This window comes from Equus caballus, chromosome 21 (assembly GCF_041296265.1).
Source record: "Equus caballus isolate H_3958 breed thoroughbred chromosome 21, TB-T2T, whole genome shotgun sequence".
NCBI classification, from domain to species: Eukaryota; Metazoa; Chordata; class Mammalia; order Perissodactyla; family Equidae; genus Equus; species Equus caballus.
The window spans coordinates 4,393,053-4,665,806 of record NC_091704.1 but is presented as its reverse complement, the minus strand read 5'-3'; positions in this window follow the sequence as shown (position 1 = coordinate 4,665,806).

Genomic DNA, 272,754 nt, shown 5'->3' with positions numbered 1-272,754 from the left:
TGGATCAGGCGTGCTCGCCAGGGGGTTCAGGCGGGTCTGGCAGGTGGTTTCGGTCTGTTCGGGGAGTGGTTCCGGCATCTCAGGCACATGGTTCTGGCACGTCTGAGAGGTGGTTCCGGCCGGCCGGAGAGGTGTTTCCGGAGTGTCCGCCAAGTGGTTCTGGCGTAGCTGAAAGGTGATGTTGGCGTGACCGGCAGGTGGTTCCAGCCAGCCCGGCAGGTCATTCCGGAGTGTCTGCCGTGTGGTTCTGGCGTAGCTGGCAGGTGATTTTGGCGTGTCCAGCAGGTGGTTCCGGCGAGCTCGGCAGGTGGTACCAGCGTGTCCGGAACATGGTTCTGGCACGTCTGAGAGATGGTTCCGTCATGCCAGGCAGGTGATTCCGGAGTGTCCGGCATGTGGTTCTGGCACCTCTGAGAGGTGGTTCCGGCATGCCCGGCAGGTGATTCCGGAGTGTCCGGCATGTGGTTCTGGCACCTCTGAGAGGTGGTTCCGGCATGCCCGGCAGGTGGTTCCGGAGAGTCAGCCGAGTGGTTCTGGCGTAGTCCGCAGGTGATTCTGGTGTGTCCAGCTGGTGGTTGTGGGGAGTGGATCAGGTGGTTCTGGCATACTCGGCAGGTGGTACCGGCGTGTCCGGAACATGGTGCTGGAAAGTCTGAGAGGCGGTTCCGGCATGCCCGACAGGTGATTCCGGAGTGTTCGCCAAGTGGTTCTGGCGTAGCCGGCAGGTCATTTTGCATGTCCGATGGTGGTTCCGGCGAGTCGAGCCGGTGTTTCCGGCGTGTCCAGCAGGTGCTTCTGGTCTGTCTGGCATGTGGTTCTGGCGTGACCGGCACGAGGTTCTGGCATGTCTGAGAGTTGGTTCCGGCATGCCCGACAGGTGATTCCGGAGTGTCCGCCACGTGGCTCTGGCGTAGGCGGCAGGAGATTCTGGCGTGTCCAGCAGGTGGTCCTGGGGAGTGGATCAGGTGGTCCCAGCATACTCGGCAGGTGGTCCCGGCGTGTCCAGAACATGGTTCTGGCAAGTCTGAGAGGTGGTTCCGGCACGCCCGACAGGGGATTCCGGAGCGTCCGCCAAGTGTTTCTGGCGTACCCGGCAGGTGATTTTGGCATGTCCGACAGGTGTTTCTTGCGAGTCGAGCAGGTGGCTCAGGCATGCTCAGCTGGTGCTTCCGGCGTCTCTGGCACGTGGTTCTGGTGTGTCTGAGAGCTGGTTCTGGCATGTCCGGCAGATGATTCCGGAGTGTCCACCAAGTGGTTGTGGCATACCCGGCAGGTGATTTTTGCGTGTCAGGTAGGTGGTTGCGGCGAGTCGAGTAGGTGGTTCCGGCGTGCTCGGCAGGTGGTTCAGGCGGGTCTGGCAGGTGGTTTCGGTCTGTTCGGGGTGTGGTTCCGGCATCTCAGGCACATGGTTCTGGCACGTCTGAGAGGTGGTTCCGGCCGGCCCGACAGGTGTTTCCATGGTGTCCGCCAAGTGGTTCTGGCATAGCTGGCAGGTGATGTTGGCGTGACCGGCAGGTGGTTCCAGCCAGCCCGGCAGGTGATTCCGAAGAGTTCACCAAATGGTTGTGGCGTAGCCGGCAGGTGATTTTGGCGTGTCCATCAGGTGGTTTTGGCGAGTCGAGCAGGTTGTTCTGGCGTGCTCGGCAGGTGCTTCCGGTGTCATTGGCATGTGGTTCCGGCATGTCTGAGAGGTGGTTCCGCCATGCCCGGCAGGTGATTCCGGAGTGTTCGCCAAGTGGTTCTGGCGTAGCCGGCAGGTGATTTTGCATGTCCGGCAATGGTTCCGGCGAGTCGAGCCGGTGGTTCCGGCATGTCCGGCAGGTGGTTCCGGCATGCCCGGCAGGTGATTCCGGAGTGTCCGGCATGTGGTTCTGGCACCTCTGAGAGGTGGTTCCGGCATGCCCGGCAGGTGGTTCTGGAGTGTCTGCCGAGTGGTTCTGGAGTAGCCGGCAGGTGATTCTGGCGTGTCCAGCAGGTCTTACTGGGGAGTGGATCAGGTGGTTCCAGCATACTCGGCAGGTGGTACCGTCGTGTCCGGAACATGGTTCTGGCAAGTCTGAGAGGTGGTTCCGGCATGCCCGACAGGTGATTCCGGAGTGTTCGCCAAGTGGTTCTGGCATAGCCGGCAGGTCATTTTGCATGTCCGATGGTGGTTCCGGCGAGTCGAGCAGGTGTTTCCGGTCTGTCCGGCAGGTGGTTCTGGCGTGACCGGCACGAGGTTCCGGCATGTCCGGCAGGTGGTTCCGGCATGCCCGGCAGGTGATTCCGGAGTGTCCGGCATGTGGTTCTGGCACCTCTGAGAGGTGGTTCCGGCATGCCCGGCAGGTGATACCGGAGTGTCCGGCATTTGGTTCTGGCACCTCTGAGAGGTGGTTCTGGAATGCCTGGCATGTGATTCCGGAGTGTCTGCCGAGTGGTTCTGGCGTAGCCAGCAGGTGATTTTGGCGTGTCCAGAAGGTGGTTTTGGCGAGTCGAGCAGGTGGTTCTGGCGTGCTCGGCAGGTGCTTCCGGTGTCACTGTCATGTGGTTCCGGCATGTCTGAGAGGTCGTTCCGCCATGCCCGGCAGGTGATTCCGGAGTGTTCGCCAAGTGGTTCTGGCGTAGCCGGCAGGTGATTTTGCATGTCCGGCAATGGTTCCGGCGAGTCGAGCCGGTGGTTCTCGCATGTTCAGCAGGTGGTTCCGGCATGCCCGGCAGGTGATTCCGGCATGTCCAGCACGTGGTTCCAGCATGCCCTGCAGGTGATTCCGGAGTGTCCGGCATGTGGATCTGGCACCTCTGAGAGGTGGTTCCGGCATGCCCGGCAGGTGATACCGGGGTGTCCGGCATTTGGTACTAGCACCTCTGAGAGGTGGTTCCGGAATGCCTGGCCTGTGATTCCGGAGTGTCTGCCGAGTGGTTCTGGCGTAGCCGGCAGTTGATTTTGGTGTGTCCACTAGGTGGTTTTGGGGAGTGGATCAGCTGGTTCCGGCATACTCGGCAGGTGGTACCGGCGTCTGCAGAACATGGTTCTGGCAAGTCTGAGAGGTGGTTCTGGCACGCCCGACAGGGGATTCCGGAGCGTCCGCCAAGTGTTTCTGGCGTACCCGGCAAGTGATTTTGGCATGTCCGACAGGTGTATCTTGCGAGTCGAGCAGGTGGCTCAGGCATGCTCAGCTGGTGCTTCCGGTGTCTCTGGCAAGTGGTTCTGGTGTGTCTGAGAGCTGGTTCTGGCATGTCCGGCAGATGATTCCGGAGTTTCCACCAAGTGGTTCTGGTATACCTGGCAGGTGATTTTGGCGTGTCAGGAAGTTGGTTACAGCTAGTTGAGCAGGTGGATCAGGCGTGCTCGCCAGGGGCTTCAGGCGGGTCTGGCAGGAGGTTTCGGTCTGTTCGGGGAGTGGTTCCGGCATCTCAGGCTCATGGTTCTGGCACGTGTGAGAGGTGGTTCCGGCCGGCCCGACAGGTGTTTCCATGGTGTCCGCCAAGTGTTTCTGGCATAGCTGGCAGGAGATGTTGGCGTGACCGGCAGGTGGTTCCAGCCAGCCCGGCAGGTGATTCCGAAGAGTTCACCATATGGTTGCGGCGTAGCCGGCAGGTGATTTTGGCGTGTCCAGCAGGTGGTTTTGGCGAGTCGAGCAGGTGGTTCTGGCGTGCTCGGCAGGTGCTTCCGGTGTCCTTGGCATGTGGTTCCGGCATGTCTGAGAGGTGGTTCTGGCATGCCCGGCAGGTGGTTCCGGAGTGTCTGCCGAGTGGTTCTGGAGCCAGCCCGGCAGGTGATTCCGAAGAGTGCACCAAATGGTTGTGGCGTAGCCGGCTGGTGATTTTGGCGTGTCAGGAAGTTGGTTCCGGCTAGTTGAGCAGGTGGATCAGGCGTGCTCGCCAGGGGGTTCAGGCGGGTCTGGCAGGTGGTTTCGGTCTGTTCGGGGAGTGGTTCCGGCATCTCAGGCACATGGTTCTGGCACGTCTGAGAGGTGGTTCCGGCCGGCCGGAGAGGTGTTTCCGGAGTGTCCGCCAAGTGGTTCTGGCGTAGCTGAAAGGTGATGTTGGCGTGACCGGCAGGTGGTTCCAGCCAGCCCGGCAGGTGATTCCGGAGTGTCTGCCGAGTGGTTCTGGCGTAGCCGGCAGGTGATTTTGGCGTGTCCAGCAGGTGGTTCCGGCGAGCTCGGCAGGTGGTACCGGCGTGTCCGGAACATGGTTCTGGCACGTCTGAGAGATGGTTCCGGCATGCCCGGCAGGTGCTTCCGGCGTGTCCGGCACGTGGTTCTGGTGTGTCAGAGGGCTGGTTCTGGCATTTCCGGCAGATGATTCCGGAGTGTCCAGCATGTGGTTCTGGCACCTCTGAGAGGTGGTTCCGGCATGCCCGGCAGGTGATACCGGAGTGTCCGGCATGTGGTTCTGGCACCTCTGAGAGGTGGTTCCGGCATGCCCGACAGGTGATTCCGGAGTGTTCGCCAAGTGGTTCTGGCGTACCTGAAAGGTGATGATGGCGCGACCGGCAGGTCATTTTGCATGTCCGATGGTGGTTCCGGCGAGTCGAGCCGGTGGTTCCGGCGTGTCCAGCAGGTGTTTCCGGTCTGTCCGTCAGGTGGGTCTGGCGTGACCGGCACGAGGTTCTGGCACGTCTGAGAGTTGGTTCCGGCATGCCCGGCATGTGGTTCCGGAGTGTCTGCCGAGTGGTTCTGGAGCCAGCCCAGCAGGTGATTCCGAAGAGTTCACCAAATGGTTGTGGCGTAGCCGGCAGGTGATTTTGGCGTGTCAGGTAGGTGGTTGCAGCTAGTTGAGCAGGTGGATCAGGCGTGCTCGCCAGGTGGTTCAGGAGGGTCTGGCAGGTGGTTTCGGTCTGTTCGGGGTGTGGTTCCGGCATCTCAGGCACATGGTTCTGGCATGTCTGAGAGGTGTTTCCGGCCGGCCGGAGAGGCGTTTCCGGAGTGTCCGCCATGTGGTTCTGGCGTAGCTGAAAGGTGATGTTGGCGTGACCGGCAGGTGGTTCCAGCCAGCCCGGCAGGTGATTCCGGAGTGTCTGCCTTGAGGTTCTGGCGTTGCTAGCAGGTGATTTTGGCGTGTCCAGCAAGTGGTTCTGGCGATCTCGGCAGGTGGTACCAGCGTGTCCGGAACATGGTTCTGGCACGTCTGAGAGATGGTTCCGGCATGCCCGGCAGGTGATTCCGGAGTGTCCGGCATGTGGTTCTGGCACCTCTGAGAGGTGGTTCCGGCATGCCCGGCAGGTGGTTCCGGAGTGTCTGCCGAGTGGTTCTGGCGTAGTCGGCATGTGATTCTGGCGTGTCCAGCAGGTGGTTCTGGGGAGTGGATCAGGTGGTTCCGGCATACTCGGCAGGTGGTACCGGCGTGTCCGGAACATGGTTCTGGCAAGTCTGAGATGCGGTTCCGCCATGCCCGACAGGTGATTCCGGAGTGTTCGCCAAGTGGTTCTGGCGTAGCCGGCAGGTCATTTTGCATGTCCGGCGGTGGTTCCGGCGAGTCGAGCCGGTGGTTCCGGCGTGTCCGGCAGGTGGTTCTGGCAAGTCTGAGAGGTGGTTCCGGCACGCCCGACAGGGGATACCGGAGCGTCCGCCAAGTGGTTCTGGCGTACCCGGCAGGTGATTTTGGCATGTCCGACAGTTGTTTCTTGCGAGTCGAGCAGGTGGCTCAGACATGCTCAGCTGGTGCTTCCGGCGTCTCTGGCACGTGGTTCTTATGTGTCTGAGAGCTGGTTCTGGCATGTCCGGCAGATGATTCCGGAGTGTCCACCAAGTGGTTGTGGCATACCCGGCAGGTGATTTTTGCGTGTCAGGTAGGTGGTTGCGGCGAGTCGAGTAGGTGGTTCCGGCGTGCTCGGCAGGTGGTTCAGGCGGGTCTGGCAGGTGGTTTCGGTCTGTTCGGGGTGTGGTTCCGGCATCTCAGGCACATGGTTCTGGCACGTCTGAGAGGTGGTTCCGGCCGGCCCGACAGATGTTTCCATGGTGTCCGCCAAGTGGTTCTGGAATAGCTGGCAGGTGATGTTGGCGTGACCGGCAGGTGGTTCCAGCCAGCTCGGCAGGTGATTCCGAAGAGTTCACCAAATGGTTGTGGCGTAGCCGGCAGGTGATTTTGGCGTGTCCAGCAGGTGGTTTTGGCGAGTCGAGCAGGTGGTTCTGGCGTGCTCGGCAGGTGCTTCCGGTGTCATTGGCATGTGGTTCCGGCATGTCTGAGATGTGGTTCCGCCATGCCCGGCAGGTGATTCCGGAGTGTTCGCCAAGTGGTTCTGGCATAGCCGGCAGGTCATTTTGCATGTCCGATGGTGGTTACGGCGAGTCGAGCCGGTGGTTCCGGCGTGTCCAGCATGTATTTCCGGTCTGTCCGGCAGGTGGTTCTGGCGTGACCGGCACGAGGTTCCGGCATGTCCGGCAGGTGGTTCCGGCATGCCCGGCAGTTGATTCCGGAGTGTCCGGCATGTGGTTCTGGCACCTCTGAGAGGTGGTTCCGGCATGCCCGGCAGGTGATACCGGAGTGTCCGGCATTTGGTTCTGGCACCTCTGAGAGGTGGTTCTGGAATGCCTGGCATGTGATTCCGGAGTGTCTGCCGAGTGGTTCTGGCGTAGCCAGCAGGTGATTTTGGCGTGTCCAGAAGGTGGTTTTGGCGAGTCGAGCAGGTGGTTCTGGCGTGCTCGGCAGGTGCTTCCGGTGTCACTGTCATGTGGTTCCGGCATGTCTGAGAGGTCGTTCCGGCATGCCCGGCAGGTGATTCCGGAGTGTTCGCCAAGTGGTTCTGGCGTAGCCGGCAGGTGATTTTGCATGTCCGGCAATGGTTCCGGGGAGTCGAGCCGGTGGTTCCGGCATGTCCGGCAGGTGGTTCCGGCATGTCCAGCACGTGGTTCCAGCATGCCCTGCAGGTGATTCCGGAGTGTCCGGCATGTGGTTCTGGCACCTCTGAGAGGTGGTTCCGGCATGCCCGGCAGGTGATACCGGAGTGTCCGGCATTTGGTTCTTGCACCTCTGAGAGGTGGTTCCGGAATGCCTGGCCTGTGATTCCGGAGTGTCTGCCGAGTGGTTCTGGCGTAGCCGGCAGCTGATTTTGGTGTGTCCACTAGGTGGTTTTGGGGAGTGGATCAGCTGGTTCCGGCATACTCGGCAGGTGGTACCGGCGTGTCCAGAACATGGTTCTGGCAAGTCTGAGAGGTGGTTCCGGCACGCCCGACAGGGGATTCCGGAGCGTCCGCCAAGTGTTTCTGGCGTACCCGGCAAGTGATTTTGGCATGTCCGACAGGTGTATCTTGCGAGTCGAGCAGGTGGCTCTGGCATGCTCAGCTGGTGCTTCCGGCGTCTCTGGCACGTGGTTCTGGTGTGTCTGAGAGCTGGTTCTGGCATGTCCGGCAGATGATTCCGGAGTGTCCACCAAGTGGTTCTGGTATACCTGGCAGGTGATTTTGGCGTGTCAGGAAGTTGGTTCCAGCTAGTTGAGCAGGTGGATCAGGCGTGCTTGCCAGGGGCTTCAGGCGGGTCTGGCAGGTGGTTTCGGTCTGTTCGGGGAGTGGTTCCGGCATCTCAGGCTCATGGTTCTGGCACGTGTGAGAGGTGGTTCCAGCCGGCCCGACAGGTGTCTCCATGGTGTCCGCCAAGTGGTTCTGGCATAGCTGGCAGGTGATGTTGGCGTGACCGGCAGGTGGTTCCAGCCAGCCCGGCAGGTGATTCCGAAGAGTTCACCAAATGGTTGTGGAGTAGCCGGCAGGTGATTTTGGCGTGTCCAGCAGGTGGTTTTGGCGAGTCGAGCAGGTGGTTCTGGCGTGCTCGGCAGGTGCTTCCGGTGTCATTGGCATGTGGTTCCGGCATGTCTGAGAGGTGGTTCCGCCATGCCCGGCAGGTGATTCCGGAGTCTTCGCCAAGTGGTTCTGGCGTAGCCGGCAGGTGATTTTGCATGTCCGGCAATGGTTCCAGTGAGTCGAGCCGGTGGTTCCGGTATGTCCGGCAGGTGGTTCCGGCATGCCCGGCAGGTGATTCCGGAGTGTCCGGCATGTGGTTCTGGCACCTCTGAGAGGTGGTTCCGGCATGCCCGGCAGGTGATACCGGAGTGTTCGCCAAGTGGTTCTGGCGTAGCCGGCATGTGATTTTGCATCCCCGCAATGGTTCCGGCGAGTCGAGCCGGTGGTTCCGGAATGTCCGGCAGGTGGTTCCGGCATGTACGGCAGGTGGTTCCGGCATGTCCAGCACGTGGTTCCAGCATGCCCTGCAGGTGATTCCAGAGTGTCCGGCATGTGGTTCTGGCACCTCTGAGAGGTGGTTCCGGCATGCCCTGCACGTGATACCGGAGTGTCCGGCATTTGGTTCTAGCACCTCTGAGAGGTGGTTCCGGAATGCCTGGCCTGTGATTCCGGAGTGTCCACCAAGTGGTTCTGGTATACCTGGCAGGTGATTTTGGCGTGTCAGGAAGTTGGTTCCAGCTAGTTGAGCAGGTGGATCAGGCGTGCTCGCCAGGGGCTTCAGGCGGGTCTGGCAGGTGGTTTCGGTCTGTTCGGGGAGTGGTTCCGGCATCTCAGGCTCATGGTTCTGGCACGTGTGAGAGGTGGTTCCGGCCGGCCCGACAGGTGTTTCCATGGTGTCCGCCAAGTGGTTCTGGCATAGCTGGCAGGTGATGTTGGCGTGACCGGCAGGTGGTTCCAGCCAGCCCGGCAGGTGATTCCGAAGAGTTCACCATATGGTTGTGGCGTAGCCGGCAGGTGATTTTGGCGTGTCCAGCAGGTGGTTTTGTCGAGTCGAGCAAGTGGTTCTGGCGTGCTCGGCAGGTGCTTCCGGTGTCATTGGCATGTGGTTCCGGCATGTCTGAGAGGTGGTTCCGACATGCCCGGCAGGTGGTTCCGGAGTGTCTGCCGAGTGGGTCTGGAGCCAGCCCGGCAGGTGATTCCGAAGAGTTCACCAAATTGTTGTGGCGTAGCCGGCAGGTGCTTTTGGCGTGTCAGGAAGTTGGTTCCGGCTAGTTGAGCAGGTGGATCAGGCGTGCTCGCCAGGGGGTTTAGGCGGGTCTGGCAGGTGGTTTCGGTCTGTTCGGGGAGTGGTTCCGGCATCTCATGCACATGGTTCTGGCACGTCTGAGAGGTGGTTCCGGCCGGCCGGAGAGGTGTTTCCGGAGTGTCTGCCACGTGGTTCTGGCGTAGCTGAAAGGTGATGTTGGCGTGACCGGCAGGTGGTTCCAGCCAGCCCGGCAGGTCATTCCGGAGTGTCTGCCGTGTGGTTCTGGCATAGCTGGCAGGTGATTTTGGCGTGTCCAGCAGGTGGTTCCGGCGAGCTCGGCAGGTGGTACCAGCGTGTCCGGAACATGGTTCTGGCACGTCTGAGAGATGGTTCCGTCATGCCAGGCAGGTGATTCCGGAGTGTCCGGCATGTGGTTCTGGCACCTCTGAGAGGTGGTTCCGGCATGCCCGGCAGGTGATTCCGGAGTGTCCGGCATGTGGTTCTGGCACCTCTGAGAGGTGGTTCCGGCATGCCCGGCAGGTGGTTCCGGAGTGTCTGCCGAGTGGTTCTGGCGTAGTCCGCAGGTGATTCTGGCGTGTCCAGCTGGTGGTTGTGGGGAGTGGATCAGGTGGTTCCGGCATACTCGGCAGGTGGTACCGGCGTGTCCGGAACATGGTGCTGGAAAGTCTGAGAGGCGGTTCCGGCATGCCCGACAGGTGATTCCGGAGTGTTCGCCAAGTGCTTCTGGCGTAGCCGGCAGGTCATTTTGCATGTCCGATGGTGGTTCCGGCGAGTCGAGCCGGTGGTTCCGGCGTGTCCAGCAGGTGTTTCCGGTCTGTCCGGCAGGTGGTTCTGGCGTGACCGGCACGAGGTTCCGGCATGTCCGGCAGGTGGTTCCGGCATGCCCGGCAGGTGATTCCGAAGAGTTCTCCAAATGGTTGTGGCGTAGCCGGCAGGTGATTTTGGCGTGTCCAGCAGGTGGTTTTGGCGAGTCGAGCAGGTGGTTCTGGAGTGCTCGGCAGGAGCTTCCGGTGTCATTGGAATGTGGTTCCGGCATGTCTGAGAGGTGGTTCCGCCATGCCCGGCAGCTGATTCCGGAGTGTTCGCCAAGTGGTTCTGGTGTAGCCGGCAGGTGATTTTGCATGTCCGGCAATGGTTCCGGTGAGTCGAGCCGGTGGTTCCGGCATGTCCGGCAGGTGATTCCGGCATGTCCAGCAGGTGGTTCCGGCATGCCCGGCAGGTGATTCTGGAGTGTCCGGCATGTGCTTCTGGCACCTCTGAGAGGCGGTTCTGGAATGATCGACAGGTGATTCCGGAGTGTTCGCCAAGTGGTTCTGGCGTAGCCGGCAGGTCATTTTGCATGTCCAGCGGTGGATCCGGCGAGTCAAGCCGGTGGTTCCGGCGTGTCCGGCAGGTGTTTCCTGTCTGTCCGGCAGGTGGTTCTGGCGTGACCGTCAGGAGGTTCTGGCACGTCTGAGAGTTGGTTCCGGCATGCCCGACAGGTGATTCCGGAGTGTCCAGCTTGTGGTTCTGGCACCTCTGAGAGGTGGTTCCGGCATGCCCGACAGGTGATTCCGGAGTGTTCGCCAAGTGGTTCTGGCGTAGCCGGCAGGTCATTTTGCATGTCCGGCGGTGGTTCCGGCGAGTCGAGCCGGGCGTTCCTGCGTAGCCGGCAGTGGATTTTCGCGTGTCCACTAGGTGGTTCTGGGGAGTGGATCAGCTGGTTCCGGCATACTCGGCAGGTGGTCCCGGCGAGTCCAGAACATGGTTCTGGCAAGTCTGAGAGGTGGTTCCGGCACGCCCGACAGGTGATTCCGGCGCGTCCGCCAAGTGTTTCTGGCGTACCCGGCAGGTGATTTTGGCATGTCCGACAGGTGTTTCTTGCGAGTCGAGCAGGTGGCTCAGGCATGCTCAGCTGGTGCTTCCGGCGTCTCTGGCACGTGGTTCTGGTGTGTCTGAGAGCTGGTGCTGGCATGTCCGGCAGATGATTCCGGAGTGTCCACCAAGTGGTTCTGGTATACCTGGCAGGTGATTTTGGCGTGTCAGGAAGTTGGTTCCGGCTAGTTGAGCAGGTGGATCAGGCGTGCTCGCCAGGGGGTTTAGGCGGGTCTGGCAGGTGGTTTCGGTCTGTTCGGGGAGTGGTTCCGGCATCTCAGGCACATGGTTCTGGCACGTCTGAGAGGTGGTTGCCGCCGGCCCGACAGGTGTTTCCGGAGTGTCCGCCAAGTCTTTCTGGCATTGCTGAAAGGTGATATTGGCGTGACCGGCAGGTGGTTCCAGCCAGCCCAGCAGGTGATTCCGGAGTGTCTGCCGAGTGGTTCTGGCGTAGCCGGCAGGTGATTTTGGCGTGTCCAGCAGGTGGTTTTGGTGAGTCGAGCAGGTGGTTCTGGCGTGCTCGGCAGGTGCTTCTGGTGTCATTGGCATGTGGTTCCGGCATGTCTGAGAGGTGGTTCCGCCATGCCCGGCAGGTGATTCCGGAGTGTTCGCCAAGTGGTTCTGGCGTAGCCGGCAGGTGATTTTGCATGTCCGGCAATGGTTCCGGCGAGTCGAGCCCGTGGTTCCGGCATGTCCGGCAGGTGGTTCCGGCATGCTCGGCAGGTGTTTCCGGAGTGTCAGGCATGTGGTTCTGGCACCTCTGAGAGGTGGTTCCGGCATGCCCGGCATGTGATTCCGGAGTGTCTGCCGAGTGGTTCTTGCGTAGCCGGCAGGTGATTTTGGCGTGTCCAGCTGGTGGTTGCCGCGAGCTCAGCAGGTGGTTCCGGCATGTCCGGAACATGGTTCTGGCACGTCTGAGAGATGGTTCCGGCATGCCCGGCAGGTGATTCCGGAGTGTCGGCCGAGTGCTTCTGGCGTAGCCGGCAGGTGATTCTGGCGTATCCAGCAGGTGGTTCTGGGGAGTGGATCAGGTGGTTCCGGCATACTCGGCAGGTGGTACCGGCGTGTCCGGAACATGGTTCTGGCAAGTCTGATAGGTGGTTCTGGCATGCCCGACAGGTGATTCCGGAGTGTTCGCCAAGTGGTTTTGGCGTAGCCGGCAGGTCATTTTGCATGTCCGGCGGTGGTTCCGGTGAGTCGAGCCGGTGTTTCCGGCGTGTCCAGCAGGTGTTTCCGGTCTGTCCGGCAGGTTGTTCTGGCGTGTCCGGCACGAGGTTCTGGCACGTCTGAGAGTTGGTTCCGGCATGCCCGACAGGTGATTCCGGAGTGTCCGGCATGTGGTTCTGGCACCTCTGAGAGGTGGTTCCGGAATGCCTGGCATGTGATTCCGGAATGTCTGCCAAGTGGTTCTGGCGTAGCCGGCAGTTGATTTTGGCGTGTCCACTAGGTGGTTCTGGGGAGTGGATCAGCTGGTTCCGGCATACTCGGCGGGTGGTACCGGCGTGTCCAGAACATGGTTCTGGCAAGTCTGAGAGGTGGTTCTGGCACGCCCGACAGGTGATTCCGGAGCGTCCGCCAAGTGTTTCTGGCGTACCCGGCAAGTGATTTTGGCATGTCCGACAGGTGTATCTTGCGAGTCGAGCAGGTGGCTCAGGCATGCTCAGCTGGTGCTTCCGGCGTCTCTGGCACGTGGTTCTGGTGTGTCTGAGAGCTGGTTCTGGCATGTCCGGCAGATGATTCCGGAGTGTCCACCAAGTGGTTCTGGTATACCTGGCAGGTGATTTTGGCGTGTCAGGAAGTTGGTTCCGGCTAGTTGAGCAGGTGGATCAGGCGTGCTCGCCAGGGGGTTCAGGCACGTCTGGCAGGTGGTTTCGGTCTGTTCGGGGAGTGGTTCCGGCATCTCAGGCACATGGTTCTGGCACGTCTGAGAGGTGGTTCCGGCCGGCTGGAGAGGTGTTTCCGGAGTGTCCGCCAAGTGGTTCTGGCGTAGCTGAAAGGTGATGTTGGCGTGACCGGCAGGTGGTTCCAGCCAGCCCGGCAGGTGATTCCGGAGTGTCTGCCGAGTGGTTCTGGCATAGCTGGCAGGTGATTTTGGCGTGTCCAGCATGTGGTTCCGGCGAACTCGGCAGGTGGTACCAGCATGTCCGGAACATGGTTATGGCACGTCTGAGAGATGGTTCCGTCATGCCCGGCAGGTGATTCCGGAGTGTCCGGCATGTGGTTCTGGCACCTCTGAGAGGTGGTTCCGGCATGCCCGGCAGGTTGTTCCGGAGTCTCTGCCGAGTGGTTCTGGCGTAGCCGGCAGGTGATTTTGGCGTGTCCAGCAGGTGGTTTTGGCGAGTCGAGCAGGTGGCTCTGGCGTGCTCGGCAGGTGCTTCCGGTGTCATTGGCATGTGGTTCCGGCATGTCTGAGAGGTGGTTCCGCCATGCCCGGCACGTGATTCCGGAGTGTCCGGCATGTGGTTCTGGCACCTCTGAGAGGTGGTTCCGGCATGCCCGGCAGGTGATTCCGAAGTGTTCACCAAATGGTTGTGGCGTAGCCGGCTGGTGATTTTGGCGTGTCCAGCAGGTGGTATTGGCGAGTGGAGCAGGTGGTTCTGGCGTGCTAGGCAGGTGCTTCCGGTTTCATTGGCATGTGGTTCCGGCATGTCTGAGAGGTGGTTCCGGCATGCCCGGCAGGTGGTTCCGGAGTGTCTTCCGAGTGTTTCTGGAGCCAGCCCGGACGGTGATTCCGAAGAGTTCACCAAATGGTTGTGGCGTAGCCGGAGGGTGATTTTGGCGTGTCAGGAAGGTGGTTCCGGCTAGTTGAGCAGGTGGATCAGGCGTGCTCGCCAGTGGGTTCAGGCGGGTCTGGCAGGTGGTTTCGGTCTGTTCAGGGAGTGGTTCCAGCATCTCAGGCACATGCTTCTTGCACGTCGAGAGGTGGTTCCGGACGGCCGGAGAGGTGTTTCCGAGGTGTCCGCCAAGTGGTTCTGGCGTAGCTGAAAGGTGATGTTGGCGTGACCGGCAGGTGGTTCCAGCCAGCCCGGCAGGTGATTCCGGAGTGTCTGCAGTGTGGTTCTGGCGTAGCTGGCAGGTGATTTTGGCGTGTCCAGCAGTTGGTTTTGGGGAGTCGAGCAGGTGGTTCTGGCGTGCTCGGCAGGTGGGAACCAGCGTGTCCGGAACATGGTTCTGGCACGTCTGAGATATGGTTCCGGCATGCCAGGCAGGTGATTCCGGAGTGTCCAGCATGTGGTTCTGGCACCTCTGAGAGATGGTTCCGGCATGCCCGGCAGGTGATTCCGGAGTGTCCGGCATTTGGTTCTGGCACCTCTGAGAGGTGGTTCCGGAATGCCTGGCATGTGATTCCGGAGTGTCAGCTGAGTGGTTCTGGCGTACCCGGCAGGTGATTTTGGCTTGTCTGGCAGGTGTTTCTTGCAAGTCGAGCATTTGGCTCAGGCATGCTCAGCAGGTGCCTCCGGCGTGTCTGGCATGTGGTTCTGGTGTGTCTGAGAGGTGGTTCTGTCATGTCTGGCAGATGATTCCGGAGTGTCCACCAAGTGGTTGTCGCATACCCGGCAGGTGATTTTAGCGTGTCTGGTAGGTGGTTCCCGAGAGTCGAGTAGGTGGTTCCGGCGTGCTCGGCAGGTGGTTCAGGCGGGTCTGGCAGGTGGTTTCGGTCTGTTCGGGGTGTGGTTCCCGCATCTCAGGAACATGGTTCTGGCCCGTCTGATAGGTGGTTCCGGCTGGCCCGACAGGTGTTTCCATGGTGTCCGCCAAGTGGTTCTGGCATAGCTGGCAGGTGATGTTGTCGTGACCGGCAGGTGGTTCCAGCCAGCCTGGCAGGTGATTCCGAAGAGTTCACCAAATGGTTGTGGCGTAGCCGGCAGCTGATTCTGGTGTGACCTGCAGGTGGTTCTGGGGAGTGGATCAGGTGGTTCCGGCATACTCGGCAGGTGGTACCGGCGTGTCCTGAACATGGTTCTGGCAAGTCTGAGAGGTGGTTCCGGCATGCACGACAGGTGATTCAGGAGTGTTCGCCATGTGGTTCTGGCGTAGTCGGCGGGTTATTTTGCATGTCCGGCGGTGGTTCCGGCGAGTCGAGCCGGTGGTTCCTGCGTGTCCAGCAGGTGTTTCCTGTCTGTCCGGCAGGTGGTTCTGGCGTGACCGGCACGAGATTCTGGCACGTCTGAGAGTTGGTTCCGGCATGCCCGACAGGTGATTCCGGAGTGTCTGCCACGTGGTTCTGGCGTACACGGCAGGTGATTTTGGCGTGTACACTAGGTGGTTCTGGGGAGTGGATCAGCTGGTTCCGGCATACTCGGCAGGTGGTACCGGCGTGTCCAGAACATGTTTCTGGCAAGTCTGAGAGGTGGTTCCGGCACTCCCGACAGGTGATTCCGGAGCGTCCGCCAAGTTTTTCTGGCGTACACGGCAGGTGATTTTGGCATGTCCGATAGGTGTTTCTTGCGAGTCGAGCAGGTATCTCAGGCATGCTCAGCTGGTGCTTCCGGCGTCTCTGGCACGTGGTTCTGGTGTGTCTTAGAGCTGGTTCTGGCATGTCCAGCAGATGATTCCGGAGTGTCCACCAAGTGGTTCTGGTATACCTGGCAGGTGATTTTGGCGTGTCAGGAAGGTGGTTCCGGCTAGTTGAGCAGGTGGATCAGGCGTGCTCGCCAGGAGGCTCAGGCGGGTCTGGCAGGTGGTTTCGGTCTGTTCGGGGAGTGGTTCTGGCATCTCAGGCACATGGTTCTGGCACGTCTGAGAGGTGGTTGCGGCCGGCCCGACAGGTGTTTCCGGAGTGTCCGCCAAGTGGTTCTGGCGTAGGTGAAAGGTGATGTTGGAGTGACCTGAAGGTGGTTCCAGCCAGCCCCTCAGGTGATTCCGGAGTGTCTGCAGAGTGGTTCTGGCGTAGCCGGCAGGTGATTTTGGCGTGTCCAGCAGGTGGTTTTGGCGAGTCGAGCAGGTGGTTCTGGCATGTTCGGCAGTTGCTTCCGGTGTCATTGGCATGTGGTTCCGGCATGTCTGAGAGGTGGTTCCGCCATGCCCGGCAGGTGATTCCGGAGTGTTCGCCAAGTGGTTCTGGCGTAGCCGGCAGGTGATTTTGCATGTCCGGCAATGGTTCCGGCGAGTCGAGCCGGTGGTTCCGGCATGTCCGGCAGGTGGTTCCGGCATGCCCGGCAGGTGATTCCGGAGTGTCCGGCATGTGGTTCTGGCACCTCTGAAAGGTGCTTCCGGCATGCCCGGCAGGTGATACCGGAGTGTTCACCAAGTGGTTCTGGCGTAGCCGGCAGGTGATTTTGCATGTCCGGCAATGGTTCCGGCGAGTCGAGCCGGTGGTTCCGGAATGTCCGGCAGGTGGTTCCGGCATGTCCGGCAGGTGGTTCCGGCATGTCCAGCACGTGGTTCCTGCATGCCCGGCAGGTGATTCCGGAGTGTCCGGCATGTGGTTCTGGCACCTCTGAGAGGTGGTTCCGGAATGCCTGGCCTGTGATTCCGGAGTGTCTGATGAGTGGTTCTGGCGTAGCTGGCAGTTGATTTTGGCGTGTCCACTAGGTGGTTCTGGGGAGTGGATCAGCTGGTTCCGGCATACTCGGCAGGTGGTACCGGCGTGTCCAGAACATGGTTCTGGCAATTCTGAGAGGTGGTTCCGGCACGCCCGACAGGTGATTCCGGAGCGTCCGCCCCGTGTTTCTGGCGTACCCGGCAGGTGATTTACGCCTGTCCGAAAGGTGTATCTTGCGAGTCGAGCAGGTGGCTGAGGCATGCTCAGCTGGTGCTTCCGGCGTCTCTGGCACGTGGTTCTGGTGTGTCTGAGAGCTGGTTCTGGCATCTCCGGCCGATGATTCCGGAGTGTCCACCAAGTGGTTCTTGTATACCTGGCAGGTGATTTTGGCGTGTCAGGAAGTTGGTTCCGGCTAGTTGAGCAGGTGGATCAGGTGTGCTCGCCAGGGGGTTCAGGCGGGTCTGGCAGGTGGTTTCGGTCTGTTCGGGGAGTGGTTCCGGCATCTCAGGCTCATGGTTCTGGCACGCATGAGAGGTGGTTCCGGCCGGCCCGACAGGTGTTTCCATGGTGTCCGCCAAGTGGTTCTGGCGTACCCGGCAGGTCACTTTGAATGTCCGGCCGTGGTTCCGGCGAGTCGAGCCGGGGGTCCCGCTGTGTCCGGCAGGTGGTCCTGGCGTGACCGGCACGAGGTTCTGGCACGTCTGAGAGTTGGGTCCGGCATGCCCGACAGGTGATTCCGGAGTGTCCGCCACGTGGTTCTGGTGTACCCGGCAGGTGATTTTGGCGTGTCTGGCAGGTGCTTCTTGCAAGTCGAGCATTTGGCTCAGGAATGCTCAGCAGGTGCTTCCGGCGTGTCTGGCACGTGGTTCTGGTGTGTCTGAGAGCTGGTTCTGGCATGTCCGGCAGATGATTCCGGAGTGTCCACCAAGTGGTTGTGGCATACCCGGCAGGCGATTTTAGCGTGTCAGGTAGGTGGTTCCAGCGAGTCGAGTAGGTGGTTCCGGCGTGCTCGGCAGGTGGTTCATGCGGGTCTGGCAGGTGTTTTCGCTCTGTTCGGGGTGTGGTTCCGGCATCTCAGGCACACGGTTCTGGCACGTCTGCGAGATGGTTCCGGCATGCCCGGCAGGTGATTCGGGAGTGTCCGGCATGTGGTTGTGGGGAGTGGATAAGGTGGTTCCTGCACACTCGGCAGGTGGTACCGGCATGTCCGGAACATGGTTCTGGCAAGTCTGAGAGGTGGTTCCGGCATGCCCGACAGGTGATTCCGGAGTGTTCGCCAAGTGGTTCTGGTGTAGCCGGCAGGTGATTTTGCATGTCCGTCAATGGTTCCGGCGAGTCGAGCCGGTGGTTCCGGCATGTCCGGCAGGTGGTACCTGCATGCCCGGCAGGTGATTCCGGAGTGTCCGGCATGTGGTTCTGGCACCTCTGAGAGGTGGTTCCGGCATGCCCGGCAGGTGATACCGGAATCTCCGGCATTTGGTTCTGGCACCTCTGAGAGGTGGTTCCGGAATGCCTGGCATGTGATTCCGGATTGTCTGCCGAGTGGTTCTGGCCTAGCCGGCAGTTGATTTTGGCGTGTCCACTAGGTGGTTCTGGGGAGTGGATCAGCTGGTTCCCGCATACTCAGCAGGTGGTACCGGCGTGTCCAGAACATGGTTCTGGCAAGTCTGAGAGGTGTTTCCGGCACGCCCCACAGCTGATTCCGGAGCGTCCGCCAAGTTTTTCTGGCGTACCCGGCAGGTGATTTTGGCATGTCCGACAGGTGTGTCTGGCGAGTCGAGCAGTTGGCTCAGGCATGCTCAGCTGGTGCTTCCGGCGTGTCTGACACGTGGTTCTGGTGTCTCTGACAGCTGGTTCTGGCATGTCCGACAGATGATTCCGGAGTGTCCACCAAGTGGTTCTGGTATACCTGGCAGGTGATTTTGGCGTGTCAGGAAGGTGGTTCCGGCTAGTTGAGCAGGTGCATCAGGCGTGCTCGCCAGGGGGCTCAGGCGGGTCTGGCAGGTGGTTTCGGTCTGTTCGGGGAGTGGTTCCGGCATCTCAGGCACATGGTTCTGGCTCGACTGAGAGGTGGTTGCAGCCGGCCCGACAGGTGTTTCCGGAGTGTCCGCCAAGTGGTTCTGGTGTAGGTGAAAGTTGATGTTGGCGTGACCGGCAGGTGGTTCCTGCCAGCCCGGCAGGTGATTCCGGAGTGTCTGCCGAGTGGTTCTGGCGTAGCCGGCAGGTGATTTTTGCGTGTCCAGCAGCTGGTTTTGGCGAGTGGAGCAGGTGGTTCTGGCGTGCTCGGCAGGTGCTTCCGGTGTCATTGGCATGTGGTTCCGGCATGTCTGAGAGGTGGTTCCGCCATGCCCGGCAGGTGATTCCGGAGTGTTTGCCAAGTGGTTCTGGCGTAGCCAGCAGGTGATTTTGCATGTCCGGCAATGGTTCTGGCGAGTCGAGCCGGTGGTTCCGGCATGGCCGGCAGGTGGTTCCGGCATGCCCGGCAGGTGATTCCGGAGTGAACGGCATGTGGTTCTGGCACCTCTGAGACGTGGTTCCGGCATGCCCGGCAGGTGATACCGGAGTGTCCGGCATTTGGTTCTGGCACCTCTGAGAGGTGGTTCCGGAATGCCTGGCATGTGATTCCGGAGTGTCTGCCGAGTGGTTCTGGCGTAGCCGGCAGGTGATTTTGGCGTGTCCAGCAGGTGATTCCGGCAAGCTCGGCAGGTGGTTCCGGCATGCCCGGAACATGGTTCTGGCAAGTCTGAGAGATGGTTCCGGCATGCGAGGCAGGTGATTCTGGAGTGTCAGGCATGTGGTTCTGGCACCTCTGAGAGGTGGTTCCGGCATGCCCGGCAGTTGGTTACGGAGTGTCTGCCGAGTGGTTCTGGAGTAGCTGGCAGGTGATTCAGGCGTATCCAGCAGGTTGTTCTGGGGAGTGGATCAGGTGGTTCTGGCATACTCGGCAGGTCATACCGGCCTGTCCGGAACATGGTTCTGGCAAGTCTGAGAGGTGGTTCCGGCATGCCCGACAGGTGATTCTGGAGTGTTCGCCAAGTGGTTCTGGCGTAGCCGGCAGGTCATTTTCCATGTCCGGCGGTGGTTCCGGCGAGTCAAGCCGGTGGTTGCGGCGTATCCAGCAGGTGTTTCCGGTCTTTCCGGCAGGTGGTTCTGGCGTGACTGGCACGAGGTTGTGGCACCTCTGAGAGGTGGTTCCGGAATGCCTGGCATGTGATTCCGGAGTGTCTGCCGAGTGTTTCTGGAGCAGCCGGCAGGTGATTTTGGCGTGTCTGGCAGGTGTTTCTTGCAAGTCGAGCATTTGGCTCAGGCATGCTCAGCAGGTGCTTCCGGCGTGTCTGGCACGTGGTTCTGGTGTGTCTGACAGCTGGTTCTGGCATGTCCGGCAGATTATTCCGGAGTGTCCACCAAGTGTTTGTGGCATACCCGGCAGTTGATTTTAGCGTGTCAGTTAGGTGGTTCCGGCGAGTCAAGTAGGTGGTTCCGGTGTGCTCGGCGGGTGGTTCAGGCGGGTCTTGCAGGTGGTTTCGGACTGTTCGGGGTGTGGTTCCGGCATCTCAGGCACATGGTTGTGGCACGTCTGATAGGTGGTTCCGGCCGGCCCGACAGGTGTTTCCATGGTGTCCGTCAAGTGGTTCCGGCATAGCTGGCAGGTGACGTTGGCGTGACCGGCAGGTGGTTCCAGCCAGCCCGGCAAGTGATTCCGAAGCGTTCACCAAATGGTTGTGGCGTAGCCGGCAGGTGATTTTTCGTATGAACCAGGTGTTTCCGGTCTGTCCGGCAGGTGGTTCTGGCGTGACCGGCATGAGGTTCTGGCACTTCTGAGAGTTGGTTCCGGGATGCCCGACAGGTGATTCCGGAGTGTCCGCTGCGTGGTTCTGGCGTACCCGGCAGGTGATTTTGGCGTGTCTGGCAGGTGCTTCTTGCAAGTCGAGCATGCGGCTCAGGCATGCTCAGCAGGTGATTCCGGCGTGTCTGCCACGTGGTTCTGGTGTGTCTGAGAGCTGGTTCTGGCATGTCCGGCAGATGATTCCGGAGTGTCCACCAAGTGGTTGTGGCATACCCGGCAGGTGATTTTAGCATGTCAGGTAGGTGGTTCCAGGGAGTCGAGTAGGTGGTTCCGGCGTGCTCGGCATTTGGTTCAGGCGGGTCTGGCAGGTGGTTTTGGTCTGTTCGGGGTGTGGTTCTGCCATCTCAGGCACATGGTTCTGGCACGTCTGATAGGTGGTTCCGGCAGGCCCGACAGGTGTTTCCATGGTGTCCGCCAAGAGGTTCTGGCATAGCTGGCAGGTGATGTTTGCGTGACCGGCAGGTGGTTCAAGCCAGCCCGGCAGGTGAATCCGAAGAGTTCACCAAATGGTTGTGGCGTAGCTGGCAGCTGATTTTGGCGTGTCCAGCATGTTGTTTTGGCGAGTCGAGCAGGTGGTTCTGGCGTGCTCGGCAGGTGCTTCCGGTGTCATTGGCATGTGGTTCCGGCATGTCCGGGAGGTGGTTCCGGCATGCCAGGCAGGTGATTCCGGAGTCTTCGGCATGTGGTTCTGGCACCTCAGAGAGGTGGTTCCGGCATGCCCGGCAGGTGATACCGGAGTGTCCGGCATTTGGTTCTGGCACCTCTGAGAGGTGGTTGCGGAATGCCTGGCATGAGATTCCGGAGTGTCTGCCGAGTGGTTCTTGCGTAGCCGGCAGTTGATTTTGGGGTGTCCACTAGGTGGTTCTGGGGAGTGGATCAGCTGGTTCCGGCATGCTCGGCAGGTGGTACCGGTGTGTCCAGAACATGGTTCTGGCAAGTCTGAGAAGTGGTTGCAGCACGCCCGACAGGTGATTCCGGAGCGTCCGCCAAGTGGTTCTGGCATAGCTGGCAGGTGATGTTGGCGTGACCGGCAGGTGGTTTCAGCCAGTCAGGCAGGTGATTCCGAATTCTTCACCAAATGGTTGTTGCGTATCCGGAAGGTAATTTTGGCGTTTCCAGCAGGTGGTTTTGGAGAGTCGAGCAGGTGGTTCTGGCGTGCTCGGCAGGTGCTTGCGGTGTCATTGGCATGCGGTTCCGGCATGTCTGAGAGGCGGTTCCGGCACGCCCGACAGGTGATTCCGGAGCGTCCGCCAAGTGTTTCTGGCGTACCCGGCAGGTGATTTTGGCATGTCCGACAGGTGTTTCTTGCGAGTCGAGCAGGTGGCTGAGGCATGCTCAGCTGGTGCTTCCGGCGTCTCTGGCACGTGGTTCTGGTGTGTCTGAGAGCTGGTTCTGGCATGTCCGGCAGATGATTCCGGAGTGTCCACCAAGTGGTTCTGGTATACCCGGCAGGTGATTTTGGCGTGTCAGGAAGGTGGTTCCGGCTAGTTGAGCAGGTGGATCAGGCGTGCTAGCCAGGGGGTTCAGGCGGGTCTGGCAGGTGGTTTCGGTCTGTTCGGTGAGTGGTTCCGGCATCTCAGGCACATGGTTCTGGCACGTCTGAGAGGTGGTTCCAGCCGGCCCGACAGGTGTTTCCATGGTGTCCGCCAAGTGGTTCTGGCATAGCTGGCAGGTGATGTTGGCGTGACCGGCAGGTGTTTCCAGCCAGCCCGGCAGGTGATTCCGAAGAGTTCACCAAATGGTTGTGGCGTAGCCGGCAGGTGATTTTGGCGTGTCCATCAGGTGGTTTTGGCGAGTCAAGCAGGTGGTTCTGGCGTGCTCGGCAGGTGCTTCCGGTGTCATTGGCATGTGGTTCCGGCATGTCTGAGAGGTGGCTCCGCCATGCCAGGAAGGTGATTCCGGAGTGTTCGCCAAGTGGTTCTGGCGTAGCCGGCAGGTGATTTTGCATGTCCGGCAATGGTTCCGGCGAGTCGAGACAGTGGTTCCGGCATGTCCGGCAGGTGGTTCCGGCATGCCCCGCAGGTGATTCCGGAGTGTCCAGCATGTGGTTCTGGCAACTCTGAGAGGTGGTTCCGGGATGCCTGGCATGTGATTCCGGAGTGTCTGCCGAGTGGTTCTGGCGTGTCCAGCAGGTGTTTCCGGTCTTTCCGGCAGGTGGTTCTGTCGTGTCCGGCACGAGGTTCTTGCACGTCTGAGAGATGGTTCCGGCATGCCCGGCAGGTGATTCGGGAGTGTCCGGCATATGGTTCTGGCACCTCTGAGAGGTGGTTCCGGCATGCCCGGCAGGTGATTCCGGAGTGTCCGGCATGTGGTTCTGGCACCTCTGAGAGGTGGTTCCGGCATGCCCGGCAGGTGATACCGGAGTCTCCGGCATTTGGTTCTGGCACCTCTGAGAGGTGGTTCCGGAATGCCTGGCCTGTGATTCCGGAGTGTCTGCCGAGTGGTTCTGGCGTAGCCGGCAGTTGATTTTGGCGTGTCCACTAGGTGGTTCTGGGGAGTGGATCAGGTGGTTCCGGCATACTCGGCAGGTGGTACCAGCGTGTCCAGAACATGGTTCTGGCACGTCTGAGAGATGGTTCCGGCATGCCCGACAGGTGATTCCGGAGTGTTCGCCAAGTGGTTCTGGCGTAGCCGGCAGGTCATTTTGCATGTCCGGCGGTGGTTCCGGCGAGTCGAGCCGGTGGTTCCGGCGTGTCCAGCAGGTGGTTCTGGCAAGTCTGAGAGGTGGTTCCGGCACGCCCGACAGGGGATTCCGGAGCGTCCGCCAAGTGTTTCTGGCGTACCCGGCAGGTGATTTTGGCATGTCCGACAGTTGTTTCTTGCGAGTCGAGCAGGTGGCTCAGACATGCTCAGCTGGTGCTTCCGGCGTCTCTGGCACGTGGTTCTGGTGTGTCTGAGAGCTGGTTCTGGCATGTCCGGCAGATGGTTCCGGAGTGTCCACCAAGTGGTTGTGGCATACCCGGCAGGTGATTTTTGCGTGTCAGGTAGGTGGTTGCGGCGAGTCGAGTAGGTGGTTCCGGCGTGCTCGGCAGGTGGTTCAGGCGGGTCTGGCAGGTGGTTTCGGTCTGTTCGGGGTGTGGTTCCGGCATCTCAGGCTCATGGTTCTGGCACGTCTGAGAGGTGGTTCCGGCCGGCCCGACAGATGTTTCCATGGTGTCCGCCAAGTGGTTCTGGAATAGCTGGCAGGTGATGTTGGCGTGACCGGCAGGTGGTTCCAGCCAGCTCGGCAGGTGATTCCGAAGAGTTCACCAAATGGTTGTGGCGTAGCCGGCAGGTGATTTTGGCGTGTCAAGCAGGTGGTTTTGGCGAGTCGAGCAGGTGGTTCTGGCGTGCTCGGCAGGTGCTTCCGGTGTCATTGGCATGTGGTTCCGGCATGTCTGAGAGGTGGTTCCGCCATGCCCGGCAGGTGATTCCGGAGTGTTCGCCAAGTGGTTCTGGCATAGCCGGCAGGTCATTTTGCATGTCCGATGGTGGTTCCGGCGAGTCGAGCCGGTGGTTCCGGCGTGTCCAGCATGTATTTCCGGTCTGTCCGGCAGGTGGTTCTGGCGTGACCGGCACGAGGTTCCGGCATGTCCGGCAGGTGGTTCCGGCATGCCCGGCAGTTGATTCCGGAGTGTCCGGTATGTGGTTCTGGCATCTCTGAGAGGTGGTTCCGGCATGCCCGGCAGGTGATACCGGAGTGTCCGGCATTTGGTTCTGGCACCTCTGAGAGGTGGTTCTGGAATGCCTGGCATGTGATTCCGGAGTGTCTGCCGAGTGGTTCTGGCGTAGCCAGCAGGTGATTTTGGCGTGTCCAGAAGTTGGTTTTGGCGAGTCGAGCAGGTGGTTCTGGCGTGCTCGGCAGGTGCTTCCGGTGTCACTGTCATGTGGTTCCGGCATGTCTGAGAGGTCGTTCCGGCATGCCCGGCAGGTGATTCCGGAGTGTTCGCCAAGTGGTTCTGGCGTAGCCGGCAGGTGATTTTGCATGTCCGGCAATGGTTCCGGCGAGTCGAGCCGGTGGTTCTGGCATGTTCAGCAGGTGGTTCCTTCATGCCCGGCAGGTGATTCCTGCATGTCCAGCACGTGGTTCCAGCATGCCCTGCAGGTGATTCCGGAGTGTCCGGCATGTGGTTCTGGCACCTCTGAGAGGTGGTTCCGGCATGCCAGGCAGGTGATACCGGGGTGTCCGGCATTTGGTACTAGCACCTCTGAGAGGTGGTTCCGGAATGCCTGGCCTGTGATTCCGGAGTGTCTGCCGAGTGGTTCTGGCGTAGCCGGCAGTTGATTTTGGTGTGTCCACTAGGTGGTTTTGGGGAGTGGATCAGCTGGTTCCGGCATACTCGGCAGGTGGTACCGTCGTCTCCAGAACATGGTTCTGGCAAGTCTGAGAGGTGGTTCCGGCACGCCCGACAGGGGATTCCGGAGCTTCCGCCAAGTGTTTCTGGCGTACCCGGCAAGTGAATTTGGCATGTCCGACAGGTGTATCTTGCGAGTCGAGCAGGTGGCTCAGGCATGCTCAGCTGGTGCTTCCGGCGTCTCTGGCAAGTGGTTCTGGTGTGTCTGAGAGCTGGTTCTGGCATGTCCGGCAGATGATTCCGGAGTGTCCACCAAGTGGTTCTGGTATACCTGGCAGGTGATTTTGGCGTGTCAGGAAGTTGGTTACAGCTAGTTGAGCAGGTGGATCAGGCGTGCTTGCCAGGGGCTTCAGGCGGGTCTGGCAGGAGGTTTCGGTCAGTTCGGGGAGTGGTTCGGGCATCTCAGGCTCATGGTTCTGGCACGTGTGAGAGGTGGTTCCGGCCGGCCCGACAGGTGTTTCCATGGTGTCCGCCAAGTGTTTCTGGCATAGCTGGCAGGTGATGTTGCCGTGACCGGCAGGTGGTTCCAGCCAGCCCGGCAGGTGATTCCGAAGATTTCACCATATGGTTGTGGCGTAGCCGGCAGGTGATTTTGGCGTGTCCAGCAGGTGGTTTTGGCGAGTCGAGCAGGTGGTTCTGGCGTGCTCGGCAGGTGCTTCCGGTGTCCTTGGCATGTGGTTCCGGCATGTCTGAGAGGTGGTTCCGGCATGCCCGGCAGGTGGTTCCGGAGTGTCTGCCGAGTGGTTCTGGAGCCAGCCCGGCAGGTGATTCCGAAGAGTGCACCAAATGTTTGTGGCGTAGCCGGCAGGTGATTTTGGCGTGTCAGGAAGTTGGTTCCGGCTAGTTGAGCAGGTGGATCAGGCGTGCTCGCCAGGGGGTTCAGGCGGGTCTGGCAGGTGGTTTCGGTCTGTTCGGGGAGTGGTTCCGGCATCTCAGGCACATGGTTCTGGCACGTCTGAGAGGTGGTTCCGGCCGGCCGGAGAGGTGTTTCCGGAGTGTCCGCCAAGTGGTTCTGGCGTAGCTGAAAGGTGATGTTGGCGTGACCGGCAGGTGGTTCCAGCCAGCCCGGCAGGTGATTCCGGAGTGTCTGCCGAGTGGTTCTGGCGTAGCCGGCTGGTGATTTTGGCGTGTCCAGCAGGTGGTTCCGGCGAGCTCGGCAGGTGGTACCGGCGTGTCCGGAACATGGTTCTGGCACGTCTGAGAGATGGTTCCGGCATGCCCGGCAGGTGCTTCCGGCGTGTCCGGCTCGTGGTTCTGGTGTGTCAGAGGGCTGGTTCTGGCATTTCCGGCAGATGATTCCGGAGTGTCCAGCATGTGGTTCTGGCACCTCTGAGAGGTGGTTCCGGCATGCCCGACAGGTGATTCCGGAGTGTTCGCCAAGTGGTTCTGGCGTACCTGAAAGGTGATGTTGGCGCGACCGGCAGGTCATTTTGCATGTCCGATGGTGGTTCCGGCGAGTCGAGCCGGTGGTTCCGGCGTGTCCAGCAGGTGTTTCCGGTCTGTCCGTCAGGTGGGTCTGGCGTGACCGGCACGAGGTTCTGGCACGTCTGAGAGTTGGTTCCGGCATGCCCGGCAGGTGGTTCCGGAGTGTCTGCCGAGTGGTTCTGGAGCCAGCCCAGCAGGTGATTCCGAAGAGTTCACCAAATGGTTGTGGCGTAGCCGCCAGGTGATTTTGGCGTGTCAGGAAGGTGGTTGCAGCTAGTTGAGCAGGTGGATCATGCGTGCTCCCCAGTGGGTGCAGGCGGGTCTGGCAGGTGGTTTCGGTCTGTTCGGGGAGTGGTTCCGGCATCTCAGGCACATGGTTCTGGCATGTCTGAGAGGTGTTTCCGGCCGGCCGGAGAGGTGTTTCCGGAGTGTCCGCCATGCGGTTCTGGCGTAGCTGAAAGGTGATGTTGGCGTGACCGGCAGGTGGTTCCAGCCAGCCCGGCAGGTGATTCCGGAGTGTCTGCATTGAGGTTCTGGCGTTGCTAGCAGGTGATTTTGGCGTGTCCAGCAGGTGGTTCCGGTGAGCTCGGCACGTGGTACCAGCGTGTCCGGAACATGGTTCTGGCACGTCTGAGAGATGGTTCCGTCATGCCAGGCAGGTGATTCCGGAGTGTCCGGCATGTGGTTCTGGCACCTCTGAGAGGTGGTTCTGGCATGCCGGGCAGGTGATTCCGGAGTGTCCGGCATGCGGTTCTGGCACCTCTGAGAGGTGGTACCGGCACGCCCGACACGTGATTCCGGAGCGTCCGCCAAGTGTTTCTGGCGTACCCGGCAGGTGATTTTGGCATGTCCGACAGGTGTTTATTGCGAGTCGAGCAGGTGGCTCAGGCATGCTCAGCTGGTGCTTCCGGCGTCTCTGGCACGTGGTTCTGGTGTGTCTGAGAGCTGGTTCTGGCATGTCCGGCAGATGATTCCGGAGTGTCCACCAAGTGGTTGTGGCATACCCGGCAGGTGATTTTAGCGTGTCAGGTAGGTTGTTGCGGCGAGTCGAGTAGGTGGTTCCGGCGTGCTAGGCAGGTGGTTCAGGCGGGTCAGGAAGGTGGTTTCGGACTTTTTGGGGTGTGGTTCCGGCATCTCAGGCACATGGTTCTGTCACGTCTGAGAGGTGGTACCGGCTGGCCCGACAGGTGTTTCCATGGTGTCCGCCAAGTGGTTCTGGCAAAGCTGGCAGGTGATGTTGCCGTGACCGGCAGGTGGTTCCAGCCAGCCCGGCAGGTGATTCCGAAGAGTTCACCATATGGTTGTGGCGTAGCCGGCAGGTGATTTTGGCGTGTCCAGCAGGTGGTTTTGGCGAGTCGAGCAGGTGGTTCTGGCGTGCTCGGCAGGTGCTTCCGGTGTCCTTGGCATGTGGTTCCGGCATGTCTGAGAGGTGGTTCCGGCATGCCCGGCAGGTGGTTCCGGAGTGTCTGCCGAGTGGTTCTGGAGCCAGCCCGGCAGGTGATTCAGAAGAGTTCACCAAATGGTTGTGGCGTAGCCGGCAGGTGATTTTGGCGTGTCAGGAAGTTGGTTCCGGCTAGTTGAGCAGGTGGATCAGGCGTGCTCGCCAGGGGTTTCACGCGGGTCTGGCAGGTGGTTTCGGTCTGTTCGGGGAGTGGTTCCGGCATCTCAGGCACATGGTTCTGGCACGTCTGAGAGGTGGTTCCGGCCGGCTGGAGAGGTGTTTCCGGAGTGTCCGCAAAGTGGTTCTGGCGTAGCTGAAAGGTGATGTTGGCGTGACCGGCAGGTGGTTCCAGCCAGCCCGGCAGGTGATTCCGGAGTGTCTGCCGTGTGGCTCTGGCGTAGCTGGCAGGTGATTTTGGCGTGTCCAGCAGGTGGTTCCGGCGAGCTCGGCAGGTGGTACCAGCGTGTCCGGAACATGGTTTTGGCACGTCTGAGAGATGGTTCCGTCATGCCAGGCAGGTGATTCCGGAGTGTCCGGCATGTGGTTCTGGCACCTCTGAGAGGTGGTTCCGGCATGCCGGGCAGGTGATTCCGGAGTGTCCGGCATGTGGTTCTGGCACCTCTGAGAGGTGGTACCGGCACGCCCGACACGTGATTCCGGAGCGTCCGCCAAGTGTTTCTGGCGTACCCGGCAGGTGATTTTGGCATGTCCGACAGGTGTTTATTGCGAGTCGAGCAGGTGGCTCAGGCATGCTCAGCTGGTGCTTCCGGCGTCTCTGGCACGTGGTTCTGGTGTGTCTGAGAGCTGGTTCTGGCATGTCCGGCAGATGATTCCGGAGTGTCCAACAAGTGGTTGTGGCATACCCGGCAGGTGATTTTAGCGTGTCAGGTAGGTGGTTCCGGCGAGTCGAGTAGGTGGTTCCGGCGTGCTCGGCAGGTGGTTCAGGCGGGTCTGGCAGGTGGTTTCGGTCTGTTCGGGGTGTGGTTCCGGCATCTCAGGCACATGGTTCTGGCACGTCAGATAGGTGGTTCCGGCCGGCCCGACAGGTGTTTCCATGGTGTCCGCCAAGTGGTTCTGGCATCGCTGGCAGGTGATGTTGGCGTGACTGGCAGGTGGTTCCAGCCAGCCCGGCAGGTGATTCCGAAGAGTTCACCAAATGGTTGTGGCGTAGCCGGCATGTGATTTTGGCGTGTCCAGCAGGTGGTTTTGGCGAGTCGAGCAGGTGGTTCTGGCGTGCTCGGCAGGTGCTTCCGGTGTCATTGGCATGTGGTTCCGGCATGTCTGAGAGGTGGTTCCGCCATGCCCGGCAGCTGATTCCGGAGTGTTCGCCAAGTGGTTCTGGTGTAGCCGGCAGGTGATTTTGCATGTCCGGCAATGGTTCTGGCGAGTCGAGCCGGTGGTTCCGGCATGTCCGGCAGGTGATTCCGGCATGTCCAGCAGGTGATTCCGGCATGCCCGGCTGGTGATTCCGGAGTGTCCGGCATGTGGATCTGGCACCTCTGAGAGGTGGTTCCGGCATGCCCAGCTGGTGGTTCCGGAGTGTCTGCCGAGTGGTTCTGGAGTAGCCGGCAGGTGATTCTGGCGTGTCCAGCAGGTGGTCCTGGGGAGTGGATCAGGTGGTTCCAGCATACTCGGCAGGTGGTACCGTCGTGTCCGGAACATGGTTCTGGCAAGTCTGAGAGGTGGTTCCCGCATGCCCGATAGGTGATTCCGGAGTGTTCGCCAAGTGGTTCTGGCATAGCCGGCATGTCATTTTGCATGTCCGGCGGTGGTTCCGGCGAGTCGAGCCGGTGGTTGCGGCGTATCCAGCAGGTGTTTCCGGTCTGTCCGGCAGGTGGTTCTGGCGTGACCGGCACGAGGTTCTGGCACGTCTGAGAGTTGGTTCCGGCATGCCCGACAGGTGATTCCGGACTGTCCGCCATGTGGTTCTGGCGTACCCGGCAGGTGATTTTGGCGTGTCTGGCAGGTGCTTCTTGCAAGTCGAGCCTTTGGCTCAGGCATGCTCAGCAGGTGCTTCCGGCGTGTCTGGCACGTGGTTCTGGTGTGTCTGAGAGCTGGTTCTGGCATGTCCGGCAGATGATTCCGGAGTGTCCACCAAGTGGTTGTGGCATACCCGGCAGGTGATTTTAGCGTGTCAAGTAGGTGGTTCCAGCGAGTCGAGTAGGTGGTTCCGGCGTGCTCGGCAGGTGGTTCAGGCGGGTCTGGCAGGTGGTTTCGGTCTGTTCGGGGTGTGGTTCCGGCATCTCAGGCACATGGTTCTGGCACATCTTATAGTTGGTTCCGGCCGGCCCGACAGGTGTTTCCATGGTGTCCGCCAAGTGGTTCCGGCATAGCTGGCAGGTGATGTTGGCGTGACCGGCAGGTGGTTCCAGCCAGCCCGGCAGGTGATTCCGAAGAGTTCACCAAATGGTTGTGGAGTAGCCGGCAGGTGATTTTGGCGTGTCCAGCAGGTGGTTTTGGCGAGTCGAGCAGGTGGTTCTGGCGTGCTCGGCAGGTGCTTCCGGTGTCATTGGCATGTGGTTCCGGCATGTCTGAGAGGTGGTTCCGCCATGCCCGGCAGGTGATTCCGGAGTGTTCGCCAAGTGGTTCTGGCGTAGCCGGCAGGTGATTTTGCATGTCCGGCAATGGTTCCAGTGAGTCGAGCCGGTGGTTCCGGCATGTCCGGCAGGTGGTTCCGGCATGCCCGGCAGGTGATTCCGGAGTGTCCGGCATGTGGTTCTGGCACCTCTGAGAGGTGGTTCCGGCATGCCCGGCAGGTGATACCGGAGTGTTCGCCAAGTGGTTCTGGCGTAGCCGGCATGTGATTTTGCATCCCGGCATTGGTTCCGGCGAGTCGAGCCGGTGGTTCCGGAATGTCCGGCAGGTGGTTCCGGCATGTACGACAGGTGGTTCCGGCATGTCCAGCACGTGGTTCCAGCATGCCCTGCAGGTGATTCCAGAGTGTCCGACATGTGGTTCTGGCACCTCTGAGAGGTGGTTCCGGCATGCCCTGCACGTGATACCGGAGTGTCCGGCATTTGGTTCTAGCACCTCTGAGAGGTGGTTCCGGAATGCCTGGCCTGTGATTCCGGAGTGTCCACCAAGTGGTTCTGGTATACCTGGCAGGTGATTTTGGCGTGTCAGGAAGTTGGTTCCAGCTAGTTGAGCAGGTGGATCAGGCGTGCTCGCCAGGGGCTTCAGGCGGGTCTGGCAGGTGGTTTCGGTCTGTTCGGGGAGTGGTTCCGGCATCTCAGGCTCATGGTTCTGGCACGTGTGAGAGGTGGTTCCGGCCGGCCCGACAGGTGTTTCCATGGTGTCCGCCAAGTGGTTCTGGCATAGCTGGCAGGTGATGTTGGCGTGACCGGCAGGTGGTTCCAGCCAGCCCGGCAGGTGATTCCGAAGAGTTCACCATATGGTTGTGGCGTAGCCGGCAGGTGATTTTGGCGTGTCCAGCAGGTGGTTTTGTCGAGTCGAGCAAGTGGTTCTGGCGTGCTCGGCAGGTGCTTCCGGTGTCATTGGCATGTGGTTCCGGCATGTCTGAGAGGTGGTTCCGACATGCCCAGCTGGTGGTTCCGGAGTGTCTGCCGAGTGGTTCTGGAGTAGCCGGCAGGTGATTCTGGCGTGTCCAGCAGGTGGTCCTGGGGAGTGGATCAGGTGGTTCCAGCATACTCGGCAGGTGGTACCGTCGTGTCCGGAACATGGTTCTGGCAAGTCTGAGAGGTGGTTCCCGCATGCCCGATAGGTGATTCCGGAGTGTTCGCCAAGTGGTTCTGGCATAGCCGGCAGGTCATTTTGCATGTCCGGCGGTGGTTCCGGCGAGTCGAGCCGGTGGTTGCGGCGTATCCAGCAGGTGTTTCCGGTCTGTCCGGCAGGTGGTTCTGGCGTGACCGGCACGAGGTTCTGGCACGTCTGAGAGTTGGTTCCGGCATGCCCGACAGGTGATTCCGGAGTGTCCGCCAAGTGGTTCTGGCGTACCCGGCAGGTGATTTTGGCGTGTCTGGCAGGTGTTTCTTGCAAGTCGAGCCTTTGGCGCAGGCATGCTCAGCAGGTGCTTCCGGCGTGTCTGGCACGTGGTTCTGGTGTGTCTGAGAGCTGGTTCTGGCATGTCCGGCAGATGATTCCGGAGTGTCCACCAAGTGGTTGTGGCATACCCGGCAGGTGATTTTAGCGTGTCAGGTAGGTGGTTCCAGCGAGTCGAGTAGGTGGTTCCGGCGTGCTCGGCAGGTGGTTCAGGCGGGTCTGGCAGGTGGTTTCGGTCTGTTCGGGGTGTGGTTCCGGCATCTCAGGCACATGGTTCTGGCACATCTGATAGTTGGTTCCGGCCGGCCCGACAGGTGTTTCCATGGTGTCCGCCAAGTGGTTCCGGCATAGCTGGCAGGTGATGTTGGCGTGACCGGCAGGTGGTTCCAGCCAGCCCGGCAGGTGATTCCGAAGAGTTCACCAAATGGTTGTGGAGTAGCCGGCAGGTGATTTTGGCGTGTCCAGCAGGTGGTTTTGGCGAGTCGAGCAGGTGGTTCTGGCGTGCTCGGCAGGTGCTTCCGGTGTCATTGGCATGTGGTTCCGGCATGTCTGAGAGGTGGTTCCGCCATGCCCGGCAGGTGATTCCGGAGTGTTCGCCAAGTGGTTCTGGCGTAGCCGGCAGGTGATTTTGCATGTCCGGCAATGGTTCCGGTGAGTCGAGCCGGTGGTTCCGGCATGTCCGGCAGGTGGTTCCGGCATGCCCGGCAGGTGATTCCGGAGTGTCCGGCATGTGGTTCTGGCACCTCTGAGAGGTGGTTCCGGCATGCCCGGCAGGTGATACCGGAGTGTTCGCCAAGTGGTTCTGGCGTAGCCGGCATGTGATTTTGCATCCCGGCATTGGTTCCGGCGAGTCGAGCCGGTGGTTCCGGAATGTCCGGCAGGTGGTTCCGGCATGTACGACAGGTGGTTCCGGCATGTCCAGCACGTGGTTCCAGCATGCCCTGCAGGTGATTCCAGAGTGTCCGACATGTGGTTCTGGCACCTCTGAGAGGTGGTTCCGGCATGCCCTGCACGTGATACCGGAGTGTCCGGCATTTGGTTCTAGCACCTCTGAGAGGTGGTTCCGGAATGCCTGGCCTGTGATTCCGGAGTGTCCACCAAGTGGTTCTGGTATACCTGGCAGGTGATTTTGGCGTGTCAGGAAGTTGGTTCCAGCTAGTTGAGCAGGTGGATCAGGCGTGCTCGCCAGGGGCTTCAGGCGGGTCTGGCAGGTGGTTTCGGTCTGTTCGGGGAGTGGTTCCGGCATCTCAGGCTCATGGTTCTGGCACGTGTGAGAGGTGGTTCCGGCCGGCCCGACAGGTGTTTCCATGGTGTCCGCCAAGTGGTTCTGGCATAGCTGGCAGGTGATGTTGGCGTGACCGGCAGGTGGTTCCAGCCAGCCCGGCAGGTGATTCCGAAGAGTTCACCATATGGTTGTGGCGTAGCCGGCAGGTGATTTTGGCGTGTCCAGCAGGTGGTTTTGTCGAGTCGAGCAAGTGGTTCTGGCGTGCTCGGCAGGTGCTTCCGGTGTCATTGGCATGTGGTTCCGGCATGTCTGAGAGGTGGTTCCGACATGCCCGGCAGGTGGTTCCGGAGTGTCTGCCGAGTGGGTCTGGAGCCAGCCCGGCAGGTGATTCCGAAGAGTTCACCAAATTGTTGTGGCGTAGCCGGCAGGTGCTTTTGGCGTGTCAGGAAGTTGGTTCCGGCTAGTTGAGCAGGTGGATCAGGCGTGCTCGCCAGGGGGTTTAGGCGGGTCTGGCAGGTGGTTTCGGTCTGTTCGGGGAGTGGTTCCGGCATCTCATGCACATGGTTCTGGCACGTCTGAGAGGTGGTTCCGGCCGGCCGGAGAGGTGTTTCCGGAGTGTCTGCCACGTGGTTCTGGCGTAGCTGAAAGGTGATGTTGGCGTGACCGGCAGGTGGTTCCAGCCAGCCCGGCAGGTCATTCCGGAGTGTCGGCCGAGTGGTTCTGGCGTAGCTGGCAGGTGATTTTGGCGTGTCCAGCAGGTGGTTCCGGCGAGCTCGGCAGGTGGTACCAGCGTGTCCGGAACATGGTTCTGGCACGTCTGAGAGATGGTTCCGTCATGCCAGGCAGGTGATTCCGGAGTGTCCGGCATGTGGTTCTGGCACCTCTGAGAGGTGGTTCCGGCATGCCCGGCAGGTGATTCCGGAGTGTCCGGCATGTGGTTCTGGCACCTCTGAGAGGTGGTTCCGGCATGCCCGGCAGGTGGTTCCGGAGTGTCTGCCGAGTGGTTCTGGCGTAGTCCGCAGGTGATTCTGGCGTGTCCAGCTGGTGGTTGTGGGGAGTGGATCAGGTGGTTCCGGCATACTCGGCAGGTGGTACCGGCGTGTCCGGAACATGGTTCTGGCAAGTCTGAGAGGCGGTTCCGGCATGCCCGACAGGTGATTCCGGAGTGTTCGCCAAGTGGTTCTGGCGTAGCCGGCAGGTCATTTTGCATGTCCGATGGTGGTTCCGGCGAGTCGAGCCGGTGGTTCCGGCGTGTCCAGCAGGTGTTTCCGGTCTGTCCGGCAGGTGGTTCTGGCGTGACCGGCACGAGGTTCCGGCATGTCCGGCAGGTGGTTCCGGCATTCCCGGCAGGTGATTCCGAAGAGTTCTCCAAATGGTTGTGGCGTAGCCGGCAGGTGATTTTGGCGTGTCCAGCAGGTGGTTTTGGCGAGTCGAGCAGGTGGTTCTGGAGTGCTCGGCAGGAGCTTCCGGTGTCATTGGAATGTGGTTCCGGCATGTCTGAGAGGTGGTTCCGCCATGCCCGGCAGCTGATTCCGGAGTGTTCGCCTAGTGGTTCTGGTGTAGCCGGCAGGTGATTTTGCATGTCCGGCAATGGTTCCGGTGAGTCGAGCCGGTGGTTCCGGCATGTCCGGCAGGTGATTCCGGCATGTCCAGCAGGTGGTTCCGGCATGCCCGGCAGGTGATTCTGGAGTGTCCGGCATGTGCTTCTGGCACCTCTGAGAGGCGGTTCTGGAATGATCGACAGGTGATTCCGGAGTGTTCGCCAAGTGGTTCTGGCGTAGCCGGCAGGTCATTTTGCATGTCCAGCGGTGGATCCGGCGAGTCAAGCCGGTGGTTCCGGCGTGTCCGGCAGGTGTTTCCTGTCTGTCCGGCAGGTGGTTCTGGCGTGACCGTCAGGAGGTTCTGGCACGTCTGAGAGTTGGTTCCGGCATGCCCGACAGGTGATTCCGGAGTGTCCAGCTTGTGGTTCTGGCACCTCTGAGAGGTGGTTCCGGCATGCCCGACAGGTGATTCCGGAGTGTTCGCCAAGTGGTTCTGGCGTAGCCGGCAGGTCATTTTGCATGTCCGGCGGTGGTTCCGGCGAGTCGAGCCGGGCGTTCCTGCGTAGCCGGCAGTGGATTTTCGCGTGTCCACTAGGTGGTTCTGGGGAGTGGATCAGCTGGTTCCGGCATACTCGGCAGGTGGTCCCGGCGAGTCCAGAACATGGTTCTGGCAAGTCTGAGAGGTGGTTCCGGCACGCCCGACAGGTGATTCCGGCGCGTCCGCCAAGTGTTTCTGGCGTACCCGGCAGGTGATTTTGGCATGTCCGACAGGTGTTTCTTGCGAGTCGAGCAGGTGGCTCAGGCATGCTCAGCTGGTGCTTCCGGCGTCTCTGGCACGTGGTTCTGGTGTGTCTGAGAGCTGGTGCTGGCATGTCCGGCAGATGATTCCGGAGTGTCCACCAAGTGGTTCTGGTATACCTGGCAGGTGATTTTGGCGTGTCAGGAAGTTGGTTCCGGCTAGTTGAGCAGGTGGATCAGGCGTGCTCGCCAGGGGGTTTAGGCGGGTCTGGCAGGTGGTTTCGGTCTGTTCGGGGAGTGGTTCCGGCATCTCAGGCACATGGTTCTGGCACGTCTGAGAGGTTGTTCCGGCCGGCTTGAGAGGTGTTTCCGGAGTGTCCGCCAAGTGGTTCTGGCGTAGCTGAAAGGTGATATTGGCGTGACCGGCAGGTGGTTCCAGCCAGCCCGGCAGGTGATTCCGGAGTGTCTGCCGAGTGGTTCTGGCATAGCTGGCAGGTGATTTTGGCGTGTCCAGCATGTGGTTCCGGCGAGCTCGGCAGGTGGTACCAGCATGTCCGGAACATGGTTCTGGCACGTCTGAGAGATGGTTCCGTCATGCCCGGCAGGTGATTCCGGAGTGTCCGGCATGTGGTTCTGGCACCTCTGAGAGGTGGTTCCGGCATGCCCGGCAGGTTGTTCCGGAGTGTCTGCCGAGTGGTTCTGGCGTAGCCGGCAGGTGATTTTGGCGTGTCCAGCAGGTGGTTTTGGCGAGTCGAGCAGGTGGTTCTGGCGTGCTCGGCAGGTGCTTCCGGTGTCATTGGCATGTGGTTCCGGCATGTCTGAGAGGTGGTTCCGCCATGCCCGGCAGGTGATTCCGGAGTGTCCGGCATGTGGTTCTGGCACCTCTGAGAGGTGGTTCCGGCATGCCCGGCAGGTGATTCCGAAGTGCTCACCAAATGGTTGTGGCGTAGCCGGCAGGTGATTTTGGCGTGTCCAGCAGGTGGTATTGGCGAGTGGAGCAGGTGGTTCTGGCGTGCTAGGCAGGTGCTTCCGGTTTCATTGGCATGTGGTTCCGGCATGTCTGAGAGGTGGTTCCGGCATGCCCGGCAGGTGGTTCCGGAGTGTCTGCCGAGTGTTTCTGGAGCCAGCCCGGACGGTGATTCCGAAGAGTTCACCAAATGGTTGTGGCGTAGCCGGAGGGTGATTTTGGCGTGTCAGGAAGGTGGTTCCGGCTAGTTGAGCAGGTGGATCAGGCGTGCTCGCCAGTGGGTTCAGGCGGGTCTGGCAGGTGGTTCCGGTCTGTTCAGGAAGTGGTTCCAGCATCTCAGGCACATGCTTCTTGCACGTCGAGAGGTGGTTCCGGACGGCCGGATAGGTGTTTCCGAGGTGTCCGCCAAGTGGTTCTGGCGTAGCTGAAAGGTGATGTTGGCGTGACCGGCAGGTGGTTCCAGCCAGCCCGGCAGGTGATTCCGGAGTGTCTGCAGTGTGGTTCTGGCTTAGCTGGCAGGTGATTTTGGCGTGTCCAGCAGTTGGTTTTGGGGAGTCGAGCAGGTGGTTCTGGCGTGCTCGGCAGGTGGGAACCAGCGTGTCCGGAACATGGTTCTGGCACGTCTGAGATATGGTTCCGGCATGCCAGGCAGGTGATTCCGGAGTGTCCAGCATGTGGTTCTGGCACCTCTGAGAGATGGTTCCGGCATGCCCGGCAGGTGATTCCGGAGTGTCCGGCATTTGGTTCTGGCACCTCTGAGAGGTGGTTCCGGAATGCCTGGCATGTGATTCCGGAGTGTCAGCTGAGTGGTTCTGACGTACCCGGCAGGTGATTTTGGCTTGTCTGGCAGGTGTTTCTTGCAAGTCGAGCATTTGGCTCAGGCATGCTCAGCAGGTGCCTCCGGCGTGTCTGGCATGTGGTTCTGGTGTGTCTGAGATGTGCTTCTGTCATGTCTGGCAGATGATTCCGGAGTGTCCACCAAGTGGTTGTCGCATACCCGGCAGGTGATTTTAGCGTGTCTGGTAGGTGGTTCCCGAGAGTCGAGTAGGTGGTTCCGGCGTGCTCGGCAGGTGGTTCAGGCGGGTCTGGCAGGTGGTTTCGGTCTGTTCGGGGTGTGGTTCCCGCATCTCAGGAACATGGTTCTGGCCCGTCTGATAGGTGGTTCCAGCTGGCCCGACAGGTGTTTCCATGGTGTCCGCCAAGTGGTTCTGGCATAGCTGGCAGGTGATGTTGTCGTGACCGGCAGGTGGTTCTAGCCAGCCTGGCAGGTGATTCCGAAGAGTTCACCAAATGGTTGTGGCGTAGCCGGCAGCTGATTCTGGTGTGTCCTGCAGGTGGTTCTGGGGAGTGGATCAGGTGGTTCCGGCATACTCGGCAGGTGGTACCGGCGTGTCCTGAACATGGTTCTGGCAAGTCTGAGAGGTGGTTCCGGCATGCACGACAGGTGATTCAGGAGTGTTCGCCATGTGGTTCTGGCGTAGTCGGCGGGTTATTTTGCATGTCCGGCGGTGGTTCCGGCGAGTCGAGCCGGTGGTTCCTGCGTGTCCAGCAGGTGTTTCCTGTCTGTCCGGCAGGTGGTTCTGGCGTGACCGGCACGAGATTCTGGCACGTCTGAGAGTTGGTTCCGGCATGCCCGACAGGTGATTCCGGAGTGTCTGCCACGTGGTTCTGGCGTACACGGCAGGTGATTTTGGCGTGTCTGGCAGGTGTTTCTTGCTAGTCGAGCATTTGGCTCAGGCATGCTCAGCAGGTGCTTCCGGCGTCTCTGGCACGTGGTTCTGGTGTGTCTGAGAGCTGGTTCTGGCATGTCCGGCAGATGATTCTGGAGTGTCCACCAAGTGATTGTGGCATACCCGGCAGGTGATTTTAGCGTGTCAGGTAGGTGGTTCCAGCGAGTCGAGTAGGTGGTTCTGGCGTGCTCGGCACGTGGTTCAGGCGGGTCTGGCAGGTGGTTTCGGTCTGTTCGGGGTGTCGTTCCGGCATCTCAGGCACATGGTTCTTGCACGTCTGAGAGGTGGTTCCGGCCGGCCCGACAGATGTTTCCATGGTGTCCGCCAAGTGGTTCTGGCATAGCTGGCAGGTGATGTTGGCGTGACCGGCAGGTGGTTCCAGCCAGCTCGGCAGGTGATTCCGAAGAGTTCACCAAATGGTTGTGGCGTAGCCGGCAGGTGATTTTGGCCTGTCCAACAGGTGGTTTTGGCGAGTCAAGCAGGTGGTTCTGGCGTGCTCGGCAGGTGCTTCCGGTGTCATTGGCATGTGGTTCCGGCATGTCTGAGAGGTGGTTCCGCCATGCCCGGCAGGTGATTCCGGAGTGTTCGCCAAGTGGTTCTGGCACCTCTGAGAGGTGGTTCCGGCATGCCCGGCCGGTGATTCCGGAGTGTCCGGCATGTGGTTCTGGCACCTCTGAGAGGTGGTTCCGGCATGCCCGGCAGGTGATACCGGAGTGTCCGGCATTTGGTTCTGGCACCTCTGAGAGGTGGTTCCGGAATGCCTGGCATGTGATTCCGGAGTGTCTGCCGAGTGGTTCTGGCGTAGCCGGCAGTTGATTTTGGCGTGTCCACTAGGTGGTTCTGGGGAGTGGATCAGCTGGTTCCGGCATACTCGGCAGGTGGTACCGGCGTGTCCAGAACATGGTTCTGGCAAGTCTGAGAGGTGGTTCCGGCACTCCCGACAGGTGATTCCGGAGCGTCCGCCAAGTTTTTCTGGCGTACACGGCAGGTGATTTTGGCATGTCCGATAGGTGTTTCTTGCGAGTCGAGCAGGTATCTCAGGCATGCTCAGCTGGTGCTTCCGGCGTCTCTGGCACGTGGTTCTGGTGTGTCTTAGAGCTGGTTCTGGCATGTCCAGCAGATGATTCCGGAGTGTCCACCAAGTGGTTCTGGTATACCTGGCAGGTGATTTTGGCGTGTCAGGAAGGTGGTTCCGGCTAGTTGAGCAGGTGGATCAGGCGTGCTCGCCAGGAGGCTCAGGCGGGTCTGGCAGGTGGTTTCGGTCTGTTCGGGGAGTGGTTCTGGCATCTCAGGCACATGGTTCTGGCACGTCTGAGAGGTGGTTGCGGCCGGCCCGACAGGTGTTTCCAGAGTGTCCGCCAAGTGGTTCTGGCGTAGGTGAAAGGTGATGTTGGAGTGACCTGAAGGTGGTTCCAGCCAGCCCCTCAGGTGATTCCGGAGTGTCTGCAGAGTGGTTCTGGCGTAGCCGGCAGGTGATTTTGGCGTGTCCAGCAGGTGGTTTTGGCGAGTCGAGCAGGTGGTTCTGGCATGTTCGGCAGTTGCTTCCGGTGTCATTGGCATGTGGTTCCGGCATGTCTGAGAGGTGGTTCCTCCATGCCCGGCAGGTGATTCCGGAGTGTTCGCCAAGTGGTTCTGGCGTAGCCGGCAGGTGATTTTGCATGTCCGGCAATGGTTCCGGCGAGTCGAGCCGGTGGTTCCGGCATGTCCGGCAGGTGGTTCCGGCATGCCCGGCAGGTGATTCCGCAGTGTCCGGCATGTGGTTCTGGCACCTCTGAAAGGTGCTTCTGGCAAGCCCGGCAGGTGATACCGGAGTGTTCACCAAGTGGTTCTGGCGTAGCCGGCAGGTGATTTTGCATGTCCGGCAATGGTTCCGGCGAGTCGAGCCGGTGGTTCCGGAATGTCCGGCAGGTGGTTCCGGCATGTCCGGCAGGTGGTTCCGGCATGTCCAGCACGTGGTTCCTGCATGCCCGTCAGGTGATTCCGGAGTGTCCGGCATGTGGTTCTGGCACCTCTGAGAGGTGGTTCCGGAATGCCTGGCCTGTGATTCCGGAGTGTCTGATGAGTGGTTCTGGCGTAGCTGGCAGTTGATTTTGGCGTGTCCACTAGGTGGTTCTGGGGAGTGGATCAGCTGGTTCCGGCATACTCGGCAGGTGGTACCGGCGTGTCCAGAACATGGTTCTGGCAAGTCTGAGAGGTGGTTCCGGCACGCCCGACAGGTGATTCCGGAGCGTCCGCCCCGTGTTTCTGGCGTACCCGGCAGGTGATTTACGCCTGTCCGAAAGGTGTATCTTGCGAGTCGAGCAGGTGGCTGAGGCATGCTCAGCTGGTGCGTCCGGCGTCTCTGGCACGTGGTTCTGGTGTGTCTGAGAGCTGGTTCTGGCATCTCCGGCCGATGATTCCGGAGTGTCCACCAAGTGGTTCTTGTATACCTGGCAGGTGATTTTGGCGTGTCAGGAAGTTGGTTCCGGCTAGTTGAGCAGGTGGATCAGGTGTGCTCGCCAGGGGGTTCAGGCGGGTCTGGCAGGTGGTTTTGGTCTGTTCGGGGAGTGGTTCCGGCATCTCAGGCTCATGGTTCTGGCACGCATGAGAGGTGGTTCCGGCCGGCCCGACAGGTGTTTCCATGGTGTCCGCCAAGTGGTTCTGGCGTACCCGGCAGGTCATTTTGCATGTCCGGCCGTGGTTCCGGCGAGTCGAGCCGGGGGTTCCGCTGTGTCCGGCAGGTGGTCCTGGCGTGACCGGCACGAGGTTCTGGCACGTCTGAGAGTTGGGTCCGGCATGCCCGACAGGTGATTCCGGAGTGTCCGCCACGTGGTTCTGGTGTACCCGGCAGTTGATTTTGGCGTGTCTGGCAGGTGCTTCTTGCAAGTCGAGCATTTGGCTCAGGCATGCTCAGCAGGTGCTTCCGTCGTGTCTGGCACGTGATTCTGGTGTGTCTGAGAGCTGGTTCTGGCATGTCCGGCAGATGATTCCGGAGTGTCCACCAAGTGGTTGTGGCATACCCGGGAGGCGATTTTAGCGTGTCAGGTAGGTGGTTCCAGCGAGTCGAGTAGGTGGTTCCGGCGTGCTCGGCAGGTGGTTCATGCGGGTCTGGCAGGTGTTTTCGGTCTGTTCGGGGTGTGGTTCCGGCATCTCAGGCACACGGTTCTGGCACGTCTTAGAGATGGTTCCGGCATGCCCGGCAGGTGATTCGGGAGTGTCCGGCATGTGGTTGTGGGGAGTGGATAAGGTGGTTCCGGCACACTCGTCAGGTGGTACCGGCATGTCCGGAACATGGTTCTGGCAAGTCTGAGAGGTGGTTCCGGCATGCCCGACAGGTGATTCCGGAGTGTTCGCCAAGTGGTTCTGGTGTAGCCGGCAAGTGATTTTGCATGTCCATCAATGGTTCCGGCGAGTCGAGCCGGTGGTTCCGGCATGTCCGGCAGGTGGTACCTGCATGCCCGGCAGGTGATTCCGGAGTGTCCGGCATGTGGTTCTGGCACCTCTGAGAGGTGGTTCCGGCATGCCCGGCAGGTGATACCGGAGTCTCCGGCATTTGGTTCTGGCACCTCTGAGAGGTGGTTCCGGAATGCCTGGCATGTGATTCCGGATTGTCTGCCGAGTGGTTCTGGCCTAGCCGGCAGTTGATTTTGGCGTGTCCACTAGGTGGTTCTGGGGAGTGGATCAGCTGGTTCCCGCATACTCAGCAGGTGGTACCGGCGTGTCCAGAACATGGTTCTGGCAAGTCTGAGAGGTGGTTCCGGCACGCCCCACAGCTGATTCCGGAGCGTCCGCCAAGTTTTTCTGGCGTACCCGGCAGGTGATTTTGGCATGTCTGACAGGTGTGTCTGGCGAGTCGAGCAGTTGGCTCAGGCATGCTCAGCTGGTGCTTCCGGCGTCTCTGGCACGTGGTTCTGGTGTGTCTGAGAGCTGGTTCTGGCATCTCCAGCAGATGATTCCAGAGTGTCCACCAAGTGGTTCTTGTATACCTGGCAGGTGATTTTGGCGTGTCAGGAAGGTGGTTCCGGCTAGTTGAGCAGGTGCATCAGGCGTGCTCGCCAGGGGGCTCAGGCGGGTCTGGCAGGTGGTTTCGGTCTGTTCGGAGAGTGGTTCCGGCATCTCAGGCACATGGTTCTGGCTCGACTGAGAGGTGGTTGCAGCCGGCCCGACAGGTGTTTCCGGAGTGTCCGCCAAGTGGTTCTGGTGTAGGTGAAAGTTGATGTTGGCGTGACCGGCAGGTGGTTCCTGCCAGCCCGGCAGGTGATTCCGGAGTGTCTGCCGAGTGGTTCTGGCGTAGCCGGCAGGTGATTTTTGCGTGTCCAGCAGCTGGTTTTGGCGAGTGGAGCAGGTGGTTCTGGCGTGCTCGGCAGGTGCTTCCGGTGTCATTGGCATGTGGTTCCGGCATGTCTGAGAGGTGGTTCCGCCATGCCCGGCAGGTGATTCCGGAGTGTTCGCCAAGTGGTTCTGGCGTAGCCAGCAGGTGATTTTGCATGTCCGGCAATGGTTCTGGCGAGTCGAGCCGGTGGTTCCGGCATGTCCGGCAGGTGGTTCCGGCATGCCCGGCAGGTGATTCCGGAGTGAACGTCATGTGGTTCTGGCACCTCTGAGACGTGGTTCCGGCATGCCCGGCAGGTGATACCGGAGTGTCCGGCATTTGGTTCTGGCACCTCTGAGAGGTGGTTCCGGAATGCCTGGCATGTGATTCCGGAGTGTCTGCCGAGTGGTTCTGGCGTAGCCGGCAGGTGATTTTGGCGTGTCCAGCAGGTGATTCCGGCAAGCTCGGCAGGTGGTTCCGGCATGCCCGGAACATGGTTCTGGCAAGTCTGAGAGATGGTTCCGGCATGCCAGGCAGGTGATTCCGGAGTGTCAGGCATGTGGTTCTGGCACCTCTGAGAGGTGGTTCCGGCATGCCCGGCAGTTGGTTACGGAGTGTCTGCCGAGTGGTTCTGGAGTAGCCGGCAGGTGATTCAGGCGTATCCAGCAGGTGGTTCTGGGGAGTGGATCAGGTGGTTCTGGCATACTCGGCAGGTCGTACCGGCCTGTCCGGAACATGGTTCTGGCAAGTCTGAGAGGTGGTTCCGGCATGCCCGACAGGTGATTCTGGAGTGTTCGCCAAGTGGTTCTGGCGTAGCCGGCAGGTCATTTTCCATGTCCGGCGGTGGTTCCGGCGAGTCAAGCCGGTGGTTGCGGCGTATCCAGCAGGTGTTTCCGGTCTTTCCGGCAGGTGGTTCTGGCGTGACTGGCACGAGGTTGTGGCACCTCTGACAGGTGGTTCCGGAATGCCTGGCATGTGATTCCGGAGTGTCTGCCGAGTGTTTCTGGAGCAGCCGGCAGGTGATTTTGGCGTGTCTGGCAGGTGTTTCTTGCAAGTCGAGCATTTGGCTCAGGCATGCTCAGCAGGTGCTTCCGGCGTGTCTGGCACGTGGTTCTGGTGTGTCTGACAGCTGGTTCTGGCATGTCCGGCAGATGATTCCGGAGTGTCCACCAAGTGGTTGTGGCATACCCGGCAGTTGATTTTAGCGTGTCAGTTAGGTGGTTCCGGCGAGTCAAGTAGGTGGTTCCGGTGTGCTCGGCGGGTGGTTCAGGCGGGTCTGGCAGGTGGTTTCGGACTGTTCGGGGTGTGGTTCCGGCATCTCAGGCACATGGTTGTGGCACGTCTGATAGGTGGTTCCGGCCGGCCCGACAGGTGTTTCCATGGTGTCCGTCAAGTGGTTCCGGCATAGCTGGCAGGTGACGTTGGCGTGACCGGCAGGTGGTTCCAGCCAGCCCGGCAAGTGATTCCGAAGCGTTCACCAAATGGTTGTGGCGTAGCCGGCAGGTGATTTTTCGTATGAACCAGGTGTTTCCGGTCTGTCCGGCAGGTGGTTCTGGCGTGACCGGCATGAGGTTCTGGCACGTCTGAGAGTTGGTTCCGGGATGCCCGACAGGTGATTCCGGAGTGTCCGCTGCGTGGTTCTGGCGTACCCGGCAGGTGATTTTGGCGTGTCTGGCAGGTGCTTCTTGCAAGTCGAGCATGCGGCTCAGGCATGCTCAGCAGGTGATTCCGGCGTGTCTGCCACGTGGTTCTGGTGTGTCTGAGAGCTGGTTCTGGCATGTCCGGCAGATGATTCCGGAGTGTCCACCAAGTGGTTGTGGCATAACCGGCAGGTGATTTTAGCATGTCAGGTAGGTGGTTCCAGGGAGTCGAGTAGGTGGTTCCGGCGTGCTCGGCATTTGGTTCAGGCGGGTCTGGCAGGTGGTTTCGGTCTGTTCGGGGTGTGGTTCTGCCATCTCAGGCACATGGTTCTGGCACGTCTGATAGGTGGTTCCGGCAGGCCCGACAGGTGTTTCCATGGTGTCCGCCAAGAGGTTCTGGCATAGCTGGCAGGTGATGTTTGCGTGACCGGCAGGTGGTTCAAGCCAGCCCGGCAGGTGAATCCGAAGAGTTCACCAAATGGTTGTGGCGTAGCTGGCAGCTGATTTTGGCGTGTCCAGCAGGTTGTTTTGGCGAGTCGAGCAGGTGGTTCTGGCGTGCTCGGCAGGTGCTTCCGGTGTCATTGGCATGTGGTTCCGGCATGTCCGGGAGGTGGTTCCGGCATGCCCGGCAGTTGATTCCGGAGTCTTCGGCATGTGGTTCTGGCACCTCAGAGAGGTGGTTCCGGCATGCCCGGCAGGTGATACCGGAGTGTCCGGCATTTGGTTCTGGCACCTCTGAGAGGTGGTTGCGGAATGCCTGGCATGAGATTCCGGAGTGTCTGCCGAGTGGTTCTTGCGTAGCCGGCAGTTGATTTTGGGGTGTCCACTAGGTGGTTCTGGGGAGTGGATCAGCTGGTTCCGGCATGCTCGGCAGGTGGTACCGGTGTGTCCAGAACATGGTTCTGGCAAGTCTGAGAAGTGGTTGCAGCACGCCCGACAGGTGATTCCGGAGCGTCCGCCAAGTGGTTCTGGCATAGCTGGCAGGTGATGTTGGCGTGACCGGCAGGTGGTTTCAGCCAGTCAGGCAGGTGATTCCGAATTGTTCACCAAATGGTTGTTGCGTATCCGGAAGGTAATTTTGGCGTTTCCAGCAGGTGGTTTTGGAGAGTCGAGCAGGTGGTTCTGGCGTGCTCGGCAGGTGCTTCCGGTGTCATTGGCATGCGGTTCCGGCATGTCTGAGAGGCGGTTCCGGCACGCCCGACAGGTGATTCCGGAGCGTCCGCCAAGTGTTTCTGGCGTACCCGGCAGGTGATTTTGGCATGTCCGACAGGTGTTTCTTGCGAGTCGAGCAGGTGGCTGAGGCATGCTCAGCTGGTGCTTCCGGCGTCTCTGGCACGTGGTTCTGGTGTGTCTGAGAGCTGGTTCTGGCATGTCCGGCAGATGATTCAGGAGTGTCCACCAAGTGGTTCTGGTATACCCGGCAGGTGATTTTGGCGTGTCAGGAAGGTGGTTCCGGCTAGTTGAGCAGGTGGATCAGGCGTGCTAGCCAGGGGGTTCAGGCGGGTCTGGCAGGTGGTTTCGGTCTGTTCGGTGAGTGGTTCCGGCATCTCAGGCACATGGTTCTGGCACGTCTGAGAGGTGGTTCCAGCCGGCCCGACAGGTGTTTCCATGGTGTCCGCCAAGTGGTTCTGGCATAGCTGGCAGGTGATGTTGGCGTGACCGGCAGGTGTTTCCAGCCAGCCCGGCAGGTGATTCCGAAGAGTTCACCAAATGGTTGTGGCGTAGCCGGCAGGTGATTTTGGCGTGTCCATCAGGTGGTTTTGGCGAGTCAAGCAGGTGGTTCTGGCGTGCTCGGCAGGTGCTTCCGGTGTCATTGGCATGTGGTTCCGGCATGTCTGAGAGGTGGCTCCGCCATGCCAGGAAGGTGATTCCGGAGTGTTCGCCAAGTGGTTCTGGCGTAGCCGGCAGGTGATTTTGCATGTCCGGCAATGGTTCCGGCGAGTCGAGACAGTGGTTCCGGCATGTCCGGCAGGTGGTTCCGGCATGCCCCACAGGTGATTCCGGAGTGTCCAGCATGTGGTTCTGGCAACTCTGAGAGGTGGTTCCGGGATGCCTGGCATGTGATTCCGGAGTGTCTCATAAGTGGTTCTGGCGTGTCCAGCAGGTGTTTCCGGTCTTTCCGGCAGGTGGTTCTGTCGTGTCCGGCACGAGGTTCTTGCACGTCTGAGAGATGGTTCCGGCATGCCCGGCAGGTGATTCGGGAGTGTCCGGCAGATGGTTCTGGCACCTCTTAGAGGTGGTTCCGGCATGCCCGGCAGGTGATTCCGGAGTGTCCGGCATGTGGTTCTGGCACCTCTGAGAGGTGGTTCCGGCATGCCCAGCAGGTGATACCGGACTCTCCGGCATTTGGTTCTGGCACCTCTGAGAGGTGGTTCCGGAATGCCTGGCCTGTGATTCCGGAGTGTCTGCCGAGTGGTTCTGGCGTAGCCGGCAGTTGATTTTGGCGTGTCCACTAGGTGGTTCTGGGGAGTGGATCTGCTGGTTCCGGCATACTCGGCAGGTGGTACCGGCGTGTCCAGAACATGGTTCTGGCAAGTCTGAGAGCTGGTTCCGGCCCGCCCGACAGGTGATTCCGGAGCGTCCGCCAAGTTTTTCTGGCGTACCCGGCAGGTGATTTTGGCATGTCCGACAGGTGTTTCTTGCGAGTCGAGCAGGTGGCTGAGGCATGCTCAGCTGGTGCTTCCGGCGTCTCTGGCACGTGGTTCTGGTGTGTCTGAGAGCTGGTTCTGGCATGTCCGGCAGATGATTCCGGAGTGTCCACCAAGTGGTTCTGGTATACCGGGCAGGTGATTTTGGAGTGTCAGGAAGGTGGTTCCGGCTAGTTGAGCAGGTGGAACAGGCATGCTCGCCAGGGGGTTCAGGCGGGTCTGGAAGGTGGTTTCGGTCTGTTCGGTGAGTGGTTCCGGCATCTCAGGCACATGGTTCTGGCACGTCTGAGAGGTGGTTCCGGCCGGCCCGACAGGTATTTCCGGAGTGCCCGCCAAGTGGTTCTGGCGTAGGTGAAAGGTGATGTTGGCGTGACCGGAAGGTGGTTCCAGCCAGCCCGGCAGGTGATTCCGGAGTGTCTCCCGAGTGGTTCTGGCATAGCCGGCAGGTGATTTTGGCGTGTCCAGGAGGTGGTTTTGGCGAGTCGAGCAGGTGGTTCTGGCGTGCTCGGCAGGTGCTTCTGGTGCCATTGGCATGTGGTTCCGGCATGTCTGAGAGGTGGCTCCGCCATGCCCGGCAGGTGATTCCGGAGTGTTCGCCAAGTGGTTCTGGCGTAGACGGCAGGTGATTTTGCATGTCCGGCAATGGTTCCGGCGAGTCGAGCCTGTGGTTCCGGCATGTCCAGCAGGTGGTTCCGGCATGCCCGGCAGGTGATTCCGGAGTTCCGGCATGTGGTTGTGGCACCTCTGAGAGGTGGTTCCTGCATGCCCGGCAGGTGATACCGGAGTGTCCGGCGTTTGGTTCTGGCACCTCTGAGAGGTGGTTCCGGAATGCATGGCATGTGATTCCCGAGTGTCTGCCGAGTGGTTCTGGCGTAGCCGGCAGGTGATTCAGGCGTATCCAGCAGGTGGTTCTGGGGAGTGGATCAGGTGGTTCTGGCATACTCGGCAGGTCGTACCGGCGTGTCCGGAACATGGTTCTGGCAAGTCTGAGAGGTGTTTCCGGCATGCCCGTAAGGTGATTCCGGAGTGTTCGCCAAGTGGTTCTGGCGTAGCCGGCAGGTCATTTTGCATGTCCGGCGGTGGTTCCGGCGAGTCGAGCCGGTGGTTGCGGCGTATCCAGCAGGTGTTTCCGGTCTGTCCGGCAGGTGGTTCTGGCGTGACCGGCACGAGGTTCTGGAACGTCTGATAGTTGGTTCCGGCATGCCCGACAGGTGATTCCGGAGTGTCCGCCAAGTGGTTCTGGCATAGCTGGCAGGTGATTTTGGCGTGACAGGCAGGTGGTTCCAGCCAGCCCGGCAGGTGATTCCGAAGCGTTCACAAAATGGTTGTGGCGTATCCGGCAGGTGATTTTGGAGTCTCCAGCAGGTGGATTTGGCGAGTCGAGCAGGTGGTTCTGGCGTGCTCTGCAGGTGCTTCCGGTGTCATTGGCATGTGTTTCCGGCATGTCTGAGAGGTGGTTCCGCCATGCCCGGCAAGTGATTCCGGAGTGTTCGCCAAGTGGTTCTGGCGTAGCGAGCAGGTGATTTTGCATGTCCGGCAATGGTTCCGCCGAGTCGAGCCGGTGGTTCCGGCATTTCCGGCAGGTGATTCCGGAGTGTCCGGCATGTGGTTCTGGCACCTCTGAGAGGTGGTTCCGGCATGCCCGGCAGGTGATACCGGAGTGTTCGCCAAGTGGTTCTGGCGTAGCCGGCAGGTGATTTTGCATGTCCGGCAATGATTCCGGCGAGTCGAGCCGGTGGTTCCGGAATGTCCGGCAGGTGGTTCCTGCATGTCCGGCAGCTGGTTCCGGCATGTCCAGCACGTGGTTCCAGCATGCCCTGCACGTGATTCCAGAGTGTCCGACATGTGGTTCTGGCACCTCTGAGAGGTGGTTCCGGCATGCCCGGCAGGTGATACCGGAGTCTCCGGCATTTGGTTCTGGCACCTCTGAGAGGTGGTTCCGGAATGCCTGGCCTGTGATTCCGGAGTGTCTGCTGAGTGGTTCTGGCGTAGCCGGCAGTTGATTTTGGCGTGTCCATCAGGTGGTTTTGGCGAGTCAAGCAGGTGGTTCTGGCGTGCTCGGCAGGTGCTTCCGGTGTCATTGGCATGTGGTTCCGGCATGTCTGAGAGGTGGCTCCGCCATGCCAGGAAGGTGATTCCGGAGTGTTCGCCAAGTGGTTCTGGCGTAGCCGGCAGGTGATTTTGCATGTCCGGCCATGGTTCCGGCGAGTCGAGCCGGTGGTTCCGGCATGTCCAGCAGGTGGTTCCGGCATGCCCGGGAGGTGATTCCGGTGTTCCGGTATGTGGTTCTGGCACCTCAGAGAGGTGGTTCCGGAATACGTGGCATGTGATTCCCGAGTGTCTGCCGAGTGGTTCTGGCGTAGCCGGCAGGTGATTTTGGCGTGTCCAGCAGGTGGTTCCGACAAGCTCGGCAGGTGGTTCCGGCATGTCCGGAACATGGTTCTGGCAAGTCTGAGAGATGGTTCCGGCTTGCCCGGCAGGTGATTCCGGAGTGTCCGGCATGTGGTTCTGGCACCTCTGAGAGGTGGTTCCGGCATGCCCGGCAGTTGGTACGGAGTGTCTGCCGAGTGGTTCTGGAGTAGCCGGCAGGTGATTCAGGCGTATCCAGCAGGTGGTTCTGGGGAGTGGATCAGGTGGTTCTGGCATACTCGGCAGGTCGTACCGGCGTGTCCGGGACATGGTTCTGGCAAGTCAGAGAGGTGGTTCCGGCATGCCCGACAGGTGATTCCGGAGTGTTCGCCAAGTGGTTCTGGCGTAGACGGCAGGTCATTTTGCATGTCCGGTGGTGGTTCCGGCGAGTCGAGCCGGTGGTTGCGGCGTATCCAGCAGGTGTTTCCGGTCTGTCCAGCAGGTGGTTCTGGCGTGACCGGCACGAGGTTCTGGAACGTCTGATAGTTGGTTCCGGCATGCCCGACAGGTGATTCCGGAGTGTCCGCCACGTGGTTCTGGCGTACCCCGCAGGTGATTTTGGCGTGTCTGGCAGATGTTTCTTGCAAGTCGAGCATTTGGCTCAGGCATGCTCAGCAGGTGCTTCCGGTGTGTCTGGCACGCGGTTCTGGTGTGTCTGAAAGCTGGTTCTGGCATGTCCGGCAGATGATTCCGGAGTGTCCAACACGTGGTTGTGGCATACCCGGCAGGTGATTTTAGCGTGTCAGGTAGGTGGTTCCGGCGAGTCGTGTAGGTTGTTCCGGCGTGCTCGGCAGGTGGTTCAGGCGGGTCTGGCAGGTGGTTTCAATCTGTTCGGGGTGTGGTTCCGGCATCTCAGGCACATGGTTCTGGCACGTCTGATAGGTGGTTCCGCAATGCCTGGCATGTCATTCCGGAGTGTCTGCCGAGTGGTTCTGGTGTAGCCGGGAGTTGATTTTGGCGTGTCCACTAGGTGGTTCTGGGTAGTGGATCAGCTGGTTCCGGCATACTCGGCAGGTGGTACCTGCGTGTCCAGAACATGGTTCTGGCAAGTCTGAGAGGTGGTTCCGGCACGCCCGACAGGTGATTCCGGAGCGTCAGCCAAGTGTTTCTGGCGTACCCGGCAGGTGATTTTGGCATGTCCGACAGGTGTATCTTGCGAGTCGAGCAGGTGGCTCAGGCATGCTCAGCTGGTGCTTCCGGCGTCTCTGGCACGTGGTTCTGGTGTGTCTGAGAGCTGGTTCTGGCATCTCCAGCAGATGATTCCAGAGTGTCCACCAAGTGGTTCTTGTATACCTGGCAGGTGATTTTGGCGTGTCAGGAAGTGGGTTCCGGCTAGTTGAGCAGGTGGATCAGGCGTGCTCGCCAGGGGCTTCAGGCGGGTCTGGCAGGTGGTTTCGGTCTGTTCGGGGAGTGGTTCCGGCATCTCAGGCACATGGTTCTGGCACGTCTGAGAGGTGGTTCCTGCCGGCCCGACAGGTGTTTCCATGGTGGCCGCCAAGTGGTTCTGGCATAGCTGGCAGGTGATGTTGGCGTGACCGGCAGGTGGTTCCAGCCAGCCCGCCAGGTGATTCCGAAGAGTTCACCAAATGGTTGTGGCGTAGCCGGCAGGTGATTTTGGCGTGTCCAGCAGGTTGTTTTGGTGAGTCGAGCAGGTGGTTCTGGCGTGCTCGGCAGGTGCTTCCGGTGTCATTGGCATGTGGTACCGGCATGTCTGAGAGGTGGTTCCAGCATGCCCGGCAGGTGGTTCCGGAGTGTCTGCCGAGTGGTTCTGGAGCCAGCCCGGCATGTTATTCCGAAGAGTTCACCAAATGGTTGTGGCGTAGCCGGCAGGTGATTTTGTCGTGTCAGGAAGTTGGTTCCGGCTAGTTGAGCAGGTGGATCAGGCGTGCTCGCCAGTGGGTTCAGGTGGGTCTGGCAGGTGGTTTCGGTCTGTTCGGGGCGTGGTTGCGGCATCTCAGGCACATGGTTCTGGCACGTCTGAGAGGTGGTTCCGGCCGGCCGGAGAGGTGTTTCCGGAGTGTCCGCCAAGTGGTTCTGGCGTAGCTGAAAGGTGATGTTGGCGTCACCAGCAGGTGGTTCCAGCCAGCCCGACAGGTGATTCCGGAGTGTCTGCCGTGTGGTTCTGTCGTAGCTGGCAGGTGATTTTGGCGTGTCCAGCAGGTGGTTCCGGCGAGCTCGGCAGGTGGTACCAGCGTGTCCGGAACATGGTTCTGGCACGTCTGAGAGATGGTTCCGGCATGCCCGGCAGGTGATTCCGGAGTGTCCGGCATGTGGTTATGGCACCTCTGAGAGGTGTTTCCGGCATGCCCGGCAGGTGATTCTGGAGTGTCCGGCATGTGGTTCTGGCACCTCTGAGAGGTGATTCCGGAATGCCCGGCAGGTGGTTCCAGAGTGTCTGCCGAGTGGTTCTGGCATAGTCGGCAGGTGATTCTGGCGTGTCCAGCAATTGGTTCTGGGGAGTGGATCAGGTGGTTCCGGCATACTCGGCAGGTGGTACCGGCATGTCCGGAACATGGTTCTGGCAAGTCTGAGAGGCGGTTCCGGCATGCCCGACTGGTGATTCCGGAGTGTTCGCCAAGTGGTTCTGGCGTAGCCGGCAGGTCATTTTGCATGTCCGGCGGTGGTTCCAGCGAGTCGAGCCGGTGGTTCCGGCGTGTCCGGCAGGTGTTTCTGGTGTGACCGGCACGAGGTTCTGGCACGTCTGAGAGTTGGTTCCGGCATGCCCGACAGGTGATTCCGGAGTGTCCTCCACGTGGTTCTGGCGTACCCGGCAGGTGATTTTGGCGTGTCTGGCAGGTGTTTCTTGCATGTCGAGCATTTGGCTCAGGCATGCTCAGCAGGTGCTTCCGGCGTGTCTGGCACGTGGTTCTGGTGTGTCTGAGAGCTGGTTCTGGCATGTCCGGCAGATGATTCCAGAGTGTCCACCAAGTGGTTGTGGCATACCCAGTAGGTGATTATAGCGTGTCAGGTAGGTGGTTCCAGCGAGTCGAGTAGGTGGTTCCGGCGTGCTCGGCAGGTGGTTCAGGCGGGTCTGGCAGGTGGTTTCGGTCTGTTCGGGGTGTGGTTCAGGCATCTCTGGCACATGGTTCTGGCACGTCTGATAGGTGGTTCCGGCAGGCCCGACAGGTGTTTCCATGGTGTCCGCCAATTGGTTCTGGCATAGCTGGTAGGTGATGTTGGCGTGACCGGCAGGTGGTTCCCGCCAGCCCGGCACATGATTCCGAAGAGTTCACCAAAGGGTTCTGGCGTAGCCGGCAGGTGATTTTGAGTGTCCAGCAGGTGGTTTTGGCGAGTCGAGCAGGTGGTTCCGGCGTGCTCGGCAGGTGCTTCCGGTGTCATTGGCATGTGGTTCCGGCATGTCTGAGAGTTGGTTCCGCCATGCCCGGCAGGTGATTCCGGAGTGTTCGCCAAGTGGTTCTGGTGTAGCCGGCAGGTGATTTTGCATGTCGGGCAATGGTTCCGGCGAGTCGAGCCGGTGGTTCCGGCATGTCCGGCAGGTGGTTCCGGCATGCCCGGCAGGTGATTCCGGAGTGTCCGGCATGTGGTTCTGGCACCTCTGAGAGGTGGTTCCGGCATGCCCGGCAGGTGATTCCGGAGTGTTCGCCAAGTGGTTCTGGCGTAGCCGGCAGGTGATTTTGCATGTCCGGCAATGGTCCTGGCGAGTCGAGCCAGTGGTTCCGGCGTGTCCAGCAGGTGTTTCCGGTGTGTCCGGCAGGTGGTTCCGGCGTGACCGGCACGAGGTTCTGGTACGTCTGATAGTTGGTTCCGCCATGCCCGGCAGGTGATTCCGGAGTGTTCGCCAAGTGGTTCTGGCGTGTCCGGCAGGTGATTTTGCAAGTCCGGCAATGGTTCCGGCGAGTCGAGCTGGTGGTTCCGGAATGTCCGGCAGGTGGTTCCGGCATGTCCGGCAGGTGGTTCCGGCATTTCCAGCACGTGGTTCCAGCATGCCCGGCAGGTGATTCCGGAGTTTCCGGCATGTGGTTCTGGCACCTCTGGGAGGTGGTTCCGGCATGCCCGGCAGGTGATTCCGGAGTTTCCGGCATGTGGTTCTGGCACCTCTGAGAGGTGGTTCCGGAATGCCTGGCATGTGATTCCCTATTGTCTGCCGAGTGGTTCTGGCGTAGCCTGCAGTTGATTTTCTCGTGTCCACTAGGTGGTTCTGGGGAGTGGATCAGCTGGTTCCGGCATACTCGGCAGGTGGTACCGGCGTGTCCAGAACATGGTTCTGGCAAGTCTGAGAGGTGGTTCCGGCACGCCCGATAGGTGATTCCGGAGCGTCCGCCAAGTGTTTCTGGCGTACCCGGCAGGTGATTTTCGCCTGTCCGACAGGTGTATCTTGCGAGTCGAGCAGGTGGCTGAGGCATGCTCAGCTGGTGCTTCCGGCGTCTCTGGCACGTGGTTCTGGTGTGTCTGAGAGCTGGTTCTGGCATCTCCAGCAGATGATTCCAGAGTGTCCACCAAGTGGTTCTTGTATACCTGGCAGGTGATTTTGGCGTGTCAGGAAGGTGGTTCCGGCTAGTTGAGCAGGTGGATCAGGCGTGCTCGCCTGGGGGCTCAGGCGGGTCTGGCAGGTGGTTTCGGTCTGTTCGGGGAGTGGTTCCGGCATCTCAGGCACATGGTTCTGGCACGTCTGAGAGGTGGTTCCGGCCGGCCCGACAGGTGTTCCGGAGTGTCCGCCAAGTGGTTCTGGCGTAGCTGAAAGGTGATGTTGGCGTGACCGGCAGGTGGTTCCAGCCAGCCCGGCAGGTGATTCCGGAGTGTCTGCCGTGTGGTTCTGGCGTAGCTGGCAGGTGATTTTGGCGTGTCCAGCAGGTGATTCCGGCGAGCTCAGCAGGTGGTAGCAGCGTGTCCGGAACATGGTTCTGGCTCGTCTGCGAGATGGTTCCGTCAAGCCAGGCAGGTGATTCCGGAGTGTCCGGCATGTGGTTATGGCACCTCTGAGAGGTGGTTCCGGCATGCCCGGCAGGTGATTCCGGAGTGTCCGGCATGTGGTTCTGGCACCTCTGAGAGGTGGTTCCGGAATGCCCGGCAGGTGGTTCCAGAGTGTCTGCCGAGTGGTTCTGGCATATTCGGCAGGTGATTCTGGCGTGTCCAGCAATTGGTTCTGGGGAGTGGATCAGGTGGTTCCGGCATACTCGGCAGTTGGTACCGGCGTGTCCGGAACATGGTTCTGGCAAGTCTGAGAGGCGGTTCCGGCATGCCCGACAGGTGATTCCGGAGTGTTCGCCAAGTGGTTCTGGCGTAGCCGGCAGGTCATTTTGCATGTCCGCCGGTGGTTCCGGCGAGTCGAGCCTGTGGTTCCGGCGTGTCCGGCAGGTGGTTCTGGCGTGACCGGCACGAGGTTCTGGCACGTCTGAGAGTTGGTTCCGGCATGCCCGACAGGTGATTCCGGAGTGTACTACACGTGGTTTTGGCGTACCCGGCAGGTGATTTTGGCGTGTCTGGCAGGTGTTTCTTGCATGTCGAGCATTTGGCTCAGGCATGCTCAGCAGGTGCTTCCGGCGTGTCTGGCACGTGGTTCTGGTGTGTCTGAGAGCTGGTTCTGGCATTTCCGGCAGATGATTCCGGAGTGTCCACCAAGTGGTTGTGGCATACCCAGTAGGTGATTATAGCGTGTCAGATAGGTGGTTCCAGCGAGTCGAGAAGGTGGTTCCGGCGTGCTCGGCAGGTGGTTCAGGTGGGTCTGGCAGGTGGTTTCGGTCTGTTCGGGGTGTGGTTCCGGCATCTCAGGCACATGATTCTGGCACGTCTGATAGGTGGTTCGGGCCGGCCCGACAGGTGTTTCCATGGTGTCCGCCAAGTGGTTCTGGCATAGCTGGCAGGTGATGTTGGCGTGACCGGCAGGTGGTTCCTGCCAGCCCGGCAGGTGATTCCGGAGTGTTCGTCAAGTGGTTCTGGCGTAGCCGGCAGGTGATTTTGCATGTCCGGCAATGTTCCGGCGAGTCGAGCCGGTGGTTCCGGAATGTCCAGCAGTTGGTTCCGGCATGTCCGGCAGGTGGTTCCGGCATGTCCAGCACGTGGTTCCAGCATGCCCGTCAGGTGATTCCTGAGTTTCCGGCATGTGGTTCTGGCACCTCTGGGAGGTGGTTCCAGCATGCCCGGCAGGTGATACCGGAGTCTCCGGCATTTGGTTCTGGCACCTCTGAGAGGTGGTTCCGGAATGCCTGGCATGTGATTCCGGAGTGTCTGCCGAGTGGTTCTGGCGTAGCCTGCAGTTGATTTTGGCGTGTCCACTAGGTGGTTCTGGGGAGTGGATCAGCTGGTTCCGGCATACTCGGCAGGTGGTACCGGGGTGTCCAGAACATGGTTCTGGCAAGTCTGAGAGGTGGTTCCGGCACGCCCGACAGGTGATTCCGGAGCGTCCGCCAAGTGTTTCTGGCGTACCCGGCAGGTGATTTTCGCCTGTCCGACAGGTGTATCTTGCGAGTCGAGCAGGTGGCTGAGGCATGCTCAGCTGGTGCTTCCGGCGTCTCTGGCACGTGGTTCTGGTGTGTCTGAGAGCTGGTTCTGGCATCTCCAGCAGATGATTCCAGAGTGTCCACCAAGTGGTTCTTGTATACCTGGCAGGTGATTTTGGCGTGTCAGGAAGTGGGTTCCGGCTAGTTGAGCAGGTGGATCAGGCGTGCTCGCCAGGGGGTTCAGGCGGGTCTGGCAGGTGGTTTTGGTCTGTTCGGGGAGTGGTTCCGGCATCTCAGGCACATGGTTCTGGCACGTCTGAGATGTGGTTCCGGCCGGCCCGACAGGTGTTTCCATGGTGTCCGCCAAGTGGTTCTGGCATAGCTGGCAGGTGATGTTGGCGTGACCGGCAGGTGGTTCCAGCAAGCCAGGCTGGTGATTCTGAAGAGTTCACCAAATGGTTGTGGCGTAGCCGGCAGGTGATTGTGGCGTGTCCAGCAGGTGGTTTTGGCAAGTTGAGCAGGTGGTTCTGGCGTGCTCGGCAGGTGCTTCCGGTGTCATTGGCATGTGGTTCCGGCATGTCTGAGAGGTGGTTCCGGCATGCCAGGCAGGTGGTTCCGGAGTGTCTGCTGAGTGGTTCTGGAGCCAGCCCGGCAGGTGATTCCGAAGAGTTCACCAAATGGTTGAGGCGTAGCCGACAGGTGATTTTGGCGTGTCAGGAAGGTGGTTCCGGCTAGTTGAGCAGGTGGATCAGGCGTGCTCGCCTGGGGGTTCACGCGGGTCTGGCAGGTGGTTTCGGTCTGTTCGGGGAGTGGTTCCGGCATCTCAGGCACATGGTTCTGGCACGTGAGAGAGGTGGTTCCGGCCGGCACGACAGGTGTTCCGGAGTGTCCGCCAAGTGGTTCTGGCGTAGCTGAAAGGTGATGTTGGCGTGACCGGCAGGTGGTTCCAGCCAGCCCGGCAGGTGATTCCGGAGTGTCTGCCGTGTGGTTCTGGCGTAGCTGGCAGGTGATTTTGGCGTGTCCAGCAGGTGGTTCCGGCGAGCTCAGCAGGTGGTAGCAGCGTGTCTGGAACATGGTTCTGGCTCGTCTGAGAGATGGTTCCGTCATGCCAGGCAGGTGATTCCGGAGTGTCCGGCATGTGGTTCTGGCACCTCTGAGAGGTGGTTCCGGCATGCCCGGCAGGTGATTCCGGAGTGTCCGGCATGTGGTTCTGGCACCTCTGAGAGGTGGTTCCGGAATGCCCGGCAGGTGGTTCCAGAGTGTCTGCCGAGTGGTTCTGGCATAGTCGGCATGTGATTCTGGCGTGTCCAGCAATTGGTTCTGGGGAGTGGATCAGGTGGTTCCGGCATACTCGGCAGGTGGTACCGGCGTGTCCGGAACATGGTTCTGGCAAGTCTGAGAGGCGGTTCCGGCATGCCCGACATGTGATTCCGGAGTGTCCGCCAAGTGGTTCTGGCGTAGCCGGCATGTCATTTTGCATGTCCGGCGGTGGTTCCGGCTAGTCGAGCCGGTGGTTCCGGCGTGTGTGGCAGGTGGTTCTGGCGTGACCGGCACGAGGTTCTGGCACGTCTGAGAGTGGGTTGCGGCATGCCCAACAGGTGATTCCGGAGTGTACTACACGTGGTTTTGGCGTACCCGGAAGGTGATTTTGGCGTGTCTGGCAGGTGTTTCTTGCATGTCGAGCATTTGGCTCAGGCATGCTCAGCAGGTGCTTCCGGCGTGTCTGGCACGTGGTTCTGGTGTGTCTGAGAGCTGGTTCTGGCATGTCCGGCAGATGATTCCGGAGTGTCCACCAAGTCGTTGTGGCATACCCAGTAGATGATTATAGCGTGTCAGGTAGGTGGTTCCAGCGAGTCGAGAAGGTGGTTCCGGCGTGCTCGGCAGGTGGTTCAGGCGGCTCTGGCAGGTGGTTTCGGTCTGTTCGGGGTGTGGTTCCGGCATCTCAGGCACATGGTTCTGGCACGTCTGATAGGTGGTTCCGGCAGGCCCGACAGGTGTTTCCATGGTGTCCGCCAAGTGGTTCTGGCATAGCTGGCAGGTGATGTTGGCGTGACCGGCAGGTGGTTCCAGCCAGCCCGGCAGGTGATTCCGAAGAGTTCACCAAAGGGTTCTGGCGTAGCCGGCAGGTGATTTTGGCGTGTCCAGCAGGTGGTTTTGGCGAGTCGAGCAGGTGGTTCTGGCGTGCTCGGCAGGTGCTTCCGGTGTCATTGGCATGTGGTTCCGGCATGTCTGAGAGGTGGTTCCGGCATGCCCGGCAGGTGGTTCCGGAGTGTCTGCCGAGTGGTTCTGGTGCCAGCCCGGCAGGTCATTCCGAAGAGTTCACCAAATGGTTGTGGCGTAGCCGCCAGGTGATTTTGGCGTGTCAGGAAGGTGGTTCCGGCTAGTTGAGCAGGTGGATCTGGCGTGCTCGCCAGGGGGTTAAGGCGGGTCTGGCAGGTGGTTTCGGTCTGTTCGGGGAGTGGTTCCGACATCTCAGGCACATGGTTCTGGCACGTCTGATAGGTGGTTCCTGCAGGCCGGAGAGGTGTTTCCGGAGTGTCCGCCAAGTGGTTCTGGCGTAGCTGAAAGGTGATGTTGGCGTGTCCAGCAGGTGGTTCCTGTGCGCTCGGCAGGTGGTACCAGCGTGTCCGGAACATGCTTCTGGCACGTCTCAGAGATGGTTCCGGCATGCCCGAAAGGTGATTCCGGAGTGTCCGGTATGCGGTTCTGGCACCTCTGAGAGGTGGTTCCGGCATGCCCGGCAGGTGATACCGGAGTGTCCGGCATGTGGTTCTGGCACCTCTGAGACGTGGTTCCGGCATGCCCGGCAGGTGGTTCCGGAGTGTCTGCCGAGTGTTTCTGGCGTAGTCGGCAGGTGATTCTGGCGTGTCCAGCAGGTGGTTCTGGGGAGTGGATCAGGTGGTTCCGCCATACTCGGCAGGTGGTACCGGCGTGTCAGGAACATGGTTCTGGCATGTCTGAGAGGCGGTTCCGGCATGCCCGACCGGTGATTCCGGAGTGTTCGCGAAGTGGTTCTGGCGTAGCCGGCAGGTCATTTAGCATGTCCGGTGGTGGTTCCGGCGAGTCGAGCCGGTGGTTCCGGCGTGTCCGGCAGCTCGTTCTGGCGTGACCGGCACGAGGTTCTGGCTCGTCTGAGAGTTGGTTCCGGCATGCCCGACAGGTGATTCCGGAGTGTCCGCCACGTTTTTCTGGTGTACCCGGCAGGTGATTTTGGCGTGTCTGGCAGGTGTTTCTTGCAAGTCGAGCATTTGGCCCAGGCATGCTCAGGAGGTGCTTCCGGCTTGTCTGGCACGTGGTTCTGGTGTGTCTGAGAGCTGGTTCTGGCATGTCCGGCAGATGATTCCAGAGTGTCCACCAAGTGGTTGTGGCATACCCGGCAGGTGATTTTAGCGTGTCAGGTAGGTGGTTTCAGCAAGTCGAGTAGGTGGTTCCGGCGTGCTCGGCAGGTGGTTCAGGCGGGTCTGGCAGGTGGTTTCGGTCTGTTCGGGGTGTGGTTCCGACATCTCAGGCACATGATTCTGGCACGTCTGATAGGTGGTTCCGGCCGGCCCGACAGGTGTTTCCATGGTGTCCGTCAAGTGGTTCTGGCATAGCTGGCAGGTGATGTTGGCGTGACCGGCAGGTGGTTCCAGCCAGCCCGGCAGGTGATTCCTAAGTGTTCACCAAAAGATTGTGGCGTAGCCGGAGGGTGATTTAGGCGTGTCCATCAGGTGGTTTTGGCGAGTCGAGCAGGTGGTTCTGGCGTGCTCGGCATGTGCTTCCGGTGTCATTGGCATGTGGTTCCGGCATGTCTGAGAGGTGGTTCCGCCATTCCCGGCAGGTGATTCCGGAGTGTTCCCCAAGTAGTTCTGGCATAGCCGGCTGTTGATTTTGCATGTCCGGCAATGGTTCCGGCGAGTCGAGCCGGTGGTTCCGGCATGTCCGGCAGGTGGTTCCGGCATGCCCGGCAGGTGATTCTGGAGTGTCCGGCATGTGGTTCTGGCACCTCTGAGAGGTGGTTCCGGCATGCCCGGCAGGTGATACCGGAGTGTCTGCGAGTGGTTCTGGCGTAGCCGGCAGGTGATTCTGGCGTGTCCAGCAGGTGGTTCTGGGGAGTGGATCAGCTGGTTCCGGCATACTCGGCAGGTGGTACCGGCGTGTCCAGAACATGTTTCTGGTAAGTCTGAGAGGTGGTTCCGGCACGCCCGACAGGGGATTCTGGAGCGTCCGCCAAGTGTTTCTGGCGTACCCGGCAGGTGATTTTCGCCTGTCCGACAGGTGTATCTTGCGAGTCGAGCAGGTGGCTGAGGCATGCTCAGCTGGTGCTTCCGGCGTCTCTGGCACGTGGTTCTGGTGTGTCTGAGAGCTGGTTCTGGAATCACCGTCAGATGATTCCGGAGTGGCCACCAAGTGTTACTGGTAGACCTGGCAGGTGATTTTGGCGTGTCTGGAAGGTGGTTCCGGCTAGTTGAGCAGGTGGATCAGGCGTGCTCGCCAGGGGGTTCAGGCGGGTCTGGCAGGTGGTTTCGGTCTGTTCGGGGAGTGGTTCCGGCATCTCAGGCTCATGGTTCTGGCACCTCTGAGAGGTGGTTCCGGCCGGCCCGACAGGTGTTTCCATGGTTTCCACCAAGTGGTTCTGGCATAGCTGGCAGGTGATGTTGTCGTGACCTGCAGGTGGTTCCAGCAAGCCCGGCAGGTGATTCCAAAGAGTTCACCAAATGGTTGTGGCGTAGCCGGCAGGTGATTTTGGCGTGTCCAGAAGGTGGTTTTGGCGAGTCGAGCAGGTGGTTCTGGCGTGCTCGGCAGGTGCTTCCGGTGTCATTGGCATGTGGTTCTGGCATGTCTGAGAGGTGGTTCCGGCATGCCCGGCAGGTGGTTCCGGAGTGTCTGCCGAGTGGCTCTGGAGCCAGCCCGGCAGGTGATTCCGAAGAGTTCACCAAATGGTTGTGGCGTAGCCGGCAGTTGATTTTGGCGTTTCAGGAAGGTGGTTCCGGCTAGTTGATCTGGTGGATCAGGCGTGCTCGCCAGGGGGTTCAGATGGATCTGGCAGGTGGTTTCGGTCTGTTCGGGGAGTGGTTCCGGCATCTCAGGCACATGGTTCTGGCACGTCTGAGAGGTGGTTCCGGCCGGCCGGAGAGGTGTTTCCGGAGTGTCCGCCAGGTGGTTCTGGCGTAGCTCAAAGGTGATGTTGGCGTGACTGGCAGGTGGTTCCAGCCTGCCCGGCAGGTGATTCCGGAGTGTCTGCCGAGTGGTTCTTGCGTAGCCAGCAGGTGATTTTCGCGTGTCCAGCAGGTGGTTCCGGCGAGCTCGGCAGGTGGAACCCGCGTGTCCGGATCAAGGTTCTTGCACGTCTGAGAGATGGTTCCGGCATGCCCGGCAGGTTATTCCGGAGTGTCCGGCATGTGGTTCTGGCACCTCTGAGAGGTGGTTCCGGCATGCCCGGCAGGTGATTCCGGAGTTCCGGCATGTGGTTCTGGCACCTCTGAGAGGTGGTTCCGGCATGCCCGGCAGGTGATACCGGAGTGTCCGGCATTTTGTTCTGGCACCTCTGAGAGGTGGTTCCGGAATGCGTGGCATGTGATTCTCGAGTGTCTGCCGAGTGGTTCTGGCGTAGCCGGCAGGTGATTTTGGCGTGTTCAGCAGGTGGTTCCGGCAAGCTCGGCAGGTGGTTCCGGCATGTCCGGAACATGGTTCTGGCAAGTCTGAGAGATGGTTCCGGCTTGCCCGGCAGGTGATTCCGGAGTGCCCGGCATGTGGTTCTGGCACCTCTGAGAGGTGGTTCCGGCATGCCCGGCAGTTGGTTACGGAGTGTCTGCCGAGTGGTTCTGGAGTAGCCGGCAGGTGATTCAGGCGTATCCAGCAGGTGGTTCTGGGGAGTGGATCAGGTGGTTCTGGCATACTCGGCAGGTCGTACCGGCGTGTCCGGAACATGGTTCTGGCAAGTCTGAGAGGTGGTTCCTGCATGCCCGACAGGTGATTCCGGAGTGTTCGCCAAGTGGTTCTGGCGTAGCCGGCAGGTCATTTTGCATGTCCGGCGGTGGTTCCGGCGAGTCGAGCCGGTGATTGCGGCGTATCCAGCAGGTGTTTCCGGTCTGTCCGGCAGGTGGTTCTGGCGTGACCGGCACGAGGTTCTGGTACGTCTGATAGTTGGTTCCGGCATGCCCGACAGGTGATTCCGGAGTGTCCGCCACGTGGTTCTGGCGTACCCGGCAGGTGATTTTGTGGTGTCTGGCAGGTGTTTCTTGCAAGTCGATCATTTGGCTCAGGCATGCTCAGCAGGTGCTTCCGGTGTGTCTGGCACGCGGTTCTGGTGTGTCTGAGAGCTGGTTCTGGCATGTCCGGCAGATGATTCCGGAGTGTCCAACAAGTGGTTGTGGCATACCCGGCAGGTGATTTTAGCGCGTCAGGTAGGTGGTTCCGGCGAGTCGAGTAGGTGGTTCCGGCGTGCTCTGCAGGTGGTTCAGGCGGGTCTGGCAGGTGGTTTCGGTCTGTTCGGGGTGTGGTTCCGGCATCTCAGGCACATGGTTCTGGCACGTCTGATAGGTGGTTCCGGCCGGCCCGAAAGGTGTTTCCATGGTGTCAGCCAAGTGGTTCTGGCATAGCTGGCAGGTGATGTTGGCGTGACCAGCAGGTGGTTCCAGCCAGCCCGGCAGGTGATTCCGAAGCGTTCACCAAATGGTTGTGGCGTAGCCGGCAGGTGATTTTGGCGTGTCCAGCAGGTGGATTTGCCGAGTCGAGCAGGTGGTTCTGGCGTGCTCGGCAGGTGCTTCCGGTGTCATTGACATGTGGTTCCGGCACCTCTGAGAGGTGGTTCCGGCATGCCCGGCAGGTGATACCGGAGTGTTCACCAAGTGGTTCTGGCGTAGCCGGCAGGTGATTTTGCATGTCCGGCAATGGTTCCGGCGAGTCGAGCCGGTGGTTCCGGAATGTCCGGCAGGTGGTTCCGGCATGTCTGAGAGATGTTTCCGGCATGCCCGGCAGGTGGTTCCGGAGTGTCTGCCGAGTGGTTCTGGAGCCAGCCCGGCAGGTGATTCCGAAGAGTTCACCAAATGGTTGTGGCGTAGCCAGCAGGTTCTTTTGGCGTGTCAGGAAGTTGGTTCCGGCTAGTTGAGCAGGTGGATCAGGCGTGCTCGCCAGGGGGTTCAGGCGGGTCTGGCAGGTGGTTTCGGTCTGTTCGGGGCGTGGTTCCGGCATCTCAGGCACATGTTTCTGGCACGTCTGAGAGGTGGTTACCGCCGGCCGTAGAGGTGTTTCCAGAGTTTCCGCCAAGTGGTTCTGGCGTGGCTGAAAGGTGATGTTGGCGTGACCAGCAGGTGGTTCCAGAGAGCCCGGCAGGTGATTCCGGCGTGTCTGCCGTGTGGTTCTGGCGTAGCTGGCAGGTGATTTTGGTGTGTCCAGCAGGTGGTTCCGGCGAGCTCGGCAGGTGGTACCAGCGTGTCCGGAACATGGTTCTGGCACGTCTGAGAGATGGTTCCCGCATGCCCGGCAGGTGATTCGGGAGTGTCCGGCATGTGGTTCTGGCACCTCTGAGAGGTGGTTCCGGCATGCCCGGCAGGTGATACCGGAGTGTCCGCCAAGTGGTTCTGGCGTAGGGGGCAGGTGATTTTGCATGTCCGGCAATGGTTCCGGCGAGTCGAGCCGGTGGTTCCGGAATGTCCGGCAGGTTGTTCCGGCATGTCCGGCAGCTGGTTCTGGCATGTCCTGCACGTGGTTGCACAATGCCCTGCAGGTGATTCCGGAGTGTCCGGCAATTGGTTCTGGCACCTCTGAGAGGTGGTTCCGGCATGCCCGGCAGGTGATACCGGAGTCTCCGGCATTTGGTTCTGGCACCTCTGAGAGGTGGTTGCAGAATGCCTGGCATGTGATTCCGGAGTGTCTGCCGAGTGGTTCTGGCGTAGCCGGCAGTTGATTTTGGGGTGTCCACTAGGTGGTTCTGGGGAGTGGATCACCTGGTTCCGGCATACTCAGCAGGTGGTACCGGCGTGTCCAGAACATGGTTCTGGCAAGTCTGAGAGGTGGTTCCAACACGACCGACAGGTGATTCCGGAGCGTCCGCCAAGTGGTTCTGGCATAGCTGGCAGGTGATGTTGGCGTGACCGGCAGGTGGTTTCAGCCAGTCAGGCAGGTGATTCCGAAGTGTTCACCAAATGGGTGTTGCGTATCCGGAAGGTAATTTTGGCGTTTCCAGCAGGTGTTTTTGGCGAGTCGAGCATGTGGTTCTGGCGTGCTCGGCAGGTGCTTCCGGTGTCATTGGCATGTGGTTCCGGCATGTCTGAGAAGCGGTTCCGGCACGCCCGACAGGTGATTCCGGAGCGTCCGCCAAGTGTTTCTGGCGTACCCAGCAGGTGATTTTGGCATGTCCGACAGGTGTTTCTTGCGAGTTGAGCAGGTGGCTCAGGCATGCTCAGCTGGTGCTTCCGGCATCTCTGGCACGTGGTTCTGGTGTGTCTGAGAGCTGGTTCTGGCATGTCCGGCAGATGATTCCGGAGTGTCCACCAAGTGGTTCTGGTGTACCCGGCAGGTGATTTTGGCGTGTCAGGATGGTGGTTCCGGCTAGTTGAGCAGGTGGAACAGGCATGCTCGCCAGGGGGTTCAGGCGGGTCTGGAAGGTGGTTTCGGTCTGTTCGGTGAGTGGTTCCGGCATCTCAGGCACATGGTTCTGGCACGTCTGAGAGGTGGTTCCGGCCGGCCCGACAGGTATTTCCGGAGTGCCCGCCAAGTGGTTCTGGCGTAGGTGAAAGGTGATGTTGGCGTGACCGGAAGGTGGTTCCAGCCAGCCCGGCAGGTGATTCCGGAGTGTCTCCCGAGTGGTTCTGGCATAGCCGGCAGGTGATTTTGGCGTGTCCAGCAGGTGGTTTTGGCGAGTCGAGCAGGTGGTTCTGGCGTGCTCGGCAGGTGCTTCTGGTGCCATTGGCATGTGGTTCCGGCATGTCTGAGAGGTGGCTCCGCCATGCCCGGCAGGTGATTCCGGAGTGTTCGCCAAGTGGTTCTGGCGTAGACGGCAGGTGATTTTGCATGTCCGGCAATGGTTCCGGCGAGTCGAGCCTGTGGTTCCGGCATGTCCAGCAGGTGGTTCCGGCATGCCCGGCAGGTGATTCCGGAGTTCCGGCATGTGGTTGTGGCACCTCTGAGAGGTGGTTCCTGCATGCCCGGCAGGTGATACCGGAGTGTCCGGCGTTTGGTTCTGGCACCTCTGAGAGGTGGTTCCGGAATGCATGGCATGTGATTCCCGAGTGTCTGCCGAGTGGTTCTGGCGTAGCCGGCAGGTGATTCAGGCGTATCCAGCAGGTGGTTCTGGGGAGTGGATCAGGTGGTTCTGGCATACTCGGCAGGTCGTACCGGCGTGTCCGGAACATGGTTCTGGCAAGTCTGAGAGGTGTTTCCGGCATGCCCGTAAGGTGATTCCGGAGTGTTCGCCAAGTGGTTCTGGCGTAGCCGGCAGGTCATTTTGCATGTCCGGCGGTGGTTCCGGCGAGTCGAGCCGGTGGTTGCGGCGTATCCAGCAGGTGTTTCCGGTCTGTCCGGCAGGTGGTTCTGGCGTGACCGGCACGAGGTTCTGGAACGTCTGATAGTTGGTTCCGGCATGCCCGACAGGTGATTCCGGAGTGTCCGCCAAGTGGTTCTGGCATAGCTGGCAGGTGATTTTGGCGTGACAGGCAGGTGGTTCCAGCCAGCCCGGCAGGTGATTCCGAAGCGTTCACAAAATGGTTGTGGCGTATCCGGCAGGTGATTTTGGAGTCTCCAGCAGGTGGATTTGGCGAGTCGAGCAGGTGGTTCTGGCGTGCTCTGCAGGTGCTTCCGGTGTCATTGGCATGTGTTTCCGGCATGTCTGAGAGGTGGTTCCGCCATGCCCGGCAAGTGATTCCGGAGTGTTCGCCAAGTGGTTCTGGCGTAGCGAGCAGGTGATTTTGCATGTCCGGCAATGGTTCCGCCGAGTCGAGCCGGTGGTTCCGGCATTTCCGGCAGGTGATTCCGGAGTGTCCGGCATGTGGTTCTGGCACCTCTGAGAGGTGGTTCCGGCATGCCCGGCAGGTGATACCGGAGTGTTCGCCAAGTGGTTCTGGCGTAGCCGGCAGGTGATTTTGCATGTCCGGCAATGGTCCTGGCGAGTCGAGCCAGTGGTTCCGGCGTGTCCAGCAGGTGTTTCCGGTGTGTCCGGCAGGTGGTTCCGGCGTGACCGGCACGAGGTTCTGGTACGTCTGATAGTTGGTTCCCCCATGCCCGGCAGGTGATTCCGGAGTGTTCGCCAAGTGGTTCTGGCGTGTCCGGCAGGTGATTTTGCAAGTCCGGCAATGGTTCCGGCGAGTCGAGCTGGTGGTTCCGGAATGTCCGGCAGGTGGTTCCGGCATGTCCGGCAGGTGGTTCCGGCATTTCCAGCACGTGGTTCCAGCATGCCCGGCAGGTGATTCCGGAGTTTCCGGCATGTGGTTCTGGCACCTCTGGGAGGTGGTTCCGGCATGCCCGGCAGGTGATTCCGGAGTTTCCGGCATGTGGTTCTGGCACCTCTGAGAGGTGGTTCCGGAATGCCTGGCATGTGATTCCCTAGTGTCTGCCGAGTGGTTCTGGCGTAGCCTGCAGTTGATTTTCTCGTGTCCACTAGGTGGTTCTGGGGAGTGGATCAGCTGGTTCCGGCATACTCGGCAGGTGGTACCGGCGTGTCCAGAACATGGTTCTGGCAAGTCTGAGAGGTGGTTCCGGCACGCCCGATAGGTGATTCCGGAGCGTCCGCCAAGTGTTTCTGGCGTACCCGGCAGGTGATTTTCACCTGTCCGACAGGTGTATCTTGCGAGTCGAGCAGGTGGCTGAGGCATGCTCAGCTGGTGCTTCCGGCGTCTCTGGCACGTGGTTCTGGTGTGTCTGAGAGCTGGTTCTGGCATCTCCAGCAGATGATTCCAGAGTGTCCACCAAGTGGTTCTTGTATACCTGGCAGGTGATTTTGGCGTGTCAGGAAGGTGGTTCCGGCTAGTTGAGCAGGTGGATCAGGCGTGCTCGCCTGGGGGCTCAGGCGGGTCTGGCAGGTGGTTTCGGTCTGTTCGGGGAGTGGTTCCGGCATCTCAGGCACATGGTTCTGGCACGTCTGAGAGGTGGTTCCGGCCGGCCCGACAGGTGTTCCGGAGTGTCCGCCAAGTGGTTCTGGCGTAGCTGAAAGGTGATGTTGGCGTGACCGGCAGGTGGTTCCAGCCAGCCCGGCAGGTGATTCCGGAGTGTCTGCCGTGTGGTTCTGGCGTAGCTGGCAGGTGATTTTGGCGTGTCCAGCAGGTGATTCCGGCGAGCTCAGCAGGTGGTAGCAGCGTGTCCGGAACATGGTTCTGGCTCGTCTGCGAGATGGTTCCGTCAAGCCAGGCAGGTGATTCCGGAGTGTCCGGCATGTGGTTATGGCACCTCTGAGAGGTGGTTCCGGCATGCCCGGCAGGTGATTCCGGAGTGTCCGGCATGTGGTTCTGGCACCTCTGAGAGGTGGTTCCGGAATGCCCGGCAGGTGGTTCCAGAGTGTCTGCCGAGTGGTTCTGGCATATTCGGCAGGTGATTCTGGCGTGTCCAGCAGGTGGTTCTGGGGAGTGGATCAGGTGGTTCCGGCATACTCGGCAGGTGGTACCGGCGTGTCCGGAACATGGTTCTGGCAAGTCTGAGAGGCGGTTCCGGCATGCCCGACATGTGATTCCGGAGTGTCCGCCAAGTGGTTCTGGCGTAGCCGGCAGGTCATTTTGCATGTCCGGCGGTGGTTCCGGCTAGTCGAGCCGGTGGTTCCGGCGTGTGTGGCAGGTGTTTCTGGCGTGACCGGCACGAGGTTCTGGCACGTCTGAGAGTGGGTTGCGGCATGCCCAACAGGTGATTCCGGAGTGTACTACACGTGGTTTTGGCGTACCCGGCAGGTGATTTTGGCGTGTCTGGCAGGTGTTTCTTGCATGTCGAGCATTTGGCTCAGGCATGCTCAGCAGGTGCTTCCGGCGTGTCTGGCACGTGGTTCTGGTGTGTCTGAGAGCTGGTTCTGGCATGTCCGGCAGATGATTCCGGAGTGTCCACCAAGTCGTTGTGGCATACCCAGTAGATGATTATAGCGTGTCAGGTAGGTGGTTCCAGCGAGTCGATAAGGTGGTTCCGGCGTGCTCGGCAGGTGGTTCAGGCGGCTCTGGCAGGTGGTTTCGGTCTGTTCGGGGTGTGGTTCCGGCATCTCAGGCACATGGTTCTGGCACGTCTGATAGGTGGTTCCGGCAGGCCCGACAGGTGTTTCCATGGTGTCCGCCAAGTGGTTCTGGCATAGCTGGCAGGTGATGTTGGCGTGACCGGCAGGTGGTTCCAGCCAGCCCGGCAGGTGATTCCGAAGAGTTCACCAAAGGGTTCTGGCGTAGCCGGCAGGTGATTTTGGCGTGTCCAGCAGGTGGTTTTGGCGAGTCGAGCAGGTGGTTCTGGCGTGCTCGGCAGGTGCTTCCGGTGTCATTGGCATGTGGTTCCGGCATGTCTGAGAGGTGGTTCCGGCATGCCCGGCAGGTGGTTCCGGAGTGTCTGCCGAGTGGTTCTGGTGCCAGCCCGGCAGGTCATTCCGAAGAGTTCACCAAATGGTTGTGGCGTAGCCGCCAGGTGATTTTGGCGTGTCAGGAAGGTGGTTCCGGCTAGTTGAGCAGGTGGATCTGGCGTGCTCGCCAGGGGGTTAAGGCGGGTCTGGCAGGTGGTTTCGGTCTGTTCGGGGAGTGGTTCCGACATCTCAGGCACATGGTTCTGGCACGTCTGATAGGTGGTTCCTGCAGGCCGGAGAGGTGTTTCCGGAGTGTCCGCCAAGTGGTTCTGGCGTAGCTGAAAGGTGATGTTGGCGTGTCCAGCAGGTGGTTCCTGTGCGCTCGGCAGGTGGTACCAGCGTGTCCGGAACATGCTTCTGGCACGTCTCAGAGATGGTTCCGGCATGCCCGAAAGGTGATTCCGGAGTGTCCGGTATGCGGTTCTGGCACCTCTGAGAGGTGGTTCCGGCATGCCCGGCAGGTGATACCGGAGTGTCCGGCATGTGGTTCTGGCACCTCTGAGACGTGGTTCCGGCATGCCCGGCAGGTGGTTCCGGAGTGTCTGCCGAGTGTTTCTGGCGTAGTCGGCAGGTGATTCTGGCGTGTCCAGCAGGTGGTTCTGGGGAGTGGATCAGGTGGTTCCGCCATACTCGGCAGGTGGTACCGGCGTGTCAGGAACATGGTTCTGGCATGTCTGAGAGGCGGTTCCGGCATGCCCGACCGGTGATTCCGGAGTGTTCGCGAAGTGGTTCTGGCGTAGCCGGCAGGTCATTTAGCATGTCCGGTGGTGGTTCCGGCGAGTCGAGCCGGTGGTTCCGGCGTGTCCGGCAGCTCGTTCTGGCGTGACCGGCACGAGGTTCTGGCTCGTCTGAGAGTTGGTTCCGGCATGCCCGACAGGTGATTCCGGAGTGTCCGCCACGTTTTTCTGGTGTACCCGGCAGGTGATTTTGGCGTGTCTGGCAGGTGTTTCTTGCAAGTCGAGCATTTGGCCCAGGCATGCTCAGGAGGTGCTTCCGGCTTGTCTGGCACGTGGTTCTGGTGTGTCTGAGAGCTGGTTCTGGCATGTCCGGCAGATGATTCCAGAGTGTCCACCAAGTGGTTGTGGCATACCCGGCAGGTGATTTTAGCGTGTCAGGTAGGTGGTTTCAGCGAGTCGAGTAGGTGGTTCCGGCGTGCTCGGCAGGTGGTTCAGGCGGGTCTGGCAGGTGGTTTCGGTCTGTTCGGGGTGTGGTTCCGACATCTCAGGCACATGATTCTGGCACGTCTGATAGGTGGTTCCGGCCGGCCCGACAGGTGTTTCCATGGTGTCCGTCAAGTGGTTCTGGCATAGCTGGCAGGTGATGTTGGCGTGACCGGCAGGTGGTTCCAGCCAGCCCGGCAGGTGATTCCTAAGTGTTCACCAAAAGATTGTGGCGTAGCCGGAGGGTGATTTAGGCGTGTCCATCAGGTGGTTTTGGCGAGTCGAGCAGGTGGTTCTGGCGTGCTCGGCATGTGCTTCCGGTGTCATTGGCATGTGGTTCCGGCATGTCTGAGAGGTGGTTCCGCCATTCCCGGCAGGTGATTCCGGAGTGTTCCCCAAGTAGTTCTGGCATAGCCGGCTGTTGATTTTGCATGTCCGGCAATGGTTCCGGCGAGTCGAGCCGGTGGTTCCGGCATGTCCGGCAGGTGGTTCCGGCATGCCCGGCAGGTGATTCCGGAGTGTCCGGCATGTGGTTCTGGCACCTCTGAGAGGTGGTTCCGGCATGCCCGGCAGGTGATACCGGAGTGTCTGCGAGTGGTTCTGGCGTAGCCGGCAGGTGATTCTGGCGTGTCCAGCAGGTGGTTCTGGGGAGTGGATCAGCTGGTTCCGGCATACTCGGCAGGTGGTACCGGCGTGTCCAGAACATGTTTCTGGTAAGTCTGAGAGGTGGTTCCGGCACGCCCGACAGGGGATTCTGGAGCGTCCGCCAAGTGTTTCTGGCGTACCCGGCAGGTGATTTTCGCCTGTCCGACAGGTGTATCTTGCGAGTCGAGCAGGTGGCTGAGGCATGCTCAGCTGGTGCTTCCGGCGTCTCTGGCACGTGGTTCTGGTGTGTCTGAGAGCTGGTTCTGGAATCACCGTCAGATGATTCCGGAGTGGCCACCAAGTGTTACTGGTAGACCTGGCAGGTGATTTTGGCGTGTCTGGAAGGTGGTTCCGGCTAGTTGAGCAGGTGGATCAGGCGTGCTCGCCAGGGGGTTCAGGCGGGTCTGGCAGGTGGTTTCGGTCTGTTCGGGGAGTGGTTCCGGCATCTCAGGCTCATGGTTCTGGCACCTCTGAGAGGTGGTTCCGGCCGGCCCGACAGGTGTTTCCATGGTTTCCACCAAGTGGTTCTGGCATAGCTGGCAGGTGATGTTGTCGTGACCTGCAGGTGGTTCCAGCAAGCCCGGCAGGTGATTCCAAAGAGTTCACCAAATGGTTGTGGCGTAGCCGGCAGGTGATTTTGGCGTGTCCAGAAGGTGGTTTTGGCGAGTCGAGCAGGTGGTTCTGGCGTGCTCGGCAGGTGCTTCCGGTGTCATTGGCATGTGGTTCTGGCATGTCTGAGAGGTGGTTCCGGCATGCCCGGCAGCTGGTTCCGGAGTGTCTGCCGAGTGGCTCTGGAGCCAGCCCGGCAGGTGATTCCGAAGAGTTCACCAAATGGTTGTGGCGTAGCCGGCAGTTGATTTTGGCGTTTCAGGAAGGTGGTTCCGGCTAGTTGATCTGGTGGATCAGGCGTGCTCGCCAGGGGGTTCAGATGGATCTGGCAGGTGGTTTCGGTCTGTTCGGGGAGTGGTTCCGGCATCTCAGGCACATGGTTCTGGCACGTCTGAGAGGTGGTTCCGGCCGGCCGGAGAGGTGTTTCCGGAGTGTCCGCCAGGTGGTTCTGGCGTAGCTCAAAGGTGATGTTGGCGTGACTGGCAGGTGGTTCCAGCCTGCCCGGCAGGTGATTCCGGAGTGTCTGCCGAGTGGTTCTTGCGTAGCCAGCAGGTGATTTTCGCGTGTCCAGCAGGTGGTTCCGGCGAGCTCGGCAGGTGGAACCCGCGTGTCCGGAACATGTTTCTGGCACGTCTGAGAGATGGTTCCGGCATGCCCGGCAGGTTATTCCGGAGTGTCCGGCATGTGGTTCTGGCACCTCTGAGAGGTGGTTCCGGCATGCCCGGCAGGTGATTCCGGAGTTCCGGCATGTGGTTCTGGCACCTCTGAGAGGTGGTTCCGGCATGCCCGGCAGGTGATACCGGAGTGTCCGGCATTTTGTTCTGGCACCTCTGAGAGGTGGTTCCGGAATGCGTGGCATGTGATTCTCGAGTGTCTGCCGAGTGGTTCTGGCGTAGCCGGCAGGTGATTTTGGCGTGTCCAGCAGGTGGTTCCGGCAAGCTCGGCAGGTGGTTCCGGCATGTCCGGAACATGGTTCTGGCAAGTCTGAGAGATGGTTCCGGCTTGCCCGGCAGGTGATTCCGGAGTGCCCGGCATGTGGTTCTGGCACCTCTGAGAGGTGGTTCCGGCATGCCCGGCAGTTGGTTACGGAGTGTCTGCCGAGTGGTTCTGGAGTAGCCGGCAGGTGATTCAGGCGTATCCAGCAGGTGGTTCTGGGGAGTGGATCAGGTGGTTCTGGCATACTCGGCAGGTCGTACCGGCGTGTCCGGAACATGGTTCTGGCAAGTCTGAGAGGTGGTTCCTGCATGCCCGACAGGTGATTCCGGAGTGTTCGCCAAGTGGTTCTGGCGTAGCCGGCAGGTCATTTTGCATGTCCGGCGGTGGTTCCGGCGAGTCGAGCCGGTGATTGCGGCGTATCCAGCAGGTGTTTCCGGTCTGTCCGGCAGGTGGTTCTGGCGTGACCGGCACGAGGTTCTGGTACGTCTGATAGTTGGTTCCGGCATGCCCGACAGGTGATTCCGGAGAGTCCGCCACGTGGTTCTGGCGTACCCGGCAGGTGATTTTGTGGTGTCTGGCAGGTGTTTCTTGCAAGTCGATCATTTGGCTCAGGCATGCTCAGCAGGTGCTTCCGGTGTGTCTGGCACGCGGTTCTGGTGTGTCTGAGAGCTGGTTCTGGCATGTCCGGCAGATGATTCCGGAGTGTCCAACAAGTGGTTGTGGCATACCCGGCAGGTGATTTTAGCGCGTCAGGTAGGTGGTTCCGGCGAGTCGAGTAGGTGGTTCCGGCGTGCTCTGCAGGTGGTTCAGGCGGGTCTGGCAGGTGGTTTCGGTCTGTTCGGGGTGTGGTTCCGGCATCTCAGGCACATGGTTCTGGCACGTCTGATAGGTGGTTCCGGCCGGCCCGAAAGGTGTTTCCATGGTGTCAGCCAAGTGGTTCTGGCATAGCTGGCAGGTGATGTTGGCGTGACCAGCAGGTGGTTCCAGCCAGCCCGGCAGGTGATTCCGAAGCGTTCACCAAATGGTTGTGGCGTAGCCGGCAGGTGATTTTGGCGTGTCCAGCAGGTGGATTTGCCGAGTCGAGCAGGTGGTTCTGGCGTGCTCGGCAGGTGCTTCCGGTGTCATTGACATGTGGTTCCGGCACCTCTGAGAGGTGGTTCCGGCATGCCCGGCAGGTGATACCGGAGTGTTCACCAAGTGGTTCTGGCGTAGCCGGCAGGTGATTTTGCATGTCCGGCAATGGTTCCGGCGAGTCGAGCCGGTGGTTCCGGAATGTCCGGCAGGTGGTTCCGGCATGTCTGAGAGATGTTTCCGGCATGCCCGGCAGGTGGTTCCGGAGTGTCTGCCGAGTGGTTCTGGAGCCAGCCCGGCAGGTGATTCCGAAGAGTTCACCAAATGGTTGTGGCGTAGCCAGCAGGTTCTTTTGGCGTGTCAGGAAGTTGGTTCCGGCTAGTTGAGCAGGTGGATCAGGCGTGCTCGCCAGGGGGTTCAGGCGGGTCTGGCAGGTGGTTTCGGTCTGTTCGGGGCGTGGTTCCGGCATCTCAGGCACATGTTTCTGGCACGTCTGAGAGGTGGTTACCGCCGGCCGTAGAGGTGTTTCCAGAGTTTCCGCCAAGTGGTTCTGGCGTGGCTGAAAGGTGATGTTGGCGTGACCAGCAGGTGGTTCCAGAGAGCCCGGCAGGTGATTCCGGCGTGTCTGCCGTGTGGTTCTGGCGTAGCTGGCAGGTGATTTTGGTGTGTCCAGCAGGTGGTTCCGGCGAGCTCGGCAGGTGGTACCAGCGTGTCCGGAACATGGTTCTGGCACGTCTGAGAGATGGTTCCCGCATGCCCGGCAGGTGATTCGGGAGTGTCCGGCATGTGGTTCTGGCACCTCTGAGAGGTGGTTCCGGCATGCCCGGCAGGTGATACCGGAGTGTCCGCCAAGTGGTTCTGGCGTAGGGGGCAGGTGATTTTGCATGTCCGGCAATGGTTCCGGCGAGTCGAGCCGGTGGTTCCGGAATGTCCGGCAGGTTGTTCCGGCATGTCCGGCAGCTGGTTCTGGCATGTCCTGCACGTGGTTGCACAATGCCCTGCAGGTGATTCCGGAGTGTCCGGCAATTGGTTCTGGCACCTCTGAGAGGTGGTTCCGGCATGCCCGGCAGGTGATACCGGAGTCTCCGGCATTTGGTTCTGGCACCTCTGAGAGGTGGTTGCAGAATGCCTGGCATGTGATTCCGGAGTGTCTGCCGAGTGGTTCTGGCGTAGCCGGCAGTTGATTTTGGGGTGTCCACTAGGTGGTTCTGGGGAGTGGATCACCTGGTTCCGGCATACTCAGCAGGTGGTACCGGCGTGTCCAGAACATGGTTCTGACAAGTCTGAGAGGTGGTTCCAACACGACCGACAGGTGATTCCGGAGCGTCCGCCAAGTGGTTCTGGCATAGCTGGCAGGTGATGTTGGCGTGACCGGCAGGTGGTTTCAGCCAGTCAGGCAGGTGATTCCGAAGTGTTCACCAAATGGGTGTTGCGTATCCGGAAGGTAATTTTGGCGTTTCCAGCAGGTGTTTTTGGCGAGTCGAGCATGTGGTTCTGGCGTGCTCGGCAGGTGCTTCCGGTGTCATTGGCATGTGGTTCCGGCATGTCTGAGAAGCGGTTCCGGCACGCCCGACAGGTGATTCCGGAGCGTCCGCCAAGTGTTTCTGGCGTACCCGGCAGGTGATTTTGGCATGTCCGACAGGTGTTTCTTGCGAGTTGAGCAGGTGGCTCAGGCATGCTCAGCTGGTGCTTCCGGCATCTCTGGCACGTGGTTCTGGTGTGTCTGAGAGCTGGTTCTGGCATGTCCGGCAGATGATTCCGGAGTGTCCACCAAGTGGTTCTGGTGTACCCGGCAGGTGATTTTGGCGTGTCAGGATGGTGGTTCCGGCTAGTTGAGCAGGTGGATCAGGCGTGCTCGCCAGGGGGTTCAGGCGGGTCTGGCAGGTGGTTTCGGTCTGTTCGGTGAGTGGTTCCGGCATCTCAGGCACATGGTTCTGGCACGTTTGAGAGGTGGTTCCGGACGGCCCGACAGGTGTTTCCATGGTGTCCGCCAAGTGGTTCTGGCATAGCTGGCAGGTGATGTTGGCGTGACCGGCAGGTGTTTCCAGCCAGCCCCCCAGGTGATTCCGAAAGTTCACCACATTGTTTGGCGTAGCCGGCAGGTGATTTTGGCGTGTCCATCAGGTGGTTTTGGCGAATCAAGCAGGTGGTTCTGGCGTGCTCGGCAGGTGCTTCCGGTGTCATTGGCATGTGGTTCCGGCATGTCTGAGAGGTGGCTCCGCCATGCCAGGAAGGTGATTCCGGAGTGTCTGCCGAGTGGTTCTGGAGCCAGCCCGGCAGGTGATTCCGAAGAGTTCACCAAATGGTTGTGGCGTAGCCGGCAGTTGATTTTGGCTTGTCAGGAAGGTGGTTGCGGCTAGTTGAGCAGGTGGATCAGGCGTGCTCGCCAGGGGGTTCAGGCGGGTCTGGCAGGTGGTTTCGGTCTGTTCGGGGAGTGGTTCCGGCATCTCAGGCACATGGTTCTGGCACGTCTGAGAGGTGGTTCCGCCCGGGCGGAGAGGTGTTTCCGGAGTGTCCGGCAAGTGGTTCTGGAATAGCTGAAAGGTGATGTTGGCGTGACCGGCAGGTGGTTCCAGCCAGCCCGGCAGGTGATTCCGTAGTGTCTGCCGTGTGGTTCTGGCGTAGCTGGCAGGTGATTTGGCGTCTCCAGCAGGTGGTTCCAGCGATCTTGGCAGGTTGTACCAGCTTGTCCGGAACATGGTTCTGGCACGTCTGAGAGATGGTTCCGGCATGCCCGGCAGGTGATTCCGGAGTGTCCGGCATTTGGTTCTGGCACCTCTGAGAGGTGGTTCCGGCATGCCCGGCAGGTGGCTCCGGAGTGTCTGCCGAGTGTTTCCGGCGTAGCCGGCAGGTGATTTTGGCGTGTGCATCAGGTGGTTTTGGCGACTCGAGCAGGTGTTTCCGCCATGCCCGGCAGGTGATTCCGGAGTGTTCGCCAAGTGGTTCTGGCGTAGCCGGCAGGTGATTTTGCATGTCCGGCAATGGTTCCGGCGAGTCGAGCCGGTGGTTCCGGCATGTCCGGCAGGTGGTTCCGGCATGCCCGGCAGGTGATTCCGGAGTGTCTGGCATGTGGTTCTGGCACCTCTGAGAGGTGGTTCCGGCATGCCCGGCAGGTGATTCCGGAGTGTTCGCCAAGTGGTTCTGGCGTAGCCGGCAGGTCATTTTGCATGTCCGGCGGTGGTTCCGGCGAGTCGAACCGGTGGTTCCGGCATGTCCGGCAGGTGATTCCGGCATGTCCAGCAGGTGGTTCCGGCATGCCCGGCAGGTGATTCCGGAGTGTCCACCAAGTGGTTGTGGCATACCCGGCAGGTGATTTTAGCGTGTCAGGTAGGTGGTTCCAGAGAGTCGAGTAGGTGGTTCCGGCGTGCTCGGCAGGTGGTTCAGGCGGGTCTGGCAGGTGGTTTCGGTCTGTTCGGGGTGTGGTTCCGGCATCTCAGGCACATGGTTCTGGCACGTCTGATAGGTGGTTCCGGCCGGCCCGACAGGTGTTTCCATGGTGTCCGCCAAGTGGTTCTGGCATAGCTGGCAGGTGATGTTGGCGTGACCGGCAGGTGGTTCCAGCCAGCCCGGCAGGTGATTCCAAAGTGTTCACCAAATGGTTGTGGCGTAGCCGGAAGGTGATTTTGGCGTGTCCAGCAGGTGGTTTTGGCGAGTCGAGCAGCTGGTTCTGGCGTGCTCGGCAGGTGCTTCCGGTGTCATGGGCATGTGCTTCCGGCATGTCTGAGAGGTGGTTCCGGCATGCCCGGCAGGTGATTCCGGAGTGTCCGGCATGTGGTTCTGGCACATCTGAGAGGTGGTTCCGGCATGCCCGGCAGGTGATACCGGAGTCTCCGGCATTTGGTTCTGGCATCTCTGAGAGGTGGTTCCGGAATGCCTGGCCTGTGATTCCAGAGTGTTCGCCAAGTGGTTCTGGCGTAGCCGGCAGGTCATTTTGCATGTCCGGCGGTGGTCCGGCGAGTCGAACCGGTGGTTCCGGCATGTCCGGCAGGTGATTCCGGCATGTCCAGCCGGTGGTTCCGGCATACCCGGCAGGTGATTCCGGAGTGTCCACCAAGTGGTTGTGGCATACCCGGCAGGTGATTTTGGCGTGTCTGGCAGGTGTTTCTTGCAAGTCGAGCATTTGGCTCAGGCATGCTCAGCAGGTGCTTCCGGCGTGTCTGGCACGCGGTTCTGGTGTGTCTGAGAGCTGGTTCTGGCATGTCCGGCAGATGATTCCGGAGTGTCCAAGTGGTTGTGGCATACCAGGCAGGTGATTTTAGCGTGTCAGGCAGGTGGTACCGGCGTGTCCGGAACATGGTTCTGGCAAGTCTGAGAGGCGGTTCCGGCATGCCCGACAGGTGATTCCGGAGTGTTCGCCAAGTGGTTCTGGCTTAGCCGGCAGGTCATTTTGCATGTCCGGCGGTGGTTGCGGCGAGTCGAGCCGGTGGTTCCGGCATGTCCGGCAGGTGGTTCCGGCATGCCCGGCAGGTGATTCCGGAGTGTCCGGCATGTGGTTCTGGCACCTCTGAGAGGTGGTTCCGGCATGCCCGGCAGGTGATTCCGGAGTGTTCGCCAAGTGGTTCTGGCATAGCCGGCAGGTGATTTTGCATGTCCGGCAATGGTTCCAGCGAGTCGAGCCAGTGGTTCCGGCGTGTCCAGCAGGTGTTTCCGGTGTGTCTGGCAGGTGGTTCCGGCGTGACCGGCACGAGGTTCTGGCACCTCTGACAGTTGGTTCCGGCATGCCCGACAGGTGATTCCGGAGTGTCCGCCACGTGGTTCTGGCGTACCCGGCAGGTGATTTTGGCGTGTCTGGCAGGTGTTTCTTGCAAGTCGAGCATGTGGCTCAGGCATGATCAGCAGGTGCTTCCGGCCTGTCCGGCACGTGGTTCTGGTGTGTCTGAGAGCTGGTTCTGGCATGTCCGGCAGATGATTCCGGAGTGTCCAACAAGTGGTTGTGGCATACCCGGCAGGTGATTTTAGCGTGTCAGGTAGGTGGTTCCAGCGAGTCGAGTAGGTGGTTCCGGCGTGCTCGGCAGGTGGTTCAGGCGGGTCTGGCAGGTGGTTTCGGTCTGTTCGGGGTGTGGTTCCGGCATCTCAGGCACATGGTTCTGGCACGTCTGATAGGTGGTTCCGGCCGGCCCGACAGGTGTTTCCATGGTGTCCGCCAAGTGGTTCTGGCATAGCTGAAAGGTGATGTTGGCGTAACCGGCATGTGGTTCCAGCCAGCCCGGCTGGTCATTCCGAAGTTTTCACCAAATGGTTCTGGCATGTCCGGCAGATGATTCCGGCGTGTCCACCAAGTGGTTCTGGTATACCGGGCAGGTGATTTTCGCGTGTCAGGAAGGTGGTTCCGGCTAGTTGAGCAGGCGGATCAGGCGTGCTCGCCAGGGGCTTCAGGCGGGTCTGGCAGGTGGTTTCGGTGTGTTCGGGGAGTGGTTCCGGCATCTGAGGCACATGGTTCTGGCACGTCTGATAGGTGCTTGCGGCTGGCGCGACAGGTGTTTACGGAGTGTCCACCAAGTGGTTCTGGCGTAGCTGAAAGGTGATGTTGGTGTGACCGACAGGTGGTTCCAGCCAGCCCGGCAGGTGATTCCGGAGTGTTCGGCAAGTGCTTCTGGCGTAGCTGGCAGGTGATTTTGCATGTCAGGCAATGGTTCCGCTGAGTCGAGCCGGTGGTTCCCGCATGTCCAGCAGGTGGTTCCGGCATGCCCGGCAGGTGATTCCGGAGTGTCCGGCATGTGGTTCTGGCACCTCTGTGATGTGGTTCCGCCATGCCCGGCAGGTGATACCGGAGTGTTCGCCAAGTGGTTCTGGCATAGCCGGCAGGTGATTTGGCATGTCCGGCAATGGTTCCGGCGAGTCGAGCCGGTGGTTCCGGAATGTCCGGCAGGTGGTTCCGGCATGCGCGGCAGGTGATTCCGGAGTTTCCGGCATGTGGTTCTGGCACCTCTGAGAGGTGGTTCAGGCATGCCCGGCAGGTGATACCGGAGTCTCCGGCATTTGGTTCTGGCACCTCTGAGAGGTGGTTCCGGAATGCCTGGCATGTGATTCCGGAGTGTCTGCCGAGTGGTTCTGGCGTAGCCGGCAGTTGATTTTGGCGTGTCAGCTAGGTGGTTCTGGGGAGTGGATCAGCTGGTTCCGGCATACTCGGCAGGTGGTACCGGCGTGTCCAGAACATGGTTCTGGCAAGTCTGAGAGGTGGTTCCAGCACGCCCGACAGGTGATTCCGGAGCGTCAGCCAAGTGTTTCTGGCGTACCCGGCAGGTGATTTTGGCATGTCCGACAGGTGTTTCTTGCGAGTCGAGCAGGTGGCTCAGGCATGCTCAGCTGGTGCTTCCGGCGTCTCTGGCACGTGGTTCTGGTGTGTCTGAGAGCTGGTTCTGGCATGTCCGGCAGATGATTCGGGAGTGTCCACCACGTGGTTCTGGTATACCTGGCAGGGGATTTTGGCGTGTCAGGAAGGTGGTTCCGGCTAGTTGAGCAGGTGGATCAGGCGTGCTCGCCAGGGGGTTCAGGCGGGTCTGGCAGGTGGTTTCGGTCTGTTCGGGGAGTGGTTCCGGCATCTCAGGCACATGGTTCTGGCACGTCTGAGAGGTGGTTCCGGCCGTCCCGACAGGTGTTTCCGGAGTGTCCGCCAAGTGGTTCTGGCGTAGCTGAAAGGTGATGTTGGCGTGACCGGCAGGTGGTTCCAGCCAGCCCGGCAGGTGATTCTGGAGTGTCTGCCGAGTGGTTCTGGCGTAGCCGGCAGGTGATTTTGGCGTGTCCAGCAGGTGGTTTTGGCGAGTCGAGCAGGTGGTTCTGGCATGCTCGGCAGGTGCTTTCGGTGTCATTGGCATGTGGTTCCGGCATGTCTGAGAGGTGGTTCCGCCATGCCCGGCAGGTGATTCTGAGTGTTGGCCAAGTGGTTCTGGCGTAGCCGGCAGGTGATTTTGCATGTCCGGCAATGGTTCCGGCGAGTCGAGCCGGTGGTTCCGGCTTGTCCAGCAGGTGGTTCCGGCATGCCCGGCAGGTGATTCTGGAGTTTCCGGCATGTGGTTCTGGCACCTCTGAGAGGTGGTTCCGGCATGCCCGGCAGTTGGTTACGGAGTGTCTGCCGAGTGGTTCTGGAGTAGCCGGCAGGTGATTCTGGCGTATCCAGCACGTGGTTCTGGGGAGTGGATCAGGTGGTTCCGGCCTACTCGGCAGGTGGTACCGGCGTGTCCGGAACATGGTTCTGGCAAGTCTGAGAGGTGTTTCCGGCATGCCCGACAGGTGATTCCGGAGTGTTCGCCAAGTGGTTCTGGCGTAGCCGGCAGGTCATTTTGCATGTCCAGCAGTTGTTCCGGCGAGTCGAGCCGGTGGTTCCGGCGTGTCCGGAAGGTGGTTCTGGCGTGACCGGCACGAGGTTCTGGCACGGCTGAGAGTTGGTTCCGGCATGCCCGACAAGTGATTCCGGAGTGTCCGCCACATGGTCCTGGCGTACCCGGCAAGTCATTTTGGCGTATCTGGCAGGTGTTTCCTGCAAGTCGAGCATTTGGCTCAGGCATGCTCAGCAGGTGCTTCCGGCGTGTCTGACACGTGGTTCTGGTGTGTCTGAGAGCTGGTTCTGGCATGTCCGGCAGATGATTCTGGAGTGTCCACCAAGTGGTTGTGGCATACCCAGCAGGTGATTTTAGCGTGTGAGGTAGGTGGTTCGAGAGAGTCGAGTAGGTGGTTCCGGCGTGCTCGGCAGGTGGTTCAGGCGGGTCTGGCAGATGGTTTCGGCCTGTTCGGGGTGTGGTTCCGGCATCTCAGGCACATGGTTCTGGCACGTCTGATAGGTGGTTCCGGCCGGCCCGACAGGTGTTTCCATGTTGTCCGCCAAGTGGTTCTGGCATAGCTGGCAGGTGATGTGGGCGTGACCGGCAGGTGGTTCCAGCCAGCCCTGCAGGTGATTCCGAAGTGCTCACCAAATCGTTGTGGCGTAGCTGGCAGGTGATTTTGGCGTGTCCAGCAGGTCGTTTTGGTGAGTCGAGCAGGTGGTTCTGGCGTGCTCGGCAGGTGCTTCCGGTGTCAGTGGCATGTGGTTCCGGCATGTCTGAGAGGTGGTTTTGGCATGCCCGGCAGGTGGTTCCGGAGTGTCTGCCGAGTGGTTCTGGAGCCAGCCTGGCAGGTGATTCCGAAGAGTTCACCAAATGGTTGTGGCGTAGCCAGCAATAGATTTTGGTGTGTCAGGAAGGTGGTTCCGGCTAGTTGAGCAGGTGGATCAGGCGTGCTCGCCAGGGGTTTCAGGCGGGTCTGGCAGGTGGTTTCGGTCTGTTCGGGGAATGGTTCCGGCATCCCAGGCACATGGTTCTGGCACGTCTGAGAGGTGGTTCCGGCAGGCCGGAGAGGTGTCTCCGGAGTGTCCGCCAAGTGGTTCTGGCGTAGCTGAAAGGTGATGTTGGCGTGACCAGCAGGTGTTTCCAGCCAGCCCGGCAGGTGATTCCGGAGTGTCTGCCGTGTGGTTCTGGCGTAGATGGCAGGTGATTTTGGCGTGTCCAGCAGGTGGTTCCGGCGAGCTCGGCAGGTGGTACTAGCGTGTCCGGAACATGGTTCTGGCACGTCTGAGAGATGGTTCCGTCATGCCCGGCAGGTGATTCCGGAGTGTCCGGCATGTGGTTCTGGCACCTCTGAGAGGTGCTTCCGGATGCCCGGCAGGTTATTCCGGAGTGTCTGGCATGTGGTTCTGGCACCTCTGAGAGGTGGTTCCGGCATGCCCGGCTGGTGGTTCCGGAGTGTCTGCCGAGTGGTTCTGGCGTAGTCGGCAGGTGATTCTGGCGTGTCCAGCTGGTGGTTGTGGTGAGTGGATCAGGTGGTTCCGGCATACTCTGCAGGTGGTACCGGCGTGTCCGGAACATGCTTCTGGCAAGTCTGAGAGGCGGTTCCGTCATGCCCGGCAGGTGATTCCGGAGTGTCCGGCATGTGGTTCTGGCACCTCTGTGAGGTGGTTCCGGCATTCCCGGCAGGTGATACCGGAGTGTTCGGCAAGTGGTTCTGGCGTAGCCGGCAGGTGATTTTGCAAGTCCAGCAATGGTTCCGGCGAGTCGAGGCGGTGGTTCCGGAATGTCCGGCAGGTGGTTCCGGCATTTCCGGCAGGTGGTTCCGTCATGTCCAGCACGTGGTTCCAGCATGCCCGTCAGGTGATTCCGGAGTGTCCGGCATGTTGTTCTGGCACCTCTGAGATGTGGTTGCGGCATGCCCGGCAGGTGATACGGGAGTCTCCGGCATTTGGTTCTGGCACCTCTGAGAGGTGGTTCCGGAATGCCTGGCATGTGATTCCGGAGTGTCTGCCGAGTGGTTCTGGCGTAGCCGGGAGTTGATTTTGGCGTGTCCACTATGTGGTTCTGGGTAGAGGATCAGCTGGTTCCGGCATACTCGGCAGGTGGTACCGGCGTGTCCAGAACATGGTTCTGGCAAGTCTGAGAGGTGGTTCCGGCACGCCCGACAGGTGATTCCGGAGCGTCCGCCAAGTGTTTCTGGCGTACCCGGCAGGTGATTTTCGCCTGTCCGACAGGTGTATCTTGCGAGTCGAGCAGGTGGCTGAGGCATGCTCAGCTGGTGCTTCCGGCGTCTCTGGCACGTGGTTCTGGTGTGTCTGAGAGCTGGTTCTGGCATCTCCAGCAGATGATTCCAGAGTGTCCACCAAGTGGTTCTCGTATACCTGGCAGGTGATTTTGGCGTGTCAGGAAGTGGGTTCCGGATGGTTGAGCAGGTGGATCAGGCGTGCTCGCCAGGGGAGTCAGGCGGGTCTGGCAGGTGGTTTCGGTCTGTTCGGGGAGTGGTTCCGGCATCTCAGGCACATGGTTCTGGCACGTCTGAGAGGTGGTTCCGGCCGGCACGACAGGTGTTTCCATGGTGTGCGCCAAGTGGTTCTGGCATAGCTGGCAGGTGATGTGGGCGTGACCGGCAGGTGGTTCCAGCCAGCCCGGCAGGTGATTCCGGAGTGTCTGCCGTGTGGTTGTGGCGTAGCTGGCAGGTGATTTTGGCGTGTCCAGCAGGTGGTTCCGGCGTGCTCAGCAGGTGGTAGCAGCGTGTCCGGAACACGGTTCTGGCACGTCTGAGAGATGGTTCCAGCATGCCCGGCAGGTGATTTCGGAGTGTCCGGCATGTGGTTATGGCACCTCTGAGAGGTGGTTCCAGCATGCCCGGCATGTGATTCCGGAGTGTCCGGCATGTGGTTCTGGCACCTCTGAGAGGTGTTTCCGGAATGCCCGGCAGGTGGTTCCAGAGTGTCTGCCGAGTGGTTCTGGCATAGTCGGCAGGTGATTCTGGCGTGTCCAGCAATTGGTTCTGGGGAGTGGATCAGGTGGTTCTGGCATACTCGGCAGGTGGTACCGGCGTGTCCGGAACATGGTTCTGGCAAGTCTGAGAGGCGGTTCCGGCATGCCCGACAGGTGATTCCGGAGTGTTCGCCAAGTGGTTCTGGCTTAGCCGGCAGGTCATTTTGCATGTCCGGCGGTGGATGCGGCGAGTCGAGCCGGTGGTTCCGGCATGTCCGGCAGGTGGTTCCGGCATGCCCGGCAGGTGATTCCGGAGTGTCCGCCATGTGGTTCTGGCACCTCTGAGAGGTGGTTCCGGAATGCCTGGCATGTGATTCCGGAGTGTCTGCCGAGTGGTTCTGGCCTAGCCGGCAGTTGATTTTGGCGTGTCAGCTAGGTGGTTCTGGGGAGTGGATCAGCTGGTTCCGGCATACTCGGCAGGTGGTACCGGCGTGTCCAGAACATGGTTCTGGCAAGTCTGAGAGGTGGTTCCAGCACGCCCGACAGGTGATTCCGGAGCGTCAGCCAAGTGTTTCTGGCGTACCCGGCAGGTGATTTTGGCATGTCCGACAGGTGTTTCTTGCGAGTCGAGCAGGTGGCTCAGGCATGCTCAGCTGGTGCTTCCGGCGTCTCTGGCACGTGGTTCTGGTGTGTCTGAGAGCTGGTTCTGGCATGTCCGGCAGATGATTCGGGAGTGTCCACCACGTGGTTCTGGTATACCTGGCAGGGGATTTTGGCGTGTCAGGAAGGTGGTTCCGGCTAGTTGAGCAGGTGGATCAGGCGTGCTCGCCAGGGGGTTCAGGCGGGTCTGGCAGGTGGTTTCGGTCTGTTCGGGGAGTGGTTCCGGCATCTCAGGCACATGGTTCTGGCACGTCTGTGAGGTGGTTCCGGCCGTCCCGACAGGTGTTTCCGGAGTGTCCGCCAAGTGGTTCTGGCGTAGCTGAAAGGTGATGTTGGCGTGACCGGCAGGTGGTTCCAGCCAGCCCGGCAGGTGATTCTGGAGTGTCTGCCGAGTGGTTCTGGCGTAGCCGGCAGGTGATTTTGGCGTGTCCAGCAGGTGGTTTTGGCGAGTCGAGCAGGTGGTTCTGGCATGCTCGGCAGGTGCTTTCGGTGTCATTGGCATGTGGTTCCGGCATGTCTGAGAGGTGGTTCCGCCATGCCCGGCAGGTGATTCTGAGTGTTGGCCAAGTGGTTCTGGCGTAGCCGGCAGGTGATTTTGCATGTCCGGCAATGGTTCCGGCGAGTCGAGCCGGTGGTTCCGGCTTGTCCAGCAGGTGGTTCCGGCATGCCCGGCAGGTGATTCTGGAGTTTCCGGCATGTGGTTCTGGCACCTCTGAGAGGTGGTTCCGGCATGCCCGGCAGTTGGTTACGGAGTGTCTGCCGAGTGGTTCTGGAGTAGCCGGCAGGTGATTCTGGCGTATCCAGCACGTGGTTCTGGGGAGTGGATCAGGTGGTTCCGGCCTACTCGGCAGGTGGTACCGGCGTGTCCGGAACATGGTTCTGGCAAGTCTGAGAGGTGTTTCCGGCATGCCCGACAGGTGATTCCGGAGTGTTCGCCAAGTGGTTCTGGCGTAGCCGGCAGGTCATTTTGCATGTCCAGCAGTTGTTCCGGCGAGTCGAGCCGGTGGTTCCGGCGTGTCCGGAAGGTGGTTCTGGCGTGACCGGCACGAGGTTCTGGCACGTCTGAGAGTTGGTTCCGGCATGCCCGACAAGTGATTCCGGAGTGTCCGCCACATGGTCCTGGCGTACCCGGCAAGTCATTTTGGCGTATCTGGCAGGTGTTTCCTGCAAGTCGAGCATTTGGCTCAGGCATGCTCAGCAGGTGCTTCCGGCGTGTCTGACACGTGGTTCTGGTGTGTCTGAGAGCTGGTTCTGGCATGTCCGGCAGATGATTCTGGAGTGTCCACCAAGTGGTTGTGGCATACCCAGCAGGTGATTTTAGCGTGTCAGGTAGGTGGTTCGAGAGAGTCGAGTAGGTGGTTCCGGCGTGCTCGGCAGGTGGTTCAGGCGGGTCTGGCAGATGGTTTCGGCCTGTTCGGGGTGTGGTTCCGGCATCTCAGGCACATGGTTCTGGCACGTCTGATAGGTGGTTCCGGCCGGCCCGACAGGTGTTTCCATGTTGTCCGCCAAGTGGTTCTGGCATAGCTGGCAGGTGATGTGGGCATGACCGGCAGGTGGTTCCAGCCAGCCCTGCAGGTGATTCCGAAGTGCTCACCAAATGGTTGTGGCGTAGCTGGCAGGTGATTTTGGCGTGTCCAGCAGGTGGTTTTGGTGAGTCGAGCAGGTGGTTCTGGCGTGCTCGGCAGGTGCTTCCAGTGTCAGTGGCATGTGGTTCCGGCATGTCTGAGAGGTGGTTTTGGCATGCCCGGCAGGTGGTTCCGGAGTGTCTGCCGAGTGGTTCTGGAGCCAGCCTGGCAGGTGATTCCGAAGAGTTCACCAAATGGTTGTGGCGTAGCCAGCAATAGATTTTGGTGTGTCAGGAAGGTGGTTCCGGCTAGTTGAGCAGGTGGATCAGGCGTGCTCGCCAGGGGTTTCAGGCGGGTCTGGCAGGTGGTTTCGGTCTGTTCGGGGAATGGTTCCGGCATCCCAGGCACATGGTTCTGGCACGTCTGAGAGGTGGTTCCGGCAGGCCGGAGAGGTGTCTCCGGAGTGTCCGCCAAGTGGTTCTGGCGTAGCTGAAAGGTGATGTTGGCGTGACCAGCAGGTGTTTCCAGCCAGCCCGGCAGGTGATTCCGGAGTGTCTGCCGTGTGGTTCTGGCGTAGATGGCAGGTGATTTTGGCGTGTCCAGCAGATGGTTCCGGCGAGCTCGGCAGGTGGTACTAGCGTGTCCGGAACATGGTTCCGGCACGTCTGAGAGATGGTTCCGTCATGCCCGGCAGGTGATTCCGGAGTGTCCGGCATGTGGTTCTGGCACCTCTGAGAGGTGCTTCCGGATGCCCGGCAGGTTATTCCGGAGTGTCTGGCATGTGGTTCTGGCACCTCTGAGAGGTGGTTCCGGCATGCCCGGCCGGTGGTTCCGGAGTGTCTGCCGAGTGGTTCTGGCGTAGTCGGCAGGTGATTCTGGCGTGTCCAGCTGGTGGTTGTGGTGAGTGGATCAGGTGGTTCCGGCATACTCTGCATGTGGTACCGGCGTGTCCGGAACATGCTTCTGGCAAGTCTGAGAGGCGGTTCCGTCATGCCCGGCAGGTGATTCCGGAGTGTCCGGCATGTGGTTCTGGCACCTCTGTGAGGTGGTTCCGGCATTCCCGGCAGGTGATACCGGAGTGTTCGGCAAGTGGTTCTGGCGTAGCCGGCAGGTGATTTTGCAAGTCCAGCAATGGTTCCGGCGAGTCGAGGCGGTGGTTCCGGAATGTCCGGCAGGTGGTTCCGGCATTTCCGGCAGGTGGTTCTGTCATGTCCAGCACGTGGTTCCAGCATGCCCGTCAGGTGATTCCGGAGTGTCCGGCATGTTGTTCTGGCACCTCTGAGATGTGGTTGCGGCATGCCCGGCAGGTGATACGGGAGTCTCCGGCATTTGGTTCTGGCACCTCTGAGAGGTGGTTCCGGAATGCCTGGCATGTGATTCCGGAGTGTCTGCCGAGTGGTTCTGGCGTAGCCGGGAGTTGATTTTGGCGTGTCCACTATGTGGTTCTGGGTAGAGGATCAGCTGGTTCCGGCATACTCGGCAGGTGGTACCGGCGTGTCCAGAACATGGTTCTGGCAAGTCTGAGAGGTGGTTCCGGCACGCCCGACAGGTGATTCCGGAGCGTCCGCCAAGTGTTTCTGGCGTACCCGGCAGGTGATTTTCGCCTGTCCGACAGGTGTATCTTGCGAGTCGAGCAGGTGGCTGAGGCATGCTCAGCTGGTGCTTCCGGCGTCTCTGGCACGTGGTTCTGGTGTGTCTGAGAGCTGGTTCTGGCATCTCCAGCAGATGATTCCACAGTGTCCACCAAGTGGTTCTCGTATACCTGGCAGGTGATTTTGGCGTGTCAGGAAGTGGGTTCCGGATGGTTGAGCAGGTGGATCAGGCGTGCTCGCCAGGGGAGTCAGGCGGGTCTGGCAGGTGGTTTCGGTCTGTTCGGGGAGTGGTTCCGGCATCTCAGGCACATGGTTCTGGCACGTCTGAGAGGTGGTTCCGGCCGGCACGACAGGTGTTTCCATGGTGTGCGCCAAGTGGTTCTGGCATAGCTGGCAGGTGATGTGGGCGTGACCGGCAGGTGGTTCCAGCCAGCCCGGCAGGTGATTCCGGAGTGTCTGCCGTGTGGTTCTGGCGTAGCTGGCAGGTGATTTTGGCGTGTCCAGCAGGTGGTTCCGGCGTCCTCAGCAGGTGGTAGCAGCGTGTCCGGAACACGGTTCTGGCACGTCTGAGAGATGGTTCCAGCATGCCCGGCAGGTGATTCCGGAGTGTCCGGCATGTGGTTATGGCACCTCTGAGAGGTGGTTCCAGCATGCCCGGCATGTGATTCCGGAGTGTCCGGCATGTGGTTCTGGCACCTCTGAGAGGTGGTTCCGGAATGCCCGGCAGGTGGTTCCAGAGTGTCTGCCGAGTGGTTCTGGCATAGTCGGCAGGTGATTCTGGCGTGTCCAGCAATTGGTTCTGGGGAGTGGATCAGGTGGTTCTGGCATACTCGGCAGGTGGTACCGGCGTGTCCGGAACATGGTTCTGGCAAGTCTGAGAGGCGGTTCCGGCATGCCCGACAGGTGATTCCGGAGTGTTCGCCAAGTGGTTCTGGCTTAGCCGGCAGGTCATTTTGCATGTCCGGCGGTGGATGCGGCGAGTCGAGCCGGTGGTTCCGGCATGTCCGGCAGGTGGTTCCGGCATGCCCGGCAGGTGATTCCGGAGTGTCCGCCATGTGGTTCTGGCACCTCTGAGAGGTGGTTCCGGAATGCCTGGCATGTGATTCCGGAGTGTCTGCCGAATGGTTCTGGCGTAGCCGGCAGTTGATTTTGGCGTGTCAGCTAGGTGGTTCTGGGGAGTGGATCAGCTGGTTCCGGCATACTCGGCAGGTGGTACCGGCGTGTCCAGAACATGGTTCTGGCAAGTCTGAGAGGTGGTTCCAGCACGCCCGACAGGTGATTCCGGAGCGTCAGCCAAGTGTTTCTGGCGTACCCGGCAGGTGATTTTGGCATGTCCGACAGGTGTTTCTTGCGAGTCGAGCAGGTGGCTCAGGCATGCTCAGCTGGTGCTTCCGGCGTCTCTGGCACGTGGTTCTGGTGTGTCTGAGAGCTGGTTCTGGCATGTCCGGCAGATGATTCGGGAGTGTCCACCACGTGGTTCTGGTATACCTGGCAGGGGATTTTGGCGTGTCAGGAAGGTGGTTCCGGCTAGTTGAGCAGGTGGATCAGGCGTGCTCGCCAGGGGGTTCAGGCGGGTCTGGCAGGTGGTTTCGGTCTGTTCGGGGAGTGGTTCCGGCATCTCAGGCACATGGTTCTGGCACGTCTGAGAGGTGGTTCCGGCCGTCCCGACAGGTGTTTCCGGAGTGTCCGCCAAGTGGTTCTGGCGTAGCTGAAAGGTGATGTTGGCGTGACCGGCAGGTGGTTCCAGCCAGCCCGGCAGGTGATTCTGGAGTGTCTGCCGAGTGGTTCTGGCGTAGCCGGCAGGTGATTTTGGCGTGTCCAGCAGGTGGTTTTGGCGAGTCGAGCAGGTGGTTCTGGCATGCTCGGCAGGTGCTTTCGGTGTCATTGGCATGTGGTTCCGGCATGTCTGAGAGGTGGTTCCGCCATGCCCGGCAGGTGATTCTGAGTGTTGGCCAAGTGGTTCTGGCGTAGCCGGCAGGTGATTTTGCATGTCCGGCAATGGTTCCGGCGAGTCGAGCCGGTGGTTCCGGCTTGTCCAGCAGGTGGTTCCGGCATGCCCGGCAGGTGATTCTGGAGTTTCCGGCATGTGGTTCTGGCACCTCTGAGAGGTGGTTCCGGCATGCCCGGCAGTTGGTTACGGAGTGTCTGCCGAGTGGTTCTGGAGTAGCCGGCAGGTGATTCTGGCGTATCCAGCACGTGGTTCTGGGGAGTGGATCAGGTGGTTCCGGCCTACTCGGCAGGTGGTACCGGCGTGTCCGGAACATGGTTCTGGCAAGTCTGAGAGGTGTTTCCGGCATGCCCGACAGGTGATTCCGGAGTGTTCGCCAAGTGGTTCTGGCGTAGCCGGCAGGTCATTTTGCATGTCCAGCAGTTGTTCCGGCGAGTCGAGCCGGTGGTTCCGGCGTGTCCGGAAGGTGGTTCTGGCGTGACCGGCACGAGGTTCTGGCACGTCTGAGAGTTGGTTCCGGCATGCCCGACAAGTGATTCCGGAGTGTCCGCCACATGGTCCTGGCGTACCCGGCAAGTCATTTTGGCGTATCTGGCAGGTGTTTCCTGCAAGTCGAGCATTTGGCTCAGGCATGCTCAGCAGGTGCTTCCGGCGTGTCTGACACGTGGTTCTGGTGTGTCTGAGAGCTGGTTCTGGCATGTCCGGCAGATGATTCTGGAGTGTCCACCAAGTGGTTGTGGCATACCCGGCAGGTGATTTTAGCGTGTCAGGTAGGTGGTTCGAGAGAGTCGAGTAGGTGGTTCCGGCGTGCTCGGCAGGTGGTTCAGGCGGGTCTGGCAGATGGTTTCGGCCTGTTCGGGGTGTGGTTCCGGCATCTCAGGCACATGGTTCTGGCACGTCTGATAGGTGGTTCCGGCCGGCCCGACAGGTGTTTCCATGTTGTCCGCCAAGTGGTTCTGGCATAGCTGGCAGGTGATGTGGGCGTGACCGGCAGGTGGTTCCAGCCAGCCCTGCAGGTGATTCCGAAGTGCTCACCAAATGGTTGTGGCGTAGCTGGCAGGTGATTTTGGCGTGTCCAGCAGGTCGTTTTGGTGAGTCGAGCAGGTGGTTCTGGCGTGCTCGGCAGGTGCTTCCAGTGTCAGTGGCATGTGGTTCCGGCATGTCTGAGAGGTGGTTTTGGCATGCCCGGCAGGTGGTTCCGGAGTGTCTGCCGAGTGGTTCTGGAGCCAGCCTGGCAGGTGATTCCGAAGAGTTCACCAAATGGTTGTGGCGTAGCCAGCAATAGATTTTGGTGTGTCAGGAAGGTGGTTCCGGCTAGTTGAGCAGGTGGATCAGGCGTGCTCGCCAGGGGTTTCAGGCGGGTCTGGCAGGTGGTTTCGGTCTGTTCGGGGAATGGTTCCGGCATCCCAGGCACATGGTTCTGGCACGTCTGAGAGGTGGTTCCGGCAGGCCGGAGAGGTGTCTCCGGAGTGTCCGCCAAGTGGTTCTGGCGTAGCTGAAAGGTGATGTTGGCGTGACCAGCAGGTGTTTCCAGCCAGCCCGGCAGGTGATTCCGGAGTGTCTGCCGTGTGGTTCTGGCGTAGATGGCAGGTGATTTTGGCGTGTCCAGCAGGTGGTTCCGGCGAGCTCGGCAGGTGGTACTAGCGTGTCCGGAACATGGTTCCGGCACGTCTGAGAGATGGTTCCGTCATGCCCGGCAGGTGATTCCGGAGTGTCCGGCATGTGGTTCTGGCACCTCTGAGAGGTGCTTCCGGATGCCCGGCAGGTTATTCCGGAGTGTCTGGCATGTGGTTCTGGCACCTCTGAGAGGTGGTTCCGGCATGCCCGGCCGGTGGTTCCGGAGTGTCTGCCGAGTGGTTCTGGCGTAGTCGGCAGGTGATTCTGGCGTGTCCAGCTGGTGGTTGTGGTGAGTGGATCAGGTGGTTCCGGCATACTCTGCATGTGGTACCGGCGTGTCCGGAACATGCTTCTGGCAAGTCTGAGAGGCGGTTCCGTCATGCCCGGCAGGTGATTCCGGAGTGTCCGGCATGTGGTTCTGGCACCTCTGTGAGGTGGTTCCGGCATTCCCGGCAGGTGATACCGGAGTGTTCGGCAAGTGGTTCTGGCGTAGCCGGCAGGTGATTTTGCAAGTCCAGCAATGGTTCCGGCGAGTCGAGGCGGTGGTTCCGGAATGTCCGGCAGGTGGTTCCGGCATTTCCGGCAGGTGGTTCCGTCATGTCCAGCACGTGGTTCCAGCATGCCCGTCAGGTGATTCCGGAGTGTCCGGCATGTTGTTCTGGCACCTCTGAGATGTGGTTGCGGCATGCCCGGCAGGTGATACGGGAGTCTCCGGCATTTGGTTCTGGCACCTCTGAGAGGTGGTTCCGGAATGCCTGGCATGTGATTCCGGAGTGTCTGCCGAGTGGTTCTGGCGTAGCCGGGAGTTGATTTTGGCGTGTCCACTATGTGGTTCTGGGTAGAGGATCAGCTGGTTCCGGCATACTCGGCAGGTGGTACCGGCGTGTCCAGAACATGGTTCTGGCAAGTCTGAGAGGTGGTTCCGGCACGCCCGACAGGTGATTCCGGAGCGTCCGCCAAGTGTTTCTGGCGTACCCGGCAGGTGATTTTCGCCTGTCCGACAGGTGTATCTTGCGAGTCGAGCAGGTGGCTGAGGCATGCTCAGCTGGTGCTTCCGGCTTGTCTGGCACGTGGTTCTGGTGTGTCTGAGAGCTGGTTCTGGCATGTCCGGCAGATGATTCCAGAGTGTCCACCAAGTGGTTGTGGCATACCCGGCAGGTGATTTTAGCGTGTCAGGTAGGTGGTTTCAGCGAGTCGAGTAGGTGGTTCCGGCGTGCTCGGCAGGTGGTTCAGGCGGGTCTGGCAGGTGGTTTCGGTCTGTTCGGGGTGTGGTTCCGACATCTCAGGCACATGATTCTGGCACGTCTGATAGGTGGTTCCGGCCGGCCCGACAGGTGTTTCCATGGTGTCCGTCAAGTGGTTCTGGCATAGCTGGCAGGTGATGTTGGCGTGACCGGCAGGTGGTTCCAGCCAGCCCGGCAGGTGATTCCTAAGTGTTCACCAAAAGATTGTGGCGTAGCCGGAGGGTGATTTAGGCGTGTCCATCAGGTGGTTTTGGCGAGTCGAGCAGGTGGTTCTGGCGTGCTCGGCATGTGCTTCCGGTGTCATTGGCATGTGGTTCCGGCATGTCTGAGAGGTGGTTCCGCCATTCCCGGCAGGTGATTCCGGAGTGTTCCCCAAGTAGTTCTGGCATAGCCGGCTGTTGATTTTGCATGTCCGGCAATGGTTCCGGCGAGTCGAGCCGGTGGTTCCGGCATGTCCGGCAGGTGGTTCCGGCATGCCCGGCAGGTGATTCTGGAGTGTCCGGCATGTGGTTCTGGCACCTCTGAGAGGTGGTTCCGGCATGCCCGGCAGGTGATACCGGAGTGTCTGCGAGTGGTTCTGGCGTAGCCGGCAGGTGATTCTGGCGTGTCCAGCAGGTGGTTCTGGGGAGTGGATCAGCTGGTTCCGGCATACTCGGCAGGTGGTACCGGCGTGTCCAGAACATGTTTCTGGTAAGTCTGAGAGGTGGTTCCGGCACGCCCGACAGGGGATTCTGGAGCGTCCGCCAAGTGTTTCTGGCGTACCCGGCAGGTGATTTTCGCCTGTCCGACAGGTGTATCTTGCGAGTCGAGCAGGTGGCTGAGGCATGCTCAGCTGGTGCTTCCGGCGTCTCTGGCACGTGGTTCTGGTGTGTCTGAGAGCTGGTTCTGGAATCACCGTCAGATGATTCTGGAGTGGCCACCAAGTGTTACTGGTAGACCTGGCAGGTGATTTTGGCGTGTCTGGAAGGTGGTTCCGGCTAGTTGAGCAGGTGGATCAGGCGTGCTCGCCAGGGGGTTCAGGCGGGTCTGGCAGGTGGTTTCGGTCTGTTCGGGGAGTGGTTCCGGCATCTCAGGCTCATGGTTCTGGCACCTCTGAGAGGTGGTTCCGGCCGGCCCGACAGGTGTTTCCATGGTTTCCACCAAGTGGTTCTGGCATAGCTGGCAGGTGATGTTGTCGTGACCTGCAGGTGGTTCCAGCAAGCCCGGCAGGTGATTCCAAAGAGTTCACCAAATGGTTGTGGCGTAGCCGGCAGGTGATTTTGGCGTGTCCAGAAGGTGGTTTTGGCGAGTCGAGCAGGTGGTTCTGGCGTGCTCGGCAGGTGCTTCCGGTGTCATTGGCATGTGGTTCTGGCATGTCTGAGAGGTGGTTCCGGCATGCCCGGCAGCTGGTTCCGGAGTGTCTGCCGAGTGGCTCTGGAGCCAGCCCGGCAGGTGATTCCGAAGAGTTCACCAAATGGTTGTGGCGTAGCCGGCAGTTGATTTTGGCGTTTCAGGAAGGTGGTTCCGGCTAGTTGATCTGGTGGATCAGGCGTGCTCGCCAGGGGGTTCAGATGGATCTGGCAGGTGGTTTCGGTCTGTTCGGGGAGTGGTTCCGGCATCTCAGGCACATGGTTCTGGCACGTCTGAGAGGTGGTTCCGGCCGGCCGGAGAGGTGTTTCCGGAGTGTCCGCCAGGTGGTTCTGGCGTAGCTCAAAGGTGATGTTGGCGTGACTGGCAGGTGGTTCCAGCCTGCCCGGCAGGTGATTCCGGAGTGTCTGCCGAGTGGTTCTTGCGTAGCCAGCAGGTGATTTTCGCGTGTCCAGCAGGTGGTTCCGGCGAGCTCGGCAGGTGGAACCCGCGTGTCCGGAACATGTTTCTGGCACGTCTGAGAGATGGTTCCGGCATGCCCGGCAGGTTATTCCGGAGTGTCCGGCATGTGGTTCTGGCACCTCTGAGAGGTGGTTCCGGCATGCCCGGCAGGTGATTCCGGAGTTCCGGCATGTGGTTCTGGCACCTCTGAGAGGTGGTTCCGGCATGCCCGGCAGGTGATACCGGAGTGTCCGGCATTTTGTTCTGGCACCTCTGAGAGGTGGTTCCGGAATGCGTGGCATGTGATTCTCGAGTGTCTGCCGAGTGGTTCTGGCGTAGCCGGCAGGTGATTTTGGCGTGTCCAGCAGGTGGTTCCGGCAAGCTCGGCAGGTGGTTCCGGCATGTCCGGAACATGGTTCTGGCAAGTCTGAGAGATGGTTCCGGCTTGCCCGGCAGGTGATTCCGGAGTGCCCGGCATGTGGTTCTGGCACCTCTGAGAGGTGGTTCCGGCATGCCCGGCAGTTGGTTACGGAGTGTCTGCCGAGTGGTTCTGGAGTAGCCGGCAGGTGATTCAGGCGTATCCAGCAGGTGGTTCTGGGGAGTGGATCAGGTGGTTCTGGCATACTCGGCAGGTCGTACCGGCGTGTCCGGAACATGGTTCTGGCAAGTCTGAGAGGTGGTTCCTGCATGCCCGACAGGTGATTCCGGAGTGTTCGCCAAGTGGTTCTGGCGTAGCCGGCAGGTCATTTTGCATGTCCGGCGGTGGTTCCGGCGAGTCGAGCCGGTGATTGCGGCGTATCCAGCAGGTGTTTCCGGTCTGTCCGGCAGGTGGTTCTGGCGTGACCGGCACGAGGTTCTGGTACGTCTGATAGTTGGTTCCGGCATGCCCGACAGGTGATTCCGGAGAGTCCGCCACGTGGTTCTGGCGTACCCGGCAGGTGATTTTGTGGTGTCTGGCAGGTGTTTCTTGCAAGTCGATCATTTGGCTCAGGCATGCTCAGCAGGTGCTTCCGGTGTGTCTGGCACGCGGTTCTGGTGTGTCTGAGAGCTGGTTCTGGCATGTCCGGCAGATGATTCCGGAGTGTCCAACAAGTGGTTGTGGCATACCCGGCAGGTGATTTTAGCGCGTCAGGTAGGTGGTTCCGGCGAGTCGAGTAGGTGGTTCCGGCGTGCTCTGCAGGTGGTTCAGGCGGGTCTGGCAGGTGGTTTCGGTCTGTTCGGGGTGTGGTTCCGGCATCTCAGGCACATGGTTCTGGCACGTCTGATAGGTGGTTCCGGCCGGCCCGAAAGGTGTTTCCATGGTGTCAGCCAAGTGGTTCTGGCATAGCTGGCAGGTGATGTTGGCGTGACCAGCAGGTGGTTCCAGCCAGCCCGGCAGGTGATTCCGAAGCGTTCACCAAATGGTTGTGGCGTAGCCGGCAGGTGATTTTGGCGTGTCCAGCAGGTGGATTTGCCGAGTCGAGCAGGTGGTTCTGGCGTGCTCGGCAGGTGCTTCCGGTGTCATTGACATGTGGTTCCGGCACCTCTGAGAGGTGGTTCCGGCATGCCCGGCAGGTGATACCGGAGTGTTCACCAAGTGGTTCTGGCGTAGCCGGCAGGTGATTTTGCATGTCCGGCAATGGTTCCGGCGAGTCGAGCCGGTGGTTCCGGAATGTCCGGCAGGTGGTTCCGGCATGTCTGAGAGATGTTTCCGGCATGCCCGGCAGGTGGTTCCGGAGTGTCTGCCGAGTGGTTCTGGAGCCAGCCCGGCAGGTGATTCCGAAGAGTTCACCAAATGGTTGTGGCGTAGCCGGCAGGTGATTTTGGCGTGTCAGGAAGTTGGTTCCGGCTAGTTGAGCAGGTGGATCAGGCGTGCTCGCCAGGGGGTTCAGGCGGGTCTGGCAGGTGGTTTCGGTCTGTTCGGGGCGTGGTTCCGGCATCTCAGGCACATGTTTCTGGCACGTCTGAGAGGTGGTTACCGCCGGCCGTAGAGGTGTTTCCAGAGTTTCCGCCAAGTGGTTCTGGCGTGGCTGAAAGGTGATGTTGGCGTGACCAGCAGGTGGTTCCAGAGAGCCCGGCAGGTGATTCCGGCGTGTCTGCCGTGTGGTTCTGGCGTAGCTGGCAGGTGATTTTGGTGTGTCCAGCAGGTGGTTCCGGCGAGCTCGGCAGGTGGTACCAGCGTGTCCGGAACATGGTTCTGGCACGTCTGAGAGATGGTTCCCGCATGCCCGGCAGGTGATTCGGGAGTGTCCGGCATGTGGTTCTGGCACCTCTGAGAGGTGGTTCCGGCATGCCCGGCAGGTGATACCGGAGTGTCCGCCAAGTGGTTCTGGCGTAGGGGGCAGGTGATTTTGCATGTCCGGCAATGGTTCCGGCGAGTCGAGCCGGTGGTTCCGGAATGTCCGGCAGGTTGTTCCGGCATGTCCGGCAGCTGGTTCTGGCATGTCCTGCACGTGGTTGCACAATGCCCTGCAGGTGATTCCGGAGTGTCCGGCAATTGGTTCTGGCACCTCTGAGAGGTGGTTCCGGCATGCCCGGCAGGTGATACCGGAGTCTCCGGCATTTGGTTCTGGCACCTCTGAGAGGTGGTTGCAGAATGCCTGGCATGTGATTCCGGAGTGTCTGCCGAGTGGTTCTGGCGTAGCCGGCAGTTGATTTTGGGGTGTCCACTAGGTGGTTCTGGGGAGTGGATCACCTGGTTCCGGCATACTCAGCAGGTGGTACCGGCGTGTCCAGAACATGGTTCTGGCAAGTCTGAGAGGTGGTTCCAACACGACCGACAGGTGATTCCGGAGCGTCCGCCAAGTGGTTCTGGCATAGCTGGCAGGTGATGTTGGCGTGACCGGCAGGTGGTTTCAGCCAGTCAGGCAGGTGATTCCGAAGTGTTCACCAAATGGGTGTTGCGTATCCGGAAGGTAATTTTGGCGTTTCCAGCAGGTGTTTTTGGCGAGTCGAGCATGTGGTTCTGGCGTGCTCGGCAGGTGCTTCCGGTGTCATTGGCATGTGGTTCCGGCATGTCTGAGAAGCGGTTCCGGCACGCCCGACAGGTGATTCCGGAGCGTCCGCCAAGTGTTTCTGGCGTACCCAGCAGGTGATTTTGGCATGTCCGACAGGTGTTTCTTGCGAGTTGAGCAGGTGGCTCAGGCATGCTCAGCTGGTGCTTCCGGCATCTCTGGCACGTGGTTCTGGTGTGTCTGAGAGCTGGTTCTGGCATGTCCGGCAGATGATTCCGGAGTGTCCACCAAGTGGTTCTGGTGTACCCGGCAGGTGATTTTGGCGTGTCAGGATGGTGGTTCCGGCTAGTTGAGCAGGTGGATCAGGCGTGCTCGCCAGGGGGTTCAGGCGGGTCTGGCAGGTGGTTTCGGTCTGTTCGGTGAGTGGTTCCGGCATCTCAGGCACATGGTTCTGGCACGTTTGAGAGGTGGTTCCGGACGGCCCGACAGGTGTTTCCATGGTGTCCGCCAAGTGGTTCTGGCATAGCTGGCAGGTGATGTTGGCGTGACCGGCAGGTGTTTCCAGCCAGCCCCCCAGGTGATTCCGAAAGTTCACCACATTGTTTGGCGTAGCCGGCAGGTGATTTTGGCGTGTCCATCAGGTGGTTTTGGCGAATCAAGCAGGTGGTTCTGGCGTGCTCGGCAGGTGCTTCCGGTGTCATTGGCATGTGGTTCCGGCATGTCTGAGAGGTGGCTCCGCCATGCCAGGAAGGTGATTCCGGAGTGTCTGCCGAGTGGTTCTGGAGCCAGCCCGGCAGGTGATTCCGAAGAGTTCACCAAATGGTTGTGGCGTAGCCGGCAGTTGATTTTGGCTTGTCAGGAAGGTGGTTGCGGCTAGTTGAGCAGGTGGATCAGGCGTGCTCGCCAGGGGGTTCAGGCGGGTCTGGCAGGTGGTTTCGGTCTGTTCGGGGAGTGGTTCCGGCATCTCAGGCACATGGTTCTGGCACGTCTGAGAGGTGGTTCCGCCCGGGCGGAGAGGTGTTTCCGGAGTGTCCGGCAAGTGGTTCTGGAATAGCTGAAAGGTGATGTTGGCGTGACCGGCAGGTGGTTCCAGCCAGCCCGGCAGGTGATTCCGTAGTGTCTGCCGTGTGGTTCTGGCGTAGCTGGCAGGTGATTTGGCGTCTCCAGCAGGTGGTTCCAGCGATCTTGGCAGGTTGTACCAGCTTGTCCGGAACATGGTTCTGGCACGTCTGAGAGATGGTTCCGGCATGCCCGGCAGGTGATTCCGGAGTGTCCGGCATTTGGTTCTGGCACCTCTGAGAGGTGGTTCCGGCATGCCCGGCAGGTGGCTCCGGAGTGTCTGCCGAGTGTTTCCGGCGTAGCCGGCAGGTGATTTTGGCGTGTGCATCAGGTGGTTTTGGCGACTCGAGCAGGTGTTTCCGCCATGCCCGGCAGGTGATTCCGGAGTGTTCGCCAAGTGGTTCTGGCGTAGCCGGCAGGTGATTTTGCATGTCCGGCAATGGTTCCGGCGAGTCGAGCCGGTGGTTCCGGCATGTCCGGCAGGTGGTTCCGGCATGCCCGGCAGGTGATTCCGGAGTGTCTGGCATGTGGTTCTGGCACCTCTGAGAGGTGGTTCCGGCATGCCCGGCAGGTGATTCCAGAGTGTTCGCCAAGTGGTTCTGGCGTAGCCGGCAGGTCATTTTGCATGTCCGGCGGTGGTTCCGGCGAGTCGAACCGGTGGTTCCGGCATGTCCGGCAGGTGATTCCGGCATGTCCAGCAGGTGGTTCCGGCATGCCCGGCAGGTGATTCCGGAGTGTCCACCAAGTGGTTGTGGCATACCCGGCAGGTGATTTTAGCGTGTCAGGTAGGTGGTTCCAGAGAGTCGAGTAGGTGGTTCCGGCGTGCTCGGCAGGTGGTTCAGGCGGGTCTGGCAGGTGGTTTCGGTCTGTTCGGGGTGTGGTTCCGGCATCTCAGGCACATGGTTCTGGCACGTCTGATAGGTGGTTCCGGCCGGCCCGACAGGTGTTTCCATGGTGTCCGCCAAGTTGTTCTGGCATAGCTGGCAGGTGATGTTGGCGTGACCGGCAGGTGGTTCCAGCCAGCCCGGCAGGTGATTCCAAAGTGTTCACCAAATGGTTGTGGCGTAGCCGGAGGGTGATTTTGGCGTGTCCAGCAGGTGGTTTTGGCGAGTCGAGCAGCTGGTTCTGGCGTGCTCGGCAGGTGCTTCCGGTGTCATGGGCATGTGCTTCCGGCATGTCTGAGAGGTGGTTCCGGCATGCCCGGCAGGTGATTCCGGAGTGTCCGGCATGTGGTTCTGGCACATCTGAGAGGTGGTTCCGGCATGCCCGGCAGGTGATACCGGAGTCTCCGGCATTTGGTTCTGGCATCTCTGAGAGGTGGTTCCGGAATGCCTGGCCTGTGATTCCAGAGTGTTCGCCAAGTGGTTCTGGCGTAGCCGGCAGGTCATTTTGCATGTCCGGCGGTGGTCCGGCGAGTCGAACCGGTGGTTCCGGCATGTCCGGCAGGTGATTCCGGCATGTCCAGCCGGTGGTTCCGGCATACCCGGCAGGTGATTCCGGAGTGTCCACCAAGTGGTTGTGGCATACCCGGCAGGTGATTTTGGCGTGTCTGGCAGGTGTTTCTTGCAAGTCGAGCATTTGGCTCAGGCATGCTCAGCAGGTGCTTCCGGCGTGTCTGGCACGCGGTTCTGGTGTGTCTGAGAGCTGGTTCTGGCATGTCCGGCAGATGATTCCGGAGTGTCCAAGTGGTTGTGGCATACCAGGCAGGTGATTTTAGCGTGTCAGGCAGGTGGTACCGGCGTGTCCGGAACATGGTTCTGGCAAGTCTGAGAGGCGGTTCCGGCATGCCCGACAGGTGATTCCGGAGTGTTCGCCAAGTGGTTCTGGCTTAGCCGGCAGGTCATTTTGCATGTCCGGCGGTGGTTGCGGCGAGTCGAGCCGGTGGTTCCGGCATGTCCGGCAGGTGGTTCCGGCATGCCCGGCAGGTGATTCCGGAGTGTCCGGCATGTGGTTCTGGCACCTCTGAGAGGTGGTTCCGGCATGCCCGGCAGGTGATTCCGGAGTGTTCGCCAAGTGGTTCTGGCGTAGCCGGCAGGTGATTTTGCATGTCCGGCAATGGTTCCAGCGAGTCGAGCCAGTGGTTCCGGCGTGTCCAGCAGGTGTTTCCGGTGTGTCTGGCAGGTGGTTCCGGCGTGACCGGCACGAGGTTCTGGCACCTCTGACAGTTGGTTCCGGCATGCCCGACAGGTGATTCCGGAGTGTCCGCCACGTGGTTCTGGCGTACCCGGCAGGTGATTTTGGCGTGTCTGGCAGGTGTTTCTTGCAAGTCGAGCATGTGGCTCAGGCATGATCAGCAGGTGCTTCCGGCCTGTCCGGCACGTGGTTCTGGTGTGTCTGAGAGCTGGTTCTGGCATGTCCGGCAGATGATTCCGGAGTGTCCAACAAGTGGTTGTGGCATACCCGGCAGGTGATTTTAGCGTGTCAGGTAGGTGGTTCCAGCGAGTCGAGTAGGTGGTTCCGGCGTGCTCGGCAGGTGGTTCAGGCGGGTCTGGCAGGTGGTTTCGGTCTGTTCGGGGTGTGGTTCCGGCATCTCAGGCACATGGTTCTGGCACGTCTGATAGGTGGTTCCGGCCGGCCCGACAGGTGTTTCCATGGTGTCCGCCAAGTGGTTCTGGCATAGCTGAAAGGTGATGTTGGCGTAACCGGCATGTGGTTCCAGCCAGCCCGGCTGGTCATTCCGAAGTTTTCACCAAATGGTTCTGGCATGTCCGGCAGATGATTCCGGCGTGTCCACCAAGTGGTTCTGGTATACCGGGCAGGTGATTTTCGCGTGTCAGGAAGGTGGTTCCGGCTAGTTGAGCAGGCGGATCAGGCGTGCTCGCCAGGGGCTTCAGGCGGGTCTGGCAGGTGGTTTCGGTGTGTTCGGGGAGTGGTTCCGGCATCTGAGGCACATGGTTCTGGCACGTCTGATAGGTGCTTGCGGCTGGCGCGACAGGTGTTTACGGAGTGTCCACCAAGTGGTTCTGGCGTAGCTGAAAGGTGATGTTGGTGTGACCGACAGGTGGTTCCAGCCAGCCCGGCAGGTGATTCCGGAGTGTTCGGCAAGTGCTTCTGGCGTAGCTCGCAGGTGATTTTGCATGTCAGGCAATGGTTCCGCTGAGTCGAGCCGGTGGTTCCCGCATGTCCAGCAGGTGGTTCCGGCATGCCCGGCAGGTGATTCCGGAGTGTCCGGCATGTGGTTCTGGCACCTCTGTGATGTGGTTCCGCCATGCCCGGCAGGTGATACCGGAGTGTTCGCCAAGTGGTTCTGGCATAGCCGGCAGGTGATTTGGCATGTCCGGCAATGGTTCCGGCGAGTCGAGCCGGTGGTTCCGGAATGTCCGGCAGGTGGTTCCGGCATGCGCGGCAGGTGATTCCGGAGTTTCCGGCATGTGGTTCTGGCACCTCTGAGAGGTGGTTCAGGCATGCCCGGCAGGTGATACCGGAGTCTCCGGCATTTGGTTCTGGCACCTCTGAGAGGTGGTTCCGGAATGCCTGGCATGTGATTCCGGAGTGTCTGCCGAGTGGTTCTGGCGTAGCCGGCAGTTGATTTTGGCGTGTCAGCTAGGTGGTTCTGGGGAGTGGATCAGCTGGTTCCGGCATACTCGGCAGGTGGTACCGGCGTGTCCAGAACATGGTTCTGGCAAGTCTGAGAGGTGGTTCCAGCACGCCCGACAGGTGATTCCGGAGCGTCAGCCAAGTGTTTCTGGCGTACCCGGCAGGTGATTTTGGCATGTCCGACAGGTGTTTCTTGCGAGTCGAGCAGGTGGCTCAGGCATGCTCAGCTGGTGCTTCCGGCGTCTCTGGCACGTGGTTCTGGTGTGTCTGAGAGCTGGTTCTGGCATGTCCGGCAGATGATTCGGGAGTGTCCACCACGTGGTTCTGGTATACCTGGCAGGGGATTTTGGCGTGTCAGGAAGTTGGTTCCGGCTAGTTGAGCAGGTGGATCAGGCGTGCTCGCCAGGGGGTTCAGGCGGGTCTGGCAGGTGGTTTCGGTCTGTTCGGGGAGTGGTTCCGGCATCTCAGGCACATGGTTCTGGCACGTCTGAGAGGTGGTTCCGGCCGTCCCGACAGGTGTTTCCGGAGTGTCCGCCAAGTGGTTCTGGCGTAGCTGAAAGGTGATGTTGGCGTGACCGGCAGGTGGTTCCAGCCAGCCCGGCAGGTGATTCTGGAGTGTCTGCCGAGTGGTTCTGGCGTAGCCGGCAGGTGATTTTGGCGTGTCCAGCAGGTGGTTTTGGCGAGTCGAGCAGGTGGTTCTGGCATGCTCGGCAGGTGCTTTCAGTGTCATTGGCATGTGGTTCCGGCATGTCTGAGAGGTGGTTCCGCCATGCCCGGCAGGTGATTCTGAGTGTTGGCCAAGTGGTTCTGGCGTAGCCGGCAGGTGATTTTGCATGTCCGGCAATGGTTCCGGCGAGTCGAGCCGGTGGTTCCGGCTTGTCCAGCAGGTGGTTCCGGCATGCCCGGCAGGTGATTCTGGAGTTTCCGGCATGTGGTTCTGGCACCTCTGAGAGGTGGTTCCGGCATGCCCGGCAGTTGGTTACGGAGTGTCTGCCGAGTGGTTCTGGAGTAGCCGGCAGGTGATTCTGGCGTATCCAGCACGTGGTTCTGGGGAGTGGATCAGGTGGTTCCGGCCTACTCGGCAGGTGGTACCGGCGTGTCCGGAACATGGTTCTGGCAAGTCTGAGAGGTGTTTCCGGCATGCCCGACAGGTGATTCCGGAGTGTTCGCCAAGTGGTTCTGGCGTAGCCGGCAGGTCATTTTGCATGTCCAGCAGTTGTTCCGGCGAGTCGAGCCGGTGGTTCCGGCGTGTCCGGAAGGTGGTTCTGGCGTGACCGGCACGAGGTTCTGGCACGGCTGAGAGTTGGTTCCGGCATGCCCGACAAGTGATTCCGGAGTGTCCGCCACATGGTCCTGGCGTACCCGGCAAGTCATTTTGGCGTATCTGGCAGGTGTTTCCTGCAAGTCGAGCATTTGGCTCAGGCATGCTCAGCAGGTGCTTCCGGCGTGTCTGACACGTGGTTCTGGTGTGTCTGAGAGCTGGTTCTGGCATGTCCGGCAGATGATTCTGGAGTGTCCACCAAGTGGTTGTGGCATACCCAGCAGGTGATTTTAGCGTGTGAGGTAGGTGGTTCGAGAGAGTCGAGTAGGTGGTTCCGGCGTGCTCGGCAGGTGGTTCAGGCGGGTCTGGCAGATGGTTTCGGCCTGTTCGGGGTGTGGTTCCGGCATCTCAGGCACATGGTTCTGGCACGTCTGATAGGTGGTTCCGGCCGGCCCGACAGGTGTTTCCATGTTGTCCGCCAAGTGGTTCTGGCATAGCTGGCAGGTGATGTGGGCGTGACCGGCAGGTGGTTCCAGCCAGCCCTGCAGGTGATTCCGAAGTGCTCACCAAATCGTTGTGGCGTAGCTGGCAGGTGATTTTGGCGTGTCCAGCAGGTCGTTTTGGTGAGTCGAGCAGGTGGTTCTGGCGTGCTCGGCAGGTGCTTCCGGTGTCAGTGGCATGTGGTTCCGGCATGTCTGAGAGGTGGTTTTGGCATGCCCGGCAGGTGGTTCCGGAGTGTCTGCCGAGTGGTTCTGGAGCCAGCCTGGCAGGTGATTCCGAAGAGTTCACCAAATGGTTGTGGCGTAGCCAGCAATAGATTTTGGTGTGTCAGGAAGGTGGTTCCGGCTAGTTGAGCAGGTGGATCAGGCGTGCTCGCCAGGGGTTTCAGGCGGGTCTGGCAGGTGGTTTCGGTCTGTTCGGGGAATGGTTCCGGCATCCCAGGCACATGGTTCTGGCACGTCTGAGAGGTGGTTCCGGCAGGCCGGAGAGGTGTCTCCGGAGTGTCCGCCAAGTGGTTCTGGCGTAGCTGAAAGGTGATGTTGGCGTGACCAGCAGGTGTTTCCAGCCAGCCCGGCAGGTGATTCCGGAGTGTCTGCCGTGTGGTTCTGGCGTAGATGGCAGGTGATTTTGGCGTGTCCAGCAGGTGGTTCCGGCGAGCTCGGCAGGTGGTACTAGCGTGTCCGGAACATGGTTCTGGCACGTCTGAGAGATGGTTCCGTCATGCCCGGCAGGTGATTCCGGAGTGTCCGGCATGTGGTTCTGGCACCTCTGAGAGGTGCTTCCGGATGCCCGGCAGGTTATTCCGGAGTGTCTGGCATGTGGTTCTGGCACCTCTGAGAGGTGGTTCCGGCATGCCCGGCTGGTGGTTCCGGAGTGTCTGCCGAGTGGTTCTGGCGTAGTCGGCAGGTGATTCTGGCGTGTCCAGCTGGTGGTTGTGGTGAGTGGATCAGGTGGTTCCGGCATACTCTGCAGGTGGTACCGGCGTGTCCGGAACATGCTTCTGGCAAGTCTGAGAGGCGGTTCCGTCATGCCCGGCAGGTGATTCCGGAGTGTCCGGCATGTGGTTCTGGCACCTCTGTGAGGTGGTTCCGGCATTCCCGGCAGGTGATACCGGAGTGTTCGGCAAGTGGTTCTGGCGTAGCCGGCAGGTGATTTTGCAAGTCCAGCAATGGTTCCGGCGAGTCGAGGCGGTGGTTCCGGAATGTCCGGCAGGTGGTTCCGGCATTTCCGGCAGGTGGTTCCGTCATGTCCAGCACGTGGTTCCAGCATGCCCGTCAGGTGATTCCGGAGTGTCCGGCATGTTGTTCTGGCACCTCTGAGATGTGGTTGCGGCATGCCCGGCAGGTGATACGGGAGTCTCCGGCATTTGGTTCTGGCACCTCTGAGAGGTGGTTCCGGAATGCCTGGCATGTGATTCCGGAGTGTCTGCCGAGTGGTTCTGGCGTAGCCGGGAGTTGATTTTGGCGTGTCCACTATGTGGTTCTGGGTAGAGGATCAGCTGGTTCCGGCATACTCGGCAGGTGGTACCGGCGTGTCCAGAACATGGTTCTGGCAAGTCTGAGAGGTGGTTCCGGCACGCCCGACAGGTGATTCCGGAGCGTCCGCCAAGTGTTTCTGGCGTACCCGGCAGGTGATTTTCGCCTGTCCGACAGGTGTATCTTGCGAGTCGAGCAGGTGGCTGAGGCATGCTCAGCTGGTGCTTCCGGCGTCTCTGGCACGTGGTTCTGGTGTGTCTGAGAGCTGGTTCTGGCATCTCCAGCAGATGATTCCAGAGTGTCCACCAAGTGGTTCTCGTATACCTGGCAGGTGATTTTGGCGTGTCAGGAAGTGGGTTCCGGATGGTTGAGCAGGTGGATCAGGCGTGCTCGCCAGGGGAGTCAGGCGGGTCTGGCAGGTGGTTTCGGTCTGTTCGGGGAGTGGTTCCGGCATCTCAGGCACATGGTTCTGGCACGTCTGAGAGGTGGTTCCGGCCGGCACGACAGGTGTTTCCATGGTGTGCGCCAAGTGGTTCTGGCATAGCTGGCAGGTGATGTGGGCGTGACCGGCAGGTGGTTCCAGCCAGCCCGGCAGGTGATTCCGGAGTGTCTGCCGTGTGGTTGTGGCGTAGCTGGCAGGTGATTTTGGCGTGTCCAGCAGGTGGTTCCGGCGTGCTCAGCAGGTGGTAGCAGCGTGTCCGGAACACGGTTCTGGCACGTCTGAGAGATGGTTCCAGCATGCCCGGCAGGTGATTTCGGAGTGTCCGGCATGTGGTTATGGCACCTCTGAGAGGTGGTTCCAGCATGCCCGGCATGTGATTCCGGAGTGTCCGGCATGTGGTTCTGGCACCTCTGAGAGGTGTTTCCGGAATGCCCGGCAGGTGGTTCCAGAGTGTCTGCCGAGTGGTTCTGGCATAGTCGGCAGGTGATTCTGGCGTGTCCAGCAATTGGTTCTGGGGAGTGGATCAGGTGGTTCTGGCATACTCGGCAGGTGGTACCGGCGTGTCCGGAACATGGTTCTGGCAAGTCTGAGAGGCGGTTCCGGCATGCCCGACAGGTGATTCCGGAGTGTTCGCCAAGTGGTTCTGGCTTAGCCGGCAGGTCATTTTGCATGTCCGGCGGTGGATGCGGCGAGTCGAGCCGGTGGTTCCGGCATGTCCGGCAGGTGGTTCCGGCATGCCCGGCAGGTGATTCCGGAGTGTCCGCCATGTGGTTCTGGCACCTCTGAGAGGTGGTTCCGGAATGCCTGGCATGTGATTCCGGAGTGTCTGCCGAGTGGTTCTGGCGTAGCCGGCAGTTGATTTTGGCGTGTCAGCTAGGTGGTTCTGGGGAGTGGATCAGCTGGTTCCGGCATACTCGGCAGGTGGTACCGGCGTGTCCAGAACATGGTTCTGGCAAGTCTGAGAGGTGGTTCCAGCACGCCCGACAGGTGATTCCGGAGCGTCAGCCAAGTGTTTCTGGCGTACCCGGCAGGTGATTTTGGCATGTCCGACAGGTGTTTCTTGCGAGTCGAGCAGGTGGCTCAGGCATGCTCAGCTGGTGCTTCCGGCGTCTCTGGCACGTGGTTCTGGTGTGTCTGAGAGCTGGTTCTGGCATGTCCGGCAGATGATTCGGGAGTGTCCACCACGTGGTTCTGGTATACCTGGCAGGGGATTTTGGCGTGTCAGGAAGGTGGTTCCGGCTAGTTGAGCAGGTGGATCAGGCGTGCTCGCCAGGGGGTTCAGGCGGGTCTGGCAGGTGGTTTCGGTCTGTTCGGGGAGTGGTTCCGGCATCTCAGGCACATGGTTCTGGCACGTCTGAGAGGTGGTTCCGGCCGTCCCGACAGGTGTTTCCGGAGTGTCCGCCAAGTGGTTCTGGCGTAGCTGAAAGGTGATGTTGGCGTGACCGGCAGGTGGTTCCAGCCAGCCCGGCAGGTGATTCTGGAGTGTCTGCCGAGTGGTTCTGGCGTAGCCGGCAGGTGATTTTGGCGTGTCCAGCAGGTGGTTTTGGCGAGTCGAGCAGGTGGTTCTGGCATGCTCGGCAGGTGCTTTCGGTGTCATTGGCATGTGGTTCCGGCATGTCTGAGAGGTGGTTCCGCCATGCCCGGCAGGTGATTCTGAGTGTTGGCCAAGTGGTTCTGGCGTAGCCGGCAGGTGATTTTGCATGTCCGGCAATGGTTCCGGCGAGTCGAGCCGGTGGTTCCGGCTTGTCCAGCAGGTGGTTCCGGCATGCCCGGCAGGTGATTCTGGAGTTTCCGGCATGTGGTTCTGGCACCTCTGAGAGGTGGTTCCGGCATGCCCGGCAGTTGGTTACGGAGTGTCTGCCGAGTGGTTCTGGAGTAGCCGGCAGGTGATTCTGGCGTATCCAGCACGTGGTTCTGGGGAGTGGATCAGGTGGTTCCGGCCTACTCGGCAGGTGGTACCGGCGTGTCCGGAACATGGTTCTGGCAAGTCTGAGAGGTGTTTCCGGCATGCCCGACAGGTGATTCCGGAGTGTTCGCCAAGTGGTTCTGGCGTAGCCGGCAGGTCATTTTGCATGTCCAGCAGTTGTTCCGGCGAGTCGAGCCGGTGGTTCCGGCGTGTCCGGAAGGTGGTTCTGGCGTGACCGGCACGAGGTTCTGGCACGTCTGAGAGTTGGTTCCGGCATGCCCGACAAGTGATTCCGGAGTGTCCGCCACATGGTCCTGGCGTACCCGGCAAGTCATTTTGGCGTATCTGGCAGGTGTTTCCTGCAAGTCGAGCATTTGGCTCAGGCATGCTCAGCAGGTGCTTCCGGCGTGTCTGACACGTGGTTCTGGTGTGTCTGAGAGCTGGTTCTGGCATGTCCGGCAGATGATTCTGGAGTGTCCACCAAGTGGTTGTGGCATACCCAGCAGGTGATTTTAGCGTGTCAGGTAGGTGGTTCGAGAGAGTCGAGTAGGTGGTTCCGGCGTGCTCGGCAGGTGGTTCAGGCGGGTCTGGCAGATGGTTTCGGCCTGTTCGGGGTGTGGTTCCGGCATCTCAGGCACATGGTTCTGGCACGTCTGATAGGTGGTTCCGGCCGGCCCGACAGGTGTTTCCATGTTGTCCGCCAAGTGGTTCTGGCATAGCTGGCAGGTGATGTGGGCATGACCGGCAGGTGGTTCCAGCCAGCCCTGCAGGTGATTCCGAAGTGCTCACCAAATGGTTGTGGCGTAGCTGGCAGGTGATTTTGGCGTGTCCAGCAGGTGGTTTTGGTGAGTCGAGCAGGTGGTTCTGGCGTGCTCGGCAGGTGCTTCCAGTGTCAGTGGCATGTGGTTCCGGCATGTCTGAGAGGTGGTTTTGGCATGCCCGGCAGGTGGTTCCGGAGTGTCTGCCGAGTGGTTCTGGAGCCAGCCTGGCAGGTGATTCCGAAGAGTTCACCAAATGGTTGTGGCGTAGCCAGCAATAGATTTTGGTGTGTCAGGAAGGTGGTTCCGGCTAGTTGAGCAGGTGGATCAGGCGTGCTCGCCAGGGGTTTCAGGCGGGTCTGGCAGGTGGTTTCGGTCTGTTCGGGGAATGGTTCCGGCATCCCAGGCACATGGTTCTGGCACGTCTGAGAGGTGGTTCCGGCAGGCCGGAGAGGTGTCTCCGGAGTGTCCGCCAAGTGGTTCTGGCGTAGCTGAAAGGTGATGTTGGCGTGACCAGCAGGTGTTTCCAGCCAGCCCGGCAGGTGATTCCGGAGTGTCTGCCGTGTGGTTCTGGCGTAGATGGCAGGTGATTTTGGCGTGTCCAGCAGATGGTTCCGGCGAGCTCGGCAGGTGGTACTAGCGTGTCCGGAACATGGTTCCGGCACGTCTGAGAGATGGTTCCGTCATGCCCGGCAGGTGATTCCGGAGTGTCCGGCATGTGGTTCTGGCACCTCTGAGAGGTGCTTCCGGATGCCCGGCAGGTTATTCCGGAGTGTCTGGCATGTGGTTCTGGCACCTCTGAGAGGTGGTTCCGGCATGCCCGGCCGGTGGTTCCGGAGTGTCTGCCGAGTGGTTCTGGCGTAGTCGGCAGGTGATTCTGGCGTGTCCAGCTGGTGGTTGTGGTGAGTGGATCAGGTGGTTCCGGCATACTCTGCATGTGGTACCGGCGTGTCCGGAACATGCTTCTGGCAAGTCTGAGAGGCGGTTCCGTCATGCCCGGCAGGTGATTCCGGAGTGTCCGGCATGTGGTTCTGGCACCTCTGTGAGGTGGTTCCGGCATTCCCGGCAGGTGATACCGGAGTGTTCGGCAAGTGGTTCTGGCGTAGCCGGCAGGTGATTTTGCAAGTCCAGCAATGGTTCCGGCGAGTCGAGGCGGTGGTTCCGGAATGTCCGGCAGGTGGTTCCGGCATTTCCGGCAGGTGGTTCCGTCATGTCCAGCACGTGGTTCCAGCATGCCCGTCAGGTGATTCCGGAGTGTCCGGCATGTTGTTCTGGCACCTCTGAGATGTGGTTGCGGCATGCCCGGCAGGTGATACGGGAGTCTCCGGCATTTGGTTCTGGCACCTCTGAGAGGTGGTTCCGGAATGCCTGGCATGTGATTCCGGAGTGTCTGCCGAGTGGTTCTGGCGTAGCCGGGAGTTGATTTTGGCGTGTCCACTATGTGGTTCTGGGTAGAGGATCAGCTGGTTCCGGCATACTCGGCAGGTGGTACCGGCGTGTCCAGAACATGGTTCTGGCAAGTCTGAGAGGTGGTTCCGGCACGCCCGACAGGTGATTCCGGAGCGTCCGCCAAGTGTTTCTGGCGTACCCGGCAGGTGATTTTCGCCTGTCCGACAGGTGTATCTTGCGAGTCGAGCAGGTGGCTGAGGCATGCTCAGCTGGTGCTTCCGGCGTCTCTGGCACGTGGTTCTGGTGTGTCTGAGAGCTGGTTCTGGCATCTCCAGCAGATGATTCCACAGTGTCCACCAAGTGGTTCTCGTATACCTGGCAGGTGATTTTGGCGTGTCAGGAAGTGGGTTCCGGATGGTTGAGCAGGTGGATCAGGCGTGCTCGCCAGGGGAGTCAGGCGGGTCTGGCAGGTGGTTTCGGTCTGTTCGGGGAGTGGTTCCGGCATCTCAGGCACATGGTTCTGGCACGTCTGAGAGGTGGTTCCGGCCGGCACGACAGGTGTTTCCATGGTGTGCGCCAAGTGGTTCTGGCATAGCTGGCAGGTGATGTGGGCGTGACCGGCAGGTGGTTCCAGCCAGCCCGGCAGGTGATTCCGGAGTGTCTGCCGTGTGGTTCTGGCGTAGCTGGCAGGTGATTTTGGCGTGTCCAGCAGGTGGTTCCGGCGTCCTCAGCAGGTGGTAGCAGCGTGTCCGGAACACGGTTCTGGCACGTCTGAGAGATGGTTCCAGCATGCCCGGCAGGTGATTCCGGAGTGTCCGGCATGTGGTTATGGCACCTCTGAGAGGTGGTTCCAGCATGCCCGGCATGTGATTCCGGAGTGTCCGGCATGTGGTTCTGGCACCTCTGAGAGGTGGTTCCGGAATGCCCGGCAGGTGGTTCCAGAGTGTCTGCCGAGTGGTTCTGGCATAGTCGGCAGGTGATTCTGGCGTGTCCAGCAATTGGTTCTGGGGAGTGGATCAGGTGGTTGTGGCATACTCGGCAGGTGGTACCGGCGTGTCCGGAACATGGTTCTGGCAAGTCTGAGAGGCGGTTCCGGCATGCCCGACAGGTGATTCCGGAGTGTTCGCCAAGTGGTTCTGGCTTAGCCGGCAGGTCATTTTGCATGTCCGGCGGTGGATGCGGCGAGTCGAGCCGGTGGTTCCGGCATGTCCGGCAGGTGGTTCCGGCATGCCCGGCAGGTGATTCCGGAGTGTCCGCCATGTGGTTCTGGCACCTCTGAGAGGTGGTTCCGGAATGCCTGGCATGTGATTCCGGAGTGTCTGCCGAATGGTTCTGGCGTAGCCGGCAGTTGATTTTGGCGTGTCAGCTAGGTGGTTCTGGGGAGTGGATCAGCTGGTTCCAGCATACTCGGCAGGTGGTACCGGCGTGTCCAGAACATGGTTCTGGCAAGTCTGAGAGGTGGTTCCAGCACGCCCGACAGGTGATTCCGGAGCGTCAGCCAAGTGTTTCTGGCGTACCCGGCAGGTGATTTTGGCATGTCCGACAGGTGTTTCTTGCGAGTCGAGCAGGTGGCTCAGGCATGCTCAGCTGGTGCTTCCGGCGTCTCTGGCATGTGGTTCTGGTGTGTCTGAGAGCTGGTTCTGGCATGTCCGGCAGATGATTCGGGAGTGTCCACCACGTGGTTCTGGTATACCTGGCAGGGGATTTTGGCGTGTCAGGAAGGTGGTTCCGGCTAGTTGAGCAGGTGGATCAGGCGTGCTCGCCAGGGGGTTCAGGCGGGTCTGGCAGGTGGTTTCGGTCTGTTCGGGGAGTGGTTCCGGCATCTCAGGCACATGGTTCTGGCACGTCTGAGAGGTGGTTCCGGCCGTCCCGACAGGTGTTTCCGGAGTGTCCGCCAAGTGGTTCTGGCGTAGCTGAAAGGTGATGTTGGCGTGACCGGCAGGTGGTTCCAGCCAGCCCGGCAGGTGATTCTGGAGTGTCTGCCGAGTGGTTCTGGCGTAGCCGGCAGGTGATTTTGGCGTGTCCAGCAGGTGGTTTTGGCGAGTCGAGCAGGTGGTTCTGGCATGCTCGGCAGGTGCTTTCGGTGTCATTGGCATGTGGTTCCGGCATGTCTGAGAGGTGGTTCCGCCATGCCCGGCAGGTGATTCTGAGTGTTGGCCAAGTGGTTCTGGCGTAGCCGGCAGGTGATTTTGCATGTCCGGCAATGGTTCCGGCGAGTCGAGCCGGTGGTTCCGGCTTGTCCAGCAGGTGGTTCCGGCATGCCCGGCAGGTGATTCTGGAGTTTCCGGCATGTGGTTCTGGCACCTCTGAGAGGTGGTTCCGGCATGCCCGGCAGTTGGTTACGGAGTGTCTGCCGAGTGGTTCTGGAGTAGCCGGCAGGTGATTCTGGCGTATCCAGCACGTGGTTCTGGGGAGTGGATCAGGTGGTTCCGGCCTACTCGGCAGGTGGTACCAGCGTGTCCGGAACATGGTTCTGGCAAGTCTGAGAGGTGTTTCCGGCATGCCCGACAGGTGATTCCGGAGTGTTCGCCAAGTGGTTCTGGCGTAGCCGGCAGGTCATTTTGCATGTCCAGCAGTTGTTCCGGCGAGTCGAGCCGGTGGTTCCGGCGTGTCCGGAAGGTGGTTCTGGCGTGACCGGCACGAGGTTCTGGCACGTCTGAGAGTTGGTTCCGGCATGCCCGACAAGTGATTCCGGAGTGTCCGCCACATGGTCCTGGCGTACCCGGCAAGTCATTTTGGCGTATCTGGCAGGTTTTTCCTGCAAGTCGAGCATTTGGCTCAGGCATGCTCAGCAGGTGCTTCCGGCGTGTCTGACACGTGGTTCTGGTGTGTCTGAGAGCTGGTTCTGGCATGTCCGGCAGATGATTCTGGAGTGTCCACCAAGTGGTTGTGGCATACCCGGCAGGTGATTTTAGCGTGTCAGGTAGGTGGTTCGAGAGAGTCGAGTAGGTGGTTCCGGCGTGCTCGGCAGGTGGTTCAGGCGGGTCTGGCAGATGGTTTCGGCCTGTTCGGGGTGTGGTTCCGGCATCTCAGGCACATGGTTCTGGCACGTCTGATAGGTGGTTCCGGCCGGCCCGACAGGTGTTTCCATGTTGTCCGCCAAGTGGTTCTGGCATAGCTGGCAGGTGATGTGGGCGTGACCGGCAGGTGGTTCCAGCCAGCCCTGCAGGTGATTCCGAAGTGCTCACCAAATGGTTGTGGCGTAGCTGGAAGGTGATTTTGGCGTGTCCAGCAGGTGGTTTTGGTGAGTCGAGCAGGTGGTTCTGGCGTGCTCGGCAGGTGCTTCCAGTGTCAGTGGCATGTGGTTCCGGCATGTCTGAGAGGTGGTTTTGGCATGCCCGGCAGGTGGTTCCGGAGTGTCTGCCGAGTGGTTCTGGAGCCAGCCTGGCAGGTGATTCCGAAGAGTTCACCAAATGGTTGTGGCGTAGCCAGCAATAGATTTTGGTGTGTCAGGAAGGTGGTTCCGGCTAGTTGAGCAGGTGGATCAGGCGTGCTCGCCAGGGGTTTCAGGCGGGTCTGGCAGGTGGTTTCGGTCTGTTCGGGGAATGGTTCCGGCATCCCAGGCACATGGTTCTGGCACGTCTGAGAGGTGGTTCCGGCAGGCCGGAGAGGTGTCTCCGGAGTGTCCGCCAAGTGGTTCTGGCGTAGCTGAAAGGTGATGTTGGCGTGACCAGCAGGTGTTTCCAGCCAGCCCGGCAGGTGATTCCGGAGTGTCTGCCGTGTGGTTCTGGCGTAGATGGCAGGTGATTTTGGCGTGTCCAGCAGGTGGTTCCGGCGAGCTCGGCAGGTGGTACTAGCGTGTCCGGAACATGGTTCTGGCACGTCTGAGAGATGGTTCCGTCATGCCCGGCAGGTGATTCCGGAGTGTCCGGCATGTGGTTCTGGCACCTCTGAGAGGTGCTTCCGGATGCCCGGCAGGTTATTCCGGAGTGTCTGGCATGTGGTTCTGGCACCTCTGAGAGGTGGTTCCGGCATGCCCGGCTGGTGGTTCCGGAGTGTCTGCCGAGTGGTTCTGGCGTAGTCGGCAGGTGATTCTGGCGTGTCCAGCTGGTGGTTGTGGTGAGTGGATCAGGTGGTTCCGGCATACTCTGCAGGTGGTACCGGCGTGTCCGGAACATGCTTCTGGCAAGTCTGAGAGGCGGTTCCGTCATGCCCGGCAGGTGATTCCGGAGTGTCCGGCATGTGGTTCTGGCACCTCTGTGAGGTGGTTCCGGCATTCCCGGCAGGTGATACCGGAGTGTTCGGCAAGTGGTTCTGGCGTAGCCGGCAGGTGATTTTGCAAGTCCAGCAATGGTTCCGGCGAGTCGAGGCGGTGGTTCCGGAATGTCCGGCAGGTGGTTCCGGCATTTCCGGCAGGTGGTTCCGTCATGTCCAGCACGTGGTTCCAGCATGCCCGTCAGGTGATTCCGGAGTGTCCGGCATGTTGTTCTGGCACCTCTGAGATGTGGTTGCGGCATGCCCGGCAGGTGATACGGGAGTCTCCGGCATTTGGTTCTGGCACCTCTGAGAGGTGGTTCCGGAATGCCTGGCATGTGATTCCGGAGTGTCTGCCGAGTGGTTCTGGCGTAGCCGGGAGTTGATTTTGGCGTGTCCACTATGTGGTTCTGGGTAGAGGATCAGCTGGTTCCGGCATACTCGGCAGGTGGTACCGGCGTGTCCAGAACATGGTTCTGGCAAGTCTGAGAGGTGGTTCCGGCACGCCCGACAGGTGATTCCGGAGCGTCCGCCAAGTGTTTCTGGCGTACCCGGCAGGTGATTTTCGCCTGTCCGACAGGTGTATCTTGCGAGTCGAGCAGGTGGCTGAGGCATGCTCAGCTGGTGCTTCCGGCGTCTCTGGCACGTGGTTCTGGTGTGTCTGAGAGCTGGTTCTGGCATCTCCAGCAGATGATTCCACAGTGTCCACCAAGTGGTTCTCGTATACCTGGCAGGTGATTTTGGCGTGTCAGGAAGTGGGTTCCGGATGGTTGAGCAGGTGGATCAGGCGTGCTCGCCAGGGGAGTCAGGCGGGTCTGGCAGGTGGTTTCGGTCTGTTCGGGGAGTGGTTCCGGCATCTCAGGCACATGGTTCTGGCACGTCTGAGAGGTGGTTCCGGCCGGCACGACAGGTGTTTCCATGGTGTGCGCCAAGTGGTTCTGGCATAGCTGGCAGGTGATGTGGGCGTGACCGGCAGGTGGTTCCAGCCAGCCCGGCAGGTGATTCCGGAGTGTCTGCCGTGTGGTTCTGGCGTAGCTGGCAGGTGATTTTGGCGTGTCCAGCAGGTGGTTCCGGCGTGCTCAGCAGGTGGTAGCAGCGTGTCCGGAACACGGTTCTGGCACGTCTGAGAGATGGTTCCAGCATGCCCGGCAGGTGGTTCCAGAGTGTCTGCCGAGTGGTTCTGGCATAGTCGGCAGGTGATTCTGGCGTGTCCAGCAATTGGTTCTGGGGAGTGGATCAGGTGGTTCTGGCATACTCGGCAGGTGGTACCGGCGTGTCCGGAACATGGTTCTGGCAAGTCTGAGAGGCGGTTCCGGCATGCCCGACAGGTGATTCCGGAGTGTTCGCCAAGTGGTTCTGGCGTAGCCGGCAGGTCATTTTGCATGTCCGGCGTTGGATGCGGCGAGTCGAGCCGGTGGTTCCGGCATGTCCGGCAGGTGGTTCCGGCATGCCCGGCAGGTGATTCCGGAGTGTCCGCCATGTGGTTCTGGCACCTCTGAGAGGTGGTTCCGGCATGCCCGACAGGTGATTCCGGAGTGTTCGCCAAGTGGTTCTGGCGTAGCCGGCAGGTGATTTTGCATGTCCGGCAATGGTTCCAGCGAGTCGAGCCAGTGGTTCCGGCGTGTCCAGCAGGTGTTTCCGGCGTGTCCGGCAGGTGGTTCTGGCGTGACCGGCACGAGGTTCTGGCACGTCTGAGAGTTGGTTCCGGCATGCCCGACAGGTGATTCCGGAGTGTCCTCCACGTGGTTCTGGCGTACCCGGCAGGTGATTTTGGCGTGTCTGGCAGGTGTGTCTTGGAAGTCGAGCATTTGGCTCAGGCATGCTCAGCAGGTGCTTCCGGCGTGTCTGGCACGTTGTTCTGGTGTGTCTGAGAGCTGGTTCTGGCATGTCTGGCAGATGATTCCGGAGTGTCCACCAAGTGGTTGTGGCATACCCAGTAGGTGATCATAGCGTGTCAGGTAGGTGGTTCCAGCGAGTCGAGTAGGTGGTTCCGGCGTGCTCGGCAGGTGGTTCAGGCTGGTCTGGCAGGTGGTTTCGGTCTGTTCGGGGTGTGGTTCCGGCATCTCAGGCACATGGTTCTGGCACGTCAGATAGGTGGTTCAGGCCCGCCCGACAGGTGTTTCCATCGTGTCCGCCAAGTGGTTCTGGCATAGCTGGCGGGTGATGTTGGCGTGACCAGCAGGTGGTTCCAGCAAGCCCGGCAGGTGATTCCGAAGAGTTCACCAAATGGTTGTGGTGTAGCCGGCAGGTGATTTTGGCGTGTCCAGCAGGTGGTTTTGGCGAGTCGAGCAGGTGGTTCTGGCGTGCTTGGCAGGTGCTTCTGGTGTCATTGAAATGTGGTTCCGGCATGTCTGAGAGGTGGTTCCGGCATGCCCGGCAGGTGGTTCCGGAGAGTCTGCCGAGTTGTTCTGGAGCCAGCCCAGCAGGTGATTCCGAAGAGTTCACCAAATGATTTTGGCGTAGCTGGCAGGTGATTTTGGCGTGTCAGGAAGGTGGTTCCAGCGAGTCGAGTAGGTGGTTCCGGCGTGCTCGGCAGGTGGTTCAGGCGGGTCTTGCAGGTGGTTTCGGACTGTTCGGGGTGTGGTTCCGGCATCTCAGGCACATGGTTCTGGCACGTCTGAGAGGTGGTTCCGGCCGGCCGGAGAGGTGTTTCCGGAGTGTCCACCAAGTGGTTCTGGCGTAGCTGAAAGGTGATGTTGGCGTGACCGGCAGGTGGTTCCAGCCAGCCCGGCAGGTGATTCCGGAGTGTCTGCCGTGTGGTTCTGGCTTAGCTGGCAGGTGATTTTGGCGTGTCCAGCAGGTGGTTCCGGCGAGCTCGGCAGGTGGTACCAGCGTGTCCGGAACATGGTTCTGGCACGTCTGAGAGATGGTTCCGGCATGCCCGGCAGGTGATTCGGGAGTGTCCGGCATGTGGTTCTGGCACCTCTGAGAGGTGGTTCCCGCATGCCCGGCAGGTGATTCCGGAGTGTTCGGCATGTGGTTCTGGCACCTCTGAGAGGTGGTTCCGGCATGCCCGGCAGGTGGTTCCAGAGTGTCTGCCGAGTGGTTCTGGCGTAGTCGGCAGGTGATTCTGGCGTGTCCAGCAGGTGGTTCTGGGGAGTGGATCAGGTGGTTCCGGCATATTCGGCAGGTGCTACCGGCGTGTCCGGAACATGGTTCTGGCAAGTCTGAGAGGGCGTTCCGGCATGCCCGACAGGTGATTCTGGAGTGTTCGCCAAGTGGTTCTGGCGTAGCCGGCAGGTGATTTTGCATGTCCGGCGGTGGTTCCGGCGAGTCGAGCCGGTGTTTCCGGCGTGTCTGGCAGGTGGTTCTGGCATGACCGGCATGAGGTTCTGGCACGTCTGAGAGTCGGTTCCGGCATGCCCGACAGGTTATTCCGGAGTGTCCGCCACGTGGTTCTGGCGTACCCGGCAGGTGATTTTGGCGTGTCTGGCAGGTGTTTCTTGCAAGTGGAGCATTTGGCTCAGGCATGCTCAGCAGGTGCTTACGGCGTGTCTGGCACGTGGTTCTGGTGTGTCTGAGAGCTGGTTCTGGCGTGTCTGGCAGATGATTCCGGAGTGTCCACCAAGTGGTTGTGGCATACCCGGCAGGTGATTTTAGCGTGTCAGGTAGGTGGTTCCAGCGAGTCGAGTAGGTGGTTCCGGCGTGCTCGGCAGGTGGTTCAGGCGGGTCTTGCAGGTGGTTTCGGACTGTTCGGGGTGTGGTTCCGGCATCTCAGGCACATGGTTCTGGCACGTCTGATAGGTGGTTCCGGCCGGCCCGACAGGTGTTTCCATGGTGTCCGCCAAGTGGTTCTGGCATAGCTGGCAGGAGATGTTGGCGTGACCGGCAGGTGGTTCCAGCCAGCCCGGCAGGTGATTCTGAAGTGTTCACCAAATGGTTGTGGCGTAGCCGGAAGGTGATTTTGGCGTGTCCAGCAGGTGGTTTTGGCGATTCGAGCATGTGGTTCTGGCGTGCTCGGCAGGTGCTTCCGGTGTCATTGGCATGTGGTTCCGGCGTGTCTGAGAGGTGGTTCCGCCATGCCCGCCAGGTGATTCCGGAGTGTTCACCAAGTGGTTCTGGCGTACCCGGCAGGTGATTTTGGCGTGTCTGGCAGGTGCTTCTTGCAAGTCGAGCATTTGGCTCAGGCATGCTCAGCAGGTGCTTCCGGCGTGTCTGGCATGTGGTTCTGGTGTGTCTGAGAGCTGGTTCTGGCATGTCCGGCAGATGATTCCGGAGTGTCCACCAAGTGGTTGTGGCATACCCGGCAGGTGATTTTAGCGTGTCAGGTAGGTGGTTCCAGCGAGTCGAGTAGGTGGTTCCGGCGTGCTCGGCAGGTGGTTCAGGCGGGTCTGGCAGGTGGTTTCGTCTGTTCGGGGTGTGGTTCCGGCATCTCAGGCACACGGTTCTGGCACGTCTGAGAGATGGTTCCGGCATGCCAGGCAGGTGATTCGGGAGTGTCCGGCATGTGCTTCTGGCCTCTCTGAGAGGTGGTTCCGGCATGCCCGGCAGTTGATTCTGGAGTGTCCGGCATGCGGTTCTGGCACCTCTGAGAGGTGGTTCCGGCATGCCCGGCAGTTGGTTACGGAGTGTCTGCCAAGTGGTTCTGGACTCGCCGGCAGGTGATTCTGGCGTATCCAGCAGGTGGTTCTGGGGAGTGGATCAGGTGGTTCCGGCATACTCGGCAGGTGGTACCGGCGTGTCCAGAACATGGTTCTGGCACCTCTGAGAGGTGGTTCCCGCATGCTCGGCAGGTGATTCCGGAGTGTTCGGCATGTGGTTCTGGCACCTCTGAGAGGTGGTTCCGGCATGCCCGGCAGGTGGTTCCAGAGTGTCTGCCGAGTGGTTCTGGCGTAGTCGGCAGGTGATTCTGGCGTGTCCAGCAGGTGGTTCTGGGGAGTGGATCAGGTGGTTCCGGCATATTCGGCAGGTGCTACCGGCGTGTCCGGAACATGGTTCTGGCAAGTCTGAGAGGGCGTTCCGGCATGCCCGACAGGTGATTCTGGAGTGTTCGCCAAGTGGTTCTGGCGTAGCCGGCAGGTGATTTTGCATGTCCGGCGGTGGTTCCGGCGAGTCGAGCCGGTGGTTCCGGCGTGTCTGGCAGGTGGTTCTGGCATGACCGGCATGAGATTCTGGCACGTCTGAGAGTCGGTTCCGGCATGCCCGACAGGTTATTCCGGAGTGTCCGCCACGTGGTTCTGGCGTACCCGGCAGGTGATTTTGGCGTGTCTGGCAGGTGTTTCTTGCAAGTGGAGCATTTGGCTCAGGCATGCTCAGCAGGTGCTTACGGCGTGTCTGGCACGTGGTTCTGGTGTGTCTGAGAGCTGGTTCTGGCGTGTCTGGCAGATGATTCCGGAGTGTCCACCAAGTGGTTGTGGCATACCCGGCAGGTGATTTTAGCGTGTCAGGTAGGTGGTTCCAGCGAGTCGAGTAGGTGGTTCCGGCGTGCTCGGCAGGTGGTTCAGGCGGGTCTTGCAGGTGGTTTCGGACTGTTCGGGGTGTGGTTCCGGCATCTCAGGCACATGGTTCTGGCACGTCTGAGAGGTGGTTCCGGCCGGCCGGAGAGGTGTTTCCGGAGTGTCCGCCAAGTGGTTCTGGCGTAGCTGAAAGGTGATGTTGGCGTGACCGGCAGGTGGTTCCAGCCAGCCCGGCAGGTGATTCCGGAGTGTCTGCCGTGTGGTTCTGGCTTAGCTGGCAGGTGATTTTGGCGTGTCCAGCAGGTGGTTCCGGCGAGCTCGGCAGGTGGTACCAGCGTGTCCGGAACATGGTTCTGGCACGTCTGAGAGATGGTTCCGGCATGCCCGGCAGGTGATTCGGGAGTGTCCGGCATGTGGTTCTGGCACCTCTGAGAGGTGGTTCCCGCATGCCCGGCAGGTGATTCCGGAGTGTTCGGCATGTGGTTCTGGCACCTCTGAGAGGTGGTTCCGGCATGCCCGGCAGGTGGTTCCAGAGTGTCTGCCGAGTGGTTCTGGCGTAGTCGGCAGGTGATTCTGGCGTGTCCAGCAGGTGGTTCTGGGGAGTGGATCAGGTGGTTCCGGCATATTCGGCAGGTGGTACCGGCGTGTCCGGAACATGGTTCTGGCAAGTCTGAGAGGGCGTTCCGGCATGCCCGACAGGTGATTCTGGAGTGTTCGCCAAGTGGTTCTGGCGTAGCCGGCAGGTGATTTTGCATGTCCGGCGGTGGTTCCGGCGAGTCGAGCCGGTGGTTCCGGCGTGTCTGGCAGGTGGTTCTGGCATGACCGGCATGAGGTTCTGGCACGTCTGAGAGTTGGTTCCGGCATGCCCGACAGGTTATTCCGGAGTGTCCGCCACGTGGTTCTGGCGTACCCGGCAGGTGATTTTGGCGTGTCTGGCAGGTGTTTCTTGCAAGTCGAGCATTTGGCTCAGGCATGCTCAGCAGGTGCTTCCGGCGTGTCTGGCACGTGGTTCTGGTGTGTCTGAGAGCTGGTTCTGGCGTGTCTGGCAGATGATTCCGGAGTGTCCACCAAGTGGTTGTGGCATACCCGGCAGGTGATTTTAGCGTGTCAGGTAGGTGGTTCCAGCGAGTCGAGTAGGTGGTTCCGGCGTGCTCGGCAGGTGGTTCAGGCGGGTCTGGCAGGTGGTTTCGGACTGTTCGGGGTGTGGTTCCGGCATCTCAGGCACATGGTTCTGGCACGTCTGATAGGTGGTTCCGGCCGGCCCGACAGGTGTTTCCATGGTGTCCGCCAAGTGGTTCTGGCATAGCTGGCAGGAGATGTTGGCGTGACCGGCAGGTGGTTCCAGCCAGCCCGGCAGGTGATTCCGAAGTGTTCACCAAATGGTTGTGGCGTAGCCGGAAGGTGATTTTGGCGTGTCCAGCAGGTGGTTTTGGCGATTCGAGCATGTGGTTCTGGCGTGCTCGGCAGGTGCTTCCGGTGTCATTGGCATGTGGTTCCGGCGTGTCTGAGAGGTGGTTCCGCCATGCCCGCCAGGTGATTCCGGAGTGTTCACCAAGTGGTTCTGGCGTACCCGGCAGGTGATTTTGGCGTGTCTGGCAGGTGCTTCTTGCAAGTCGAGCATTTGGCTCAGGCATGCTCAGCAGGTGCTTCCGGCGTGTCTGGCATGTGGTTCTGGTGTGTCTGAGAGCTGGTTCTGGCATGTCCGGCAGATGATTCCGGAGTGTCCACCAAGTGGTTGTGGCATACCCGGCAGGTGATTTTAGCGTGTCAGGTAGGTGGTTCCAGCGAGTCGAGTAGGTGGTTCCGGCGTGCTCGGCAGGTGGTTCAGGCGGGTCTGGCAGGTGGTTTCGTCTGTTCGGGGTGTGGTTCCGGCATCTCAGGCACACGGTTCTGGCACGTCTGAGAGATGGTTCCGGCATGCCAGGCAGGTGATTCGGGAGTGTCCGGCATGTGCTTCTGGCCTCTCTGAGAGGTGGTTCCGGCATGCCCGGCAGTTGATTCTGGAGTGTCCGGCATGCGGTTCTGGCACCTCTGAGAGGTGGTTCCGGCATGCCCGGCAGTTGGTTACGGAGTGTCTGCCAAGTGGTTCTGGACTCGCCGGCAGGTGATTCTGGCGTATCCAGCAGGTGGTTCTGGGGAGTGGATCAGGTGGTTCCGGCATACTCGGCAGGTGGTACCGGCGTGTCCAGAACATGGTTCTGGCACCTCTGAGAGGTGGTTCCCGCATGCTCGGCAGGTGATTCCGGAGTGTTCGGCATGTGGTTCTGGCACCTCTGAGAGGTGGTTCCGGCATGCCCGGCAGGTGGTTCCAGAGTGTCTGCCGAGTGGTTCTGGCGTAGTCGGCAGGTGATTCTGGCGTGTCCAGCAGGTGGTTCTGGGGAGTGGATCAGGTGGTTCCGGCATATTCGGCAGGTGCTACCGGCGTGTCCGGAACATGGTTCTGGCAAGTCTGAGAGGGCGTTCCGGCATGCCCGACAGGTGATTCTGGAGTGTTCGCCAAGTGGTTCTGGCGTAGCCGGCAGGTGATTTTGCATGTCCGGCGGTGGTTCCGGCGAGTCGAGCCGGTGGTTCCGGCGTGTCTGGCAGGTGGTTCTGGCATGACCGGCATGAGATTCTGGCACGTCTGAGAGTCGGTTCCGGCATGCCCGACAGGTGATTCCGGAGTGTCCGCCACGTGGTTCTGGCGTACCCGGCAGGTGATTTTGGCGTGTCTGGCAGGTGTTTCTTGCAAGTCGAGCATTTGGCTCAGGCATGCTCAGCAGGTGCTTCCGGCGTGTCTGGCACGTGGTTCTGGTGTGTCTGAGAGCTGGTTCTGGCGTGTCTGGCAGATGATTCCGGAGTGTCCACCAAGTGGTTGTGGCATACCCGGCAGGTGATTTTAGCGTGTCAGGTAGGTGGTTCCAGCGAGTCGAGTAGGTGGTTCCGGCGTGCTCGGCAGGTGGTTCAGGCGGGTCTTGCAGGTGGTTTCGGACTGTTCGGGGTGTGGTTCCGGCATCTCAGGCACATGGTTCTGGCACGTCTGATAGGTGGTTCCGGCCGGCCCGACAGGTGTTTCCATGGTGTCCGCCAAGTGGTTCTGGCATAGCTGGCAGGAGATGTTGGCGTGACCGGCAGGTGGTTCCAGCCAGCCCGGCAGGTGATTCTGAAGTGTTCACCAAATGGTTGTGGCGTAGCCGGAAGGTGATTTTGGCGTGTCCAGCAGGTGGTTTTGGCGATTCGAGCATGTGGTTCTGGCGTGCTCGGCAGGTGCTTCCGGTGTCATTGGCATGTGGTTCCGGCGTGTCTGAGAGGTGGTTCCGCCATGCCCGCCAGGTGATTCCGGAGTGTTCACCAAGTGGTTCTGGCGTACCCGGCAGGTGATTTTGGCGTGTCTGGCAGGTGCTTCTTGCAAGTCGAGCATTTGGCTCAGGCATGCTCAGCAGGTGCTTCCGGCGTGTCTGGCATGTGGTTCTGGTGTGTCTGAGAGCTGGTTCTGGCATGTCCGGCAGATGATTCCGGAGTGTCCACCAAGTGGTTGTGGCATACCCGGCAGGTGATTTTAGCGTGTCAGGTAGGTGGTTCCAGCGAGTCGAGTAGGTGGTTCCGGCGTGCTCGGCAGGTGGTTCAGGCGGGTCTGGCAGGTGGTTTCGTCTGTTCGGGGTGTGGTTCCGGCATCTCAGGCACACGGTTCTGGCACGTCTGAGAGATGGTTCCGGCATGCCAGGCAGGTGATTCGGGAGTGTCCGGCATGTGCTTCTGGCCTCTCTGAGAGGTGGTTCCGGCATGCCCGGCAGTTGATTCTGGAGTGTCCGGCATGCGGTTCTGGCACCTCTGAGAGGTGGTTCCGGCATGCCCGGCAGTTGGTTACGGAGTGTCTGCCAAGTGGTTCTGGACTCGCCGGCAGGTGATTCTGGCGTATCCAGCAGGTGGTTCTGGGGAGTGGATCAGGTGGTTCCGGCATACTCGGCAGGTGGTACCGGCGTGTCCAGAACATGGTTCTGGCAAGTCTGAGAGGTGGTTCCTGCAGGCCCGACAGGTGATTCCGGAGTGTTCGCCATGTGGTTGTGGCGTAGCCGGCAGGTCATTTTGCATGTCCGGCGGTGGTTCCGGCGAGTCGAGCCGGTGGTTGCGGCGTATCCAGCAGGTGTTTCCGGTCTGTCCGGCAGGTGGTTCTGGCGTGACCGGCACGAGGTTCTGGCACGTCTGAGAGTTGGTTCCGGCATGCCCGACAGGTGATTCCGGAGTGTCCGCCACGTGGTTCTGGCGTACCCGGCAGGTGATTTTGGCGTGCCAGGCACGTGTTTCTTGCAAGTCGAGCATTTGGCTCAGGCATGCTCAGCTGGTGCTTCCGGCGTCTCTGGCACGTGGTTCTGGTGTGTCTGAGAGCTGGTTCTGGCATGTCCGGCAGACGATTCCGGAGTGTCCACCAAGTGGTTGTGGCATACCCGGCAGGTGATTTTAGCGTGTCAGGTAGGTGGTTCCGGCGAGTCGAGTAGGCGGTTCCGGCGTGCTCGGCAGGTGGTTCAGGCGGGTCTGGCAGGTGGTTTCGGTCTGTTCGGGGTGTGGTTCCGGCATCTCAGGCACATGGTTCTGGCACGTCTGAGAGGTGGTTCCGGCCGGCCCGACAGGTGTTTCCATGGTGTCCGCCAAGTGGTTCTGGCATAGCTGGCAGGTGATGTTGGCGTGACCGGCAGGTGGTTCCAGCCAGCCCGGCAGGTGATTCCGAAGGGTTCACCAAATGGTTGTGGCGTAGCCGGCAGACGATTTTGGCATGTCCAGCAGGTGGTTTTGGCGAGTCGAGCAGGTGGTTCTGGCGTGCTCGTCAGGTGCTTCCGGTGTCATTGGCATGTGGTTCTGGCATGTCTGAGAGGTGGTTCCGCCATGCCCGGCAGGCGATTCCGGAGGGTTCGCCAAGTGGTTCTGGCGTAGCCGGCAGGTGATTTTGCATGTCAGGCAATGGTTCCGGGGAGTCGAGCCGGTGGTTCCGGCATGTCCGGCAGGTGGTTCCGGCATGCCCGGCAGGTGATTCCGGAGTGTCCGGCATGTGGTTCTGGCACCTCTGAGAGGTGGTTCCGGGATGCCCGGCAGGTGATACCGGAGTGCCCGGCATTTGGTTCTGGCACCTCTGAGAGGTGGTTCCGGAATGCATGGCATGTGATTACAGAGTGTCTGCCGAGTGGTTCTGGCGTAGCCGGCAGGTGATTTTGGCGTGTCCAGCAGGTGGTTCCGGAGAGCTCGGCAGGTGGTTCCGGCATGTCCGGAACATTGTTCTGGCACGTCTGAGAGTTGGTTCCCGCATGCCCGACAGGTGATTCCGGAGTGTCCGCCACGTGGTTGTGGCGTACCCGGCAGGTGATTTTGGCGTGTCTGGCAGGTGTTTCTTGCAAGTCGAGCATTTGGCTCAGGCATGCTCAGCAGGTGCTTCCGGCGTGTCTGGCACGTGGTTGTGGTGTGTCTGAGAGCTGGTTCTGGCATGTCCGGCAGATGATTCCGGAGTGTCCAACAAGTGGTTGTGGCATACCCGGCAGGTGATTGTAGCGTGTCAGGTAGGTGGTCCCAGCGAGTCGAGTAGGTGGTTCCGGCGTGCTCGGCATTTGGTTCAGGCGGGTCTGGCAGGTGGTTTCGGTCTGTTCGGGGTGTGGTTCCGGCATCTCAGGCACATGGTTCTGGCACGTCAGATAGGTGGTTCCAGCACGCCCGACAGGTGATTCCGGAGCGTCCACCAAGTGGTTCTGGCATAGCTGGCAGGTGATGTTGGCGTGACCGGCAGGTGGTTTCAGCCAGTCAGGCAGGTGATTCCGAAGTGTTCAACAAATGGTTGTTGCGTATCCGGAAGTTAATTTTGGCGTTTCCAGCAGGTGTTTTTGGAGAGTCGAGCAGGTGGTTCTGGCGTGCTCGGCAGGTGCTTCCGGTGTCATTGGCATGTGGTTCCGGCATGTCTGAGAGGTGGTTCCGGCATGCCCCGCAGGTGGTTCCGGAGTGTCTGCCGAGTGGTTCTGGAGCCAGCCCGGCAGGTGATTCCGAAGAGTTCACCAAATGGTTGTGGCGTAGCCAGCAGGTTCTTTTGGCGTGTCAGGAAGGTGGTTCCGGCTAGTTGAGCAGGTGGATCAGGCGTGCTAGCCAGGGGTTCAGGCGGGTCTGGCAGGTGGTTTAGGTCTGTTCGGTGAGTGGTTCCGGCATCTCAGGCACATGGTTCTGGCACGTCTGAGAGGTGGTTCCGGCCGACCCGACAGGTGTTTCCATGGTGTCCGCCAAGTGGTTCTGGCATAGCTGGCAGGTGATGTTGGCGTGACCGGCAGGTGTTTCCAGCCATCCCGGCAGGTGATTCCGAAGAGTTCACCAAATGGTTGTGGCGTAGCCGGCAGGTGATTTTGGCGTGTCCATCAGGTGGTTTTGGCGAGTCGAGCAGGTGGTTCTGGCGTGCTCGGCAGGTGCTTCTGGTGTCATTGGCATGTGGTTCCGGCATGTCTGAGAGGTGGCTCCGCCATGCCCGGCAGGTGATTCCGGAGTGTTCGCCAAGTGGTTCTGGCGTAGCCGGGAGGTGATTTTGCATGTCCGGCAATGGTTCCGGCGAGTCGAGCCGGTGGTTCCGGCATGTCCAGCAGGTGGTTCCGGCAGGCCAGGCAGGTGATTCCGGAGTGTCCGGCATGTGGTTCTGGCACCTCTGAGAGGTGGTTCCGTCATGCCCGGCAGTTGGTTACGGAGTGTCTGCCGAGTGGTTCTGGAGTAGCCGGCAGGTGATTCAGGCGTATCCAGCAGGTGGTTCTGGGGAGTGGATCAGGTGGTTCCGGCGTACTCGGCAGGTCGTACCGGCGTGTCCGGAACATGGTTCTGGCAAGTCTGAGAGGTGTTTCCGGCATGCCCGACAGGTGATTCCGGAGTGTTCGCCAAGTGGTTCTGGCGTAGCCGGCAGGTCATTTTGCATGTCCGGCGGTGGTTGCGGCGAGTCGAGCCGGTGGTTGCGGCGTATCCAGCAGGTGTTTCCGGTCTGTCCGGCAGGTGGTTCTGGCGTGACCGGCACGAGGTTCTGGAACGTCTGATAGTTGGTTCCGGCATGCCCGACAGGTGATTCCGGAGTGTCCGCCAAGTGGTTCTGGCATAGCTGGCAGGTGATGTTGGCGTGACCGGCAGGTGGTTCCAGCCAGCCCGGCAGGTGATTCCGAAGCGTTCACCAAATGGTTGTGGCGTATCCGGCAGGTGATTTTGGCGTGTCCAGCAGGTGGATTTGGCGAGTCGAGCAGGTGGTTCTGGCGTGCTCTGCAGGTGCTTCCGGTGTCATTGGCATGTGGTTCCGGCATGTCTGAGAGGTGGTTCCGCCATGCCCAGCAGGTGATTCCGGAGTGTTCGCCAAGTGGTTCTGGCGTAGCCGGCAGTTGATTTTGCATGTCCGGCAATGGTTGCGGCGAGTCGAGCCGGTGGTTCCGGCATTTCCGGCAGGTGGTTCCGGCATGCCCGGCAGGTGATACCGGAGTGTTCGCCAAGTGGTTCTGGCGTAGCCGGCCGGTGATTTTGCATGTCCGGCAATGATTCCGGCGAGTCGAGCCGGTGGTTCCGGAATGTCCGGCAGGTGGTTCCGGCATGTCCGGCAGCTGGTTCCGGCATGTCCAGCACGTGGTTCCAGCATGCCCTGCACGTGATTCCAGAGTGTCCGACATGTGGTTCTGGCACCTCTGAGAGGTGGTTCCGGCATGCCCGGCAGGTGATACCGGAGTCTCCGGCATTTGGTTCTGGCACCTCTGAGAGGTGGTTCCGGAATGCCTGGCCTGTGATTCCGGAGTGTCTGCTGAGTGGTTCTGGCGTAGCCGGCAGTTGATTTTGGCGTGTACTTGGTGGTTCTGGGGAGTGGATCAGCTGGTTCCGGCATACTCGGCAGGTGGTACCGGCGTGTCCAGAACATGGTTCTGGCAAGTCTGAGAGGTGGTTCCGGCACGCCCGACAGGTGATTCCGGAGCGTCCGCCCGGTGTTTCTGGCGTACCCGGCAGGTGATTTTGGCATGTCCGACAGGTGTATCTTGCGAGTCGAGCAGGTGGATGAGGAATGCTCAGCTGGTGCTTCCGGCGTCTCTGGCACGTGGTTCTGGTGTGTCTGAGAGCTGGTTCTGGCATGTCCGGCAGATGATTCCAGAGTGTCTACCAAGTGGTTCTTGTATACCTGGCAGGTGATTTTGGAGTGTCAGGAAGTTGGTTCCAGCTACTTGAGCAGGTGGATCAGGCGTGCTTGCCAGGGGCTTCAGGCAGGTCTGGCAGGTGGTTTCGGTCTCTTCGGGGAGTGTTTCCGGCATCTCAGGCTCATGGTTCTGGCACGTTTGAGAGGTGGTTCCGGCCGGCCCGACAGGTGTTTCCATGGTGTCCGCCAAGTGGTTCTGGCATAGCTGGCAGGTGATATTGGTGTGACCGGCAGGTGGTTCCAGCCAGCCCGGCAGGTGATTCCGGAGTGTCTGCCGAGTGGTTCTGGCGTAGCCGGCAGGTGATTTTGGCGTGTCCAGCGGGTGGTTTTGGCGAGTCGAGCGGGTGGTTCTGGCGTTCTCTGCAGGTGCTTCCGGTGTCATTGGCATGTGGTTCTGGCATGTCTGAGAGGTGGTTCCGCCATGCCCGGCAGGTGATTCCGGAGTGTTCGCCAAGTGGTTCTGGCGTAGCCGGCAGGTGATTTTGCATGTCCGGCAATGGTTCCGGCGAGTCGAGCCGGTGGTTCCGGCATTTCCGGCAGGTGGTTCCGGCATGCCCGGCACGTGATTCCGGAGTGTCCGGCATGTGGTTCTGGCACCTCTGAGAGGTGGTTGCGGAATGCCTGGCATGTGATTCCGGAGTGTCTGGCGAGTGGTTCTGGAGTAGCCGGCAGGTGATTTTGGCGTGTCTGGCAGGTGTTTCTTGCAAGTCGAGCCTTTGGCTCAGGCATGCTCAGCAGGTGCTTCCGGCGTGTCTGGCACGTGGTTCTGGTGTGTCTGAGAGCTGGTTCTGGCGTGTCCGGCAGATGATTCCGGAGTGTCCACCAAGTGGTTGTGGCATACCCGGCAGGTGATTTTAGCGTGTCAGGTAGGTGGTTCCGGCGAGTCAAGTAGGTGGTTCCGGTGTGCTCGGCATGTGGTTCAGGCGGGTCTGGCAGGTGGTTTCGGACTGTTCGGGGTGTGGTTCCGGCATCTCAGGCACATGGTTCTGTCACGTCTGATAGGTGGTTCCGTCCGGCCCGGCAGGTGTTTCCATGGTGTGCGTCAAGTGGTTCCGGCATAGCTGGCAGGTGATGTTGGCGTGACCGGCAGGTGGTTCCAGCCAGCCCGGCAGGTGATTCCGAAGCGTTCACCAAATGGTTGTGGCATAGCCGGCAGGTGATTTTTCGTGTGCACCAGGTGTTTCCGGTCTGTCCGGCAGGTTGTTCTGGCGTGACCGGCATGAGGTTCTGGCACGTCTGAGAGTTGGTTCCGGGATGCCCGACAGGTGATTCCGGAGTGTCCGCTGCGTGGTTCTGGCGTACCCGGCAGGTGATTTTGGCGTGTCTGGCAGGTGCTTCTTGCAAGTCGAGCATGAGGCTCAGGCATGCTCAGCAGGTGATTCCGGCGTGTCTGGCACGTGGTTCTGGTGTGTCTGAGAGCTGGTTCTGGCATGTCCGGCAGATGATTCCAGAGTGTCCAACAAGTGGTTCTGGTATACCCGGCAGGTGATTTTGGCGTGTCAGGAAGGTGGTTCCGGCTAGTTGAGCAGGTGGATCATGCGTGCTAGCCAGGGGGTTCAGGCGGGTCTGGCAGGTGGTTTCGGTCTGTTCGGTGAGTGGTTCCGGCATGTCAGGCACATGGTTCTGGCACGTCTGAGAGGTGGTTCCGGCCGGCCCGACAGGTGTTTCCATGGCGTCCGCCAAGTGGTTCTGGCATAGCTGGCAGGTGATGTTGGCGTGACCGGCAGGTGTTTCCAGGCAGCCCGGCAGGTGATTCCGAAGAGTTCACCAAATTGTTTGGCGTAGCCGGCAGGTGATCTTGGCGTGTCCAGCAGGTGGTTTTGGCGAGTCAAGCAGGTGGTTCTGGCGTGCTCGGCAGGTGCTTCCGGTGTCATTGGCATGTGGTTCCGGCATGTCTGAGAGGTGGCTCCGCCATGCCAGGAAGGTGATTCCGGAGTGTTCGCCAAGTGGTTCTGGCGTAGCCGGCAGGTGATTTTACATGTCCGGCAATGGTCCCGGCGAGTCGAGCCGGTGGTTCCGGGATGTCCAGCAGGTGGTTCCGGCATGCCCGGCAGGTGATTCCGGAGTTCCGGCATGTGGTTCTGGCACCTCTGAGAGGTGGTTCCGGCATGCCCAGCAGGTGATACCGTAGTGTCTGGCATTTGGTTCTGGCACCTCTGAGAGGTGGTTCCGGAATGCGTGGCATGTGATTCCCGAGTGTCTGCCGAGTGGTTCTGGCGTAGCCGGCAGGTGATTTTGGCGTGTCCAGCAGGTGGTTCCGGCAAGCTCGGCAGGTGGTTCCGGCATGTCCGGAACATGGTTCTGGCAAGTCTGAGAGATGGTTCCTGCTTGCCCGGCAGGTGATTCCGGAGTGTCCGGCATGTGGTTCTGGCACCTCTGAGAGGTGGTTCCGGCATGCCCGGCAGTTGGTTACGGAGTGTCTGCCGAGTGGTTCTGGAGTAGCCGGCAGGTGATTCAGGCGTATCCAGCAGGTGGTTCTGGGGAGTGGATCAGGTGGTTCTGGCATACTCGGCAGGTCGTACCGGCGTGTCCGGAACATGGTTCTGCCAAGTCTGAGAGGTGTTTCCGGCATGCCCGACAGGTGATTCCGGAGTGTTCGCCAAGTGGTTCTGGCGTAGCCGGCAGACGATTTTGGCATGTCCAATAGGTGGTTTGGCGAGTCGAGCAGGTGGTTCTGGCGTGCTCGGCAGGTGCTTCCGTTGTCATTGGCATGTGGTTCCGGCATGTCTGAGAGGTGGTTCCGCCATGCCAGGCAGGTGATTCCGGAGTGTTCGCCAAGTGGTTCTGGCGTAGCCGGCAGGTGATTTTGCATGTCCGGCAATGGTTCCGGGGAGTCGAGCCGGTGGTTCCGGCATGTCCGGCAGGTGGTTCCGGCATGCCCTGAACGTGATTCCGGAGTGTCCGGCATGTGGTTCTGGCACCTCTGAGAGGTGGTTCCGGGATGCCCGGCAGGTGATACCGGAGTGTCCGGCATTTGGTTCTGGCACCTCTGAGAGGTGGTTCCGGAATGCCTGGCATGTGATTCCGGAGTGTCTGCCGAGTGGTTCTGGCGTAGCCGGCAGGTGATTTTGGCGTGTCCAGCAGGTGGTTCCGGTGAGCTAGGCAGGTGGTTCCGGCATGTCCGGAACATTGTTCTGGCACGTCTGAGAGATGGTTCCATCATGCCCGGCATTGGTTACGGAGTGTCTGCCGAGTGGTTCTGGAGTAGCCGGCAGGTGATTCTGGCGTATCCAGCTGGTGGTTCTGGGGAGTGGATCAGGTGGGTCGGGCATACTCGGCAGGTGGTACTGGCGTGTCCGGAACATGGTTCTGGCAAGTCTGAGAGGTGGTTCCGGCATGCCCGACAGGTGATTCCGGAGTGTTCGCCAAGTGGTTCTGGCGTAGCCGGCAGGTCATTTTGCATGTCCGGCGGTGGTTCCGGCGAGTCGAGCCGGTGGTTCCGGCGTGTCCAGCAGGTGTTTCCAGTCTGTCCGGCAGGTGGTTCTGGCGTGACCGTCACGAAGTTCTGGCACGTCTGAGAGTTGGTTCCGGCATGCCCGACAGGTGATTCCGGAGTGTCCGACACGTGGTTGTGGCGTTCCCGCCAGGTGATTTTGGCGTGTCTGGCAGGTGTTTCTTGCAAGTCGAGCATTTGGCTCAGGCATGCTCAGCAGGTGCTTCCGGCGTGTCTGGCACGTGGTTGTGGTGTGTCTGAGAGCTGGTTGTGGCATGTCAGGCAGATGATTCCGGAGTGTCCACCAAGTGGTTGTGGCATACCCGGCAGGTGATTTTAGCGTGTCAGGTAGGTGGTTCCAGCGAGTCGAGTAGGTGGTTCCGGCGTGCTCGGCATTTGGTTCAGGCGGGTCTGGCAGGTGGTTTCGGTCTGTTCGGGGTGTGGTTCCGGCATCTCAGGCACATGGTTCTGGCACGTCTGATAGGTGGTTCCGGCCGGCCCGACAGGTGTTTCCATGGTGTCCGCCAAGAGGTTCTGGCATAGCTGGCAGGTGATGTTTGCGTGACCGGCAGGTGGTTCAAGCCAGCCCGGCAGGTGAATCCGAAGAGTTCACCAAATGGTTGTGGCGTAGCTGGCAGCTGATTTTGGCGTGTCCTGCAGGTGGTTTTGGCGAGTCGAGCAGGTGGTTCTGGCGTGCTCGGCAGGTGCTTCCGGTGTCATTGGCATGTGGTTCCGGCATGTCTGAGAGGTGGGTCCGCCATGCCCGGCAGGTGAATCCGGAGTGTTCGCCTAGTGGTTCTGGCGTAGCCGGGAGGTGATTTTGCATGTCCGGCAATGGTTCCGGCGAGTCGAGCCGGTGGTTCCGGCATGTCCGGGAGGTGGTTCCGGCATGCCCGGCAGGTGATTCCGGAGTGTTCGGCATGTGGTTCTGGCACCTCAGAGAGGTGGTTCCGGCATGCCCGGCAGGTGATACCGGAGTGTCCGGCATTTGGTTCTGGCACCTCTGAGAGGTGGTTGCGGAATGCCTGGCATGTGATTCCGGAGTGTCTGCCAAGTGGTTCTTGCGTAGCCGGCAGTTGATTTTGGGGTGTCCACTAGGTGGTTCTGGGGAGTGGATCAGCTGGTTCCGGCATACTCGGCAGGTGGTACCGGCGTGTCCAGAACATGGTTCTGGCAAGTCTGAGAGGTGGTTCCAGCACGCCCGACAGGTGATTCCGGAGCGTCCGCCAAGTGGTTCTGGCACAGCTGGCAGGTGATGTTGGCGTGACCGGCAGGTGGTTTCAGCCAGTCAGGCAGGTGATTCCGAAGTGTTCACCAAATGGTTGTTGCGTATCCGGAAGGTAATTTTGGCGTTTCCAGGAGGTGGTTTTGGCGAGTCGAGCAGGTGGTTCTGGCGTGCTCGGCAGGTGCTTCCGGTGTCATTGGCATGTGGTTCCGGCATGTCTGGGAGGCGGTTCCGGCACGCCCGACAGGTGATTCCGGAGCGTCCGCCAAGTGTTTCTGGTGTACCCGGCAGGTGATTTTGGCATGTCCGACAGGTGTTTCTTGCGAGTCGAGCAGGTGGCTCAGGCATGCTCAGCTGGTGCTTCCGGCATCTCTGGCACGTGGTTCTGGTGTGTCTGAGAGCTGGTTCTGGCATGTCCGGCAGATGATTCCGGAGTGTCCACCAAGTGGTTCTGGTATACCCGGCAGGTGATTTTGGCGTGTCAGGAAGGTGGTTCCGGATAGTTGAGCATGTGGATCAGGCGTGCTAGCCAGGGGGTTCAGGCGGGTCTGGCAGGTGGTTTCGGTCTGTTCGGTGAGTGGTTCCGGCATCTCAGGCACATGGTTCTTGCACGTCTGAGAGGTGGTTCCGGCCGGCCCGACAGGTGTTTCCATGGTGTCCGCCAAGTGGTTCTGGCATAGCTGGCAGGTGATGTTGGCGTGACCGGCAGGTGTTTCCAGGCAGCCCAGCAGGTAATTCCGAAGAGTTCACCAAATTGTTTGGCGTAGCTGGCAGGTGATTTTGGCGTGTCCATCAGGTGGTTTTGGCGAGTCAAGCAGGTGGTTCTGGCGTGCTCGGCAGGTGCTTCCGGTGTCATTGGCATGTGGTTCCGGCATGTCTGAGAGGTGGCTCCGCCATGCCAGGAAGGTGATTCCGGAGTGTTCGCCAAGTGGTTCTGGCGTAGCCGGCAGGTGATTTTGCATGTCCGGCAATGGTTCCGGCGAGTCGAGCCGGTGGTTCCGGAATGTCCAGCAGGTGGTTCCGGCATGCCCGGCAGGTGATTCCGGAGTTCCGGCATGTGGATCTGGCACCTCTGAGAGGTGGTTCCGGGATGCCCGGCAGGTGATACCGGAGTGTCCGGCATTTGGTTCTGGCACCTCTGAGAGGTGGTTCCGGAATGCCTGGCATGTGATTCCGGAGTGTCTGCCGAGTGGTTCTGGCGTAGCCGGCAGGTGATTTTGGCGTGTCCAGCAGGTGGTTCCGGTGAGCTCGGCAGGTGGTTCCGGAATGTCCGGAACATTGTTCTGACACGTCTGAGAGATGGTTCCGTCATGCCCGGCATTGGTTACGGAGTGTCTGCCGAGTGGTTCTGGAGTAGCCGGCAGGTGATTCTGGCGTATCCAGCTGGTGGTTCTGGGGAGTGGATCAGGTGGGTCGGGCATACTCGGCAGGTGGTACTGGCGTGTCCGGAACATGGTTCTGGCAAGTCTGAGAGGTGGTTCCGGCATGCCCGACAGGTGATTCCGGAGTGTTCGCCAAGTGGTTCTGGCGTAGCCGGCAGGTGATTTTGCATGTCCGGCGGTGGTTCTGGCGAGTCGAGCCGGTGGTTCCGGCGTGTCCAGCAGGTGTTTCCGGTCTGTCCGGCAGGTGGTTCTGGCGTGACCGTCACGATGTTCTGGCACATCTGAGAGTTGGTTCCGGCATGCCCGACAGGTGATTCCGGAGTGTCCGACACGTGGTTGTGGCGTACCCGGCAGGTGATTTTGGCGTGTCTGGCAGGTGTTACTTGCAAGTCGAGCATTTGGCTCAGGCATGCTCAGCAGGTGCTTCCGGCGTGTCAGGCACGTGGTTGTGGTGTGTCTGAGAGCTGGTTGTGGCATGTCCGGCAGATGATTCCGGAGTGTCCACCAAGTGGTTGTGGCATACCCGGCAGGTGATTTTAGCGTGTCAGGTAGGTGGTTCCAGCGAGTCGAGTAGGTGGTTCCGGCGTGCTCGGCATTTGGTTCAGGCGGGTATGGCAGGTGGTTTCGGTCTGTTCGGGGTGTGGTTCCGGCATCTCAGGCACATGGTTCTGGCACGTCTGATAGGTGGTTCCGGCCGGCCCGACAGGTGTGTCCATGGTGTCCGCCAAGAGGTTCTGGCATAGCTGGCAGGTGATGTTTGCGTGAGCGGCAGGTGGTTCAAGCCAGCCCGGCAGGTGATTCCGAAGAGTTCACCAAATGGTTGTGGCGTAGCCGGCAGGTGATTTTGGCGTGTCCTGCAGGTGGTTTTGGCGAGTCGAGCAGGTGGTTCTGGCGTGCTCGGCAGGTGCTTCCGGTGTCATTGGCATGTGGTTCCGGCATGTCTGAGAGGTGGGTCCGCCTTGCCCGGCAGGTGAATCCGGAGTGTTCGCCTAGTGGTTCTGGCGTAGCCGGGAGGTGATTTTGCATGTCCGGCAATGGTTCCGGCGAGTCGAGCCGGTGGTTCCGGCATGTCCGGGAGGTGGTTCCGGCATGCCCGGCAGGTGATTCCAGAGTGTTCGGCATGTGGTTCTGGCACCTCAGAGAGGTGGTTCCGGCATGCCCGGCAGGTGATACCGGAGTGTCCGGCATTTGGTTCTGGCACCTCTGAGAGGTGGTTGCGGAATGCCTGGCATGTGATTCCGGAGTGTCTGCCGAGTGGTTCTGGCGTAGCCGGCAGTTGATTTTGGGGAGTCCACTAGGTGGTTCTGGGGAGTGGATCAGCTGGTTCCGGCATACTCGGCAGGTGGTACGGGCGTGTCCAGAACATGGTTCTGGCAAGTCTGAGAGGTGGTTCCAGCACGCCCGACAGGTGATTCCGGAGCGTCCGCCAAGTGGTTCTGGCATAGCTGGCAGGTGATGTTGGCGTGACCGGCAGGTGGTTTCAGCCAGTCAGGCAGGTGATTCCGAAGTGTTCACCAAATGGTTGTTGCGTATCCGGAAGGTAATTTTGGCGTTTCCAGCAGGTGTTTTTGGCGAGTCGAGCAGGTGGCTCTGGCGTGCTCGGCAGGTGCTTCCGGTGTCATTGGCATGTGGTTCCAGCATGTCTGAGAGGCGGTTCCGGCACGCCTGACAGGTGATTCCGGAGCGTCCGCCAAGTGTTTCTGGCGTACCCGGCAGGTGATTTTGGCATGTCCGACAGGTGTTTCTTGCGAGTCGAGCAGGTGGCTCAGGCATGCTCAGCTGGTGCTTCCGGCATCTCTGGCACGTGGTTATGGTGTGTCTGAGAGCTGGTTCTGGCATGTCCGGCAGATGATTCCGGAGTGTCCACCAAGTGGTTCTGGTATACCCGGCAGGTGATTTTGGCGTGTCATGAAGGTGGTTCCGGCTAGTTGAGCATGTGGATCAGGCGTGCTCGGCATTTGGTTAAGGCGGGTCTGGCAGGTGGTTTCGGTCTGTTCGGTGAGTGGTTCCGGCATCTCAGGCACATGGTTCTGGCACGTGTGAGAGGTGGTTCCGGCATGCCCGGCAGGTGATACCGGAGTGTCCGGCATGTGGTTCTGGCACCTCTGAGAGGTGGTTCCGGCATGCCCGGCAGGTGATACCGGAGTGTCCGGCATTTGGTTCTGGTACCTCTGAGAGGTGGTTCCGGAATGCCTGGCATGTGATTCCGGAGTGTCTGCCGAGTGGTTCTGGCGTAGCCGGCAGGTGATTTTGGCGTGTCCAGCAGGTGGTTTTGGCGAGTCGAGCAGGTTGTTCGTGCGTGCTCGGCAGGTGCTTCCGATGTCATTGTCATGTGGTTCCGGCATGTCTGAGAGGTGGTTCCGCCATGCCCGGCATGTGATTCCGGAGTGTCAGCCGAGTGGTTCTGGCGTAGCCGGCAGGTGATTTTGCATGTCCGGCAATGGTTCCGGCGAGTCGAGCCGGTGGTTCCGGCATGTCCGGCAGGTGGTTCCGGCATGCACGGCAGGTGATTCCGGAGTGTCCGGCATGTGGTTTTGGCACCTCTGAGAGGTGCTTCCGGCATGCCCGGCAGGTGGTTCCGGACTGTCTGCCGAGTGGTTCTGGCGTAGCCGGCAGGTGATTCTGGCGTGTCCAGCAGGTGGTTCTGGGGAGTGGATCAGGTGGTTCCGGCATACTCGGCAGGTGGTACCGGCGTGTCCGGAACATGGTTCTGGCAAGTCTGAGAGGCGGTTCCGGCATGCCCGGCAGGTGATTCCGGAGTGTTGGCCAAGTGGTTCTGGCGTAGCCGGCAGGTCATTTTGCATGTCCGGCGGTGGTTCCGGTGAGTCGAGCCGGTGGTTCCGGCGTGTCTGAGAGGTGGTTCCGGCATGCCCGGCAGGTGGTTCCGGAGAGTGTGCCGAGTTGTTCTGGATCCAGCCCAGCAGGTGATTCCGAAGAGTTCACCAAATGATTGTGGCGTAGCTGGCAGGTGATTTTGGCGTGTCAGGAAGGTGGTTCCAGCTAGTTGAGCAGGTGGATCAGGCGTGCTCGCCAGGGGGTTCAGGCGGGTCTGGCAGGTGGTTTTGGTCTGTTCGGGGAGTGGTTCCGGCATCTCAGGCACATGGTTCTGGCACGTCTGAGAGGTGGTTCCGGCCGGACGGAGAGGTGTTTCCGGAGTGTCCGCCAACTGGTTCTGGCGTAGCTGAAAGGTGATGTTGGCGTGACCGGCAGGTGGTTCCAGCCAGCCCGGCAGGTGATTCCGGAGTGTCTGCCGTGTGGTTCTGGCTTAGCTGGCAGGTGATTTTGGCGTGTCCAGCAGGTGGTTCCGGCGAACTCGGCAGGTGGTACCAGCGTGTCCGGAACATGGATCTGGCACGTCTTAGCGATGGTTCCGGCATGCCCGGCAGGTGATACCGGAGTGTCCGGCATGTGGTTCTGGCACCTCTGAGAGGTGCTTCCGGCATGCCCGGCAGGTGGTTCCGGAGTGTCTGCCGAGTGGTTCTGGCGTAGCCGGCAGGTGATTCTGGCGTGTCCAGCAGGTGGTTCTGGGGAGTGGATCAGGTGGTTCCCGCATACTCGGCAGGTGGTACCGGCGTGTCCGGAAAATGGTTCTGGAAAGTCTGAGAGGCGGTTCCGGCATGCCCGGCCGGTGATTCCGGAGTGTTCGCCAAGTGGTTCTGGCGTAGCCGGCAGGTCATTTTGCATGTCCGGCGGTGGTTCCGGAGAGTCGAGCCGGTGGTTCCGGCATGTCCGGCAGGTGGTTCCGGCATGCCCAGCAGGTGATTCCGGAGTGTCCGGCATGTGGTTCTGGCACCTCTGAGAGGTGGTTCCGGCATGCCCGGCAGGTGATATCGGAGTGTTCGCCAAGTGGTTCTGGGGTAGCCGGCAGGTGATTTTGCATGTCTGGCAATGGTTCCGGCGAGTCGAGCCGGTGGTTCCGGAATGTCCGGCAGGTGGTTCCGGCATGTCCGGCAGGTGGTTCCGGCATGTCCAGCACGTGTTTCCAGCATGGCCGGCAGGTGATTCCGGAGTGTCCGGCATGTGGTTCTGGCACCTCTGAGAGGTGGTTCCGGCATGCCCGGCAGGTGATACCGGAGTGTCTGGCATTTGGTTCTGGTACCTCTGAGAGGTGGTTCCGGAATGCCTGGCATGTGATTCCGGAGTGTCTGCCGAGTGGTTCTGGCTTAGCCGGAAGTTGATTTTGGCATTTCCACGAGGTGGTTCTGGGTAGTGGATCAGCTGGTTCCGGCATACTCGGCAGGTGGTACCGGCGTGTCCAGAACATGGTTCTGGCAAGTCTGAGAGGTGGTTCCAGCACGCCCCACAGGTGATTCCGGAGCGTCTGGCAAGTGTTTCTGGCGTACCCAGCAGGGGATTTTGGCATGTCCGACAGGTGTTTCTTGCGAGTCGAGCAGGTGGCTCAGGCATGCTCAGCTGGTGCTTCCGGCGTCTCTGGCTCGTGGTTCTGGTGTGTCTGAGAGCTGCTTCTGGCATGTCCGGCAGATGATTCCGGAGTGTCCACCAAGTGGTTCTGGTATACCTTGCAGGTGATTTTGGCGTGTCAGGAAGGTGGTTCCGGCTAGTTGAGCAGGTGGATCAGGCGTGCTCGCCAGGGTGTTCAGGCGGGTCTGGCAAGTGGTTTCGGTCTGTCCGGGGAGTGGTTCCGGCATCTAAGGCACATGGTTCTTGCACGTCTGAGAGGTGGTTCCGGCCTGCCTGACAGGTTTTTCCGGAGTGTCCGCCAAGTGGTTCTGGCGTAGCTGAAAGGTGATGTTGGCGTGACCGGCAGGTGTTTCCAGCCAGCCCGGCAGGTGATTCCGAAGAGTTCACCAAATGGCTGTGGCGTAGCCGGCAGGTGATTTTGGCGTGTCCATCAGGTGGTTTTGGCGAGTCGAGCAGGTGGTTCTGGCGTGCTCGGCAGGTGCTTCTGGTGTCATTGGCATGTGGTTCCGGCATGTCTGAGAGGTGGCTCCGCCATGCCCGGCAGGTGATTCCGGAGTGTTCGCCAAGTGGTTCTGGCGTAGCCGGCAGGTGATTTTGCATGTCCGGCAATGGTTCCGGCGAGTCGAGCCGGTGGTTCCGGCATGTCCAGCAGGTGGTTCCGGCATGCCCGGCAGGTGATTCCGGAGTGTTCGGCATGTGGTTCTGGCACCTCTGAGAGGTGGTTCCGGCATGCCCGGCAGGTGGTTCCGGAGTGTCTGCCGAGTGGTTCTGGCGTAGTCGGCAGGTGATTCTGGCGTGTCCATCTGGTGGTTCTGGGGAGTGGATCAGGTGGTTCCGGCATACCTGGCAGGTGGTACCGGCATGTCCGGAACATGGTTCTGGCAAGTCTGAGAGGCGGTTCAGGCATGCCCGACAGGTGATTCCGGAGTGTCCGCCAAGTGGTTCTGGCGTAGCCGGCAGGTCATTTTGCATGTCCGGCGGTGGTTCCGGCGAGTTGAGCCGGTGGTTCCGGTGTGTCCGGCAGGTGGTTCTGGCGTGACCGGCACGAGGTTCTGGCACGTCGGAGAGTTGGTTCCGGCATGCCCGACAGGTGATTCCGGAGTGTCCGCCACATGGTTCTGGCGTACCCGGCAGGTGATTTTGGCGTGTCTGGCAGGTGCTTCTTGCAAGTCGAGCATTTGGCTCAGGCATGCTCAGCAGGTGCTTCCGGCGTGTCTGGCATGTGGTTCTGGTGTGTCTGAGAGCTGGTTCTGGCATGTCCGGCAGATGATTCCGGAGTGTCCACCAAGTGGTTGTGGCATAACCGGCAGGAGATTTTAGCGTGTCAGGTAGGTGGTTCCAGCGAGTCGAGTAGGTGTTTCCGGCGTGCTCGGCAGGTGGTTCAGGCGGGTCTGGCAGGTGGTTTCGTCTGTTCGGGGTGTGGTTCCGGCATCTCAGGCACACGGTTCTGGCACGTCTGAGAGATGGTTCCGGCATGCCCGGCAGGTGATTCAGGAGTGTCCGGCATGTGGTTCTGGCCTCTCTGAGAGGTGGTTCCGGCATGCCCGGCAGTTGATTCCGGAGTGTCCGGCATGCGGTTCTGGCACCTCTGAGAGGTGGTTCCGGCATGCCCGGCAGTTGGTTACGGAGTGTCTTCCAAGTTGTTCTGGACTAGCCGGCAGGTGATTCAGGCGTATCCAGCAGGTGGTTCTGGGGAGTGGATCAGGTGGTTCCGGCATACTCGGCAGGTGGTACCGGCGTGTCCGGAACATGGTTCTGGCAAGTCTGAGAGGTGGTTCCGGCAGGCCCGACAGGTGATTCCGGAGTGTTCGCCATGTTCTTGTGGCGTAGCCGGCAGGTCATTTTGCATGTCCGGCGGTGGTTCCGGCGAGTCGAGCCGGTGGTTGCGGCGTATCCAGCAGGTGTTTCCGGTCTGTCCGGCAGGTGGTTCTGGCGTGACCGGCACGAGGTTCTGGCACGTCTGAGAGTTGGTTCCGGCATGCCCGACAGGTGATTCCGGAGTGTCCGCCACGTGGTTCTGGCGTACCCGGCAGGTGATTTTGGCGTGCCAGACACGTGTTTCTTGCAAGTCGAGCATTTGGCTCAGGCATGCTCAGCTGGTGCTTCCGGCGTCTCTGGCACGTGGTTCTGTTGTGTCTGAGAGCTGGTTCTGGCATGTCCGGCAGATGATTCCGGAGTGTCCACCAAGTGGTTGTGGCATACCCGGCAGGTGATTTTAGCGTGTCAGGTAGGTGGTTCCGGCGAGTCGAGTAGGCGGTTCCGGCGTGCTCGGCAGGTGGTTCAGGCGGGTCTGGCAGGTGGTTTCGGTCTGTTCGGGGTGTGGTTCCGGCATCTCAGGCACATGGTTCTGGCACGTCTGATAGGTGGTTCCGGCCGGCCCGACAGGTGTTTCCATGGTGTCCGCCAAGTGGTTCTGGCATAGCTGAAAGGTGATGTTGGCGTGACCGGCAGGTGGTTCCAGCCAGCCCGGCAGGTGATTCCGAAGCGTTCACCAAATGGTTGTGGCGTAGCCGGCAGGTGATTTTGGCGTGTCCACCAGGTGGATTTGGCGAGTCGAGCAGGTGGTTCTGGCGTGCTCGGCAGGTGCTTCCGGTGTCATTGGCATGTGGTTCCGTCATGTCTGAGAGGTGGTTCCTCCATGCCAGGCAGGTGATTCCGGAGTGTTCACCAAGTGGTTCTGGCGTAGCCGGCAGGTGATTTTGCATGTCCGGCCATGGTTCCGGCGAGTCGAGCCGGTGGTTCCGGCATGTCCGGCAGGTGGTTCCGGCATGCCCGGCAGGTGATTCCGGAGTGTCCGGCATGTGGTTCTGGCACCTCTGAGAGGTGGTTCCGGCATGCCCGGCAGGTGATACCGGAGTGTTCGCCAAGTGGTTCTGGCGTAGCCGGCAGGTGATTTTGCATGTCCGGCAATGGTTCCGGCGAGTCGAGCCGGTGGTTCCGGAATGTCCGGCAGGTGGTTCCGGCATGTCCGGCAGGTGGTTCCGGCATGTCCAGCACGTGGTTCCAGCATGCCCGGCAGGTGATTCCGGAGTGTCCGGCATGTGGTTCTGGCACCTCTGAGAGGTGGTTCCGGCATGCCCGACAGGTGATTCCGGAGCGTCCGCCCAGTGTTTCTGGCGTACCCGGCAGGTGATTTACGCCTGTCCGACAGGTGTATCTTGCGAGTCGAGCATTTGGCGCAGGCATGCTCAGCAGGTGCTTCCGACGTGTCTGGCACGTGGTTCTGGTGTGTCTGAGAGCTGGTTCTGGCGTGTCTGGCAGATGATTCCGGAGTGTCCACCAAGTGGTTGAGGCATACCCGGCAGGTGATTTTGGCGTGTCAGGAAGGTGGTTCCGGCTAGTTGAGCAGGTGGATCAGGCGTGCTCGCCAGGGGGTTCAGGCGGGTCTGGCAAGTGGTTTCGGTCTGTTCGGGGAGTGGTTCCGGCATCTCAGGCACATGGTTCAGGCACGTCTGAGAGGTGTTTTCGGCCGGCCTGACAGGTTTTTCCGGAGTGTCCGCCAAGTGGTTCTGGGGTAGCTGAAAGGTGATGTTGGCATGACCGGCAGGTGGTTCCAGCCAGCCCGGCAGGTGATTCCGGAGTGTCTGCCACGTGGTTCTGGCGTAGCCTGCAGGAGATTTTGGCATGTCCAGCAGGTGGTTTTGGCGAGTCGAGCAGGTGGTTCTGGCGTGCTCGGCAGGTGCTTCCGGTGTCATTGGCATGTGGTTCCGGCATGTCTGAGAGGTGGTTCCGCCATGCCCGGCTGGTGATTCCGGAGTGTTCGCCAAGTGGTTCTGGCGTAGCCGGCAGGTGATTTTGCATGTCTGGCAATGGTCCCGGCGAGTCGAGCTCTGGTTCCGGCATGTCCAGAAGGTGGTTCCGGCATGCCCAGCAGGTGATTCCGGAGTGTCCGGCATGTGGTTCTGGCACCTCTGAGAGGTGGTTCCGGCATGTCCGGCAGGTGATACCGGAGTGTCCGGCATGTGGTTCTGGCACCTCTGAGAGGTGGTTCCGGCTTGCCCGGCAGGTGATACCGGAGTGTCCAGCGTTTGGTTCTGGCACCTCTGAGAGGTGGTTCCGGAATGCCTGGCATGTGCTTCCCAAGTGTCTGCCGAGTGGTTCTGGCGTAGCCGGCAGGTGATTTTGGCGTGTCCAGCAGGTAGTTCCGGCGAGCTCGGCAGGTGGTTCCGGCATGTCCGGAACATGGTTCTGGCAAGTCTGAGAGATGGTTCCGGCATGCCCGGCAGGTGATTCCGGAGTGTTTCGCATGTGCTTCTGGCACCTCTGAGAGGTGGTTCGGCATGCCCGGCAGTTGGTTACGGAGTGTCTGCCGAGTGGTTCTGGAGTAGCCGGCAGGTGATTCTGGCGTATCCAGCAGGTGGTTCTGGGGAGTGGATCAGGTGGTTCCGGCCTACTCGGCAGGTGGTACCGGCGTGTCCGGAACATGGTTCTGGCAAGTCTGAGAGGTGGTTCCGGCATGCCCGACAGGTGATTCCGGAGTGTTCGCCAAGTGGTTCTTGCGTAGCCGACAGGTCATATTTCATGTCCGGCAGTGGTTCCGGCGAGTCGAGCTGGTGGTTCTGGCGTATCCAGCAGGTGTTTCCGGTCTCTGCGGCAGGTGGTTCTGGCGTGACCGGCACGAGGTTCTGGCACGTCTGAGAGTTGGTTCCGGCATGCCCGACAGGTGATTCCGGAGTGTCCGCCACGTGGTTCTGGCGTACCTGGCAGGTGATTTTGGCGTGTCTGGCAGGTGTTTCTTGCAAGTCGAGCATTTGGCTCAGGCATGCTCAGCAGGTGCTTCCGGCGTGTCTGGCACGTGGTTGTGCTGTGTCTGAGAGCTGGTTCTGGCATGTCCGGCAGATGATTCCGGAGTGTCCAACAAGTGGTTGTGGCATACCCGGCAGGTGATTTTAGCGTGTCAGGTAGGTGGTTCCGGCGAGTCGAGTAGGTGGTTCCGGCGTGCTCGGCATGTGGTTCAGGCTGGTCTGGCAGGTGGTTTCGGTCTGTTTGGGGTGTGGTTCCGGCATCTCAGGCACATGGTTCCGGCACGTCAGATAGGTGGTTCCGGCCGGCCTGACAGGTGTTTCCATGGTGTCCGCCAAGTGGTTCTGGCATAGCTGGCAGGTGATGTTGGCGTGACCGGCAGGTGGTTCCAGCAAGCCCGGCAGGTGATTCCGAAGAGTTCACCAAATGGTTGTGGTGTAGCCGGCAGGTGATTTTGGCATGTCCAGCAGGTGGTTTTGGCGAGTCGAGCAGGTGGTTCTGGCGTGCTTGGCATGTGCTTCTGGTGTCATTGAAATGTGGTTCCGGCATGTCTGAGAGGTGGTTCCGGCATGCCCGGCAGGTGGTTCCGGAGAGTGTGCCGAGTTGTTCTGGATCCAGCCCAGCAGGTGATTCCGAAGAGTTCACCAAATGATTGTGGCGTAGCTGGCAGGTGATTTTGGCGTGTCAGGAAGGTGGTTCCAGCTAGTTGAGCAGGTGGATCAGGCGTGCTCGCCAGGGGGTTCAGGCGGGTCTGGCAGGTGGTTTTGGTCTGTTCGGGGAGTGGTTCCGGCATCTCAGGCACATGGTTCTGGCACGTCTGAGAGGTGGTTCCGGCCGGACGGAGAGGTGTTTCCGGAGTGTCCGCCAACTGGTTCTGGCGTAGCTGAAAGGTGATGTTGGCGTGACCGGCAGGTGGTTCCAGCCAGCCCGGCAGGTGATTCCGGAGTGTCTGCCGTGTGGTTCTGGCTTAGCTGGCAGGTGATTTTGGCGTGTCCAGCAGGTGGTTCCGGCGAACTCGGCAGGTGGTACCAGCGTGTCCGGAACATGGATCTGGCACGTCTTAGCGATGGTTCCGGCATGCCCGGCAGGTGATACCGGAGTGTCCGGCATGTGGTTCTGGCACCTCTGAGAGGTGCTTCCGGCATGCCCGGCAGGTGGTTCCGGAGTGTCTGCCGAGTGGTTCTGGCGTAGCCGGCAGGTGATTCTGGCGTGTCCAGCAGGTGGTTCTGGGGAGTGGATCAGGTGGTTCCCGCATACTCGGCAGGTGGTACCGGCGTGTCCGGAAAATGGTTCTGGAAAGTCTGAGAGGCGGTTCCGGCATGCCCGGCCGGTGATTCCGGAGTGTTCGCCAAGTGGTTCTGGCGTAGCCGGCAGGTCATTTTGCATGTCCGGCGGTGGTTCCGGAGAGTCGAGCCGGTGGTTCCGGCATGTCCGGCAGGTGGTTCCGGCATGACCAGCAGGTGATTCCGGAGTGTCCGGCATGTGGTTCTGGCACCTCTGAGAGGTGGTTCCGGCATGCCCGGCAGGTGATATCGGAGTGTTCGCCAAGTGGTTCTGGGGTAGCCGGCAGGTGATTTTGCATGTCTGGCAATGGTTCCGGCGAGTCGAGCCGGTGGTTCCGGAATGTCCGGCAGGTGGTTCCGGCATGTCCGGCAGGTGGTTCCGGCATGTCCAGCACGTGTTTCCAGCATGGCCGGCAGGTGATTCCGGAGTGTCCGGCATGTGGTTCTGGCACCTCTGAGAGGTGGTTCCGGCATGCCCGGCAGGTGATACCGGAGTGTCTGGCATTTGGTTCTGGTACCTCTGAGAGGTGGTTCCGGAATGCCTGGCATGTGATTCCGGAGTGTCTGCCGAGTGGTTCTGGCTTAGCCGGAAGTTGATTTTGGCATTTCCACGAGGTGGTTCTGGGTAGTGGATCAGCTGGTTCCGGCATACTCGGCAGGTGGTACCGGCGTGTCCAGAACATGGTTCTGGCAAGTCTGAGAGGTGGTTCCAGCACGCCCCACAGGTGATTCCGGAGCGTCTGGCAAGTGTTTCTGGCGTACCCAGCAGGGGATTTTGGCATGACCGACAGGTGTTTCTTGCGAGTCGAGCAGGTGGCTCAGGCATGCTCAGCTGGTGCTTCCGGCGTCTCTGGCTCGTGGTTCTGGTGTGTCTGAGAGCTGGTTCTGGCATGTCCGGCAGATGATTCCGGAGTGTCCACCAAATGGTTCTGGTATACCTTGCAGGTGATTTTGGCGTGTCAGGAAGGTGGTTCCGGCTAGTTGAGCAGGTGGATCAGGCGTGCTCGCCAGGGTGTTCAGGCGGGTCTGGCAAGTGGTTTCGGTCTGTCCGGGGAGTGGTTCCGGCATCTAAGGCACATGGTTCTTGCACGTCTGAGAGGTGGTTCCGGCCGGCCTGACAGGTTTTTCCGGAGTGTCCGCCAAGTGGTTCTGGCGTAGCTGAAAGGTGATGTTGGCGTGACCGGCAGGTGTTTCCAGCCAGCCCGGCAGGTGATTCCGAAGAGTTCACCAAATGGCTGTGGCGTAGCCGGCAGGTGATTTTGGCGTGTCCATCAGGTGGTTTTGGCGAGTCGAGCAGGTGGTTCTGGCGTGCTCGGCAGGTGCTTCTGATGTCATTGGCATGTGGTTCCGGCATGTCTGAGAGGTGGCTCCGCCATGCCCGGCAGGTGATTCCGGAGTGTTCGCCAAGTGGTTCTGGCGTAGCCGGCAGGTGATTTTGCATGTCCGGCAATGGTTCCGGCGAGTCGAGCCGGTGGTTCCGGCATGTCCAGCAGGTGGTTCCGGCATGCCCGGCAGGTGATTCCGGAGTGTTCGGCATGTGGTTCTGGCACCTCTGAGAGGTGGTTCCGGCATGCCCGGCAGGTGGTTCCGGAGTGTCTGCCGAGTGGTTCTGGCGTAGTCGGCAGGTGATTCTGGCGTGTCCATCTGGTGGTTCTGGGGAGTGGATCAGGTGGTTCCGGCATACCTGGCAGGTGGTACCGGCGTGTCCGGAACATGGTTCTGGCAAGTCTGAGAGGCGGTTCAGGCATGCCCGACAGGTGATTCCGGAGTGTCCGCCAAGTGGTTCTGGCGTAGCCGGCAGGTCATTTTGCATGTCCGGCGGTGGTTCCGGCGAGTTGAGCCGGTGGTTCCGGCGTGTCCGGCAGGTGGTTCTGGCGTGACCGGCACGAGGTTCTGGCACGTCGGAGAGTTGGTTCCGGCATGCCCGACAGGTGATTCCGGAGTGTCCGCCACATGGTTCTGGCGTACCCGGCAGGTGATTTTGGCGTGTCTGGCAGGTGCTTCTTGCAAGTCGAGCATTTGGCTCAGGCATGCTCAGCAGGTGCTTCCGGCGTGTCTGGCATGTGGTTCTGGTGTGTCTGAGAGCTGGTTCTGGCATGTCCGGCAGATGATTCCGGAGTGTCCACCAAGTGGTTGTGGCATACCCGGCAGGAGATTTTAGCGTGTCAGGTAGGTGGTTCCAGCGAGTCGAGTAGGTGGTTCCGGCGTGCTCGGCAGGTGGTTCAGGCGGGTCTGGCAGGTGGTTTCGTCTGTTCGGGGTGTGGTTCCGGCATCTCAGGCACACGGTTCTGGCACGTCTGAGAGATGGTTCCGGCATGCCCGGCAGGTGATTCAGGAGTGTCCGGCATGTGGTTCTGGCCTCTCTGAGAGGTGGTTCCGGCATGCCCGGCAGTTGATTCCGGAGTGTCCGGCATGCGGTTCTGGCACCTCTGAGAGGTGGTTCCGGCATGCCCGGCAGTTGGTTACGGAGTGTCTTCCAAGTTGTTCTGGACTAGCCGGCAGGTGATTCAGGCGTATCCAGCAGGTGGTTCTGGGGAGTGGATCAGGTGGTTCCGGCATACTCGGCAGGTGGTACCGGCGTGTCCGGAACATGGTTCTGGCAAGTCTGAGAGGTGGTTCCGGCAGGCCCGACAGGTGATTCCGGAGTGTTCGCCATGTTCTTGTGGCGTAGCCGGCAGGTCATTTTGCATGTCCGGCGGTGGTTCCGGCGAGTCGAGCCGGTGGTTGCGGCGTGTCCAGCAGGTGTTTCCGGTCTGTCCGGCAGGTGGTTCTGGCGTGACCGGCACGAGGTTCTGGCACGTCTGAGAGTTGGTTCCGGCATGCCCGACAGGTGATTCCGGAGTGTCCGCCACGTGGTTCTGGCGTACCCGGCAGGTGATTTTGGCGTGCCAGACACGTGTTTCTTGCAAGTCGAGCATTTGGCTCAGGCATGCTCAGCTGGTGCTTCCGGCGTCTCTGGCACATGGTTCTGTTGTGTCTGAGAGCTGGTTCTGGCATGTCCGGCAGATGATTCCGGAGTGTCCACCAAGTGGTTGTGGCATACCCGGCAGGTGATTTTAGCGTGTCAGGTAGGTGGTTCCGGCGAGTCGAGTAGGCGGTTCCGGCGTGCTCGGCAGGTGGTTCAGGCGGGTCTGGCAGGTGGTTTCGGTCTGTTCGGGGTGTGGTTCCGGCATCTCAGGCACATGGTTCTGGCACGTCTGATAGGTGGTTCCGGCCGGCCCGACAGGTGTTTCCATGGTGTCCGCCAAGTGGTTCTGGCATAGCTGAAAGGTGATGTTGGCGTGACCGGCAGGTGGTTCCAGCCAGCCCGGCAGGTGATTCCGAAGCGTTCACCAAATGGTTGTGGCGTAGCCGGCAGGTGATTTTGGCGTGTCCACCAGGTGGATTTGGCGAGTCGAGCAGGTGGTTCTGGCGTGCTCGGCAGGTGCTTCCGGTGTCATTGGCATGTGGTTCCGTCATGTCTGAGAGGTGGTTCCTCCATGCCAGGCAGGTGATTCCGGAGTGTTCACCAAGTGGTTCTGGCGTAGCCGGCAGGTGATTTTGCATGTCCGGCCATGGTTCCGGCGAGTCGAGCCGGTGGTTCCGGCATGTCCGGCAGGTGGTTCCGGCATGCCCGGCAGGTGATTCCGGAGTGTCCGGCATGTGGTTCTGGCACCTCTGAGAGGTGGTTCCGGCATGCCCGGCAGGTGATACCGGAGTGTTCGCCAAGTGGTTCTGGCGTAGCCGGCAGGTGATTTTGCATGTCCGGCAATGGTTCCGGCGAGTCGAGCCGGTGGTTCCGGAATGTCCGGCAGGTGGTTCCGGCATGTCCGGCAGGTGGTTCCGGCATGTCCAGCACGTGGTTCCAGCATGCCCGGCAGGTGATTCCGGAGTGTCCGGCATGTGGTTCTGGCACCTCTGAGAGGTGGTTCCGGCATGCCCGGCAGGTGATACCGGAGTGTTCGCCAAGTGGTTCTGGCGTAGCCGGCAGGTGATTTTGCATGTCCCGCAACGGTTCCGGCGAGTCGAACCGGTTCTTCCGGCATGTCCAGCAGGTTGTTCCGGCATGTCCAGCACGTGGTTCCAGCATGCCAGGCAGGTGATTCCGGAGTGTGCAGCATGTGGTTCTGGCACCTCTGAGGGGTGGTTCAGGAATGCCTGGCATGTGATTCCGGAGTGTCTGCCGAGTGGTTCTGGCGTAGCCGGCAGTTGATTTTGGCGTGTCCACGAGGTGGTTCTGGGGAGTGGATCAGCTGGTTCCGGCGAACTCGGCAGTTGGTACCGGCGTGTCCGGAACATGGTTCTGGCACGTCTGAGAGATGGTTCCGGCATGCCCGGCAGTTGGTTACGGAGTGTCTGCCGAGTGGTTCTGGAGTAGCCGGCAGGTGATTCTGGCGTATCCAGCAGGTGGTTCTGGGGAGTGGAATAGGTGGTTCCGGCATACTCGGCAGGTGGTACCGGTGTGTCCGGAACATGGTTCTGGCAAGTCTGAGAGGTGGTTCCGGCATGCCCGACAGGTGATTCCGGAGTGTTCGCCAAGTGGTTCTGGCTTAGCCGGCAGGTCATTTTGCATGTCCGGCTGTGGTTCCGGCGTGTCCAGCAGGTGTTTCCGGTCTGTCCGGCAGGTGGTTCTGGGGTGACCGGCACGAGGTTCTGGCACGTCTGAGAGTTGGTTCCGGCATGCCCGACAGGTGATTCCGGAGTGTCCGCCACGTGGTTCTGGCGTACCCGGCAGGTGATTTTGGCGTGTCTGGCAGGTGTTTCTTGCAAGTCGAGCCTTTGTCTCAGGCATGCTCAGCAGGTGCTTCCGGCGTGTCTGGCACGTGGTTCTGGTGTGTCTTAGAGCTGGTTCTGGCATGTCCGGCAGATGATTCCGGAGTGTCCACCAAGTGGTTGTGGCATACCCGGCAGGTGATTTTAGCGTGTCAGGTAGGTGGTTCCAGCGAGTCGAGTAGGTGGTTCCGGCGTGCTCGGCAGGTGGTTCAGGCGGGTCTGGCAGGTGGTTTCGGTCTGTTCGGGGTGTGGTTCCGGCATCTCAGGCACATGGTTCTGGCACGTCTGATAGGTGGTTCCGGCCGGCCCGACAGGTGTTTCCATGGTGTCCGCCAAGTGGTTCTGGCATAGCTGGCAGGTGATGTTGGCGTGACCGGCAGGTGGTTCCAGCCAGCCCGGCAGGTGATTCCGAAGAGTTCACCAAATGGTTGTGGAGTAGCCGGCAGGTGATTTTGGCGTGTCCAGCAGGTGGTTTTGGCGAGTCGAGCAGGTGGTTCTGGCGTGCGCGGCAGGTGCTTCCGGTGTCATTGGCATGTGGTTCCGGCATGTCTGAGAGGTGGTTCCGCCATGCCCGTCAGGTGATTCTGGAGTGTTCGCCAAGTGGTTCTGGCGTAGCCGGCAGGTGATTTTGCATGTCCGGCAACGGTTCCGGCGAGTCGAGCCGGTGGTTCCGGCATGTCCGGCAGGTGGTTCCGGCATGTCCAGCACGTGATTCCAGCATGCCCTGCAGGTGATTCCGGAGTGTCCGGCATGTGGTTCTGGCACCTCTGAGAGGTGGTTCCGGCATGCCCGGCAGGTGATTCCGAAGAGTTCACCATATGGTTGTGGCGTAGCCGGCAGGTGATTTTGGCGTGTCCAGCAGGTGGTTTTGGCGAGTCGAGCAGGTGGTTCTGGCGTGCTTGGCAGGTGCTTCCTGTGTCATTGGGATGTGGTTCCGGCATGTCTGAGAGGTGGTTCCGGCATGCCAGGCAGGTGGTTCCGGAGTGTCTGCCGAGTGGTTCTGGAGCCAGCCCGGCAGGTGATTCCGAAGAGTTCACCAAAAGGTTGTGACGTAGCCGGCAGGTGATTTTGGCGTGTCAGGAAGTTGGCTCAGGCTAGTTCAGCAGGTGGATCAGGCGTGCTCGCCAGGGGGTTCAGGCGGGTCTGGCAGGTGGTTTCGGTCTGTTCGGGGAGTGGTTCCGGCATCTCAGGCACATGGTTCTGGCACGTCTGAGAGGTGGTTCCGGCCGGCCGGAGAGGTGTTTCCGGAGTGTCCGCCAAGTGGTTCTGGCGTAGCTGAAAGGTGATGTTGGCATGACCGGCAGGTGGTTCCAGCCAGCCCGGCAGGTCATTCTGGAGTGTCTGCCGTGTGGTTCTGGCGTAGCTGGCAGGTGATTTTGGCGTGTCCAGCAGGTGGTTCCGGCGAGCTCGGCAGGTGGTACCAGCGTGTCCGGAACATGGTTCTGGCACGTCTGAGAGATGGTTCCGTCATGCCAGGCAGGTGATTCCGGAGTGTCCGGCATGTGGTTCTGGCACCTCTGAGAGGTGGTTCCGGCATGCCCGGCAGGTGATTCCGGAGTGTCCGGCATGTGGTTCTGGCACCTCTTAGAGGTGGTTCCGGCATGCCCGGCAGGTGGTTCCGGAGTGTCTGCCGAGTGGTTCTGGCGTAGGCGGCAGGTGATTCTGGCGTGTCCAGCAGGTGGTCCTGAGGAGTGGATCAGGTGGTCCCAGCATACTCGGCAGGTGGTCCCGGCGTGTCCAGAACATGGTTCTGGCAAGTCTGAGAGGTGGTTCCGGCACGCCCGACAGGGGATTCCGGAGCGTCCGCCAAGTGTTTCTGGCGTACCCGGCAGGTGATTTTGGCATGTCCGACAGGTGTTTCTTGCGAGTCGAGCAGGTGGCTCAGGCATGCTCAGCTGGTGCTTCCGGCGTCTCTGGCACGTGGTTCTGGTGTGTCTGAGAGCTGGTTCTGGCATGTCCGGCAGATGGTTCCGGAGTGTCCACCAAGTGGTTGTGGCATACCCGGCAGGTGATTTTTGCGTGTCAGGTAGGTGGTTGCGGCGAGTCGAGTAGGTGGTTCTGGCGTGCTCGGCAGGTGCTTCCGGTGTCCTTGGCATGTGGTTCCGGCATGTCTGAGAGGTGGTTCCGCCATGCCCGGCAGGTGATTCCGGAGTGTTCGCCAAGTGGTTCTGGCGTAGCCGGCAGGTGATTTTGCATGTCCGGCAATGGTTCCGGCGAGTCGAGCCGGTGGTTCCGGCATGTCCGGCAGGTGGTTCCGGCATGCCCGGCAGGTGATTCCGGAGTGTCCGGCATGTGGTTCTGGCACCTCTGAGAGGTGGTTCCGGCATGCCCAGCAGGTGGTTCCGGAGTGTCTGCCGAGTGGTTCTGGAGTAGCCGGCAGGTGATTCTGGCGTGTCCAGCAGGTGTTCCTGGGGAGTGGATCAGGTGGTTCCAGCATACTCGGCAGGTGGTACCGTCGTGTCCGGAACATGGTTCTGGCAAGTCTGAGAGGTGGTTCCGGCATGCCCGACAGGTGATTCCGGAGTGTTCGCCAAGTGGTTCTGGCATAGCCGGCAGGTCATTTTGCATGTCCGATGGTGGTTCCGGCGAGTCGAGCCGGTGGTTCCGGCGTGTCCAGCAGGTGTTTCCGGTCTGTCCGGCAGGTGGTTCTGGCGTGACCGGCACGAGGTTCCGGCATGTCCGGCAGGTGGTTCCGGCATGCCCGGCAGGTGATTCCGGAGTGTCCGGCATGTGGTTCTGGCACCTCTAAGAGGTGGTTCTGGAATGCCTGGCATGTGATTCCGGAGTGTCTGCCGAGTGGTTCTGGCGTAGCCAGCAGGTGATTTTGGCGTGTCCATAAGCTGGTTTTGGCGAGTCGAGCAGGTGGTTCTCGCGTGCTCGGCAGGTGCTACCGGTGTCACTGTCATGTGCTTCCGGCATGTCTGAGAGGTCGTTCCGCCATGCCCGGCAGGTGATTCCGGAGTGTTCGCCAAGTGGTTCTGGCGTAGCCGGCAGGTGATTTTGCATGTCCGGCAATGGTTCCGGCGAGTCGAGCCGGTGGTTCTGGCATGTTCAGCAGGTGGTTCCAGCATGCCCGGCAGGTGATTCCGGCATGTCCAGCACGTGTTTCCAGCATGCCCTGCAGGTGATTCCGGAGTGTCCGGCATGTGGTTCTGGCACCTCTGAGAGGTGGTTCCGGCATGCCCGGCAGGTGATACCGGAGTTTCCGGCATTTGGTACTAGCACCTCTGAGAGGTGGTTCCGGAATGCCTGGCCTGTGATTCCGGAGTGTCTGCCGAGTGGTTCTGGCGTAGCCGGCAGTTGATTTTGGTGTGTCCACTAGGTGGTTTTGGGGAGTGGATCAGCTGGTTCCGGCATACTCGGCAGGTGGTACCGGCGTCTCCAGAACATGGTTCTGGCAAGTCTGAGAGGTGGTTACTGCACGCCTGACAGGGGATTCCGGAGCGTCTGCGAAGTGTTTCTGGCGTACCCGGCAAGTGATTTTGGCATGTCCGACAGGTGTATCTTGCGAGTCGAGCAGGTGGCTCAGGCATGCTCAGCTGGTGCTTCCGGCGTCTCTGGCACGTGGTTGTGGTGTGTCTGAGAGCTGGTTCTGGCATGTCCGGCAGATGATTCAGGAGTGTCCACCAAGTGGTTCTGGTATACCTGGCAGGTGATTTTGGCGTGTCAGGAATTTGGTTCCAGCTAGTTGAGCAGGTGGATCAGGCGTGGTTGCCAGGGGCTTCAGGCGGGTCTGGCAGGTGTTTTCGGTCTGTTCGGGGAGTGGTTCCGGCATCTCAGGCTCATGGTTCTGGCACGTGTGAGAGGTGGTTCCGGCCGGCCCGACAGGTGTCTCCATGGTGTCCGCCAAGTGGTTCTGGCATAGCTGGCAGGTGATGTTGGAGTGACCGGCAGGTGGTTCCAGCCAGCCCGGCAGGTGATTCCGAAGAGTTCACCATATGGTTGTGGCGTAGCCGGCAGGTGATTTTGGCGTGTCCAGCAGGTGGTTTTGGCGAGTCGAGCAGGTGGTTCTGGCGTGCTCGGCAGGTGCTTCCTGTGTCATTGGGATGGGGTTCCGGCATGTCTGAGAGGTGGTTCCGGCATGCCCGGCAGGTGGTTCCGGAGTGTCTGCCGAGTGGTTCTGGAGCCAGCCCGGCAGGTGATTCCGAAGAGTTCACCAAAAGGTTGTGGCGTAGCCGGCAGGTGATTTTGGCGTGTCAGGAAGTTGGTTCTGGCTAGTTGAGCAGGTGGATCAGGCGTGCTCGCCAGGGGGTTCAGGCGGGTCTGGCAGGTGGTTTCGGTCTGTTCGGGGAGTGGTTCCGGCATCTCAGGCACATGGTTCTGGCACGTCTGAGAGGTGGTTCCGGCCGGCCGGAGAGGTGTTTCCGGAGTGTCCGCCAAGTGGTTCTGGCGTAGCTGAAAGGTGATGTTGGCGTGACCGGCAGGTGGTTCCAGCCAGCCCGGCAGGTCATTCCGGAGTGTCTGCCGTGTGGTTCTGGCGTAGCTGGCAGGTGATTTTGGCGTGTCCAGCAGGTGGTTCCGGCGAGCTCGGCAGGTGGTACCAGCGTGTCCGGAACATGGTTCTGGCACGTCTGAGAGATGGTTCCGTCATGCCAGGCAGGTGATTCCGGAGTGTCCGGCATGTGGTTCTGGCACCTCTGAGAGGTGGTTCCGGCATGCCCGGCAGGTGATTCCGGAGTGTCCGGCATGTGGTTCTGGCACCTCTGAGAGGTGGTTCCGGCATGCCCGGCAGGTGGTTCCGGAGTGTCTGCCGAGTGGTTCTGGAGTAGCCGGCAGGTGATTCTGGCGTGTCCAGCAGGTCTTACTGGGGAGTGGATCAGGTGGTTCCAGCATACTCGGCAGGTGGTACCGTCGTGTCCGGAACATGGTTCTGGCAAGTCTGAGAGGTGGTTCCGGCATGCCCGACAGGTGATTCCGGAGTGTTCGCCAAGTGGTTCTGGCATAGCCGGCAGGTCATTTTGCATGTCCGATGGTGGTTCCGGCGAGTCGAGCAGGTGTTTCCGGTCTGTCCGGCAGGTGGTTCTGGCGTGACCGGCACGAGGTTCCGGCATGTCCGGCAGGTGGTTCCGGCATGCCCGGCAGGTGATTCCGGAGTGTCCGGCATGTGGTTCTGGCACCTCTGAGAGGTGGTTCCGGCATGCCCGGCAGGTGATACCGGAGTGTCCGGCATTTGGTTCTGGCACCTCTGAGAGGTGGTTCTGGAATGCCTGGCATGTGATTCCGGAGTGTCTGCCGAGTGGTTCTGGCGTAGCTGGCAGGTGATTTTGGCGTGTCCAGAAGGTGGTTTTGGCGAGTCGAGCAGGTGGTTCTGGCGTGCTCGGCAGGTGCTTCCGGTGTCACTGTCATGTGGTTCCGGCATGTCTGAGAGGTCGTTCCGCCATGCCCGGCAGGTGATTCCGGAGTGTTCGCCAAGTGGTTCTGGCGTAGCTGGCAGGTGATTTTGCATGTCCGGCAATGGTTCCGGCGAGTCGAGCCGGTGGTTCTGGCATGTTCAGCAGGTGGTTCCGGCATGCCCGGCAGGTGATTCCGGCATGTCCAGCACGTGGTTCCAGCATGCCCTGCAGGTGATTCCGGAGTGTCCGGCATGTGGATCTGGCACCTCTGAGAGGTGGTTCCGGCATGCCCGGCAGGTGATACCGGGGTGTCCGGCATTTGGTACTAGCACCTCTGAGAGGTGGTTCCGGAATGCCTGGCCTGTGATTCCGGAGTGTCTGCCGAGTGGTTCTGGCGTAGCCGGCAGTTGATTTTGGTGTGTCCACTAGGTGGTTTTGGGGAGTGGATCAGCTGGTTCCGGCATACTCGGCAGGTGGTACCGGCGTCTGCAGAACATGGTTCTGGCAAGTCTGAGAGGTGGTTCTGGCACGCCCGACAGGGGATTCCGGAGCGTCCGCCAAGTGTTTCTGGCGTACCCGGCAAGTGATTTTGGCATGTCCGACAGGTGTATCTTGCGAGTCGAGCAGGTGGCTCAGGCATGCTCAGCTGGTGCTTCCGGCGTCTCTGGCAAGTGGTTCTGGTGTGTCTGAGAGCTGGTTCTGGCATGTCCGGCAGATGATTCCGGAGTTTCCACCAAGTGGTTCTGGTATACCTGGCAGGTGATTTTGGCGTGTCAGGAAGTTGGTTACAGCTAGTTGAGCAGGTGGATCAGGCGTGCTCGCCAGGGGCTTCAGGCGGGTCTGGCAGGAGGTTTCGGTCTGTTCGGGGAGTGGTTCCGGCATCTCAGGCTCATGGTTCTGGCACGTGTGAGAGGTGGTTCCGGCCGGCCCGACAGGTGTTTCCGGAGTGTCCGCCAAGTGGTTCTGGCGTAGCTGAAAGGTGATGTTGGCGTGACCGGCAGGTGGTTCCAGCCAGCCCGGCAGGTCATTCCGGAGTGTCTGCCGTGTGGTTCTGGCGTAGCTGGCAGGTGATTTTGGCGTGTCCAGCAGGTGGTTCCGGCGAGCTCGGCAGGTGGTACCAGCATGTCCGGAACATGGTTCTGGCACGTCTGAGAGATGGTTCCGTCATGCCAGGCAGGTGATTCCGGAGTGTCCGGCATGTGGTTCTGGCACCTCTGAGAGGTGGTTCCGGCATGCCCGGCAGGTGATTCCGGAGTGTCCGGCATGTGGTTCTGGCACCTCTGAGAGGTGGTTCCGGCATGCCCGGCAGGTGGTTCTGGAGAGTCAGCCGAGTGGTTCTGGCGTAGTCCGCAGGTGATTCTGGTGTGTCCAGCTGGTGGTTGTGGGGAGTGGATCAGGTGGTTCTGGCATACTCGGCAGGTGGTACCGGCGTGTCCGGAACATGGTGCTGGAAAGTCTGAGAGGCGGTTCCGGCATGCCCGACAGGTGATTCCGGAGTGTTCGCCAAGTGGTTCTGGCGTAGCCGGCAGGTCATTTTGCATGTCCGATGGTGGTTCCGGCGAGTCGAGCCGGTGTTTCCGGCGTGTCCAGCAGGTGCTTCTGGTCTGTCTGGCATGTGGTTCTGGCGTGACCGGCACGAGGTTCTGGCATGTCTGAGAGTTGGTTCCGGCATGCCCGACAGGTGATTCCGGAGTGTCCGCCACGTGGCTCTGGCGTAGGCGGCAGGAGATTCTGGCGTGTCCAGCAGGTGGTCCTGGGGAGTGGATCAGGTGGTCCCAGCATACTCGGCAGGTGGTCCCGGCGTGTCCAGAACATGGTTCTGGCAAGTCTGAGAGGTGGTTCCGGCACGCCCGACAGGGGATTCCGGAGCGTCCGCCAAGTGTTTCTGGCGTACCCGGCAGGTGATTTTGGCATGTCCGACAGGTGTTTCTTGCGAGTCGAGCAGGTGGCTCAGGCATGCTCAGCTGGTGCTTCCGGCGTCTCTGGCACGTGGTTCTGGTGTGTCTGAGAGCTGGTTCTGGCATGTCCGGCAGATGATTCCGGAGTGTCCACCAAGTGGTTGTGGCATACCCAGCAGGTGATTTTTGCGTGTCAGGTAGGTGGTTGCGGCGAGTCGAGAAGGTGGTTCCGGCGTGCTCGGCAGGTGGTTCAGGCGGGTCTGGCAGGTGGTTTCGGTCTGTTCGGGGTGTGGTTCCGGCATCTAAGGCACATGGTTCTGGCACGTCTGAGAGGTGGTTCCGGCCGGCCCGACAGGTGTTTCCATGGTGTCCGCCAAGTGGTTCTGGCATAGCTGGCAGGTGATGTTGGCGTGACCGGCAGGTGGTTCCAGCCAGCCCGGCAGGTGATTCCGAAGAGTTCACCAAATGGTTGTGGAGTAGCCGGCAGGTGATTTTGGCGTGTCCATCAGGTGGTTTTGGCGAGTCGAGCAGGTTGTTCTGGCGTGCTCGGCAGGTGCTTCCGGTGTCATTGGCATGTGGTTCCGGCATGTCTGAGAGGTGGTTCCGCCATGCCCGGCAGGTGATTCCGGAGTGTTCGCCAAGTGGTTCTGGCGTAGCCGGCAGGTGATTTTGCATGTCCGGCAATGGTTCCGGCGAGTCGAGCCGGTGGTTCCGGCATGTCCGGCAGGTGGTTCCGGCATGCCCGGCAGGTGATTCCGGAGTGTCCGGCATGTGGTTCTGGCACCTCTGAGAGGTGGTTCCGGCATGCCCGGCAGGTGATACCGGAGTGTCCGGCATTTGGTTCTGGCACCTCTGAGAGGTGGTTCTGGAATGCCTGGCATGTGATTCCGGAGTGTCTGCCGAGTGGTTCTGGCGTAGCCAGCAGGTGATTTTGGCGTGTCCAGAAGGTGGTTTTGGCGAGTCGAGCAGGTGGTTCTGGCGTGCTCGGCAGGTGCTTCCGGTGTCACTGTCATGTGGTTCCGGCATGTCTGAGAGGTCGTTCTGCCATGCCCGGCAGGTGATTCCGGAGTGTTCGCCAAGTGGTTCTGGCGTAGCCGGCAGGTGATTTTGCATGTCCGGCAATGGTTCCGGCGAGTCGAGCCGGTGGTTCTGGCATGTTCAGCAGGTGGTTCCGGCATGCCCGGCAGGTGATTCCGGCATGTCCAGCACGTGGTTCCAGCATGCCCTGCAGGTGATTCCGGAGTGTCCGGCATGTGGATCTGGCACCTCTGAGAGGTGGTTCCGGCATGCCCGGCAGGTGATACCGGGGTGTCCGGCATTTGGTACTAGCACCTCTGAGAGGTGGTTCCGGAATGCCTGGCCTGTGATTCCGGAGTGTCTGCCGAGTGGTTCTGGCGTAGCCGGCAGTTGATTTTGGTGTGTCCACTAGGTGGTTTTGGGGAGTGGATCAGCTGGTTCCGGCATACTCGGCAGGTGGTACCGGCGTCTGCAGAACATGGTTCTGGCAAGTCTGAGAGGTGGTTCTGGCACGCCCGACAGGGGATTCCGGAGCGTCCGCCAAGTGTTTCTGGCGTACCCGGCAAGTGATTTTGGCATGTCCGACAGGTGTATCTTGCGAGTCGAGCAGGTGGCTCAGGCATGCTCAGCTGGTGCTTCCGGCGTCTCTGGCAAGTGGTTCTGGTGTGTCTGAGAGCTGGTTCTGGCATGTCCGGCAGATGATTCCGGAGTTTCCACCAAGTGGTTCTGGTATACCTGGCAGGTGATTTTGGCGTGTCAGGAAGTTGGTTACAGCTAGTTGAGCAGGTGGATCAGGCGTGCTCGCCAGGGGCTTCAGGCGGGTCTGGCAGGAGGTTTCGGTCTGTTCGGGGAGTGGTTCCGGCATCTCAGGCTCATGGTTCTGGCACGTGTGAGAGGTGGTTCCGGCCGGCCCGACAGGTGTTTCCATGGTGTCCGCCAAGTGTTTCTGGCATAGCTGGCAGGAGATGTTGGCGTGACCGGCAGGTGGTTCCAGCCAGCCCGGCAGGTGATTCCGAAGAGTTCACCATATGGTTGTGGCGTAGCCGGCAGGTGATTTTGGCGTGTCCAGCAGGTGGTTTTGGCGAGTCGAGCAGGTGGTTCTGGCGTGCTCGGCAGGTGCTTCCGGTGTCCTTGGCATGTGGTTCCGGCATGTCTGAGAGGTGGTTCTGGCATGCCCGGCAGGTGGTTCCGGAGTGTCTGCCGAGTGGTTCTGGAGCCAGCCCGGCAGGTGATTCCGAAGAGTGCACCAAATGGTTGTGGCGTAGCCGGCTGGTGATTTTGGCGTGTCAGGAAGTTGGTTCCGGCTAGTTGAGCAGGTGGATCAGGCGTGCTCGCCAGGGGGTTCAGGCGGGTCTGGCAGGTGGTTTCGGTCTGTTCGGGGAGTGGTTCCGGCATCTCAGGCACATGGTTCTGGCACGTCTGAGAGGTGGTTCCGGCCGGCCGGAGAGGTGTTTCCGGAGTGTCCGCCAAGTGGTTCTGGCGTAGCTGAAAGGTGATGTTGGCGTGACCGGCAGGTGGTTCCAGCCAGCCCGGCAGGTGATTCCGGAGTGTCTGCCGAGTGGTTCTTGCGTAGCCGGCAGGTGATTTTGGCGTGTCCAGCAGGTGGTTCCGGCGAGCTCGGCAGGTGGTACCGGCGTGTCCGGAACATGGTTCTGGCACGTCTGAGAGATGGTTCCGGCATGCCCGGCAGGTGCTTCCGGCGTGTCCGGCACGTGGTTCTGGTGTGTCAGAGGGCTGGTTCTGGCATTTCCGGCAGATGATTCCGGAGTGTCCAGCATGTGGTTCTGGCACCTCTGAGAGGTGGTTCCGGCATGCCCGGCAGGTGATACCGGAGTGTTGGCATGTGGTTCTGGCACCTCTGAGAGGTGGTTCCGGCATGCCCGACAGGTGATTCCGGTGTGTTCGCCAAGTGGTTCTGGCGTACCTGAAAGGTGATGATGGCGCAACCGGCAGGTCATTTTGCATGTCCGATGGTGGTTCCGGCGAGTCGAGCCGGTGGTTCCGGCGTGTCCAGCAGGTGTTTCCGGTCTGTCCGTCAGGTGGGTCTGGCGTGACCGGCACGAGGTTCTGGCACGTCTGAGAGTTGGTTCCGGCATGCCCGGCATGTGGTTCCGGAGTGTCTGCCGAGTGGTTCTGGAGCCAGCCCAGCAGGTGATTCCGAAGAGTTCACCAAATGGTTGTGGCGTAGCCGGCAGGTGATTTTGGCGTGTCAGGTAGGTGGTTGCAGCTAGTTGAGCAGGTGGATCAGGCGTGCTCGCCAGTGGGTTTAGGCGGGTCTGGCAGGTGGTTTCGGTCTGTTCGGGGAGTGGTTCCGGCATCTCAGGCTCATGGTTCTGGCATGTCTGAGAGGTGTTTCCGGCCGGCCGGAGAGGCGTTTCCGGAGTGTCCGCCATGTGGTTCTGGCGTAGCTGAAAGGTGATGTTGGCGTGACCGGCAGGTGGTTCCAGCCAGCCCGGCAGGTGATTCCGGAGTGTCTGCCTTGAGGTTCTGGCGTTGCTAGCAGGTGATTTTGGCGTGTCCAGCAAGTGGTTCTGGCGATCTCGGCAGGTGGTACCAGCGTGTCCGGAACATGGTTCTGGCGCGTCTGAGAGATGGTTCCGGCATGCCCGGCAGGTGATTCCGGAGTGTCCGGCATGTGGTTCTGGCACCTCTGAGAGGTGGTTCCGGCATGCCCGGCAGGTGGTTCCGGAGTGTCTGCCGAGTGGTTCTGGCGTAGTCGGCATGTGATTCTGGCGTGTCCAGCAGGTGGTTCTGGGGAGTGGATCAGGTGGTTCCGGCATACTCGGCAGGTGGTACCGGCGTGTCCGGAACATGGTTCTGGCAAGTCTGAGATGCGGTTCCGCCATGCCCGACAGGTGATTCCGGAGTGTTCGCCAAGTGGTTCTGGCGTAGCCGGCAGGTCATTTTGCATGTCCGGCGGTGGTTCCGGCGAGTCGAGCCGGTGGTTCCGGCGTGTCCGGCAGGTGGTTCTGGCAAGTCTGAGAGGTGGTTCCGGCACGCCCGACAGGGGATACCGGAGCGTCCGCCAAGTGGTTCTGGCGTACCCGGCAGGTGATTTTGGCATGTCCGACAGTTGTTTCTTGCGAGTCGAGCAGGTGGCTCAGACATGCTCAGCTGGTGCTTCCGGCGTCTCTGGCACGTGGTTCTGGTGTGTCTGAGAGCTGGTTCTGGCATGTCCGGCAGATGGTTCCGGAGTGTCCACCAAGTGGTTGTGGCATACCCGGCAGGTGATTTTTGCGTGTCAGGTAGGTGGTTGCGGCGAGTCGAGTAGGTGGTTCCGGCGTGCTCGGCAGGTGGTTCAGGCGGGTCTGGCAGGTGGTTTCGGTCTGTTCGGGGTGTGGTTCCGGCATCTCAGGCACATTGTTCTGGCACGTCTGAGAGGTGGTTCCGGCCGGCCCGACAGATGTTTCCATGGTGTCCGCCAAGTGGTTCTGGAATAGCTGGCAGGTGATGTTGGCGTGACCGGCAGGTGGTTCCAGCCAGCTCGGCAGGTGATTCCGAAGAGTTCACCAAATGGTTGTGGCGTAGCCGGCAGGTGATTTTGGCGTGTCCAGCAGGTGGTTTTGGCGAGTCGAGCAGGTGGTTCTGGCGTGCTCGGCAGGTGCTTCCGGTGTCATTGGCATGTGGTTCCGGCATGTCTGAGAGGTGGTTCCGCCATGCCCGGCAGGTGATTCCGGAGTGTTCGCCAAGTGGTTCTGGCATAGCCGGCAGGTCATTTTGCATGTCCGATGGTGGTTACGGCGAGTCGAGCCGGTGGTTCCGGCGTGTCCAGCATGTATTTCCGGTCTGTCCGGCAGGTGGTTCTGGCGTGACCGGCACGAGGTTCCGGCATGTCCAGCAGGTGGTTCCGGCATGCCCGGCAGTTGATTCCGGAGTGTCCGGCATGTGGTTCTGGCACCTCTGAGAGGTGGTTCCGGCATGCCCGGCAGGTGATACCGGAGTGTCCGGCATTTGGTTCTGGCACCTCTGAGAGGTGGTTCTGGAATGCCTGGCATGTGATTCCGGAGTGTCTGCCGAGTGGTTCTGGCGTAGCCAGCAGGTGATTTTGGCGTGTCCAGAAGGTGGTTTTGGCGAGTCGAGCAGGTGGTTCTGGCGTGCTCGGCAGGTGCTTCCGGTGTCACTGTCATGTGGTTCCGGCATGTCTGAGAGGTCGTTCCGGCATGCCCGGCAGGTGATTCCGGAGTGTTCGCCAAGTGGTTCTGGCGTAGCCGGCAGGTGATTTTGCATGTCCGGCAATGGTTCCGGGGAGTCGAGCCGGTGGTTCCGGCATGTCCGGCAGGTGGTTCCAGCATGTCCAGCACGTGGTTCCAGCATGCCCTGCAGGTGATTCCGGAGTGTCCGGCATGTGGTTCTGGCACCTCTGAGAGGTGGTTCCGGCATGCCCGGCAGGTGATACCGGAGTGTCCGGCATTTGGTTCTTGCACCTCTGAGAGGTGGTTCCGGAATGCCTGGCCTGTGATTCCGGAGTGTCTGCCGAGTGGTTCTGGCGTAGCCGGCAGCTGATTTTGGTGTGTCCACTAGGTGGTTTTGGGGAGTGGATCAGCTGGTTCCGGCATACTCGGCAGGTGGTACCGGCGTGTCCAGAACATGGTTCTGGCAAGTCTGAGAGGTGGTTCCGGCACGCCCGACAGGGGATTCCGGAGCGTCCGCCAAGTGTTTCTGGCGTACCTGGCAAGTGATTTTGGCATGTCCGACAGGTGTATCTTGCGAGTCGAGCAGGTGGCTCAGGCATGCTCAGCTGGTGCTTCCGGCGTCTCTGGCACGTGGTTCTGGTGTGTCTGAGAGCTGGTTCTGGCATGTCCGGCAGATGATTCCGGAGTGTCCACCAAGTGGTTCTGGTATACCTGGCAGGTGATTTTGGCGTGTCAGGAAGTTGGTTCCAGCTAGTTGAGCAGGTGGATCAGGCGTGCTTGCCAGGGGCTTCAGGCGGGTCTGGCAGGTGGTTTCGGTCTGTTCGGGGAGTGGTTCCGGCATCTCAGGCTCATGGTTCTGGCACGTGTGAGAGGTGGTTCCAGCCGGCCCGACAGGTGTCTCCATGGTGTCCGCCAAGTGGTTCTGGCATAGCTGGCAGGTGATGTTGGCGTGACCGGCAGGTGGTTCCAGCCAGCCCGGCAGGTGATTCCGAAGAGTTCACCAAATGGTTGTGGAGTAGCCGGCAGGTGATTTTGGCGTGTCCAGCAGGTGGTTTTGGCGAGTCGAGCAGGTGGTTCTGGCGTGCTCGGCAGGTGCTTCCGGTGTCATTGGCATGTGGTTCCGGCATGTCTGAGAGGTGGTTCCGCCATGCCCGGCAGGTGATTCCGGAGTCTTCGCCAAGTGGTTCTGGCGTAGCCGGCAGGTGATTTTGCATGTCCGGCAATGGTTCCAGTGAGTCGAGCCGGTGGTTCCGGTATGTCCGGCAGGTGGTTCCGGCATGCCCGGCAGGTGATTCCGGAGTGTCCGGCATGTGGTTCTGGCACCTCTGAGAGGTGGTTCCGGCATGCCCGGCAGGTGATACCGGAGTGTTCGCCAAGTGGTTCTGGCGTAGCCGGCATGTGATTTTGCATCCCGGCAATGGTTCCGGCGAGTCGAGCCGGTGGTTCCGGAATGTCCGGCAGGTGGTTCCGGCATGTACGGCAGGTGGTTCCGGCATGTCCAGCACGTGGTTCCAGCATGCCCTGCAGGTGATTCCAGAGTGTCCGGCATGTGGTTCTGGCACCTCTGAGAGGTGGTTCCGGCATGCCCTGCACGTGATACCGGAGTGTCCGGCATTTGGTTCTAGCACCTCTGAGAGGTGGTTCCGGAATGCCTGGCCTGTGATTCCGGAGTGTCCACCAAGTGGTTCTGGTATACCTGGCAGGTGATTTTGGCGTGTCAGGAAGTTGGTTCCAGCTAGTTGAGCAGGTGGATCAGGCGTGCTCGCCAGGGGCTTCAGGCGGGTCTGGCAGGTGGTTTCGGTCTGTTCGGGGAGTGGTTCCGGCATCTCAGGCTCATGGTTCTGGCACGTGTGAGAGGTGGTTCCGGCCGGCCCGACAGGTGTTTCCATGGTGTCCGCCAAGTGGTTCTGGCATAGCTGGCAGGTGATGTTGGCGTGACCGGCAGGTGGTTCCAGCCAGCCCGGCAGGTGATTCCGAAGAGTTCACCATATGGTTGTGGCGTAGCCGGCAGGTGATTTTGGCGTGTCCAGCAGGTGGTTTTGTCGAGTCGAGCAAGTGGTTCTGGCGTGCTCGGCAGGTGCTTCCGGTGTCATTGGCATGTGGTTCCGGCATGTCTGAGAGGTGGTTCCGACATGCCCGGCAGGTGGTTCCGGAGTGTCTGCCGAGTGGGTCTGGAGCCAGCCCGGCAGGTGATTCCGAAGAGTTCACCAAATTGTTGTGGCGTAGCCGGCAGGTGCTTTTGGCGTGTCAGGAAGTTGGTTCCGGCTAGTTGAGCAGGTGGATCAGGCGTGCTCGCCAGGGGGTTTAGGCGGGTCTGGCAGGTGGTTTCGGTCTGTTCGGGGAGTGGTTCCGGCATCTCATGCACATGGTTCTGGCACGTCTGAGAGGTGGTTCCGGCCGGCCGGAGAGGTGTTTCCGGAGTGTCTGCCACGTGGTTCTGGCGTAGCTGAAAGGTGATGTTGGCGTGACCGGCAGGTGGTTCCAGCCAGCCCGGCAGGTCATTCCGGAGTGTCTGCCGTGTGGTTCTGGCGTAGCTGGCAGGTGATTTTGGCGTGTCCAGCAGGTGGTTCCGGCGAGCTCGGCAGGTGGTACCAGCGTGTCCGGAACATGGTTCTGGCACGTCTGAGAGATGGTTCCGTCATGCCAGGCAGGTGATTCCGGAGTGTCCGGCATGTGGTTCTGGCACCTCTGAGAGGTGGTTCCGGCATGCCCGGCAGGTGATTCCGGAGTGTCCGGCATGTGGTTCTGGCACCTCTGAGAGGTGGTTCCGGCATGCCCGGCAGGTGGTTCCGGAGTGTCTGCCGAGTGGTTCTGGCGTAGTCCGCAGGTGATTCTGGCGTGTCCAGCTGGTGGTTGTGGGGAGTGGATCAGGTGGTTCCGGCATACTCGGCAGGTGGTACCGGCGTGTCCGGAACATGGTGCTGGAAAGTCTGAGAGGCGGTTCCGGCATGCCCGACAGGTGATTCCGGAGTGTTCGCCAAGTGCTTCTGGCGTAGCCGGCAGGTCATTTTGCATGTCCGATGGTGGTTCCGGCGAGTCGAGCCGGTGGTTCCGGCGTGTCCAGCAGGTGTTTCCGGTCTGTCCGGCAGGTGGTTCTGGCGTGACCGGCACGAGGTTCCGGCATGTCCGGCAGGTGGTTCCGGCATGCCCGGCAGGTGATTCCGAAGAGTTCTCCAAATGGTTGTGGCGTAGCCGGCAGGTGATTTTGGCGTGTCCAGCAGGTGGTTTTGGCGAGTCGAGCAGGTGGTTCTGGAGTGCTCGGCAGGAGCTTCCGGTGTCATTGGAATGTGGTTCCGGCATGTCTGAGAGGTGGTTCCGCCCTGCCCGGCAGCTGATTCCGGAGTGTTCGCCAAGTGGTTCTGGTGTAGCCGGCAGGTGATTTTGCATGTCCGGCAATGGTTCCGGTGAGTCGAGCCGGTGGTTCCGGCATGTCCGGCAGGTGATTCCGGCATGTCCAGCAGGTGGTTCCGGCATGCCCGGCAGGTGATTCTGGAGTGTCCGGCATGTGCTTCTGGCACCTCTGAGAGGCGGTTCTGGAATGATCGACAGGTGATTCCGGAGTGTTCGCCAAGTGGTTCTGGCGTAGCCGGCAGGTCATTTTGCATGTCCAGCGGTGGATCCGGCGAGTCAAGCCGGTGGTTCCGGCGTGTCCGGCAGGTGTTTCCTGTCTGTCCGGCAGGTGGTTCTGGCGTGACCGTCAGGAGGTTCTGGCACGTCTGAGAGTTGGTTCCGGCATGCCCGACAGGTGATTCCGGAGTGTCCAGCTTGTGGTTCTGGCACCTCTGAGAGGTGGTTCCGGCATGCCCGACAGGTGATTCCGGAGTGTTCGCCAAGTGGTTCTGGCGTAGCCGGCAGGTCATTTTGCATGTCCGGCGGTGGTTCCGGCGAGTCGAGCCGGGCGTTCCTGCGTAGCCGGCAGTGGATTTTCGCGTGTCCACTAGGTGGTTCTGGGGAGTGGATCAGCTGGTTCCGGCATACTCGGCAGGTGGTCCCGGCGAGTCCAGAACATGGTTCTGGCAAGTCTGAGAGGTGGTTCCGGCACGCCCGACAGGTGATTCCGGCGCGTCCGCCAAGTGTTTCTGGCGTACCAGGCAGGTGATTTTGGCATGTCCGACAGGTGTTTCTTGCGAGTCGAGCAGGTGGCTCAGGCATGCTCAGCTGGTGCTTCCGGCGTCTCTGGCACGTGGTTCTGGTGTGTCTGAGAGCTGGTGCTGGCATGTCCGGCAGATGATTCCGGAGTGTCCACCAAGTGGTTCTGGTATACCTGGCAGGTGATTTTGGCGTGTCAGGAAGTTGGTTCCGGCTAGTTGAGCAGGTGGATCAGGCGTGCTCGCCAGGGGGTTCAGGCGGGTCTGGCAGGTGGTTTCGGTCTGTTCGGGGAGTGGTTCCGGCATCTCAGGCACATGGTTCTGGCACGTCTGAGAGGTGGTTGCCGCCGGCCCGACAGGTGTTTCCGGAGTGTCCGCCAAGTCTTTCTGGCATTGCTGAAAGGTGATATTGGCGTGACCGGCAGGTGGTTCCAGCCAGCCCAGCAGGTGATTCCGGAGTGTCTGCCGAGTGGTTCTGGCGTAGCCGGCAGGTGATTTTGGCGTGTCCAGCAGGTGGTTTTGGTGAGTCGAGCAGGTGGTTCTGGCGTGCTCGGCAGGTGCTTCCGGTGTCATTGGCATGTGGTTCCGGCATGTCTGAGAGGTGGTTCCGCCATGCCCGGCAGGTGATTCCGGAGTGTTCGCCAAGTGGTTCTGGCGTAGCCGGCAGGTGATTTTGCATGTCCGGCAATGGTTCCGGCGAGTCGAGCCCGTGGTTCCGGCATGTCCGGCAGGTGGTTCCGGCATGCTCGGCAGGTGTTTCCGGAGTGTCAGGCATGTGGTTCTGGCACCTCTGAGAGGTGGTTCCGGCATGCCCGGCAGGTGATACCGGAGAGTCCGGCATTTGGTTCTGGCACCTGTGAGAGGTGGTTCCGGAATGCCCGGCATGTGATTCCGGAGTGTCTGCCGAGTGGTTCTTGCGTAGCCGGCAGGTGATTTTGGCGTGTCCAGCTGGTGGTTGCCGCGAGCTCAGCAGGTGGTTCCGGCATGTCCGGAACATGGTTCTGGCACGTCTGAGAGATGGTTCCGGCATACTCGGCAGGTGGTACCGGCGTCTGCAGAACATGGTTCTGGCAAGTCTGAGAGGTGGTTCTGGCACGCCCGACAGGGGATTCCGGAGCGTCCGCCAAGTGTTTCTGGCGTACCCGGCAAGTGATTTTGGCATGTCCGACAGGTGTATCTTGCGAGTCGAGCAGGTGGCTCAGGCATGCTCAGCTGGTGCTTCCGGCGTCTCTGGCAAGTGGTTCTGGTGTGTCTGAGAGCTGGTTCTGGCATGTCCGGCAGATGATTCCGGAGTTTCCACCAAGTGGTTCTGGTATACCTGGCAGGTGATTTTGGCGTGTCAGGAAGTTGGTTACAGCTAGTTGAGCAGGTGGATCAGGCGTGCTCGCCAGGGGCTTCAGGCGGGTCTGGCAGGAGGTTTCGGTCTGTTCGGGGAGTGGTTCCGGCATCTCAGGCTCATGGTTCTGGCACGTGTGAGAGGTGGTTCCGGCCGGCCCGACAGGTGTTTCCGGAGTGTCCGCCAAGTGGTTCTGGCGTAGCTGAAAGGTGATGTTGGCGTGACCGGCAGGTGGTTCCAGCCAGCCCGGCAGGTCATTCCGGAGTGTCTGCCGTGTGGTTCTGGCGTAGCTGGCAGGTGATTTTGGCGTGTCCAGCAGGTGGTTCCGGCGAGCTCGGCAGGTGGTACCAGCATGTCCGGAACATGGTTCTGGCACGTCTGAGAGATGGTTCCGTCATGCCAGGCAGGTGATTCCGGAGTGTCCGGCATGTGGTTCTGGCACCTCTGAGAGGTGGTTCCGGCATGCCCGGCAGGTGATTCCGGAGTGTCCGGCATGTGGTTCTGGCACCTCTGAGAGGTGGTTCCGGCATGCCCGGCAGGTGGTTCTGGAGAGTCAGCCGAGTGGTTCTGGCGTAGTCCGCAGGTGATTCTGGTGTGTCCAGCTGGTGGTTGTGGGGAGTGGATCAGGTGGTTCTGGCATACTCGGCAGGTGGTACCGGCGTGTCCGGAACATGGTGCTGGAAAGTCTGAGAGGCGGTTCCGGCATGCCCGACAGGTGATTCCGGAGTGTTCGCCAAGTGGTTCTGGCGTAGCCGGCAGGTCATTTTGCATGTCCGATGGTGGTTCCGGCGAGTCGAGCCGGTGTTTCCGGCGTGTCCAGCAGGTGCTTCTGGTCTGTCTGGCATGTGGTTCTGGCGTGACCGGCACGAGGTTCTGGCATGTCTGAGAGTTGGTTCCGGCATGCCCGACAGGTGATTCCGGAGTGTCCGCCACGTGGCTCTGGCGTAGGCGGCAGGAGATTCTGGCGTGTCCAGCAGGTGGTCCTGGGGAGTGGATCAGGTGGTCCCAGCATACTCGGCAGGTGGTCCCGGCGTGTCCAGAACATGGTTCTGGCAAGTCTGAGAGGTGGTTCCGGCACGCCCGACAGGGGATTCCGGAGCGTCCGCCAAGTGTTTCTGGCGTACCCGGCAGGTGATTTTGGCATGTCCGACAGGTGTTTCTTGCGAGTCGAGCAGGTGGCTCAGGCATGCTCAGCTGGTGCTTCCGGCGTCTCTGGCACGTGGTTCTGGTGTGTCTGAGAGCTGGTTCTGGCATGTCCGGCAGATGATTCCGGAGTGTCCACCAAGTGGTTGTGGCATACCCAGCAGGTGATTTTTGCGTGTCAGGTAGGTGGTTGCGGCGAGTCGAGTAGGTGGTTCCGGCGTGCTCGGCAGGTGGTTCAGGCGGGTCTGGCAGGTGGTTTCGGTCTGTTCGGGGTGTGGTTCCGGCATCTAAGGCACATGGTTCTGGCACGTCTGAGAGGTGGTTCCGGCCGGCCCGACAGGTGTTTCCATGGTGTCCGCCAAGTGGTTCTGGCATAGCTGGCAGGTGATGTTGGCGTGACCGGCAGGTGGTTCCAGCCAGCCCGGCAGGTGATTCCGAAGAGTTCACCAAATGGTTGTGGAGTAGCCGGCAGGTGATTTTGGCGTGTCCATCAGGTGGTTTTGGCGAGTCGAGCAGGTTGTTCTGGCGTGCTCGGCAGGTGCTTCCGGTGTCATTGGCATGTGGTTCCGGCATGTCTGAGAGGTGGTTCCGCCATGCCCGGCAGGTGATTCCGGAGTGTTCGCCAAGTGGTTCTGGCGTAGCCGGCAGGTGATTTTGCATGTCCGGCAATGGTTCCGGCGAGTCGAGCCGGTGGTTCCGGCATGTCCGGCAGGTGGTTCCGGCATGCCCGGCAGGTGATTCCGGAGTGTCCGGCATGTGGTTCTGGCACCTCTGAGAGGTGGTTCCGGCATGCCCGGCAGGTGATACCGGAGTGTCCGGCATTTGGTTCTGGCACCTCTGAGAGGTGGTTCTGGAATGCCTGGCATGTGATTCCGGAGTGTCTGCCGAGTGGTTCTGGCGTAGCCAGCAGGTGATTTTGGCGTGTCCAGAAGGTGGTTTTGGCGAGTCGATCAGGTGGTTCTGGCGTGCTCGGCAGGTGCTTCCGGTGTCACTGTCATGTGGTTCCGGCATGTCTGAGAGGTCGTTCTGCCATGCCCGGCAGGTGATTCCGGAGTGTTCGCCAAGTGGTTCTGGCGTAGCCGGCAGGTGATTTTGCATGTCCGGCAATGGTTCCGGCGAGTCGAGCCGGTGGTTCTGGCATGTTCAGCAGGTGGTTCCGGCATGCCCGGCAGGTGATTCCGGCATGTCCAGCACGTGGTTCCAGCATGCCCTGCAGGTGATTCCGGAGTGTCCGGCATGTGGATCTGGCACCTCTGAGAGGTGGTTCCGGCATGCCCGGCAGGTGATACCGGGGTGTCCGGCATTTGGTACTAGCACCTCTGAGAGGTGGTTCCGGAATGCCTGGCCTGTGATTCCGGAGTGTCTGCCGAGTGGTTCTGGCGTAGCCGGCAGTTGATTTTGGTGTGTCCACTAGGTGGTTTTGGGGAGTGGATCAGCTGGTTCCGGCATACTCGGCAGGTGGTACCGGCGTCTGCAGAACATGGTTCTGGCAAGTCTGAGAGGTGGTTCTGGCACGCCCGACAGGGGATTCCGGAGCGTCCGCCAAGTGTTTCTGGCGTACCCGGCAAGTGATTTTGGCATGTCCGACAGGTGTATCTTGCGAGTCGAGCAGGTGGCTCAGGCATGCTCAGCTGGTGCTTCCGGCGTCTCTGGCAAGTGGTTCTGGTGTGTCTGAGAGCTGGTTCTGGCATGTCCGGCAGATGATTCCGGAGTTTCCACCAAGTGGTTCTGGTATACCTGGCAGGTGATTTTGGCGTGTCAGGAAGTTGGTTACAGCTAGTTGAGCAGGTGGATCAGGCGTGCTCGCCAGGGGCTTCAGGCGGGTCTGGCAGGAGGTTTCGGTCTGTTCGGGGAGTGGTTCCGGCATCTCAGGCTCATGGTTCTGGCACGTGTGAGAGGTGGTTCCGGCCGGCCCGACAGGTGTTTCCATGGTGTCCGCCAAGTGGTTCTGGCATAGCTGGCAGGTGATGTTGGCGTGACCGGCAGGTGGTTCCAGCCAGCCCGGCAGGTGATTCCGAAGAGTTCACCATATGGTTGTGGCGTAGCCGGCAGGTGATTTTGGCGTGTCCAGCAGGTGGTTTTGGCGAGTCGAGCAGGTGGTTCTGGCGTGCTCGGCAGGTGCTTCCGGTGTCCTTGGCATGTGGTTCCGGCATGTCTGAGAGGTGGTTCTGGCATGCCCGGCAGGTGGTTCCGGAGTGTCTGCCGAGTGGTTCTGGAGCCAGCCCGGCAGGTGATTCCGAAGAGTGCACCAAATGGTTGTGGCGTAGCCGGCAGGTGATTTTGGCGTGTCAGGAAGTTGGTTCCGGCTAGTTGAGCAGGTGGATCAGGCGTGCTCGCCAGGGGGTTCAGGCGGGTCTGGCAGGTGGTTTCGGTCTGTTCGGGGAGTGGTTCCGGCATCTCAGGCACATGGTTCTGGCACGTCTGAGAGGTGGTTCCGGCCGGCCGGAGAGGTGTTTCCGGAGTGTCCGCCAAGTGGTTCTGGCGTAGCTGAAAGGTGATGTTGGCGTGACCGGCAGGTGGTTCCAGCCAGCCCGGCAGGTGATTCCGGAGTGTCTGCCGAGTGGTTCTGGCGTAGCCGGCAGGTGATTTTGGCGTGTCCAGCAGGTGGTTCCGGCGAGCTCGGCAGGTGGTACCGGCGTGTCCGGAACATGGTTCTGGCACGTCTGAGAGATGGTTCCGGCATGCCCGGCAGGTGCTTCCGGCGTGTCCGGCACGTGGTTCTGGTGTGTCAGAGGGCTGGTTCTGGCATTTCCGGCAGATGATTCCGGAGTGTCCAGCATGTGGTTCTGGCACCTCTGAGAGGTGGTTCCGGCATGCCCGGCAGGTGATACCGGAGTGTTGGCATGTGGTTCTGGCACCTCTGAGAGGTGGTTCCGGCATGCCCGACAGGTGATTCCGGTGTGTTCGCCAAGTGGTTCTGGCGTACCTGAAAGGTGATGATGGCGCGACCGGCAGGTCATTTTGCATGTCCGATGGTGGTTCCGGCGAGTCGAGCCGGTGGTTCCGGCGTGTCCAGCAGGTGTTTCCGGTCTGTCCGTCAGGTGGGTCTGGCGTGACCGGCACGAGGTTCTGGCACGTCTGAGAGTTGGTTCCGGCATGCCCGGCATGTGGTTCCGGAGTGTCTGCCGAGTGGTTCTGGAGCCAGCCCAGCAGGTGATTCCGAAGAGTTCACCAAATGGTTGTGGCGTAGCCGGCAGGTGATTTTGGCGTGTCAGGTAGGTGGTTGCAGCTAGTTGAGCAGGTGGATCAGGCGTGCTCGCCAGTGGGTTTAGGCGGGTCTGGCAGGTGGTTTCGGTCTGTTCGGGGAGTGGTTCCGGCATCTCAGGCTCATGGTTCTGGCATGTCTGAGAGGTGTTTCCGGCCGGCCGGAGAGGCGTTTCCGGAGTGTCCGCCATGTGGTTCTGGCGTAGCTGAAAGGTGATGTTGGCGTGACCGGCAGGTGGTTCCAGCCAGCCCGGCAGGTGATTCCGGAGTGTCTGCCTTGAGGTTCTGGCGTTGCTAGCAGGTGATTTTGGCGTGTCCAGCAAGTGGTTCTGGCGATCTCGGCAGGTGGTACCAGCGTGTCCGGAACATGGTTCTGGCGCGTCTGAGAGATGGTTCCGGCATGCCCGGCAGGTGATTCCGGAGTGTCCGGCATGTGGTTCTGGCACCTCTGAGAGGTGGTTCCGGCATGCCCGGCAGGTGGTTCCGGAGTGTCTGCCGAGTGGTTCTGGCGTAGTCGGCATGTGATTCTGGCGTGTCCAGCAATTGGTTCTGGGGAGTGGATCAGGTGGTTCCGGCATACTCGGCAGGTGGTACCGGCGTGTCCGGAACATGGTTCTGGCAAGTCTGAGATGCGGTTCCGCCATGCCCGACAGGTGATTCCGGAGTGTTCGCCAAGTGGTTCTGGCGTAGCCGGCAGGTCATTTTGCATGTCCGGCGGTGGTTCCGGCGAGTCGAGCCGGTGGTTCCGGCGTGTCCGGCAGGTGGTTCTGGCAAGTCTGAGAGGTGGTTCCGGCACGCCCGACAGGGGATACCGGAGCGTCCGCCAAGTGGTTCTGGCGTACCCGGCAGGTGATTTTGGCATGTCCGACAGTTGTTTCTTGCGAGTCGAGCAGGTGGCTCAGACATGCTCAGCTGGTGCTTCCGGCGTCTCTGGCACGTGGTTCTGGTGTGTCTGAGAGCTGGTTCTGGCATGTCCGGCAGATGGTTCCGGAGTGTCCACCAAGTGGTTGTGGCATACCCGGCAGGTGATTTTTGCGTGTCAGGTAGGTGGTTGCGGCGAGTCGAGTAGGTGGTTCCGGCGTGCTCGGCAGGTGGTTCAGGCGGGTCTGGCAGGTGGTTTCGGTCTGTTCGGGGTGTGGTTCCGGCATCTCAGGCACATGGTTCTGGCACGTCTGAGAGGTGGTTCCGGCCGGCCCGACAGATGTTTCCATGGTGTCCGCCAAGTGGTTCTGGAATAGCTGGCAGGTGATGTTGGCGTGACCGGCAGGTGGTTCCAGCCAGCTCGGCAGGTGATTCCGAAGAGTTCACCAAATGGTTGTGGCGTAGCCGGCAGGTGATTTTGGCGTGTCCAGCAGGTGGTTTTGGCGAGTCGAGCAGGTGGTTCTGGCGTGCTCGGCAGGTGCTTCCGGTGTCATTGGCATGTGGTTCCGGCATGTCTGAGAGGTGGTTCCGCCATGCCCGGCAGGTGATTCCGGAGTGTTCGCCAAGTGGTTCTGGCATAGCCGGCAGGTCATTTTGCATGTCCGATGGTGGTTACGGCGAGTCGAGCCGGTGGTTCCGGCGTGTCCAGCATGTATTTCCGGTCTGTCCGGCAGGTGGTTCTGGCGTGACCGGCACGAGGTTCCGGCATGTCCAGCAGGTGGTTCCGGCATGCCCGGCAGTTGATTCCGGAGTGTCCGGCATGTGGTTCTGGCACCTCTGAGAGGTGGTTCCGGCATGCCCGGCAGGTGATACCGGAGTGTCCGGCATTTGGTTCTGGCACCTCTGAGAGGTGGTTCTGGAATGCCTGGCATGTGATTCCGGAGTGTCTGCCGAGTGGTTCTGGCGTAGCCAGCAGGTGATTTTGGCGTGTCCAGAAGGTGGTTTTGGCGAGTCGAGCAGGTGGTTCTGGCGTGCTCGGCAGGTGCTTCCGGTGTCACTGTCATGTGGTTCCGGCATGTCTGAGAGGTCGTTCCGTCATGCCCGGCAGGTGATTCCGGAGTGTTCGCCAAGTGGTTCTGGCGTAGCCGGCAGGTGATTTTGCATGTCCGGCAATGGTTCCGGGGAGTCGAGCCGGTGGTTCCGGCATGTCCGGCAGGTGGTTCCAGCATGTCCAGCACGTGGTTCCAGCATGCCCTGCAGGTGATTCCAGAGTGTCCGGCATGTGGTTCTGGCACCTCTGAGAGGTGGTTCCGGCATGCCCGGCAGGTGATACCGGAGTGTCCGGCATTTGGTTCTTGCACCTCTGAGAGGTGGTTCCGGAATGCCTGGCCTGTGATTCCGGAGTGTCTGCCGAGTGGTTCTGGCGTAGCCGGCAGCTGATTTTGGTGTGTCCACTAGGTGGTTTTGGGGAGTGGATCAGCTGGTTCCGGCATACTCGGCAGGTGGTACCGGCGTGTCCAGAACATGGTTCTGGCAAGTCTGAGAGGTGGTTCCGGCACGCCCGACAGGGGATTCCGGAGCGTCCGCCAAGTGTTTCTGGCGTACCCGGCAAGTGATTTTGGCATGTCCGACAGGTGTATCTTGCGAGTCGAGCAGGTGGCTCTGGCATGCTCAGCTGGTGCTTCCGGCGTCTCTGGCACGTGGTTCTGGTGTGTCTGAGAGCTGGTTCTGGCATGTCCGGCAGATGATTCCGGAGTGTCCACCAAGTGGTTCTGGTATACCTGGCAGGTGATTTTGGCGTGTCAGGAAGTTGGTTCCAGCTAGTTGAGCAGGTGGATCAGGCGTGCTTGCCAGGGGCTTCAGGCGGGTCTGGCAGGTGGTTTCGGTCTGTTCGGGGAGTGGTTCCGGCATCTCAGGCTCATGGTTCTGGCACGTGTGAGAGGTGGTTCCGGCCGGCCCGACAGGTGTCTCCATGGTGTCCGCCAAGTGGTTCTGGCATAGCTGGCAGGTGATGTTGGAGTGACCGGCAGGTGGTTCCAGCCAGCCCGGCAGGTGATTCCGAAGAGTTCACCAAATGGTTGTGGAGTAGCCGGCAGGTGATTTTGGCGTGTCCAGCAGGTGGTTTTGGCGAGTCGAGCAGGTGGTTCTGGCGTGCTCGGCAGGTGCTTCCGGTGTCATTGGCATGTGGTTCCGGCATGTCTGAGAGGTGGTTCCGCCATGCCCGGCAGGTGATTCCGGAGTCTTCGCCAAGTGGTTCTGGCGTAGCCGGCAGGTGATTTTGCATGTCCGGCAATGGTTCCAGTGAGTCGAGCCGGTGGTTCCGGTATGTCCGGCAGGTGGTTCCGGCATGCCCGGCAGGTGATTCCGGAGTGTCCGGCATGTGGTTCTGGCACCTCTGAGAGGTGGTTCCGGCATGCCCGGCAGGTGATACCGGAGTGTTCGCCAAGTGGTTCTGGCGTAGCCGGCATGTGATTTTGCATCCCGGCAATGGTTCCGGCGAGTCGAGCCGGTGGTTCCGGAATGTCCGGCAGGTGGTTCCGGCATGTACGGCAGGTGGTTCCGGCATGTCCAGCACGTGGTTCCAGCATGCCCTGCAGGTGATTCCAGAGTGTCCGGCATGTGGTTCTGGCACCTCTGAGAGGTGGTTCCGGCATGCCCTGCACGTGATACCGGAGTGTCCGGCATTTGGTTCTAGCACCTCTGAGAGGTGGTTCCGGAATGCCTGGCCTGTGATTCCGGAGTGTCCACCAAGTGGTTCTGGTATACCTGGCAGGTGATTTTGGCGTGTCAGGAAGTTGGTTCCAGCTAGTTGAGCAGGTGGATCAGGCGTGCTCGCCAGGGGCTTCAGGCGGGTCTGGCAGGTGGTTTCGGTCTGTTCGGGGAGTGGTTCCGGCATCTCAGGCTCATGGTTCTGGCACGTGTGAGAGGTGGTTCCGGCCGGCCCGACAGGTGTTTCCATGGTGTCCGCCAAGTGGTTCTGGCATAGCTGGCAGGTGATGTTGGCGTGACCGGCAGGTGGTTCCAGCCAGCCCGGCAGGTGATTCCGAAGAGTTCACCATATGGTTGTTTCGTAGCCGGCAGGTGATTTTGGCGTGTCCAGCAGGTGGTTTTGTCGAGTCGAGCAAGTGGTTCTGGCGTGCTCGGCAGGTGCTTCCGGTGTCATTGGCATGTGGTTCCGGCATGTCTGAGAGGTGGTTCCGACATGCCCGGCAGGTGGTTCCGGAGTGTCTGCCGAGTGGGTCTGGAGCCAGCCCGGCAGGTGATTCCGAAGAGTTCACCAAATTGTTGTGGCGTAGCCGGCAGGTGCTTTTGGCGTGTCAGGAAGTTGGTTCCGGCTAGTTGAGCAGGTGGATCAGGCGTGCTCGCCAGGGGGTTTAGGCGGGTCTGGCAGGTGGTTTCGGTCTGTTCGGGGAGTGGTTCCGGCATCTCATGCACATGGTTCTGGCACGTCTGAGAGGTGGTTCCGGCCGGCCGGAGAGGTGTTTCCGGAGTGTCTGCCACGTGGTTCTGGCGTAGCTGAAAGGTGATGTTGGCGTGACCGGCAGGTGGTTCCAGCCAGCCCGGCAGGTCATTCCGGAGTGTCTGCCGTGTGGTTCTGGCGTAGCTGGCAGGTGATTTTGGCGTGTCCAGCAGGTGGTTCCGGCGAGCTCGGCAGGTGGTACCAGCGTGTCCGGAACATGGTTCTGGCACGTCTGAGAGATGGTTCCGTCATGCCAGGCAGGTGATTCCGGAGTGTCCGGCATGTGGTTCTGGCACCTCTGAGAGGTGGTTCCGGCATGCCCGGCAGGTGATTCCGGAGTGTCCGGCATGTGGTTCTGGCACCTCTGAGAGGTGGTTCCGGCATGCCCGGCAGGTGGTTCCGGAGTGTCTGCCGAGTGGTTCTGGCGTAGTCCGCAGGTGATTCTGGCGTGTCCAGCTGGTGGTTGTGGGGAGTGGATCAGGTGGTTCCGGCATACTCGGCAGGTGGTACCGGCGTGTCCGGAACATGGTGCTGGAAAGTCTGAGAGGCGGTTCCGGCATGCCCGACAGGTGATTCCGGAGTGTTCGCCAAGTGCTTCTGGCGTAGCCGGCAGGTCATTTTGCATGTCCGATGGTGGTTCCGGCGAGTCGAGCCGGTGGTTCCGGCGTGTCCAGCAGGTGTTTCCGGTCTGTCCGGCAGGTGGTTCTGGCGTGACCGGCACGAGGTTCCGGCATGTCCGGCAGGTGGTTCCGGCATGCCCGGCAGGTGCTTCCGAAGAGTTCTCCAAATGGTTGTGGCGTAGCCGGCAGGTGATTTTGGCGTGTCCAGCAGGTGGTTTTGGCGAGTCGAGCAGGTGGTTCTGGAGTGCTCGGCAGGAGCTTCCGGTGTCATTGGAATGTGGTTCCGGCATGTCTGAGAGGTGGTTCCGCCCTGCCCGGCAGCTGATTCCGGAGTGTTCGCCAAGTGGTTCTGGTGTAGCCGGCAGGTGATTTTGCATGTCCGGCAATGGTTCCGGTGAGTCGAGCCGGTGGTTCCGGCATGTCCGGCAGGTGATTCCGGCATGTCCAGCAGGTGGTTCCGGCATGCCCGGCAGGTGATTCTGGAGTGTCCGGCATGTGCTTCTGGCACCTCTGAGAGGCGGTTCTGGAATGATCGACAGGTGATTCCGGAGTGTTCGCCAAGTGGTTCTGGCGTAGCCGGCAGGTCATTTTGCATGTCCAGCGGTGGATCCGGCGAGTCAAGCCGGTGGTTCCGGCGTGTCCGGCAGGTGTTTCCTGTCTGTCCGGCAGGTGGTTCTGGCGTGACCGTCAGGAGGTTCTGGCACGTCTGAGAGTTGGTTCCGGCATGCCCGACAGGTGATTCCGGAGTGTCCAGCTTGTGGTTCTGGCACCTCTGAGAGGTGGTTCCGGCATGCCCGACAGGTGATTCCGGAGTGTTCGCCAAGTGGTTCTGGCGTAGCCGGCAGGTCATTTTGCATGTCCGGCGGTGGTTCCGGCGAGTCGAGCCGGGCGTTCCTGCGTAGCCGGCAGTGGATTTTCGCGTGTCCACTAGGTGGTTCTGGGGAGTGGATCAGCTGGTTCCGGCATACTCGGCAGGTGGTCCCGGCGAGTCCAGAACATGGTTCTGGCAAGTCTGAGAGGTGGTTCCGGCACGCCCGACAGGTGATTCCGGCGCGTCCGCCAAGTGTTTCTGGCGTACCAGGCAGGTGATTTTGGCATGTCCGACAGGTGTTTCTTGCGAGTCGAGCAGGTGGCTCAGGCATGCTCAGCTGGTGCTTCCGGCGTCTCTGGCACGTGGTTCTGGTGTGTCTGAGAGCTGGTGCTGGCATGTCCGGCAGATGATTCCGGAGTGTCCACCAAGTGGTTCTGGTATACCTGGCAGGTGATTTTGGCGTGTCAGGAAGTTGGTTCCGGCTAGTTGAGCAGGTGGATCAGGCGTGCTCGCCAGGGGGTTTAGGCGGGTCTGGCAGGTGGTTTCGGTCTGTTCGGGGAGTGGTTCCGGCATCTCAGGCACATGGTTCTGGCACGTCTGAGAGGTGGTTGCCGCCGGCCCGACAGGTGTTTCCGGAGTGTCCGCCAAGTCTTTCTGGCATTGCTGAAAGGTGATATTGGCGTGACCGGCAGGTGGTTCCAGCCAGCCCAGCAGGTGATTCCGGAGTGTCTGCCGAGTGGTTCTGGCGTAGCCGGCAGGTGATTTTGGCGTGTCCAGCAGGTGGTTTTGGTGAGTCGAGCAGGTGGTTCTGGCGTGCTCGGCAGGTGCTTCCGGTGTCATTGGCATGTGGTTCCGGCATGTCTGAGAGGTGGTTCCGCCATGCCCGGCAGGTGATTCCGGAGTGTTCGCCAAGTGGTTCTGGCGTAGCCGGCAGGTGATTTTGCATGTCCGGCAATGGTTCCGGCGAGTCGAGCCCGTGGTTCCGGCATGTCCGGCAGGTGGTTCCGGCATGCTCGGCAGGTGTTTCCGGAGTGTCAGGCATGTGGTTCTGGCACCTCTGAGAGGTGGTTCCGGCATGCCCGGCAGGTGATACCGGAGAGTCCGGCATTTGGTTCTGGCACCTGTGAGAGGTGGTTCCGGAATGCCCGGCATGTGATTCCGGAGTGTCTGCCGAGTGGTTCTTGCGTAGCCGGCAGGTGATTTTGGCGTGTCCAGCTGGTGGTTGCCGCGAGCTCAGCAGGTGGTTCCGGCATGTCCGGAACATGGTTCTGGCACGTCTGAGAGATGGTTCCGGCATGCCCGGCAGGTGATTCCGGAGTGTCGGCCGAGTGCTTCTGGCGTAGCCGGCAGGTGATTCTGGCGTATCCAGCAGGTGGTTCTGGGGAGTGGATCAGGTGGTTCCGGCATACTCGGCAGGTGGTACCGGCGTGTCCGGAACATGGTTCTGGCAAGTCTGATAGGTGGTTCTGGCATGCCCGACAGGTGATTCCGGAGTGTTCGCCAAGTGGTTTTGGCGTAGCCGGCAGGTCATTTTGCATGTCCGGCGGTGGTTCCGGTGAGTCGAGCCGGTGTTTCCGGCGTGTCCAGCAGGTGTTTCCGGTCTGTCCGGCAGGTTGTTCTGGCGTGTCCGGCACGAGGTTCTGGCACGTCTGAGAGTTGGTTCCGGCATGCCCGACAGGTGATTCCGGAGTGTCCGGCATGTGGTTCTGGCACCTCTGAGAGGTGGTTCCGGAATGCCTTGCATGTGATTCCGGAATGTCTGCCAAGTGGTTCTGGCGTAGCCGGCAGTTGATTTTGGCGTGTCCACTAGGTGGTTCTGGGGAGTGCATCAGCTGGTTCCGGCATACTCGGCGGGTGGTACCGTCGTGTCCAGAACATGGTTCTGGCAAGTCTGAGAGGTGGTTCTGGCACGCCCGACAGGTGATTCCGGAGCGTCCGCCAAGTGTTTCTGGCGTACCCGGCAGGTGATTTTGGCGTGTCCAACAGGTGTATCTTGCGAGTCGAGCAGGTGGCTCAGGCATGCTCAGCTGGTGCTTCCGGCGTCTCTGGCACGTGGTTCTGGTGTGTCTGAGAGCTGGTTCTGGCATGTCCGGCAGATGATTCCGGAGTGTCCACCAAGTGGTTCTGGTATACCTGGCAGGTGATTTTGGCGTGTCAGGAAGTTGGTTCCGGCTAGTTGAGCAGGTGGATCAGGCGTGCTCGCCAGGGGGTTCAGGCACGTCTGGCAGGTGGTTTCGGTCTGTTCGGGGAGTGGTTCCGGCATCTCAGGCACATGGTTCTGGCACGTCTGAGAGGTGGTTCCGGCCGTCCCGACAGGTGTTTCCGGAGTGTCCGCCAAGTGGTTCTGGCGTAGCTGAAAGGTGATGTTGGCGTGACCGGCAGGTGGTTCCAGCCAGCCCGGCAGGTGATTCCGGAGTGTCTGCCGAGTGGTTCTGGCATAGCTGGCAGGTGATTTTGGCGTGTCCAGCATGTGGTTCCGGCGAGCTCGGCAGGTGGTACCAGCATGTCCGGAACATGGTTATGGCACGTCTGAGAGATGGTTCCGTCATGCCCGGCAGGTGATTCCGGAGTGTCCGGCATGTGGTTCTGGCACCTCTGAGAGGTGGTTCCGGCATGCCCGGCAGGTTGTTCCGGAGTCTCTGCCGAGTGGTTCTGGCGTAGCCGGCAGGTGATTTTGGCGTGTCCAGCAGGTGGTTTTGGCGAGTCGAGCAGGTGGCTCTGGCGTGCTCGGCAGGTGCTTCCGGTGTCATTGGCATGTGGTTCCGGCATGTCTGAGAGGTGGTTCCGCCATGCCCGGCACGTGATTCCGGAGTGTCCGGCATGTGGTTCTGGCACCTCTGAGAGGTGGTTCCGGCATGCCCGGCAGGTGATTCCGAAGTGCTCACCAAATGGTTGTGGCGTAGCCGGCAGGTGATTTTGGCGTGTCCAGCAGGTGGTATTGGCGAGTGGAGCAGGTGGTTCTGGCGTGCTCGGCAGGTGCTTCCGGTTTCATTGGCATGTGGTTCCGGCATGTCTGAGAGGTGGTTCCGGCATGCCCGGCAGGTGGTTCCGGAGTGTCTGCCGAGTGGTTCTGGAGCCAGCCCGGAAGGTGATTCCGAAGAGTTCACCAAATGGTTGTGGCGTAGCCGGAGGGTGATTTTGGCGTGTCAGGAAGGTGGTTCCGGCTAGTTGAGCAGGTGGATCAGGCGTGCTCGCCAGTGGGTTCAGGCGGGTCTGGCAGGTGGTTTCGGTCTGTTCGGGGAGTGGTTCCGGCATCTCAGGCACATGTTTCTTGCACGTCTGAGAGGTGGTTCCGGCCGGCCGGAGAGGTGTTTCCGAGGTGTCCGCCAAGTGGTTCTGGCGTAGCTGAAAGGTGATGTTGGCGTGACCGGCAGGTGGTTCCAGCCAGCCCGGCAGGTGATTCCGGAGTGTCTGCAGTGTGGTTCTGGCGTAGCTGGCAGGTGATTTTGGCGTGTCCAGCAGGTGGTTTTGGGGAGTCGAGCAGGTGGTTCTGGCGTGCTCGGCAGGTGGGAACCAGCGTGTCCGGAACATGGTTCTGGCACGTCTGAGATATGGTTCCGGCATGCCAGGCAGGTGATTCCGGAGTGTCCGGCATGTGGTTCTGGCACCTCTGAGAGGTGGTTCCGGCATGCCCGGCAGGTGATTCCGGAGTGTCCGGCATTTGGTTCTGGCACCTCTGAGAGGTGGTTCCGGAATGCCTGGCATGTGATTCCGGAGTGTCAGCTGAGTGGTTCTGGCGTACCCGGCAGGTGATTTTGGCTTGTCTGGCAGGTGTTTCTTGCAAGTCGAGCATTTGGCTCAGGCATGCTCAGCAGGTGCCTCCGGCGTGTCTGGCATGTGGTTCTGGTGTGTCTGAGAGCTTGTTCTGGCATGTCTGGTAGATGATTCCGGAGTGTCCACCAAGTGGTTGTCGCATACCCGGCAGGTGATTTTAGCGTGTCTGGTAGGTGGTTCCCGAGAGTCGAGTAGGTGGTTCCGGCGTGCTCGGCAGGTGGTTCAGGCGGGTCTGGCAGGTGGTTTCGGTCTGTTCGGGGTGTGGTTCCCGCATCTCAGGAACATGGTTCTGGCCCGTCTGATAGGTGGTTCCGGCTGGCCCGACAGGTGTTTCCATGGTGTCCGCCAAGTGGTTCTGGCATAGCTGGCAGGTGATGTTGTCGTGACCGGCAGGTGGTTCCAGCCAGCCTGGCAGGTGATTCCGAAGAGTTCACCAAATGGTTGTGGCGTAGCCGGCAGCTGATTCTGGTGTGACCTGCAGGTGGTTCTGGGGAGTGGATCAGGTGGTTCCGGCATACTCGGCAGGTGGTACCGGCGTGTCCTGAACATGGTTCTGGCAAGTCTGAGAGGTGGTTCCGGCATGCACGACAGGTGATTCAGGAGTGTTCGCCATGTGGTTCTGGCGTAGTCGGCGGGTTATTTTGCATGTCCGGCGGTGGTTCCGGCGAGTCGAGCCGGTGGTTCCTGCGTGTCCAGCAGGTGTTTCCTGTCTGTCCGGCAGGTGGTTCTGGCGTGACCGGCACGAGATTCTGGCACGTCTGAGAGTTGGTTCCGGCATGCCCGACAGGTGATTCCGGAGTGTCTGCCACGTGGTTCTGGCGTACACGGCAGGTGATTTTGGCGTGTCTGGCAGGTGTTTCTTGCTAGTCGAGCATTTGGCTCAGGCATGCTCAGCAGGTGCTTCCGGCGTCTCTGGCACGTGGTTCTGGTGTGTCTGAGAGCTGGTTCTGGCATGTCCGGCAGATGATTCTGGAGTGTCCACCAAGTGATTGTGGCATACCCGGCAGGTGATTTTAGCGTGTCAGGTAGGTGGTTCCAGCGAGTCGAGTAGGTGGTTCTGGCGTGCTCGGCAGGTGGTTCAGGCGGGTCTGGCAGGTGGTTTCGGTCTGTTCGGGGTGTCGTTCCGGCATCTCAGGCACATGGTTCTTGCACGTCTGAGAGGTGGTTCCGGCCGGCCCGACAGATGTTTCCATGGTGTCCGCCAAGTGGTTCTGGCATAGCTGGCAGGTGATGTTGGCGTGACCGGCAGGTGGTTCCAGCCAGCTCGGCAGTTGATTCCGAAGAGTTCACCAAATGGTTGTGGCGTAGCCGGCAGGTGATTTTGGCCTGTCCAACAGGTGGTTTTGGCGAGTCAAGCAGGTGGTTCTGGCGTGCTCGGCAGGTGCTTCCGGTGTCATTGGCATGTGGTTCCGGCATGTCTGAGAGGTGGTTCCGCCATGCCTGGCAGGTGATTCCGGAGTGTTCGCCAAGTGGTTCTGGCACCTCTGAGAGGTGGTTCCGGCATGCCCGGCCGGTGATTCCGGAGTGTCCGGCATGTGGTTCTGGCACCTCTGAGAGGTGGTTCCGGCATGCCCGGCAGGTGATACCGGAGTGTCCGGCATTTGGTTCTGGCACCTCTGAGAGGTGGTTCCGGAATGCTTGGCATGTGATTCCGGAGTGTCTGCCGAGTGGTTCTGGCGTAGCCGGCAGTTCATTTTGGCGTGTACACTAGGTGGTTCTCGGGAGTGGATCAGCTGGTTCCGGCATACTCGGCAGGTGGTACCGGCGTGTCCAGAACATGGTTCTGGCAAGTCTGAGAGGTGGTTCCGGCACTCCCGACAGGTGATTCCGGAGCGTCCGCCAAGTTTTTCTGGCGTACACGGCAGGTGATTTTGGCATGTCCGATAGGTGTTTCTTGCGAGTCGAGCAGGTATCTCAGGCATGCTCAGCTGGTGCTTCCGGCGTCTCTGGCACGTGGTTCTGGTGTGTCTTAGAGCTGGTTCTGGCATGTCCAGCAGATGATTCCGGAGTGTCCACCAAGTGGTTCTGGTATACCTGGCAGGTGATTTTGGCGTGTCAGGAAGGTGGTTCCGGCTAGTTGAGCAGGTGGATCAGGCGTGCTCGCCAGGAGGCTCAGGCGGGTCTGGCAGGTGGTTTCGGTCTGTTCGGGGAGTGGTTCTGGCATCTCAGGCACATGGTTCTGGCACGTCTGAGAGGTGGTTGCGGCCGGCCCGACAGGTGTTTCCGGAGTGTCCGCCAAGTGGTTCTGGCGTAGGTGAAAGGTGATGTTGGAGTGACCTGAAGGTGGTTCCAGCCAGCCCCTCAGGTGATTCCGGAGTGTCTGCAGAGTGGTTCTGGCGTAGCCGGCAGGTGATTTTGGCGTGTCCAGCAGGTGGTTTTGGCGAGTCGAGCAGGTGGTTCTGGCATGTTCGGCAGTTGCTTCCGGTGTCATTGGCATGTGGTTCCGGCATGTCTGAGAGGTGGTTCCGCCATGCCCGGCAGGTGATTCCGGAGTGTTCGCCAAGTGGTTCTGGCGTAGCCGGCAGGTGATTTTGCATGTCCGGCAATGGTTCCGGCGAGTCGAGCCGGTGGTTCCGGCATGTCCGGCAGGTGGTTCCGGCATGCCCGGCAGGTGATTCCGGAGTGTCCGGCATGTGGTTCTGGCACCTCTGAAAGGTGCTTCCGGCATGCCCGGCAGGTGATACCGGAGTGTTCACCATGTGGTTCTGGCGTAGCCGGCAGGTGATTTTGCATGTCCGGCAATGGTTCCGGCGAGTCGAGCCGGTGGTTCCGGAATGTCCGGCAGGTGGTTCCGGCATGTCCGGCAGGTGGTTCCGGCATGTCCAGCACGTGGTTCCTGCATGCCCGGCAGGTGATTCCGGAGTGTCCGGCATGTGGTTCTGGCACCTCTGAGAGGTGGTTCCGGAATGCCTGGCCTGTGATTCCGGAGTGTCTGATGAGTGGTTCTGGCGTAGCTGGCAGTTGATTTTGGCGTGTCCACTAGGTGGTTCTGGGGAGTGGATCAGCTGGTTCCGGCATACTCGGCAGGTGGTACCGGCGTGTCCAGAACATGGTTCTGGCAATTCTGAGAGGTGGTTCCGGCACGCCCGACAGGTGATTCCGGAGCGTCCGCCCCGTGTTTCTGGCGTACCCGGCAGGTGATTTACGCCTGTCCGAAAGGTGTATCTTGCGAGTCGAGCAGGTGGCTGAGGCATGCTCAGCTGGTGCTTCCGGCGTCTCTGGCACGTGGTTCTGGTGTGTCTGAGAGCTGGTTCTGGCATCTCCGGCCGATGATTCCGGAGTGTCCACCAAGTGGTTCTTGTATACCTAGCAGGTGATTTTGGCGTGTCAGGAAGTTGGTTCCGGCTAGTTGAGCAGGTGGATCAGGTGTCCTCGCCAGGGGGTTCAGGCGGGTCTGGCAGGTGGTTTCGGTCTGTTCGGGGAGTGGTTCCGGCATCTCAGGCTCATGGTTCTGGCACGCATGAGAGGTGGTTCCGGCCTGCCCGACAGGTGTTTCCATGGTGTCCGCCAAGTGGTTCTGGCGTACCCGGCAGGTCATTTTGAATGTCCGGCCGTGGTTCCGGCGAGTCGAGCCGGGGGTCCCGCTGTGTCCGGCAGGTGGTCCTGGCGTGACCGGCACGAGGTTCTGGCACGTCTGAGAGTTGGGTCCGGCATGCCCGACAGGTGATTCCGGAGTGTCCGCCACGTGGTTCTGGTGTACCCGGCAGGTGATTTTGGCGTGTCTGGCAGGTGCTTCTTGCAAGTCGAGCATTTGGCTCAGGCATGCTCAGCAGGTGCTTCCGGCGTCTCTGGCACGTGGTTCTGGTGTGTCTGAGAGCTGGTTCTGGCATGTCCGGCAGATGATTCCGGAGTGTCCACCAAGTGGTTGTGGCATACCCGGCAGGCGATTTTAGCGTGTCAGGTAGGTGGTTCCAGCGAGTCGAGTAGGTGGTTCCGGCGTGCTCGGCAGGTGGTTCATGCGGGTCTGGCAGGTGTTTTCGGTCTGTTCGGGGTGTGGTTCCGGCATCTCAGGCACACGGTTCTGGCACGTCTGCGAGATGGTTCCGGCATGCCCGGCAGGTGATTCGGGAGTGTCCGGCATGTGGTTGTGGGGAGTGGATAAGGTGGTTCCGGCACACTCGTCAGGTGGTACCGGCATGTCCGGAACATGGTTCTGGCAAGTCTGAGAGGTGGTTCCGGCATGCCCGACAGGTGATTCCGCAGTGTTCGCCAAGTGGTTCTGGTGTAGCCGGCAGGTGATTTTGCATGTCCGTCAATGGTTCCGGCGAGTCGAGCCGGTGGTTCCGGCATGTCCGGCAGGTGGTACCTGCATGCCCGGCAGGTGATTCCGGAGTGTCCGGCATGTGGTTCTGGCACCATTGAGAGGTGGTTCCGGCATGCCCAGCAGGTGATACCGGAATCTCCGGCATTTGGTTCTGGCACCTCTGAGAGGTGGTTCCGGAATGCCTGGCATGTGATTCCGGATTGTCTGCCGAGTGGTTCTGGCCTAGCCGGCAGTTGATTTTGGCGTGTCCACTAGGTGGTTCTGGGGAGTGGATCAGCTGGTTCCCGCATACTCAGCAGGTGGTACCGGCGTGTCCAGAACATGGTTCTGGCAAGTCTGAGAGGTGGTTCCGGCACGCCCCACAGCTGATTCCGGAGCGTCCGCCAAGTTTTTCTGGCGTACCCGGCAGGTGATTTTGGCATGTCCGACAGGTGTGTCTGGCGAGTCGAGCAGTTGGCTCAGGCATGCTCAGCTGGTGCTTCCGGCGTGTCTGACACGTGGTTCTGGTGTCTCTGACAGCTGGTTCTGGCATGTCCGACAGATGATTCCGGAGTGTCCACCAAGTGGTTCTGGTATACCTGGCAGGTGATTTTGGCGTGTCAGGAAGGTGGTTCCGGCTAGTTGAGCAGGTGCATCAGGCGTGCTCGCCAGGGGGCTCAGGCGGGTCTGGCAGGTGGTTTCGGTCTGTTCGGGGAGTGGTTCCGGCATCTCAGGCACATGGTTCTGGCTCGACTGAGAGGTGGTTGCAGCCGGCCCGACAGGTGTTTCCGGAGTGTCCGCCAAGTGGTTCTGGTGTAGGTGAAAGTTGATGTTGGCGTGACCGGCAGGTGGTTCCAGCCAGCCCGGCAGGTGATTCCGGAGTGTCTGCCGAGTGGTTCTGGCGTAGCCGGCAGGTGATTTTTGCGTGTCCAGCAGGTGGCTTTGGCGAGTGGAGCAGGTGGTTCTGGCGTGCTCGGCAGGTGCTTCCGGTGTCATTGGCATGTGGTTCCGGCATGTCTGAGAGGTGGTTCCGCCATGCCCGGCAGGTGATTCCGGAGTGTTCGCCAAGTGGTTCTGGCGTAGCCAGCAGGTGATTTTGCATGTCCGGCAATGGTTCTGGCGAGTCGAGCCGGTGGTTCCGGCATGTCCGGCAGGTGGTTCCGGCATGCCCGGCAGGTGATTCCGGAGTGAACGGCATGTGGTTCTGGCACCTCTGAGAGGTGGTTCCGGCATGCCCGGCAGGTGATACCGGAGTGTCCGGCATTTGGTTCTGGCACCTCTGAGAGGTGGTTCCGGAATGCCTGGCATGTGATTCCGGAGTGTCTGCCGAGTGGTTCTGGCGTAGCCGGCAGGTGATTTTGGCGTGTCCAGCAGGTGATTCCGGCAAGCTCGGCAGGTGGTTCCGGCATGCCCGGAACATGGTTCTGGCAAGTCTGAGAGATGGTTCCGGCATGCGAGGCAGGTGATTCCGGAGTGTCAGGCATGTGGTTCTGGCACCTCTGAGAGGTGGTTCCGGCATGCCCGGCAGTTCGTTACGGAGTGTCTGCCGAGTGGTTCTGGAGTAGCTGGCAGGTGATTCAGGCGTATCCAGCAGGTTGTTCTGGGGAGTGGATCAGGTGGTTCTGGCATACTCGGCAGGTCGTACCGGCCTGTCCGGAACATGGTTCTGGCAAGTCTGAGAGGTGGTTCCGGCATGCCCGACAGGTGATTCTGGAGTGTTCGCCAAGTGGTTCTGGCGTAGCCGGCAGGTCATTTTCCATGTCCGGCGGTGGTTCCGGCGAGTCAAGCCGGTGGTTGCGGCGTATCCAGCAGGTGTTTCCGGTCTTTCCGGCAGGTGGTTCTGGCGTGACTGGCACGAGGTTGTGGCACCTCTGAGAGGTGGTTCCGGAATGCCTGGCATGTGATTCCGGAGTGTCTGCCGAGTGGTTCTGGAGTAGCCGGCAGGTGATTTTGGCGTGTCTGGCAGGTGTTTCTTGCAAGTCGAGCATTTGGCTCAGGCATGCTCAGCAGGTGCTTCCGGCGTGTCTGGCACGTGGTTCTGGTGTGTCTGACAGCTGGTTCTGGCATGTCCGGCAGATGATTCCGGAGTGTCCACCAAGTGGTTGTGGCATACCCGGCAGTTGATTTTAGCGTGTCAGTTAGGTGGTTCCGGCGAGTCAAGTAGGTGGTTCCGGTGTGCTCGGCGGGTGGTTCAGGCGGGTCTGGCAGGTGGTTTCGGACTGTTCGGGGTGTGGTTCCGGCATCTCAGGCACATGGTTGTGGCACGTCTGATAGGTGGTTCCGGCCGGCCCGACAGGTGTTTCCATGGTGTCCGTCAAGTGGTTCCGGCATAGCTGGCAGGTGATGTTGGCGTGACCGGCAGGTGGTTCCAGCCAGCCCGGCAGGTGATTCCGAAGCGTTCACCAAATGGTTGTGGCGTAGCCGGCAGGTGATTTTTCGTGTGCACCAGGTGTTTCCGGTCTGTCCGGCAGGTGGTTCTGGCGTGACCGGCATGAGGTTCTGGCACTTCTGAGAGTTGGTTCCGGGATGCCCGACAGGTGATTCCGGAGTGTCCGCTGCGTGGTTCTGGCGTACCCGGCAGGTGATTTTGGCGTGTCTGGCAGGTGCTTCTTGCAAGTCGAGCATGCGGCTCAGGCATGCTCAGCAGGTGATTCCGGCGTGTCTGCCACGTGGTTCTGGTGTGTCTGAGAGCTGGTTCTGGCATGTCCGGCAGATGATTCCGGAGTGTCCACCAAGTGGTTGTGGCATACCCGGCAGGTGATTTTAGCATGTCAGGTAGGTGGTTCCAGGGAGTCGAGTAGGTGGTTCCGGCGTGCTCGGCATTTGGTTCAGGCGGGTCTGGCAGGTGGTTTTGGTCTGTTCGGGGTGTGGTTCTGCCATCTCAGGCACATGGTTCTGGCACGTCTGATAGGTGCTTCCGGCAGGCCCGACAGGTGTTTCCATGGTGTCCGCCAAGAGGTTCTGGCATAGCTGGCAGGTGATGTTTGCGTGACCGGCAGGTGGTTCAAGCCAGCCCGGCAGGTGAATCCGAAGAGTTCACCAAATGGTTGTGGCGTAGCTGGCAGCTGATTTTGGCGTGTCCAGCAGGTTGTTTTGGCGAGTCGAGCAGGTGGTTCTGGCGTGCTCGGCAGGTGCTTCCGGTGTCATTGGCATGTGGTTCCGGCATGTCCGGGAGGTGGTTCCGGCATGCCAGGCAGGTGATTCCGGAGTCTTCGGCATGTGGTTCTGGCACCTCAGAGAGGTGGTTCCGGCATGCCCGGCAGGTGATACCGGAGTGTCCGGCATTTGGTTCTGGCACCTCTGAGAGGTGGTTGCGGAATGCCTGGCATGAGATTCCGGAGTGTCTGCCGAGTGGTTCTTGCGTAGCCGGCAGTTGATTTTGGGGTGTCCACTAGGTGGTTCTGGGGAGTGGATCAGCTGGTTCCGGCATGCTCGGCAGGTGGTACCGGTGTGTCCAGAACATGGTTCTGGCAAGTCTGAGAAGTGGTTGCAGCACGCCCGACAGGTGATTCCGGAGCGTCCGCCAAGTGGTTCTGGCATAGCTGGCAGGTGATGTTGGCGTGACCGGCAGGTGGTTTCAGCCAGTCAGGCAGGTGATTCCGAATTGTTCACCAAATGGTTGTTGCGTATCCGGAAGGTAATTTTGGCGTTTCCAGCAGGTGGTTTTGGAGAGTCGAGCAGGTGGTTCTGGCGTGCTCGGCAGGTGCTTGCGGTGTCATTGGCATGCGGTTCCGGCATGTCTGAGAGGCGGTTCCGGCACGCCCGACAGGTGATTCCGGAGCGTCCGCCAAGTGTTTCTGGCGTACCCGGCAGGTGATTTTGGCATGTCCGACAGGTGTTTCTTGCGAGTCGAGCAGGTGGCTGAGGCATGCTCAGCTGGTGCTTCCGGCGTCTCTGGCACGTGGTTCTGGTGTGTCTGAGAGCTGGTTCTGGCATGTCCGGCAGATGATTCCGGAGTGTCCACCAAGTGGTTCTGGTATACCCGGCAGGTGATTTTGGCGTGTCAGGAAGGTGGTTCCGGCTAGTTGAGCAGGTGGATCAGGCGTGCTAGCCAGGGGGTTCAGGCGGGTCTGGCAGGTGGTTTCGGTCTGTTCGGTGAGTGGTTCCGGCATCTCAGGCACATGGTTCTGGCACGTCTGAGAGGTGGTTCCAGCCGGCCCGACAGGTGTTTCCATGGTGTCCGCCAAGTGGTTCTGGCATAGCTGGCAGGTGATGTTGGCGTGACCGGCAGGTGTTTACAGCCAGCCCGGCAGGTGATTCCGAAGAGTTCACCAAATGGTTGTGGCGTAGCCGGCAGGTGATTTTGGCGTGTCCATCAGGTGGTTTTGGCGAGTCAAGCAGGTGGTTCTGGCGTTCTCGGCAGGTGCTTCCGGTGTCATTGGCATGTGGTTCCGGCATGTCTGAGAGGTGGCTCCGCCATGCCAGGAAGGTGATTCCGGAGTGTTCGCCAAGTGGTTCTGGCGTAGCCGGCAGGTGATTTTGCATGTCCGGCAATGGTTCCGGCGAGTCGAGACAGTGGTTCCGGCATGTCCGGCAGGTGGTTCCGGCATGCCCCACAGGTGATTCCGGAGTGTCCAGCATGTGGTTCTGGCAACTCTGAGAGGTGGTTCCGGGATGCCTGGCATGTGATTCCGGAGTGTCTGCCGAGTGGTTCTGGCGTGTCCAGCAGGTGTTTCCGGTCTTTCCGGCAGGTGGTTCTGTCGTGTCCGGCACGAGGTTCTTGCACGTCTGAGAGATGGTTCCGGCATTCCCGGCAGGTGATTCGGGAGTGTCCGGCAGATGGTTCTGGCACCTCTGAGAGGTGGTTCCGGCATGCCCGGCAGGTGATTCCGGAGTGTCCGGCATGTGGTTCTGGCACCTCTGAGAGGTGGTTCCGGCATGCCCGGCAGGTGATACCGGAGTCTCCGGCATTTGGTTCTGGCACCTCTGAGAGGTGGTTCCGGAATGCCTGGCCTGTGATTCCGGAGTGTCTGCCGAGTGGTTCTGGCGTAGCCGGCAGTTGATTTTGGCGTGTCCACTAGGTGGTTCTGGGGAGTGGATCAGGTGGTTCCGGCATACTCGGCAGGTGGTACCAGCGTGTCCAGAACATGGTTCTGGCACGTCTGAGAGATGGTTCCGGCATGCCCGACAGGTGATTCCGGAGTGTTCGCCAAGTGGTTCTGGCGTAGCCGGCAGGTCATTTTGCATGTCCGGCGGTGGTTCCGGCGAGTCGAGCCGGTGGTTCCGGCGTGTCCAGCAGGTGGTTCTGGCAAGTCTGAGAGGTGGTTCCGGCACGCCCGACAGGGGATTCCGGAGCGTCCGCCAAGTGTTTCTGGCGTACCCGGCAGGTGATTTTGGCATGTCCGACAGTTGTTTCTTGCGAGTCGAGCAGGTGGCTCAGACATGCTCAGCTGGTGCTTCCGGCGTCTCTGGCACGTGGTTCTGGTGTGTCTGAGAGCTGGTTCTGGCATGTCCGGCAGATGGTTCCGGAGTGTCCACCAAGTGGTTGTGGCATACCCGGCAGGTGATTTTTGCGTGTCAGGTAGGTGGTTGCGGCGAGTCGAGTAGGTGGTTCCGGCGTGCTCGGCAGGTGGTTCAGGCGGGTCTGGCAGGTGGTTTCGGTCTGTTCGGGGTGTGGTTCCGTCATCTCAGGCTCATGGTTCTGGCACGTCTGAGAGGTGGTTCCGGCAGGCCCGACAGATGTTTCCATGGTGTCCGCCAAGTGGTTCTGGAATAGCTGGCAGGTGATGTTGGCGTGACCGGCAGGTGGTTCCAGCCAGCTCGGCAGGTGATTCCGAAGAGTTCACCAAATGGTTGTGGCGTAGCCGGCAGGTGATTTTGGCGTGTCAAGCAGGTGGTTTTGGCGAGTCGAGCAGGTGGTTCTGGCGTGCTCGGCAGGTGCTTCCGGTGTCATTGGCATGTGGTTCCGGCATGTCTGAGAAGTGGTTCCGCCATGCCCGGCAGGTGATTCCGGAGTGTTCGCCAAGTGGTTCTGGCATAGCGGGCAGGTCATTTTGCATGTCCGATGGTGGTTCCGGCGAGTCGAGCCGGTGGTTCCGGCGTGTCCAGCATGTATTTCCGGTCTGTCCGGCAGGTGGTTCTGGCGTGACCGGCACGAGGTTCCGGCATGTCCGGCAGGTGGTTCCGGCATGCCCGGCAGTTGATTCCGGAGTGTCCGGTATGTGGTTCTGGCATCTCTGAGAGGTGGTTCCGGCATGCCCGGCAGGTGATACCGGAGTGTCCGGCATTTGGTTCTGGCACCTCTGAGAGGTGGTTCTGGAATGCCTGGCATGTGATTCCGGAGTGTCTGCCGAGTGGTTCTGGCGTAGCCAGCAGGTGATTTTGGCGTGTCCAGAAGGTGGTTTTGGCGAGTCGAGCAGGTGGTTCTGGCGTGCTCGGCAGGTGCTTCCGGTGTCACTGTCATGTGGTTCCGGCATGTCTGAGAGGTCGTTCCGGCATGCCCGGCAGGTGATTCCGGAGTGTTCGCCAAGTGGTTCTGGCGTAGCCGGCAGGTGATTTTGCATGTCCGGCAATGGTTCCGGCGAGTCGAGCCGGTGGTTCTGGCATGTTCAGCAGGTGGTTCCTTCATGCCCGGCAGGTGATTCCTGCATGTCCAGCACGTGGTTCCAGCATGCCCTGCAGGTGATTCCGGAGTGTCCGGCATGTGGTTCTGGCACCTCTGAGAGGTGGTTCCGGCATGCCAGGCAGGTGATACCGGGGTGTCCGGCATTTGGTACTAGCACCTCTGAGAGGTGGTTCCGGAATGCCTGGCCTGTGATTCCGGAGTGTCTGCCGAGTGGTTCTGGCGTAGCCGGCAGTTGATTTTGGTGTGTCCACTAGGTGGTTTTGGGGAGTGGATCAGCTGGTTCCGGCATACTCGGCAGGTGGTACCGTCGTCTCCAGAACATGGTTCTGGCAAGTCTGAGAGGTGGTTCCGGCACGCCCGACAGGGGATTCCGGAGCTTCCGCCAAGTGTTTCTGGCGTACCCGGCAAGTGAATTTGGCATGTCCGACAGGTGTATCTTGCGAGTCGAGCAGGTGGCTCAGGCATGCTCAGCTGGTGCTTCCGGCGTCTCTGGCAAGTGGTTCTGGTGTGTCTGAGAGCTGGTTCTGGCATGTCCGGCAGATGATTCCGGAGTGTCCACCAAGTGGTTCTGGTATACCTGGCAGGTGATTTTGGCGTGTCAGGAAGTTGGTTACAGCTAGTTGAGCAGGTGGATCAGGCGTGCTTGCCAGGGGCTTCAGGCGGGTCTGGCAGGAGGTTTCGGTCAGTTCGGGGAGTGGTTCGGGCATCTCAGGCTCATGGTTCTGGCACGTGTGAGAGGTGGTTCCGGCCGGCCCGACAGGTGTTTCCATGGTGTCCGCCAAGTGTTTCTGGCATAGCTGGCAGGTGATGTTGCCGTGACCGGCAGGTGGTTCCAACCAGCCCGGCAGGTGATTCCGAAGATTTCACCATATGGTTGTGGCGTAGCCGGCAGGTGATTTTGGCGTGTCCAGCAGGTGGTTTTGGCGAGTCGAGCAGGTGGTTCTGGCGTGCTCGGCAGGTGCTTCCGGTGTCCTTGGCATGTGGTTCCGGCATGTCTGAGAGGTGGTTCCGGCATGCCCGGCAGGTGGTTCCGGAGTGTCTGCCGAGTGGTTCTGGAGCCAGCCCGGCAGGTGATTCCGAAGAGTGCACCAAATGTTTGTGGCGTAGCCGGCAGGTGATTTTGGCGTGTCAGGAAGTTGGTTCCGGCTAGTTGAGCAGGTGGATCAGGCGTGCTCGCCAGGGGGTTCAGGCGGGTCTGGCAGGTGGTTTCGGTCTGTTCGGGGAGTGGTTCCGGCATCTCAGGCACATGGTTCTGGCACGTCTGAGAGGTGGTTCCGGCCGGCCGGAGAGGTGTTTCCGGAGTGTCCGCCAAGTGGTTCTGGCGTAGCTGAAAGGTGATGTTGGCGTGACCGGCAGGTGGTTCCAGCCAGCCCGGCAGGTGATTCCGGAGTGTCTGCCGAGTGGTTCTGGCGTAGCCGGCTGGTGATTTTGGCGTGTCCAGCAGGTGGTTCCGGCGAGCTCGGCAGGTGGTACCGGCGTGTCCGGAACATGGTTCTGGCACGTCTGAGAGATGGTTCCGGCATGCCCGGCAGGTGCTTCCGGCGTGTCCGGCTCGTGGTTCTGGTGTGTCAGAGGGCTGGTTCTGGCATTTCCGGCAGATGATTCCGGAGTGTCCAGCATGTGGTTCTGGCACCTCTGAGAGGTGGTTCCGGCATGCCCGACAGGTGATTCCGGAGTGTTCGCCAAGTGGTTCTGGCGTACCTGAAAGGTGATGTTGGCGCGACCGGCAGGTCATTTTGCATGTCCGATGGTGGTTCCGGCGAGTCGAGCCGGTGGTTCCGGCGTGTCCAGCAGGTGTTTCCGGTCTGTCCGTCAGGTGGGTCTGGCGTGACCGGCACGAGGTTCTGGCACGTCTGAGAGTTGGTTCCGGCATGCCCGGCAGGTGGTTCCGGAGTGTCTGCCGAGTGGTTCTGGAGCCAGCCCAGCAGGTGATTCCGAAGAGTTCACCAAATGGTTGTGGCGTAGCCGCCAGGTGATTTTGGCGTGTCAGGAAGGTGGTTGCAGCTAGTTGAGCAGGTGGATCAGGCGTGCTCGCCAGTGGGTGCAGGCGGGTCTGGCAGGTGGTTTCGGTCTGTTCGGGGAGTGGTTCCGGCATCTCAGGCACATGGTTCTGGCATGTCTGAGAGGTGTTTCCGGCCGGCCGGAGAGGTGTTTCCGGAGTGTCCGCCATGCGGTTCTGGCGTAGCTGAAAGGTGATGTTGGCGTGACCGGCAGGTGGTTCCAGCCAGCCCGGCAGGTGATTCCGGAGTGTCTGCATTGAGGTTCTGGCGTTGCTAGCAGGTGATTTTGGCGTGTCCAGCAGGTGGTTCCGGTGAGCTCGGCACGTGGTACCAGCGTGTCCGGAACATGGTTCTGGCACGTCTGAGAGATGGTTCCGTCATGCCAGGCAGGTGATTCCGGAGTGTCCGGCATGTGGTTCTGGCACCTCTGAGAGGTGGTTCTGGCATGCCGGGCAGGTGATTCCGGAGTGTCCGGCATGCGGTTCTGGCACCTCTGAGAGGTGGTACCGGCACGCCCGACACGTGATTCCGGAGCGTCCGCCAAGTGTTTCTGGCGTACCCGGCAGGTGATTTTGGCATGTCCGACAGGTGTTTATTGCGAGTCGAGCAGGTGGCTCAGGCATGCTCAGCTGGTGCTTCCGGCGTCTCTGGCACGTGGTTCTGGTGTGTCTGAGAGCTGGTTCTGGCATGTCCGGCAGATGATTCCGGAGTGTCCACCAAGTGGTTGTGGCATACCCGGCAGGTGATTTTAGCGTGTCAGGTAGGTTGTTGCGGCGAGTCGAGTAGGTGGTTCCGGCGTGCTAGGCAGGTGGTTCAGGCGGGTCAGGAAGGTGGTTTCGGACTTTTTGGGGTGTGGTTCCGGCATCTCAGGCACATGGTTCTGTCACGTCTGAGAGGTGGTACCGGCTGGCCCGACAGGTGTTTCCATGGTGTCCGCCAAGTGGTTCTGGCAAAGCTGGCAGGTGATGTTGCCGTGACCGGCAGGTGGTTCCAGCCAGCCCGGCAGGTGATTCCGAAGAGTTCACCATATGGTTGTGGCGTAGCCGGAAGGTGATTTTGGCGTGTCCAGCAGGTGGTTTTGGCGAGTCGAGCAGGTGGTTCTGGCGTGCTCGGCAGGTGCTTCCGGTGTCCTTGGCATGTGGTTCCGGCATGTCTGAGAGGTGGTTCCGGCATGCCCGGCAGGTGGTTCCGGAGTGTCTGCCGAGTGGTTCTGGAGCCAGCCCGGCAGGTGATTCAGAAGAGTTCACCAAATGGTTGTGGCGTAGCCGGCAGGTGATTTTGGCGTGTCAGGAAGTTGGTTCCGGCTAGTTGAGCAGGTGGATCAGGCGTGCTCGCCAGGGGTTTCAGGCGGGTCTGGCAGGTGGTTTCGGTCTGTTCGGGGAGTGGTTCCGGCATCTCAGGCACATGGTTCTGGCACGTCTGAGAGGTGGTTCCGGCCGGCTGGAGAGGTGTTTCCGGAGTGTCCGCAAAGTGGTTCTGGCGTAGCTGAAAGGTGATGTTGGCGTGACTGGCAGGTGGTTCCAGACAGCCCGGCAGGTGATTCCGGAGTGTCTGCCGTGTGGCTCTGGCGTAGCTGGCAGGTGATTTTGGCGTGTCCAGCAGGTGGTTCCGGCGAGCTCGGCAGGTGGTACCAGCGTGTCCGGAACATGGTTTTGGCACGTCTGAGAGATGGTTCCGTCATGCCAGGCAGGTGATTCCGGAGTGTCCGGCATGTGGTTCTGGCACCTCTGAGAGGTGGTTCCGGCATGCCGGGCAGGTGATTCCGGAGTGTCCGGCATGTGGTTCTGGCACCTCTGAGAGGTGGTACCGGCACGCCCGACACGTGATTCCGGAGCGTCCGCCAAGTGTTTCTGGCGTACCCGGCAGGTGATTTTGGCATGTCCGACAGGTGTTTATTGCGAGTCGAGCAGGTGGCTCAGGCATGCTCAGCTGGTGCTTCCGGCTTCTCTGGCACGTGGTTCTGGTGTGTCTGAGAGCTGGTTCTGGCATGTCCGGCAGATGATTCCGGAGTGTCCAACAAGTGGTTGTGGCATACCCGGCAGGTGATTTTAGCGTGTCAGGTAGGTGGTTCCGGCGAGTCGAGTAGGTGGTTCCGGCGTGCTCGGCAGGTGGTTCAGGCGGGTCTGGCAGGTGGTTTCGGTCTGTTCGGGGTGTGGTTCCGGCATCTCAGGCACATGGTTCTGGCACGTCAGATAGGTGGTTCCGGCCGGCCCGACAGGTGTTTCCATGGTGTCCGACAAGTGGTTCTGGCATCGCTGGCAGGTGATGTTGGCGTGACTGGCAGGTGGTTCCAGCCAGCCCGGCAGGTGATTCCGAAGAGTTCACCAAATGGTTGTGGCGTAGCCGGCATGTGATTTTGGCGTGTCCAGCAGGTGGTTTTGGCGAGTCGAGCAGGTGGTTCTGGCGTGCTCGGCAGGTGCTTCCGGTGTCATTGGCATGTGGTTCCGGCATGTCTGAGAGGTGGTTCCGCCATGCCCGGCAGCTGATTCCGGAGTGTTCGCCAAGTGGTTCTGGTGTAGCCGGCAGGTGATTTTGCATGTCCGGCAATGGTTCCGGCGAGTCGAGCCGGTGGTTCCGGCATGTCCGGCAGGTGATTCCGGCATGTCCAGCAGGTGATTCCGGCATGCCCGGCAGGTGATTCCGGAGTGTCCGGCATGTGGATCTGGCACCTCTGAGAGGTGGTTCCGGCATGCCCAGCTGGTGGTTCCGGAGTGTCTGCCAAGTGGTTCTGGAGTAGCCGGCAGGTGATTCTGGCGTGTCCAGCAGTTGGTCCTGGGGAGTGGATCAGGTGGTTCCAGCATACTCGGCAGGTGGTACCGTCGTGTCCGGAACATGGTTCTGGCAAGTCTGAGAGGTGGTTCCCGCATGCCCGATAGGTGATTCCGGAGTGTTCGCCAAGTGGTTCTGGCGTAGCCGGCAGGTCATTTTGCATGTCCGGCGGTGGTTCCGGCGAGTCGAGCCGGTGGTTGCGGCGTATCCAGCAAGTGTTTCCGGTCTGTCCGGCAGGTGGTTCTGGCGTGACCGGCACGAGGTTCTGGCACGTCTGAGAGTTGGTTCCGGCATGCCCGACAGGTGATTCCGGACTGTCCGCCATGTGGTTCTGGCGTACCCGGCAGGTGATTTTGGCGTGTCTGGCAGGTGCTTCTTGCAAGTCGAGCCTTTGGCTCAGGCATGCTCAGCAGGTGCTTCCGGCGTGTCTGGCACGTGGTTCTGGTGTGTCTGAGAGCTGGTTCTGGCATGTCCGGCAGATGATTCCGGAGTGTCCACCAAGTGGTTGTGGCATACCCGGCAGGTGATTTTAGCGTGTCAAGTAGGTGGTTCCAGCGAGTCGAGTAGGTGGTTCCGGCGTGCTCGGCAGGTGGTTCAGGCGGGTCTGGCAGGTGGTTTCGGTCTGTTCGGGGTGTGGTTCCGGCATCTCAGGCACATGGTTCTGGCACATCTTATAGTTGGTTCCGGCCGGCCCGACAGGTGTTTCCATGGTGTCCGCCAAGTGGTTCCGGCATAGCTGGCAGGTGATGTTGGCGTGACCGGCAGGTGGTTCCAGCCAGCCCGGCAGGTGATTCCGAAGAGTTCACCAAATGGTTGTGGAGTAGCCGGCAGGTGATTTTGGCGTGTCCAGCAGGTGGTTTTGGCGAGTCGAGCAGGTGGTTCTGGCGTGCTCGGCAGGTGCTTCCGGTGTCATTGGCATGTGGTTCCGGCATGTCTGAGAGGTGGTTCCGCCATGCCCGGCAGGTGATTCCGGAGTGTTCGCCAAGTGGTTCTGGCGTAGCCGGCAGGTGATTTTGCATGTCCGGCAATGGTTCCAGTGAGTCGAGCCGGTGGTTCCGGCATGTCCGGCAGGTGGTTCCGGCATGCCCGGCAGGTGATTCCGGAGTGTCCGGCATGTGGTTCTGCCACCTCTGAGAGGTGGTTCCGGCATGCCCGGCAGGTGATACCGGAGTGTTCGCCAAGTGGTTCTGGCGTAGCCGGCATGTGATTTTGCATCCCGGCAATGGTTCCGGCGAGTCGAGCCGGTGGTTCCGGAATGTCCGGCAGGTGGTTCCGGCATGTACGACAGGTGGTTCCGGCATGTCCAGCACGTGGTTCCAGCATGCCCTGCAGGTGATTCCAGAGTGTCCGACATGTGGTTCTGGCACCTCTGAGAGGTGGTTCCGGCATGCCCTGCACGTGATACCGGAGTGTCCGGCATTTGGTTCTAGCACCTCTGAGAGGTGGTTCCGGAATGCCTGGCCTGTGATTCCGGAGTGTCCACCAAGTGGTTCTGGTATACCTGGCAGGTGATTTTGGCGTGTCAGGAAGTTGGTTCCAGCTAGTTGAGCAGGTGGATCAGGCGTGCTCGCCAGGGGCTTCAGGCGGGTCTGGCAGGTGGTTTCGGTCTGTTCGGGGAGTGGTTCCGGCATCTCAGGCTCATGGTTCTGGCACGTGTGAGAGGTGGTTCCGGCCGGCCCGACAGGTGTTTCCATGGTGTCCGCCAAGTGGTTCTGGCATAGCTGGCAGGTGATGTTGGCGTGACCGGCAGGTGGTTCCAGCCAGCCCGGCAGGTGATTCCGAAGAGTTCACCATATGGTTGTGGCGTAGCCGGCAGGTGATTTTGGCGTGTCCAGCAGGTGGTTTTGTCGAGTCGAGCAAGTGGTTCTGGCGTGCTCGGCAGGTGCTTCCGGTGTCATTGGCATGTGGTTCCGGCATGTCTGAGAGGTGGTTCCGACATGCCCGGCAGGTGGTTCCGGAGTGTCTGCCGAGTGGGTCTGGAGCCAGCCCGGCAGGTGATTCCGAAGAGTTCACCAAATTGTTGTGGCGTAGCCGGCAGGTGCTTTTGGCGTGTCAGGAAGTTGGTTCCGGCTAGTTGAGCAGGTGGATCAGGCGTGCTCGCCAGGGGGTTTAGTCGGGTCTGGCAGGTGGTTTCGGTCTGTTCGGGGAGTGGTTCCGGCATCTCATGCACATGGTTCTGGCACGTCTGAGATGTGGTTCCGGCCGGCCGGAGAGGTGTTTCCGGAGTGTCTGCCACGTGGTTCTGGCGTAGCTGAAAGGTGATGTTGGCGTGACCGGCAGGTGGTTCCAGCCAGCCCGGCAGGTCATTCCGGAGTGTCGGCCGAGTGGTTCTGGCGTAGCTGGCAGGTGATTTTGGCGTGTCCAGCAGGTGGTTCCGGCGAGCTCGGCAGGTGGTACCAGCGTGTCCGGAACATGGTTCTGGCACGTCTGAGAGATGGTTCCGTCATGCCAGGCAGGTGATTCCGGAGTGTCCGGCATGTGGTTCTGGCACCTCTGAGAGGTGGTTCCGGCATGCCCGGCAGGTGATTCCGGAGTGTCCGGCATGTGGTTCTGGCACCTCTGAGAGGTGGTTCCGGCATGCCCGGCAGGTGGTTCCGGAGTGTCTGCCGAGTGGTTCTGGCGTAGTCCGCAGGTGATTCTGGCGTGTCCAGCTGGTGGTTGTGGGGAGTGGATCAGGTGGTTCCGGCATACTCGGCAGGTGGTACCGGCGTGTCCGGAACATGGTGCTGGAAAGTCTGAGAGGCGGTTCCGGCATGCCCGACAGGTGATTCCGGAGTGTTCGCCAAGTGGTTCTGGCGTAGCCGGCAGGTCATTTTGCATGTCCGATGGTGGTTCCGGCGAGTCGAGCCGGTGGTTCCGGCGTGTCCAGCAGGTGTTTCCGGTCTGTCCGGCAGGTGGTTCTGGCGTGACCGGCACGAGGTTCCGGCATGTCCGGCAGGTGGTTCCGGCATTCCCGGCAGGTGATTCCGAAGAGTTCTCCAAATGGTTGTGGCGTAGCCGGCAGGTGATTTTGGCGTGTCCAGCAGGTGGTTTTGGCGAGTCGAGCAGGTGGTTCTGGAGTGCTCGGCAGGAGCTTCCGGTGTCATTGGAATGTGGTTCCGGCATGTCTGAGAGGTGGTTCCGCCATGCCCGGCAGCTGATTCCGGAGTGTTCGCCAAGTGGTTCTGGTGTAGCCGGCAGGTGATTTTGCATGTCCGGCAATGGTTCCGGTGAGTCGAGCCGGTGGTTCCGGCATGTCCGGCAGGTGATTCCGGCATGTCCAGCAGGTGGTTCCGGCATGCCCGGCAGGTGATTCTGGAGTGTCCGGCATGTGCTTCTGGCACCTCTGAGAGGCGGTTCTGGAATGATCGACAGGTGATTCCGGAGTGTTCGCCAAGTGGTTCTGGCGTAGCCGGCAGGTCATTTTGCATGTCCAGCGGTGGATCCGGCGAGTCAAGCCGGTGGTTCCGGCGTGTCCGGCAGGTGTTTCCTGTCTGTCCGGCAGGTGGTTCTGGCGTGACCGTCAGGAGGTTCTGGCACGTCTGAGAGTTGGTTCCGGCATGCCCGACAGGTGATTCCGGAGTGTCCAGCTTGTGGTTCTGGCACCTCTGAGAGGTGGTTCCGGCATGCCCGACAGGTGATTCCGGAGTGTTCGCCAAGTGGTTCTGGCGTAGCCGGCAGGTCATTTTGCATGTCCGGCGGTGGTTCCGGCGAGTCGAGCCGGGCGTTCCTGCGTAGCCGGCAGTGGATTTTCGCGTGTCCACTAGGTGGTTCTGGGGAGTGGATCAGCTGGTTCCGGCATACTCGGCAGGTGGTCCCGGCGAGTCCAGAACATGGTTCTGGCAAGTCTGAGAGGTGGTTCCGGCACGCCCGACAGGTGATTCCGGCGCGTCCGCCAAGTGTTTCTGGCGTACCCGGCAGGTGATTTTGGCATGTCCGACAGGTGTTTCTTGCGAGTCGAGCAGGTGGCTCAGGCATGCTCAGCTGGTGCTTCCGGCGTCTCTGGCACATGGTTCTGGTGTGTCTGAGAGCTGGTTCTGGCATGTCCGGCAGATGATTCCGGAGTGTCCACCAAGTGGTTCTGGTATACCTGGCAGGTGATTTTGGCGTGTCAGGAAGTTGGTTCCGGCTAGTTGAGCAGGTGGATCAGGCGTGCTCGCCAGGGGGTTTAGGCGGGTCTGGCAGGTGGTTTCGGTCTGTTCGGGGAGTGGTTCCGGCATCTCAGGCACATGGTTCTGGCACGTCTGAGAGGTGGTTCCGGCCGGCTGGAGAGGTGTTTCCGGAGTGTCCGCCAAGTGGTTCTGGCGTAGCTGAAAGGTGATATTGGCGTGACCGGCAGGTGGTTCCAGCCAGCCCGGCAGGTGATTCCGGAGTGTCTGCCGAGTGGTTCTGGCATAGCTGGCAGGTGATTTTGGCGTGTCCAGCATGTGGTTCCGGCGAGCTCGGCAGGTGGTACCAGCATGTCCGGAACATGGTTCTGGCACGTCTGAGAGATGGTTCCGTCATGCCCGGCAGGTGATTCCGGAGTGTCCGGCATGTGGTTCTGGCACCTCTTAGAGGTGGTTCCGGCATGCCCGGCAGGTTGTTCCGGAGTCTCTGCCGAGTGGTTCTGGCGTAGCCGGCAGGTGATTTTGGCGTGTCCAGCAGGTGGTTTTGGCGAGTCGAGCAGGTGGCTCTGGCGTGCTCGGCAGGTGCTTCCGGTGTCATTGGCATGTGGTTCCGGCATGTCTGAGAGGTGGTTCCGCCATGCCCGGCACGTGATTCCGGAGTGTCCGGCATGTGGTTCTGGCACCTCTGAGAGGTGGTTCCGGCATGCCCGGCAGGTGATTCCGAAGTGCTCACCAAATGGTTGTGGCGTAGCCGGCAGGTGATTTTGGCGTGTCCAGCAGGTGGTATTGGCGAGTGGAGCAGGTGGTTCTGGCGTGCTAGGCAGGTGCTTCCGGTTTCATTGGCATGTGGTTCCGGCATGTCTGAGAGGTGGTTCCGGCATGCCCGGCAGGTGGTTCCGGAGTGTCTGCCGAGTGTTTCTGGAGCCAGCCCGGACGGTGATTCCGAAGAGTTCACCAAATGGTTGTGGCGTAGCCGGAGGGTGATTTTGGCGTGTCAGGAAGGTGGTTCCGGCTAGTTGAGCAGGTGGATCAGGCGTGCTCGCCAGTGGGTTCAGGCGGGTCTGGCAGGTGGTTCCGGTCTGTTCAGGAAGTGGTTCCAGCATCTCAGGCACATGCTTCTTGCACGTCGAGAGGTGGTTCCGGACGGCCGGAGAGGTGTTTCCGGAGTGTCCGCCAAGTGGTTCTGGCGTAGCTGAAAGGTGATGTTGGCGTGACCGGCAGGTGGTTCCAGCCAGCCCGGCAGGTGATTCCGGAGAGTCTGCAGTGTGGTTCTGGCGTAGCTGGCAGGTGATTTTGGCGTGTCCAGCAGTTGGTTTTGGGGAGTCGAGCAGGTGGTTCTGGCGTGCTCGGCAGGTGGGAACCAGCGTGTCCGGAACATGGTTCTGGCACGTCTGAGATATGGTTCCGGCATGCCAGGCAGGTGATTCCGGAGTGTCCAGCATGTGGTTCTGGCACCTCTGAGAGATGGTTCCGGCATGCCCGGCAGGTGATTCCGGAGTGTCCGGCATTTGGTTCTGGCACCTCTGAGAGGTGGTTCCGGAATGCCTGGCATGTGATTCCGGAGTGTCAGCTGAGTGGTTCTGGCGTACCCGGCAGGTGATTTTGGCTTGTCTGGCAGGTGTTTCTTGCAAGTCGAGCATTTGGCTCAGGCATGCTCAGCAGGTGCCTCCGGCGTGTCTGGCATGTGGTTCTGGTGTGTCTGAGATGTGGTTCTGTCATGTCTGGCAGATGATTCCGGAGTGTCCACCAAGTGGTTGTCGCATACCCGGCAGGTGATTTTAGCGTGTCTGGTAGGTGGTTCCCGAGAGTCGAGTAGGTGGTTCCGGCGTGCTCGGCAGGTGGTTCAGGCGGGTCTGGCAGGTGGTTTCGGTCTGTTCGGGGTGTGGTTCCCGCATCTCAGGAACATGGTTCTGGCCCGTCTGATAGGTGGTTCCGGCTGGCCCGACAGGTGTTTCCATGGTGTCCGCCAAGTGGTTCTGGCATAGCTGGCAGGTGATGTTGTCGTGACCGGCAGGTGGTTCTAGCCAGCCTGGCAGGTGATTCCGAAGAGTTCACCAAATGGTTGTGGCGTAGCCGGCAGCTGATTCTGGTGTGTCCTGCAGGTGGTTCTGGGGAGTGGATCAGGTGGTTCCGGCATACTCGGCAGGTGGTACCGGCGTGTCCTGAACATGGTTCTGGCAAGTCTGAGAGGTGGTTCCGGCATGCACGACAGGTGATTCAGGAGTGTTCGCCATGTGGTTCTGGCGTAGTCGGCGGGTTATTTTGCATGTCCGGCGGTGGTTCCGGCGAGTCGAGCCGGTGGTTCCTGCGTGTCCAGCAGGTGTTTCCTGTCTGTCCGGCAGGTGGTTCTGGCGTGACCGGCACGAGATTCTGGCACGTCTGAGAGTTGGTTCCGGCATGCCCGACAGGTGATTCCGGAGTGTCTGCCACGTGGTTCTGGCGTACACGGCAGGTGATTTTGGCGTGTCTGGCAGGTGTTTCTTGCTAGTCGAGCATTTGGCTCAGGCATGCTCAGCAGGTGCTTCCGGCGTCTCTGGCACGTGGTTCTGGTGTGTCTGAGAGCTGGTTCTGGCATGTCCGGCAGATGATTCTGGAGTGTCCACCAAGTGATTGTGGCATACCCGGCAGGTGATTTTAGCGTGTCAGGTAGGTGGTTCCAGCGAGTCGAGTAGGTGGTTCTGGCGTGCTCGGCATTTGGTTCAGGCGGGTCTGGCAGGTGGTTTCGGTCTGTTCGGGGTGTCGTTCCGGCATCTCAGGCACATGGTTCTTGCACGTCTGAGAGGTGGTTCCGGCCGGCCCGACAGATGTTTCCATGGTGTCCGCCAAGTGGTTCTGGCATAGCTGGCAGGTGATGTTGGCGTGACCGACAGGTGGTTCCAGCCAGCTCGGCAGGTGATTCCGAAGAGTTCACCAAATGGTTGTGGCGTAGCCGGCAGGTGATTTTGGCCTGTCCAACAGGTGGTTTTGGCGAGTCAAGCAGGTGGTTCTGGCGTGCTCGGCAGGTGCTTCCGGTGTCATTGGCATGTGGTTCCGGCATGTCTGAGAGGTGGTTCCGCCATGCCCGGCAGGTGATTCCGGAGTGTTCGCCAAGTGGTTCTGGCACCTCTGAGAGGTGGTTCCGGCATGCCCGGCCGGTGATTCCGGAGTGTCCGGCATGTGGTTCTGGCACCTCTGAGAGGTGGTTCCGGCATGCCCGGCAGGTGATACCGGAGTGTCCGGCATTTGGTTCTGGCACCTCTGAGAGGTGGTTCCGGAATGCCTGGCATGTGATTCCGGAGTGTCTGCCGAGTGGTTCTGGCGTAGCCGGCAGTTGATTTTGGCGTGTCCACTAGGTGGTTCTGGGGAGTGGATCAGCTGGTTCCGGCATACTCGGCAGGTGGTACCGGCGTGTCCAGAACATGGTTCTGGCAAGTCTGAGAGGTGGTTCCGGCACTCCCGACAGGTGATTCCGGAGCGTCCGCCAAGTTTTTCTGGCGTACACGGCAGGTGATTTTGGCATGTCCGATAGGTGTTTCTTGCGAGTCGAGCAGGTATCTCAGGCATGCTCAGCTGGTGCTTCCGGCGTCTCTGGCACGTGGTTCTGGTGTGTCTTAGAGCTGGTTCTGGCATGTCCAGCAGATGATTCCGGAGTGTCCACCAAGTGGTTCTGGTATACCTGGCAGGTGATTTTGGCGTGTCAGGAAGGTGGTTCCGGCTAGTTGAGCAGGTGGATCAGGCGTGCTCGCCAGGAGGCTCAGGCGGGTCTGGCAGGTGGTTTCGGTCTGTTCGGGGAGTGGTTCTGGCATCTCAGGCACATGGTTCTGGCACGTCTGAGAGGTGGTTGCGGCCGGCCCGACAGGTGTTTCCGGAGTGTCCGCCAAGTGGTTCTGGCGTAGGTGAAAGGTGATGTTGGAGTGACCTGAAGGTGGTTCCAGCCAGCCCCTCAGGTGATTCCGGAGTGTCTGCAGAGTGGTTCTGGCGTAGCCGGCAGGTGATTTTGGCGTGTCCAGCAGGTGGTTTTGGCGAGTCGAGCAGGTGGTTCTGGCATGTTCGGCAGTTGCTTCCGGTGTCATTGGCATGTGGTTCCGGCATGTCTGAGAGGTGGTTCCGCCATGCCCGGCAGGTGATTCCGGAGTGTTCGCCAAGTGGTTCTGGCGTAGCCGGCAGGTGATTTTGCATGTCCGGCAATGGTTCCGGCGAGTCGAGCCGGTGGTTCCGGCATGTCCGGCAGGTGGTTCCGGCATGCCCGGCAGGTGATTCCGGAGTGTCCGGCATGTGGTTCTGGCACCTCTGAAAGGTGCTTCTGGCAAGCCCGGCAGGTGATACCGGAGTGTTCACCAAGTGGTTCTGGCGTAGCCGGCAGGTGATTTTGCATGTCCGGCAATGGTTCCGGCGAGTCGAGCCGGTGGTTCCGGAATGTCCGGCAGGTGGTTCCGGCATGTCCGGCAGGTGGTTCCGGAGTGTCCGGCATGTGGTTCTGGCACCTCTGAGAGGTGGTTCCGGAATGCCTGGCCTGTGATTCCGGAGTGTCTGATGAGTGGTTCTGGCGTAGCTGGCAGTTGATTTTGGCGTGTCCACTAGGTGGTTCTGGGGAGTGGATCAGCTGGTTCCGGCATACTCGGCAGGTGGTACCGGCGTGTCCAGAACATGGTTCTGGCAAGTCTGAGAGGTGGTTCCGGCACGCCCGACAGGTGATTCCGGAGCGTCCGCCCCGTGTTTCTGGCGTACCCGGCAGGTGATTTACGCCTGTCCGAAAGGTGTATCTTGCGAGTCGAGCAGGTGGCTGAGGCATGCTCAGCTGGTGCGTCCGGCGTCTCTGGCACGTGGTTCTGGTGTGTCTGAGAGCTGGTTCTGGCATCTCCGGCCGATGATTCCGGAGTGTCCACCAAGTGGTTCTTGTATACCTGGCAGGTGATTTTGGCGTGTCAGGAAGTTGGTTCCGGCTAGTTGAGCAGGTGGATCAGGTGTGCTCGCCAGGGGGTTCAGGCGGGTCTGGCAGGTGGTTTCGGTCTGTTCGGGGAGTGGTTCCGGCATCTCAGGCTCATGGTTCTGGCACGCATGAGAGGTGGTTCCGGCCGGCCCGACAGGTGTTTCCATGGTGTCCGCCAAGTGGTTCTGGCGTACCCGGCAGGTCATTTTGCATGTCCGGCCGTGGTTCCGGCGAGTCGAGCCGGGGGTTCCGCTGTGTCCGGCAGGTGGTCCTGGCGTGACCGGCACGAGGTTCTGGCACGTCTGAGAGTTGGGTCCGGCATGCCCGACAGGTGATTCCGGAGTGTCCGCCACGTGGTTCTGGTGTACCCGGCAGTTGATTTTGGCGTGTCTGGCAGGTGCTTCTTGCAAGTCGAGCATTTGGCTCAGGCATGCTCAGCAGGTGCTTCCGGCGTGTCTGGCACGTGATTCTGGTGTGTCTGAGAGCTGGTTCTGGCATGTCCGGCAGATGATTCCGGAGTGTCCACCAAGTGGTTGTGGCATACCCGGCAGGCGATTTTAGCGTGTCAGGTAGGTGGTTCCAGCGAGTCGAGTAGGTGGTTCCGGCGTGCTCGGCAGGTGGTTCATGCGGGTCTGGCAGGTGTTTTCGGTCTGTTCGGGGTGTGGTTCCGGCATCTCAGGCACACGGTTCTGGCACGTCTTAGAGATGGTTCCGGCATGCCCGGCAGGTGATTCGGGAGTGTCCGGCATGTGGTTGTGGGGAGTGGATAAGGTGGTTCCGGCACACTCGTCAGGTGGTACCGGCATGTCCGGAACATGGTTCTGGCAAGTCTGAGAGGTGGTTCCGGCATGCCCGACAGGTGATTCCGGAGTGTTCGCCAAGTGGTTCTGGTGTAGCCGGCAGGTGATTTTGCATGTCCATCAATGGTTCCGGCGAGTCGAGCCGGTGGTTCCGGCATGTCCGGCAGGTGGTACCTGCATGCCCGGCAGGTGATTCCGGAGTGTCCGGCATGTGGTTCTGGCACCTCTGAGAGGTGGTTCCGGCATGCCCGGCAGGTGATACCGGAGTCTCCGGCATTTGGTTCTGGCACCTCTGAGAGGTGGTTTCGGAATGCCTGGCATGTGATTCCGGATTGTCTGCCGAGTGGTTCTGGCCTAGCCGGCAGTTGATTTTGGCGTGTCCACTAGGTGGTTCTGGGGAGTGGATCAGCTGGTTCCCGCATACTCAGCAGGTGGTACCGGCGTGTCCAGAACATGGTTCTGGCAAGTCTGAGAGGTGGTTCCGGCACGCCCCACAGGTGATTCCGGAGCGTCCGCCAAGTTTTTCTGGCGTACCCGGCAGGTGATTTTGGCATGTCCGACAGGTGTGTCTGGCGAGTCGAGCAGTTGGCTCAGGCATGCTCAGCTGGTGCTTCCGGCGTGTCTGGCACGTGGTTCTGGTGTGTCTGACAGCTGGTTCTGGCATGTCCGGCAGATGATTCCGGAGTGTCCACCAAGTGGTTCTGGTATACCTGGCAGGTGATTTTGGCGTGTCAGGAAGGTGGTTCCGGCTAGTTGAGCAGGTGCATCAGGCGTGCTCGCCAGGGGGCTCAGGCGGGTCTGGCAGGTGGTTTCGGTCTGTTCGGAGAGTGGTTCCGGCATCTCAGGCACATGGTTCTGGCTCGACTGAGAGGTGGTTGCAGCCGGCCCGACAGGTGTTTCCGGAGTGTCCGCCAAGTGGTTCTGGTGTAGGTGAAAGTTGATGTTGGCGTGACCGGCAGGTGGTTCCAGCCAGCCCGGCAGGTGATTCCGGAGTGTCTGCCGAGTGGTTCTGGCGTAGCCGGCAGGTGATTTTTGCGTGTCCAGCAGGTGGCTTTGGCGAGTGGAGCAGGTGGTTCTGGCGTGCTCGGCAGGTGCTTCCGGTGTCATTGGCATGTGGTTCCGGCATGTCTGAGAGGTGGTTCCGCCATGCCCGGCAGGTGATTCCGGAGTGTTCGCCAAGTGGTTCTGGCGTAGCCAGCAGGTGATTTTGCATGTCCGGCAATGGTTCTGGCGAGTCGAGCCGGTGGTTCCGGCATGTCCGGCAGGTGGTTCCGGCATGCCCGGCAGGTGATTCCGGAGTGAACGGCATGTGGTTCTGGCACCTCTGAGACGTGGTTCCGGCATGCCCGGCAGGTGATACCGGAGTGTCCGGCATTTGGTTCTGGCACCTCTGAGAGGTGGTTCCGGAATGCCTGGCATGTGATTCCGGAGTGTCTGCCGAGTGGTTCTGGCGTAGCCGGCAGTTGATTTTGGCGTGTCCACTAGGTGGTTCTGGGGAGTGGATCAGCTGGTTCCGGCATACTCGGCAGGTGGTACCGGCGTGTCCAGAACATGGTTCTGGCAAGTCTGAGAGGTGGTTCCGGCACTCCCGACAGGTGATTCCGGAGCGTCCGGCATGTGGTTCTGGCACCTCTGAGAGGTGGTTCCGGCATGCCCGGCAGGTGATACCGGAGTGTCCGGCATTTGGTTCTGGCACCTCTGAGAGGTGGTTCCGGAATGCCTGGCATGTGATTGTCTGCCGAGTGGTTCTGGCGTAGCCGACAGGTGATTTTGGCGTGTCCAGCAGGTGATTCCGGCAAGCTCGGCAGGTGGTTCCGGCATGCCCGGAACATGGTTCTGGCAAGTCTGAGAGATGGTTCCGGCATGCGAGGCAGGTGATTCCGGAGTGTCAGGCATGTGGTTCTGGCACCTCTGAGAGGTGGTTCCGGCATGCCCGGCAGTTGGTTACGGAGTGTCTGCCGAGTGGTTCTGGAGTAGCTGGCAGGTGATTCAGGCGTATCCAGCAGGTTGTTCTGGGGAGTGGATCAGGTGGTTCTGGCATACTCGGCAGGTCATACCGGCCTGTCCGGAACATGGTTCTGGCAAGTCTGAGAGGTGGTTCCGGCATGCCCGACAGGTGATTCTGGAGTGTTCGCCAAGTGGTTCTGGCGTAGCCGGCAGGTCATTTTCCATGTCCGGCGGTGGTTCCGGCGAGTCAAGCCGGTGGTTGCGGCGTATCCAGCAGGTGTTTCCGGTCTTTCCGGCAGGTGGTTCTGGCGTGACTGGCACGAGGTTGTGGCACCTCTGAGAGGTGGTTCCGGAATGCCTGGCATGTGATTCCGGAGTGTCTGCCGAGTGTTTCTGGAGCAGCCGGCAGGTGATTTTGGCGTGTCTGGCAGGTGTTTCTTGCAAGTCGAGCATTTGGCTCAGGCATGCTCAGCAGGTGCTTCCGGCGTGTCTGGCACGTGGTTCTGGTGTGTCTGACAGCTGGTTCTGGCATGTCCGGCAGATGATTCCGGAGTGTCCACCAAGTGTTTGTGGCATACCCGGCAGTTGATTTTAGCGTGTCAGTTAGGTGGTTCCGGCGAGTCAAGTAGGTGGTTCCGGTGTGCTCGGCGGGTGGTTCAGGCGGGTCTTGCAGGTGGTTTCGGACTGTTCGGGGTGTGGTTCCGGCATCTCAGGCACATGGTTGTGGCACGTCTGATAGGTGGTTCCGGCCGGCCCGACAGGTGTTTCCATGGTGTCCGTCAAGTGGTTCCGGCATAGCTGGCAGGTGATGTTGGCGTGACCGGCAGGTGGTTCCAGCCAGCCCGGCAGGTGATTCCGAAGCGTTCACCAAATGGTTGTGGCGTAGCCGGCAGGTGATTTTTCGTGTGCACCAGGTGTTTCCGGTCTGTCCGGCAGGTGGTTCTGGCGTGACCGGCATGAGGTTCTGGCACGTCTGAGAGTTGGTTCCGGGATGCCCGACAGGTGATTCCGGAGTGTCCGCTGCGTGGTTCTGGCGTACCCGGCAGGTGATTTTGGCGTGTCTGGCAGGTGCTTCTTGCAAGTCGAGCATGCGGCTCAGGCATGCTCTGCAGGTGATTCCGGCGTGTCTGCCACGTGGTTGTGGTGTGTCTGAGAGCTGGTTCTGGCATGTCCGGCAGATGATTCCGGAGTGTCCACCAAGTGGTTGTGGCATACCCGGCAGGTGATTTTAGCATGTCAGGTAGGTGGTTCCAGGGAGTCGAGTAGGTGGTTCCGGCGTGCTCGGCATTTGGTTCAGGCGGGTCTGGCAGGTGGTTTCGGTCTGTTCGGGGTGTGGTTCTGCCATCTCAGGCACATGGTTCTGGCACGTCTGATAGGTGGTTCCGGCCGGCCCGACAGGTGTTTCCATGGTGTCTGCCAAGAGGTTCTGGCATAGCTGGCAGGTGATGTTTGCGTGACCGGCAGGTGGTTCAAGCCAGCCCGGCAGGTGAATCCGAAGAGTTCACCAAATGGTTGTGGCGTAGCCGGCAGCTGATTTTGGCGTGTCCAGCAGGTTGTTTTGGCGAGTCGAGCAGGTGGTTCTGGCGTGCTCGGCAGGTGCTTCCGGTGTCATTGGCATGTGGTTCCGGCATGTCCGGGAGGTGGTTCCGGCATGCCCGGCAGTTGATTCCGGAGTCTTCGGCATGTGGTTCTGGCACCTCAGAGAGGTGGTTCCGGCATGCCCGGCAGGTGATACCGGAGTGTCCGGCATTTGGTTCTGGCACCTCTGAGAGGTGGTTGCGGAATGCCTGGCATGAGATTCCGGAGTGTCTGCCGAGTGGTTCTTGCGTAGCCGGCAGTTGATTTTGGGGTGTCCACTAGGTGGTTCTGGGGAGTGGATCAGCTGGTTCCGGCATGCTCGGCAGGTGGTACCGGTGTGTCCAGAACATGGTTCTGGCAAGTCTGAGAAGTGGTTGCAGCACGCCCGACAGGTGATTCCGGAGCGTCCGCCAAGTGGTTCTGGCATAGCTGGCAGGTGATGTTGGCGTGACCGGCAGGTGGTTTCAGCCAGTCAGGCAGGTGATTCCGAATTGTTCACCAAATGGTTGTTGCGTATCCGGAAGGTAATTTTGGCGTTTCCAGCAGGTGGTTTTGGAGAGTCGAGCAGGTGGTTCTGGCGTGCTCGGCAGGTGCTTGCGGTGTCATTGGCATGCGGTTCCGGCATGTCTGAGAGGCGGTTCCGGCACGCCCGACAGGTGATTCCGGAGCGTCCGCCAAGTGTTTCTGGCGTACCCGGCAGGTGATTTTGGCATGTCCGACAGGTGTTTCTTGCGAGTCGAGCAGGTGGCTGAGGCATGCTCAGCTGGTGCTTCCGGCGTCTCTGGCACGTGGTTCTGGTGTGTCTGAGAGCTGGTTCTGGCATGTCCGGCAGATGATTCCGGAGTGTCCACCAAGTGGTTCTGGTATACCCGGCAGGTGATTTTGGCGTGTCAGGAAGGTGGTTCCGGCTAGTTGAGCAGGTGGATCAGGCGTGCTAGCCAGGGGGTTCAGGCGGGTCTGGCAGGTGGTTTCGGTCTGTTCGGTGAGTGGTTCCGGCATCTCAGGCACATGGTTCTGGCACGTCTGAGAGGTGGTTCCAGCCGGCCCGACAGGTGTTTCCATGGTGTCCGCCAAGTGGTTCTGGCATAGCTGGCAGGTGATGTTGGCGTGACCGGCAGGTGTTTCCAGCCAGCCCGGCAGGTGATTCCGAAGAGTTCACCAAATGGTTGTGGCGTAGATGGCAGGTGATTTTGGCGTGTCCATCAGGTGGTTTTGGCGAGTCAAGCAGGTGGTTCTGGCGTGCTCGGCAGGTGCTTCCGGTGTCATTGGCATGTGCTTCCGGCATGTCTGAGAGGTGGCTCCGCCATGCCAGGAAGGTGATTCCGGAGTGTTCGCCAAGTGGTTCTGGCGTAGCCGGCAGGTGATTTTGCATGTCCGGCAATGGTTCCGGCGAGTCGAGACAGTGGTTCCGGCATGTCCGGCAGGTGGTTCCGGCATGCCCCACAGGTGATTCCGGAGTGTCCAGCATGTGGTTCTGGCAACTCTGAGAGGTGGTTCCGGGATGCCTGGCATGTGATTCCGGAGTGTCTCATAAGTGGTTCTGGCGTGTCCAGCAGGTGTTTCCGGTCTTTCCGGCAGGTGGTTCTGTCGTGTCCGGCACGAGGTTCTTGCACGTCTGAGAGATGGTTCCGGCATGCCCGGCAGGTGATTCGGGAGTGTCCGGCAGATGGTTCTGGCACCTCTGAGAGGTGGTTCCGGCATGCCCGGCAGGTGATTCCGGAGTGTCCGGCATGTGGTTCTGGCACCTCTGAGAGGTGGTTCCGGCATGCCCAGCAGGTGATACCGGACTCTCCGGCATTTGGTTCTGGCACCTCTGAGAGGTGGTTCCGGAATGCCTGGCCTGTGATTCCGGAGTGTCTGCCGAGTGGTTCTGGCGTAGCCGGCAGTTGATTTTGGCGTGTCCACTAGGTGGTTCTGGGGAGTGGATCTGCTGGTTCCGGCATACTCGGCAGGTGGTACCGGCGTGTCCAGAACATGGTTCTGGCAAGTCTGAGAGGTGGTTCCGGCCCGCCCGACAGGTGATTCCGGAGCGTCCGCCAAGTTTTTCTGGCGTACCCGGCAGGTGATTTTGGCATGTCCGACAGGTGTTTCTTGCGAGTCGAGCAGGTGGCTGAGGCATGCTCAGCTGGTGCTTCCGGCGTCTCTGGCACGTGGTTCTGGTGTGTCTGAGAGCTGGTTCTGGCATGTCCGGCAGATGATTCCGGAGTGTCCACCAAGTGGTTCTGGTATACCGGGCAGGTGATTTTGGAGTGTCAGGAAGGTGGTTCCGGCTAGTTGAGCAGGTGGAACAGGCATGCTCGCCATAGGGTTCAGGCGGGTCTGGAAGGTGGTTTCGGTCTGTTCGGTGAGTGGTTCCGGCATCTCAGGCACATGGTTCTGGCACGTCTGAGAGGTGGTTCCGGCCGGCCCGACAGGTATTTCCGGAGTGCCCGCCAAGTGGTTCTGGCGTAGGTGAAAGGTGATGTTGGCGTGACCGGAAGGTGGTTCCAGCCAGCCCGGCAGGTGATTCCGGAGTGTCTCCCGAGTGGTTCTGGCATAGCCGGCAGGTGATTTTGGCGTGTCCAGCAGGTGGTTTTGGCGAGTCGAGCAGGTGGTTCTGGCGTGCTCGGCAGGTGCTTCTGGTGCCATTGGCATGTGGTTCCGGCATGTCTGAGAGGTGGCTCCGCCATGCCCGGCAGGTGATTCCGGAGTGTTCGCCAAGTGGTTCTGGCGTAGACGGCAGGTGATTTTGCATGTCCGGCAATGGTTCCGGCGAGTCGAGCCTGTGGTTCCGGCATGTCCAGCAGGTGGTTCCGGCATGCCCGGCAGGTGATTCCTGAGTTCCGGAATGGGGTTGTGGCACCTCTGAGAGGTGGTTCCTGCATGCCCGGCAGGTGATACCGGAGTGTCCGGCGTTTGGTTCTGGCACCTCTGAGAGGTGGTTCCGGAATGCATGGCATGTGATTCCCGAGTGTCTGCCGAGTGGTTCTGGCGTAGCCGGCAGGTGATTCAGGCGTATCCAGCAGGTGGTTCTGGGGAGTGGATCAGGTGGTTCTGGCATACTCGGCAGGTCGTACCGGCGTGTCCGGAACATGGTTCTGGCAAGTCTGAGAGGTGTTTCCGGCATGCCCGTAATGTGATTCCGGAGTGTTCGCCAAGTGGTTCTGGCGTAGCCGGCAGGTCATTTTGCATGTCCGGCGGTGGTTCCGGCGAGTCGAGCCGGTGGTTGCGGCGTATCCAGCAGGTGTTTCCGGTCTGTCCGGCAGGTGGTTCTGGCGTGACCGGCACGAGGTTCTGGAACGTCTGATAGTTGGTTCCGGCATGCCCGACAGGTGATTCCGGAGTGTCCGCCAAGTGGTTCTGGCATAGCTGGCAGGTGATTTTGGCGTGACAGGCAGGTGGTTCCAGCCAGCCCGGCAGGTGATTCCGAAGCGTTCACAAAATGGTTGTGGCGTATCCGGCAGGTGATTTTGGAGTCTCCAGCAGGTGGATTTGGCGAGTCGAGCAGGTGGTTCTGGCGTGCTCTGCAGGTGCTTCCGGTGTCATTGGCATGTGTTTCCGGCATGTCTGAGAGGTGGTTCCGCCATGCCCGGCAAGTGATTCCGGAGTGTTCGCCAAGTGGTTCTGGCGTAGCCAGCAGGTGATTTTGCATGTCCGGCAATGGTTCCGCCGAGTCGAGCCGGTGGTTCCGGCATTTCCGGCAGGTGATTCCGGAGTGTCCGGCATGTGGTTCTGGCACCTCTGAGAGGTGGTTCCGGCATGCCCGGCAGGTGATACCGGAGTGTTCGCCAAGTGGTTCTGGCGTAGCCGGCAGGTGATTTTGCATGTCCGGCAATGATTCCGGCGAGTCGAGCCGGTGGTTCCGGAATGTCCGGCAGGTGGTTCCTGCATGTCCGGCAGCTGGTTCCGGCATGTCCAGCACGTGGTTCCAGCATGCCCTGCACGTGATTCCAGAGTGTCCGACATGTGGTTCTGGCACCTCTGAGAGGTGGTTCCGGCATGCCCGGCAGGTGATACCGGAGTCTCCGGCATTTGGTTCTGGCACCTCTGAGAGGTGGTTCCGGAATGCCTGGCCTGTGATTCCGGAGTGTCTGCTGAGTGGTTCTGGCGTAGCCGGCAGTTGATTTTGGCGTGTCCATCAGGTGGTTTTGGCGAGTCAAGCAGGTGGTTCTGGCGTGCTCGGCAGGTGCTTCCGGTGTCATTGGCATGTGGTTCCGGCATGTCTGAGAGGTGGCTCCGCCATGCCAGGAAGGTGATTCCGGAGTGTTCGCCAAGTGGTTCTGGCGTAGCCGGCAGGTGATTTTGCATGTCCGGCCATGGTTCCGGCGAGTCGAGCCGGTGGTTCCGGCATGTCCAGCAGGTGGTTCCGGCATGCCCGGGAGGTGATTCCGGTGTTCCGGTATGTGGTTCTGGCACCTCTGAGAGGTGGTTCCGGAATACGTGGCATGTGATTCCCGAGTGTCTGCCGAGTGGTTCTGGCGTAGCCGGCAGGTGATTTTGGCGTGTCGAGCAGGTGGTTCCGACAAGCTCGGCAGGTGGTTCCGGCATGTCCGGAACATGGTTCTGGCAAGTCTGAGAGATGGTTCCGGCTTGCCCGGCAGGTGATTCCGGAGTGTCCGGCATGTGGTTCTGGCACCTCTGAGAGGTGGTTCCGGCATGCCCGGCAGTTGGTACGGAGTGTCTGCCGAGTGGTTCTGGAGTAGCCGGCAGGTGATTCAGGCGTATCCAGCAGGTGGTTCTGGGGAGTGGATCAGGTGGTTCTGGCATACTCGGCAGGTCGTACCGGCGTGTCCGGAACATGGTTCTGGCAAGTCAGAGAGGTGGTTCCGGCATGCCCGACAGGTGATTCCGGAGTGTTCGCCAAGTGGTTCTGGCGTAGACGGCAGGTCATTTTGCATGTCCGGTGGTGGTTCCGGCGAGTCGAGCCGGTGGTTGCGGCGTATCCAGCAGGTGTTTCCGGTCTGTCCAGCAGGTGGTTCTGGCGTGACCGGCACGAGGTTCTGGAACGTCTGATAGTTGGTTCCGGCATGCCCGACAGGTGATTCCGGAGTGTCCGCCACGTGGTTCTGGCGTACCCCGCAGGTGATTTTGGCGTGTCTGGCAGATGTTTCTTGCAAGTCGAGCATTTGGCTCAGGCATGCTCAGCAGGTGCTTCCGGCGTGTCTGGTACGCGGTTCTGGTGTGTCTGAAAGCTGGTTCTGGCATGTCCGGCAGATGATTCCGGAGTGTCCAACACGTGGTTGTGGCATACCCGGCAGGTGATTTTAGCATGTCAGGTAGGTGGTTCCGGCGAGTCGTGTAGGTTGTTCCGGCGTGCTCGGCAGGTGGTTCAGGCGGGTCTGGCAGGTGGTTTCAATCTGTTCGGGGTGTGGTTCCGGCATCTCAGGCACATGGTTCTGGCACGTCTGATAGGTGGTTCCGCAATGCCTGGCATGTCATTCCGGAGTGTCTGCCGAGTGGTTCTGGTGTAGCCGGGAGTTGATTTTGGCGTGTCCACTAGGTGGTTCTGGGTAGTGGATCAGCTGGTTCCGGCATACTCGGCAGGTGGTACCTGCGTGTCCAGAACATGGTTCTGGCAAGTCTGAGAGGTGGTTCCGGCACGCCCGACAGGTGATTCCGGAGCGTCCGCCCAGTGTTTCTGGCGTACCCGGCAGGTGATTTTGGCATGTCCGACAGGTGTATCTTGCGAGTCGAGCAGGTGGCTCAGGCATGCTCAGCTGGTGCTTCCGGCGTCTCTGGCACGTGGTTCTGGTGTGTCTGAGAGCTGGTTCTGGCATCTCCAGCAGATGATTCCAGAGTGTCCACCAAGTGGTTCTTGTATACCTGGCAGGTGATTTTGGCGTGTCAGGAAGTGGGTTCCGGCTAGTTGAGCAGGTGGATGAGGCGTGCTCGCCAGGGGCTTCAGGCGGGTCTGGCAGGTGGTTTCGGTCTGTTCGGGGAGTGGTTCCGGCATCTCAGGCACATGGTTCTGGCACGTCTGAGAGGTGGTTCCGGCCGGCCCGACAGGTGTTTCCATGGTGGCCGCCAAGTGGTTCTGGCATAGCTGGCAGGTGATGTTGGCGTGACCGGCAGGTGGTTCCAGCCAGCCCGCCAGGTGATTCCGAAGAGTTCACCAAATGGTTGTGGCGTAGCCGGCAGGTGATTTTGGCGTGTCCAGCAGGTTGTTTTGGTGAGTCGAGCAGGTGGTTCTGGCGTGCTCGGCAGGTGCTTCCGGTGTCATTGGCATGTGGTACCGGCATGTCTGAGAGGTGGTTCCAGCATGCCCGGCAGGTGGTTCCGGAGTGTCTCCCGAGTGGTTCTGGAGCCAGCCCGGCATGTTATTCCGAAGAGTTCACCAAATGGTTGTGGCGTAGCCGGCAGGTGATTTTGTCGTGTCAGGAAGTTGGTTCCGGCTAGTTGAGCAGGTGGATCAGGCGTGCTCGCCAGTGGGTTCAGGTGGGTCTGGCAGGTTGTTTCGGTCTGTTCGGGGCGTGGTTGCGGCATCTCAGGCACATGGTTCTGGCACGTCTGAGAGGTGGTTCCGGCCGGCCGGAGAGGTGTTTCCGGAGTGTCCGCCAAGTGGTTCTGGCGTAGCTGAAAGGTGATGTTGGCGTCACCAGCAGGTGGTTCCAGCCAGCCCGACAGGTGATTCCGGAGTGTCTGCCGTGTGGTTCTGTCGTAGCTGGCAGGTGATTTTGGCGTGTCCAGCAGATGGTTCCCGCGAGCTCGGCAGGTGGTACCAGCGTGTCCAGAACATGGTTCTGGCACGTCTGAGAGATGGTTCCGGCATGCCCGGCAGGTGATTCCGGAGTGTCCGGCATGTGGTTATGGCACCTCTGAGAGGTGGTTCCGGCATGCCCGGCAGGTGATTCTGGAGTGTCCGGCATGTGGTTCTGGCATCTCTGAGAGGTGATTCCGGAATGCCCGGCAGGTGGTTCCAGAGTGTCTGCCGAGTGGTTCTGGCATAGTCGGCAGGTGATTCTGGCGTGTCCAGCAATTGGTTCTGGGGAGTGGATCAGGTGGTTCCGGCATACTCGGCAGGTGGTACCGGCATGTCCGGAACATGGTTCTGGCAAGTCTGAGAGGCGGTTCCGGCATGCCCGACTGGTGATTCCGGAGTGTTCGCCAAGTGGTTCTGGCGTAGCCGGCAGGTCATTTTGCATGTCCGGCGGTGGTTCCAGCGAGTCGAGCCGGTGGTTCCGGCGTGTCCGGCAGGTGGTTCTTGTGTGACCGGCCCGAGGTTCTGGCACGTCTGAGAGTTGGTTCCGGCATGCCCGACAGGTGATTCCGGAGTGTCCTCCACGTGGTTCTGGCGTACCCGGCAGGTGATTTTGGCGTGTCTGGCAGGTGTTTCTTGCATGTCGAGCATTTGGCTCAGGCATGCTCAGCAGGTGCTTCCGGCGTGTCTGGCACGTGGTTCTGGTGTGTCTGAGAGCTGGTTCTGGCATGTCCGGCAGATGATTCCAGAGTGTCCACCAAGTGGTTGTGGCATACCCAGTAGGTGATTATAGCGTGTCAGGTAGGTGGTTCCAGCGAGTCGAGTAGGTGGTTCCGGCGTGCTCGGCAGGTTGTTCAGGCGGGTCTGGCAGGTGGTTTCGGTCTGTTCGGGGTGTGGTTCAGGCATCTCAGGCACATGGTTCTGGCACGTCTGATAGGTGGTTCCGGCAGGCCCGACAGGTGTTTCCATGGTGTCCGCCAATTGGTTCTGGCATAGCTGGTAGGTGATGTTGGCGTGACCGGCAGGTGGTTCCCGCCAGCCCGGCAGATGATTCCGAAGAGTTCACCAAAGGGTTCTGGCGTAGCCGGCAGGTGATTTTGAGTGTCCAGCAGGTGGTTTTGGCGAGTCGAGCAGGTGGTTCTGGCGTGCTCGGCAGGTGCTTCCGGTGTCATTGGCATGTGGTTCCGGCATGTCTGAGAGTTGGTTCCGCCATGCCCGGCAGGTGATTCCGGAGTGTTCGCCAAGTGGTTCTGGTGTAGCCGGCAGGTGATTTTGCATGTCGGGCAATGGTTCCGGCGAGTCGAGCCGGTGGTTCCGGCATGTCCGGCAGGTGGTTCCGGCATGCCCGGCAGGTGATTCCGGAGTGTCCGGCATGTGGTTCTGGCACCTCTGAGAGGTGGTTCCGGCATGCCCGGCAGGTGATTCCGGAGTGTTCGCCAAGTGGTTCTGGCGTAGCCGGCAGGTGATTTTGCATGTCCGGCAATGGTCCTGGCGAGTCGAGCCAGTGGTTCCGGCGTGTCCAGCAGGTGTTTCCGGTGTGTCCGGCAGGTGGTTCCGGCGTGACCGGCACGAGGTTCTGGTACGTCTGATAGTTGGTTCCGCCATGCCCGGCAGGTGATTCCGGAGTGTTCGCCAAGTGGTTCTGGCGTGTCCGGCAGGTGATTTTGCAAGTCCGGCAATGGTTCCGGCGAGTCGAGCTGGTGGTTCCGGAATGTCCGGCAGGTGGTTCCGGCATGTCCGGCAGGTGGTTCCGGCATTTCCAGCACGTGGTTCCAGCATGCCCGGCAGGTGATTCCGGAGTTTCCGGCATGTGGTTCTGGCACCTCTGGGAGGTGGTTCCGGCATGCCCGGCAGGTGATTCCGGAGTTTCCGGCATGTGGTTCTGGCACCTCTGAGAGGTGGTTCCGGAATGCCTGGCATGTGATTCCCTAGTGTCTGCCGAGTGGTTCTGGCGTAGCCTGCAGTTGATTTTCTCGTGTCCACTAGGTGGTTCTGGGGAGTGGATCAGCTGGTTCCAGCATACTCGGCAGGTGGTACCGGCGTGTCCAGAACATGGTTCTGGCAAGTCTGAGAGGTGGTTCCGGCACGCCCGATAGGTGATTCCGGAGCGTCCGCCAAGTGTTTCTGGCGTACCCGGCAGGTGATTTTCGCCTGTCCGACAGGTGTATCTTGCGAGTCGAGCAGGTGGCTGAGGCATGCTCAGCTGGTGCTTCCGGCGTCTCTGGCACGTGGTTCTGGTGTGTCTGAGAGCTGGTTCTGGCATCTCCAGCAGATGATTCCAGAGTGTCCACCAAGTGGTTCTTGTATACCTGGCAGGTGATTTTGGCGTGTCAGGAAGGTGGTTCCGGCTAGTTGAGCAGGTGGATCAGGCGTGCTCGCCTGGGGGCTCAGGCGGGTCTGGCAGGTGGTTTCGGTCTGTTCGGGGAGTGGTTCCGGCATCTCAGGCACATGGTTCTGGCACGTCTGAGAGGTGGTTCCGGCCGGCCCGACAGGTGTTCCGGAGTGTCCGTCAAGTGGTTCTGGCGTAGCTGAAAGGTGATGTTGGCGTGACCGGCAGGTGGTTCCAGCCAGCCCGGCAGGTGATTCCGGAGTGTCTGCCGTGTGGTTCTGGCGTAGCTGGCAGGTGATTTTGGCGTGTCCAGCAGGTGATTCCGGCGAGCTCAGCAGGTGGTAGCAGCGTGTCCGGAACATGGTTCTGGCTCGTCTGCGAGATGGTTCCGTCAAGCCAGGCAGGTGATTCCGGAGTGTCCGGCATGTGGTTATGGCACCTCTGAGAGGTGGTTCCGGCATGCCCGGCAGGTGATTCCGGAGTGTCCGGCATGTGGTTCTGGCACCTCTGAGAGGTGGTTCCGGAATGCCCGGCAGGTGGTTCCAGAGTGTCTGCCGAGTGGTTCTGGCATATTCGGCAGGTGATTCTGGCGTGTCCAGCAATTGGTTCTGGGGAGTGGATCAGGTGGTTCCGGCATACTCGGCAGGTGGTACCGGCGTGTCCGGAACATGGTTCTGGCAAGTCTGAGAGGCGGTTCCGGCATGCCCGACAGGTGATTCCGGAGTGTTCGCCAAGTGGTTCTGGCGTAGCCGGCAGGTCATTTTGCATGTCCGCCGGTGGTTCCGGCGAGTCGAGCCTGTGGTTCCGGCGTGTCCGGCAGGTGGTTCTGGCGTGACCGGCACGAGGTTCTGGCACGTCTGAGAGTTGGTTCCGGCATGCCCGACAGGTGATTCCGGAGTGTACTACATGTGGTTTTGGCGTACCCGGCAGGTGATTTTGGCGTGTCTGGCAGGTGTTTCTTGCATGTCGAGCATTTGGCTCAGGCATGCTCAGCAGGTGCTTCCGGCGTGTCTGGCACGTGGTTCTGGTGTGTCTGAGAGCTGGTTCTGGCATTTCCGGCAGATGATTCCGGAGTGTCCACCAAGTGGTTGTGGCATACCCAGTAGGTGATTATAGCGTGTCAGATAGGTGGTTCCAGCGAGTCGAGAAGGTGGTTCCGGCGTGCTCGGCAGGTGGTTCAGGCGGGTCTGGCAGGTGGTTTCGGTCTGTTCGGGGTGTGGTTCCGGCATCTCAGGCACATGATTCTGGCACGTCTGATAGGTGGTTCGGGCCGGCCCGACAGGTGTTTCCATGGTGTCCGCCAAGTGGTTCTGGCATAGCTGGCAGGTGATGTTGGCGTGACCGGCAGGTGGTTCCTGCCAGCCCGGCAGGTGATTCCGGAGTGTTCGTCAAGTGGTTCTGGCGTAGCCGGCAGGTGATTTTGCATGTCCGGCAATGGTTCCGGCGAGTCGAGCCGGTGGTTCCGGAATGTCCAGCAGTTGGTTCCGGCATGTCCGGCAGGTGGTTCCGGCATGTCCAGCACGTGGTTCCAGCATGCCCGTCAGGTGATTCCTGAGTTTCCGGCATGTGGTTCTGGCACCTCTGGGAGGTGGTTCCAGCATGCCCGGCAGGTGATACCGGAGTCTCCGGCATTTGGTTCTGGCACCTCTGAGAGGTGGTTCCGGAATGCCTGGCATGTGATTCCGGAGTGTCTGCCGAGTGGTTCTGGCGTAGCCTGCAGTTGATTTTGGCGTGTCCACTAGGTGGTTCTGGGGAGTGGATCAGCTGGTTCCGGCATACTCGGCAGGTGGTACCGGGGTGTCCAGAACATGGTTCTGGCAAGTCTGAGAGGTGGTTCCGGCACGCCCGACAGGTGATTCCGGAGCGTCCGCCAAGTGTTTCTGGCGTACCCGGCAGGTGATTTTCGCCTGTCCGACAGGTGTATCTTGCGAGTCGAGCAGGTGGCTGAGGCATGCTCAGCTGGTGCTTCCGGCGTCTCTGGCACGTGGTTCTGGTGTGTCTGAGAGCTGGTTCTGGCATCTCCAGCAGATGATTCCAGAGTGTCCACCAAGTGGTTCTTGTATACCTGGCAGGTGATTTTGGCGTGTCAGGAAGTGGGTTCCGGCTAGTTGAGCAGGTGGATCAGGCGTGCTCGCCAGGGGGTTCAGGCGGGTCTGGCAGGTGGTTTTGGTCTGTTCGGGGAGTGGTTCCGGCATCTCAGGCACATGGTTCTGGCACGTCTGAGATGTGGTTCCGGCCGGCCCGACAGGTGTTTCCATGGTGTCCGCCAAGTGGTTCTGGCATAGCTGGCAGGTGATGTTGGCGTGACCGGCAGGTGGTTCCAGCAAGCCAGGCTGGTGATTCTGAAGAGTTCACCAAATGGTTGTGGCGTAGCCGGCAGGTGATTGTGGCGTGTCCAGCAGGTGGTTTTGGCAAGTTGAGCAGGTGGTTCTGGCGTGCTCGGCAGGTGCTTCCGGTGTCATTGGCATGTGGTTCCGGCATGTCTGAGAGGTGGTTCCGGCATGCCAGGCAGGTGGTTCCGGAGTGTCTGCCGAGTGGTTCTGGAGCCAGCCCGGCAGGTGATTCCGAAGAGTTCACCAAATGGTTGAGGCGTAGCCGGCAGGTGATTTTGGCGTGTCAGGAAGGTGGTTCCGGCTAGTTGAGCAGGTGGATCAGGCGTGCTCGCCTGGGGGTTCACGCGGGTCTGGCAGGTGGTTTCGGTCTGTTCGGGGAGTGGTTCCGGCATCTCAGGCACATGGTTCTGGCACGTGAGAGAGGTGGTTCCGGCCGGCACGACAGGTGTTCCGGAGTGTCCGCCAAGTGGTTCTGGCGTAGCTGAAAGGTGATGTTGGCGTGACCGGCAGGTGGTTCCAGCCAGCCCGGCAGGTGATTCCGGAGTGTCTGCCGTGTGGTTCTGGCGTAGCTGGCAGGTGATTTTGGCGTGTCCAGCAGGTGGTTCCGGCGAGCTCAGCAGGTGGTAGCAGCGTGTCTGGAACATGGTTCTGGCTCGTCTGAGAGATGGTTCCGTCATGCCAGGCAGGTGATTCCTGAGTGTCCGGCATGTGGTTCTGGCACCTCTGAGAGGTGGTTCCGGCATGCCCGGCAGGTGATTCCGGAGTGTCCGGCATGTGGTTCTGGCACCTCTGAGAGGTGGTTCCGGAATGCCCGGCAGGTGGTTCCAGAGTGTCTGCCGAGTGGTTCTGGCATAGTCGGCATGTGATTCTGGCGTGTCCAGCAATTGGTTCTGGGGAGTGGATCAGGTGGTTCCGGCATACTCGGCAGGTGGTACCGGCGTGTCCGGAACATGGTTCTGGCAAGTCTGAGAGGCGGTTCCGGCATGCCCGACATGTGATTCCGGAGTGTCCGCCAAGTGGTTCTGGCGTAGCCGGCAGGTTATTTTGCATGTCCGGCGGTGGTTCCGGCTAGTCGAGCCGGTGGTTCCGGCGTGTGTGGCAGGTGGTTCTGGCGTGACCGGCACGAGGTTCTGGCACGTCTGAGAGTGGGTTGCGGCATGCCCAACAGGTGATTCCGGAGTGTACTACACGTGGTTTTGGCGTACCCGGCAGGTGATTTTGGCGTGTCTGGCAGGTGTTTCTTGCATGTCGAGCATTTGGCTCAGGCATGCTCAGCAGGTGCTTCCGGCGTGTCTGGCACGTGGTTCTGGTGTGTCTGAGAGCTGGTTCTGGCATGTCCGGCAGATGATTCCGGAGTGTCCACCAAGTCGTTGTGGCATACCCAGTAGATGATTATAGCGTGTCAGGTAGGTGGTTCCAGCGAGTCGAGAAGGTGGTTCCGGCGTGCTCGGCAGGTGGTTCAGGCGGCTCTGGCAGGTGGTTTCGGTCTGTTCGGGGTGTGGTTCCGGCATCTCAGGCACATGGTTCTGGCACGTCTGATAGGTGGTTCCGGCAGGCCCGACAGGTGTTTCCATGGTGTCCGCCAAGTGGTTCTGGCATAGCTGGCAGGTGATGTTGGCGTGACCGGCAGGTGGTTCCAGCCAGCCCGGCAGGTGATTCCGAAGAGTTCACCAAAGGGTTCTGGCGTAGCCGGCAGGTGATTTTGGCGTGTCCAGCAGGTGGTTTTGGCGAGTCGAGCAGGTGGTTCTGGCGTGCTCGGCAGGTGCTTCCGGTGTCATTGGCATGTGGTTCCGGCATGTCTGAGAGGTGGTTCCGGCATGCCCGGCAGGTGGTTCCGGAGTGTCTGCCGAGTGGTTCTGGTGCCAGCCCGGCAGGTCATTCCGAAGAGTTCACCAAATGGTTGTGGCGTAGCCGCCAGGTGATTTTGGCGTGTCAGGAAGGTGGTTCCGGCTAGTTGAGCAGGTGGATCTGGCGTGCTCGCCAGGGGGTTAAGGCGGGTCTGGCAGGTGGTTTCGGTCTGTTCGGGGAGTGGTTCCGACATCTCAGGCACATGGTTCTGGCACGTCTGATAGGTGGTTCCTGCAGGCCGGAGAGGTGTTTCCGGAGTGTCCGCCAAGTGGTTCTGGCGTAGCTGAAAGGTGATGTTGGCGTGTCCAGCAGGTGGTTCCTGTGCGCTCGGCAGGTGGTACCAGCGTGTCCGGAACATGCTTCTGGCACGTCTCAGAGATGGTTCCGGCATGCCCGAAAGGTGATTCCGGAGTGTCCGGTATGCGGTTCTGGCACCTCTGAGAGGTGGTTCCGGCATGCCCGGCAGGTGATACCGGAGTGTCCGGCATGTGGTTCTGGCACCTCTGAGACGTGGTTCCGGCATGCCCGGCAGGTGGTTCCGGAGTGTCTGCCGAGTGTTTCTGGCGTAGTCGGCAGGTGATTCTGGCGTGTCCAGCAGGTGGTTCTGGGGAGTGGATCAGGTGGTTCCGCCATACTCGGCAGGTGGTACCGGCGTGTCAGGAACATGGTTCTGGCATGTCTGAGAGGCGGTTCCGGCATGCCCGACCGGTGATTCCGGAGTGTTCGCGAAGTGGTTCTGGCGTAGCCGGCAGGTCATTTAGCATGTCCGGTGGTGGTTCCGGCGAGTCGAGCCGGTGGTTCCGGCGTGTCCGGCAGCTCGTTCTGGCGTGACCGGCACGAGGTTCTGGCTCGTCTGAGAGTTGGTTCCGGCATGCCCGACAGGTGATTCCGGAGTGTCCGCCACGTTTTTCTGGTGTACCCGGCAGGTGATTTTGGCGTGTCTGGCAGGTGTTTCTTGCAAGTCGAGCATTTGGCCCAGGCATGCTCAGGAGGTGCTTCCGGCTTGTCTGGCACGTGGTTCTGGTGTGTCTGAGAGCTGGTTCTGGCATGTCCGGCAGATGATTCCAGAGTGTCCACCAAGTGGTTGTGGCATACCCGGCAGGTGATTTTAGCGTGTCAGGTAGGTGGTTTCAGCGAGTCGAGTAGGTGGTTCCGGCGTGCTCGGCAGGTGGTTCAGGCGGGTCTGGCAGGTGGTTTCGGTCTGTTCGGGGTGTGGTTCCGACATCTCAGGCACATGATTCTGGCACGTCTGATAGGTGGTTCCGGCCGGCCCGACAGGTGTTTCCATGGTGTCCGTCAAGTGGTTCTGGCATAGCTGGCAGGTGATGTTGGCGTGACCGGCAGGTGGTTCCAGCCAGCCCGGCAGGTGATTCCTAAGTGTTCACCAAAAGATTGTGGCGTAGCCGGAGGGTGATTTAGGCGTGTCCATCAGGTGGTTTTGGCGAGTCGAGCAGGTGGTTCTGGCGTGCTCGGCATGTGCTTCCGGTGTCATTGGCATGTGGTTCCGGCATGTCTGAGAGGTGGTTCCGCCATTCCCGGCAGGTGATTCCGGAGTGTTCCCCAAGTAGTTCTGGCATAGCCGGCAGTTGATTTTGCATGTCCGGCAATGGTTCCGGCGAGTCGAGCCGGTGGTTCCGGCATGTCCGGCAGGTGGTTCCGGCATGCCCGGCAGGTGATTCCGGAGTGTCCGGCATGTGGTTCTGGCACCTCTGAGAGGTGGTTCCGGCATGCCCGGCAGGTGATACCGGAGTGTCTGCGAGTGGTTCTGGCGTAGCCGGCAGGTGATTCTGGCGTGTCCAGCATGTGGTTCTGGGGAGTGGATCAGCTGGTTCCGGCATACTCGGCAGGTGGTACCGGCGTGTCCAGAACATGTTTCTGGTAAGTCTGAGAGGTGGTTCCGGCACGCCCGACAGGGGATTCTGGAGCGTCCGCCAAGTGTTTCTGGCGTACCCGGCAGGTGATTTTCGCCTGTCCGACAGGTGTATCTTGCGAGTCGAGCAGGTGGCTGAGGCATGCTCAGCTGGTGCTTCCGGCGTCTCTGGCACGTGGTTCTGGTGTGTCTGAGAGCTGGTTCTGGAATCACCGTCAGATGATTCCGGAGTGGCCACCAAGTGGTACTGGTAGACCTGGCAGGTGATTTTGGCGTGTCTGGAAGGTGGTTCCGGCTAGTTGAGCAGGTGGATCAGGCGTGCTCGCCAGGGGGTTCAGGCGGGTCTGGCAGGTGGTTTCGGTCTGTTCGGGGAGTGGTTCCGGCATCTCAGGCTCATGGTTCTGGCACCTCTGAGAGGTGGTTCCGGCCGGCCCGACAGGTGTTTCCATGGTTTCCACCAAGTGGTTCTGGCATAGCTGGCAGGTGATGTTGTCGTGACCTGCAGGTGGTTCCAGCAAGCCCGGCAGGTGATTCCAAAGAGTTCACCAAATGGTTGTGGCGTAGCCGGCAGGTGATTTTGGCGTGTCCAGAAGGTGGTTTTGGCGAGTCGAGCAGGTGGTTCTGGCGTGCTCGGCAGGTGCTTCCGGTGTCATTGGCATGTGGTTCTGGCATGTCTGAGAGGTGGTTCCGGCATGCCCGGCAGGTGGTTCCGGAGTGTCTGCCGAGTGGCTCTGGAGCCAGCCCGGCAGGTGATTCCGAAGAGTTCACCAAATGGTTGTGGCGTAGCCGGCAGTTGATTTTGGCGTTTCAGGAAGGTGGTTCCGGCTAGTTGATCTGGTGGATCAGGCGTGCTCGCCAGGGGGTTCAGATGGATCTGGCAGGTGGTTTCGGTCTGTTCGGGGAGTGGTTCCGGCATCTCAGGCACATGGTTCTGGCACGTCTGAGAGGTGGTTCCGGCCGGCCGGAGAGGTGTTTCCGGAGTGTCCGCCAGGTGGTTCTGGCGTAGCTCAAAGGTGATGTTGGCGTGACTGGCAGGTGGTTCCAGCCTGCCCGGCAGGTGATTCCGGAGTGTCTGCCGAGTGGTTCTTGCGTAGCCAGCAGGTGATTTTCGCGTGTCCAGCAGGTGGTTCCGGCGAGCTCGGCAGGTGGAACCCGCGTGTCCGGAACATGTTTCTGGCACGTCTGAGAGATGGTTCCGGCATGCCCGGCAGGTTATTCCGGAGTGTCCGGCATGTGGTTCTGGCACCTCTGAGAGGTGGTTCCGGCATGCCCGGCAGGTGATTCCGGAGTTCCGGCATGTGGTTCTGGCACCTCTGAGAGGTGGTTCCGGCCTGCCCGGCAGGTGATACCGGAGTGTCCGGCATTTTGTTCTGGCACCTCTGAGAGGTGGTTCCGGAATGCGTGGCATGTGATTCTCGAGTGTCTGCCGAGTGGTTCTGGCGTAGCCGGCAGGTGATTTTGGCGTGTCCAGCAGGTGGTTCCGGCAAGCTCGGCAGGTGGTTCCGGCATGTCCGGAACATGGTTCTGGCAAGTCTGAGAGATGGTTCCGGCTTGCCCGGCAGGTGATTCCGGAGTGCCCGGCATGTGGTTCTGGCACCTCTGAGAGGTGGTTCCGGCATGCCCGGCAGTTGGTTACGGAGTGTCTGCCGAGTGGTTCTGGAGTAGCCGGCAGGTGATTCAGGCGTATCCAGCAGGTGGTTCTGGGGAGTGGATCAGGTGGTTCTGGCATACTCGGCAGGTCGTACCGGCGTGTCCGGAACATGGTTCTGGCAAGTCTGAGAGGTGGTTCCTGCATGCCCGACAGGTGATTCCGGAGTGTTCGCCAAGTGGTTCTGGCGTAGCCGGCAGGTCATTTTGCATGTCCGGCGGTGGTTCCGGCGAGTCGAGCCGGTGATTGCGGCGTATCCAGCAGGTGTTTCCGGTCTGTCCGGCAGGTGGTTCTGGCGTGACCGGCACGAGGTTCTGGTACGTCTGATAGTTGGTTCCGGCATGCCCGACAGGTGATTCCGGAGTGTCCGCCACGTGGTTCTGGCGTACCCGGCAGGTGATTTTGTGGTGTCTGGCAGGTGTTTCTTGCAAGTCGATCATTTGGCTCAGGCATGCTCAGCAGGTGCTTCGGGTGTGTCTGGCACGCGGTTCTGGTGTGTCTGAGAGCTGGTTCTGGCATGTCCGGCAGATGATTCCGGAGTGTCCAACAAGTGGTTGTGGCATACCCGGCAGGTGATTTTAGCGCGTCAGGTAGGTGGTTCCGGCGAGTCGAGTAGGTGGTTCCGGCGTGCTCTGCAGGTGGTTCAGGCGGGTCTGGCAGGTGGTTTCGGTCTGTTCGGGGTGTGGTTCCGGCATCTCAGGCACATGGTTCTGGCACGTCTGATAGGTGGTTCCGGCCGGCCCGAAAGGTGTTTCCATGGTGTCAGCCAAGTGGTTCTGGCATAGCTGGCAGGTGATGTTGGCGTGACCAGCAGGTGGTTCCAGCCAGCCCGGCAGGTGATTCCGAAGCGTTCACCAAATGGTTGTGGCGTAGCCGGCAGGTGATTTTGGCGTGTCCAGCAGGTGGATTTGCCGAGTCGAGCAGGTGGTTCTGGCGTGCTCGGCAGGTGCTTCCGGTGTCATTGACATGTGGTTCCGGCACCTCTGAGAGGTGGTTCCGGCATGCCCGGCAGGTGATACCGGAGTGTTCACCAAGTGGTTCTGGCGTAGCCGGCAGGTGATTTTGCATGTCCGGCAATGGTTCCGGCGAGTCGAGCCGGTGGTTCCGGAATGTCCGGCAGGTGGTTCCGGCATGTCTGAGAGATGTTTCCGGCATGCCCGGCAGGTGGTTCCGGAGATTCTGCCGAGTGGTTCTGGAGCCAGCCCGGCAGGTGATTCCGAAGAGTTCACCAAATGGTTGTGGCGTAGCCGGCAGGTGATTTTGGCGTGTCAGGAAGTTGGTTCCGGCTAGTTGAGCAGGTGGATCAGGCGTGCTCGCCAGGGGGTTCAGGCGGGTCTGGCAGGTGGTTTCGGTCTGTTCGGGGCGTGGTTCCGGCATCTCAGGCACATGTTTCTGGCACGTCTGAGAGGTGGTTACCGCCGGCCGTAGAGGTGTTTCCAGAGTTTCCGCCAAGTGGTTCTGGCGTGGCTGAAAGGTGATGTTGGCGTGACCAGCAGGTGGTTCCAGAGAGCCCGGCAGGTGATTCCGGCGTGTCTGCCGTGTGGTTCTGGCGTAGCTGGCAGGTGATTTTGGTGTGTCCAGCAGGTGGTTCCGGCGAGCTCGGCAGGTGGTACCAGCGTGTCCGGAACATGGTTCTGGCACGTCTGAGAGATGGTTCCCGCATGCCCGGCAGGTGATTCGGGAGTGTCCGGCATGTGGTTCTGGCACCTCTGAGAGGTGGTTCCGGCATGCCCGGCAGGTGATACCGGAGTGTCCGCCAAGTGGTTCTGGCGTAGGGGGCAGGTGATTTTGCATGTCCGGCAATGGTTCCGGCGAGTCGAGCCGGTGGTTCCGGAATGTCCGGCAGGTTGTTCCGGCATGTCCGGCAGCTGGTTCTGGCATGTCCTGCACGTGGTTGCACAATGCCCTGCAGGTGATTCCGGAGTGTCCGGCAATTGGTTCTGGCACCTCTGAGAGGTGGTTCCGGCATGCCCGGCAGGTGATACCGGAGTCTCCGGCATTTGGTTCTGGCACCTCTGAGAGGTGGTTGCAGAATGCCTGGCATGTGATTCCGGAGTGTCTGCCGAGTGGTTCTGGCGTAGCCGGCAGTTGATTTTGGGGTGTCCACTAGGTGGTTCTGGGGAGTGGATCACCTGGTTCCGGCATACTCAGCAGGTGGTACCGGCGTGTCCAGAACATGGTTCTGGCAAGTCTGAGAGGTGGTTCCAACACGACCGACAGGTGATTCCGGAGCGTCCGCCAAGTGGTTCTGGCATAGCTGGCAGGTGATGTTGGCGTGACCGGCAGGTGGTTTCAGCCAGTCAGGCAGGTGATTCCGAAGTGTTCACCAAATGGGTGTTGCGTATCCGGAAGGTAATTTTGGCGTTTCCAGCAGGTGTTTTTGGCGAGTCGAGCATGTGGTTCTGGCGTGCTCGGCAGGTGCTTCCGGTGTCATTGGCATGTGGTTCCGGCATGTCTGAGAAGCGGTTCCGGCACGCCCGACAGGTGATTCCGGAGCGTCCGCCAAGTGTTTCTGGCGTACCCAGCAGGTGATTTTGGCATGTCCGACAGGTGTTTCTTGCGAGTTGAGCAGGTGGCTCAGGCATGCTCAGCTGGTGCTTCCGGCATCTCTGGCACGTGGTTCTGGTGTGTCTGAGAGCTGGTTCTGGCATGTCCGGCAGATGATTCCGGAGTGTCCACCAAGTGGTTCTGGTGTACCCGGCAGGTGATTTTGGCGTGTCAGGATGGTGGTTCCGGCTAGTTGAGCAGGTGGATCAGGCGTGCTCGCCAGGGGGTTCAGGCGGGTCTGGCAGGTGGTTTCGGTCTGTTCGGTGAGTGGTTCCGGCATCTCAGGCACATGGTTCTGGCACGTTTGAGAGGTGGTTCCGGACGGCCCGACAGGTGTTTCCATGGTGTCCGCCAAGTGGTTCTGGCATAGCTGGCAGGTGATGTTGGCGTGACCGGCAGGTGTTTCCAGCCAGCCCCCCAGGTGATTCCGAATGTTCACCACATTGTTTGGCGTAGCCGGCAGGTGATTTTGGCGTGTCCATCAGGTGGTTTTGGCGAATCAAGCAGGTGGTTCTGGCGTGCTCGGCAGGTGCTTCCGGTGTCATTGGCATGTGGTTCCGGCATGTCTGAGAGGTGGCTCCGCCATGCCAGGAAGGTGATTCCGGAGTGTCTGCCGAGTGGTTCTGGAGCCAGCCCGGCAGGTGATTCCGAAGAGTTCACCAAATGGTTGTGGCGTAGCCGGCAGTTGATTTTGGCTTGTCAGGAAGGTGGTTGCGGCTAGTTGAGCAGGTGGATCAGGCGTGCTCGCCAGGGGGTTCAGGCGGGTCTGGCAGGTGGTTTCGGTCTGTTCGGGGAGTGGTTCCGGCATCTCAGGCACATGGTTCTGGCACGTCTGAGAGGTGGTTCCGCCCGGGCGGAGAGGTGTTTCCGGAGTGTCCGGCAAGTGGTTCTGGAATAGCTGAAAGGTGATGTTGGCGTGACCGGCAGGTGGTTCCAGCCAGCCCGGCAGGTGATTCCGTAGTGTCTGCCGTGTGGTTCTGGCGTAGCTGGCAGGTGATTTGGCGTCTCCAGCAGGTGGTTCCAGCGATCTTGGCAGGTTGTACCAGCTTGTCCGGAACATGGTTCTGGCACGTCTGAGAGATGGTTCCGGCATGCCCGGCAGGTGATTCCGGAGTGTCCGGCATTTGGTTCTGGCACCTCTGAGAGGTGGTTCCGGCATGCCCGGCAGGTGGCTCCGGAGTGTCTGCCGAGTGTTTCCGGCGTAGCCGGCAGGTGATTTTGGCGTGTGCATCAGGTGGTTTTGGCGACTCGAGCAGGTGTTTCCGCCATGCCCGGCAGGTGATTCCGGAGTGTTCGCCAAGTGGTTCTGGCGTAGCCGGCAGGTGATTTTGCATGTCCGGCAATGGTTCCGGCGAGTCGAGCCGGTGGTTCCGGCATGTCCGGCAGGTGGTTCCGGCATGCCCGGCAGGTGATTCCGGAGTGTCTGGCATGTGGTTCTGGCACCTCTGAGAGGTGGTTCCGGCATGCCCGGCAGGTGATTCCAGAGTGTTCGCCAAGTGGTTCTGGCGTAGCCTGCAGGTCATTTTGCATGTCCGGCGGTGGTTCCGGCGAGTCGAACCGGTGGTTCCGGCATGTCCGGCAGGTGATTCCGGCATGTCCAGCAGGTGGTTCCGGCATGCCCGGCAGGTGATTCCGGAGTGTCCACCAAGTGGTTGTGGCATACCCGGCAGGTGATTTTAGCGTGTCAGGTAGGTGGTTCCAGAGAGTCGAGTAGGTGGTTCCGGCGTGCTCGGCAGGTGGTTCAGGCGGGTCTGGCAGGTGGTTTCGGTCTGTTCGGGGTGTGGTTCCGGCATCTCAGGCACATGGTTCTGGCACGTCTGATAGGTGGTTCCGGCCGGCCCGACAGGTGTTTCCATGGTGTCCGCCAAGTTGTTCTGGCATAGCTGGCAGGTGATGTTGGCGTGACCGGCAGGTGGTTCCAGCCAGCCCGGCAGGTGATTCCAAAGTGTTCACCAAATGGTTGTGGCGTAGCCGGAGGGTGATTTTGGCGTGTCCAGCAGGTGGTTTTGGCGAGTCGAGCAGCTGGTTCTGGCGTGCTCGGCAGGTGCTTCTGGTGTCATGGGCATGTGCTTCCGGCATGTCTGAGAGGTGGTTCCGGCATGCCCGGCAGGTGATTCCGGAGTGTCCGGCATGTGGTTCTGGCACATCTGAGAGGTGGTTCCGGCATGCCCGGCAGGTGATACCGGAGTCTCCGTCATTTGGTTCTGGCACCTCTGAGAGGTGGTTCCGGAATGCCTGGCCTGTGATTCCAGAGTGTTCGCCAAGTGGTTCTGGCGTAGCCGGCAGGTCATTTTGCATGTCCGGCGGTGGTCCGGCGAGTCGAACCGGTGGTTCCGGCATGTCCGGCAGGTGATTCCGGCATGTCCAGCCGGTGGTTCCGGCATACCCGGCAGGTGATTCCGGAGTGTCCACCAAGTGGTTGTGGCATACCCGGCAGGTGATTTTGGCGTGTCTGGCAGGTGTTTCTTGCAAGTCGAGCATTTGGCTCAGGCATGCTCAGCAGGTGCTTCCGGCGTGTCTGGCACGCGGTTCTGGTGTGTCTGAGAGCTGGTTCTGGCATGTCCGGCAGATGATTCCGGAGTGTCCAAGTGGTTGTGGCATACCAGGCAGGTGATTTTAGCGTGTCAGGCAGGTGGTACCGGCGTGTCCGGAACATGGTTCTGGCAAGTCTGAGAGGCGGTTCCGGCATGCCCGACAGGTGATTCCGGAGTGTTCGCCAAGTGGTTCTGGCTTAGCCGGCAGGTCATTTTGCATGTCCGGCGGTGGTTGCGGCGAGTCGAGCCGGTGGTTCCGGCATGTCCGGCAGGTGGTTCCGGCATGCCCGGCAGGTGATTCCGGAGTGTCCGGCATGTGGTTCTGGCACCTCTGAGAGGTGGTTCCGGCATGCCCGGCAGGTGATTCCGGAGTGTTCGCCAAGTGGTTCTGGCGTAGCCGGCAGGTGATTTTGCATGTCCGGCAATGGTTCCAGCGAGTCGAGCCAGTGGTTCCGGCGTGTCCAGCAGGTGTTTCCGGTGTGTCTGGCAGGTGGTTCCGGCGTGACCGGCACGAGGTTCTGGCACCTCTGACAGTTGGTTCCGGCATGCCCGACAGGTGATTCCGGAGTGTCCGCCACGTGGTTCTGGCGTACCCGGCAGGTGATTTTGGCGTGTCTGGCAGGTGTTTCTTGCAAGTCGAGCATGTGGCTCAGGCATGATCAGCAGGTGCTTCCGGCCTGTCCGGCACGTGGTTCTGGTGTGTCTGAGAGCTGGTTCTGGCATGTCCGGCAGATGATTCCGGAGTGTCCAACAAGTGGTTGTGGCATACCCGGCAGGTGATTTTAGCGTGTCAGGTAGGTGGTTCCAGCGAGTCGAGTAGGTGGTTCCGGCGTGCTCGGCAGGTGGTTCAGGCGGGTCTGGCAGGTGGTTTCGGTCTGTTCGGGGTGTGGTTCCGGCATCTCAGGCACATGGTTCTGGCACGTCTGATAGGTGGTTCCGGCCGGCCCGACAGGTGTTTCCATGGTGTCCGCCAAGTGGTTCTGGCATAGCTGAAAGGTGATGTTGGCGTAACCGGCATGTGGTTCCAGCCAGCCCGGCTGGTCATTCCGAAGTTTTCACCAAATGGTTCTGGCATGTCCGGCAGATGATTCCGGCGTGTCCACCAAGTGGTTCTGGTATACCTGGCAGGTGATTTTGGCGTGTCAGGAAGGTGGTTCCGGCTAGTTGAGCAGGCGGATCAGGCGTGCTCGCCAGGGGCTTCAGGCGGGTCTGGCAGGTGGTTTCGGTGTGTTCGGGGAGTGGTTCCGGCATCTGAGGCACATGGTTCTGGCACGTCTGATAGGTGCTTGCGGCTGGCGCGACAGGTGTTTACGGAGTGTCCACCAAGTGGTTCTGGCGTAGCTGAAAGGTGATGTTGGTGTGACCGACAGGTGGTTCCAGCCAGCCCGGCAGGTGATTCCGGAGTGTTCGGCAAGTGCTTCTGGCGTAGCTGGCAGGTGATTTTGCATGTCAGGCAATGGTTCCGCTGAGTCGAGCCGGTGGTTCCCGGATGTCCAGCAGGTGGTTCCGGCATGCCCGGCAGGTGATTCCGGAGTGTCCGGCATGTGGTTCTGGCACCTCTGTGATGTGGTTCCGCCATGCCCGGCAGGTGATACCGGAGTGTTCGCCAAGTGGTTCTGGCATAGCCGGCAGGTGATTTGGCATGTCCGGCAATGGTTCCGGCGAGTCGAGCCGGTGGTTCCGGAATGTCCGGCAGGTGGTTCCGGCATGCGCGGCAGGTGATTCCGGAGTTTCCGGCATGTGGTTCTGGCACCTCTGAGAGGTGGTTCAGGCATGCCCGGCAGGTGATACCGGAGTCTCCGGCATTTGGTTCTGGCACCTCTGAGAGGTGGTTCCGGAATGCCTGGCATGTGATTCCGGAGTGTCTGCCGAGTGGTTCTGGCGTAGCCGGCAGTTGATTTTGGCGTGTCAGCTACGTGGTTCTGGGGAGTGGATCAGCTGGTTCCGGCATACTCGGCAGGTGGTACCGGCGTGTCCAGAACATGGTTCTGGCAAGTCTGAGAGGTGGTTCCAGCACGCCCGACAGGTGATTCCGGAGCGTCAGCCAAGTGTTTCTGGCGTACCCGGCAGGTGATTTTGGCATGTCCGACAGGTGTTTCTTGCGAGTCGAGCAGGTGGCTCAGGCATGCTCAGCTGGTGCTTCCGGCGTCTCTGGCACGTGGTTCTGGTGTGTCTGAGAGCTGGTTCTGGCATGTCCGGCAGATGATTCCGGAGTGTCCACCACGTGGTTCTGGTATACCTGGCAGGGGATTTTGGCGTGTCAGGAAGGTGGTTCCGGCTAGTTGAGCAGGTGGATCAGGCGTGCTCGCCAGGGGGTTCAGGCGGGTCTGGCAGGTGGTTTCGGTCTGTTCGGGGAGTGGTTCCGGCATCTCAGGCACATGGTTCTGGCACGTCTGAGAGGTGGTTCCAGCCGTCCCGACAGGTGTTTCCGGAGTGTCCGCCAAGTGGTTCTGGTGTAGTTGAAAGGTGATGTTGGCGTGACCGGCAGGTGGTTCCAGCCAGCCCGGCAGGTGATTCCGGAGTGTCTGCCGAGTGGTTCTGGCGTAGCCGGCAGGTGATTTTGGCGTGTCCAGCAGGTGGTTTTGGCGAGTCGAGCAGGTGGTTCTGGCGTGCTCGGCAGGTGCTTTCGGTGTCATTGGCATGTGGTTCCGGCATGTCTGAGAGGTGGTTCCGCCATGCCCGGCAGGTGATTCTGAGTGTTGGCCAAGTGGTTCTGGCGTAGCCGGCAGGTGATTTTGCATGTCCGGCAACGGTTCCGGCGAGTCGAGCCGGTGGTTCCCTCTTGTCCAGCAGGTGGTTCCGGCATGCCCGGCAGGTGATTCCAGAGTTTCCGGCATGTGGTTCTGGCACCTCTGAGAGGTGGTTCAGGCATGCCCGGCAGGTGATACCGGAGTGTCCGGCATTTGGTTCTGGCACCTCTGAGAGGTGGTTCCGGAATGCCTGGCATGTGATTCCGGAGTGTCTGCCGAGTGGTTCTGGCGTAGCCGGCAGTTGATTTTGGCGTGTCAGCTAGGTGGTTCTGGGGAGTGGATCAGCTGGTTCCGGCATACTCGGCAGGTGGTACCGGCGTGTCCAGAACATGGTTCTGGCAAGTCTGAGAGGTGGTTCCAGCACGCCCGACAGGTGATTCCGGAGCGTCAGCCAAGTGTTTCTGGCGTACCCGGCAGGTGATTTTGGCATGTCCGACAGGTGTTTCTTGCGAGTCGAGCAGGTGGCTCAGGCATGCTCAGCTGGTGCTTCCGGCGTCTCTGGCACGTGGTTCTGGTGTGTCTGAGAGCTGGTTCTGGCATGTCCGGCAGATGATTCGGGAGTGTCCACCACGTGGTTCTGGTATACCTGGCAGGGGATTTTGGCGTGTCAGGAAGGTGGTTCCGGCTAGTTGAGCAGGTGGATCAGGCGTGCTCGCCAGGGGGTTCAGGCGGGTCTGGCAGGTGGTTTCGGTCTGTTCGGGGAGTGGTTCCGGCATCTCAGGCACATGGTTCTGGCACGTCTGAGAGGTGGTTCCGGCCGTCCCGACAGGTGTTTCCGGAGTGTCCGCCAAGTGGTTCTGGCGTAGCTGAAAGGTGATGTTGGCGTGACCGGCAGGTGGTTCCAGCCAGCCCGGCAGGTGATTCTGGAGTGTCTGCCGAGTGGTTCTGGCGTAGCCGGCAGGTGATTTTGGCGTGTCCAGCAGGTGGTTTTGGCGAGTCGAGCAGGTGGTTCTGGCATGCTCGGCAGGTGCTTTCGGTGTCATTGGCATGTGGTTCCGGCATGTCTGAGAGGTGGTTCCGCCATGCCCGGCAGGTGATTCTGAGTGTTGGCCAAGTGGTTCTGGCGTAGCCGGCAGGTGATTTTGCATGTCCGGCAATGGTTCCGGCGAGTCGAGCCGGTGGTTCCGGCTTGTCCAGCAGGTGGTTCCGGCATGCCCGGCAGGTGATTCTGGAGTTTCCGGCATGTGGTTCTGGCACCTCTGAGAGGTGGTTCCGGCATGCCCGGCAGTTGGTTACGGAGTGTCTGCCGAGTGGTTCTGGAGTAGCCGGCAGGTGATTCTGGCGTATCCAGCACGTGGTTCTGGGGAGTGGATCAGGTGGTTCCGGCCTACTCGGCAGGTGGTACCGGCGTGTCCGGAACATGGTTCTGGCAAGTCTGAGACGTGTTTCCGGCATGCCCGACAGGTGATTCCGGAGTGTTCGCCAAGTGGTTCTGGCGTAGCCGGCAGGTCATTTTGCATGTCCAGCAGTTGTTCCGGCGAGTCGAGCCGGTGGTTCCGGCGTGTCCGGAAGGTGGTTCTGGCGTGACCGGCACGAGGTTCTGGCACGGCTGAGAGTTGGTTCCGGCATGCCCGACAAGTGATTCCGGAGTGTCCGCCACATGGTCCTGGCGTACCCGGCAAGTCATTTTGGCGTATCTGGCAGGTGTTTCCTGCAAGTCGAGCATTTGGCTCAGGCATGCTCAGCAGGTGCTTCCGGCGTGTCTGACACGTGGTTCTGGTGTGTCTGAGAGCTGGTTCTGGCATGTCCGGCAGATGATTCTGGAGTGTCCACCAAGTGGTTGTGGCATACCCAGCAGGTGATTTTAGCGTGTGAGGTAGGTGGTTCGAGAGAGTCGAGTAGGTGGTTCCGGCGTGCTCGGCAGGTGGTTCAGGCGGGTCTGGCAGATGGTTTCGGCCTGTTCGGGGTGTGGTTCCGGCATCTCAGGCACATGGTTCTGGCACGTCTGATAGGTGGTTCCGGCCGGCCCGACAGGTGTTTCCATGTTGTCCGCCAAGTGGTTCTGGCATAGCTGGCAGGTGATGTGGGCGTGACCGGCAGGTGGTTCCAGCCAGCCCTGCAGGTGATTCCGAAGTGCTCACCAAATGGTTGTGGCGTAGCTGGCAGGTGATTTTGGCGTGTCCAGCAGGTGGTTTTGGTGAGTCGAGCAGGTGGTTCTGGCGTGCTCGGCAGGTGCTTCCGGTGTCAGTGGCATGTGGTTCCGGCATGTCTGAGAGGTGGTTTTGGCATGCCCGGCAGGTGGTTCCGGAGTGTTTGCCGAGTGGTTCTGGAGCCAGCCTGGCAGGTGATTCCGAAGAGTTCACCAAATGGTTGTGGCGTAGCCAGCAATAGATTTTGGTGTGTCAGGAAGGTGGTTCCGGCTAGTTGAGCAGGTGGATCAGGCGTGCTCGCCAGGGGTTTCAGGCGGGTCTGGCAGGTGGTTTCGGTCTGTTCGGGGAATGGTTCCGGCATCCCAGGCACATGGTTCTGGCACGTCTGAGAGGTGGTTCCGGCAGGCCGGAGAGGTGTCTCCGGAGTGTCCGCCAAGTGGTTCTGGCGTAGCTGAAAGGTGATGTTGGCGTGACCAGCAGGTGTTTCCAGCCAGCCCGGCAGGTGATTCCGGAGTGTCTGCCGTGTGGTTCTGGCGTAGATGGCAGGTGATTTTGGCGTGTCCAGCAGGTGGTTCCGGCGAGCTCGGCAGGTGGTACTAGCGTGTCCGGAACATGGTTCTGGCACGTCTGAGAGATGGTTCCGTCATGCCCGGCAGGTGATTCCGGAGTGTCCGGCATGTGGTTCTGGCACCTCTGAGAGGTGCTTCCGGATGCCCGGCAGGTTATTCCGGAGTGTCTGGCATGTGGTTCTGGCACCTCTGAGAGGTGGTTCCGGCATGCCCGGCCGGTGGTTCCGGAGTGTCTGCCGAGTGGTTCTGGCGTAGTCGGCAGGTGATTCTGGCGTGTCCAGCTGGTGGTTGTGGTGAGTGGATCAGGTGGTTCCGGCATACTCTGCAGGTGGTACCGGCGTGTCCGGAACATGCTTCTGGCAAGTCTGAGAGGCGGTTCCGTCATGCCCGGCAGGTGATTCCGGAGTGTCCGGCATGTGGTTCTGGCACCTCTGAGAGGTGGTTCCGGCATGCCCGGCAGGTGATACCGGAGTGTCCGCCAAGTGGTTCTGGCGTAGGGGGCAGGTGATTTTGCATGTCCGGCAATGGTTCCGGCGAGTCGAGCCGGTGGTTCCGGAATGTCCGGCAGGTTGTTCCGGCATGTCCGGCAGCTGGTTCTGGCATGTCCTGCACGTGGTTGCACAATGCCCTGCAGGTGATTCCGGAGTGTCCGGCAATTGGTTCTGGCACCTCTGAGAGGTGGTTCCGGCATGCCCGGCAGGTGATACCGGAGTCTCCGGCATTTGGTTCTGGCACCTCTGAGAGGTGGTTGCAGAATGCCTGGCATGTGATTCCGGAGTGTCTGCCGAGTGGTTCTGGCGTAGCCGGCAGTTGATTTTGGGGTGTCCACTAGGTGGTTCTGGGGAGTGGATCACCTGGTTCCGGCATACTCAGCAGGTGGTACCGGCGTGTCCAGAACATGGTTCTGGCAAGTCTGAGAGGTGGTTCCAACACGACCGACAGGTGATTCCGGAGCGTCTGCCAAGTGGTTCTGGCATAGCTGGCAGGTGATGTTGGCGTGACCGGCAGGTGGTTTCAGCCAGTCAGGCAGGTGATTCCGAAGTGTTCACCAAATGGGTGTTGCGTATCCGGAAGGTAATTTTGGCGTTTCCAGCAGGTGTTTTTGGCGAGTCGAGCATGTGGTTCTGGCGTGCTCGGCAGGTGCTTCCGGTGTCATTGGCATGTGGTTCCGGCATGTCTGAGAAGCGGTTCCGGCACGCCCGACAGGTGATTCCGGAGCGTCCGCCAAGTGTTTCTGGCGTACCCAGCAGGTGATTTTGGCATGTCCGACAGGTGTTTCTTGCGAGTTGAGCAGGTGGCTCAGGCATGCTCAGCTGGTGCTTCCGGCATCTCTGGCACGTGGTTCTGGTGTGTCTGAGAGCTGGTTCTGGCATGTCCGGCAGATGATTCCGGAGTGTCCACCAAGTGGTTCTGGTGTACCCGGCAGGTGATTTTGGCGTGTCAGGATGGTGGTTCCGGCTAGTTGAGCAGGTGGATCAGGCGTGCTCGCCAGGGGGTTCAGGCGGGTCTGGCAGGTGGTTTCGGTCTGTTCGGTGAGTGGTTCCGGCATCTCAGGCACATGGTTCTGGCACGTTTGAGAGGTGGTTCCGGACGGCCCGACAGGTGTTTCCATGGTGTCCGCCAAGTGGTTCTGGCATAGCTGGCAGGTGATGTTGGCGTGACCGGCAGGTGTTTCCAGCCAGCCCCCCAGGTGATTCCGAATGTTCACCACATTGTTTGGCGTAGCCGGCAGGTGATTTTGGCGTGTCCATCAGGTGGTTTTGGCGAATCAAGCAGGTGGTTCTGGCGTGCTCGGCAGGTGCTTCCGGTGTCATTGGCATGTGGTTCCGGCATGTCTGAGAGGTGGCTCCGCCATGCCAGGAAGGTGATTCCGGAGTGTCTGCCGAGTGGTTCTGGAGCCAGCCCGGCAGGTGATTCCGAAGAGTTCACCAAATGGTTGTGGCGTAGCCGGCAGTTGATTTTGGCTTGTCAGGAAGGTGGTTGCGGCTAGTTGAGCAGGTGGATCAGGCGTGCTCGCCAGGGGGTTCAGGCGGGTCTGGCAGGTGGTTTCGGTCTGTTCGGGGAGTGGTTCCGGCATCTCAGGCACATGGTTCTGGCACGTCTGAGAGGTGGTTCCGCCCGGGCGGAGAGGTGTTTCCGGAGTGTCCGGCAAGTGGTTCTGGAATAGCTGAAAGGTGATGTTGGCGTGACCGGCAGGTGGTTCCAGCCAGCCCGGCAGGTGATTCCGTAGTGTCTGCCGTGTGGTTCTGGCGTAGCTGGCAGGTGATTTGGCGTCTCCAGCAGGTGGTTCCAGCGATCTTGGCAGGTTGTACCAGCTTGTCCGGAACATGGTTCTGGCACGTCTGAGAGATGGTTCCGGCATGCCCGGCAGGTGATTCCAGAGTGTCCGGCATTTGGTTCTGGCACCTCTGAGAGGTGGTTCCGGCATGCCCGGCAGGTGGCTCCGGAGTGTCTGCCGAGTGTTTCCGGCGTAGCCGGCAGGTGATTTTGGCGTGTGCATCAGGTGGTTTTGGCGACTCGAGCAGGTGTTTCCGCCATGCCCGGCAGGTGATTCCGGAGTGTTCGCCAAGTGGTTCTGGCGTAGCCGGCAGGTGATTTTGCATGTCCGGCAATGGTTCCGGCGAGTCGAGCCGGTGGTTCCGGCATGTCCGGCAGGTGGTTCCGGCATGCCCGGCAGGTGATTCCGGAGTGTCTGGCATGTGGTTCTGGCACCTCTGAGAGGTGGTTCCGGCATGCCCGGCAGGTGATTCCAGAGTGTTCGCCAAGTGGTTCTGGCGTAGCCGGCAGGTCATTTTGCATGTCCGGCGGTGGTTCCGGCGAGTCGAACCGGTGGTTCCGGCATGTCCGGCAGGTGATTCCGGCATGTCCAGCAGGTGGTTCCGGCATGCCCGGCAGGTGATTCCGGAGTGTCCACCAAGTGGTTGTGGCATACCCGGCAGGTGATTTTAGCGTGTCAGGTAGGTGGTTCCAGAGAGTCGAGTAGGTGGTTCCGGCGTGCTCGGCAGGTGGTTCAGGCGGGTCTGGCAGGTGGTTTCGGTCTGTTCGGGGTGTGGTTCCGGCATCTCAGGCACATGGTTCTGGCACGTCTGATAGGTGGTTCCGGCCGGCCCGACAGGTGTTTCCATGGTGTCCGCCAAGTTGTTCTGGCATAGCTGGCAGGTGATGTTGGCGTGACCGGCAGGTGGTTCCAGCCAGCCCGGCAGGTGATTCCAAAGTGTTCACCAAATGGTTGTGGCGTAGCCGGAGGGTGATTTTGGCGTGTCCAGCAGGTGGTTTTGGCGAGTCGAGCAGCTGGTTCTGGCGTGCTCGGCAGGTGCTTCCGGTGTCATGGGCATGTGCTTCCGGCATGTCTGAGAGGTGGTTCCGGCATGCCCGGCAGGTGATTCCGGAGTGTCCGGCATGTGGTTCTGGCACATCTGAGAGGTGGTTCCGGCATGCCCGGCAGGTGATACCGGAGTCTCCGGCATTTGGTTCTGGCATCTCTGAGAGGTGGTTCCGGAATGCCTGGCCTGTGATTCCAGAGTGTTCGCCAAGTGGTTCTGGCGTAGCCGGCAGGTCATTTTGCATGTCCGGCGGTGGTCCGGCGAGTCGAACCGGTGGTTCCGGCATGTCCGGCAGGTGATTCCGGCATGTCCAGCCGGTGGTTCCGGCATACCCGGCAGGTGATTCCGGAGTGTCCACCAAGTGGTTGTGGCATACCCGGCAGGTGATTTTGGCGTGTCTGGCAGGTGTTTCTTGCAAGTCGAGCATTTGGCTCAGGCATGCTCAGCAGGTGCTTCCGGCGTGTCTGGCACGCGGTTCTGGTGTGTCTGAGAGCTGGTTCTGGCATGTCCGGCAGATGATTCCGGAGTGTCCAAGTGGTTGTGGCATACCAGGCAGGTGATTTTAGCGTGTCAGGCAGGTGGTACCGGCGTGTCCGGAACATGGTTCTGGCAAGTCTGAGAGGCGGTTCCGGCATGCCCGACAGGTGATTCCGGAGTGTTCGCCAAGTGGTTCTGGCTTAGCCGGCAGGTCATTTTGCATGTCCGGCGGTGGTTGCGGCGAGTCGAGCCGGTGGTTCCGGCATGTCCGGCAGGTGGTTCCGGCATGCCCGGCAGGTGATTCCGGAGTGTCCGGCATGTGGTTCTGGCACCTCTGAGAGGTGGTTCCGGCATGCCCGGCAGGTGATTCCGGAGTGTTCGCCAAGTGGTTCTGGCGTAGCCGGCAGGTGATTTTGCATGTCCGGCAATGGTTCCAGCGAGTCGAGCCAGTGGTTCCGGCGTGTCCAGCAGGTGTTTCCGGTGTGTCTGGCAGGTGGTTCCGGCGTGACCGGCACGAGGTTCTGGCACCTCTGACAGTTGGTTCCGGCATGCCCGACAGGTGATTCCGGAGTGTCCGCCACGTGGTTCTGGCGTACCCGGCAGGTGATTTTGGCGTGTCTGGCAGGTGTTTCTTGCAAGTCGAGCATGTGGCTCAGGCATGATCAGCAGGTGCTTCCGGCCTGTCCGGCACGTGGTTCTGGTGTGTCTGAGAGCTGGTTCTGGCATGTCCGGCAGATGATTCCGGAGTGTCCAACAAGTGGTTGTGGCATACCCGGCAGGTGATTTTAGCGTGTCAGGTAGGTGGTTCCAGCGAGTCGAGTAGGTGGTTCCGGCGTGCTCGGCAGGTGGTTCAGGCGGGTCTGGCAGGTGGTTTCGGTCTGTTCGGGGTGTGGTTCCGGCATCTCAGGCACATGGTTCTGGCACGTCTGATAGGTGGTTCCGGCCGGCCCGACAGGTGTTTCCATGGTGTCCGCCAAGTGGTTCTGGCATAGCTGAAAGGTGATGTTGGCGTAACCGGCATGTGGTTCCAGCCAGCCCGGCTGGTCATTCCGAAGTTTTCACCAAATGGTTCTGGCATGTCCGGCAGATGATTCCGGCGTGTCCACCAAGTGGTTCTGGTATACCTGGCAGGTGATTTTGGCGTGTCAGGAAGGTGGTTCCGGCTAGTTGAGCAGGCGGATCAGGCGTGCTCGCCAGGGGCTTCAGGCGGGTCTGGCAGGTGGTTTCGGTGTGTTCGGGGAGTGGTTCCGGCATCTGAGGCACATGGTTCTGGCACGTCTGATAGGTGCTTGCGGCTGGCGCGACAGGTGTTTACGGAGTGTCCACCAAGTGGTTCTGGCGTAGCTGAAAGGTGATGTTGGTGTGACCGACAGGTGGTTCCAGCCAGCCCGGCAGGTGATTCCGGAGTGTTCGGCAAGTGCTTCTGGCGTAGCTGGCAGGTGATTTTGCATGTCAGGCAATGGTTCCGCTGAGTCGAGCCGGTGGTTCCCGGATGTCCAGCAGGTGGTTCCGGCATGCCCGGCAGGTGATTCCGGAGTGTCCGGCATGTGGTTCTGGCACCTCTGTGATGTGGTTCCGCCATGCCCGGCAGGTGATACCGGAGTGTTCGCCAAGTGGTTCTGGCATAGCCGGCAGGTGATTTGGCATGTCCGGCAATGGTTCCGGCGAGTCGAGCCGGTGGTTCCGGAATGTCCGGCAGGTGGTTCCGGCATGCGCGGCAGGTGATTCCGGAGTTTCCGGCATGTGGTTCTGGCACCTCTGAGAGGTGGTTCAGGCATGCCCGGCAGGTGATACCGGAGTCTCCGGCATTTGGTTCTGGCACCTCTGAGAGGTGGTTCCGGAATGCCTGGCATGTGATTCCGGAGTGTCTGCCGAGTGGTTCTGGCGTAGCCGGCAGTTGATTTTGGCGTGTCAGCTAGGTGGTTCTGGGGAGTGGATCAGCTGGTTCCGGCATACTCGGCAGGTGGTACCGGCGTGTCCAGAACATGGTTCTGGCAAGTCTGAGAGGTGGTTCCAGCACGCCCGACAGGTGATTCCGGAGCGTCAGCCAAGTGTTTCTGGCGTACCCGGCAGGTGATTTTGGCATGTCCGACAGGTGTTTCTTGCGAGTCGAGCAGGTGGCTCAGGCATGCTCAGCTGGTGCTTCCGGCGTCTCTGGCACGTGGTTCTGGTGTGTCTGAGAGCTGGTTCTGGCATGTCCGGCAGATGATTCCGGAGTGTCCACCACGTGGTTCTGGTATACCTGGCAGGGGATTTTGGCATGTCAGGAAGGTGGTTCCGGCTAGTTGAGCAGGTGGATCAGGCGTGCTCGCCAGGGGGTTCAGGCGGGTCTGGCAGGTGGTTTCGGTCTGTTCGGGGTGTGGTTCCGGCATCTCAGGCACATGGTTCTGGCACGTCTGAGAGGTGGTTCCAGCCGTCCCGGCAGGTGTTTCCGGAGTGTCCGCCAAGTGGTTCTGGCGTAGTTGAAAGGTGATGTTGGCGTGACCGGCAGGTGGTTCCAGCCAGCCCGGCAGGTGATTCCGGAGTGTCTGCCGAGTGGTTCTGGCGTAGCCGGCAGGTGATTTTGGCGTGTCCAGCAGGTGGTTTTGGCGAGTCGAGCAGGTGGTTCTGGCGTGCTCGGCAGGTGCTTTCGGTGTCATTGGCATGTGGTTCCGGCATGTCTGAGAGGTGGTTCCGCCATGCCCGGCAGGTGATTCTGAGTGTTGGCCAAGTGGTTCTGGCGTAGCCGGCAGGTGATTTTGCATGTCCGGCAATGGTTCCGGCGAGTCGAGCCGGTGGTTCCCTCTTGTCCAGCAGGTGGTTCCGGCATGCCCGGCAGGTGATTCCAGAGTTTCCGGCATGTGGTTCTGGCACCTCTGAGAGGTGGTTCAGGCATGCCCGGCAGGTGATACCGGAGTGTCCGGCATTTGGTTCTGGCACCTCTGAGAGGTGGTTCCGGAATGCCTGGCATGTGATTCCGGAGTGTCTGCCGAGTGGTTCTGGCGTAGCCGGCAGTTGATTTTGGCGTGTCAGCTAGGTGGTTCTGGGGAGTGGATCAGCTGGTTCCGGCATACTCGGCAGGTGGTACCGGCGTGTCCAGAACATGGTTCTGGCAAGTCTGAGAGGTGGTTCCAGCACGCCCGACAGGTGATTCCGGAGCGTCAGCCAAGTGTTTCTGGCGTACCCGGCAGGTGATTTTGGCATGTCCGACAGGTGTTTCTTGCGAGTCGAGCAGGTGGCTCAGGCATGCTCAGCTGGTGCTTCCGGCGTCTCTGGCACGTGGTTCTGGTGTGTCTGAGAGCTGGTTCTGGCATGTCCGGCAGATGATTCGGGAGTGTCCACCACGTGGTTCTGGTATACCTGGCAGGGGATTTTGGCGTGTCAGGAAGGTGGTTCCGGCTAGTTGAGCAGGTGGATCAGGCGTGCTCGCCAGGGGGTTCAGGCGGGTCTGGCAGGTGGTTTCGGTCTGTTCGGGGAGTGGTTCCGGCATCTCAGGCACATGGTTCTGGCACGTCTGAGAGGTGGTTCCGGCCGTCCCGACAGGTGTTTCCGGAGTGTCCGCCAAGTGGTTCTGGCGTAGCTGAAAGGTGATGTTGGCGTGACCGGCAGGTGGTTCCAGCCAGCCCGGCAGGTGATTCTGGAGTGTCTGCCGAGTGGTTCTGGCGTAGCCGGCAGGTGATTTTGGCGTGTCCAGCAGGTGGTTTTGGCGAGTCGAGCAGGTGGTTCTGGCATGCTCGGCAGGTGCTTTCGGTGTCATTGGCATGTGGTTCCGGCATGTCTGAGAGGTGGTTCCGCCATGCCCGGCAGGTGATTCTGAGTGTTGGCCAAGTGGTTCTGGCGTAGCCGGCAGGTGATTTTGCATGTCCCGCAATGGTTCCGGCGAGTCGAGCCGGTGGTTCCGGCTTGTCCAGCAGGTGGTTCCGGCATGCCCGGCAGGTGATTCTGGAGTTTCCGGCATGTGGTTCTGGCACCTCTGAGAGGTGGTTCCGGCATGCCCGGCAGTTGGTTACGGAGTGTCTGCCGAGTGGTTCTGGAGTAGCCGGCAGGTGATTCTGGCGTATCCAGCACGTGGTTCTGGGGAGTGGATCAGGTGGTTCCGGATTACTCGGCAGGTGGTACCGGCGTGTCCGGAACATGGTTCTGGCAAGTCTGAGAGGTGTTTCCGGCATGCCCGACAGGTGATTCCGGAGTGTTCGCCAAGTGGTTCTGGCGTAGCCGGCAGGTCATTTTGCATGTCCAGCAGTTGTTCCGGCGAGTCGAGCCGGTGGTTCCGGCGTGTCCGGAAGGTGGTTCTGGCGTGACCGGCACGAGGTTCTGGCACGGCTGAGAGTTGGTTCCGGCATGCCCGACAAGTGATTCCGGAGTGTCCGCCACATGGTCCTGGCGTACCCGGCAAGTCATTTTGGCGTATCTGGCAGGTGTTTCCTGCAAGTCGAGCATTTGGCTCAGGCATGCTCAGCAGGTGCTTCCGGCGTGTCTGACACGTGGTTCTGGTGTGTCTGAGAGCTGGTTCTGGCATGTCCGGCAGATGATTCTGGAGTGTCCACCAAGTGGTTGTGGCATACCCAGCAGGTGATTTTAGCGTGTGAGGTAGGTGGTTCGAGAGAGTCGAGTAGGTGGTTCCGGCGTGCTCGGCAGGTGGTTCAGGCGGGTCTGGCAGATGGTTTCGGCCTGTTCGGGGTGTGGTTCCGGCATCTCAGGCACATGGTTCTGGCACGTCTGATAGGTGGTTCCGGCCGGCCCGATAGGTGTTTCCATGTTGTCCGCCAAGTGGTTCTGGCATAGCTGGCAGGTGATGTGGGCGTGACCGGCAGGTGGTTCCAGCCAGCCCTGCAGGTGATTCCGAAGTGCTCACCAAATGGTTGTGGCGTAGCTGGCAGGTGATTTTGGCGTGTCCAGCAGGTGGTTTTGGTGAGTCGAGCAGGTGGTTCTGGCGTGCTCGGCAGGTGCTTCCGGTGTCAGTGGCATGTGGTTCCGGCATGTCTGAGAGGTGGTTTTGGCATGCCCGGCAGGTGGTTCCGGAGTGTCTGCCGAGTGGTTCTGGAGCCAGCCTGGCAGGTGATTCCGAAGAGTTCACCAAATGGTTGTGGCGTAGCCAGCAATAGATTTTGGTGTGTCAGGAAGGTGGTTCCGGCTAGTTGAGCAGGTGGATCAGGCGTGCTCGCCAGGGGTTTCAGGCGGGTCTGGCAGGTGGTTTCGGTCTGTTCGGGGAATGGTTCCGGCATCCCAGGCACATGGTTCTGGCACGTCTGAGAGGTGGTTCCGGCAGGCCGGAGAGGTGTCTCCGGAGTGTCCGCCAAGTGGTTCTGGCGTAGCTGAAAGGTGATGTTGGCGTGACCAGCAGGTGTTTCCAGCCAGCCCGGCAGGTGATTCCGGAGTGTCTGCCGTGTGGTTCTGGCGTAGATGGCAGGTGATTTTGGCGTGTCCAGCAGGTGGTTCCGGCGAGCTCGGCAGGTGGTACTAGCGTGTCCGGAACATGGTTCTGGCACGTCTGAGAGATGGTTCCGTCATGCCCGGCAGGTGATTCCGGAGTGTCCGGCATGTGGTTCTGGCACCTCTGAGAGGTGCTTCCGGATGCCCGGCAGGTTATTCCGGAGTGTCTGGCATGTGGTTCTGGCACCTCTGAGAGGTGGTTCCGGCATGCCCGGCCGGTGGTTCCGGAGTGTCTGCCGAGTGGTTCTGGCGTAGTCGGCAGGTGATTCTGGCGTGTCCAGCTGGTGGTTGTGGTGAGTGGATCAGGTGGTTCCGGCATACTCTGCAGGTGGTACCGGCGTGTCCGGAACATGCTTCTGGCAAGTCTGAGAGGCGGTTCCGTCATGCCCGGCAGGTGATTCCGGAGTGTCCGGCATGTGGTTCTGGCACCTCTGTGAGGTGGTTCCGGCATTCCCGGCAGGTGATACCGGAGTGTTCGGCAAGTGGTTCTGGCGTAGCCGGCAGGTGATTTTGCAAGTCCAGCAATGGTTCCGGCGAGTCGAGGCGGTGGTTCCGGAATGTCCGGCAGGTGGTTCCGGCATTTCCGGCAGGTGGTTCCGTCATGTCCAGCACGTGGTTCCAGCATGCCCGTCAGGTGATTCCGGAGTGTCCGGCATGTTGTTCTGGCACCTCTGAGATGTGGTTGCGGCATGCCCGGCAGGTGATACGGGAGTCTCCGGCATTTGGTTCTGGCACCTCTGAGAGGTGGTTCCGGAATGCCTGGCATGTGATTCCGGAGTGTCTGCCGAGTGGTTCTGGCGTAGCCGGGAGTTGATTTTGGCGTGTCCACTATGTGGTTCTGGGTAGAGGATCAGCTGGTTCCGGCATACTCGGCAGGTGGTACCGGCGTGTCCAGAACATGGTTCTGGCAAGTCTGAGAGGTGGTTCCGGCACGCCCGACAGGTGATTCCGGAGCGTCCGCCAAGTGTTTCTGGCGTACCCGGCAGGTGATTTTCGCCTGTCCGACAGGTGTATCTTGCGAGTCGAGCAGGTGGCTGAGGCATGCTCAGCTGGTGCTTCCGGCGTCTCTGGCACGTGGTTCTGGTGTGTCTGAGAGCTGGTTCTGGCATCTCCAGCAGATGATTCCAGAGTGTCCACCAAGTGGTTCTCGTATACCTGGCAGGTGATTTTGGCGTGTCAGGAAGTGGGTTCCGGATGGTTGAGCAGGTGGATCAGGCGTGCTCGCCAGGGGAGTCAGGCGGGTCTGGCAGGTGGTTTCGGTCTGTTCGGGGAGTGGTTCCGGCATCTCAGGCACATGGTTCTGGCACGTCTGAGAGGTGTTTCCGGCCGGCACGACAGGTGTTTCCATGGTGTGCGCCAAGTGGTTCTGGCATAGCTGGCAGGTGATGTGGGCGTGACCGGCAGGTGGTTCCAGCCAGCCCGGCAGGTGATTCCGGAGTGTCTGCCGTGTGGTTGTGGCGTAGCTGGCAGGTGATTTTGGCGTGTCCAGCAGGTGGTTCCGGCGTGCTCAGCAGGTGGTAGCAGCGTGTCCGGAACACGGTTCTGGCACGTCTGAGAGATGGTTCCAGCATGCCCGGCAGGTGATTCCGGAGTGTCCGGCATGTGGTTATGGCACCTCTGAGAGGTGGTTCCAGCATGCCCGGCATGTGATTCCGGAGTGTCCGGCATGTGGTTCTGGCACCTCTGAGAGGTGTTTCCGGAATGCCCGGCAGGTGGTTCCAGAGTGTCTGCCGAGTGGTTCTGGCATAGTCGGCAGGTGATTCTGGCGTGTCCAGCAATTGGTTCTGGGGAGTGGATCAGGTGGTTCTGGCATACTCGGCAGGTGGTACCGGCGTGTCCGGAACATGGTTCTGGCAAGTCTGAGAGGCGGTTCCGGCATGCCCGACAGGTGATTCCGGAGTGTTCGCCAAGTGGTTCTGGCTTAGCCGGCAGGTCATTTTGCATGTCCGGCGGTGGATGCGGCGAGTCGAGCCGGTGGTTCCGGCATGTCCGGCAGGTGGTTCCGGCATGCCCGGCAGGTGATTCCGGAGTGTCCGCCATGTGGTTCTGGCACCTCTGAGAGGTGGTTCCGGAATGCCTGGCATGTGATTCCGGAGTGTCTGCCGAGTGGTTCTGGCGTAGCCGGCAGTTGATTTTGGCGTGTCAGCTAGGTGGTTCTGGGGAGTGGATCAGCTGGTTCCGGCATACTCGGCAGGTGGTACCGGCGTGTCCAGAACATGGTTCTGGCAAGTCTGAGAGGTGGTTCCAGCACGCCCGACAGGTGATTCCGGAGCGTCAGCCAAGTGTTTCTGGCGTACCCGGCAGGTGATTTTGGCATGTCCGACAGGTGTTTCTTGCGAGTCGAGCAGGTGGCTCAGGCATGCTCAGCTGGTGCTTCCGGCGTCTCTGGCACGTGGTTCTGGTGTGTCTGAGAGCTGGTTCTGGCATGTCCGGCAGATGATTCGGGAGTGTCCACCACGTGGTTCTGGTATACCTGGCAGGGGATTTTGGCGTGTCAGGAAGGTGGTTCCGGCTAGTTGAGCAGGTGGATCAGGCGTGCTCGCCAGGGGGTTCAGGCGGGTCTGGCAGGTGGTTTCGGTCTGTTCGGGGAGTGGTTCCGGCATCTCAGGCACATGGTTCTGGCACGTCTGTGAGGTGGTTCCGGCCGTCCCGGCAGGTGTTTCCGGAGTGTCCGCCAAGTGGTTCTGGCGTAGTTGAAAGGTGATGTTGGCGTGACCGGCAGGTGGTTCCAGCCAGCCCGGCAGGTGATTCCGGAGTGTCTGCCGAGTGGTTCTGGCGTAGCCGGCAGGTGATTTTGGCGTGTCCAGCAGGTGGTTTTGGCGAGTCGAGCAGGTGGTTCTGGCGTGCTCGGCAGGTTCTTTCGGTGTCATTGGCATGGGGTTCCGGCATGTCTGAGAGGTGGTTCCGCCATGCCCGGCAGGTGATTCTGAGTGTTGGCCAAGTGGTTCTGGCGTAGCCGGCAGGTGATTTTGCATGTCCGGCAATGGTTCCGGCGAGTCGAGCCGGTGGTTCCCTCTTGTCCAGCAGGTGGTTCCGGCATGCCCGGCAGGTGATTTCTGAGTTTCCGGCATGTGGTTCTGGCACCTCTGAGAGGTGGTTCAGGCATGCCCGGCAGGTGATACCGGAGTCTCCGGCATTTGGTTCTGGCACCTCTGAGAGGTGGTTCCGGAATGCCTGGCATGTGATTCCGGAGTGTCTGCCGAGTGGTTCTGGCGTAGCCGGCAGTTGATTTTGGCGTGTCAGCTAGGTGGTTCTGGGGAGTGGATCAGCTGGTTCCGGCATACTCGGCAGGTGGTACCGGCGTGTCCAGAACATGGTTCTGGCAAGTCTGAGAGGTGGTTCCAGCACGCCCGACAGGTGATTCCGGAGCGTCAGCCAAGTGTTTCTGGCGTACCCGGCAGGTGATTTTGCATGTCCGGCAATGGTTCCGGCGAGTCGAGCCGGTGGTTCCGGCATGTCCGGCAGGTGGTTCCGGCATGCCCGGCAGGTGATTCCGGAGTGTCCGGCATGTGGTTCTGGCACCTCTGAAAGGTGCTTCTGGCAAGCCCGGCAGGTGATACCGGAGTGTTCACCAAGTGGTTCTGGCGTAGCCGGCAGGTGATTTTGCATGTCCGGCAATGGTTCCGGCGAGTCGAGCCGGTGGTTCCGGAATGTCCGGCAGGTGGTTCCGGCATGTCCGGCAGGTGGTTCCGGAGTGTCCGGCATGTGGTTCTGGCACCTCTGAGAGGTGGTTCCGGAATGCCTGGCCTGTGATTCCGGAGTGTCTGATGAGTGGTTCTGGCGTAGCTGGCAGTTGATTTTGGCGTGTCCACTAGGTGGTTCTGGGGAGTGGATCAGCTGGTTCCGGCATACTCGGCAGGTGGTACCGGCGTGTCCAGAACATGGTTCTGGCAAGTCTGAGAGGTGGTTCCGGCACGCCCGACAGGTGATTCCGGAGCGTCCGCCCCGTGTTTCTGGCGTACCCGGCAGGTGATTTACGCCTGTCCGAAAGGTGTATCTTGCGAGTCGAGCAGGTGGCTGAGGCATGCTCAGCTGGTGCGTCCGGCGTCTCTGGCACGTGGTTCTGGTGTGTCTGAGAGCTGGTTCTGGCATCTCCGGCCGATGATTCCGGAGTGTCCACCAAGTGGTTCTTGTATACCTGGCAGGTGATTTTGGCGTGTCAGGAAGTTGGTTCCGGCTAGTTGAGCAGGTGGATCAGGTGTGCTCGCCAGGGGGTTCAGGCGGGTCTGGCAGGTGGTTTCGGTCTGTTCGGGGAGTGGTTCCGGCATCTCAGGCTCATGGTTCTGGCACGCATGAGAGGTGGTTCCGGCCGGCCCGACAGGTGTTTCCATGGTGTCCGCCAAGTGGTTCTGGCGTACCCGGCAGGTCATTTTGCATGTCCGGCCGTGGTTCCGGCGAGTCGAGCCGGGGGTTCCGCTGTGTCCGGCAGGTGGTCCTGGCGTGACCGGCACGAGGTTCTGGCACGTCTGAGAGTTGGGTCCGGCATGCCCGACAGGTGATTCCGGAGTGTCCGCCACGTGGTTCTGGTGTACCCGGCAGTTGATTTTGGCGTGTCTGGCAGGTGCTTCTTGCAAGTCGAGCATTTGGCTCAGGCATGCTCAGCAGGTGCTTCCGGCGTGTCTGGCACGTGATTCTGGTGTGTCTGAGAGCTGGTTCTGGCATGTCCGGCAGATGATTCCGGAGTGTCCACCAAGTGGTTGTGGCATACCCGGCAGGCGATTTTAGCGTGTCAGGTAGGTGGTTCCAGCGAGTCGAGTAGGTGGTTCCGGCGTGCTCGGCAGGTGGTTCATGCGGGTCTGGCAGGTGTTTTCGGTCTGTTCGGGGTGTGGTTCCGGCATCTCAGGCACACGGTTCTGGCACGTCTTAGAGATGGTTCCGGCATGCCCGGCAGGTGATTCGGGAGTGTCCGGCATGTGGTTGTGGGGAGTGGATAAGGTGGTTCCGGCACACTCGTCAGGTGGTACCGGCATGTCCGGAACATGGTTCTGGCAAGTCTGAGAGGTGGTTCCGGCATGCCCGACAGGTGATTCCGGAGTGTTCGCCAAGTGGTTCTGGTGTAGCCGGCAGGTGATTTTGCATGTCCATCAATGGTTCCGGCGAGTCGAGCCGGTGGTTCCGGCATGTCCGGCAGGTGGTACCTGCATGCCCGGCAGGTGATTCCGGAGTGTCCGGCATGTGGTTCTGGCACCTCTGAGAGGTGGTTCCGGCATGCCCGGCAGGTGATACCGGAGTCTCCGGCATTTGGTTCTGGCACCTCTGAGAGGTGGTTTCGGAATGCCTGGCATGTGATTCCGGATTGTCTGCCGAGTGGTTCTGGCCTAGCCGGCAGTTGATTTTGGCGTGTCCACTAGGTGGTTCTGGGGAGTGGATCAGCTGGTTCCCGCATACTCAGCAGGTGGTACCGGCGTGTCCAGAACATGGTTCTGGCAAGTCTGAGAGGTGGTTCCGGCACGCCCCACAGGTGATTCCGGAGCGTCCGCCAAGTTTTTCTGGCGTACCCGGCAGGTGATTTTGGCATGTCCGACAGGTGTTTCTTGCGACTCGAGCAGTTGGCTCAGGCATGCTCAGCTGGTGCTTCCGGCGTGTCTGGCACGTGGTTCTGGTGTGTCTGAGAGCTGGTTCTGGCATGTCCGGCAGATGATTCCGGAGTGTCCACCAAGTGGTTCTGGTATACCTGGCAGGTGATTTTGGCGTGTCAGGAAGGTGGTTCCGGCTAGTTGAGCAGGTGCATCAGGCGTGCTCGCCAGGGGGCTCAGGCGGGTCTGGCAGGTGGTTTCGGTCTGTTCGGAGAGTGGTTCCGGCATCTCAGGCACATGGTTCTGGCTCGTCTGAGAGGTGGTTGCAGCCGGCCCGACAGGTGTTTCCGGAGTGTCCGCCAAGTGGTTCTGGTGTAGGTGAAAGTTGATGTTGGCGTGACCGGCAGGTGGTTCCAGCCAGCCCGGCAGGTGATTCCGGAGTGTCTGCCGAGTGGTTCTGGCGTAGCCGGCAGGTGATTTTTGCGTGTCCAGCAGGTGGCTTTGGCGAGTGGAGCAGGTGGTTCTGGCGTGCTCGGCAGGTGCTTCCGGTGTCATTGGCATGTGGTTCCGGCATGTCTGAGAGGTGGTTCCGCCATGCCCGGCAGGTGATTCCGGAGTGTTCGCCAAGTGGTTCTGGCGTAGCCAGCAGGTGATTTTGCATGTCCGGCAATGGTTCTGGCGAGTCGAGCCGGTGGTTCCGGCATGTCCGGCAGGTGGTTCCGGCATGCCCGGCAGGTGATTCCGGAGTGAACGGCATGTGGTTCTGGCACCTCTGAGACGTGGTTCCGGCATGCCCGGCAGGTGATACCGGAGTGTCCGGCATTTGGTTCTGGCACCTCTGAGAGGTGGTTCCGGAATGCCTGGCATGTGATTCCGGAGTGTCTGCCGAGTGGTTCTGGCGTAGCCGGCAGTTGATTTTGGCGTGTCCACTAGGTGGTTCTGGGGAGTGGATCAGCTGGTTCCGGCATACTCGGCAGGTGGTACCGGCGTGTCCAGAACATGGTTCTGGCAAGTCTGAGAGGTGGTTCCGGCACTCCCGACAGGTGATTCCGGAGCGTCCGGCATGTGGTTCTGGCACCTCTGAGAGGTGGTTCCGGCATGCCCGGCAGGTGATACCGGAGTGTCCGGCATTTGGTTCTGGCACCTCTGAGAGGTGGTTCCGGAATGCCTGGCATGTGATTGTCTGCCGAGTGGTTCTGGCGTAGCCGGCAGGTGATTTTGGCGTGTCCAGCAGGTGATTCCGGCAAGCTCGGCAGGTGGTTCCGGCATGCCCGGAACATGGTTCTGGCAAGTCTGAGAGATGGTTCCGGCATGCCAGGCAGGTGATTCCGGAGTGTCAGGCATGTGGTTCTGGCACCTCTGAGAGGTGGTTCCGGCATGCCCGGCAGTTGGTTACGGAGTGTCTGCCGAGTGGTTCTGGAGTAGCTGGCAGGTGATTCAGGCGTATCCAGCAGGTTGTTCTGGGGAGTGGATCAGGTGGTTCTGGCATACTCGGCAGGTCATACCGGCCTGTCCGGAACATGGTTCTGGCAAGTCTGAGAGGTGGTTCCGGCATGCCCGACAGGTGATTCTGGAGTGTTCGCCAAGTGGTTCTGGCGTAGCCGGCAGGTCATTTTCCATGTCCGGCGGTGGTTCCGGCGAGTCAAGCCGGTGGTTGCGGCGTATCCAGCAGGTGTTTCCGGTCTTTCCGGCAGGTGGTTCTGGCGTGACTGGCACGAGGTTGTGGCACCTCTGAGAGGTGGTTCCGGAATGCCTGGCATGTGATTCCGGAGTGTCTGCCGAGTGTTTCTGGAGCAGCCGGCAGGTGATTTTGGCGTGTCTGGCAGGTGTTTCTTGCAAGTCGAGCATTTGGCTCAGGCATGCTCAGCAGGTGCTTCCGGCGTGTCTGGCACGTGGTTCTGGTGTGTCTGACAGCTGGTTCTGGCATGTCCGGCAGATGATTCCGGAGTGTCCACCAAGTGTTTGTGGCATACCCGGCAGTTGATTTTAGCGTGTCAGTTAGGTGGTTCCGGCGAGTCAAGTAGGTGGTTCCGGTGTGCTCGGCGGGTGGTTCAGGCGGGTCTTGCAGGTGGTTTCGGACTGTTCGGGGTGTGGTTCCGGCATCTCAGGCACATGGTTGTGGCACGTCTGATAGGTGGTTCCGGCCGGCCCGACAGGTGTTTCCATGGTGTCCGTCAAGTGGTTCCGGCATAGCTGGCAGGTGATGTTGGCGTGACCGGCAGGTGGTTCCAGCCAGCCCGGCAAGTGATTCCGAAGCGTTCACCAAATGGTTGTGGCGTAGCCGGCAGGTGATTTTTCGTGTGAACCAGGTGTTTCCGGTCTGTCAGGCAGGTGGTTCTGGCGTGACCGGCATGAGGTTCTGGCACGTCTGAGAGTTGGTTCCGGGATGCCCGGCAGGTGATTCCGGAGTGTCCGCTGCGTGGTTCTGGCGTACCCGGCAGGTGATTTTGGCGTGTCTGGCAGGTGCTTCTTGCAAGTCGAGCATGCGGCTCAGGCATGCTCAGCAGGTGATTCCGGCGTGTCTGCCACGTGGTTGTGGTGTGTCTGAGAGCTGGTTCTGGCATGTCCGGCAGATGATTCCGGAGTGTCCACCAAGTGGTTGTGGCATACCCGGCAGGTGATTTTAGCATGTCAGGTAGGTGGTTCCAGGGAGTCGAGTAGGTGGTTCCGGCGTGCTCGGCATTTGGTTCAGGCGGGTCTGGCAGGTGGTTTTGGTCTGTTCGGGGTGTGGTTCTGCCATCTCAGGCACATGGTTCTGGCACGTCTGATAGGTGGTTCCGGCAGGCCCGACAGGTGTTTCCATGGTGTCCGCCAAGAGGTTCTGGCATAGCTGGCAGGTGATGTTTGCGTGACCGGCAGGTGGTTCAAGCCAGCCCGGCAGGTGAATCCGAAGAGTTCACCAAATGGTTGTGGCGTAGCTGGCAGCTGATTTTGGCGTGTCCAGCAGGTTGTTTTGGCGAGTCGAGCAGGTGGTTCTGGCGTGCTCGGCAGGTGCTTCCGGTGTCATTGGCATGTGGTTCCGGCATGTCCGGGAGGTGGTTCCGGCATGCCCGGCAGTTGATTCCGGAGTCTTCGGCATGTGGTTCTGGCACCTCAGAGAGGTGGTTCCGGCATGCCCGGCAGGTGATACCGGAGTGTCCGGCATTTGGTTCTGGCACCTCTGAGAGGTGGTTGCGGAATGCCTGGCATGAGATTCCGGAGTGTCTGCCGAGTGGTTCTTGCGTAGCCGGCAGTTGATTTTGGGGTGTCCACTAGGTGGTTCTGGGGAGTGGATCAGCTGGTTCCGGCATGCTCGGCAGGTGGTACCGGTGTGTCCAGAACATGGTTCTGGCAAGTCTGAGAAGTGGTTGCAGCACGCCCGACAGGTGATTCCGGAGCGTCCGCCAAGTGGTTCTGGCATAGCTGGCAGGTGATGTTGGCGTGACCGGCAGGTGGTTTCAGCCAGTCAGGCAGGTGATTCCGAATTGTTCACCAAATGGTTGTTGCGTATCCGGAAGGTAATTTTGGCGTTTCCAGCAGGTGGTTTTGGAGAGTCGAGCAGGTGGTTCTGGCGTGCTCGGCAGGTGCTTGCGGTGTCATTGGCATGCGGTTCCGGCATGTCTGAGAGGCGGTTCCGGCACGCCCGACAGGTGATTCCGGAGCGTCCGCCAAGTGTTTCTGGCGTACCCGGCAGGTGATTTTGGCATGTCCGACAGGTGTTTCTTGCGAGTCGAGCAGGTGGCTGAGGCATGCTCAGCTGGTGCTTCCGGCGTCTCTGGCACGTGGTTCTGGTGTGTCTGAGAGCTGGTTCTGGCATGTCCGGCAGATGATTCCGGAGTGTCCACCAAGTGGTTCTGGTATACCCGGCAGGTGATTTTGGCGTGTCAGGAAGGTGGTTCCGGCTAGTTGAGCAGGTGGATCAGGCGTGCTAGCCAGGGGGTTCAGGCGGGTCTGGCAGGTGGTTTCGGTCTGTTCGGGGAGTGGTTCCGGCATCTCAGGCACATGGTTCTGGCACGTCTGAGAGGTGGTTCCAGCCGGCCCGACAGGTGTTTCCATGGTGTCCGCCAAGTGGTTCTGGCATAGCTGGCAGGTGATGTTGGCGTGACCGGCAGGTGTTTCCAGCCAGCCCGGCAGGTGATTCCGAAGAGTTCACCAAATGGTTGTGGCGTAGATGGCAGGTGATTTTGGCGTGTCCATCAGGTGGTTTTGGCGAGTCAAGCAGGTGGTTCTGGCGTGCTCGGCAGGTGCTTCCGGTGTCATTGGCATGTGGTTCCGGCATGTCTGAGAGGTGGCTCCGCCATGCCAGGAAGGTGATTCCGGAGTGTTCGCCAAGTGGTTCTGGCGTAGCCGGCAGGTGATTTTGCATGTCCGGCAATGGTTCCGGCGAGTCGAGACAGTGGTTCCGGCATGTCCGGCAGGTGGTTCCGGCATGCCCCGCAGGTGATTCCGGAGTGTCCAGCATGTGGTTCTGGCAACTCTGAGAGGTGGTTCCGGGATGCCTGGCATGTGATTCCGGAGTGTCTCATAAGTGGTTCTGGCGTGTCCAGCAGGTGTTTCCGGTCTTTCCGGCAGGTGGTTCTGTCGTGTCCGGCACGAGGTTCTTGCACGTCTGAGAGATGGTTCCGGCATGCCCGGCAGGTGATTCGGGAGTGTCCGGCATATGGTTCTGGCACCTCTGAGAGGTGGTTCCGGCATTCCCGGCAGGTGATTCCGGAGTGTCCGGCATGTGGTTCTGGCACCTCTGAGAGGTGGTTCCGGCATGCCCAGCAGGTGATACCGGACTCTCCGGCATTTGGTTCTGGCACCTCTGAGAGGTGGTTCCGGAATGCCTGGCCTGTGATTCCGGAGTGTCTGCCGAGTGGTTCTGGCGTAGCCGGCAGTTGATTTTGGCGTGTCCACTAGGTGGTTCTGGGGAGTGGATCAGCTGGTTCCGGCATACTCGGCAGGTGGTACCGGCGTGTCCAGAACATGGTTCTGGCAAGTCTGAGAGGTGGTTCCGGCCCGCCCGACAGGTGATTCCGGAGCGTCCGCCAAGTTTTTCTGGCGTACCCGGCAGGTGATTTTGGCATGTCCGACAGGTGTTTCTTGCAAGTCGAGCAGGTGGCTGAGGCATGCTCAGCTGGTGCTTCCGGCGTCTCTGGCACGTGGTTCTGGTGTGTCTGAGAGCTGGTTCTGGCATGTCCGGCAGATGATTCCGGAGTGTCCACCAAGTGGTTCTGGTATACCGGGCAGGTGATTTTGGAGTGTCAGGAAGGTGGTTCCGGCTAGTTGAGCAGGTGGAACAGGCATGCTCGCCAGGGGGTTCAGGCGGGTCTGGAAGGTGGTTTCGGTCTGTTCGGTGAGTGGTTCCGGCATCTCAGGCACATGGTTCTGGCACGTCTGAGAGGTGGTTCCGGCCGGCCCGACAGGTATTTCCGGAGTGCCCGCCAAGTGGTTCTGGCGTAGGTGAAAGGTGATGTTGGCGTGACCGGAAGGTGGTTCCAGCCAGCCCGGCAGGTGATTCCGGAGTGTCTCCCGAGTGGTTCTGGCATAGCCGGCAGGTGATTTTGGCGTGTCCAGCAGGTGGTTTTGGCGAGTCGAGCAGGTGGTTCTGGCGTGCTCGGCAGGTGCTTCTGGTGCCATTGGCATGTGGTTCCGGCATGTCTGAGAGGTGGCTCCGCCATGCCCGGCAGGTGATTCCGGAGTGTTCGCCAAGTGGTTCTGGCGTAGACGGCAGGTGATTTTGCATGTCCGGCAATGGTTCCGGCCAGTCGAGCCTGTGGTTCCGGCATGTCCAGCAGGTGGTTCCGGCATGCCCGGCAGGTGATTCCGGAGTTCCGGAATGGGGTTGTGGCACCTCTGAGAGGTGGTTCCTGCATGCCCGGCAGGTGATACCGGAGTGTCCGGCGTTTGGTTCTGGCACCTCTGAGAGGTGGTTCCGGAATGCATGGCATGTGATTCCCGAGTGTCTGCCGAGTGGTTCTGGCGTAGCCGGCAGGTGATTCAGGCGTATCCAGCAGGTGGTTCTGGGGAGTGGATCAGGTGGTTCTGGCATACTCGGCAGGTCGTACCGGCGTGTCCGGAACATGGTTCTGGCAAGTCTGAGAGGTGTTTCCGGCATGCCCGTAAGGTGATTCCGGAGTGTTCGCCAAGTGGTTCTGGCGTAGCCGGCAGGTCATTTTGCATGTCCGGCGGTGGTTCCGGCGAGTCGAGCCGGTGGTTGCGGCGTATCCAGCAGGTGTTTCCGGTCTGTCCGGCAGGTGGTTCTGGCGTGACCGGCACGAGGTTCTGGAACGTCTGATAGTTGGTTCCGGCATGCCCGACAGGTGATTCCGGAGTGTCCGCCAAGTGGTTCTGGCATAGCTGGCAGGTGATTTTGGCGTGACAGGCAGGTGGTTCCAGCCAGCCCGGCAGGTGATTCCGAAGCGTTCACAAAATGGTTGTGGCGTATCCGGCAGGTGATTTTGGAGTCTCCAGCAGGTGGATTTGGCGAGTCGAGCAGGTGGTTCTGGCGTGCTCTGCAGGTGCTTCCGGTGTCATTGGCATGTGTTTCCGGCATGTCTGAGAGGTGGTTCCGCCATGCCCGGCAAGTGATTCCGGAGTGTTCGCCAAGTGGTTCTGGCGTAGCCAGCAGGTGATTTTGCATGTCCGGCAATGGTTCCGCCGAGTCGAGCCGGTGGTTCCGGCATTTCCGGCAGGTGATTCCGGAGTGTCCGGCATGTGGTTCTGGCACCTCTGAGAGGTGGTTCCGGCATGCCCGGCAGGTGATACCGGAGTGTTCGCCAAGTGGTTCTGGCGTAGCCGGCAGGTGATTTTGCATGTCCGGCAATGATTCCGGCGAGTCGAGCCGGTGGTTCCGGAATGTCCGGCAGGTGGTTCCTGCATGTCCGGCAGCTGGTTCCGGCATGTCCAGCACGTGGTTCCAGCATGCCCTGCACGTGATTCCAGAGTGTCCGACATGTGGTTCTGGCACCTCTGAGAGGTGGTTCCGGCATGCCCGGCAGGTGATACCGGAGTCTCCGGCATTTGGTTCTGGCACCTCTGAGAGGTGGTTCCGGAATGCCTGGCCTGTGATTCCGGAGTGTCTGCTGAGTGGTTCTGGCGTAGCCGGCAGTTGATTTTGGCGTGTCCATCAGGTGGTTTTGGCGAGTCAAGCAGGTGGTTCTGGCGTGCTCGGCAGGTGCTTCCGGTGTCATTGGCATGTGGTTCCGGCATGTCTGAGAGGTGGCTCCGCCATGCCAGGAAGGTGATTCCGGAGTGTTCGCCAAGTGGTTCTGGCGTAGCCGGCAGGTGATTTTGCATGTCCGGCCATGGTTCCGGCGAGTCGAGCCGGTGGTTCCGGCATGTCCAGCAGGTGGTTCCGGCATGCCCGGGAGGTGATTCCGGTGTTCCGGTATGTGGTTCTGGCACCTCTGAGAGGTGGTTCCGGAATACGTGGCATGTGATTCCCGAGTGTCTGCCGAGTGGTTCTGGCGTAGCCGGCAGGTGATTTTGGCGTGTCGAGCAGGTGGTTCCGACAAGCTCGGCAGGTGGTTCCGGCATGTCCGGAACATGGTTCTGGCAAGTCTGAGAGATGGTTCCGGCTTGCCCGGCAGGTGATTCCGGAGTGTCCGGCATGTGGTTCTGGCACCTCTGAGAGGTGGTTCCGGCATGCCCGGCAGTTGGTACGGAGTGTCTGCCGAGTGGTTCTGGAGTAGCCGGCAGGTGATTCAGGCGTATCCAGCAGGTGGTTCTGGGGAGTGGATCAGGTGGTTCTGGCATACTCGGCAGGTCGTACCGGCGTGTCCGGAACATGGTTCTGGCAAGTCAGAGAGGTGGTTCCGGCATGCCCGACAGGTGATTCCGGAGTGTTCGCCAAGTGGTTCTGGCGTAGACGGCAGGTCATTTTGCATGTCCGGTGGTGGTTCCGGCGAGTCGAGCCGGTGGTTGCGGCGTATCCAGCAGGTGTTTCCGGTCTGTCCAGCAGGTGGTTCTGGCGTGACCGGCACGAGGTTCTGGAACGTCTGATAGTTGGTTCCGGCATGCCCGACAGGTGATTCCGGAGTGTCCGCCACGTGGTTCTGGCGTACCCCGCAGGTGATTTTGGCGTGTCTGGCAGATGTTTCTTGCAAGTCGAGCATTTGGCTCAGGCATGCTCAGCAGGTGCTTCCGGCGTGTCTGGTACGCGGTTCTGGTGTGTCTGAAAGCTGGTTCTGGCATGTCCGGCAGATGATTCCGGAGTGTCCAACAAGTGGTTGTGGCATACCCGGCAGGTGATTTTAGCGTGTCAGGTAGGTGGTTCCGGCGAGTCGAGTAGGTTGTTCCGGCGTGCTCGGCAGGTGGTTCAGGCGGGTCTGGCAGGTGGTTTCAATCTGTTCGGGGTGTGGTTCCGGCATCTCAGGCACATGGTTCTGGCACGTCTGATAGGTGGTTCCGCAATGCCTGGCATGTGATTCCGGAGTGTCTGCCGAGTGGTTCTGGTGTAGCCGGGAGGTGATTTTGGCGTGTCCACTAGGTGGTTCTGGGTAGTGGATCAGCTGGTTCCGGCATACTCGGCAGGTGGTACCGGCGTGTCCAGAACATGGTTCTGGCAAGTCTGAGAGGTGGTTCCGGCACGCCCGACAGGTGATTCCGGAGCGTCCGCCCAGTGTTTCTGGCGTACCCGGCAGGTGATTTTGGCATGTCCGACAGGTGTATCTTGCGAGTCGAGCAGGTGGCTCAGGCATGCTCAGCTGGTGCTTCCGGCGTCTCTGGCACGTGGTTCTGGTGTGTCTGAGAGCTGGTTCTGGCATCTCCAGCAGATGATTCCAGAGTGTCCACCAAGTGGTTCTTGTATACCTGGCAGGTGATTTTGGCGTGTCAGGAAGTGGGTTCCGGCTAGTTGAGCAGGTGGATCAGGCGTGCTCGCCAGGGGCTTCAGGCGGGTCTGGCAGGTGGTTTCGGTCTGTTCGGGGAGTGGTTCCGGCATCTCAGGCACATGGTTCTGGCACGTCTGAGAGGTGGTTCCGGCCGGCCCGACAGGTGTTTCCATGGTGTCCGCCAAGTGGTTCTGGCATAGCTGGCAGGTGATGTTGGCGTGACCGGCAGGTGGTTCCAGCCAGCCCGCCAGGTGATTCCGAAGAGTTCACCAAATGGTTGTGGCGTAGCCGGCAGGTGATTTTGGCGTGTCCAGCAGGTTGTTTTGGTGAGTCGAGCAGGTGGTTCTGGCGTGCTCGGCAGGTGCTTCCGGTGTCATTGGCATGTGGTACCGGCATGTCTGAGAGGTGGTTCCAGCATGCCCGGCAGGTGGTTCCGGAGTGTCTCCCGAGTGGTTCTGGAGCCAGCCCGGCATGTTATTCCGAAGAGTTCACCAAATGGTTGTGGCGTAGCCGGCAGGTGATTTTGTCGTGTCAGGAAGTTGGTTCCGGCTAGTTGAGCAGGTGGATCAGGCGTGCTCGCCAGTGGGTTCAGGTGGGTCTGGCAGGTTGTTTCGGTCTGTTCGGGGCGTGGTTGCGGCATCTCAGGCACATGGTTCTGGCACGTCTGAGAGGTGGTTCCGGCCGGCCGGAGAGGTGTTTCCGGAGTGTCCGCCAAGTGGTTCTGGCGTAGCTGAAAGGTGATGTTGGCGTCACCAGCAGGTGGTTCCAGCCAGCCCGACAGGTGATTCCGGAGTGTCTGCCGTGTGGTTCTGTCGTAGCTGGCAGGTGATTTTGGCGTGTCCAGCAGATGGTTCCCGCGAGCTCGGCAGGTGGTACCAGCGTGTCCAGAACATGGTTCTGGCACGTCTGAGAGATGGTTCCGGCATGCCCGGCAGGTGATTCCGGAGTGTCCGGCATGTGGTTATGGCACCTCTGAGAGGTGGTTCCGGCATGCCCGGCAGGTGATTCTGGAGTGTCCGGCATGTGGTTCTGGCATCTCTGAGAGGTGATTCCGGAATGCCCGGCAGGTGGTTCCAGAGTGTCTGCCGAGTGGTTCTGGCATAGTCGGCAGGTGATTCTGGCGTGTCCAGCAATTGGTTCTGGGGAGTGGATCAGGTGGTTCCGGCATACTCGGCAGGTGGTACCGGCATGTCCGGAACATGGTTCTGGCAAGTCTGAGAGGCGGTTCCGGCATGCCCGACTGGTGATTCCGGAGTGTTCGCCAAGTGGTTCTGGCGTAGCCGGCAGGTCATTTTGCATGTCCGGCGGTGGTTCCAGCGAGTCGAGCCGGTGGTTCCGGCGTGTCCGGCAGGTGGTTCTTGTGTGACCGGCCCGAGGTTCTGGCACGTCTGAGAGTTGGTTCCGGCATGCCCGACAGGTGATTCCGGAGTGTCCTCCACGTGGTTCTGGCGTACCCGGCAGGTGATTTTGGCGTGTCTGGCAGGTGTTTCTTGCATGTCGAGCATTTGGCTCAGGCATGCTCAGCAGGTGCTTCCGGCGTGTCTGGCACGTGGTTCTGGTGTGTCTGAGAGCTGGTTCTGGCATGTCCGGCAGATGATTCCAGAGTGTCCACCAAGTGGTTGTGGCATACCCAGTAGGTGATTATAGCGTGTCAGGTAGGTGGTTCCAGCGAGTCGAGTAGGTGGTTCCGGCGTGCTCGGCAGGTTGTTCAGGCGGGTCTGGCAGGTGGTTTCGGTCTGTTCGGGGTGTGGTTCAGGCATCTCAGGCACATGGTTCTGGCACGTCTGATAGGTGGTTCCGGCCGGCCCGACAGGTGTTTCCATGGTGTCCGCCAATTGGTTCTGGCATAGCTGGTAGGTGATGTTGGCGTGACCGGCAGGTGGTTCCCGCCAGCCCGGCAGATGATTCCGAAGAGTTCACCAAAGGGTTCTGGCGTAGCCGGCAGGTGATTTTGAGTGTCCAGCAGGTGGTTTTGGCGAGTCGAGCAGGTGGTTCTGGCGTGCTCGGCAGGTGCTTCCGGTGTCATTGGCATGTGGTTCCGGCATGTCTGAGAGTTGGTTCCGCCATGCCCGGCAGGTGATTCCGGAGTGTTCGCCAAGTGGTTCTGGTGTAGCCGGCAGGTGATTTTGCATGTCGGGCAATGGTTCCGGCGAGTCGAGCCGGTGGTTCCGGCATGTCCGGCAGGTGGTTCCGGCATGCCCGGCAGGTGATTCCGGAGTGTCCGGCATGTGGTTCTGGCACCTCTGAGAGGTGGTTCCGGCATGCCCGGCAGGTGATTCCGGAGTGTTCGCCAAGTGGTTCTGGCGTAGCCGGCAGGTGATTTTGCATGTCCGGCAATGGTCCTGGCGAGTCGAGCCAGTGGTTCCGGCGTGTCCAGCAGGTGTTTCCGGTGTGTCCGGCAGGTGGTTCCGGCGTGACCGGCACGAGGTTCTGGTACGTCTGATAGTTGGTTCCGCCATGCCCGGCAGGTGATTCCGGAGTGTTCGCCAAGTGGTTCTGGCGTGTCCGGCAGGTGATTTTGCAAGTCCGGCAATGGTTCCGGCGAGTCGAGCTGGTGGTTCCGGAATGTCCGGCAGGTGGTTCCGGCATGTCCGGCAGGTGGTTCCGGCATTTCCAGCACGTGGTTCCAGCATGCCCGGCAGGTGATTCCGGAGTTTCCGGCATGTGGTTCTGGCACCTCTGGGAGGTGGTTCCGGCATGCCCGGCAGGTGATTCCGGAGTTTCCGGCATGTGGTTCTGGCACCTCTGAGAGGTGGTTCCGGAATGCCTGGCATGTGATTCCCTAGTGTCTGCCGAGTGGTTCTGGCGTAGCCTGCAGTTGATTTTCTCGTGTCCACTAGGTGGTTCTGGGGAGTGGATCAGCTGGTTCCAGCATACTCGGCAGGTGGTACCGGCGTGTCCAGAACATGGTTCTGGCAAGTCTGAGAGGTGGTTCCGGCACGCCCGATAGGTGATTCCGGAGCGTCCGCCAAGTGTTTCTGGCGTACCCGGCAGGTGATTTTCGCCTGTCCGACAGGTGTATCTTGCGAGTCGAGCAGGTGGCTGAGGCATGCTCAGCTGGTGCTTCCGGCGTCTCTGGCACGTGGTTCTGGTGTGTCTGAGAGCTGGTTCTGGCATCTCCAGCAGATGATACCAGAGTGTCCACCAAGTGGTTCTTGTATACCTGGCAGGTGATTTTGGCGTGTCAGGAAGGTGGTTCCGGCTAGTTGAGCAGGTGGATCAGGCGTGCTCGCCTGGGGGCTCAGGCGGGTCTGGCAGGTGGTTTCGGTCTGTTCGGGGAGTGGTTGCGGCATCTCAGGCACATGGTTCTGGCACGTCTGAGAGGTGGTTCCGGCCGGCCCGACAGGTGTTCCGGAGTGTCCGTCAAGTGGTTCTGGCGTAGCTGAAAGGTGATGTTGGCGTGACCGGCAGGTGGTTCCAGCCAGCCCGGCAGGTGATTCCGGAGTGTCTGCCGTGTGGTTCTGGCGTAGCTGGCAGGTGATTTTGGCGTGTCCAGCAGGTGATTCCCGCGAGCTCAGCAGGTGGTAGCAGCGTGTCCGGAACATGGTTCTGGCTCGTCTGCGAGATGGTTCCGTCAAGCCAGGCAGGTGATTCCGGAGTGTCCGGCATGTGGTTATGGCACCTCTGAGAGGTGGTTCCGGCATGCCCGGCAGGTGATTCCGGAGTGTCCGGCATGTGGTTCTGGCACCTCTGAGAGGTGGTTCCGGAATGCCCGGCAGGTGGTTCCAGAGTGTCTGCCGAGTGGTTCTGGCATATTCGGCAGGTGATTCTGGCGTGTCCAGCAATTGGTTCTGGGGAGTGGATCAGGTGGTTCCGGCATACTCGGCAGGTGGTACCGGCGTGTCCGGAACATGGTTCTGGCAAGTCTGAGAGGCGGTTCCGGCATGCCCGACAGGTGATTCCGGAGTGTTCGCCAAGTGGTTCTGGCGTAGCCGGCAGGTCATTTTGCATGTCCGCCGGTGGTTCCGGCGAGTCGAGCCTGTGGTTCCGGCGTGTCCGGCAGGTGGTTCTGGCGTGACCGGCACGAGGTTCTGGCACGTCTGAGAGTTGGTTCCGGCATGCCCGACAGGTGATTCCGGAGTGTACTCCACGTGGTTTTGGCGTACCCGGCAGGTGATTTTGGCGTGTCTGGCAGGTGTTTCTTGCATGTCGAGCATTTGGCTCAGGCATGCTCAGCAGGTGCTTCCGGCGTGTCTGGCACGTGGTTCTGGTGTGTCTGAGAGCTGGTTCTGGCATTTCCGGCAGATGATTCCGGAGTGTCCACCAAGTGGTTGTGGCATACCCAGTAGGTGATTATAGCGTGTCAGATAGGTGGTTCCAGCGAGTCGAGAAGGTGGTTCCTGCGTGCTCGGCAGGTGGTTCAGGCGGGTCTGGCAGGTGGTTTCGGTCTGTTCGGGGTGTGGTTCCGGCATCTCAGGCACATGATTCTGGCACGTCTGATAGGTGGTTCGGGCCGGCCCGACAGGTGTTTCCATGGTGTCCGCCAAGTGGTTCTGGCATAGCTGGCAGGTGATGTTGGCGTGACCGGCAGGTGGTTCCTGCCAGCCCGGCAGGTGATTCCGGAGTGTTCGTCAAGTGGTTCTGGCGTAGCCGGCAGGTGATTTTGCATGTCCGGCAATGGTTCCGGCGAGTCGAGCCGGTGGTTCCGGAATGTCCAGCAGTTGGTTCCGGCATGTCCGGCAGGTGGTTCCGGCATGTCCAGCACGTGGTTCCAGCATGCCCGTCAGGTGATTCCTGAGTTTCCGGCATGTGGTTCTGGCACCTCTGGGAGGTGGTTCCAGCATGCCCGGCAGGTGATACCGGAGTCTCCGGCATTTGGTTCTGGCACCTCTGAGAGGTGGTTCCGGAATGCCTGGCATGTGATTCCGGAGTGTCTGCCGAGTGGTTCTGGCGTAGCCTGCAGTTGATTTTGGCGTGTCCACTAGGTGGTTCTGGGGAGTGGATCAGCTGGTTCCGGCATACTCGGCAGGTGGTACCGGGGTGTCCAGAACATGGTTCTGGCAAGTCTGAGAGGTGGTTCCGGCACGCCCGACAGGTGATTCCGGAGCGTCCGCCAAGTGTTTCTGGCGTACCCGGCAGGTGATTTTCGCCTGTCCGACAGGTGTATCTTGCGAGTCGAGCAGGTGGCTGAGGCATGCTCAGCTGGTGCTTCCGGCGTCTCTGGCACGTGGTTCTGGTGTGTCTGAGAGCTGGTTCTGGCATCTCCAGCAGATGATTCCAGAGTGTCCACCAAGTGGTTCTCGTATACCTGGCAGGTGATTTTGGCGTGTCAGGAAGTGGGTTCCGGATGGTTGAGCAGGTGGATCAGGCGTGCTCGCCAGGGGAGTCAGGCGGGTCTGGCAGGTGGTTTCGGTCTGTTCGGGGAGTGGTTCCGGCATCTCAGGCACATGGTTCTGGCACGTCTGTGAGGTGGTTCCGGCCGTCCCGGCAGGTGTTTCCGGAGTGTCCGCCAAGTGGTTCTGGCGTAGTTGAAAGGTGATGTTGGCGTGACCGGCAGGTGGTTCCAGCCAGCCCGGCAGGTGATTCCGGAGTGTCTGCCGAGTGGTTCTGGCGTAGCCGGCAGGTGATTTTGGCGTGTCCAGCAGGTGGTTTTGGCGAGTCGAGCAGGTGGTTCTGGCGTGCTCGGCAGGTTCTTTCGGTGTCATTGGCATGGGGTTCCGGCATGTCTGAGAGGTGGTTCCGCCATGCCCGGCAGGTGATTCTGAGTGTTGGCCAAGTGGTTCTGGCGTAGCCGGCAGGTGATTTTGCATGTCCGGCAATGGTTCCGGCGAGTCGAGCCGGTGGTTCCCTCTTGTCCAGCAGGTGGTTCCGGCATGCCCGGCAGGTGATTCCTGAGTTTCCGGCATGTGGTTCTGGCACCTCTGAGAGGTGGTTCAGGCATGCCCGGCAGGTGATACCGGAGTCTCCGGCATTTGGTTCTGGCACCTCTGAGAGGTGGTTCCGGAATGCCTGGCATGTGATTCCGGAGTGTCTGCCGAGTGGTTCTGGCGTAGCCGGCAGTTGATTTTGGCGTGTCAGCTAGGTGGTTCTGGGGAGTGGATCAGCTGGTTCCGGCATACTCGGCAGGTGGTACCGGCGTGTCCAGAACATGGTTCTGGCAAGTCTGAGAGGTGGTTCCAGCACGCCCGACAGGTGATTCCGGAGCGTCAGCCAAGTGTTTCTGGCGTACCCGGCAGGTGATTTTGCATGTCCGGCAATGGTTCCGGCGAGTCGAGCCGGTGGTTCCGGCATGTCCGGCAGGTGGTTCCGGCATGCCCGGCAGGTGATTCCGGAGTGTCCGGCATGTGGTTCTGGCACCTCTGAAAGGTGCTTCTGGCAAGCCCGGCAGGTGATACCGGAGTGTTCACCAAGTGGTTCTGGCGTAGCCGGCAGGTGATTTTGCATGTCCGGCAATGGTTCCGGCGAGTCGAGCCGGTGGTTCCGGAATGTCCGGCAGGTGGTTCCGGCATGTCCGGCAGGTGGTTCCGGAGTGTCCGGCATGTGGTTCTGGCACCTCTGAGAGGTGGTTCCGGAATGCCTGGCCTGTGATTCCGGAGTGTCTGATGAGTGGTTCTGGCGTAGCTGGCAGTTGATTTTGGCGTGTCCACTAGGTGGTTCTGGGGAGTGGATCAGCTGGTTCCGGCATACTCGGCAGGTGGTACCGGCGTGTCCAGAACATGGTTCTGGCAAGTCTGAGAGGTGGTTCCGGCACGCCCGACAGGTGATTCCGGAGCGTCCGCCCCGTGTTTCTGGCGTACCCGGCAGGTGATTTACGCCTGTCCGAAAGGTGTATCTTGCGAGTCGAGCAGGTGGCTGAGGCATGCTCAGCTGGTGCGTCCGGCGTCTCTGGCACGTGGTTCTGGTGTGTCTGAGAGCTGGTTCTGGCATCTCCGGCCGATGATTCCGGAGTGTCCACCAAGTGGTTCTTGTATACCTGGCAGGTGATTTTGGCGTGTCAGGAAGTTGGTTCCGGCTAGTTGAGCAGGTGGATCAGGTGTGCTCGCCAGGGGGTTCAGGCGGGTCTGGCAGGTGGTTTCGGTCTGTTCGGGGAGTGGTTCCGGCATCTCAGGCTCATGGTTCTGGCACGCATGAGAGGTGGTTCCGGCCGGCCCGACAGGTGTTTCCATGGTGTCCGCCAAGTGGTTCTGGCGTACCCGGCAGGTCATTTTGCATGTCCGGCCGTGGTTCCGGCGAGTCGAGCCGGGGGTTCCGCTGTGTCCGGCAGGTGGTCCTGGCGTGACCGGCACGAGGTTCTGGCACGTCTGAGAGTTGGGTCCGGCATGCCCGACAGGTGATTCCGGAGTGTCCGCCACGTGGTTCTGGTGTACCCGGCAGTTGATTTTGGCGTGTCTGGCAGGTGCTTCTTGCAAGTCGAGCATTTGGCTCAGGCATGCTCAGCAGGTGCTTCCGGCGTGTCTGGCACGTGATTCTGGTGTGTCTGAGAGCTGGTTCTGGCATGTCCGGCAGATGATTCCGGAGTGTCCACCAAGTGGTTGTGGCATACCCGGCAGGCGATTTTAGCGTGTCAGGTAGGTGGTTCCAGCGAGTCGAGTAGGTGGTTCCGGCGTGCTCGGCAGGTGGTTCATGCGGGTCTGGCAGGTGTTTTCGGTCTGTTCGGGGTGTGGTTCCGGCATCTCAGGCACACGGTTCTGGCACGTCTTAGAGATGGTTCCGGCATGCCCGGCAGGTGATTCGGGAGTGTCCGGCATGTGGTTGTGGGGAGTGGATAAGGTGGTTCCGGCACACTCGTCAGGTGGTACCGGCATGTCCGGAACATGGTTCTGGCAAGTCTGAGAGGTGGTTCCGGCATGCCCGACAGGTGATTCCGGAGTGTTCGCCAAGTGGTTCTGGTGTAGCCGGCAGGTGATTTTGCATGTCCATCAATGGTTCCGGCGAGTCGAGCCGGTGGTTCCGGCATGTCCGGCAGGTGGTACCTGCATGCCCGGCAGGTGATTCCGGAGTGTCCGGCATGTGGTTCTGGCACCTCTGAGAGGTGGTTCCGGCATGCCCGGCAGGTGATACCGGAGTCTCCGGCATTTGGTTCTGGCACCTCTGAGAGGTGGTTTCGGAATGCCTGGCATGTGATTCCGGATTGTCTGCCGAGTGGTTCTGGCCTAGCCGGCAGTTGATTTTGGCGTGTCCACTAGGTGGTTCTGGGGAGTGGATCAGCTGGTTCCCGCATACTCAGCAGGTGGTACCGGCGTGTCCAGAACATGGTTCTGGCAAGTCTGAGAGGTGGTTCCGGCACGCCCCACAGCTGATTCCGGAGCGTCCGCCAAGTTTTTCTGGCGTACCCGGCAGGTGATTTTGGCATGTCCGACAGGTGTGTCTGGCGAGTCGAGCAGTTGGCTCAGGCATGCTCAGCTGGTGCTTCTGGCGTGTCTGGCACGTGGTTCTGGTGTGTCTGACAGCTGGTTCTGGCATGTCCGGCAGATGATTCCGGAGTGTCCACCAAGTGGTTCTGGTATACCTGGCAGGTGATTTTGGCGTGTCAGGAAGGTGGTTCCGGCTAGTTGAGCAGGTGCATCAGGCGTGCTCGCCAGGGGGCTCAGGCGGGTCTGGCAGGTGGTTTCGGTCTGTTCGGAGAGTGGTTCCGGCATCTCAGGCACATGGTTCTGGCTCGACTGAGAGGTGGTTGCAGCCGGCCCGACAGGTGTTTCCGGAGTGTCCGCCAAGTGGTTCTGGTGTAGGTGAAAGTTGATGTTGGCGTGACCGGCAGGTGGTTCCTGCCAGCCCGGCAGGTGATTCCGGAGTGTCTGCCGAGTGGTTCTGGCGTAGCCGGCAGGTGATTTTTGCGTGTCCAGCAGCTGGTTTTGGCGAGTGGAGCAGGTGGTTCTGGCGTGCTCGGCAGGTGCTTCCGGTGTCATTGGCATGTGGTTCCGGCATGTCTGAGAGGTGGTTCCGCCATGCCCGGCAGGTGATTCCGGAGTGTTCGCCAAGTGGTTCTGGCGTAGCCAGCAGGTGATTTTGCATGTCCGGCAATGGTTCTGGCGAGTCGAGCCGGTGGTTCCGGCATGTCCGGCAGGTGGTTCCGGCATGCCCGGCAGGTGATTCCGGAGTGAACGGCATGTGGTTCTGGCACCTCTGAGAGGTGGTTCCGGCATGCCCGGCAGGTGATACCGGAGTGTCCGGCATTTGGTTCTGGCACCTCTGAGAGGTGGTTCCGGAATGCCTGGCATGTGATTCCGGAGTGTCTGCCGAGTGGTTCTGGCGTAGCCGGCAGTTGATTTTGGCGTGTCCACTAGGTGGTTCTGGGGAGTGGATCAGCTGGTTCCGGCATACTCGGCAGGTGGTACCGGCGTGTCCAGAACATGGTTCTGGCAAGTCTGAGAGGTGGTTCCGGCACGCCCGACAGGTGATTCCGGAGCGTCCGGCATGTGGTTCTGGCACCTCTGAGAGGTGGTTCCGGCATGCCCGGCAGGTGATACCGGAGTGTCCGGCATTTGGTTCTGGCACCTCTGAGAGGTGGTTCCGGAATGCCTGGCATGTGATTGTCTGCCGAGTGGTTCTGGCGTAGCCGGCAGGTGATTTTGGCGTGTCCAGCAGGTGATTCCGGCAAGCTCGGCAGGTGGTTCCGGCATGCCCGGAACATGGTTCTGGCAAGTCTGAGAGATGGTTCCGGCATGCCAGGCAGGTGATTCCGGAGTGTCAGGCATGTGGTTCTGGCACCTCTGAGAGGTGGTTCCGGCATGCCCGGCAGTTGGTTACGGAGTGTCTGCCGAGTGGTTCTGGAGTAGCTGGCAGGTGATTCAGGCGTATCCAGCAGGTTGTTCTGGGGAGTGGATCAGGTGGTTCTGGCATACTCGGCAGGTCATACCGGCCTGTCCGGAACATGGTTCTGGCAAGTCTGAGAGGTGGTTCCGGCATGCCCGACAGGTGATTCTGGAGTGTTCGCCAAGTGGTTCTGGCGTAGCCGGCAGGTCATTTTCCATGTCCGGCGGTGGTTCCGGCGAGTCAAGCCGGTGGTTGCGGCGTATCCAGCAGGTGTTTCCGGTCTTTCCGGCAGGTGGTTCTGGCGTGACTGGCACGAGGTTGTGGCACCTCTGAGAGGTGGTTCCGGAATGCCTGGCATGTGATTCCGGAGTGTCTGCCGAGTGTTTCTGGAGCAGCCGGCAGGTGATTTTGGCGTGTCTGGCAGGTGTTTCTTGCAAGTCGAGCATTTGGCTCAGGCATGCTCAGCAGGTGCTTCCGGCGTGTCTGGCACGTGGTTCTGGTGTGTCTGACAGCTGGTTCTGGCATGTCCGGCAGATGATTCCGGAGTGTCCACCAAGTGTTTGTGGCATACCCGGCAGTTGATTTTAGCGTGTCAGTTAGGTGGTTCCGGCGAGTCAAGTAGGTGGTTCCGGTGTGCTCGGCGGGTGGTTCAGGCGGGTCTTGCAGGTGGTTTCGGACTGTTCGGGGTGTGGTTCCGGCATCTCAGGCACATGGTTGTGGCACGTCTGATAGGTGGTTCCGGCCGGCCCGACAGGTGTTTCCATGGTGTCCGTCAAGTGGTTCCGGCATAGCTGGCAGGTGATGTTGGCGTGACCGGCAGGTGGTTCCAGCCAGCCCGGCAAGTGATTCCGAAGCGTTCACCAAATGGTTGTGGCGTAGCCGGCAGGTGATTTTTCGTGTGAACCAGGTGTTTCCGGTCTGTCAGGCAGGTGGTTCTGGCGTGACCGGCATGAGGTTCTGGCACGTCTGAGAGTTGGTTCCGGGATGCCCGGCAGGTGATTCCGGAGTGTCCGCTGCGTGGTTCTGGCGTACCCGGCAGGTGATTTTGGCGTGTCTGGCAGGTGCTTCTTGCAAGTCGAGCATGCGGCTCAGGCATGCTCAGCAGGTGATTCCGGCGTGTCTGCCACGTGGTTGTGGTGTGTCTGAGAGCTGGTTCTGGCATGTCCGGCAGATGATTCCGGAGTGTCCACCAAGTGGTTGTGGCATACCCGGCAGGTGATTTTAGCATGTCAGGTAGGTGGTTCCAGGGAGTCGAGTAGGTGGTTCCGGCGTGCTCGGCATTTGGTTCAGGCGGGTCTGGCAGGTGGTTTTGGTCTGTTCGGGGTGTGGTTCTGCCATCTCAGGCACATGGTTCTGGCACGTCTGATAGGTGGTTCCGGCAGGCCCGACAGGTGTTTCCATGGTGTCCGCCAAGAGGTTCTGGCATAGCTGGCAGGTGATGTTTGCGTGACCGGCAGGTGGTTCAAGCCAGCCCGGCAGGTGAATCCGAAGAGTTCACCAAATGGTTGTGGCGTAGCTGGCAGCTGATTTTGGCGTGTCCAGCAGGTTGTTTTGGCGAGTCGAGCAGGTGGTTCTGGCGTGCTCGGCAGGTGCTTCCGGTGTCATTGGCATGTGGTTCCGGCATGTCCGGGAGGTGGTTCCGGCATGCCCGGCAGTTGATTCCGGAGTCTTCGGCATGTGGTTCTGGCACCTCAGAGAGGTGGTTCCGGCATGCCCGGCAGGTGATACCGGAGTGTCCGGCATTTGGTTCTGGCACCTCTGAGAGGTGGTTGCGGAATGCCTGGCATGAGATTCCGGAGTGTCTGCCGAGTGGTTCTTGCGTAGCCGGCAGTTGATTTTGGGGTGTCCACTAGGTGGTTCTGGGGAGTGGATCAGCTGGTTCCGGCATGCTCGGCAGGTGGTACCGGTGTGTCCAGAACATGGTTCTGGCAAGTCTGAGAAGTGGTTGCAGCACGCCCGACAGGTGATTCCGGAGCGTCCGCCAAGTGGTTCTGGCATAGCTGGCAGGTGATGTTGGCGTGACCGGCAGGTGGTTTCAGCCAGTCAGGCAGGTGATTCCGAATTGTTCACCAAATGGTTGTTGCGTATCCGGAAGGTAATTTTGGCGTTTCCAGCAGGTGGTTTTGGAGAGTCGAGCAGGTGGTTCTGGCGTGCTCGGCAGGTGCTTGCGGTGTCATTGGCATGCGGTTCCGGCATGTCTGAGAGGCGGTTCCGGCACGCCCGACAGGTGATTCCGGAGCGTCCGCCAAGTGTTTCTGGCGTACCCGGCAGGTGATTTTGGCATGTCCGACAGGTGTTTCTTGCGAGTCGAGCAGGTGGCTGAGGCATGCTCAGCTGGTGCTTCCGGCGTCTCTGGCACGTGGTTCTGGTGTGTCTGAGAGCTGGTTCTGGCATGTCCGGCAGATGATTCCGGAGTGTCCACCAAGTGGTTCTGGTATACCCGGCAGGTGATTTTGGCGTGTCAGGAAGGTGGTTCCGGCTAGTTGAGCAGGTGGATCAGGCGTGCTAGCCAGGGGGTTCAGGCGGGTCTGGCAGGTGGTTTCGGTCTGTTCGGGGAGTGGTTCCGGCATCTCAGGCACATGGTTCTGGCACGTCTGAGAGGTGGTTCCGGCCGGCCCGACAGGTGTTTCCATGGTGTCCGCCAAGTGGTTCTGGCATAGCTGGCAGGTGATGTTGGCGTGACCGGCAGGTGTTTCCAGCCAGCCCGGCAGGTGATTCCGAAGAGTTCACCAAATGGTTGTGGCGTAGATGGCAGGTGATTTTGGCGTGTCCATCAGGTGGTTTTGGCGAGTCAAGCAGGTGGTTCTGGCGTGCTCGGCAGGTGCTTCCGGTGTCATTGGCATGTGGTTCCGGCATGTCTGAGAGGTGGCTCCGCCATGCCAGGAAGGTGATTCCGGAGTGTTCGCCAAGTGGTTCTGGCGTAGCCGGCAGGTGATTTTGCATGTCCGGCAATGGTTCCGGCGAGTCGAGACAGTGGTTCCGGCATGTCCGGCAGGTGGTTCCGGCATGCCCCACAGGTGATTCCGGAGTGTCCAGCATGTGGTTCTGGCAACTCTGAGAGGTGGTTCCGGGATGCCTGGCATGTGATTCCGGAGTGTCTCATAAGTGGTTCTGGCGTGTCCAGCAGGTGTTTCCGGTCTTTCCGGCAGGTGGTTCTGTCGTGTCCGGCACGAGGTTCTTGCACGTCTGAGAGATGGTTCCGGCATGCCCGGCAGGTGATTCGGGAGTGTCCGGCAGATGGTTCTGGCACCTCTGAGAGGTGGTTCCGGCATGCCCGGCAGGTGATTCCGGAGTGTCCGGCATGTGGTTCTGGCACCTCTGAGAGGTGGTTCCGGCATGCCCAGCAGGTGATACCGGACTCTCCGGCATTTGGTTCTGGCACCTCTGAGAGGTGGTTCCGGAATGCCTGGCCTGTGATTCCGGAGTGTCTGCCGAGTGGTTCTGGCGTAGCCGGCAGTTGATTTTGGCGTGTCCACTAGGTGGTTCTGGGGAGTGGATCTGCTGGTTCCGGCATACTCGGCAGGTGGTACCGGCGTGTCCAGAACATGGTTCTGGCAAGTCTGAGAGGTGGTTCCGGCCCGCCCGACAGGTGATTCCGGAGCGTCCGCCAAGTTTTTCTGGCGTACCCGGCAGGTGATTTTGGCATGTCCGACAGGTGTTTCTTGCAAGTCGAGCAGGTGGCTGAGGCATGCTCAGCTGGTGCTTCCGGCGTCTCTGGCACGTGGTTCTGGTGTGTCTGAGAGCTGGTTCTGGCATGTCCGGCAGATGATTCCGGAGTGTCCACCAAGTGGTTCTGGTATACCGGGCAGGTGATTTTGGAGTGTCAGGAAGGTGGTTCCGGCTAGTTGAGCAGGTGGAACAGGCATGCTCGCCAGGGGGTTCAGGCGGGTCTGGAAGGTGGTTTCGGTCTGTTCGGTGAGTGGTTCCGGCATCTCAGGCACATGGTTCTGGCACGTCTGAGAGGTGGTTCCGGCCGGCCCGACAGGTATTTCCGGAGTGCCCGCCAAGTGGTTCTGGCGTAGGTGAAAGGTGATGTTGGCGTGACCGGAAGGTGGTTCCAGCCAGCCCGGCAGGTGATTCCGGAGTGTCTCCCGAGTGGTTCTGGCATAGCCGGCAGGTGATTTTGGCGTGTCCAGCAGGTGGTTTTGGCGAGTCGAGCAGGTGGTTCTGGCGTGCTCGGCAGGTGCTTCTGGTGCCATTGGCATGTGGTTCCGGCATGTCTGAGAGGTGGCTCCGCCATGCCCGGCAGGTGATTCCGGAGTGTTCGCCAAGTGGTTCTGGCGTAGACGGCAGGTGATTTTGCATGTCCGGCAATGGTTCCGGCCAGTCGAGCCTGTGGTTCCGGCATGTCCAGCAGGTGGTTCCGGCATGCCCGGCAGGTGATTCCGGAGTTCCGGAATGGGGTTGTGGCACCTCTGAGAGGTGGTTCCTGCATGCCCGGCAGGTGATACCGGAGTGTCCGGCGTTTGGTTCTGGCACCTCTGAGAGGTGGTTCCGGAATGCATGGCATGTGATTCCCGAGTGTCTGCCGAGTGGTTCTGGCGTAGCCGGCAGGTGATTCAGGCGTATCCAGCAGGTGGTTCTGGGGAGTGGATCAGGTGGTTCTGGCATACTCGGCAGGTCGTACCGGCGTGTCCGGAACATGGTTCTGGCAAGTCTGAGAGGTGTTTCCGGCATGCCCGTAAGGTGATTCCGGAGTGTTCGCCAAGTGGTTCTGGCGTAGCCGGCAGGTCATTTTGCATGTCCGGCGGTGGTTCCGGCGAGTCGAGCCGGTGGTTGCGGCGTATCCAGCAGGTGTTTCCGGTCTGTCCGGCAGGTGGTTCTGGCGTGACCGGCACGAGGTTCTGGAACGTCTGATAGTTGGTTCCGGCATGCCCGACAGGTGATTCCGGAGTGTCCGCCAAGTGGTTCTGGCATAGCTGGCAGGTGATTTTGGCGTGACAGGCAGGTGGTTCCAGCCAGCCCGGCAGGTGATTCCGAAGCGTTCACAAAATGGTTGTGGCGTATCCGGCAGGTGATTTTGGAGTCTCCAGCAGGTGGATTTGGCGAGTCGAGCAGGTGGTTCTGGCGTGCTCTGCAGGTGCTTCCGGTGTCATTGGCATGTGT